Source organism: Plectropomus leopardus, chromosome 3 (genome assembly GCF_026936395.1).
Source record: "Plectropomus leopardus strain MGB_pleo_1.0 chromosome 3, ASM2693639v1, whole genome shotgun sequence".
NCBI lineage: Eukaryota > Metazoa > Chordata > Actinopteri > Perciformes > Serranidae > Plectropomus > Plectropomus leopardus.
In genome coordinates, this window is record NC_142178.1 from 33,692,159 (window position 1) to 33,979,223 (window position 287,065).

The window sequence follows — 287,065 nt, forward strand, 5'->3', positions numbered from 1 at the left end:
ACAGAGTTTACAAAGTGCTTTGACAAACAAGGCAAAGCAGAAGCGAGAGGGGTTTGTTGCAGAGTGTAGGAGCCATAAATGTATTTAGAGCTATTTTTGTAGGTGTAGGATGGTTTAAATTTAAATATTGGTGTTTGTTATTGTTTATGATATTATTTAGGGTTTTTTTGTGATCATGTTGATGAGGGAAGTAGGTCAAATGTATATGGGCGAGGATGTCACGTTAATATAGGCACCTGCTCACCTGTGTGGCCAGAGACAAAGAGAGAGGGTGAGCGGGGTCGCCATATTTTTTGTTGACCGCTATTTTCTTTGATCACTGTGATTACTTTGATTATGAGTTCGTGCATGGTATCATGAGCTGATTATTCTTTTTCGTTAATAAAAAGTTAAACTTATTTTTTCGCATCTCAGTGATCTTTTCCGTTAAGCGTGTCAGACAAAGTTAAAAGATAAAATAAAATACAAACTATAATAGATTAATTAAAACAGACAAATTAAAATAGGCATATTAAAATAAAAAAGATGACATCACATTAAAATAATTTTTGCACCTCTTACTGTTGCAAAAGCACGTCAGACATTTTAAGTAAAGCCTCAACGCTGTCTGAAACCCACTTTCACATTTTAAACCATTATTCCATTTGTGAAAACACAAAAACATTTAACTTTTTTTACACACGTTGACCACATTGGACCAGGTCTAGATCAAAATTCACAGTACTTAGGTCAAAGTTGGACTACATTAACGCAGAGAAGCTAAAAATTATTTAAAACACAGTGTCAGATTTGTCACATGTTAACTCTATTGTGAAAACATAAAAAAGTAGATTTCACTGTTTTTTTTAATCTGGACCACATTGGACCAGGCCTCTCTTGAAAGCCACCACACTTATATGGGTCAAACCTGGACTAGATTACCCCAGAGAATCCAAAGATTATTTAAAACACAATTTCAGACTTGTGATACCCAAATTCTACTTGTGAAAATGCCCAAAAAAAGAAAGGAAATATCACTGTATTTTTTTAATGAAAAACACAGTGAAATATAACCTTTTTTGCATTTTCACAAATTGAAGGTTTTACAAGTCTAAAACTATTTTTTTCATCAATCTGGGTTAATTTAGTCCAGGTTTGACCTGTACTGATTTTTGACCTGAACCTGGTCTAACGTGGTCTACCTTTGAAAAGCAGAGTGAAATCTTCTTCTTTTTATTCATTTTCACAAGTAGAATAAAGGTTTCGACTTCAACGTTGAGACTTTACTAAAAACGTCCTAGATGCTTCCAACACAGCAGGAGGTGCAGAAAACGTGAATCTGTCGTTAAGCATCGCAAATGATGTTTCCCAAAACTCTGAATTGGAAGCTACGAATCGGAAGCTAACTTCAGCGTCGTGCTCGCTGTCACATTGTTGCGGCTAAACGGGGGCGCTGTGGAGCTGCTGCTCCAACGTCTACTCGCGCGATATGTTACAAAATCACGCGAGAGTTGCCGCTTGTTTAGAATTCCTGAAAGATGGCGGCGGCGCCTCCGGATGAGGCCAGCCTGCAGTCTCGCATCAGTAAGTCAATATATTGTACACTATCCGATCAACTTTTTAACGCAAAGTCATAGTCGGGCCGCTCTTCAGGGATACTCAGATATGTAGTCAGTCTAAATTCGCCGCTGTCGGCCATATTACTCTCCCAAAATAAAGATTTTTTTGAGTCAAGAGAGCGAATGTCATAAAATCAAAAAGTGCAGTTCACGATGAGGAAACTCGGTCGGATAATGTGTCATTTTTGCTGTGATGATCTCGTATTTTGAACTATGTTGACAGTTTGTGGTTGATGCTGCTACGTAAACATGGTATTTAAATAAAAAAAATTAAAAAATCCACCACTATCCAGCTGAATGCTAACAAAATCATAGCTGGTTAGCTGCTGACCGTTTGACAAGCCAGCCTGAACGAAGACAAAACCAGGAACCATAACGACTCAGTGCTCCTGATGTGACCTGAAAAACAAAAAACACGAGCAACATCACCAGCTCCGAAACCACAGAAGTACAAGATTACATTAACCAAACAACCAGAGGCTGCAGGGATTACAGGCGTCAGTCAGATTTACTCTGAACTTTGCAGCTGAAAAACCTCAGTGTGAAAGTTTAACACACATTTATACAAAACAATCCAAAATTAAGAATGTCAGGAGGCTCATGTTTTATGTTTTTGCTGAATTTTATGCGAGCAGTAGTTTTGAAGTTTGAGCAGATGCAAAATGTAGTCTAATGTGTTTCCTTTTCATCAGACAAGGCCACCAATCCTTTGAATAAGGAGACTGACTGGGACAATATTAAGGGGTTTTGTGATCAGCTCAATGATGAACCAGAAGGGTGAGATGATGATGATGATGATGATGATGATGACATATGCTGCATATCTGTATGTTATGCTTAGTTGTGTGTTGGTGCTTCATGTGCATGGCTATTTTGTGATAAAATACTATATGTTGCTGTGTTATTGTTTTGTTCTGTTGTTCTGCTGTTTTCTTGTAGCTTCGTACGGTTTGTGTTCTGTCTTTTATGGTTTCCTGCTGCTGCTGTTATGTGATTTTTATCATTTTACAGGTTTCAAATCATCTCGTCAAAGGAGTTCAGTTGAAAATGAGCCAGATGGCTAACACTGGCACATTTACAGAAATGTTGATTATGTGTTTGGTCCATTATTAATAAACTAATGAAATGATGATAATGATATCACATCATTTTAGAGTAGCTGCTCTCCTAAACCTTCTCTTAACCTGGAGCGACATCACTTTTCTTGTGCTGCCTTCAGACACCTTTTGCAAATAATAAAACCCTGGGACCTGGAGCAAAGTTGTGGGGAAAAACGGGGGGGGGGGTATATAATTATCATAATTATATATTTAAAATCATGTTACAGAATTATTTTATTTTAAGCACCCTTTCTAAGTCTTGTTTGTTTTACTTTTTCTGTCTTTCTTGCAACTAATTTTCAGGTAATTTTCTTGTATTTTTTCACGAATTTCATGCTAATTTTTGTGTAATTTCCTCTTTCATTTCTCATTGCTTTCTCCCCATGTTTTTAAAAGAAATCGAGCCAATTTGCTCAGGTTTCAGAGGGTTAAATGTCCAGTGTGTAAGATTTAGGGTGATTAAGTGGCGTCTTAGCAGCGTGGACTGCAGATCGCAGTCACCTGAAACTTCTCCAGTGTAAAATTTATTTAGTGTTCATTGTTGAGGTTTTTAACGGGAGCCGAATAATCCGCAGAGATAAAAAAAAGAGGCCAGGTGATTAAAACACGTAAAGACGCAGAATAAAGTAGTTTCAAGTTTAAAATCAGTGTTTGTGGGATGTTTGGCATGTTAAAAATGGGCAACTGTCCCAGCACCTGCCAATGTGTGCTGACCTATTCTCTCTAATAACTTAATTGTGCTCACCTTATTTCTGATCCAGATGTTCAGGAGGTTATTTGCAGGGTTCTCCTCCTGTCCAAAACAAACAGACCCGGTGATTAAGAAGAGGTAAAAACACCATAAAACGCAGTTTCAGGTTAAAAACAGTTATATTTTTCTGCTTGTCGTGGGGGCGGGGGGCTGCCAACTACGTCGTCGGTGTGAAAACGTGAATGGCTCCATCTGGATCCAGTGTTTGCTTGTCTGTTCAGGGCTACTGGAGAATCGTGGCGGGGCAACATAACCTTCTCCATAGACAAGGACCAGCATCCTGTGTAGATACAACGTAACAAAAACACAACAATTCTCTTATTCAGTTAATGATACACCAAAGAAAACACAGTTATTATATTAGATTCAGTTTTTGCCAAAAGATCCCCCTAAATCCTGCACACTGTACCTTTAATCACAATATACAAAATAAATGCAGAGGGAAATCAGCCAGTTTCTCTTAACTCTGACTGTTTGCTTTAACGCAGTTTCAGAGCTTTTGCATCCCATCATCTCATTTGCTATGTCATATTTCATCACACATGAGACATCTGACTATTCTCATGGTTTCTTGTAACTTCAGCGGTGTCATGCTTCACGTTGCCAAATAATTGTGCATGTGCATTTTGTTGCATATTTCAAACTGTTGCCTTACATTACTCAGTTCAGTTTAAGTTTAATTTGTTTTTTTATTTATCAGTCCCCAGCTTGCAACCAGACTTCTGGCCCACAAGATCCAGTCTCCTCAGGAGTGGGAGGCTATGCAAGCACTTATGGTGAGCTAACGAGCGTAAACATCTGCAGAACGCCACATTAGAAGCCACTTGTCATTGTTTTTATAGCAAAGGCTTTTTTTTGTGACGGCTTGTCTGTACGAAGGTAAAACCTTAAACTGTTCCCAGGTTCTGGAGACGTGCATGAAGAACTGTGGGAAACGATTTCACAGTGAAGTGGGAAAGTTTCGCTTTCTAAATGAGCTCATCAAAGTGGTGTCACCCAAGGTAACGACCCCTGTCCATGATGATTATTTTGAGTAACCAGTGAGAGCTCCTTTTAACAACCAATAGAAAACCTTGAGGGGATTGTTAAGGACACTTCAGTGGAGCGGCTGTCACGGTCTATTTATCTAGTTGTTGTAATTTCTTTAACAATTGCATTAATTCCCTCTTTTCTGCAGTATTTGGGTGCGCGGGCTCCAGAGCCAGTCAAGAAGAAGGTGCTAGAAATAATGTACAGCTGGACGGTGAGGCTGCCTGACGAGACCAAGATAGCAGACGCCTATCAGATGCTGAAAAAACAGGGTGAGCGCTCCGAAAACATGACACACCATAAAGATAAAGGACAAGCTCGACAAGTTTCTTTAGCTTGAAGTTTCTCTTTCTCTTCATGCTTACATGCACGCCGTTTTAGTTCAAACATGTACCGTACATGTGTTTCTAAGTTCCCATATTTCACTGATAATGCGCTTTTTGGTTCCCAGTATTTAATTGTATTAGCAAATAGTGTTTTTTTTACAAGTCAGTATTAGTTCTGCTTTTTGTGGTGATGAGCCACAATCATGAGACTGCAGTCCTGAGTCATGCTTAGTTGAATTTAGAGTGATCTAAAATCAGCACTCCCCACCAAAGATGGAGCAGTATTATCAACACTCGTGTTGGTTGTGTGTGAACGATATCTGTAGGTTTCTTATCATTATGTGCTTGCGTTTATCTAAAAGAAGTGTCAAAAACAATGTTATAGCGCCGGCATCAAATACTGTGTGTCACAGATTTTGAGTCAGAGGTGGCCTAGATGACCTCACAGACATGTGAGGCTAATATGTGTCCTTGCTCTCTTCCAGGCATTGTCAAGCTGGATCCTGTGCTTCCCGATGACAAGCCCCTCCCACCCCCTCCACCCAGAGCCAAAAATATCATCTTTGAGGATGAGGAGAAATCTAAGGTACGGACGGTGATGAAGAGGCGCCAATCACTTTGAATAGATGTTCAAAAGGAAAAGTCTCTGTTTCTAAAAATATCCTGTACCCATCAAATCCTTTTAGAAGTGAAACTGGTGAGAAAATCATCAAGGGACCAGCAGTTTACAGAGTTCTCTTCCTCTTTTCTTTCCTCTCCCTCTCCTGTCCTATCCTGTTTTTGTAGATGCTGTCTCGCTTATTGAACAGCACGCACCCAGAAGATCTGAGAGCTGCAAACAAGCTCATTAAGGAAATGGTCCAGGAGGTGAGTCATCGGTTTTGTTTACTGAATGTGTGTGCTGCACAGTTTGTGGTCGTGGTTACATGCACACGTGTCTGTTTTTCCACAATTTGTACAAAAGCATGCCTGATTATGCAACGTGCTGACACTAACGCACCTGAAAAAGTAGTCCCAAGTATCACAATATTTTTACCAAATACCTCAATATTGATGTTGCTTCAATATTGTGGGGTTGATTATTGATGCTCAAAATATTTACACAATGAGATTTTTGATAGATAGTCATCAGTAACGTGGATATAATGATTAAGTGGGTAAAGGTAAATACTAGAACAGCCAGAACAGTCTGGGAAGTTAAGAAAATGACATCACTTAACCGTAACGCATCCTTTAAAACCTGGAAAAACAACACTTCACATTATTGTTGCATTATTGCAAGTCATGTACTCAGTTTCCTCCAGCAGTGACAACAGATATGAAAATCCAGTGAATCATCGAGGATTTCATTTAAGAAATGCCAGTCATTAGCCATCTCATGGTACCCCAGTAATAGTCTTGAATGGATTACTGAACTGGCCTACCAACCCAAATAGACATGAACTGACCAAAAAGAGGCGCAAAATGACAACAAATAGGTGCAAAGGAACTGCAACAAAACAAAATAGCTACAGAAAGGGGCAAAACAATCATAAAGCGACACAAAACGACGACAGACGGCCACAGAATGACCTCAGAGACACAAAACAGCCAAAAAGACACACTATTTCCTTAAAGAGTCACAACATGACTACAGACACAAACCAGCCTCAAAGAGACAAAAAACTAGACCCAAAATGACCTCAAAGAGACAAAAAAAGACATCAAAGAGACACAAAACTACTACAAATAGACACGAAATGACCTCAAAGACATGCAAAACAACTACAAAAATCAGCCTGAAAAGACACACAGTTGCCTCAAAGAGACATAAAATGACTAAAAAAAGGACAAAAATTACCTAAAATAGACACAAAACAACTTCAAACAGATGCAAAAACGACAAAATCACCACGTCGGTGTGTCCCGCTCCTATGAAGGAGCGGTGGTGGGGTCTTATTTTGGCCCAGGGGCCCATTCTCTCATAATCCGCCCATGTTAATAGTAAAGGAAAATAATAACTCATCAAATAGTTTTGTTGTCTTGTAAAGTTTTAAAATGTAAAACCCACTTAACCTTTTTCACACTCTGATAGTCAGTGTGATAATGAACAGTCTTAAACGGTCACACAGCCTTCACTACCGTTATGTCTCACAACCATCTGGATAAACAAATACAGTTAAGAAAAGCAAAACTGATGCACTTTTCAATATAGAGTTTTTCCTTTTTTATCCCCGGCACTGTGAGATCGTGTCTCTCTTTTCCAGGACCAGAAGCGCGTGGAGAAAGTATCAAAGCGATTAAACGCCATCCAGGAGGTGAAGGAGAGTGTCAGCCTGCTGAGCCAGCTGCTGGAGGGCTACAGCAGGGACAGCTGCTCCCAGAGCAACCAGGAGCTCATTAAGGTTCGCACAGCTCAGCACATTAAAAGCAGCTGCAGATACAGACTCGTAATTCTGCTCGCACGTACCGCCCACTGCAGGTGTGGTTTCAGTGTTTCTAACGTGTGTCTGTGCGCAGGATCTTTACCAGCGCTGTGAAAAGATGAGGCCAACACTGTTCCGATTAGCAAGTGATACAGAGGACAGTGACGAAGCCTTAGGTGAGGTCGCCGCTTTAACATTATGTCATATCATTTAAGTCCCTTTGTTTCCATGGAATCAGGTTTATTATATTATTATATAAGCCTTTTATTCAGTTTAGCACACTGTTCATTTTAAACATTTCTTATTTTATTATTATTTTAATTATCTTATACTGTCATTAGGTATTCTTGTCATTTTTGTTTTATTCTTATCCCCTGATTTTCTAAACTGATTTTATATGATTTTTTGGGCACTTATCTGCTTCAATGTTGGTATTTATGATATTGTTAAGGTTGTTGTTTCTTTGATTTTTTTCTTGAAGTTGCCTGATTTATTTGCGTAAATCCTGTATTGTTTTAAATCAGGCACCAACCTTGTTAAGCAGTTTGTAACTTTGTTTCAAAAAGTGCTTTATAAATACATTTTATTCAGGGTCCCTGCAAATTAAGGCAAGGCGGATTTAAGACTTTAAGACTTTTTTTAATGCCACTCGTAATTATGTTTAAAACCATCTTGACTTTTCTGTCCAGAGAAAAGTGAGATTATCTACATTAAATAAATATTAAAGTGGAACACATGGAAAACAATATATGTTTTGGTTTACCAACGAGAGTGGATAATATCTGGCATTTCTGGCAGGTTTTCTTGTTTTTTTTGTCCACTGTCTGGATTTTATCATGATGAGTTTAAGAAAAGGAATTTATTAAATTATTTAACAAAACAAAAACAGATGTTACCAATTATTTTCAGATTTTACAATGCAACAACAGAACTAAACACTTGAAAATTATGTCAATGTCATAACAATTAAGGCCTGTTTAAAAAATATATAACTTCAATGCCTTTTAAGACTTTTTAAGGATCTGTGGAAACCCTGTCATTTATTATATTATAATTACAAAGTGTACATACCACATTTGTGACGCTGATGAACCTTGTTCTGCGTACAGCGGATATCTTACAGGCCAATGACAGCCTGACACAAGTCATCAACCAGTACAGACAGCTGGTGAAGGGAGAGGATGTGTCAAAGGACGGTATAACTGCGCCCTCACAAACAGGTAGGTGCACGTGTGTGATCTGGCATGCACTTTTTACAAAGCATGAGTAATTTAACAAATTCTCCAAACATCTCTGCAGACGGTAAGATCACATATCTTTGTCCGAATCAGGCAGCAGTAGCTCAGCACTTGTAGACCTGATGGGACTTAACGCAACAGCCAACTCAGCACCGTCACACCCCGAGCCCTCCAGCCTGCAGACCCTGACTCAGAACATGGGCATCAGCCTCTTGGATGATGAGCTCATGTCACTGGGTAAGCACAAAACACTCATCTGGCTTGTAAACACAAAGGTAGATTACTAAGCTTAACTTTTTAACAAGCCAAAAAGAACGAGTCAGCGATGCCCGTCCAGCGGAGGTAAATCTGATTTCCATCGGCTGGTGTGTGGCCCTGCTGCTGTCTGAAACAGCATCTTCAGAAGCAAACCACATCTGGCCCGACCACAACAAAGCTACACACACTCACAGCTGTTTTTGATGAAGTCAAACATCTGTTACAAACTCTGACAGTAGCAGTGAGTCGTATTTCACTTTAAACTGTGTTCAGGGTTTGTTTGGAAGAGTTTCTCAGCAGCATTACAGTCACCAAAACAGGATGGCATCTGCACATGCAGCAACGCAGCCCACGCTTAGACAATGACCTTTGGAACAATCCCATTTCTTATTTGAGTTTAAGTTTAAATGTTCCCCTGTGAAACAGAACAACCATTAAGACCCTGATGTGTCATCTGTAGTCGTTGGCTGCGTTTATGTAAGCAGACCTGATTATGGCAATAATGTTATTATCACGATGACATTTCCATTTATGTGATGGAGATGGAAAAGCATGGATGCTCACGATTTTTTACAACTTAAGTTTCACGCTATCAATCTGTCGAATAAGTCATCATTTGAAAAATAACACTGCTTTATTACCAGGCAGCTAGTGGTGCTCTGTAGGCTAATGTTAGTAACCCCTGCTGCTACCCCGACAGTCTGCACTCATATTAGAGGAGATCTAGAAAGTGAATTTCAGGCTGTTTATGACATCAGACGGCAGACATGAAGCATGGAAAATGTGGGACTGTCAGGTACAAATCAGCAATAACAGTGTTATGATGACTAGTCAGCTTCAGAGACATCAGCATACTATGAATACTCTTCATTCCTTAATGTGTCTTAACCACAAAAACTGAATTAACCTTCCTTGTTTCTGACTTCTTAGGTCTGAATGTAACGGAAAACTTCGACTCTCAGAACACTTTCCAGGTATGAGCTGTAAGATAATACTGTACTGCTCACATTAAAGCCGTTATATGTTGAATTTAAAATCTGAACAAAACAAAAACTCTTCTACAAACAAAAACGGATCAGAATATACAAAAGCTGACAGAAGGATTTAAAATGTCCTATTCACAAAAACATTTATGCTGTATTTATTTTCAAACTATTTTACATCTTCTCCCCTCTCTGTTCTGTCAGTCCTCTGATAGCACAGACTTATCTGCTACGCCGATCCCTGCCGCAGTGTTACTACCAGCTGTGGTCCAAACACCACAGGCTCCGCCAGCAGGGGGCCCCACCGCTGCCCCTAAACCCATGGAGGAGCTGGACTTGTTGGGGAAGACTCTGTTACAGCAGTCTCTACCTCCAGAGAGCCAGCAGGTCAAATGGTAAGTTCAACAGACTGGTATACTAGAGCTCAATGATATGAAGAACATATGCAATATGCAGTAATGTTGTTAAATACTACAATACCAATATCACTTCATAATAAACCAAACAGATGTTAAAATGTACTCAGTTTGCCTTACTTGTGCTTTCAGTTCACTGCTAAAATACACCCAATTTCTTGTAAACAAGACATTATTTCCAACTTTAGTATATTTAACAAATTGAACATTGAACTGAACACAAAAGGAACCTATAAAACAAGAATGATGGTTTCATTTAAAGTGCAGTATCACAGTTTTTTGCAATATGTTTAACATGCAAGTTGGCGGGTGATATGGCCATGAAGTAATTTAACAATCTTTTGGTATGTTTTTGCAATAATGATATATTTGATAATATTACAAAATATTCAAAATATTTTATTATTAATTTCAAGGACATAAAATTGTAACAAAATAAGTGTTATAGTTCTATGTGTCAACACAAATGTCACAGTTCGCCTTCAAATATTCAGTAAAATCTAAACAAACAGTAACTCAAGCGAGATTCTAATTTGTATAAATCTTTTTTTACCTGGACCTGCATGTCATTTCTCCTCTACTCCTCTCGCTGTAACTTGAGTCATATTTGTTCTTTTGTGTAACTTGTGTTTTACCTTCTTCAACACGCAGGGATAAGCTCCAGCCTCAGTCCAGAGTCACCTTACGAGACCTGCAGACGATGTCCAGCACCAACTCTCGACCCACTCCTAACGCAACCACCACGTCCTCTGGTCCCGTCGCTGCTCCAGGGTCCACGTCCAGCCTGTCCATCCAATCAGAGCAGCCCGACACTGTCCCCCTCTCCAATCTCACCCTGGCAGCTGCTGAAAAAGGCTCTTCAGCTGCCACCGAACCTTACGACAACATCTCTCTAGCTGACGTTACCGTGCCTCTGGAGGCAATCAAACCTAGTAAGCATGAGCAATAACAAGATCAATCACAGGTGCAGTTTTCTCCATTTCTCTGGTCCCTAATGTTTCTGTGAATATATTTCAGGCAGCTTATTACCAGTGACTGTATTCGACAAACACAGTCTCCGGGTTTTGTTCACCTTTGCCCGAGACTGTCCTCCATCGCGGCCTGATGTGCTGGTGGTGATCATCTCCATGCTGTCCTCGGCCCCCATTCCTGTCACCAACATCCGCTTTCAGGCAGCTGTACCAAAGGTAGGATTTCCCTCCTCAGCTTAAGGCGATCTGTGTTGGAATCATGAGAAAAGTCTTCACATTCAGTCTGAAATAGTACTTGTGCGCATCACTTGTTTACGTGTTTTTTGTGTGCACGTGTCTACCTGGACCAGGTGATGAGAGTAAAGCTGCAGCCTCCGTCCAGCACTGAGCTCCCAGCCTTCAATCCCATCCTGCCTCCAGCTGCCATCACACAGATCCTGCTGTTGGCGAACCCACACAAGGTACTCTGAGACACAGAAAGAAAATTAGGGAGGTCAAGTTGCAGATTCGGTCTCAGTTCAGTGCCATCGTTTGATGCATCAGCTGGTATTTTGTCCTCACATTTCCCTAAATGTCACTCACAGAAATGTATGAAGGCTTTTACAGAAAATGTATAAATGCCAGGATTTTACTTTAATTATAAAATCTGAGGGTCAGATTACAATTTTTGGGTACATATTTGAAACTGCAGCTGTGATAAGTCCCATGTTGATTTTTTTTGCGCTAATGCGAACTCCCAGGCAAAATGAAATGGACACGTCAGCATTGGTATACTGGTCATGTTTGCAAATGGCTCTATAGTATACAATGTATTTTATGTGAAGAAATCTTACAAATTAAAGGTACTCTGTGGAACATTTATACACAAGTGAATCCCAGTTTAGCTTGCGTTTTGGACGTGGACGCACAAATGTGTGCATAAGCAAGTGGGCAACGTATTCCACATCCTTCAAAAAATCATGTTTGCAAATGTTTTTAAGTAAGGCGATGCATTCATCAACACGTTTGTTAGACCTCATGATACATACAGTGCATTCTGGTAACAAACACAGATCGTAAACCATGTTTGTTTTTTGTTTGTTTACAAGAAAACATTCACCTTCATGCAGCAATGAGATTTGTTACATAATTTCTGGTGATGTTAACACTGGACGGATATTCTTTCCTTTTGTGTTTCAGGAAAAGGTACGTTTGCGGTACAAGCTGACTTTCAACCTGGGGGACGAATCTCACGATGAATCTGGTGACGTGGACCAGTTCCCGCCTCCAAACACCTGGGGGAACCTTCAGTGAAAATGACCAACCTCCCGTCATCTGATCTGATCTGCTGCTTCCTTTAGATTTAGGTTGAAGTTGTCCCTCATCGCTGGCCTGTGGCGAGATGGCCTCTTTACGCTCGTAGTTTCAAACTCTGGTTTGGTAAAACAAACTGACATGAGACCAGCTGTGGGAACCAGCTTCGACCTTGTGCCTTCCTTCGCAGCCTTTCTGTCCTTATTCGATCATCTCCACCTTCCTGTGTTTCGTAGCTTCGTTTTCTTCCAACAATCTTTCCGATGCAAACTATAAAGCAAACTGTCAGAAACATTGATTCAATGCTGTGACTTTTGGGGGAAACAAGTTGAGCCTTTTAAAAACTGAATGTGTGCATTTGTCTGATTAATGGGACAGTTCACTGCAAAATCAAACATTTTTCCTCTTACCTGTAGTGCTATTTATCAGTCTAGTTGTTTTGGTGTGAGTTGCCGAGTGTTAGAGATATCAGCTGTAAAGATGTCTGCCTTCTCTTTAATATAATACAGCCACTAACAGAATCACTCTGCAAAAGGAAGCGTACATCTATCCGTGGAAGAGAGACTGGTGCTGATGAAATGCTCAAACTTTAAGGTAGCCCTACTTAACTGAGCTGTACACGCTTCCTTCTGCACAGTGATACAGTTGGCAGGTGTGGTTCAGTACAGAGAAAATAGTTCCTACATGCTTACAGTAAGGTCTGTGGATAATCTCGAGTAATAGGGTCATGATTTCGGGAAAGAGACACTGCTGTTGAGTTTTAAAAATAAATGTTGTTATGACACGTTGAGAACCACAAGCCAAGTGCCATTTTGTTTCTTTATACTGGAGAGAGGACAGACTTCTCAGCAACTCACATTGAAACAATCTAGATTGATAAATAGCATTACAGGCAAGAGGAAAAATGTGTTTTTGAATTTGGGGTAAAGTGTCCCTGTAACATGGCATTTAACAGTTCTCTCTGATGTCTCATGTCATGTGAATTACATGTAACAGCTTCTGTTTTTTACAAAAACGGCAATGCATTCCTGACTTTGGACAGCATGAGCAAAAGAGTATTGTCACAGTTTCTGTGTCAAGTTTTTATTCTGAGGATTCAGAGTAGGGTTGCAACAAATCATTACTTTGTTTTATTCCATTAATAATGTTTTTTTTTTAGTTCAACTTTAAGTCTGTTACACGCTTAAAGTGACGTTTACAGTATGACAAAAGGCCAAAACATCCAGTGTATTCAACCTATAATATGGAATAATTGGTATTTCTACCTGATATGTAATTATCATTATTGAATTTCCTATCAAACGATGACTCGATTTATCAGTTTCAGCACTACTACTGCTCAGTTTATTCGCAAACCACCTGAGTTGCAAACAAAACTAAATTTAACTGATAATTCTTTGAAATCATTGAAGTGGTGGAGTTGAGATTGTGTGGAGTTGATCTGAAATGCAGTAATAACTGGAAAAGTATCAGGAGAAACCTCAGGCGTTTCCCCTGGCTTACATTATAAACTGGTGCATCGTTTTTAAGTATCGTCTTGGTTTTAATGTGTCATGCATGGGTAGCGCATGTGTAAGCTGTGATAATAGGCCTTTTCCACAGCGGACATGTCATAGGAGGAAAAGCAGAGAAGTTACAAGATTAAACCATCATTGATTTCATTAGTTTATTAACTTTTACTGCGTCACGTCAAAAATGTCTTCTGTGACAAAGGACTATGAAGGAAGGGCACGAAATCTCTGCCTGTTAAAATACTGAAATTTAGCTTTTGATTTCTGCACTTTTCTTTGTCTTTTCTACACTTTTTTTACATCATGTTTCACTCAGGATTTTTAGTTATTTAACACATGAACTTTCTTGCACTTTTAATTTTGCACGTGCAGCCATTCCACATCACAACACATCGTCCTTTCTCATTTGCTGCCTTTCAACTGTCGATCGACCCAAAGACGGACATATTAGGTCCTGAGTTGACATTACTGACATCCAGTCTGATCCTACCACATGTGCCTGAGATGAAACGTATGATTTTCATTTGCTTTGTACATATATGTATACAGATGACTGGTTTGATCTTTGTTTTTGTTTTTCATATGGTCATGTCCTTGTCAGAAACGACGACTTTGTGAAACAAATGACACGTCAAATGATGTTACAGAATCATCCTAATATTCATGGCCATTGAGTTGATTGGAGCACTTGGGGTTATGAAGACTAAAATAAAATGTGACTGGAGGCAGACTGATTCTACCTGAGAGATAAGATTCTGTAATACATGTGAAACTCCAAATGTGTGTAGGGACAGAGGTGGAGCTTCAGTTTATAATGAGATGAAGGATACATTTAAAGGGGAACACTGGTATTTTTTTTTTAAACTATGACCCTACTTCCTCATGTTGTTCTGTTTAAGTGACCCATGGGAACAACTTTGCTTTTGGCTTTTAGCCTCTATTTGATAGGACAGCTTAAGTGTGAAAGGGCGAGAGAGACGACAATGTAGCAGAGGGCTGAAGCTGGACTCGAACCTGTGACCAGTATGACGAGGATGTAGCCTCTGTGCATGGGTTGCCCAAGAACAAATTTTGAAATTGGTCAAGTATTGACAGAGTGCTGCAGCCAGGAGCGGCAAAACAGGCTACAGTGTAACCACTTGGGGCAGTGGTTACATTGTCAATGTATGTCTACTTGGAGTGTTTTTGCCACTGACAGGCTCAGACTGTGATTCTAAGGACATTACAGAGAGGGAGAAAGAGAAATACAATGTTTTTTGTTACCTTTCGCTTAATCTAGTCTCTTTTGTGTCCGGATTTCGTAGACTTTTTCACATTGTCGAAATCAGCTAAATATCCATGATATTAAATATCTTCTAGATAACACTAAGCCACAGTTTCTGTATTAAGCACAACAAACTATTACCGATACTTCTCTCTCCAACACTGTGCATCAGCATTTTTTGGTTTTTTGTTATAGAAAGTCACCTCTTATGAGACCTCAGAACAAGACTTCTTCTGGATCACAATAAGAAAAACACAAGCAAAAGTGTTAGATTTCTCTGTTAAATCCTTTTCATAATGCTGTAAAACACTCGTAATAATCTGAGCCTATCTGTTGCAAAAACAAGCACTTTTAATGGCTGTAAAATGACAGGATGCACCTTCAGAGTGGTTACATTGTAGCCTGTTTCTCTGCTGCCAGCTGCAACCCTCTCTCTCTCTCAATACTGGACCAATTTTGTTGTTCCCACAAGTCATTTCGGCACAAAACCATGGAAAATAGGCTCCAGGTTGAAAAATACCAGCATTCCCATTTAAGAAGTACTCACTGAATAATATTTAGTATAACACTTACTGGAATCAAGTTTCTTAAGGGAGCCAGACTGACATTATCCCACAGTGCCATTAATCATTCTTGTTGTTTTAGAATACTATAAATTTCATTTCCATAGAGATTTTCCTTATTTACTGATACAGTAATATAACTTGCTTTTGTTGGACTGGAAGGAAGAAAGCAATAATGAGACAAAGAAGTAGCCTCTTTTACCACCTTTCGGTCCGTTTATGGCTTGAGCAGATTGTATAACAAAAATCGCCATTTCTGCTCCCTGCATGATATATTATGAACTATGCATTGAGGGGGCTGTAACAGGTTTGACATTGTCAAGATTCAGGTTTATCTTGTCTACAAATTTGAAAATGTGCTTTTTGTCATTGCCACAGGAACTACAAGTTTATTGCAGCCCGCATCTTCTCCACATTATCTTCCTCTTTAGGATGACACTGTGGCACAATCTTTGACTGGAGTAGCATTTATGTGCAGATGTTCAAATTAGTCTGGTCTGAGGGAATGATGATGACAGAGATTGTAGCTTTAAAGCATTAAACCTGAGGCAGGCAGAAATATAGAAAAGGCACAAAAACAGCAGAATTTGAAAATAACCCTTCCTCCCGTGAGTCTAACCTGTGTAACTGCAGCAACAGAAAGTTAGCTGATCCAGCGGGTAGGCGAGGCTGTCCAGTCCCTTGTCGCTGGGGTTTGATTGTAGTTGCTGCGCCTGCTGACTGGGGATCCATCTCAAGAGCTACTGCCCGCTATCCTCCCGGCGACGTGGTCTGTAGCAGCAACAACTGAAGCAAAGGACACACTGTTATTTAAGGATCCAGCTAACGTTACTCCTGAAGACACCGCTGTCTTCAAGACTAACGCAGCTGTGATGTCTGTCGCTCCAGTTAGCAGAAGATGTAACTATTAGTAACACTGTATCTCAGAAATGAGCTGTGATTAGCCAAAGTCTCCTATCAGCCAAGATTTCTGAAGCCTGAAAACTGAGCCAAGAGGAGCTGCAGTAGCCAAGTTTTCTCTCAGTCCACTTGAATCACAAAATGCTCAAAGTTTATTGTGGGAGTTTTGCCCAATGACACCAAAATGAAACTGCTTACCCCAGCTTTACCTGAGAGGGTCAGCTGTGGTGTTTGATCTTTGCATGGATGGAGTTCACGCACCAGCTATCACGCTGCTCCCAGAAAAACTGAGAAAAGGGGACTCGTGTTTTGGTGCATTTAGGGGCACACTCCAAATTAGCAAGTTAATGCCAAGCTCCCTTAATCACAAAACCTATTACAAATACAACTGCTATACTCCAGTCTGCAGTTCACTGCTAAAGTATTGAACATGATCAAGCACTATGCATGCAAAGCTGTCATTCCTGTCCTACTTTCAAATGAATCTGACCACCCACATTAAGTTGGACAAGCAAGAAGAAAAATGGCAAAAAAACATGTTACTTACCCAAAATGTGTCCATCAACTAAACTGGATCCAACACAACACAAACTACAGCAAATGTAAGTGTTGTTACAAGGCCTCTACTTATGTGTGTATTTATGAGGGAGGGAAACAGTGTTTTCCATTTGTGCTCCTGATGTAAATAAAAGCTTCATGCCATGATGTATATTTACCAATAAAAGCAACACACATGTACATACTTCTGAGTACAAATTGAGACTGTGCAAGAAATGTAAGGCAAATAAAGTCATTTGTATGGGCAATTCACCGGATGAATAAATAATTTCATAAATAATTTACAAAGTAGGAAAAAAATGCTTTGAATCATTTATTAAATAAAGAACACAATGAATAAAAGAGGAAACAAATTGCAGTTAAGTCAGCAGCCCACATGAAAATAAGTCTGCATTACCTGAAATGTTTATTAAAACAATACGTTAGTTAGACAGAAGTAAATAAAACATCAGTTTTTGCTTGCAACAAGATAGGAAAAACCAAATGTATCTAGACCTAATGTGACAGCCCATGGCACTAAAATACAGTGGTTGCATAGTTTCAAAACTATGATAGCATATTTAAAATATGAATGCCTTTTTTCAATGTTTAGGATAACAGGAACCAAAAATAAATTCAACACTTGAAATATTTTGCTAGTCAGAACCTCAAACAAAATAAGTCAAAGTTTTTGAGCTCAAAAAAAGCTGGAGTGAGACAAGACTTTGGAATGTGACATCATTTTCCCAAAAAATAAGCGCTTTCAACCATGTATCACTGAGGCCTCATTTCATTTTAATCAAATCCTAATGAAATCCAAATCCTGATGAACAAAACTGTTTAAAGGTATTTGTTACTTAAATGTAGTTGTTGACTGCTGTTCTTTTTCAGCATCACCAGCGAAAGTTAAAAAGTCAACCCCTGATTTGGTATATTTGCATTTTTTTGGTGCTGTGTCCACAAGCACTAATCCAATACCACTGCATGAAAAAAACCACAAGAAACAAAATAATTATCAAAAAAGCTTATTAACAAATTAAGTCAACTCAGATCAGTGTATGGATATTCGCTCTAGCTGATCCAGCATTTTAAGGAAGTATTGGAGGTATTTCTGATACAGGTATCGAAACAACTCTGCTTTATATAAAGTTCCGACCTCACCTGCACAACTTGCCCAGGAATATCCCAAAGCAAAATAAGAAGAAAATAAGAAGACACAGGTAGTCTCTTCAGATACAGCGCCATACACCTTCTGTTCCCCAACAGAATGACTGAGAGGGATTACTTTTGAATGAGTCTATACTATAGACTGTATATAAACTGTATATAAAGTATCTTTAAATAAAGTCTGTGGTCTATATATTGATTTTTTAGAGAATATCCTGCAGAGTATACCCTTTAACTAGAGAGGCACAACAAACTGGTGAAATCCACTGCTTCAGTGTGTGATTAAATGAAAGCACATGTTCCTCCATGCATGGTACATGGTTGAGAGCAGCTGCGTGAGGCTGTGGAGAGTGACAATCTAGGCTGAAAAAGTGAAGGGTAAAAGTTCTAAAGGTTTAGGTTTTATTTAAAAGTACAAAACAAATATAAAAATATAAGCCCTTACCTCCTTAGATATATGCTTTTTCAAACCTCCCCTCTTGACAATGACAAGAGATGGGGAGTGCAAACAAAGTTGCGCTGTGAAAACACTAAGTAGCGTAGACTCACTCTTGCTCATTATTCTACTTCCGGGGAGGTGGCGGGCCCGGAGGAGGTGGCGGTGGAGAAGTAAAAGGGAAAGGTGGCTGCCCCATGAAGCCCATGAGCGGCGGCTGTGGTGGAGCAAACTGTTGGGCCATCAGAGGCTGCAGCCCCCCTGACGCAGGAGGAGGAACAGGAGGAGGATGCTGCACTGGAGGATGCTGGACAAACTGAGCCGGCTGCTGGTTAGTCTGATCCTGACCTCCTACAGACTGAACTCCGCTGCGGGAGTTGTAGCCGCCACTGCCGCTGTAACTCTGGTACTGATCTGAGCCCGAGCTGTAGCTGTTCCTCTGATCCCGGCTTCTGTCCCTGTAGGAGGAGGAGGAGGAGGAAGAAGAGCGGTCTCCATCACGGTTGTTGCGGCTGTCACGGTTGAAGCTGCCGCGGCTGTCTCTGCTACTGCCGCCGTGCATGCGACGTTCACACTCTCCCTGGTACATGAGGTTTGGGTTACTGGAGCTGCTGCCACGGTAACGCATTCTGCCACCTGTAACAAATATCACATGTAATGTCAGTATTATTATATCACATCTTTTCTTTTTTACAAAATTCATTTAGCCTGTAGTTGTTAACTTTTCTAAAAATAAGAATAGCGGCTAAGACTAACTTAAAGCCACTGAGGGGCTGCCTAGACAGGCTGCTAACTGACACGCTCGCCTGTCTGCTGTCTGCTGTTCGTCTGGTCAAACCAAAGAGTCCCACTGCTTCTTCTTGTCTTTGATGCAGTTTATTTCTCATCATTGTGGTCTTCAATGAAACACACAAGAACTCACCAAACATACAAAGAAGACCTTTTTTTATGATTGCAATCAGCATGACATGATCCGGCGTTGGGGTCAATAAACTGTTGGTGCTCCGCCCTCTCACAACACACCTGCATGAATGATTCCTACCTATTTTGACACACCAATGACATGACAGTGACCCCTACAGGACAGGCTAGCACCCTATATGCAAGTTTTTTTTAATATTTGCTTAATCTGTTAGAACATTTTTATAGTGCATGAGACAGATAATCTGGAAAAAAAATCATAATCCTCCTCTTCCTCAAAATGTTACTGATGGTATTTGCAAGGATAGGACGTGGCTCAACAAAAACAGCCAATCACAGTCGTGGAGCCTAACACAAGCTGTCAATTACGTCGATCACAGCTTGTGAACTGCATTTAAAATGTCAAATTAGGCAGTGTTCATCAAATATGAATCAAGTTTCTGTTACTGCGTTGCCTATTTCTCACCTCAAATGTTTTCAGAAACATATTTTAGTGTTATATGTATGTAAAATAATGTGTAGCTATAAAATGATCAAGTTTGTGAAACAACCACCATGTTAACAATTGAACCAAAACAAAAACAAAAATCATTTGTCATTTCTGAAAAAATGTATTCATAAAATAATTATCTGTGTCATGTGTTACTGTGCGGATGAACTGACAGTAAAGCACAACAAAAATAAAAACACCTTTTTTTTGTTTTTTTTTAATAAAAGTTACCAACTAAAGCTTTAGGTTGAAGATCTGTGATGGTCTTTCTTACCGCCTCCTCCACCGCGCCCCGACTCCACCATCTGAAGCAGTTTAGGGTTGATGGCCTGCCGGGCCTCCGCCAAGACCCGGACAAGGTCACGGGCCTGCCGCAAGTTCCCTGGGGTGAAGAAGGTGTAGGCAGTGCCTTTGTTGGTGCTGCGAGCCGTACGTCCAATACGGTGCACGTAATCCTCAGAGCAGCTGGGATAGTCGTAGTTGATGACGAACTTGACATCCTCCACATCTTTTGGATAAAGAGCGAATGATTTTACAGCGTGGAGGAAAGCAAAGAGATAATAATCTCACAGGAGGGAAACACCTCTGGACAAAGAACCGATCATTGTAATTCCACTTTAAAAACTGATATTTAAAAAAACTGATATATATGACTAAGTACATTTTTTTGTCTACTAACAAAGATATATTGTTTATAAAGAATCTAAACAAATAGAGTAACTTACCTGCTCTTTCAGACACGTGCAAAAATCCATGCATCCAAAGATTCATTTCACACCATTACGACTGATTTATATTCATCACAGATAAAACTGAACTTCAGGTTTTTGACATCGGGCTGTACAGAAACTGCGTTTAGGCTTCATGATCTTCACACCAATGTGATTACTGGTCAAAATGCGTGAAGACAAAGAGTCTGTTTCTTATTACAGAAGATGAGGGGCTCTGACAGCACTGCTGATCAATACGTTGACTTTGTTCCCTCCATCATGACAGAGGGAAACCATTTCACCAACCGTGAGCTACTGAATGAAGATGTGCCGGGAGCTATAATCTGCACTAAAATATGAGCACGATGGAAATACCTGGATGTGTGGTGAGCTCATGGAGGAGTTAAGAGAAAGGGGTGGTGAGGTACTTACCCCCTTCAGGATGTTTTTACAAAGGTAGCCAGTCCCCCCTGATCAGTCCTGGTTTATAGTGAGGGGCTGAGGGGGAGGGAGACAGGATTCATCCCTCACCTTCTGCACACACCAGCAACGTCAGACGGGAGCAGAACCGTTAAACACACACACAACGTCTAGTTCTGTTGCTCTCTCGCTGAATTGCAGGGCCCTCCTCAGACCCCGGCCAGGACTGGATCCAGACGAGCCCGTCTAACTCTCTCTCCCCTGTCTGTCTGCTTTTTGGGACGGAGCGATGGGCAGACAAACAGGAACCTCAGGCTGCTCCCAAGGAAGGCTCGTTGGATTTAAGACTGACACTACTGGGCAGTGGAATCTTAGTTACCCAACAGGAATAAAAGGGCTTAAATCCGTCTAAAACTAGCCGAGCTTCTACTTTTACGTGACTGAGGGGGCAGTGACAGCAGCGCAGACTGTTACAGCTGCCGTGTGCTGCCAAACCCTGAGAGGAGAAGAGGGGGAAAAAAGAACAAGGATACGGTCATACGGATTTTGGCAAGTTAAAGACACTTCACTTATCCCCCCTTCTCACATTTATCCTGCCAACAAATTAGATTATAGCCTTTCTGTTGGTGGGCCGCAGATAATTCAGCTGCTACTTTCCTACTCAAATGCATCTGCAAAAAATTACATGTATCAGTTTGCAGAATTATATAAATGAAACACAAAATTCAATATCTAATGTACACCGATCAGGCACAACACTAAAACTACTGAAAGGCGATGCAGATAATATCAATCATCTTGTTACAGTGCAATGTTCTGCTGGGAAACCTTGGGTCCTGGCATTCATGTGGATGCCTCCTGACATGCACCACCTACCCTGCAGACTACACCCACTTCTCAGGGTAACAGCCCCCTCAGCAGGACTATGCACCATGTCACGCCAGAAAAACTGCTCAGTAATGTGACAGGCAGCTCAAGGCTTCGACCTGGACCAAAAATTCCCAGATCCCAACCTGCCTGAGTATCTGTGAGACGTGCTGGTGTCCCACAGGCCCAAGTCGGTGTCCTGTGGTGTCTGGCAACAGGGCGTTGGTGGTGGATGCTTTGAGTCGTGTGGATTGTGATTTGGGGCCTCCATGGATCAGACTCTCATCGACACATCCAAATGATGCTCTATCCGACTGGAAATATGGTCAAATTCGAGGCCAGGTTAACGCCTTGAGATCTTGGTCTTGTTACACGGGCCTTTCATGAGCAGTTTTTGTGGTGTGGCATGAGCATTTGATTTGATTTCACGTTATTGTCAGAAAAAGAAATCAGAAATTTTCCTGCTTTCTGTGATTGTGGCCTATAATGACAGTATGAGGCTGCTGTTGAAAGCCTCTCAGAGTTGTAGTGCAAGCTAAATGTTTGCCAAACTTGTACTGCCGTAATAAGAAATCTGATTTACAGGTATATGTGTAGGGTGGTAAAATCTGAAAACAGCGTTACTTTGGCTCCAGCCAATCCTAAACTGAGCTCAGTGAGGTTTAAATCTGGAATTAGGAATCACTCGCGTTCCTGTCTGTGTAAATGCCTGATCACTGTGGAATGTTTTTTTTTTTTTTATATTTTATTTTTTGCTTTGTCCCTTTTTCATTATTATCATTAATATTATTTTGTTTTATTGTCTACAGACCTCTCTATGAGCAGAGTCCTTAATGAAGTTGTACAACATTTAATCAAAGAACACTATACTATAAATGATGGAAAATCACATCAGACGTACAAAAAAATTGACGCAGTTCCACGTATTGAACATTTCTATTACACGTGTGGATGCTGTTCGCAGCTGTGCTGTGCACAGGGAGCTTGGGATGGACTTAGAGTGCAACAGTGTTCTTATGTGTGCTGTGTTTCAAAAGGTACCCACACAAATGCCAGGACAAAAAGTTCCCCAACAGAACCTTGCACTGTAACTAGATAATCAATGTTATGCACTGTACTTATTGAACAGTGGTTTGAATGTTGTGGCTGATCGGTGCATCTTATTTGTGTATAAACGGGTTATATGAGAAGCATCTTCATTTAATTATTCAACAAAGGAGAGATATGAAAAGGTGTGCAGGAGCATCTGCTCCACACAGCCCTCCTTTCAGGAGTGTGCGTGCCAAAGAGCCCCGGTTGAAGGAAGCTTTTTAACTGCAGTAACAAGAAACAGACTGTAAACCCAGCAGAGCAGAAGGCCTGCAGCCTCCATACTCGACTTAACAGTTTATTATACTACCAGGTTGTGATAGTTAGATATTTAATTTTACATCACCAAAAAAATGGACTATTTAAAAATAATACTACATACTTTATATATTATGCAAAATTCCTAGTGTGCTCCCTATTATTAAAAAAAAAAAGGATCAAACTGTCATAATATCAACCTGAAAAAAGTCAAGGGCAAAAAACTGAACACTTATTACAGTAGAAATGCAATATATTTTTACACTATTTCATTGCCAGACTTTGCGAGATACAACTGGATTCAACTTAAGTATACTTACCTATCGGTCAAAGTAAAAGTTGCAAATACAGCGCACACATCAATTAACTGTGATGAGTGATACTTATTTTACTCTACACTTAATATTTAACCTAATATTTACAGTTAAAATATAATTCACAGGAAAATGCTGATAGAATGATAGAAGAGACAATTACATGAGACATGATGCAGCATTAAATGTGTGTTTGTGTGAGCAGACATACCCAGACCACGAGAGGCCACATCGGTAGCGATCAGTATAGGAGCTTTACCACTCCGAAATTCTGTAAGATTTAACAAAATATTTGCAGGAATCAGACACCAGTTATCTCTAATCCCACTCAATTCAAGCAACAGAAAATGAGTAAATTTAAAACTACGTACACCTACTGATCAGCAATCTTTGAAAAGAACTGTTTTCACTATTCCCTATTGTCCACTCGCTCTACAGGCATACTTGTCAACCCTCTAACGATTTCTTACCGGGCTCAAAATTCTTCCATCTTCCTCCAGATTATTTGTCTTCTTTGTTATCACAACCTGCTGCTGATAATGTACAGCATGTATAACCCTATGACTGGAAAGGTTTAGTGTTTCCAACTGGACAACAAAACAGCTACACCAAATGTAGCTGTTGTGACATGCACCTGATGCAGAAGACAGCTGCTCACACCTGGTCCTCAATGAGTGAAAGATGGACAGAAATGGAGACCAAGCAAGGTGGAGGACACGCACATCCAAAGGACTTTTACAGGTGCTGGATCAAACAATGAATGATCTGAAAATGCCTGACGAATATCTCAACGCAAATTTTGGATGTCCATGAAAGAACAACTCCTGTTTCTTACCGAAGGTTTTTAGGGAAGAGGTCATACATTTTGTAAAATTTGTCCGTTTGATTTTTCCGTTGCACGATGTGATAAAATAAATAAATGAATACTGATGAATATTAATTAACGCCAGAGATTCACACAATTATTTTAAATTCTTTCCTGAGAATTAAAACTAAAACGTCAATCATTTATTTTGAGAATGCTGATGTACTTATCATTTTGTTACTTTAATTATTTTAAAGTCACCTGAATAAAGGAGACCAAGTCAATGAAAATCAAATTTTGGCTTTGCTTTTAAAAATCCTTCTTTTTTTGAGGTCTCAAGGTTGTCAAGTCTGCCTGGTATGATAGATGAACATCCATTTATGTGAGAAAATGATGTGCAACCAAGAGCTGGAGGGAAGTGGTATTGTGGTGATCTTACCTGCAAGTACCCAGTCTCTTTCTGGCTGGCTCTTGTCTCCATGGATACACATGGCTGGCCACCTAGAAAACAAAACCATAACAAAGTGGGAAGATTAGTGAAGTGATTAGTGAGGCTGAGTAGCTTCTGTCTGACAAATCTTTGAATAATGCATCCTAGAGCTGCTGTCATCATGTTGTGTTGTAACTGACAGCAATTTCTCACCCGTCCCGCCGCATCCTCTTGGTAAGATCATCACAGCGCTTCTTAGTCTCCACAAAGATGATGGTTTTGTTCTCTTTTTCAGCCATTATCTCTTCCATCAGCTGAAAGAGTCTGCAGACAGGGAGAGACGATCATGGCACATCAGTGGTGCTAAGCTAAGGATGAGCTCATGTTCTGTTAAAGCAGTTCATAAAATAATAATGGCATAAGTCAGACATTTTCTCACTTACTTCTGGTCCTTTTCCGTCTCCATGCAGACATCGACAATCTGCAGGATGTTGTGGTTGGCACTGAGCTCCAGAGCACCAACATTGATCTGAACATGGTCCCTCAGGAAGTCCTCTGCAAGCTGCCGAACCTCCTTTGGCCAGGTTGCACTCCACATCAGAGTCTGTCTGTCTGGCTGCGAGACAGAGAGAGAAAACATGCAACTGATTTAACTGAAAAATACTTCTACATTAATAAGTTGAGTTGATCATTTTAAAATCAGCAGTAAGTGAGCCTTATTCCTACCCTGATTTGTTCCACTATCTTGCGAATCTGTGGCTCAAAGCCCATGTCGAGCATGCGGTCAGCCTCATCCAGCACTAGGTAGGTGCAGCGTCGCAGGTTAGTTTTCCCACTCTCCAAGAAGTCAATGAGGCGACCAGGTGTGGCAATACAGATCTCAACACCTTGAGTTGTACAAAATCATCAGGTTAAAAAAAAGGGCAGAGATAGACACATCATCAAGCCAAGTTTAGACCAATGAAAGGAAAAGTTTGTTGACGAGAGAAAAACGTTTAAGAGCGTTGCAGGGAAAAGTTGAATGAGAATCAGGTATGTAGTTGAATTTTTATCCGTTTATAAGCATAAACAACATTATAATTAGCTAATATTTGCTTAGCTAGCTAGCCTTATGTTCCTGTTTTCTCAGCTAGCTACTCTGAACAAAATAACAAAATATAAAATAAATGAAACATCACAAATTGGCAACTTGGGTATCATTGAAATTTCCCAATTTCCCACTTGTAATTACTACTTGGGGACGTTTATGTGCTCGGAGCTTGTAAATACGGTAAATACAATATTTCCTAGGAACATGTGAAGGCAGCATAAGCTCAAGCCAAACCAGTTGATGGTGTCAGCTGCAACTCAGCTTGTCAAGTCACCAGTGATTGGATTTAAAATCATCACCTGTTTCAACAGCCAATCGGCTTGTAGCAAAGTCCACTGTCAAGCCAGTTACAAAAACTACAAAACTGTCAGCAGTTGAAGTGTTGGCTTGCTGTGGATTTCTGTAACAATAGGACTCTGTCCCCGCCGAACCCAAGAACATCTCATTTACATCCACACAGCTGTTGACATGTATGCTATGGAGACGATACACCATCTCGTCACGTTAGTGTAAACTGGTACATTTTCAAAACGTTACACACTGATGCATTACAAGTAGTTCCAAGTTTTAACTTGTCTCGTTGTGAATGTTTGGTCTGAACTGGGCTTTCGATGATCAGGCAGAACATTAAACAGAACGTTTCATGATTTGATTGTTGATATGTTCATGTACAATACTTTCTGTTACTGTCTGTACTGTCTCTATGGTCACAATTCCCAGGGAAAAACAGTGTGGGCTAAAATAGCAGCAGCTGCTGTGGACATTGCATGAAAAAGAGGTGTGTGTGTGTGTACATGCATGTGTGTATGTGTGTGGCATATTTGCATACCAGGATATAGTTGTGTTTTTCATATATCAAATATGTTGTTTAGTTTTATCAACAACACTGTGCTACCCTAACAATTTGGAGTTAATTTTTCAAAGTCAACTTCATTAAAGTACAAAATGCACTAGTAAGTAAAATAAAGTGACGTAAACACTGTATGTTTAGCAGGTTTTTCTTTTCTTTCTTTTTTTTTTTTAAAAATTTCAACCTATTTATAATTAGTCCATTGCATCTACAACCATACCCACCTCTCTCGAGGTCTCGAATCTGTGGTCCTTTGGGTGCTCCACCATAAACACAGGTGCTTTTGATCCGGGAAGACTTGCCATAGTCATATGCGACCTGTTGAACCTGCTGAGCCAGCTCTCTGGTTGGGGCGAGCACCAGACACTATGAATGGAGGACGAAGAGGAATTAGGATGTGTTTTACAGACTAACTGCATGCCCACACTTAAGTAGATAAAACACTCCGATGTGAAATAATGACACATATTAAATTTGGACTCACTATTGGGCCATCTCCCCTCTCCAGATAGGGCTGGTGGTTGATGTGTACAATAGCAGGAAGAAGATACTGCAGGAAACAAACAAAGAAACCCACAAAAGTCAATTAAATCCTACTAATGCATCATTATATAAACTCCAGATTCAAACACTGCCCTTTTGCAGTTGTACTGCTCTTCCTCATGTGCATTCATTCTTGTTTTAATGTTGTATTTAGTTTAGTGGTTGAAACATGTTGGCTTTTTTAATGATTTAGCCACTACAATAAAGGCTAATTTCTCTGGTTATTTCCACACCACATGAATGTAGCACAAGACTGCATAGGTAACTGGGATGTCTGTTGCTTTCCACTCAAAAAATGACAGATTATTGGTCAGTGATATTTCTGTAATGTCACAGTGAACTTACATAACTTGTCTACATACAAGCGGGATGCTAAATATATGCAGTAAAATGAATATTTATCTGTATTAATGTAAACTTGATGAATGATAATGCATTGTAGAGAAGTTCTGTGGGGAAGCCATTTCTAGTTGTTGGATGCGCATGTATTAAAACGATGTTCCACGGAGAAACTGACACCATAACTCAAAAGGTTCAATTCATTTACATCTACCAACACACAGGAAAGATGTGAAAAGAATCGGTCCACCCGTCACTACAATGAAGTGTCATGATCATGCAGGATGACCATGCAGACTTACAGCCAGTGTCTTTCCGGAGCCAGTCTGGGCAATCCCCACCAAGTCCCTGCCGCTCAGGGCCACAGGGAAGCCCTGAGACTGTATTGCTGTTGGCTCCTTGAAGTTCTGCTGCATCAGCACATCCATCACATACTCTGCCAGAAGGAAGGAGGGCGACACTTAACAAGAGACTTACACTGCTGGACTTTGGGTTTTTTTAATTTTCTTCTTGTAGACATACACTAATACTAATACTGCAACTGGTCTAAGTATTGTGCAAAGGGTTTCAAAGCTAAAATATTTAAAGTCCCTAAATGCTGGAGTGACTGCTGGATTATTTATTGTACATGCCAGTGATAGTTTGAGCAGGTATTACAGTTTGTGTAATGTATGATTTACTAACGAGGAAATTGCGCCTGGTGAAAAGCGGTCACCGCCTTTGGACAGCCGGAGCCTCTGACGGTGATTTCCTTCTTTCTGCGAAATTCCTCCATTTCATACTGGATATAACAGAGAAAAAAGAAGAAGAAAACATATAAAATGCAAACACAGTGTTAGGAAAATCAGGGAGGTTTCCTCCACTGAGATAAAGTGTACTAGAACAAGGAACGTCTGTCTCCTTTTCCCAGCAACAGCAAGTTTCCTCACACAGAAATGAAACTTCCAAGGACAGTAGCTGGTCAGATGATTAGCACAAGTTCATATGAGTTAACTTCAGGTCAAATCAAAAGTTTATATAAGGTGATTAATTTGAATATATAAGGTAAAGGACAATTTTGTCTCTACACTGACATAGTGTATAAACGGTTCATACAGTTTATGACAAATTTAATACTTTTTAATACCATTCAAAATAAAAGAACCAACCTTTTTTACAGAGTTAAGAAGAATTTTGACCAAACCTTTATTGTAACATAAAATATTGCATTTTTGGTCCAGTGAAAAAGTCAGATCTGGGTAGAATCGGGAAATATGTGGCATTTATACGTGATTTTTATCACTGATTTCCTGTACCTTGCTCTGTATGTGGGATTATTCCACTGCTTTAATTCATCATGAAGAGTTTAACAAGAGGAATTCTGTAATTTTTAAAATAAATAAATAAATGTTACCAATTATTTTGTAATTTTACAATGCAACACCAGACAAAAAAAACAAAACAATTTGTAACATCCTGCTTCCATTGTCTTTGCATTTTTAAGACTTGAAAGACTGATTTAACACACTCAACTACCAATTAAAGGCTTATTTTTAGATTTATGAATTCAGTGCCTTTTGAGACTTTTAAAGGATCCACGAGAACCCTGGTATAACTTACTGTAATACATTCCTCTGCTGAAATCACTATGAAGATCATGAGGCATGACTATACTTTATTACTCAGGGGTTTACATTTGGTATTGCTTATTATTTTGTGCATCAGTTTTGTCAGAAACTTTGACACAACAACACAAAAATGAGGGAAACCTACACTGCTCAACATTTTGTCATGCTCTCACATTTTCCAGTAAGCTTCATAATTCACATAATGTCTGCGGGTGTGTGAAAAAGAGAGACTTTTTAAATTTACCTGACTCATGTGTTGGACTTCAGGATGTTCGGTGTAGAAGTTCTTCTCAAATTTCGGCAGCTCATCCAGGTTCCACCTCTTCTTGCGGAGACGCTCACCTGGATTCCCAAACTTCATTGGTGAGGGTCCACTGCGACTGCTCATGGCTCCAAACCGTGGCCTGAGAGAGACAGTAAGAGTTATCAACAAGACAAGCCATAGCATCACCCGTAAAAATGTACTCTATATTTCTGACATCTTTTAAATTCATTGAAAAGGATCAGCATGAGCCAAAATTTGTACAGCTTTTAATTTTACCTGCATTTTTTTATATGCATCCCAGCTGTTTCTACCTTTTCCTAACAATTTAATTGGACAAGTTTGACACTAATAACTTAGTGTTAGGGAGAATTTTTGCCAAAATATTAAACATGACTTTTGGGTGACAGCGATGCTAGTCGTATTCTGTGATTTTTATTTTCTTTTAAAGTTACCTATTATTTGGAGATTTAACAATGCAATGTCAGAAAAATACTCATTAAATCGTACCTTTTGTGACTTTGCACTTTTAAGACTTATGAAAAATGTATTTAAGACATTCTAAGACCAATTAAGGCCTAGTTTTTAGATTGATTAATCCAATGCCTTATAAGACTCTTTAAGGGACAGCAGGGACCCTGGCTGAGTTGCTTTTATTAAAAAATGTACTGTCTTTGCTGTAAAACTTCACATGTGAAAAAGGTTCCTAAATATTTGAACTCCTCTACTGCTTCAACAGGGGGTTCATTCATAAAAACAAGTGGAAAATCATGACAGGCATTGTGCTGACTCACAATAACCAGCTCCTTAGTCTACTTTCGTTAATGAAAAGTGGACTGTCCTTACAACACTTAGTAAGCTCACCAATATGGGCTTACTAAGTGTTGTGAAGACAGTGCCCTTTTACCCAGTGACTGGCCATCAATAGTTGATGTGTCAACACTTCACTACAAAGAGATCATGTGTCTTTTGGGTATGTCTGTGACCAACATATTAAGGCTGAATCCGTACACCCAGTCTTCACTCTATTTGCAAAATGATCATTCTCATAAAGCCCAGATTGGCAATTTTGTATATCACTTAGTCCACAAGGGGGGCTCAGGCAAAGTTTCTGTATGTGGACTGCTTTACTCACACAGAGTAATTGTGCTATATTTATTTGAAGACATGTATTCAGTGGCACCCCAGAAATTTTTGTTAGGGGTGGCCTGTGGCCCTGTTTTAACAGCCCTGTAATACGAGATCTAGCCCACCACTTTTGAGTTGAACGGACGAGGTCACATTACGTCACCTACCAGCAAGAGTGTTTATTGGTCCCATGCATCCTGGTAGTTGTAGGTTTTGTACCTTTTGAGCAAAAGTTAATGCCATGATTGTGTTTTTTTTTTCCTCTGGTCATGTAACCCCAATTTCAAAAGTATTTGCATATTTCTACTGCATAGATTGCCTTGTTTTGTGTGAAACAATTTATCAGTAAAATATTTTTTAGATAGCAATGTCCGCCTCCAATTATTTTTTCAAAAGAGAGCCAGCAATTGTATCACGGTGGCCATGGCTCCACCTGGTTTCCCTTTTTTTTTTGTAACACCTTGGCCAAGGAACTACCCATGAAAAATAGCCTCCTGACTTATTCTGCCTTTATTTACCTCATGTTTTCATTTATTTGCACTGTACCTTCTTAAATGTACTAAACCTAATTTACAAGCTGAACACATACCCAGGGTTCCTGCAGCTACAGGCAAGTTAGATTTAAGACTTTTTAACACCTTTTTTAAAATTTCAATCAGAATGAAGTTGAGAACAATTTAATGATAACCAGAACTGAAGGGAAAAAAAACAACCATGAGCCAACATTAATTACTTCGGGCTAGGGACAATTTTACCGTTTTTTGTAACATAAAGCATGACCCTTTTGGTAAAATTAAAAAGTAAGTTTATCTACTTCAAGTGTTGTCCTGATCGGCATGACCTTAATGCTGAAGGAATTCGGTTAATTATTTTAAAAATGGATATTACAGATTACTTTGAGATTTTACAATGAAATGTCAGGGGAAAAAAGTTGTTTGAATATCCCACTTTCTATGTCGTTACATTTTAAGACTTTTGAAACGTTGATTTTGACATAATTTAAGACCTAATTTTCAATTTAATAATTGTAATACCCTGTTAAAACTTTTAAGGATCTGTGGGAACCCTGCATACCCTTTGACCTATTCAGGTAACATTACCATATCAAGTGAAAAACTATCATGTCTGGAGCCATAAAATTTAGTGCGAAATTTTCACTCTATACGAACTAAACTAATTTTAGTGTCCAGTAAACATTTGTGCTCCAGTTTACGGTCTTTGGCAACAATGTGACCTCGGCTCGGAGCAGTGTTTACAGTGCAGCTACACTGTTTTCAGAGGGAGGCCTTGAGGAAGTCCGAGCTTTCTGCCTTCGTGTTGCACTTACAAAGACCAATGAAACAGCCATGGCTTTGGGTTAAATCTCCTGCCGGTGATATTTAGACATTTATACAGGTAATATTGTGATAATGTGTGTTTATTGTTTCTGAATATGAACTACAAACTTACCTGTCTCGTCCACGGTCCCTGTCCCTGTCTCCATAGGAAGAACCGCCTCTCATGTTGTCGAGAAAAGTAAACTAGCTTAGCTTTAAACGTGTAACTCCGGTTTGTTTCCGCCGTTGACCACTATAAACTACAAATTATGCACAAGTTACGATTGCAAAAGTATGTGAAATTAGACGATAGGCACGCTTAAATAAAAAATTTGGTGAACAATTGTCGTGTGCGTCACGTAGCTCAACGGCTGTCTCCCTCCCTGCCCTCTTTAGCGACGTAACTTCAGCTAGTAATTCTACGTATCCTAATATGGATAGAAAGAACACTACGTACAAACGTTCGCTACGCAATAATGGTGAATATGACTCGCGCACGCATTTGTGATTTTTAACGGTTGGTGGCGGTGTGTCAGAAAGCGCGAGCCCCGTTTTCTCATTGAAACCGTAGAAGAAGACGACAGCTTTCCAGGAAGTTCAACCCGACGGACACATCTAATAATAACAATGCGATGGACTGTCGCTCTGAGCGCTTAAAATATGAGATATTATGGCATGAAAATATAAAGTTGTCGTCTTTAAAATAGTATGATAGCCAGGTAATATTAGCGTGAGCGTCGCGTAAAGAAATGCCGTTGCTGATTCAAAATAGAGGACTTGACCGCATAAGCTCGACAGCGGAACTGTTCGACAAATATCCACATTTACAGGTTTGTTTCCCGAAAGTGAGGCTAAATTTAGCTCGCTGAGAAACTGTGAGCAGTTAACATTACTTAACTGTACATAATCACTTTATGACAGACTGGTTGTTAACGTCAAAGTGAAACGGTAATCAGTAATTACCGTCGTGAACGGGATTTAGGTATAACGTGATGGCAGAACTAAGTCAAATCATAATTGTCAGGGACTGTTGTTTATTTATAAGAGGGGAGGTGGCGGTGCAAAACGGGGGAGGCAATTCAAATAATTGTTTAAGCATTGGGAGGGACTTATGGTTTTTATTTTGGCTTAGTGGAGTGGCATACAACTTTAAACGGCTGCATTTGAGGTCAATTTTACTGCTGAAAAATGTGGCTTATTTATTTATTTATTTATTTATTGAAGCACTGGGGAGGGAAATATTGATTTGGCTTAGGCAAGGGCCATTTAAATAGTCATAATTTTGTATTTATTTTACCCTTTAAAACCTGGAGTGACGCCACTTTTTTGTGCTTCTTTCAGACCCCCTTTCACAACTACTTCAAACTTTGAACCCCAATTAAATTGATGCAGTTTCTTTTAAAAACATGGGGGGGATGGCAATTAGCCACTTGGTAAAAAATGTTCCTTTTTCCTTACAAAAAAATAGTGCATTTAGAAGATTTTTTTTTAAAGCTAGGGGGAAATGTCTAGGGAAAAAAGAAACAGCTTTTATCGCTAATTATCATAATTATATACTTTAACTATTTAAGATTTATTATTATTATTATTATTATTTGTATTCTTTTTTTATTTCAGGTTACTTTCTTGTAATTTTCCACGAATCTCTTATTTTGTGGCTCCTTTCCTTCACCCCATGTTTTTTAAAGAAATAAATCCAATTTGCCCAGGTTTAACAGGTTAAATACCATTGAAATCCCCAAACCTGCAAATGGGTTTGAAAGACATTTCTTCTCGCTCTCTTTCTCTCTCTCTCTCACACACACACACACACACACACACACTCTCTCTCTCTCTCTCCCCCCTTATATCTACTAAAGAAGTGTGACATACTGTATTATTTGCTAAGTTTTTTTTGCCCTAAAATAACATTAAAAAGTAACACATTTGTGCTGTTGTGTCACAGGAAAATGCACGAACATTTCACTCCAAGCCACCTGTTGATGTCGACCCAAAGTGCCTCTTGTATGTCCAACAAAGAGAGTTTGCTGCAACGACACCAGCAGACAGTGAGTTAAGCCTGATGATGCTCTGAATATCAGCTTTTCTCTTTGCTCCACTTACTCACATATTATTGTGAAGTCTATACATATTCCATAGACCTAATCCTTGGAGAAACTAGACAAATATTGCCCTTTGGTTTGAGGAGTCCCTTAATATTCAGGTGAAGAGGCCTCAGCTATTTGTGCTGGTATTCAACAGTCACCAATAAAAAAGCTTTAGTGCTCTTAAATGTTGTTAGTTCACACATGTTTTCTGGATAAGGAGCACTGGGGGCTGTTAGGTATGAAGTACTGTAGTATTTGTTAGCGTCTTATTCCCAGTCAGTCAGAACAGTTCTGGATCATAATAATAATAGATGCTTTTTATCTTGCTTATCACAGACAGTGTTTCAGTAATTGGATCTGAAGATGCCACCACCTGCCATTTGGTTGTGCTGCGACACACCGGTAATGTTTCCTCATTAGATTCATACAGTGAGCCTTATCTTACCAGAAATGACTTTTTAAATGTCTGTTATTATTTCTCAGGAAGTGGAGCGGTTTGCCTCGCTCACTGCGATGGTTCGAGCACCTGGTCAGAAGTCCCGCTGCTTGTGAAAGCTGTGACATCACTGAGTACCGTCAGTAAGGAGGGCAGGTACGAAACACACGAGTAAACACTAATAATATGTGCATATCGTATCCGAATGTTCTTTTTTTTTAACTTTTATTTGCTTTCCATAATGCAGACTTGAGCTCCATCTCGCTGGAGGATTTAATGATGAGTCAAAAACATCCCACAAACTCAGCCTTAACATTCTGGGTATAGTCTTTCAAATCACTGTGTGTCTCACTGTAATATTATACTGGCAGCATTTGAGCTTTGTAACACTTGGTCTTTTTATTTTACAGCAGCGTTCCAGAAACAGAAAGAGGATATTCATCTGGAAACATGTTGCATCACAGGTAACTTTAATACCTGTTTGACTGTTGTTTAAATATTCTACCTGTCAGTAATTCATCCAGTTAGTCCGTTTTATTCTCTGTTTTTGTAGAAATGAATGACACTGTTGTTGATGGAACTCACAGGCCTGTAGTTTATGGAATAGGTAAGTTATAAATGTGCTACAGAGTGAGAGCAATGCTTTTACGCAGTGCGACCTCTTATATATTGTGTCTGTTTGTGCACAGGTGTAAATGTTAAAACGGGGGACGTGTTTCCTTCGTCGTTCACTCATAAAGGACCTGCAGAGGAGCTGCGATCAGCAAGGACCTTCACTGGGGGACAGGTAGGTACTGTAAGATATAAAATGTCTCTTATGTGTGAAAACTGGACTCTTTTTCTCTAAATAGCACATAACATAATTTTAAGTCTCTATTTCATGCCAAAAACTCAGACGTGGTTTGGTTTTTTTTTGTGAGATTATGATAATCAAATAAATAAAGAATGCTGTTTTCTCCTCACATTAATAATGGTGTTATTGTTTTATTTAGTGAAACTAAAAAGGCACATTCGTAATGCAGCGCTTAATAATAAAATGTTTTTTTTCCCTTGCAGATGGCTGACATATATGACTCGAGTCGAGGGCTTGTTAAAATCGGCCCTTGCAAATGGTCTCCAAATCTGGATATTGCCTTCTGGTTGTCACAAAATGATGACACAATTTTAAAGGTAAGGGAACGTGAAAGTAGTTAGTCCTATGAGATTGAGCGACCTCATCCTTTCTTCATCGACACATTGATGCGAGGCACTAATGTCAGCTTATGTTAGCTACATAAACGTGAACTAGCCTTTGCAGAAGGCCAAATTATCAGCGACATTTTCTCTCAATCTCTGAAACTCTAATATTGACACAGCTGTCATTTTGTTAATCATCAGACCGTCTTCTTGAGGAGTCTGTCTTCCTTTTTCAGGTTGCTTTGTAATGTAGCCGTTGTTGCCAGTGCTGGAATAACAACTTTCTCTGCAGGACTCTCTGCTGTTGACTTAAGCTTTCACTGGGACGTGCATTTGTAGAACAGACAATAGGAACGCCCTCTCTCTGAAATGACCTGAAAGCCCAAAACCAGAACCAAGAGGAGGTGCAGAAGTCTAGTTTTCTCTCAGACCACGTGAATTACTGTATGCTGAAACATAATTAAGGGATTTTTGCCCAATTAAGACAAAATGAAACTAGCGTCCCCAGCTCTAAGTGCTAAAATGCTGTGTAAATAACTTGTCCTGGGACGACCTCCAGCTCTCTGGGTAGAGCGTGCGCTCCATATGCCTCAGGCTTCGGCAGCGGCCCGAGTCCGAGTTCGGCTTATGGCCCTTTGCTGCTCATCATTCCCCCTTCTCTGTCCCACCTTTCCTGTCTCTCTCAAGCTGTCCTATAAATAAAGGGAAAATGCCCCAAAAATAATCTTAAACCAGGATTTAGCTTTAAATGTAAAGGGGAATTTTCTTAGAATTTCCTCATTAGTAACAACTCATTTTAAAAGGACGCTTTGTGAGTATGGCCTCTGTTTTTTGTCTCTTATGCCCAGTACCTGTCCACGTCTCCAATGGCTGAGCCGCCACACTTTGTCCAGCACATAAAGACCACCATCCAGTTCCTCTTAGAGCACCCCGACTCTGACAGCCTGTTCCCCGGGGGTCAGCCACAGCTCTACCACCGCACTGAGACGGGGGACTGGGAGAGGGTTGTCTAGTCATAGAGTCCTCCTCCTTTCTCTCACTGGACCTTCACGTGGAGCCTGACTGTTCTTTGCCTCTCAGCTCAATGGATACACTGTGACCCATCCACCCACTGTCTGCTTTTTGTTCATCGTGTCTTAACAAGGGAGCTTGGACCATACTTTATGTATGCTGAATGGCTGTCCTGACTCATCTGGCTGGTCCAGTAGTGAGAGCAGAGGAAGTACAAGTGATTCTGTTTATGCCTGAAACAGTTAGTTTGTCCACTCTTGTGAGGTGATGTAAAATCCGCACTTTACACCGCCTGCTGTGTCGCAGTTAAGGTTAATGTCCTACTATGCTTGGCTTTCTGATTATTGAGGGAAATGTTTAACATTATGTCCAGTCAAAAGACAATACTTAAAATGTGTATGTTTTCTAAGCCCAAAAACTGTTTTATGTTTTCCAAAGCATACATTTTTTTTGTATTTATTTCCATCTTGCATGCATCCAGTATTCAGTTTATACTGTCAGTGGACTTGTAAAATTTAAATTCATTTTAATTGCCTTTATATTTTTGTTAGTTCATGTATTATCTCAAGCAAGTTTTAAGACTAAAAACTTTTCTGGAAGGTATTTAATCAATCTAAAATTTAGCTTAGGTATGCTTTGGAAATGTATGGTTAAAAAAAAGTAAAACCACATGTACAATCTTTAAATGTAAAGCCTGACTTACTGTTTAGTAATAATTGCGGTGGAACTGTTGCAACCACAGTGAATATTTTTTTTTGGCACTTTGTTTAAAGCAGTGAAGAGAATTGCTACACTCTGTATTGTTGAAGAGATGAGCAAAGTTTATTTTTCTCTACAAATGCACCTTCCTGATGAGAATGGAATATGATATTTCATCATATACTTCATACAGCTGTAAACTTGGCGATGAATGTTTTAGGAAACTGCATGTGTAAATGTGTATAGTCATTTGCAAAGGATAATATGGATTCTTGTCAAACGCAACAAAATATGATTTAATTAGTTTTGTCTTCTTCTTTTTTAATTGTTAAAATGAAAACACCATCTTATTGTATAAGGCCTTTTCATCAGTTGCGTTATTCAGAAGTTTGCAAGGTGCTTAAAGCATTTAGTGCAACTTGTGAACATACTGTATCTGTTGCTTAATAAATGTAAATGGTCTAATCCAGTTTGAAATGGTCGTTTGTTTTGGGTTCAGAGTCAAAACACAAAAGTTTTTTTCATAATTTTTTGAATGTCCCCTTTTAGGAAATGTGTGGTCATAACACAAATATTTTTTACAACAAAAAGTGATTAAAAGTGATCAATGTACTGACCTACCCCGTACATAAACGAGGCAATGTCTTGTTAAGGGATTGTTTCATCCTGAAACTGGGTTGGCATGCTGGACTGACTATAAGACTCTTAACGTTGGTTTGATTTGTCACCTACCAGCACGAAGACCTGGTGCACGTTATTGCTTCAATCTGTAATTTCCTCACCTCTCCACTTTGTCCATGCAGTCAGTCCCCGATCCCTGCCTGTCACCTGTTGGGCAGCCGTTCCTGCTGAGTTACAGACACCGTAAATCATTTCCAAAAGCCAGGTACGTCTATTTATAAAGCACATTTTAGCAACAAGGCAATTCAGTGCTTTACATAAAACATCAAATGACATAGTGCTACAGAAAAACATCATAAAAGAGCATTTAAATGCAATTAAAAACTGAATTAAATGGCTGTCGAACAGAAAACAAAAACAAGCTAAAAGAATTATAAGACAGATAAAATAACAAAAAATAACAGGCAAAGAAAAACTTTTGAGCTTTGACTTAAAAGAGTTGAGACTTGCAGCACACCTGCAGTTTTCAGTTTGACTGTAAAGTTAACCCTTTAACACCTGGCTCTATATCAGTTTTCCTTTGCATTTAAACTTCTGAAACTCGAGAAAACTAGTTGGATTTCTCCCAAAAACATGGGAAAAAACATAATGTACAACTTGACAAGAAACGTCCCACATACTACAAAAGTAAAAGATGACAAGGAAATGATCTGAAAGTTGGTGAAGGGATTATAAGATATTATCAAACACAAGTGGAAAATGTCCAGAAAACTATAATCCTCTTAATTACATATTTAAAATTATGTAACAGAACAAAGAAAAAAATGTATTCAATTTTTAGCATTTTCTTTAGGTTCTTTTCCCGTTTTTGTTGCTTATTTTGAGGTAGTTTACTTTTTTTTTTTTTTTTACCATGTTTTTGAAAGAAAAAACAAGCCAATTTGCTCAGTTTTCAAGGGGTTAATTTTGTTAATATATATTGAAAACCAATTTACATGATCCTTATCAAGAAATATTTTATTTATTCTTAACTGTCAAATATCAATATTGGTAATACCACAAAAGTCCTGTTTTGGTGGCACATATCAATTTTGCAGACAGTGAGGGGATGTTGAACTAAAAAATAACCCTCCCTCTAAATTCAGACTTTGATAGCTTCCACTGAGGATATCATCAATCAAACCAGGATTTATTTCACTGAGGTTCCCTTGACCTCCACTGAGTCACATGTTGGTGAACAGCCCTTGCATGCAATCAGTCTGTGATTAGTGTAAATGGAGATTATAAAAGAGAGAAGCACCAACAGAGGAAAACAAAGATAATTTCATTTCAGAAATTAACAAAGTTCTATATAAATACACTGTTTACTGAGCATTTTACAATGCAGATTTAATAGTTTTTTGCTTTTGAGAGTGTATAAATTTATGGATATGTAATGTGGCCACAATAATAATAATAATAATAATAATAATAATAATAATAATAATAAACTTTATTACAGACTCAATGGTCCAGATAAGAGCAAGACAATACATACAAAAGATATAAAAGACACATAGAAGTACCATACACAACATATTCACAATGCAATAAGATCATTAAGAAAAAAAAAAAAAAGAAAAAAAAAATCCCCAATACAATATGTACATCACTTAAAAAACAATTAAAAAAGTCAATGACCACAGAGGAGACTACTATACCAATGCTTCCATATCCTGGACATATAATAATAATAATAATAATAAAAGGAGTGCTTCACAATACCAAACCATACAATAATAATAATAATAATAAGAGGAAGAATATAATAATAAGATTAATCCTGTATGAAGGGTATGTTAATTTCCAGGAGACCAAACAATGCATTCCTCCAAAGCAAGACAAAACTTTCATCAGTATTTTCAGAAATGAAATCCAAACAAACACTTTATTCTCATAATTTCAGGTACTCCCTGATGTCCCGGCTGTGTCGCTCCGCCCTGCAGCCCAGTGTGATTTTTTACGTAAAAAGGGGCGTAGTGATTTTACGCAGAAAGAGCAGACCCGGCCGGTGGCAGACTGGCAGTCCCGTGCCGGTGTCCGATGGTGCTCGAGACGCTAGTATCTGAGATAATATTACTTTTTGACGTTAATTGTGATAAAAAATAACACTAGTACGTAGATTGTTGTCGATAATCCTTCTGAGCGTTTTCCATCGAGAAACGGACGGAGGTGTTGAGTGTTTGAGATGCCGCGGAGACATTCAGACAGAGATGACGCCGGTGTTATTTGACACATTTTGCTAACTCACATTAAGCTAACGTGCAATATTATTTTTTTGTTAACATCATATTTCATTTAACTTGGCGACTGTGAGTGTAAAATAATGCGACAGGCGTTTATAAAACATGTCCGCCGGTTTCCGTGGGTCACCAACGTTACTCTGTACGGTTGTCTTTTCGCCGGAGGGGACTTCGTCCACCAGTGGTTCTCGCGCAGGGAGGAAATGGACTGGAGACACACGCGCAACGTCGCTGTGGTCGCTTTCAGTTTCCATGGTAACTTTAATTTCTTCTGGATGCGGTTTTTGGAGCGGAGGTTTCCCGGGAACTCCGCCCGGATGGTGGTGAGGAAGCTGCTGCTGGACCAGACCACGGCCGCACCGCTGGCGACCAGCGTCTTCTACACAGGTCAGTGGACAGCAGGGGGGACACAGGGGACAGAGGGGACAGGACAGGCACATGACACACGCTGAGCTGCCGGCAAGTTAATGGTTAACTTCGAAACAGCTCGCATATCAGTCAATTTGTAACCTAACCCAAATCCTGCAGGTGTCTTCTCATGTCGTGTAACGATCAGCGGTTGTTGATTGTCCTGTGAGACAAAGCTGGACGAGCAGAGGTCACATGAAAGTCACCACTGAACAGATGATCCAAGCAGATAATCTTATGTTTTCATATTTGTCTTAACTCTTTGATACCTGAGCAAACTTTCAAAAACATGGGAAGAAGGCAATGATGGACTGAAGAAATGGCAAAAAAAATCATAAAAAATTTTTAAAAAATTACCAGAAAATAACATTTTAAAAAAGAAAAGGAATAAAGAGAAGTAAGAAAAAACAACAAGAAAATGACCTAATAAAAAACGTTTTTCCCACCTGTCCCATTTTTTTTAAAATTTAAAAAAAATCATGAATATAGTTTTCTCGACATATTCCCACCCCTTTCAAAGCAAAATTTCAGGATATCCCCTATAACTAATTTCTTACAATTTGTGGGACATTTCTTACCAAGTTGCTCATTACCTGTATTCACATGTTTTCTATAGAAATCAAACTTATTTGTTTAGATGTCAAAGTTTTAAGTACTTGTGAAAGATATCTGAATGTGGCACAAGAAAGCTGATGTTGATCTAGGTTTCAAAAACAAGAGTGTAGTGAAGTTTGAGGATATGAAGCTTCCAACATCTTCAGCTTAAATTATTAGAATTACAGTTCGTTATTTATAACAACTTACAATATTACTTCTTTTTATTTATTTTACATTTTTAAGTTATGTTTTATTTATTCTATTTGCTTCTGTTGTTGTTGTTTTTGGTCTATTTCTTTGTATTATTTTATATTGACATTTTACATTCTTCATTTTAATTTGAACTTTTCCCTTGTTTCGTCTCGCTTGTGGTCAGTAGGAGGGTTTGGCTTTCCGTTATTGTATCACCATTTATGTATCCTATTTCTGCTTTGCTTTGTTTGTCAAAGCACTCTGTAAACTCTGAATTTAAAGATGCTTTATAAGTAAAGTTATTGTCATTATTATTAGTCAGTCAATCAGACTTTATTTTTATAGGACATTTCATACAAACAGACTGTAACACAAAGTGCTTTATACATAAAAAAACTGAATTTAACTAATACTGTTAAGTTAATACTAGTGAATGCTTTCTTTAAAATCTCAGTTCTATAACATAAGTACAACCCTGATTCCAAAAAAGTTGGGACCCTGTGTAAAACGTGAAGAAAAACATAATGCAATTATTTGTAAATCCTTTTGACCTATGTTCAATTAAATACAGCACATTTTTTATTTTTTTATTTTAAAGAAAGCTATTACTCTGATGTTGATGCCAGAAACACGTTGCAAAAAAGTTGAGGGCACTGACTGCTGAAGTTTTTAAAGTGAAATTTCTTCCTTAAGATTCATAAGATGCAAAATCTTACAGGTTAAAAGACTGTCTGTGTGGAAGAATGGGCCAAAAAAAATAGAGTGTTTAATACTTTGTCCTGTGCCATTGCTCTTTATTGCACGTCATTTTTTAAAATTATTTATTATTTATTATTTGCGATAAATTAAATTTGTGTCTCAGCATAGTTTTTACTCCCATTCATTTGACAAAGGCACTGTGGGAAAAAAATCCCCAAAAAACATCCAGGCACAATGTCCAAGTCAGGAAAACTCTGCTGTTTATTGCAGCATCATATTGGCTAAAATGTTGGGGATATTTTCATATAAACAAACACGCATATATCAAGAGCAACATCTTGCAATATATGGACATGACCTCAATCATCTTTGCTGGCTCTTGATAAGTTGGTATCAAAATTATGGTGACAAGCCTATGAATGACCAAGCAAACTAAGCATATGGTAACTAAAATCTTATAGATGCCAAAAAAAAGTAAACTATATTAAAGGAAATTATAATGCGATCTTCCCTAATGCTTAATCAAAACAACGTACAAGCTGTCATTAGACTGATATCGTTTTGCAAGAGAATGTGTTGCATTGTTTGTACCATTGTATCAGTAACAGTTTGAGGACACACGATGTGACGTATTGTTATCATAATTATTTTTCCTGCTACATACACTGTGTTTGTAGTCGGCTTACACTGTCTATCAGCCCTCCATCAGTCAGATCATTTTCCAGCTGACGGTCGCAGAATAAAATGATGTCTGTCTTAATTTTCACCCAGGTGTCAGCTTCTTGGAGGGCAAAGAGGACATCTTTGAAGACTGGCGAGAAAAATTCCTGAACACGTATCGGGTGAGTGGGAGCAGCCGGCTGTCACAGCGCGGCCGTCCTGCTGTCCCGTGTCTGAAATGTCGTGCGAGCTGTGTCATGTTGTGACAGTTAACTTTTGCCCTGAGTCAAAACAGATGAGAAAACGTTGCACTCTGTATCCAAGTATTCACAACTAAAGCTCAATGTTTTTCAAAGACTGCAAGCATTTTTTGTGTATTATTTGTGTATTAAAGAGCACTGCCAATGAAGGTTTTTTCTTCTTTTTCACAGTAGATTTCACCTTTGTCAGTTGTGTCTGTTTTTTTTATTTTTTTGAGTCTACAAATGATGTGTTTTCTGTTTGTTTCTCATTTTCAGACGGGGCTAATGTTCTGGCCATTTATGCAGGTAAATAATCACGTCTTTCATGCACAGCTGTTATTCCTGACCCTCGGGAACAATATCCAGTGAAGGAAATCTAAACCTGCTTATTATTCTGAGCTTTCAATCACATTTCAGTTACAGCCTCGTGATAAACCTGATGTCTGTCTCAGTTGTGGACCTGCAAGTTTAGATCTTCCACATTAAAATCTTTACTTTCTTCCACACTTCTGTTATTATTCAGTGCCTGTTATATGTGAAGATGTCAAAAATGTTGAAAGAAAAACCTGCTGAGCAACCTTTGAATTATTAGATGTATTCCAAGTATCATTTTAAAACAAATCAAACAAAGTAAGGGCTAAATACTCAGCTCAGTTGCTGCAAGTTGCCAGGACTCTGGACTTACAAATGCACTGAATGACTTTTATTTGCGGTTTAATGATGAATATGATTTCACAGATGTGCACAGTGGTCTGTTTGACTCATTGAGTGACTGTTCTGCCACCCTCCAGCCTACATTTGTGCCCTTTCTGTAAGATCTATGCTCTATAAATGCAGCATTAGGAAGAGCCCTGGGCCAGATAGGATCACTGGCAAATTTTTTAAAGTTTGTGCAGACCAATTATGTGGCATTTTTCTGATCTTTTTAACTCATCACTTACCCAGGAGTAAGTTCCAACACTGTGGAGGGAATCTATCATTGTACCAGCTGCCAAAAACAAATTTCCAAAGTAGCTTAATGACCTGAGGCCTGTGGCTTTGACTTCATTGGTAAAGAAAACTTTTGAGCGGCTGGTCAAACAAATTCTTACTGATAAGGTTCAGAGCCAGCTTGATCCAATGCAATTCGCATACCAGGCGAACAGCGGGGTAGATAATGCTTCCCTGCTTAATTATTTGAATAAGCATCTTGAGGGTACAAACACACATGCTAAGCTGAAATGGGTGTTGGATTTCTTAACTTGTAGGCCCCAGGTAGTCAGGGCCAATGGTGCTTTTTCCCAGAAGCGGCCGTCATCCACAGGCTCACCGCAGGGGTGTGTTTTTTCTCCCGTATTGTATATTCTTTATACAAATGCAGCTTCAATGACAGGCTTCTTCTGAAGTTTGCAGACGATACTGTCTTGATCTGCTCCAGGATGGAGAGGTCAATCATGTGCCAGTCCTGAGTGACTTTGTAGAGTGGTGCGGCGACCACTTATTGAAGTTGGCCAAATGGCCAGAAAACTAAAGACATGGCCATCAACTTCAGGAAAACCTCCCACTCAACCTCCCCAACTATTATTCAGGGCACACTTGTTGAGACAGCGGAGTGCTACAAGAACTTAGGAACAGTTATCAACAAAAATCTGACTCATGACTTCAACATGTCTGCAATCTGCAAAAAGGGCCTGCAAAGACTTTACGTTCTGGCAGACTGAATACTTTTCATGTGGACAAGACTCTGATGGTTTTATTTTATAAATCCTTTATTGAGTCCATTTTAACTTTCCTTATCATTTCTTGGTATGGGAACTCACTGAGCAGAACAAAAATGTCTGTCCAACATTGTCAAAGTAGCCAGTGAATTAATTGGCATACAGCAGCTTTCCTTGGCAGCTATTCGTGACAGACAAGTTTTGCACAAAGCGCCGTCAATCTTGATCAGCCTTGATCACCCACTCCTAGAAGAATTTACTCTTCTCCCTTCTGGGTGGAGATACAGGTTCCTCAGGGTTAAAGGCAACAACTTAAATTTCCCTTTGTTCCTTGTGCAATTAATGCACTCAATTTGAGTCTTGTTTTAAAGTGAACAGTGACTTCAACAGGAAAATCTTATTCTTTTTAGTCTTTTATCCTCATGGTTGTTGTGTCACTGCTGGGATTGTATGTTATTTCTATTTATAATTTGTTTTAACTTTACTGCTAATCAGAAGATCTTAACTGAACTAGAAGATGGTCTCGTCATACATTTCTGTTATCACACAAATATGTTCCATTTATGTGTTTCACATGTATCATGTCGATGTTTCTAAAGTGATGTAGTCTATGAGCTGACATCGGGTGACACATTAGGCTAGGTTTGTTGGACAGTGTGTCCTGTAGGCAAGATGCCTGCCAAGCTGCAGATCACAGTTTGAGACCAACAAACAGCACACACGGTTGTGTTTGAGAGCCACTGCTGTCTTTCCTGCAGCTTTTAATCACAAAAAGATGCTGTTTTTGTAGCAACCCTGTCACTGTTTTTCCAGCAGGAATAGTGCCATAAAAAGACGTTGAGACGTCACCGCGTTTCCTGCCGAGAGATGTGGACAAAAAGTTGTTTTTACAAAGGCATTGCTGCTTTTCCAGCTAGGATTGTTCCCCCCAAATTGGGTTTTTATGAGCCAAAACGTGATGTTTTCCTATCCATAACCAAGAGGTTTCTGTGCCTAAACCCTAACCACAAGTTTACCACAGCCTTGTTGAAACGCAAAGTTTAAGGATATCCGCTACATAATGACGAGCAAGTGTAATGCATCTGTGGTTTGCAGAATATCAGCATTTATTCTAGTGATTGGGTTTAAATCCTGCAGTTTAAATTTAAAGTTTTTGGTATGTCATCTCACAACAGCATTTGCATAGGAATTGTTTTTAGAAACTAATAAATCTGAGTTATTGATTGACATGCAAAGAATGTAATATGCCACTTGAATTATATAAGTGAACTGTCTGTCACCCTCAGTTTGTGAACTTTGCCTTGGTGCCTCTGTACGTGCGGACCACCTTCACCGGCTGCTGTGCCTTCGTCTGGGCCACCTTCCTTTGCTTCTCACGTCAGAGCGGTGACGGCACGGCCGGCGCCGCTCTGGCGTGGATGTTCCCTCCAAAAGAGGAAGAGGCAGAAGCCACAAAGGAGAAAGTAGACTCCAAGGACAAGACAGATGTTGCCAAAGAAGCAACAGTAGCATCTAAACCCAAGTGAAGTGTGTAGAGTCAGTGGTTGTTGTGGAGGGGAGAGAAAAAAGAGAAACATGCAGAAAAAGCAGCAGTCTGAACAGGTCACAGCTGGTTCAGTGGTTGATGTTGCACTATCACTGCCAGAGTTCAAAGTCTCACTGGGGTTGAACTGTAAATGTGCGGCGTCACGAAACTCTAAGGTGCTTTGAGAAACAGCAAATGGAATGTATATACAGTAACTTTATCAATATGCATATCACCTCAGTGAGAAAATGTGATTCAGGCGTACTTCTCCACCCCACAATGAACCATCACCGTGCTATATTTGTCATTAGGTTTTGTTTTTCAGAAATTCAGCCTTGTGTTGTCATGTTCCCCTTATTTAATGGACTGTGTGTAATGATACTGGGATAATTTATGAGGACTTTAGCGTTTGGGAAGGAAGCTGTGATGATGGTTGATGCTCCACATTCCTCTGCTTTACATCTATAACCTGGAATTATTTCCACAAAGTGGAGCGGCAGCTAACTTATAACCTTAGACTTTTAATTTGATAAAATTGGGCTAATTTTTAAAATGTAATGGCCCAGTGTGTTGGATTTAGTGGCATCTAGCTTTGAGGTTTCAGACTGTATCAACTGAAACTTCACCCATGTGCCAAGCGAGTAGAGCTACGGTGGCTGACACAAAAACGCAAATGTTCCTATCATGAGCCAGTGTTCAGTTTGTCCTTTCTGGGCTACTGTAGAAACAACATGGTAGGCTCCATGGAACAGGACCTGCTCCATATGTGGTTAAAACGTCTTAGGCTTAGGGTTTATTTATGCTTAATGTGGAACCTTCTGTTTGTCTCTGTTCATTTTGTCCGCACTTGTGCAAGTTTTCTGGAAACTTACAGATACGGACAAAGAGGAGCAGCATCACCTGAGATTATGGGGGGAGTGTAGCGTAGTTCAAGCTAGATAAGACCATAAAGGACAATGAAGAAAAAGATTTGGAATAGAATAAATCTCTAATATTTGAATGAATTCTCCGTCCACATGTCGCAATGTATTTAACGGCCTCACAGATCACCGCCGTCCACAACAATGCCTCTATTAAAGTCCACCTCCCTCGCCTCATTTATTTTTGTTTTAAACTCTTAACGATGCCCTCTAGTGTCACCTATTGGCTGTGTCTATGCCAGCATACAGGACACATGGCAGTATGAGGGCAAAGACGTTTACCATGTTTGAAATCTGTATTTGGACATAAAATTACTTTATATGAGCCCTTAGTAACAAAAACATGACTCTTAGTTTCATTTTATATTCCATTTCTGCCAGTAGATGCCCCTAAATCCTACACACTCAACCTTTAAATATCTCTGGTTTTTTAGCAGGTGTTTAGACTGTCATCTGTGACTGCAACAGAGTGCCTGATCTATCCGCTTTCCAGTTTACATTCTGGTACAAAAAGTGCTAAATGCATATGTTCAATGGTACCACTAATCTTTGTTTATCATATAATATATCAGTTTGTTATTAATTTATAGGTAGGTACTTTATGCACAAGTGGCCATAATGAACCAAGAAAACAGTCAAACAGCACAACAACACTAAAACATATCTAAAACACATTTTTGATTACCACATTTTCAACCATTGCTCCTTTGTGGCAATGAGATACTACTGATGATTAATTTGAGTCTATTAATGACTGAGGAAGGTTGTCTCAAATATACTTGAACGTGGAAATGCTGCCTGTTGTCGTACTTTATGTTAGTGTGATACTGTGCAGTGATTTCTGTTGTCTCTTTGCACCATTTCCTAGTTTATTTAATCATTTGCTATTCTAACGTTTTTAACTTTACCTCAGTGAAAATGTTACTTTAAAAGTTTCCTTGCCTGCAGTGATTCTTGACGTTAGAAGTTTTCTATAGAGGTAATTTTTATATATAGCTCAGTGCAAGAGCTGAGTGTTAATACTAGAATTTAAAACACGTTTAAGGTAAACTTCTTTCAGATAATTAACAATGAAAAACAGAATTAAATTCACTTTTGTTTCCAAGCATTACTGAAATTCTGGTGTCACAGAGAGATGTTTTTTTTTTGTTTTGCTAATGTGATTGGTCCTAAAGTTGAGTTTGACTGCATTTTGAAGAAGAATGTGCAAGAGACACTGCATGATTGCATTATGTGATCTGTCTCACAGAACTGGATTAAAACCAAATAATTTTAATAATATGACAGTGTTTGAATTGGGGGCAAGAAAAACAATGTAATCGCTACAGCTGTTTGATCCCTTTTATCAGACATCATTTAAATTGCATCCTAAAGTGTAATAACGTATCAGTTGTTAGAGTGTTTGTTTCTGTTTATTAAGTCATTAAAGGAATACTTCACCTGCAAAAAGACTGTTTGTTATTTCTGTTTTAATACTCACTCCATGCTGGCTTGAATTTATGAAAAACGTTTGTTGAACAGAGAATTCAAAAACTTCTTAATGAAATTTAACTTACAGTCGTAATTGTTCACATTTAACAACAGTTAAACTATAGCAAAACATCTGTTTACAAAGTCTTGTACAACTCAAGCAGTGCAAGTTTACGGCAGCTTTATTGTCAATTCTGCCATGGACAGGATTGAAATGCCCTCTTGCCCAGAACCCCCGGTGTAAAAATACAAGTGCACAAACAAAAGAACAGAAAAGGTATAAAAAATAGGTATGTACTAAATATAAGTAATACAACTTCAAGTATAAATGGGACATGAGTGATTATTTCTATAACGTAGTGAATGATTATTGTGCAAATGGGATGAATAGTGCAAACATAATAAAAAATTCAGACGTAATAATCCAAGTCTCATTTATCGAGTCGTACACTCAGTATTCCCAAGCACAAACATTTTTTTTGCTAAAACATTATGATTTAAAATACGTCTACAAACAATCACAGGGCGTTTATATTATATTGTTGACTGTGACTGTGTTTGGGAAGTATTAAGCATACGACTGGATAAATGAGACATGAATTATACTGCACAAGTTGTGTGAGAGTTTGTAGATGGATGTTTTGATATGGTTTTGCTAACTGTAGACCCCAGTTACTTCAGTTCATTTAGAACTTTTGCAGTTTTTGGATGCTCTGTTCACTGTGGAGGCTTGCAGAGAAAATTAAGTCTTCATCAAGAATTCAACATGAGTAACTAAATTATAAATGATTATTTGTTGGTGAAGTATTTCTTAAACTCATTCGAAGATTTGTACTCTACTTTAGCACAGTCTGATATTTCTGTCTGTTTTTGATTTGATCACAGTTTGCTCAGATGTTGCACTGACTGTGGTAGAGAAATTTTGTTGAATAAATTGAAAACATCACATTGATTCTCTGTGTGTTTACCGTTAGCGCCACAAAAAAAATCACTTGTAATTGATCGAGGGTTACACGCTTGAAATTCATATTGTAAAACTTTTCTTCTTGTGCTCACATTTGATCTGAAATATCAACATGTGCGTCTGACGTTATGCTCACAGAGGTGCTTGCTGGGTGTGTTTGTGTTCGGACAAAAAAAATCCTCTGTATTAGTCATAGTTTAGACGCAACTGCAGCTCTGTCTCCATCTCCTGTGGGAATATATTGAGCACAACTTGTACTTTGAAAAACCTGCCTGCTACGTGGCTCTTTTTCTGCAGCCTGCTCTTTTTTATCCCTCTTTGCTTCTAAGACTTCAAAAATGAAGCTTTAGGCACCTATTAATAAAGCAGTTTCTAAATTTGGAACAGGCTGCTCAAACAGATCTTATTTTGCCGTATGCAGCCAGACCCCCTTATGTGGAAACATCTGCCACTCATCATTTGGTAGTTATTTCAGCCTGCCAAGAAGTCCACTTCAGAGACAAAACGCTTAAGGAGCTATTACCTCCTGTAGCTTTCAAATCCTTTAATTATTAATAAATACACTGTAAAATCTGACAAGTTGATTTGACTTAAAATAATCTTGGAAACAGATTGCCTTGAAAAAGGAAAGTAAATGTAACTTTACATTTTACATCTAATTTTTGACTTTACTTAATATTTAGCTTCATTTACTTAATTTTGTGAAGTTGTTGCAACTTAAAAATGACACGTGAAATCACCATTGATCAATTTAATTAGACTAGTAATTTTTAAGTTGCAACAACTTCACAAAATTAAGTAAATGAAGCTAAATATTAAGTAAAGTCAACAATTAGATGTAAAATGTAAAGTTACACAAAATTAAGTAAATATAAAAACACGTTAAACAAACATAACGATTAGATATGAAGTAAAATTAAGAAGAATGTTTATATTCAGAGGTAGAATGTAACTAAGTACATTTACTCAAGTATTGTACTTAAGTACAAATTTGAGGCATTGTACTTTACTTGAGGTTTTTTTATGCAACTTTTTATACTTTTACTCCAGAGCAACATATTGTACTTTCACTTCACTACATTTCTGTGACAGCTTAAGTTATTCGCCAATTTACAAATTCTGATTTTTGCTTAAAAACATAGGAAGAGTTGATAAATTGATTCATTTTTTAATTTAATAATTAAATTACCCTATAAATAAGTATATCTGAAGTTATTAGTTGATTCAATCAATTCTTTAACTGACAGAAAATTAATTGCCAGCTATTTGTGAAATACATTTAAGCTTTCCTATATTTACTTACTTATTTATCTTACTTTTTATTACTTATTTATCATAAATTTGATTTGGGGAGTATTGTGTGTTTTTTTCTTATTCTTCTGCATTGGGTACTTCTACTTAAAGTTCATTTTTGGGATTATACTTACTTCTACCTAAGTGATATTTTTTTATGCAGGACTTTTAGGCAACAGAGTATCTTCACAGTGTGGTATTAGTATTTTTACTTCATTAAAGGCACTGCATACTACTTCCACCACTGTTAAAATATACTCACATTTTCAAAGGCAATCCGTTACCTAGGGTTTAAAAGAAAAAAGTAAAATCAACTAGACAGTTTTAACAGTGTACCTGGAATGCAAACAGAGATCTGGCATACTAAAAACAAATACCTGAGCAAGCCGAGGACAAATCCTTCAGTGTTACTGTATGTCTATTGTTTTATTTTTAACGTTATCTGGTTGCCAGTGGGTGTCTCCCAAGCCTTCACATCCCTGCCTTGCACTGCGCATGCGCCCTGCATCCTCTCCTCCATCCACACAGGGACTTGAAAGCTTGAATAAAGATGCTCAACGTCTCGGGTCGCTGGAGCCTTGTCACCGGGTGAGTTATTTGGCAGGACGCGCACACACACAAACAGGAGCCGGTAGATTTAGCTGAGAGACTCATCCTGGTTTTGGCGCGCGGGCACTCCAGCGACATGGAACTGAAGAAATCTATTTCGGACACCGAGCGCGCGCTGAGGAGCTACGGCGCCGTGTCGGAGACGGCATGGACAACGGACAAAGGTGAGCGTCATGTGTTAAATATGGTGCTATTTGACCGCCTGGTGCACGTAAATATTAAGTCCACCGCTCGGATTTTCAGCGTGTGTGTCACTCTGTGGAAACACAGTCAGCAGCAGCGCTGAAATGGTTAATATGTGACTCACAAAGGTTTGGGACGTAGCTATCAATAGCGCTGCCTCGGTGCGAAAGGGCCTATTAATTCCCCTGCATGCACACTGTGGGTATTGCGCTGTTTGTGAATGAATTTGTGCCAAAATGGGAACATCACAGACACAGTGAGCCCGGCGCATTTTGAAACTTGTGCACATCTGATTCAGTCTAATGCAGAAAGAAGCGACAGCAGTCAATACCCTGACCCTCTGCTCCGATCAATACAGCCTATCTGGATTTCACATTTAGAGGAATATTTGTGGCAAATTGAGAGAAAGAATTTCAAAATTCCATGAAATATATTCTTCACTTTTAGGGATTTTAACCCTTTGAAACCTGGATCACCATCAGTTTTCTTGTGCTGCGTTCAGACACCTTCACATGCATTTAAACCCCTAAAAACCAAAGAAAAATTTGGATTTATTTTGAAAACATGGGAGAAAAGGCAATAAACAAAGCAGCCAGAAGGATCCCACAAATTGCAAGAACTTAGGGAAAAGACAACAAGGAAATGACCACAGCTTTTGATTTTAATTACATTATTATTATTATTATTATTACTATTTTATTTAGTTTTACTTTTTTAAAATGTATTTATTTTTGCTAATTTGGGGTCATAACTTCTTTATTTGCTTGCATGTTTTTTAAAGAAATCAAACCAATTTGCTCAGTTTTCACAGGATTAAATTATACAGGGGCTGAGCACTAAAATAAGTTTCTGCACAATCATAATAATTTATGCTGATGCAATATTACATCACCACAGACTACAGCCTAAAAAAGACTATAAAGCAACACAGTTTATTTTGTCCTGCCTCCATTTTATTTTCTTTCATATTTTATTGTATTTTTCCATTCAGGGATGATATTAAATCATTATTTTCTGCGTTAACTGAGTCATCATATGGTCTTTAAAACATCGGAAATAGTATTTTCAAAAATACCAGTTACAATATGACAAAGCTTAATGTGATGTCTTTAAATTGGTAGCTAGTTTTTTCAACCCACAAACAAAAAGATATTCAGTTTACACTGATATAAACCTGAGAAAAGAAGCAAATTGCTATTTGAGAGAAGCTGGAATCAGATGTTTTGCATTTTGCTTGATGCATGACAATAGTTGCAAATTGATTTTCTGTCAATCGACCTGTTTAGTCCGCTATAAATAAACAGCCTAAAAAGTGACCATGAAGCTGAACATACACAGTTCTGACAAAAATAAACATTATCGGCTGCAGAGCTGTTTCTATTATTTTTTCATGTTATCAAATCCCCAGTGATGACGGGCGATGATGGATGACGCATGTGCTGACAGCATAAGCAAAGAAGTGATAACGTCCCTCCTGGTTGGTTCCACTGACGATAACAAATCACAGTAGAGAAGGGTGTGAAGAAACTTCCAGATGAAGTCAGAGAAGAAGAAAAAAAATGCAGTGGATATTTTTAGACACAGAACCAGCCACTGCTCTCTCTCGCTCTCTCTGTCTAAACACAAATACAGTCGGAAAACAAGACAGAGGTAAAGCAGAGCGCACCTCCTCCCCAGGCTTCTCTCCTCTTTTATGCGTTTTCTGTTTCGTGCTTCTGTGTTTCGAGGAGTGGGTCCAGAGGCAGCAGTGTGTACAGTGAGACTGCAGGATGTGTCAGTGACGTCTGCGTTTGATGTCACACTGATGCTGACTTCTCCCTGTGGTTGAACCCCATGTGGCCGCTGCACCGCCACGATCCAGGCTCTTTATTCCTCATTAAACCATAATCCTGATGTACGCTGATGATCCAGTTTGTTTTAATGAAACGGAGCTGATTAATGATGTGTGTGAGGTTCACATGAGGAGACGAGCTGCTCCTGTTGGCCGAAACTTTAGAGATAACCTCAGCTGTCCCTGGTGGACAAGCTGCTTTTAATTAGGAAGCTTTGAAGCTGCTTGTACCTTGTGATGTCTTTTATGCTGAGTATGTGTGAGCGGCTTGTTCAAATGAGATGGACCTGTTAAGACATTATTGAGCTGGCACTTTGCCACCACTCTGGACTTAATGCAGCTTGGTCGTATTGATGGTTTACACATGGCGGGAGCGTGCAAAGAAAAACAAGATGCAGAAAAAAGGGGGAGATAAAGAGAGAAACAACTTCATCTCGTGCTGGGTTTTGTATCCCGCTGCAGATTTATGATACAAAGTTTGATTTTAGCGTCAGAGTCTTTTGTCAGCAGACACGTCGGGTGATGATTCAACATCAGCGAGGCACAAACAAACCGGGCCCTCCTGTGCAGACTTCTGTCTGCTGTGGTGAGTCAGCTCCGTCCTCATGAAAAGTATCACAAACGCAGACTGCAGTTCATATTGCTGCAGGACGACGACGAGCTGATCCAAGCCTCTGATGTTGTTATGACACACCGTGGATGAATGTCATGCGTCACATTTGACAGCCCTGGATTAAAGATGCAAATAGTTTGTTTATTTGGGTTTGTATTTATTTAGCTTGTGAACTGGGGATTTATTCTTCTTACAGTGAAGTCGTGTTAGGAGGAGATCACTTTAGGAGGATTAATATCTACACAGACGTCCATGGACTCATGAATAATAATGATAATAACAAAAGATGCAAAAATGGCTAAAAAATAATCTCTGGTTCCAGCCTCTGAAATGTAAATATCTGCCTTTTTTGAGCCTTTGTTGATTATAAACTTAATATTTTTGGGTTTTGTACAGTTGGTGAAATGAAACAACATTTAAAGACAGGACCCTTGTACTCTGGGAAAAAATGTCATTTTTCCTTATTTTCTGACATATTATGGACCAAACATTTAGGCTAACTGAGTAAACAAGAACAGCAAAAGCATATAAATCAATAATGGGGGAAAAAGGATTTTACAGGACACTGACATCAAGTATCAGTGTCAACTGCATGTTCAGCATCCAGTCTCACTGCAGTGCATTTGCTATCTCTGTGAAATATTCCTGTTTTTCATCTTTCAAAGCGAAAGATAACTGTCAATAAATCAAGCCTGCAGAGATACCGGGTGAAGTTTGACACTTGAGTGGTGGTATATTTTTGTACTGTAGTATTGCATAATACTTTTCCAGTAGTCGTGGGTTACATCTCCATAATAGGAACCTTAAAAAAAAACAGGTCAAAATTTAAGCAGCAGAGGCTGAGATATCCTAATTCAGCCTCTGGTATGGGCTGCAAACCAAAATCTTAAATTTACTATTATTCAATTTATCTTTAATTAGACTCTCTCTCTCTCCCTGGCTGGTTAAATCAAACTTGTATACTTGTATTTACGACATGGAAAGTTGTGTACAAAAAGTTGTGAACTCTCAGAAATTTCCACTTGTGAATACCACAAGAGGGTGGCGTTATTTTGGACTCTTTTTGTAAATATGACCCCCATTTGAACACAGTCTTTCACACTTTCGCCCCCCCGATTCTAACATGGTTCTCTGCTTAAAGTTCGAAGTGTGTTAATCACGATGAAGTCACTATATGACATCGTCAGAGTTATTTTCTCAAACTTGACAAAGCTTATTTCAAAGCTACAGAGGACATACACTGTAACAAATTTTCCCGTAAAAATTACGGTAAAATACTGGCAGCTGTAGTCGCCACCATCGTACTGTTATTTTAAAGAGTCACTATCCTAAATAACTTCAACAGTATACAACTGGTGAATTTCTTAAGGTATTGTACAGTATAATGTGAGGTTAACAGTGTAATATTGGCTCAAAAAAGCATCAAGATTTATGGTGTTTTGCTGTTTTTTTGGAAGAATTGTTAAAAAAAAATTACTGTTAGAATTGGCTGCATTTTTACAGGAAATTTCACTGTAGTAAATGTTCATATAAATATTCTACTGTCATTTTACAGTGTCAATACTGTAAATTGCTTCAATATCACACTACCGTTAAATTTATTACAGTTACAACAGATTTATAGTTTAATAATGGCACCAAAAAACATAAAGATTTACAGTGGTTTACTGCATTTTTTTCAAAAACCTGTACATTACTGTAAGAATTTTGCCACATTTTCACAGCAGTTTGTTATAGTGTAGGATATGGTAACACATAAGCAAAATTAACACTGGCAAATATAAGCCTCTTGTTCACAGGACAAATAAAACATTCACTTCTGCTGCCGAAGCAAATTCTCATAAACAGGGAGACATTGATTATTGCAGTGTCTAACCAGCCAACAGTGTCATTGTCTGAGTGTAAGCAGCAGGCTTGGACCCAAATGCACACAACAAAAGAAGTGGCTGGATGAATTAAAAGATTCATTTCAAAAAGCTACAGATCCAAAATCAGGCAGGTGAAAGTCTGCGACACAACTCCAAATCATAACTAAATATGAAATGCCAAAGAACAAAGAAACTGGACAGGTATAAGAAGGGAGACAATGACTGGAAAGTGAGAACAGGTGAGTTGATTGTAGAGACTACTGAGGTACAGGTGAACCTAATCAGGGCGGGGCAAAAGTGGTGGGAAAACACAAGAACAGGAAGTGATCTGAAACAACAGATGCGAGTAACAAAATAAAACTTAACACTAAACACGACTGAAGAAAAATAAAAGATAACAGATAACAAATGTTTAATATCACACTGGAGGTCGTGCTGTGATTCGGTGGTAGATAATAACAGCCATGATGATATGCAGTCCTACAGCACGACCTCCAGTGTGATATTGTTTTTATACAACAATTCAACAAGCAGCATTTATCAATTAAAAATAACAGGCGATAACAGATTGTGATTTGTTTGTTAATCTAATTATTTCTTTTGGCTCCGCCGACGCAAATAGTTCCGTATCCGCTGGAAGTGACAGCTGTTACCGAGCAACACAAAACGTTTTCCTGCTAACTAGGGTGTTATTTTGTGTTAATTGGGGCTACATGTTATGGGCGGCTTCGTAGTATCCTGAACAATTATCTGTGTATTTCCGATTAAATAAGTTGCGTGTCTCCGTTGATTAACGAGGCGAGTAGGAGGAATACTTACCGGCTCAGAGCTGCAGTCTCCGCCGCCTCCAGGTCGACTTAAGAGTCCCTGCCGGGCGAGAGTCCGCCAAACATCCGTGTCGGGTTTAAAAGAGTCCTCGTCTCCGCACCACATTTTTGTAAACGTAGTTGCGCACAGTCTTACAGTCTTAAAGCACCGCGAAGCTAGCTAGCTAACTAGCTAGCTATACTGAGGCAGCTAAGCTAAAAACAACAGCGCGGCTAACGGCTCCACACAGAAAAACACCGCAGTAACCGTGTAACCGAGCGTCCTGCCGCCTAACTGGATAACTAATAAAACAATAAACGGGACGGAAGACGGTGTGACAGCTCCAACAGCAGCTACCTTTTACTTTCTTTAACCAAAACTCCCACACATGCAGGATGAGTCCTGCCTGAAAAGAGCGGAAGCATCCCGACCTCTAACGTAGGTCTAATTACGGAAGCGGATTAGGGCCATTTATGATGGAGACAATAATTTTGGGCAAATCTAGATTAAAATCGAAATGACGAGAATAAAGTTGAGATTTTGAGAAAAAAAGTCAAAATTTAGAGAAAAAAGTCGAAATGTCGAGAATAAAGTTGTAATATAATTTCGAAATTAAAGTCAAAATTTCGAGAAAAAAGTCGAAAGTCGGCTCCCTAGGATGGAAATTCATCCTAGGGAGCCGACTTTCGACTTTTTTCTCTAAACTACCACCAGCCACCACAGAGTGGTGGAAGGTGAGACACCCAGGGCGTGGTGGGATTGAGGCGGGGGTCCCGGAGGCCCGGCCCGGGGTGACCTGGCCCGGCTGGGGGGGTACACAGGGCGGGCAAGGGTCCCTCAATGCAGTCGCGGGTAAAGTGCGGGAGTAACTTTGACTCTCTTAAGGTAGCCACGGCTGGCTCTGGGGGTGAGATGAGACCCCTAGGGTGGCCTGGGATCGAGGCAGGAGTCCCTGAGGCCAGGCCGGGGTCAGGGTAAGCCTGACCCCGGCCTGGCCTGGTGGCAGGCCCTTCAGCCCTGGTGGTGGTGAGGAGGAGGGAAAAACGTTGGAAGTTCATCACCCGGCCACGAGCAGCCCTCGCCGGGTGAGTTCACAGAGGTCGGCGCGGCTCTCTGCTCTCCTTTCGACTTTATTCTCGAAATTTCGTCTTTAATCTCGAAATTATATTACGACTTTATTCTCGACATTTCGACTTTTTTTTGTCGAAATTTCGACTTTAATCTCCAAATTGTATTTCGCCTTTATTATCGAAATTTTGACTTTTTCTTGAAATTTCGACTTTTTTCTCGAAATTTCAACTATATTCTCGAAATTTCAACTTTATTCTTGTCATTACGACTTAAATCTCAATTTGCCCAAAATTATTTTCTCCATCATAAATGGCCCTAATCCGCTTCCGTACCCTAATTAACTGTTTAAAACAGCTGTAAAGCGAAGTGATACATGAGGAGTTAAAAGGCCCTTTAATGTTGTGCTGTTTATCAGCATAGACGAAGACACTGTCTGTGTTGGCCTGTTCATTTAACTAATCATAATGACAATAATTGAGACAAAAAATGAACAAAGTCTGCCAATCAAAATAAGACACTGCAACTTAGCAGTGAGTCTGCTTTCTTCTCTTGTAACAGTGAAGTGATATACTCCATGACAGAAAATCATAGATCATTATTTTATTGTATACAATAACATTTCATGTTTTAAAAAAAAAGGAAAACTTGCAGTAGGCTACTATTATAAATATGCAAATAAGCTGTCAATATTTTGTTTCATATCATGAAGATTTTTTGTTATTTAACTTGATATGCAAAACAGCAGATGCAACAGGCTAAAACAGTAACAAAAAAAGCAAAGAACAAACAATAACCAACTTGGCAAGAAATGTCCCACAAATTGCGAGAAATTAATAAAATGTGACCAAATCATATCATTTTAAAATAGAGGGGTTATTACTAGAAAATGACCCAAAAAAGGAACAATGTTCAGAAAAATATATTTATAATTATATTTAAAAAAAATTATGTTACAGAAAAAATAAATGAATATGTATGGGTAATTTTCTTGTTTGTTTTTGACTTTCTATTTTATTTATTGTCAGATCTTTCTTTTTTTTGAGCTAATTTTTGGGCCATGTCTTGTTAAGTTGTTTGTTCCCTCTTCCAATGTTTCCAAAAGCAATCAATCAGTCAATCATTTGCTCAGGTTTCAAAGGGTTAATTATTTGCAATAGAAACAGATGGGGATATTGGTTGGAGGGTGGCTTGATGACCCCGATGCTAAAGAGGAGGAAACCACGACAAATACACAACAAACACCCTCAGTTCTACTCTTTGTATCAATAAATCGAGATCGATACTGTTGCTCATGTATGTTTTAAGGTGCCGGTGAGGTTTGTTGCAGGAGCAGCAGCATTTGCAGCGGTCAATGCATTGATCAGTGCAATAAGTGTTTGGTCGGTCTTGTAAGTGTTGGAGAGTGTGAGGTCACTGGTCCAGTTCAGGGAGGAATAACCCAATCAGCGAGAGGCCACAGCTGCTCATTGATCCATGTCAGTATGAAGGTTTTTCATCTTCCTTAAAAACCATCTGCTTCTCAGAGAGTGATCTCGAAATGCCTGTATCACACACTTAAATCCTGCTTTTCCTCACGTCACACATATTTTCACATCGTCAGTGATTGACAGCAGTGATTTGTGCCCGAGATGCTGCTGTGACTTTAAGACGCAAATCACGGCTCTCGATCACACATGCTGCTTTCTCTCCAAATATCATGTTTTTGGCTGATGTGCGATGACACGTCACAGTGAGACGAGGTGAGAAATGTGTCTGCCAAGACGCTGACACTGTGAGAAAGTTTTTTAAGGACTGAAAAACAGAAATTAGGACGAACTCGTGGGTGCATTCGTCACATGAAAATGAAGGAAAACACAGTTATGATTAACATTTAATTTAACTGTAATTTGGGAGGGTTTTTTTTCCAGAAAATAAGCTTCAAACTCTGAAGCACTGTCCAAGGTGAAGAAAAGTGCGTAATAACAGATTTAGGCCATACTGGGATGTAAATTGAGATATCAAACTAGATTTTGTAATACCATGAGTGTTGTCTTCTGTGTTTTTAAAGGCTGCATTACAGTAAAGTGATGTAATTTTCTGAATTTAACACAGTTCTACTTGTTCTTTTATTTCCCTTTACCCACTGAGTCATTATAATAACATTACTGATGATTATTTAGGCTGCCAAAAACGTTAATATTTTTGCGAAAGCTCGTTCTCACTTCCAGGTAAGTCTGACTAAAGTCAGCTCAGGTGCAGGTGCTGATTAGTGTTTATGAATATGATCGATAACTACTCCTCCTGCCTCACCCAGGTCCCGTTAAACTTCAAATATTCACTGGTAAATATCGACAAAACTATGAAGCTCATATGCAGGACAGCCCTGAAAAGGAACAAGAAACTCCTCGTTGGGTGGAAGTGAGAGGAGGTGAATGGGTAAAACAAACATACATTTCAACGCAGGAGAGAAGCGTTTGTGTCTCGTATGGAACCAAAAAACTGGCTCCGTCTGTCAAATGTCACTCGTGTAAAGTTATGCCACTTCAAAACAAAACTTGGTGTTTTTCTGTAAATCTAGCGAAGTAATTTTGTTGCTTAAGCGTAACCATCACACATTTGATGACTCAAATCTAATGTGAGACAGCGGTGTCACATACAGACAGTGAAGGATGCGTCAGAGACATGAGTGTCGGAGGAATTGAAGATGTCGGACAAAAACGGGTTGAAATGCACCTATAATCAATTTAAAAAATGTTTTTTTCACTTTTCCTATGTTATTTTATTTAACTAACTTATTCTCTGAATTTAAAACTCTTTTCAATTTAAAATATTCTTTCACATAATAGAGACGGCTGTCTTTATTAGGAATCTAATAGAAATGGACTTCAACCATGATGCTTTCACTCTCCTTTTTTTCTTTTTTCTTCTTATTTTTTGTTTATTTTATTAATATACTTTTTAAAATGAATCTATCCTTGTGTACTTCCGCTTGTTTACCTGCTAACTAGTCCTCTGGCTATTACTTTTATTTATTACCTTTAAGTTCTTGATTTTATTGTGACCTATCACCAGAACAGACTTGAAGTAAAGTTTTTGTAACTGTATTTTTGTAACCAAATTTAAAAAAAAAAGAAAGAAATGCACCAATAGTCAACTCTACAATATTGTCGCAATATCTATTTCGAGGTATTTGGTCAAAAATATTGTAATATATGATTTTCTCCGCATTGCCCGTCCCTGTGTCTAAAGCAGAGCTGTCTTTATGGAGAAAAACAGCATCACTACCAGGATGATAAGACGTTTATTTCTCCTGTCCTCCCCTGCCTTTAAAGTCTCCTATGTTTTCATCCCCTCCGTCCCTCCCTCTGTCAGGTCATTCAGATGTGTCCATGGCGGAGAGCACCATGGCTCCAGAGGAGATCGAGGTGGAAATGGCTCGCATCCAGCGCCTGCGAGAAGTCCTGGTACGCCGAGAGTCCGAGCTGCGCTTCATGTGAGTTGCTGAACTGTCAATTTTCTTGTGCTTCTGTAACAGAGAATGTAACAGAGTCTGACAAAGACTGAATCAATACAAAGTAAAAGCAACTCCTACGGCTGTCCTTGAGTGGATGATGAGGTTTTCTGTGTCTGCCCTCTCAAGACACACTGCAAAAACACTCAAGTGTTCTCTCCTTGTGACACAAGTCTGTTTTAAGTCTGTTCGATTCTGAGGGAGGCAGCATTTGTCCATTGATTATGCAGAAAGACCGACATGCCGATAACAGCTGGATGAGTCACCATGATGAACTCAGTGGTTCTTCATCAACATCAGCTTTTAGTATGATGGATCAGTGTTTGGGATGACCTCCTGTATTTCCCCTCTGTCTAAACGCTCGCTGCATTTATCAGGGAGTGTTGTGTCTGCGCTCTCTGTGAGGCATCACAATATGGATGCTGATAAACTGATCAAATACTGAGAAAGTACTGAAGAGGTGCATTTTGAAAAGTAACAATCTGGTGTCTCAAGGTCCTGTCATTAACCCTTTGACCTTTAACCCTGGACTGACATCAGTTTTCTTGTGCTGCGTTCAAATGCCTGTCACAAGCTATCTGAACCCTGAGTTGGGCTCAAAAACATGGGTGAAAGGCAATGACCAACATGGCAAGAAATGTCATACAAATTTCAAGAAATTAGCAAATGGTGACAAAAACAAACATCCATTTATCCATAGTAAAAGTTTACATAAAAACAAACAAAAATTTGCCTAAAACTTTTTTTTTAAATGAGGGGATGATTTTATAAAATTATCAAAAAAAAAGGAAAAATGTCCAGAAAACAATATTTATAATTAAAATAATTTTTTTATATAATTATGTTACAGGAAAAAAAAGTATTTTTTCCGTTTTTATACCTTTTTTGGGTCATTTTTTTGTTTGATTTGACTTTTTATCTTACTTATTTCCACATAATCTTTTGTAACTTTTTAACCAAATTTTTACACAGAGATGGCATTAGAGGGCTGCTCTGAAGTCCCTTCTTTATGATTCCTTTGCAATCTTGCACACAACGACGTCATGATGTTACTCTAGTGTGTGATTTTAAATAGTATGACGGCATAACGGAAACAAGAGGCCATCAAAACATCACACCCGTGCCGCCCGTAGTCCCCACCTGCCGGCTGTCCCACACGGACCTTGATGACTGCATCAAGGTCCGTGTGGGGTCCCTGCTGTCACTACTGCCACTGCTGGTTTAAAGGCGAGACAACTCTGTCCCCCTTTTCTGCAATTTAACCTTTCATACAGAATGACGAGGCGGCTTAACAGCGCGATATTCCCGCCTTGCACTGACAGTCTTTGAGGGGCTGCTGTTTTGTCAGTGGAGTCTGGTGGCTTTAAGGAGAGCATGGATGGAAAACTGGAGCCGTTAATGGGTTGCCAGTCGGAGCCGGCTGTCTGACAGAAAAGTAAAGTGGTATATATACACTAAATATGGCATACACTTCAAATTGTATTGATTTTTTAGAGGCCAAAATATGTTTTCCTGCTGCCCCCCTCCACAACAGTATTGCTTTGTGCCTGTCAGACTCCAGCCTGCTTCTTCAGTCTGTGGGCTGTTTATTTGTTATATACCGACTTTGGATAAAAATCCCGTACAACCCCACTTCACAAAATCTGAACTCTCCCTTTTAAATGATGTGCATTGTAAAAAAGGCAGATAATATTCAGTTTAATCAGGCATGAAAAAAGTCACAGCAGCAAATTCCAACATAAGCAACTGAAACCATTAATATTAGGGATTTTTGCTTGAAAAAATGACAATTAATCATTTACAGCTTGTTTCTTTTATGTTGAGCAACTAATTCAACTAATTACTGCAGCTTTTATACAGAATCACAGTCCATGCAGGGTACGACCATGAGATCATATTAATGTATTAATAATGTATATTTCATATTTAATTTTGATTAAGTATCTTTAGTTGTATACAAGCATCATAGACAATCTTGTAAATCATTGATCAGGATGGTTTTTGCATCAATCAAATGAGATGACATTTTTTTCCCTGGTTATTTAATTTTCAGGATTAGACATCCCTGCACAGTTTCTCAATTTAATTTCTCTAACTTTCACTCTATTGCAACATATTGATACACACTGTGACTAAATATGATAAATCAAAAAATGCAATTTTGTTGTTGAGCTGAAAAGAGTTCTTGTTTTGCCACCATATCTTGTTTTTGATATAACATGAAGCAGAGATTTTTTTTTCTTTTTAAAAACCCGCTTCAAATGAACCAGGAAAAACTGCATGACATTATTATGACGTGTCTCTAATGTTGCACCTTTATAAAAGTGAATTAGTGCAATATGCGCCTCTGTTTATTTTTATGTGTTGCCACTGCATCTCGTTGTCTCTGCACTGTGACAGAGCAGTGTTTTTTGCGGGTCATTAGTCCTCTAACATGTGCGGCGCGATGGTTGAGGTGTCGATACACATCTCACAGAGCTCACTCAGTTGATAATGTTAATTCACACGCCCACTTGAAAGGCTTCATTAGGCCGCCACAGTGCTTATTGCTTACGTCTCTGTTGTCAGGCTTCGTGTGGCTCAAGACGCCTCATAAACACACACACATGCACACATGCACACGGTAGCAGATGGAGCATCAGAGTGCAGAAGCTGCTGGAATCCACAGACAGCAGAGAGAGAGTGAAACACGAGGCAGAAAGAGGGAGAAAAACAGAGCGAGAGGAGGAGACATGAGCTGAAGGGAGGGGTCAAAGGGGAGAGAGGAAGAGGAGGGAGGTGTGAAGCGGAGCAACAGGGAGCAGAAGGAGGAGGAGGGGGAGGCTGCGGATGAGTCATCGGCCTGATCTATCACAGACAGAATTAAACCTGTGGTAGCTGTCACAGCTCTGCAGACGGAGAGTGAGAGAGGCGGGGATTTAGGGAGGAAGAGGGGGAAATGTTGAGGCCCTGAGGGTGAGACTTCAGGGCTGCAGGGGGCTCCAGGATTGATTTATGTTACATGTTTTCCATCCGCACACACTCCACTGATGTGTGACATATCAGGGCCTGAGGCTGGGACGTCTTAATGACTGGATTTTACTGTACAGCAGCTGGGATTAAAGCTGACATGATTTGTTGACTAATCAATTATTCAGTCAACGAAATAGCTTAATAATCATTTCAGTGATTTATTAAGCAGATTTATTAAACATGCCATGTGTTATGGAGCTACAGCACTCCCAGCTAACAGGGGACGTTCCCACAACATTGGCTAATGTTACCTACAAGCTGCAATAATGTTTTGAAGAAAACATTTTAATCTAATGTTTAAAGAACATTTTAGGGATGTTTATCTTTTCAAATAATGTCCCCATAAGGTTTAATGCTGACTGAGATGTAATGTTATAACTGCACCATTCTGGGGATGTTTTGAAAATGTTCCCAAAATGTTACACGAAAAACAAAGAAAAAACATTTTCAAAGCAACATTCAGAACATGTTATTGAGGTCTGAGATTACAGACCATTTTTTAGGAAAATGTAATGTGATATGTTAACAAAAAAAAAGAAAAGAGAAGAGAACTCTAAGAAGAACGTTCTGGGAACTTAAAGAAAATGTGCCACTGAAAACGTTACTAAACGTTACCATTGCATTGGTTGCATTTTACTAGCTGGAGCTGGCAGTGTGTTTTGGCATCAAAAATCAAAAAAAAAATTGCACTGAAAAAGGAAACACTAGCACTTCAATAAGTTCCACAGAAAAATGAAAAAAGGCATTATTTGTACATATGTTTTGTATTCTTTGCATCCTTTTTTTCAATGTTTTTCTCTTCATGTCACTTTTGAAGGAGTCCAGAAGAGACGTTCTGTCCTTAAAGCTATATTTGGCAACTCTTATAAAAATAACTTTTTTCATATCTGCTGAAACTGTCACTATTCACACAGTACTAAATGACTGCTATAATCTCTAAAAAAATATCATATTCCTCTGCCGACTCTTTTGCCGTCTCTAACGCAGCTGTCACTGCATCGCCTATTTCTCCCTTCAAATGTTTTCAGAAACATATTTTAGTGCACCGTTTAGCTGTAAAATGAGAAAATTTGTGTTCAGATGGTGATGAACCAAGCCCCTCGCCCACTGACTGTTTCTCATTTTAAAGTTAAACAGTGCACTAAAATATGTTTCTGAAAACATTACAGGTGGGAAATACGAAATGCAGTAACAGAATGTTGGTTCACATTGGAGTCCCCCCACGTCGTTCATTTGTTTTTTGTTTTAATCGAGAAACTGTTTTTAATGTCACAATGCCAGACCAGAACCAGTCAACCCATTGGAGTGGGTGGATTCCAAGGTCTGGAGCCAAGCAAACCAACGACAGTTTTAAGGAAAATGGGACGCAAACAACCTCTAATATGCACGTTACTTTGATCACCATGGAAACATAAGAGGAGGGGTCACAACCAACTTGTGAAGTCTTGTTTTGTTCATAAGGAACAGAGCTACTGATGTGTGAGAGGTCGAACAGTCGGTTTGTGTGAAAGCCTGGAAATGACAGGGTTGATAGATAACAATAAAATAATATTTTTCCCGAGCCCTTATTGAGACATTCTAGTTAAAATATGTATTTCTCTGCTTCTGGAATTTGTCCAAATTTTTCTCTTGATCAAGACATGCCTCACATGTTTCACTCTGTAGATCCTTCGCACAGATTTTGCAGCTATGTCCGTTTTCCCTCCATGATTCACTTCACAACACGCCTCTGTCCAACATCATTCCTATCAGATAAAATCATCTAAAGTGGAAGTGGAAGCAACTAATAACATCTGTTGTCTTTATTCTGATGGAGGCCAGTGATTCACTGATTTCTGTCCTTTTTTTCTTTCAGGATGGATGACATTCAGCTCTGCAAAGACATCATGAGTTTAAAGCAGGAGCTGAGACAGATTGTTGCAGTACCAGGTACAGTTTAAACACACACACACACACACACACACACACACACACACACACACACACACACACACACACACACACACACACACACACACACACACACACACACACACCTTTCTCCTGAAGAAAACCATCTGTAAGCATTTCAGAAAAGAAACCTCTCAGAATTGATCCTCTGTGTGCAAAACTGTCCACGCTCCCTGTTTGGACTCGACCAAAAATAGAGCTTTGGGCAGAAAGTGCTTCTGTTTGCAGCTCGTAAGAGTCCCGTATCCTCAGCAGGCGTCACGGTGATTTATAGGAAGAGCCGTTACGCTAAACTACGCAGGATTGATCGTAAGTCTCGGGGACGTGGTGGATTTATGAGGGAGAGATAATCATACACACAAACACACATGCATCATCAGTGTGATGGCAAAATGAGCTCAGGGAGGTTTTCCAGGCAACACATCCAAAGTAATTTCAGTGAACGCTCATTTTTACTCCCTGGAGGTTTTGTGGTGTGTGTGTGGCATCTGTAGAGTAAAAGAATAAAATATTGTTTTAACCCCACAGTTGTGTCTGAATGCAGCCGATGTGACTGACTGACGTCATCACGCTTTGAAACATACATGAAGCTCTGCATGCAGGGAGCCTGGCAACAGCATGTGTGGGCAGGAGGGGCTGGTGTCGCGTTCAAGGACACAAAGTGTCAGAGCACATGTATGTCCATCAGCTGTTTAGGCAAATGAACCTGTGACGTGTCAGTCAGGGGGCTATTTTTAGCCACTAGATTCTGTACATTGCACGATTCAATGTACACAGAGAGGACAAAATAACAGAAACACCAGATAATGTAACAAAATTCAAAACCTTTCGAATTAGACAGGCATTACTTTACATCTGTGGTGATTTCTGATGTGTTGATTTGATTCAGCGCTACAACTAGGGTCATAAAAAATGCAGATTAGGGCTGCGCGATATGAGCTAAAAATTATGATGCAATATTTTTAGGCTATATCTTGATACACAATATATATCTTGACATTTTTAAATCTCCTCAAAAGCACTTCATTAATGTCAGAAATGAGAAACAGAGTTGAACATTACAATTTTATTTTTTTTTAGACAAATTCCCTCTTTGTCGTGACAATAGAGTGGTGACGGGATGATGTATTTTTGTAGGCGAACCAGGAAGTAAGCATCACACTGGTTCGCTTGTCAAAAACTGGGATTTTTGAATGGGATTTTCACTTACACATTTTGTTCAGCATGATGATCTTCACAGATGAACAACACTTTTGTGTGTTTTGAAGCGGACACAGACCTTATTTAAGGCATTTTACCGAAAACCCATTAAAAAACCCACAGACTTGTATAGAAAAGAAAAAAAACTAAACAGCATTATCTCCTTCCAGAAATCATGACCCAATTACTCAAAATAACAAGTTTTATATAGGAACTACTTTCTTTTTAACATACTACAGTCGAAGAGTACGCCATTAATGTTTACATACAGCGCTGTATGTAACAGAATTACAGTGTCCATTAACGACCATAATAATAACTCTACAACATTAATAAAGATTCACATTTACATTAAGATAGATATTCATCTTGAACATGTAGAACACAGAAAAAAGATAAAAATGGCAATAACAAAAATAGATTATAACCTATACTCAATAAATAGATTCAAATTAGCTACAAGAAACTGCATCTTTCATGTTCAAGAAGGAGCAGTAGGAAGTATAAACTATAAATATAAGTTTTGACCAACTCGCGTCTTGCACAGTTGTTTTTTTGTTTTATCATGCAAAGACTATTTTGATATCACTGTTTTCGTCTGTTTGCTGATTTAATGTGCACGTATCAATGTATATGTACTTTCCAAAGGAGTGAAAGTAAGAAGAGGGAGGGGAGCTCAGAGTCGGAGGCGTCGCCTGTAATCTGCACCTTTTTTTCTGAATGAAAAATAATCAAATCAAGTTTAAAAAAGTAAAAAAGATGCATGCTTCTTTCTGTGCGGTGACACAGCTGGCAGGTTTCGGTGGAGGAGAAGGAAATTTGCTGGTTCAATTAGATTTGTCAGTGTCAGAAGTGTCAGAAATTAAATTATGCTCACGAAATACGAAAACTTTTATTTATTTTTATTTTTTAAATGTATATTAAAAATGACTGGAATCTGCCAAGAAATTATCCATCATTTGTTCCCAAATTCGCAGAAACAGAATCTGGAGGTCGTGGCCTTATTACCCTCGATGGTGGCTGCAGCTTTCACTGGATTGCATCACACTGTGAAGCGTTCCTGTTATTTTGTCCACCCCTATGCATTTGGGATTACCGCCCACACAAACTGCACACAAAACTGCCCCTCACGGACATTCCCATGAGCCACTGGGGCCTCAATGTATGCAGTTGCTGGGGGTACTGGAAAACTATTACAATCACTCCGGCACAACGAGAGTCACATGACAAACAGACCGTGCGTCCTCTCCGGCTCCTCTGACACTCAGATTTATACATCGTAGCCCCTCCGATCGTTCTGCCCTCGGGGGGATACACACTGTAGCCGCACCGCTCCACTTTGTTTCCAGACAACAGAAAGAGCTGATGTGTGCAGTCGTTTCTTCCCATTTTCCCCACTTTGCCTAGATACCAGCAGATTCAGACAACCTGCCTCTGCATCTGTCTGCGCATGTGTGTGTGTGTGTGTGTGTGTGTGTGTGTGTGTGTGTGTGTGTGTGTGTGTGTGTGTACTTTGTTTATGTGTCTTTTTCTGTGCGTTGGAGTGTGAAGGTTAGGAAAGTGAGACAAAGCTAAAAGCGCTCATAGATCTCTCAATGCAAATTCCTTCACCTAATGAAACAAAAAAAACAAAAACAGAGCTCTTTAGCATTTACATAATTAAGTCGGAGCTTTATTTGCTATAAATTAAACATGAGCGGAGAATTTAAGGGTCTGTCTGCGATGTGCGTCAGTGTTCAGAGCCAGCTGACTTTGCTGTAAGGTCAGTTTAATCGGGTCTGTTGTATGCATGGGCGGATTATGAGACCAACTGCCCCAGCAACGCTCCTATGTGGGAGCAAGACAGTTTTTGGTGATTGTGTGTTTCTTTGTAGTCATTTTGTGTCTCCTTGTGTTTTTTTGGTGTCTCCTTGAGGTAATTTAGTGTCACTTTGAAGTAATCTTGTGTCTCTTTGTGTCTCTTCATGGTTATGTATCTCTTTGTAGTCATTTTGTGTGTTTTTTTTAAATAGCTCTGTCTATTTTTGATCATTTTGTCTCTTTGTAGTCATTTTGTGTCTCCTTGTGTTTTTTGGTGTCTCCTTGAGGTAATTTAGTGTCACTTTGAAGTAATCTTGTGTCATTTTGTGTCTCTTTGTGGTTGTTATGTATCTCTTTGTAGTCATTTTGTGTTTTTTTTAAATAGCTCTGTCTATTTTTGGTCATTTTGTGTCTCGTTTTGTGTCTCCTTGTAGTTATTATTTGTATTCATTTACATATTTATGTATATAGTTTTGTGTGTTTTTGGTCATTTTGTGTCTGAAATGTTTTGACCTGTTTTTGTAGTTGCTTTATGTGTCTCTGAGGTAATTTTGTGTCTTTTTTTGTCATATTGTGTGTCTTTGTGATCATTTTGTGTCTCTTTGAGGTAATTTAGTGTCTCTTTGTAGTCATTTTGTGTTTCTTCAAGATCGGTTTGTGTCATTTTGTGTCTCTTTTTGATTGTTTCGTGTCTCCCAGTTACTTTGGGTCTTCTCTAGGTTATTTTGTGTAGAGGTATTTTTGTGTCGTTTTTGACCGTATTGTGTCTCTTTGTGGTCACATAGCATCGTTTTGAGGTTAATTTGTACTTTTTTTGGTTGTTTTGCTGGCATTTGTAGTTATTTTGTGTCTCTTTGCGGTTCCTTTGCATTTCTTTCTGGTCTTTTTTTGTTTCTTCCTGGCCGTTTCGTCTTAATTTGAGTGACCTTTTATTGACGAAGGTCAGGGGGACCCCTGACACTTAGGGCCCCTGGGCCTGTACCCAGTATGCTCATTCAGTAATCCATCCAAGGTTGCAAGTAACTAAATGTACAAAACCTGCATTTATATTTAATACGAGGAATTAGCAGAGTATCATGTTTTCAATCCAGTCTGCTCCTCCCTCTACTCATCCGTTTAGTATTTATTCATCTGTGACTTTCATTTTTCATTTTCCCCCAGAGAAAGAAAAGAACAAGAAGCACAGGCAGCGGGAAGAAGAGCTGATCCTTAAGATCCATAAACTGGTGCAGAAGAGGGATTTCCTGGTCGACGATGCCGAGGTGGAGAGATTAAGGTACGGAGCGCTCCCACATACAGGTGCAGTTAATATCCGGGATCTGCAGGCGCTGACTTGTTTACTCAGACTGTGTTGGGTTGAACTGCATCCACAGTTTGTGGCTTCATTTGATAGACAGAGGACGCTTTGAGAAGCAGCGGGAAGGAGACTCATTAGAGTAATGTGAGCGTGACTGAAGGCGGAGGACGGGGTCACTTCATCATCGCACTACTGCCTGCTCTGTGTGTGTGTGTGTGTGTGTGTGTGTGTGTGTGTGTGTGTGTGTGTGTGTGTGTGTGTGTGTGTGTGTGTGTGTGTGTGTGTGTGTGTGTGTGTGTGTGTGTGTGTGTGTGTGTGTGTGTGTAGGAGGCTGACTGATGACCATGGCTCCGCATTATCATTTTCTACTCCCTCCTCCTGCTCTGCTCCCACAGATAACCCACAGAGTGTGACACAGAGACAACTTTCAGATAGGCGTGATAATGATGTAGAATCACAGACTGGTTTGAAAACACTGGATGAGCAAATGATGAAGTATTTCTGAGCAACTGCAAAAGTTCATTTTAAAAGTTAGACTGTTAGATATGCTTTTTTTATGGGTTATTCTAATCACTTCACACAGAGTTATTCTTTCACTGGAAGTTTGAACGAGGCTAAGCCAGCTCTTGGGCCGCTGTATGGTTTATTAGATAAATATGTAAAAAAAAAAACTGCTGTGTTTAAGTGGTTTAAACATACAACCTATCATAAGAAAGCTATAATAATTGCAATGTGATTCATGCAGACTATTTTAAGATACAATCACAATAGTCCAGTAAATCGAAATCCCGTAAAATATTAAGCCCAAACACATTATTACATTCAAAGATATCCACAGACTGCTGTTACAATATTTCAAATATTCCAATTTCTCCAGGTACTAGCCATAAAATCTCCAGTTTGCATGTTAATTTTACTGAAAGGAAGACATCAATTTGGCAGCTGAAAAGTCACATTTGATTGACTCCTCAGTCAATGCAACCTTGAATGTCTGTGAAAATTCAGTGAAAATTAAATGCAAAAATTACGATTCCCACTAAAAACTTGACTCAAACTGCAAACGCAATGTCTGTTGAAATAATAGCAATTGGATATTTGTTGCATATCGTGCAGCTCTAAACTAAAGTAGTAGAATTCAGCCACACTTCATTTTATTATTTACACGTTTACTTTTCCTTCTGTGACATGTTAAAATGTCTTTGGTGAAAAAGGCCTAATAAGAGGCATAAACTGCATAAACCCGGGTACATAAAGCTCTTCACGGACTTAAAACATGACTGCATTGTATTAAACAGCTGCCTGTGTGAATGTATCTTTAACTCAGGGAGCGAGAGGAGGACAAGGAGATGGCCGAGTTCCTCAGACTGAAGCTGATGCCTCTGGAGAAGAAGCTCAAAGCCACACAAAGTGAGTAACCACATCTGAAGAAGAAAAATAAGAGAGAGTATTGATCACTTCCACAGTGTCACGATTCTCTTTTTCTCTCTCGCTGCACGACAAGATCCTCCAAAGCCCAAGAGACAAATCCTGGAGCCGCCTCCCAACAAACCGTCCATCACCAAGTCAGGGGTGGCCATCATCAAGGATTGCTGCGGAGCCACCCAGTGTGCCGTCATGTAACTGACACAGACCTCTTTATGACCCCGTGTCCGAAACGACTCACTTACATCACATGACACGCCATACATCACTTCCTGTGACGCAGAGAACCACAGTTAGCCGTGTTTTCCCCTTAAAAATGGTCAGGAATCACATTTTAACATTAATTTTCAGCAAAAAGTTTTCAGCCGAGCGTTTGGGAGCCGATTTCTGATCAGTTATCTAGAGAAACTGTAAAATATGTATATGAAGTAAAGGGAACTGTAGAGTAAATTGGAAAAAAACTCTGAAAAATACGCCCATTATGTAACATTCCTTTAAGATGATAATCTATAATCATATGATTGAAAACAGTGGAGGCATTTACAGAACTACAAGCACAATGTTTAGAAAGTGAAGAGTAAATTTTTGGGTTCTCTGTCTGACAGGAATAAAACGTCAGTTATCGCCCCATCATCTTTGGCAGCGGGTATTCATTCTTCTACATCAGCCCTTTAACATCAACCAGTGAATCTCTTTTACGTTCAGGAGACCCACAACACTTTTTATCACTGGACACATGCGGCTCATTAAACCATAGGGTGACTGGTATAAAATGTTAGAGACGAGCGGCAGTCTGGGATGCTTTTGTACTGGAGCTGAGCAATATTTGTGACTTCATGCGCTGGCTTGAACAGCAGTGAAACTCTCTGATTCTGTGATATCTCCTGGATTTAAAGATCCAGTGTGAAGGATTTGGTGGCATCTGGTGGTGAGGCTGCAGATTGCAACCAGCTGAAACTTTTGCCCAAGCGTGTACGAAAAACAGTAGCCAACATGAAAACTCGTTCTGGCATACTGTAGAAACTAACATGGCAAACCAGGGTCCCTACAGCCTAAAGCGAGTTAGATTTAAGGCTTTTAAAGACTTTTTATTGCTACTCAAGATAAAACTGAAGACCAATTTCATGAGAACCTAAACCGAAGGGAAAAAAAACATAACTGACATCAATTACTTATTAGGGACAATTTTGTTCAAATGTTTACTTCAACATAAAACTTTTTTTAGTCAAGTTTAAAATTTAGATGGTCTACTTCTCCTAAAGCTTAAAAAAATGTAAAACTTTTTGGAGTACTAGGAAAAAATAAACATATTTAAGTATCTGTTTTTTTAAGTATCTTAAAAAAGTTAGTTAATTTTTATCTAACTGGATGTAGTAAATATGTGTATGAGCATTATTGGCTCCTCTATCCTGATCTGCCTGATGTTAAATTTGGAAAATTATTAAAAAAAAAATATATATATATATATATATATATATATATATTTATTTATATTGAGATTGCAGGATACCATGTAAAAAAAGTCAGAAATCCTTCTGATGTTTTGGCATGTTCAAGACTTTTGAAAGGTTTATTTAAGATATTTTAATACCAATTTAGGCCTTTATTAATGGGATTAATTAAATGAATGCCTTTCAAGAGTATTTAAGGATCCGTGGGAACCCTGGCAGACCCAAAAAAGGTTCAAAAGAGCCAAAAATGACGCCACGTCGCTGGGGTACAACACACGCACAGTGAAACCTGCTCTGCAGTTGCAGAGGTTCAGTAGGTGGCGCACTATCATAGAACAAAAAAAGGCCATAACAGAAGACAACAAACAAACTGTGCAAGCGCTCTACTGTATATCAGCCACCATCAATTTGAGTGCACCCAAAAATTTGGGTCTGATAACATTTTCAAACCACACAATTGAATTATTTTACTCCCACTCAAGTTACTGGAAGTCAACAGTTCCCTTTGTATGTAGATATAAACGGCTCAGCAGAAGGTAACAAAGACACAATTCTTATTTTCAGGTGATTATACGCTGATGAAAACATAATTATTTTCCATTTCTGCCAATATCTGCCCCCAAATCCTACATACTGGTACTTTACCAACCATTTGGTAACCAACCATCCACTATGCTTGCTCATTCCCCAGACTCACCTCCTCACTGGCCATACTAACATCATCAGCATCAGCCACCGGGAATTACTGACTGTGGTAGTATGACATCATTCATAGTTATTACAGATATTGCTGACAAACAACTTGCATCCTCTGAATTTAGTCTTGCGTTTTTATGATAAACACAACAGGAAAATGAATGCAACTCTCTTGTAAATGCCTACAAATAGACGGTGTATGTTTGAGTGTATTTAGGACATTAGTGACTCCTGTCAAGCAAAGTGTTGCTCTCTGTCACTTTACCCTCCCTCTGATAACTTAGCGTTCTGTAGTAGTAGTGAATTTATGAAGGTCCTTATGTTAAATATTGAACAAATATGCAGAAAAATAAGCTGAAACTACCTGTACATACATGTTTAAATAAAGAGCATCTTTCAGGAAGTCTCTGGGTGACTTTATTGAGTCCTGTGATTCCTCTCTCAAACAACTACAATTATGCCGCCTCTGGATTTCATGCCTCAGTGCGCTCCCCCCCCGGCAACACAGCAGATCTCTACAATCAGCACAGAGTCAAAGTGGACACCCGAGATAAGAACATTAAGATGTCACAGTGAAGTTTTTATTTGACATTTGTGTTATCATAGGTTGTGTATGATTCTAGAGTTATGACCAAAAACAGGTTTTGTGAGGTCAAAGCGACCTTTGACCACCAAATTCTTACCAGTTCATTGTTGAGTCGAAGTGGACATTTGTGCCAAATTTTAAGACATCCCCTAAAGGTGTTCTTTTTTTAAAAAACATAATTTATTTATTTATTTTTTTAATTTATTTTAAAAGGTTATTTTTGGGCTTTTGTCTTTATTTGATAGGGCAGATATTAGTGTGAAAGGGGGAGAGAAAGCAGATGACATGGAGCAAAGGCCCGAGGCTGGAATCGAACCCACGGCCGCTGCAGTGCGGACACAGCCTCTGCTCATGGGGCGCCCGCTCTTCCAATCAAAGTGTATTTACAAGTATGACATGGATGAAAGATCACAGTGACTTTGACTTTTGACGGCCAAACTCTATTCAGATTATCTTTGAGTCCGAGTGAACATTTGTGCCAAATATGACGACAAAAAACCTCCCGACCCCTCGCGCTGTTCTTGGAAAAAAACGTTCACAACAATGAGACAGACGAGGACACAGTGACCTTGACCTTAACTGCTCAGTTCAAGTGAAAGTTTCACGTACAGAAAACCCGAAAATGAATGCCTCCGGCCATGGCAATTGCTGGCGCGGAGGCAATAACAACATTGAGACGAGTCAGAATTGATGCTTGTGAAATTTATTAACTGAAATCTTTTTTTGGTCCTTTCAAACACTTCAGAGTGTCTGAGTGACTTCTGGTGCAGTGAGGCAGTAAAACACGGTGACAGAGGGAGGTGTATGTTAGAGAGGACACATTAGTGAGACAGTTGTTGACCCGGTAAACACAATCACAAGGCAGGAGATTTAAGGACACTGACGATTAAAGAAGATACTGTCTTGAAGTGTAGAACTGTTGCAACATGAAAACTAAATGAGCAAAACAATATCAGATACAGTCAAACAGAAACAGAGGCAAAGACACAAAAACATGCTTCCACCCCTCCCAGTCCACTGCCTCATTTCACATTTCATGAACCAAAACTATGCAAAAGTGCATATTTTGACAGGCACGATAGCTTCTCAATGATGTAACCAAAACAAAGAGAGAAAGCTTAATAGAGAAGTTACATTTACTCATTACAGTTAGCTGCCACTGCAGTACTCTGATATCCCTTTTCCACCAACCCGGATCCGGTTACGTTCTGGTTCCTGCACCTAATTATGAAGAGTTCAGAGTATTTTGACCATAATAATTGGTTCAGAACCGAAAGTTGGTTCGCAGTTGGAACCAAAAAATAGCAGGTTTTCCATGACCTGAAGAGCCAACTGTGACAATATCATCATATCAATATCGGCGCGTCATTTTCTACAAACTGGAAACGGATGATGGAGAAGTCAATGAGAAATGGTCAGACAAAAACAAGCGAACAGCGGTTTTGTTAATAGTTGGTTTATGCTTGTTTTTGGGGTGAAGGCAAATATCTATACTAACAGAATTATAGGTAATCAATGTAATCCACAATTTTGCTACAACTTCTGTTGTGCATTGTGCAACGCTCTCCAACGATGACACATCCTTGATTACAATGGTTCCACTCAAAACTGACTGAAATGCTTCACTAGATGACACTAAACTTCCAAGTTTCCTGAAGAGAACCGGCTCAAGAACCAGAGCTAATATGGTGGGAAAGGGATACGGAGGAGAGCTAGGGTTTGCTCAAAATCACAAAAATATATTCTTTCTGCCAAGTTTAATCTAGAAATTTATTGCAGGCATTTTCAGCCCCTTTCTACCATTACCAACTTTAAATAATTTACTTAGCTGCTCATTCTTTTATCAAAGAGGTTTCCAGACAGTCAGAACCACAAAAACCCTGATTAAAAACATTTTAATCGGCATTACAGACAATCAGGCGAGTTGGCAGGTGGAATCAAGCCTGACAAAAGAAAATTTCTGGCAAACGCTGGCTAAAGAGGCAAACACTGAAACTGGACAAAAACTGATGAAATGGGCTCTTACCCATTCTTTGAACGTTTTCTCTGAACACAAACAACCTTTAGATTTCAACGATGCGCTAAAATTCAAGGCAGCCGACAGTATTTGGTGGCAATTCAGCAGCCAGCAGTCTTGTAAACACTAGAGACAGGAAAACAACACACGTCGGCAAGTAAAAACTCCTCTGTAAGATGTGAGGGAAGGGGGGGAGATACGATGGCGATTCCATTGGCGCCGTGGCAAATACAAGCCATTGTAAAAGCCCGGCAGATTCCAGAGAGCCGCAGAGGGTCCTCTGTTCAGGAGGCTGCCCAGAGCCCACGAGGTGCTCCACCAAAAACCTCCCGACCCATCTCTCCCCCCTAAAGACTCACAGCCCATCATCTTAAAAATCAAAAACTCAGGAGTGCTCACTGCTCCCCTCGACTCCTCAACTCAGGCAGCGGACGTCACCGCGAACGCAGCGCTCACCAGCAACAAGGTTAACTCAAAAAACCTTGAGCGTATATGTAGCAGCTGCGAGGGTGACGCCGAATACAAGATCCCTAAAACGCGGTGCAAACAAAAGACTGATCTTAAAGAATGTCTTACCGTCATCTGTTCCTCCTCGGTTTACACCATGCATAAACTCATTTATGCACACCATGCATATTTCACACCACCTACTCCAGTGTAAACCACATGCAGACAAAACACAGCTAAAAGAACACAAACACAGCGGCTGCTGGCTAAAGCCGAACAATCAAAGTAGATCTCGGTTTCTCCTGCCTGAGCACACATCAGGCCAGAGTATTTCAGAGCCACCTTTCTCCTCTCAGGCCTTCAGTAGAGTCCCTGTGTGAGACAAGCCAAAATCCTTCCAATAAATCAAGTCAAAGTACGACAAGAATAAAAAATTCCTGTAAATAGTGCTCATCGTGATACCGAAACTTTGCAGACCGCGATTTAACTTCTCAAAAACGGTTAGCTTCTGTTAATAAAAGCGAGAGCACTCATTTTTTTACACTCGTTGTTGAATTGCCACCAAACATTCGGGCCAAATACTTGCACAGACTACTAAATACTCTGCATAATATAAGAAGGAACTGAAAACACTGTCCTGAGGCTACTTAACAGAGACTAAAGATGAGAAGCTGCCTCGTTAGAAATCCTTTAACCAAGAGAAGACTGAAAGAAGGCAGGTGCTCAGCGGCCAGTTGGTTGACATGTCTATCATTACCTACAAAGCAAAATCTCCTAAAATATGAAAGGAGTTTATATCGTAAATTAAATGCTCTGTCTTTGGGGATACAGCAAGGAGGTACACATGGAGGTTTCTCAATTTTAACAAAACAACTCTATAAACCTTCAGTTTGTTAATTCTATAATCTGAGAATGTGAGTACCTACATTTCTTGGACTAACAGAAAACATAGTTACTCAGCCCTAACGTTTCTCCCGTTATCTGATGATCCGTATACAGTGGCAACTAACTCAGTTTTCAATAACTGTACGCCAACGAGCGTCTTTGACACAACGTGGCTCTGAACTGAAGATGTGCATGCAAAGATAATCTAACTTCCCTCGAGGTGAAATCAAACGCACGTTGCAGAATTTAAAGAATTGCAGAAAATCTGCAAGAAGAAAATCACAGCTTGGTAAACATCATCGGAAGAACACACCGATTGTGAAATCAGTAAACGAAGGGAACGAAGTTGGCTGATGAGTGATAAGAGCGTGTTCAAGGTGTGGAGGGGACGACACTAGTGCTCCTCTAGGATCGTGTCTGTGTGATGTGTTCAATGTAGCCGGTCAACTCTGGTATTTAGAGTTACACTAAATGCGAGTTAGTATTGCTTTGTGTGTGTGTGTGTGTGTGTGTGTGTGTGTGTGTGTGTGTGAAAAGGATCAAAGGCCTGCAGTGAATGAGAAGTTGGCGGCTAACTTGATTCTGCTGCGTGAGGCTCTTCTGCTGGGGCTGTCCATTGACGTGGGCGTCTTCACATCGGGGTGCGGTGGAGGTTTGGAGGCCGCGGCGTCGTCTGTGCTGCCAGGTGGAACAGATGAGCCGTCAGCTGAAGCGGTCTCCTCTGGTTCATCGCTCACTGAAATCACACAAACAGAGACTGAGCTTACACCTGATGAACGGCAGGAAAGGTGCAAATAAAAGTGTGATGTTCTCATTAAAATATAATTTTGTTCTCCCTTGCTTCACTCACAGGGACATTTCCTCCAAAAATCAATTAGCTGTAGTGATATTTATCTATCCAGATTGTTTTGGTGCAAGTTGCCGAGAGTTGGGGGACATCAGCTGTAGAAAAGTGCTTTCTCACAAAGATAACTGCACTAGACGGCACTTAGCTCGTGGTGTTTAAAGCTAAAAAAATAAATCTCTAAAACTCAACAACAGCAACGTCTCCCTCCATTAATCATGACCTGGACACTAAACCACAGACCTTGTTGTGAGCAGTTTTATGTACAAATTATTTTCTTTTGACTGAACCACACCGACCAAACAAATCACTGCACAGAAAATAGTTCCTACATGAAACCGCTCACAACAAGGTCTGTGGATTACCTTACGTGACCGGGTCATGATTTCTGGTACGAGACATTGCTGTTTTTCAGATATATTTTTTGGCGCTTTGAGCACCACAAGCCGAGTGCCAGCTAGTTCCACTGTATTGGAGAGAAGGCAGAAATCTCTACGGCCGATATCTCTCATCTGACAGCTCACACTAAATGATCTAGACTGACAAAGATCACTACAGTTAAGAGGAAAAATATGTTCTTGATTTGGGGCTTAATTGTTCCCGTAAGACAGTTAAAAATGTTTTCTTTCTCTGACATCTTCGAAAATCAGAAAGAAATCACAGCACATATCTGTGCTGAGGCCACATAATTCCCCATTTTTTTTCCTTTGTTTGATAAAATTTTGAAGTCTGAAATGTGGAAATAAATAAGCATCTGGATCAGTGTTCAAATACACATGCTGGCTGGCTGAAGGCAGACATAATTTTGGCAGAACATTAGTTGGGGATTATGGGCCAAATAAGAAAACCGAACTCCATACTGTATTTGTATCAAGTCATTTTATGTTTGAAATGTTGAGAACCGGTTTTTTAAAGTAAAAATGACAAACCTGCCATCTTACAAACTGAACAGTAATTGAATGCTTTTAATTCCAATAGACTTTCAGTATTACCACAACAATGACTGATTAACTTAACGGGTTTAAATAAAATATATCAAACGTGGAACATTAAAAACGTACCTGTTGGTGGAGTTTTCTCAAAATGAATCAGGTCCTGGAGAACGGGGTCAGGATGGAGCTGAGGTGAAGGTAGGCAGGATGGTACAGGACCACATAGTAGGTCTACTGGTGATGTCAGACACAGCAGCTCTGACTCTGCCGCTGCATCGACACCTGGCAGGTAAAGGAGGATTTTATTTCAACTTAGATTTATTTTTACGAAAGACTGACTGAGCAGAGTTCTCTTAAAACCATGATGAAAAGTCAAACATTACTTTCTTTCAATTATTTCATAATCTCTGGTAATCAGTTTTTATATTTTTAATTAATTCACTATATTTGAAGAAAAAGTCACTAAATACAATAAATGAAAAATTTCTGACAAGTCTATACTTGGGTTGCAAACTCAGCACTGCTAGTACTAATTTTGGCAACTAAGAGTGCATTTAAGTGAAAAAGGCTGGTTTAGACAAGAGGTGAAGGTGTCGTAAAACATCCTGATGCCTTGAAGACAGTCACTGAGCTCTGCAGAGTCGCTGTGTTCAACTTCAGTCAGGCGGCTGAATCAGAAAAAAGTTTTCACGCTCATTTGAGGCGGTATATTAGGTGTTTCCAAAAAGCCGAATTCAACAAAACTGCAAAAAACACTTTTTCCACATGATGCTATGGCGTTGAATGTGTCGGTGGGAACTGGTTCCCTCAGGCATGATACAGCAGGCGCTACAAGAGGTGTTATTGCATCACATGACTCCTCAAAAGCTGAGTGAATCATCCGAAAACTCTGAATCCACAATTCCACTGCAAACTCAAATCCTATCACATCCTAGAATATATGTGGCCGCTCCCTTGTATAAGGGGCTTCCCTCTCCATTATCACAGACCATGCCTATGTCGCCTGCGATTGGAAATAATGACGGTTAACACGGTGGCTGCAATAAAATAAACCTGCTGATGTTTTAACATCCATCTTCATACTTCTTGGAAAGCTATCGTGAGAGAAGTTGCATAACATCACTCGATGGAAACGCAGTCATCTCGCAATAGTGTTTTATCGACATTCTGAAAATATCACCTAAGTTCTGTACAAATCTGTAATGAAACCCGCTTAGAGACAGATGACTGTGTGTGGTTTGAACAGAACAGAGGAGCACAACTGCCTTTTAGTCTACTCCGTCAGCCCTGCAGCTTTTTCAAAATTTACATTTTGTTATTGAAGAGAAAATAAATTACAGAGGACAGGTACTGCTGTGTAACAATACTGAATTCCAGGTACCAGTGTTGGTTCAAAAATGACCAGTTATACAACTCTAGTCTATACAAATACCATTTGTGTGACCGATGTTACCTGGACTCTGGGTTCCAGAGGTTGCGGTGCTGATCGGGCTATCTCTCGGGCTCTCTGTGTTCTCTCCTGGTTGCGGGCTGCTGGGGATTGAAGGACTTGCCCTTGCTAAACAAAACACACACACACACACACACACACACACACACACACACACACACACACACACGTTTTCAGCTTCCATATTCTGTTGAAGGCACCATCTCAGTAAATTACTAGTACTCAGAGGGAGCATCTACAGATCACCTCTGAAATTATTCACAATAGGCGTATATACCAATGATCACAACTGATGATAAGCCTGACTTCAAATGAGCTTATTACCATCACCTTTACCTTTCATATCGTTCTTCAAAACGATAATCCTCTTGTGACCATGCCCTTTGATCCAGACCACCTGATGAGGACACATCACAAAATGCAGACAATGCATTATTTCATTAAAAATATCTGTTACTCAGGGCAAAAACAAATGGCCTGAAATAATGATAAGTCCTGAAAAGTGAGATATTTAACTAAGACTAGCAAATCTGACGCTTCTAACTTATCTATAGACAAAATGATGTGTCGAGTTCTGGACGATTCACAGTGAAAGTATCTAATGAAATTTAACCCTACCTGCGGGATGGCGCTGAGCAGCTCGTCAGTGCTGGTGTATCCATAGGAACGTGGTTCGAGGCTGCAGCCTGTAAATTTGTTATAAGCCCCCTGAAACTCCGTCAGGAAGATCTGGTTGTAGTGGTAGGTGTGCAGCAGGGCGCGTATGTTACGGGCAAATTGGTAGAGCCTGGTCAGCCTCACCCACTCCTCACCACCACTGGCAGCTTTGCTGCTGTCATCACTTTCTTCATAGTACAACTGTGAAAGATTAAACATGGTCAGATCGTGTGGGAGCACAGGTAAACTACGTGACAGTAGGAGAAGAAAATGCTGAAAGCTTGAGGTTTTAATAAAGTTAAGTTTTTCACTCACCTCCACAAGGTAGGGCAGGCTCTTGAGTAACTCGCTGAGGGACAGGAACCCATACTCACATGGGTTGAGCAGCGCCCCATGGGCAGTCAAATAATGCTGGCTCAGCTCGTCCACCTTGAGGCCTCTGGTGACTTGCTCCTTCTCTTGGGACATGAGCAGAGCCAGGAGCTGGGAGGTCAGCGAGCGCAAAGACTTCCTGTTGATTAACTGCACTTCACGAGCCCCAGAGCCGTCCACCACCTTAAAAATGGAAAGACAGCGGCCACTTATTTATCTGCATTTTACTGGTAATTAATGCTGCATGCAATTACAAGCAGTGGAAAGGAGCAAACAAATTGAAATGATCTAAAAAATGTTTAATCCTTGAGGTTTTGTTTTCTACCTTGACCACATGGCAGAGTTTGGCCAGCAGAGCCGGCAGGGAGCTGGCGTCGTAGTCCTGCAGGCGTAGACCATAACCGAAGGTCTTGCTGTACTCAGTGAGCAGCTGGCTGACAGGAAGGCTGGAGTTTTTCTGAGACCGAAGCAGCTTTACCAGCTGAGCCGCCAGAGCCTTGATACGCTCCACTTCTGTCAGAGTCAGCACTTTCTCCTCGCCACACTCCAACACCTGAAAAAGGAGGCATACAGCTGATAAATTAGTGTTTGGGCAGAGACGGAGGAAGAGACATTTATGCTTGATTAAAGGTGGGTTCAACTGCTCAATTCAAACTGAGCACCTGACATGAGAAAGTGCCTGATCTGAACCACAAGATAATCTGACTAAATGACAGCAGGAGGAGCTGAATCTGTGAGAGTTGCCTGATAATGATGATCACATATTCACAGGTCAGTTGTAATAAGCAAGTTCAAAGAAGCAAGTGGAAATATATGGATCGTACTTTACAACTGTCCCTGCCTTGAAAAATATCCTGGTCATTGCCATCATTTTTCTTAAGACGCACAACATGGAGGGGCGATCAATACACAACAGAAATATACAGATTCCTCATAGCTAGAAATGTTCCACCTTTTATGTGGATGTACAATCAATGCTAAATGTGGTAAATCGAAGCAAATTCCTCAGTGCAACATCTGCTACACTCATATTTTAGGATGTTTTATTTAGGATGATGGAAATGAATATTTATTTGTTTTTGCTGTCCACTGATTAATTTGTTTTTCTGCACAGTGTGCTTTTTGTTGTGCTTTGTTTTTTCTGAATTATGCTAGCATTTTTTGTCTAAATTTTCTCCTTTTTTTATTGATTGTTTTTCTTTGTAAGACTGACTTCTTGATCTCTACTCTTCTTATTTTTCACTATCTGGAGTTTATGAAGTTTTATGTGTGTGCAAAGAAAAAAAAACATAGTTGAGGGTTGGAGGTGATCCTGACTCACCATCAGTATGTTGGGGATTGCCTCGAAGAGCTCCATGAGTTTGGTGAAGCCATAGTAGCTGAGCTTGCACTGCCGGCCGAAGTGATGGTGATAAGTGGGGATGAACTTACTGAAGGCCATCCGGCAGTGAGGCTGGTGACGGAGAAGGTCCACCACCTCCTTCCCAAACTGCTTAGTGCGCTCAATCTCCTCAACCGTACGCTCTGTAGGCAAATTAGACAGATACAGGGAAAGCTTATTAATGAAGAAATAAACATCTTTAACTGGTAAAATTACTACTACTGCAGGAATTGTCAGCCTTTTCTTAAACTTTGATGTATTATATATAAATTCAATAATTGCACGATTGTGTGAGGCGGACAATGCAAATAGTATTGTTAGTACTGGTTGATTTCTATCAAAATTATTGGGAAAAGGCAACGAGCAACATAACAAAACATGGACAAAAAGAGTTGTGAGAAAATTACGTGAAAAGAAGCAAAAAATTAGAAAAGGAAAAAACAAAAACGCACCAGAAAATTACCTAAAAGATGTTTGTTTTTTCTGTATAATACTTTTAAATATATAATTAAAATAATTATAAACATTGTTTTGTGAACATTTTTCCTTCGTCGTCTTTAAATAATGTTCAGGTGTTTTTCTTGTCATCTTTACCTATGCCTTGCAGTTTGTGGAACATTTCTTGCCCAATGCTTGTTGCCTTTTTCACCATTTAAAAAAAAAATATATATATATATATATATATATATATATATATATATATATATATATATATATATATATATCCCCAGTTTTTTTAGGGTAAAGAGGGTTAATAACTTTTAAACAGACCTCTCTTTGGAACAGAGATGACTGTGTCCGTGTCCTGATGTGTAATAGTAATAGTGGTATCGGGGATCTCTGTCAGCAGGTCCATCAGGTCACAAATCCCGTAGTCGATTACCCTCCAGTCTCTGGAGAAGCACCTGACACACAAGGTAGAAAAATACATTTAAAACAAACAACACTGATGATCCATACTCATATTTGACACTTTTCTCCAACTGCTGATGAGGGGAAAGGGGCAACGTAGGGGCATGTGCAGCTCTAATGTCAGTGTTGACTGACCAGTGGTACGCCTGCATGAAGTCCTTGATCACCACTTGTTTGCTTGCTTGAAATTTAAGCAGTTTGAGCAGATCCTGGGTGAAGCGCTTTACTTGAGCACGATGTGTCAGGGTCAGTAATCGCTTGGTGCCCATACCCAAGATCTGCAGGTAAGAACATAATTAAAATAGAGACTATACTATTTGTAGAATGCAGAGTTTAAGATCCTCAGAATCCTCAGTACCTGTAGGACATGTGGCACGGCCTCCAAAAGCTCCAGCAGCTTGGAGTAGCCGTAATCTGAGACGCGGCACTGCTTGGCGAAGTGATGATGGTACGAAGGTATGAACTTGCTCATGGGCATGATGCAAGATGGCTGACTCTTCAACAGGTCAATAATCTCTCGGCTGAACTGTATGAGCTGTGGGTTGCCGACTGGACTCTTGCAGCGCTGAATCCAGGGCTCTGCATGAAATTTATTTTAATTAAATGTCTGAAACACGTATATCTGGCTGGTAAAGATGCACATGTAGGCACGGTGCTGAAGGATGCTAAAACAACCTCCAACAAAATAGAAATTCTGAATATTCCTACCGGAGTTTGGAGCTGGTGGTTTGTTGTGGATCCACTTGATGACTTTGAAGCCGTTCTGAGCTGTGACTATTGTGATGCTGGGGACACAGGTAATGAGGTGCTCCAGGGGGACACCACCCTCCAGTGTCTCATTGCCTAGCTGCAGAGGGCTGAACTTTGCTGCATAGCAGTCTGGAAAACTAAAATGGAAAGTGCAGTACATTATGGATTTCATAATGCGGGAAAACATGCTTCATTCGATTTTTGAAAAAGTTTATACATGAAATAAAGAGCTGGTTGTCACCTAAGTAATGGAAGAGTTCCCTCGTGTGACTGCAGCAGACTGTGGACCTCAGAGGCTAAGGTGCTCAGAGACATCACAACAAAAGGGATTTTATAGGAGTCAGGGTCAAAGTCAACCTCACTAAAAAGAAAAAAAGATAAGACACAAAATCAGTAATGGACACAGTGGACAGTCAGCTTAAATTTTACTGCTCAGAGAACAGTGATTGTGAGAATTAAGGTTGGTGATTCAATCCTTCAGAGCAAGTCAGAGAGCGCTACATGACGGGTCAAGATGCTCTTGAAAAGAGAACAAATGGCCATAGTATTAAACTTAACCCTAACCCAGTGAACAAAACTCCTGCACAGCCAGTGTAATCATCAGGTGCTGGTTGGTGGCAGGATCATTTTAAGTGGAGAAAAAAAAAGAAAAAACAAACCACTGCACACTAAGGAACTTTGATGTGATGGTTGGTCTTTGTGCTGGCCTATTTGTTCTGACCCTCTTCCAACTGGGTAAAAACTGACAGTGAAAAGCGCATTTTACTTTAAAGTTGAACATTTTTCAACCCTTGGTGACAACAAAAACATGCCAATAGTGCAATTCTCACTGCAAAATAGACGCTCAGTGCCTCGTCACACCGCTGACATTTGTAGCATAGCGTAAATATGAACCCCTTCCTATGCTCAGCATTAAAAAATGTGTAAGCGTCAGGAAAAAAATGCTTCTTTGAAATGAGGTCAAGCTGTTGTTGCAGCTGCACTTGTCACCATCTTCCCCGTGTTGTTGCTGCTGTTCTTCCATACTGCTAGGTGTCCTTCCTTTGGCAGACTAGAAAACCTGCAGGCCTATGGAAGCACTGCATCCCCGCTATCTACAGTACATGCGGTACTAGAGAAAACCCTATACCACCATGTAAAAACTTGGCGGTATAGGGTCTGAATTTTAGCATCAACTTGGTAACGAAGTATCATTCACGTGCGTTTTATTATCTTATTTACCTTATTAACTTTACCTATCTTTTATTACTTTCGTGAAATAAGCATTTAATCAGAATGTAATATATACAATGTGCATGTATAATGACCTGAAATCCTGCTGTGCGTAGTGTTCTCTGCAGACAGGTTCGTGGTACTCCAGCTCCTCAAACACCACAGGGCTGCCGCTGGCAGAGGAGGAGCCCTCCTGGGACTGGGAAGATCCCAGTGGACTCTGACGGATTTGGCTGCTAGGAAGAAGGCACACAAGCCTCGAACCTCCCTGATCTCGCACTGCCACCACCTCTGGTAGCCTGTACAGATCCCCAACCACGAGCTTACGGGAATATCTGGAGAGACAAAGGAAGAGCATAAAGTTTGGCAGCGCAAACTACTGAAATACAAATCTTATTTTGAAATTGCTATAATCGAAAATATGTCATTAATGTTGTTAATAATATTGATAATAATAACTATTTACTTAACACCTTTAGTTAGCTGTCCATTAATGTCAATATAATATGATACAAAGAAATAGACCAAAAACAACAACAGAAGCAATAAAACCATAAATAAAATAAAAGAATAGAAATAAAACCTAAATTAAAAAGTTAAATATATTTATAAATAAATACATTAAAAGACAACGTCACATAATAGCAAGCCTTTGAAAATGGGTTTTCAGTAGTGATTTTAAAGAAGTCTCTGATTCTGCGAGCCTTATCTCCTCGGGAACGTTGTTCCAAAGCCGAGCGGGCCTGATGGCAAAGGCACAGTCATCTTAAGTTTAAGTCTAGACTTTGGCAAGGCCAAAAGGGTCCCACCCAAGGACCTAAGGCTGCAAAGTGGCTCATAAGGGGTCACCAATTCTGTCATGTAGCTAGGGCCAGACCAAGATGAGCTTTAAAAGTGATCAATGAAATCTTAAAATCAATTCTAAAATGAACAGGGAGCCAACTGAGAGAAGCCAGGATTAGGGTGATGTGATGTCTGTTACAACCAGTAAGAAGTTCATGTTTGAAAACAATGAGTTGAGGATAAAGCTACTTACTTTTTCTCATAGATCTCAGTGAACTTGAAGAGAGGGAGGCAATTGGCAGGTGCATCCTGGAGAATGGTGATGATCTCGGTGCTGTATAATAAAGAGGCTGATTTTTACCTTCACAATCTAAAACAGAATAGTTGAGGAAATATGCCCCACTCAACTCCCTTTGACTGTACCTGAGCATAGCGAGGGATTTGTTGCTGCCACCGGTGACCAGAGACACCTGAATGCGCTTGCCTCCGATCTTGTAACGGTGCAGGCCACTGACGGCACTAATGGCCTGCTGCAGGAACAACATCTGGACTGTGGCCTTCAGCTGATAGTCAGTGTGGGGGCTCAGCTCCACAGCTTTCACCTAGACAAAACAAGTTACACCACAAGGAGATGTTTTGAGACACGTGTGAATCTCATTTCAAGCAGAACGTCTGAAAGCGTCCCGTCTAAACATATTTTGTTATTTTGGACTCAGACGTTAAGAGGACTGCATTACACCTTACCCGTCCGTAACGGGAGAAGGTGTCATGCAGTGTTTGCTGTAGATCCTTGCGGGACATTCTGTAGTCCAGATTGGCCACCTGGACCTCTGCGCCATCTGAGAAAGGCTCAGGGGGACCTTCGAGACACGGGCTACGAGGGGCAGCCAGGAGCGGCGAGGACCGGCTGGACAGGCAGGGGGACCCACTCCTTTTGTTAGAGAAGAGGGCAGACAACCTTGAAATAATAACTAACATCACATTTAATGAGGGTTTAGAGAATTTGTATTATGCAGTATGGCACCTCAGTAAAAATCAATGCTCTGACTAGATCAAATTTGCTGGATTTATATCCAAAATGTCACCTGGATGACCAGGAGCCCTGGGACAGAAGGAGAGGACTGAAGCTCCTGTGCAGGTTCAACTTGCTGAAGGCTGATGGTGTACTAATCTGGAACTCCCCTGTGTTCCTGTCTCCTTGTTCTAGAGGGGATTCAGTCACACTGCGAGGATAGGAGCCCTCTCTCCTACACGGAAAGATGACAAAAGACACATGTACATGTGTAAGGGCAACGTGTAGTTCCTAGAGCCCCTCCTCTTTTTGCATTCTTCATATGGAATGAAAAAACAAGTAACACATCGATCAAATGTTTTTATGGTTTGTTGTCCTGCCAAGGGGCCACTGCCATCAGGGAGTACTGTTGACATGAGAGGGGGCGCTTGGTCTGCCTGGGTTTTTGGGTGGGTGGAGTGAGTCAGGTGGCATCCACATGAATGCCAGGACCAAAGGTTTCTCAGCATTGTAACGAGGTGGGCAATAATATTCACTTAATCTCTCAGTGGTTTTAATGTTTTGGCTGATGGGCATAAAGCTAAGCTTCTGTCTCTGCTCGTGTTTGTGTGTATGTGTGATGTGTGTCTGCTCGTGCAGTAGTGATATCAAACTGTTGTTAAAATAATACAGAAAAGAAAATAAATCAGATACCAAAACCCAGCTTCAGGTCACATTGCCTCCAGTCTGAAGTTGAACCCAGCCAGTTACTGAAATTTGGCAATGACTGGTTTAATCTGAATTGATATTCAGTAGTACTTTAGATGGTAACAGTACAGTTTCCCCAACATGTACCTCCTTCTGTACACAGATTCTCCAGTGAGGCCGGGCTTTGACAGCTGCTCCAGGGCTCCGGTCTCTCCATTACTGTGGGGGGAAGATGAAGCAGCTCGTCCTTTCTCCAGGTGCTGGAAGCCCATTCTGGGTTTGCCATCTAAACTGCCCAGCTCCTGGATCAGACAGAGGCAGCAGATGTCAGTACTGTTGATGCTGACTGGGTGGATACTGCTGAAGCGTTTGTGTGTGGAGTTCAATAGCATTAACGGAGGATCAGAAGTTTAACTAGGGGTGAGCATTTTTAATCACCTGCCTGACTAGAAAATAGAGCAGTAGTCAACACCAGGTACATATTAGTTTATTTTTTATATCTTAGTTTTTTTGAGACAGATTTATAAGTGGCATATTTATGACATTTAGTACTTTCGACCCATCAGACACAGCTAATGATATCGCTGAGAGTGAGCTTTACTTATAGATATTTTGTAAAATCATGAACCACACCTAAGATGAAATGTAACTACAGTATTGTGTTTACTGCGATATTAGTCATTTTGACACCAATCTTTGGGTTACTTAAATATTCTCAGCATTTCGTTTGTTTTTTTCCTTGAATTGTTGTCTGAATGAGACTAACATTGGACAAACTCCAAACTGGAATTTTTCTGTACTGCCCAAATACAGACAATACTTTAAATGCTCATCCCACTTTTCTCTAGCTTTTCACACTGGTCTGTTTGGTTAGAATCAAGAAGAAAAGGCCAAGCCAGTCATTCCAGCCACCAGAGGTCAGTTTTGTCAGATTGGAAAGCTGCATGGGCCAAAACCGAATTAATAGAGGCATGAAGCAGACTTTGGACAAAACACAGAAAGTGGCTACTCACATGAAGCAGTATATCAGCACTGATATACTAAACGAACGCGGTCAGAAAAAGGCACAAAAGCTATAGGCTAATTCATGCACTAGTATGATTACTGACAATGAACATGCAGGACAATAGCGAATACATGAAGCACTAACCACAACGCATACATGCTAGCACAGGCAGACACATGAAGCTTAGCGAGCAGCTGTAAGTGGTTAGTCAAAGCAGCAGTTAGAGGGACACTGGGGAGGGGATTTACATAGCGGCCCAGACAAAGATAGAGGGCAGTGGAGGTTAAGGGGAAGCAGGCACTGACGAGTCTGCTGACCTGATGGGGCTTGGCTGGAGCACCACCGGGAGGCCCACTGCACCCCCTCCTGGGGCTGTAGGGCCTTTCAGGCACTGGGCCAGAGGCGTAGCACGGGCGGGTTGCCCGCCGCGGCCTCCTGGGTGACCTGGGTTTCTCCAGGGGCAGAAAGGAAAAGGAGGATATGGATGGCGGAGGGCCAAACACTGAATCCTGGCTGTGATAGGCCTGGGGCAGAGTCTGAGGGAAGTGATGGGGCTGAGACTGAAGCTCAGGCTCAGGACTTGCATCGTCTCTGGGCCGTGGGGAGAAGGAAAGGCTGATTCGGTGGCCAAACACATCCTCATTTTCCATGCGCTTGCGAGCACGTGCAGCTGCTTCGGGGTTGCCAAATCGGAGGACTGCTGTGCCCTGGGACATGCCCAGCACCTTGCCGCCGCAGTTGTCTGACAGGCGGCGGAGCCTGAGCTTCACAGCGTTCCGCAGGCTCTTGTCACAGTTGACAGGAAGGTTGTGCACATAGAGGAGGTTGAAACTGGGCTGAGGGAGGGGAGGAAGAGACAGCGTGCCTGTCTGGTTTGTATAATTTACACTTTAAAAGATAAAATCAGTAGTCTTCCTTTTAGTTGAAAACAGTTTGAAGAATGGCTGAGAGTATGCAAATTAGGAAGAATTGTGTCAATAAATTATTGTGAAGATGATCAAATTCACAACCAACTGCCTCTCTGCCCTCTGGGTAATTCCAAACTAATATCAAATGTCTCCTTGGTCACTTTTGCCACCACCTACTTACCTCATGTAATAAAGACCGAATCAAAAAAGTCTTTTTTAGGTCCTAATGAAGCATTTGTGAGACCTACCTGTGCTTTGACAAGCATACGTGGAGGCAGATCAGCTGTGATCTCCTGGAAGGCCACGTGGCGGTTGGCGTGCTGCAGTAGGGCTGAGGATGCATGGCTGCCATGGACCAGGATAACCTGGAAACCATGACGATGACGGAGGTCACTCAGCTCACTTGCAAAATTCACATCCGCTATTAAAAATAAAAAGATAACATGTTTTATCACAAAATCCCTTGTACCATCAAGGCTGCACCTGATTTTAGTGAATCTAAGACGAACTCACAGGATACGAGTACAACAGTTGCAGGTGCAGTGTGAGTCTCAGCAAAGCGTCGCAGGCTTTGGCGAAGCTTGTCGTCTGCAGCGTTCTTGGCCGTGGCGTTGATATGTGCAACAGTAACCTGATGAAGCAAAATGTACAACATTTCAGATGTTTTCCAATGTTGTGGAATTTTCTTTGGCAATCTTTTTGGGGAGTTACTCAGCTTGTTCGTGTCATTTTATGGAGGTTAATGTATGACATGTATGACACAGGTGCAGAACGCACATGCTAACTGGCATTTGGCTGTCATCTTTGGGGTGTGTTTTTGTGCAAACAGACAAAGAAAGATGATTCAACTGTCGGTCTTCATTGCACTAGTTGTTTGATGTCAGGCCTGATGTCGGGCCTTAAGCCCAAAGATGATGGTAAATTTACTTTCATTTCAGGACCAACACTCATATCATCTGTAGGTCAGCAACATTAATTCAGGGTGTAAATGGCTAATGTGTAACAGCATAACCATGAAACTAGTAGAGATTTTTTGGTACCTGGCAGTTGTTGAGTTCTTGGATGACAGCTTTGTTCTCCTTGCTAATATCACAGACGCAAATGAATTCTGCCTCACGGTGACCCTGAAAGAAATGGCTGCGGATCCGCTGGACCACAGCTGCAGCAGAGCGTCCACTGGGCACACTGCAGTTCTCAATGTCCCAGAAGACGCCCACCGGGGGGATATTCTCAGGGCCTCCGTTCTCTGGAGAACCTATGGGACAATTGGCAAAACAATTATTCTACACGCACATTCACAGCTTTAAAGCAGCTTGAATTAAAAGTTACTTTATTGTTGTTGCAGTCGATTTGGATGGAAAAAAATTCCATAACTACATGACTCAAAAAAGCTTGCTATTTCAAAATGTCCAATCATTATCGTCAAGACCAATCTGACATGAAATTCCAATGAAACACTGTATAGGCAGGAATTAAAAGTTGTATCTTTGAGTCCACTAACCATATTTCTGGCCAGTCTTGCCGAGGCTGGCCGATGGCATGAGCATCATGCCATCAGACGAGGTGCCACAGCCATTACAAATGGGGATAGAGATGGGAGCAGTCGCGGATAGAGGAACATTGGGCCACACCTTGTCTGTCTCTGACGGCAGACCGTTCACAGGCTGAAAATAGGTGCAAATCATTACAACTGTCAGCAAAAAACAAAAGAGCATGAACAGAAAGCAGTACTTTACCAAATGATTTTGATGACTGAATTACAAAACCATATCACATGACTGAGATCATTTTAGGGTTCCCACACACCATCATGGACAAATTTCAAAACTTTCCCTGACTTCTTTTTAAGGACCTAAAACTTTTTCTTGCCCCACTTTTTCCAAACATATAAGATCCAAACTCTGTTCAAATATATTTTATATAAAATCTTAACATAGTAAGATTACTAAATTAAATTAAATATTCTTTTAAAAAAGAATTTTAAAAAAATTGCCATAACATGACTTTCAAACATTTTTTCTTAAAATCAAAAAGAAAACAAGCTCAAACTTTGACAGTTTTACAATTTTTTTTTACTATGAAAATACTATGAAATTTTTTTTAACAGAAAAACATGCCTTATAAACCCGTTTTCTTAAAAAATAGATAAATAAAAATTAAAGTAAGAGAGAAAAAGGTAAAAAAAAAAAAAAATCCACTCATTTCCTTCCTTCAAATTCTGTCCATGGCATGTTTTCTTATTTTTTTTCCCCATAACATTCAATGAAGTTTTTTGATAGTTTCATTACTTTTCCAGACCTGGAAAAAGTCGGTGTGAAATTCCATGACTTTTCCAGGTCTTCCATGAATGTGGGAACCCTGTCATTCATGCAAATAGAATAAAGTTACCTACAGTCATCTCCATGGCACACAAACACAAAAGAAAAGCCACAGTGATTGAAATAAACTCCACCAACCTTCAACAGGCACTCCTGGCAGTAGTGCACCCCCTTCACACAAACCGTGCGTTTTACATTTAGGTGCATAGGATTAGAGCAGAAGTGTGCGGAGGTGGTTGTAGTAGTGATGGTGGTGGTGGTTGGGTGATCACCGAGTGTGCTTCTCTGGGATCTTCTGGCTGACGGGCAGCAGTCCACACCACAGGTGTAGTAGCCAGAAGAGGCCAGGCAAGAGCCATGCAAAGGAGCGGGAAGAGAGGAAACACAGGGGAGCGAGGGAGCCAGAGGTGCAGAGGAGGGGAACAAGCTGGGTTGACTACATGACAGAGGTGCAGCTGGGAAGGTTTGGAGAAGCCCTGAGCAGCAGGAGAGGTAGGGGTGTGATGAAACAGGCTGAGAGGTAGCGACAGAGGAGGACAGCTGAGATTTGTAACCAAGAGTGGGCAAAGGATCGAAAACTTCACCCCCACTCCCACAGCTTGTGTGATGTTTATACTGATGAACAGATGAGGCTACAGAGCAAGGGCCGGACCTGCTAATACTGCTGCTGCTGATAGGTGCTCCCAGAGAGCCTGGGGCCATGTAGAGCGACACAACACCAGCGACGCTACTACTGCTGCCAACAACACTTCCACCACCCAATAACCCATAGCCATCTGTGCTGCAGTAGTCACAGTGTGTGTAAATGCTTACTTTGGGGCTAGCCCCCTCTTGCTGCTGCTGTAGCGGGGGCTGTTGTTGGAGGGAGTCTTGTGTGAGATGAGGAGGAGGAGGAGGAGGCAAGCAGGGAGGAGGCATAGGGAGAGGGGCCAGAGAGAAGGGCTGGGATGACTGGGAAGAGGAAGTACAGTGCAGGGGAGGAGGAGGGACATCTTTCAGCTCCAGCACGGCCTTTCTGCTGTCCATGTAATTGCTCTGGAACATAAAAAGACCCTGATAGTATGACTTTTTTATAATTATGCATCTTTTATAATTATTTTACACCACTGTATCTATCTTATGTAAGCTCGGACCTACTCATAGTAAAGTCGTTGTTCTGGCAAGTTATGTTTGACACATAGTAACAATTATAAAAGGACACGAAGGCCCCCAAAAGTCCCCCACGTCTTGTATCCTACAACAGGAAGGTGCTATACAGTGTCCAACAACATTTCCTACAAGCATGCCTGTGGTTTTACTTTGACGTATTGGCAATTGATATCTCCCACATGTGTAAACAGGGAGAAGCATGTATAGACCATTGCTTTAGGTTAGCGCTCTGTCACACATTTCAATCCATGCTGTTGTTCTGACCCAAGCGCTCATAATAAATGTTTCCTGATTGAGGCATTAACTGGTGTCTCAGTGCTGAATAGGAGTCAACGTAGAAAACTTACATTAAAACTGTATTTGGTAACTTGTATTTGTCATATTTGCTGAAGCTGTCACTGCATCCACACAGCAGTATATCAAACAGATAATCTCATCTGTGGAAAAAAAATCGATATTCCTCTGCCTACTCTACTGATTTGAAGCACTTCTAGTGGCCTTACTGCACCTGCATGAAATTGACCATTAGAGCCAAGGAGTCTTTAACACAGCTGTCAATAATGTCAATCACTGCTTGTAAACAGTTGTCAATCTGTCAAACTCAGCAGTGCAGTTTAAGTATGAATCAAGATTTTTGTTACTGTGTTGCCTATTTCTCTCTTCAAAAGTTTCCAGAAACTTATTTTGGTGTGCTGTTTAGCTTTAAAATAAGAAAGTTTGTGGCCCAGCAACCATGGTGGAAACAGTCAAGCCAAAAACTCAGCACTGCCCACCAGCTGCAGCAAAACTAACTGTACAGCTTATCAGTACACGAAGAGATGTTTCAGAAAACATTTGAGGCAAGGAATTAATATTAAATTATTATTACATACATTGAAAAGCATTGCATTGCATGTCTCCATCTGCTGGTGGGCCATCACGATAAGATCATGCATAATATGATGTTAATTCCACTACAGAGAAGACTTGATGATCATTAAAATTAGGCGGGAAGAAAAAAGTGGATACATTATCAGTAATCGGCCAAATTAGCTGTTTTATATTGGCATATCAAATATTGGAAAAAAATCCAATGTTGTGCATTCCTGGCAGTGACAGAATCTTGATTTATATTATTATTATATTATTATTATCATTATATTATCACTGCTGCCATGATTGACCATTAGACCGCAATTCACGAGCACTGACTGACATGAATGACAACTGCGTTAAGAGACTCCTTGACTTTGATTTGTTGTTTACTTTGAGTTGTGGTGGATCGGAGCAAATGCTGTTAGAAGCATAACAATCATCTGCCTCATGTGCTTCTACAAATATGACAATTTTGTTTGTTTAAAATTACAGACTCCAGCATTAAGTAACAATGTTTTGAATAAATATTCATGCAAAAGGAATACAACATTACATTTAAAAAGTCTACATGGATGTGTGATGGCGTTAACAGCACCCTCAAAGCTGGAGATAATTGCACTGACCAGTATGGCTTAACATAGCTAAATCTAAACAGGAAAGGGTACTGTAAATCTGTGCCAACCACAAAAAGCTGTCAATAAGTTGGTTTAGAGTTTACTATTACATTAACCACCCCAACTTGCCGCAGTTTGTTTATCAGCTGATAGAGATTTTATAGTCACATCTGGGGCCTCATATGCCACCTGCACGTCATTTAACCATGTCATCATGCATGTGATAAATGCAGAAAGCACCATCTTTATAAGACTTCCTATGTTCAGCTTACAATCATTTTATAGCTCCCAAATAAAATAAAGTCACACAGGCTCACAATTTTCCCTTTACATTGCATTTTGTAACTTATAGTCAGAAACAGGGTCATCTGATACAAATGGATGAATATTTTTTAATGCTTTATCACTGTTTAAGTTACAAATGTTGCAAGAAAGTTGCAACGTATGCTAACATAATTTATGAATATGTTCATTATGAGATACATTTGATAGGATTTTTGCCCAGAATCGGATCTCTGATAATATGTCTTTATCATTGTCCTTTTAATCAAGAGCTGACAATGCTAATTGATTAAAATTCCTTTGACTCTAAATATCTGTGTACCTGAGATACCTTGACTGTATCCTGATGAATACTTACTTCTTTATCTGTGTGATGAGGGGAAGCTGTCTCATTGGTGGGGAAGCAGTCTTTGAGTTTCCATAGCAGGGTTGAGGCCTCTGTTTTGGGGTGACTTAGCCATGGGAAGGGTTTAGAGCTGCATATGGATCTCTCCTTTCCCAGTCCTTCCATCATACAACCCAGAGAGGTCTTTCACCATACTTTCATCTCTCTTCTCTCTCATGCTTTCCTGTTAAAAGGAAACGAAAGTTAAAAGTATGCACGAAGTTAGTTGCTTGCGGTTACATCACCTGTTAATGACCCGGTGCGTTAAATTATCACATTAAAACGTCTGTGTCCTTATTGTTTCATGTGAGACACAACAGGTCTGGTCGTAAACGTGTGTTTGACTCAACACAGCTTCGTACCGACAGTTAAATCCACAAAGGGGACATGTCTGTGAATATAACCTGTACTCAGTTTGGACTGTTTTTGTGAAGCTAACTAGCGCCACAGCTACGTTTTACCAAAGCGACGTTAAATTAGCAACAAGCTAACGTTAGCTCAAGTCATTTCCCTGCGTTTTTTGACCGTTGTTAGACTTACATCAGCTACTTAAAACAAGTTAGCCGGCTAGCAACCCGAAACGGGCTAATTTAACCTTAAATGTTCCCTCGAGCTAACGTAAATCTGAAGCTAACAACAAGCACCGTCTGTTAGCTTATACACACACATAGAAACAGCTGCCATCATGTTACCGGGCATTGTCAGGTAATACATATATATTATTATAAGTTAATGGCGACAAATTTCCTAAATATTTCGTTAGTTACCTGAGATACGTCTCGTCTTTCACATCTTCCTCAAAGGACCGTTCCCCCCCGTCTCCCTGGAAACTCGCTGAACCCTTTTTGTAACCTATCTTTACCGGAAAGCCCGCACATATGTCGCAAAATGTTATTGTGACGTTTGTATCTATAAACATAAATTTAATTATATAATTTTTTTTATATAGATATAATTAAATAATTTAATTTATATTTATATTTATAGTGGTTAGGTTTGGTCGGAGCACAGGTGCACAAGGACTACGTGAGTAAAAAATACAAATCAAAAAATATATATACAAACAAACACACACACACACACACACACACACACACACGTGTATATATAAATATATATATATATATATATATATATATACTTTCTACTGCTACCACTACCACCACCACCACTACTAATACTAATACCACTACCACCACTACTTATACTAATACTAATACCTACTGTAAAGAAAGCTATTCTGCATACTTAAAAGTACTATTTTTATTGATTAATGACTACTTCCCTTACTAACTAGTCGCTTAAAATTAAAGGCTGTTATATCCACTATATATATATAATCTAAAATAGCCCATGTTGCCTGGCAGGTGCACTGTGCGGCTCAGTAGCGCCCTCTAGCGGCTAAAAGGCGACTTGTTTCCCCCTGTTGCCTGTTAGTCTGGCTCCCAGTAACGGGACAGGTTCACCCATCAGACCCAGTACTGAGTGGAGATGGATAAACAATAACGGATGAGTATTTTATTACATCATTCGTGTTTTTTTCACTGCGAGAAAAATTGAATTTAAATTAACAGACCTTATTTACACCTCAGTTCGCTTTTGTCCAATTGGAAATAGTCTTCCGTTAATTGGACAACACCGGCTTTTTGTTTTCTGTCCGCCATGGCGATAGCCCACGTAGCCACCGAGTACGTTTTTTCCGACTTTTTGTTGAAGGACCCCTCCACGGAGGCCAAGTACAAAGGGCTGCGTCTGGAGCTGGCCGTGGACAAGATAGTCACATTTCTAGCGGTGGGGCTGCCTTTGTTTCTCATCTCCCTCGCTTTTGCTCAGGAGGTTTCAGTCGGTAAGTAATCGATTATTTGTGACCATCCTGTCAGCAGCAACACTGATCCGAGGCTGTAATCCTGTCATTTGATCAGGTAGAATAATACACAATGTGAGTCCAGTCTATGTGGAGCCTGCTGCGCTTCTTTGTCTCAATCCATCTGCAACACTGTAGCTGCTGGAGCACATTTGTTTCAATTAACATCAGTTACAGGCAGTGATTGATGAAGCAGTGTGATATTTATTCATGTATAGGATTTTTATTCTGTAAATGCATAGAAAAAGAGGTGTGAATACTAGTGGAGAAGGTGTGGTTTTGGTCTCCACCCTTCTGTTTATACCACGCCCAGATACTGCTGTCACTGCTGCTGATTGTGATGATGATGGAAACTTATAATGTGGTGCAATATGAGTTACTGCAAAAAGCAAGATAATCTCAAGCTGATCACTGTAAAAACAAATATAAAGCCCCACCAGCAGTTTAAATCTATGTAATCTTCTTAGATCATAATGCTACAGTCTGCTGTTGTCATTATCTGTAAGCACCGCCCCAGACACTCAGAAAGGATCCATTACATTGCAAGCCCTTAGAGGAGTTTAGTTTTGCTGCTATGACTTGACACAATTATTATGGACAGCTCATGTAACACTGAATGCATATTGTGGCAGAAACCCCAAATGGATTTTACTTAATAAATCTATAGCAATCACAAAGCAGGAGCTGCAGAGAGATTGTAGACTTTGCAGCACGATTCAAACTAGAGATTTTAGCAGCACATTTGATTTGACATAATAGGAAAGGCACAGGTGTTAATAATAATATTAACGATGGCTCTGTTCTAGTGTCCCAGTAAGACGTGACAGTTTGAAAGTGACAGTTTTTTAGTCTATTTTGTATTTTTTTAATTACATTTACATCAAATGAAGTCAAATAATTATAACATAAGCCAAAAAAGTACTATTTATTAAATTGAATCAGCTAAAACTAAGATGAACAACTCTGAAAATGTATGCAACTATAGCTCATAAAATGTGTCTGATATGCTTTAATAAAGTTTATTTTATTACTTTTTTATAAATTTTACACTAAATCTAAGATGAACAACTATGAAACTATAGCTGATAAAATGTACCTAATATTACTAAAGTTTATTACTTTTTAATGAATTGTACTCAATTGGAATGAAGTTGATTTAGTTACTGGTAATAAATTCTATACATTTCAAAAAATATTTTAAATTCATAGAATTGATTTGCAGTAAATAAATCAAGTAAATTAGGTAAATTCTACGAGCTATAGTTACATAACTTGTCATTCATCTCAGTGTTATTTGATATAATCACATAAATGTTTTTATTTTGTTCATGTTACAATTATTTGACCCCATTAGATGGAAATTGTATGTGTCATAAATATGTAAACCTGATAAAAATAGACCAAAAAAATGTCTCTGAGTGTAGAATTCATGCTACTGTAATATTTTTTTCTGCCTAAAAATATTTCTCTTCTTCTGACAGGTGTTTTTGGTATAATATGCACCTCAATTTTACCAGTAAAAGTGAACTGAATATTAGAAACACCACTGAGTACAACAGAATCTACAACCAATGAACCTTTTTCCCAGCAGACTGTCATAGTAGGAAAAGCACAGGTGTTACTAATAACATTAACGATGTCTCTGTTCTGTCCCAGTGAGCAATGAAGTCACAGCAGCTGGAAAACTCTGCTCTGAGTGTTGTTGGCCAGTTGTTTTGTTGCCTTCTTAAAATGGAAACACTATAAATAAGCCCACATACTCTGAAGGGGCACGTACAGGCCTGTACTGCAATATACAGCTGGTTGTTTATGCAGTGTTGGAATGTAACTAAGTACATTTACTCAAGTACTATGCTTAAGTATAAATTTGAGGCACTTGTACTTTACTTGAGTATTTTAATTTTATACTTCTGCTCCAACACATCTCAGAGGGAATCGTTGTACCCTTTACTCCATGAAAAATATTTGATATCTTTTGTTACTTTACAAATTAAGTTTTTTTCACACAAAGCATATGAAAAAAACACAAATGCACACGGCTGAAACAATTATTGAAAGAAAATTAAATTTTAAATATTTGTCTAAGTTTTCATGCAAAAATATTTAATGGTTCCAACGTTTAATATTTCAGGTCAGTTTTCTTGATTGTCACTGTGGTAACATTTGCAATGCAGCACTTTAAATTGTAATAGAGTATTTTAACAGAGTTGTATCAGTACTTTTACATGAGAAAAGAATACTTCCTCCACCACTGCGTGTAAAGAAGGCTGAAAATCTATGTTGCATATGTAAAAACTTAAAAAGTTAATTAGAAGTTGACTAGCTTTATGTAACTGGTACAGCACTGACTGGTTCTAAAATTGATTTAAGTGGTACTCAGTGGAACATATGTCATTGATTTAAAATGATCATTCTGCAGTGAGAAATGCTCAGTTTGTTAAAAGCTTCATTCTGTAATATTAATATGACGCACCCGCGCTGCCAAAATGTCACTGTCTGGTGACTATCTGGGTCGTTTGTGAATAGTATGCCTGACTGAACTTCCCACTCACCAGAGAAAGCACAGTTATTGACACAAAGTATGCTGAGAACAATCAACAAATTAGGGCATGAGTGCAGAGGAGGGCGGGCGGACAATTGTGTCTCTGTGCCGAATCATCAAAATGCTCATCAGCTCTGACTAATTCTTCTCTCTCCTCTCCAGGTACCCAGATCAGCTGCTTTGCTCCTACAAATTTTTCCTGGAGGCAGGCTGCATATGTGGACTCGTTTTGTTGGGCAGCAGTACAGCAACAAGCGGACAGCTCACCACTATGGCTGCACAAGGTACAGACGTCCCCAAACATGCACTGCCAGTAAAAATCACCTGTGCTCACTGTGTGGTGTTAGGACAGGGCTCTGCCAGATAGTTAGAGGCTTCATTCATGACGTTACATTAAAATTCTGAATCACCATTTGATTGCTGCAGCTGCACAGTCGCGGATAAAGATTAGGCTACACTATTATTAGTATTTTACTGTTTGTAGACTATGGCGGCGGCTGTGCGGGATTGTTTCATATGATCCAAACATTTCCAATTAATCCAGAATGTTCTGAAGTCCAAAAGTCAAAATTTATTGAAACAATGACAGATGTAATCATTTCCACAGTTCACAACACGGCTTTATCCAAGGAAATATTCTATATTAATCCATAATTTTTTGGCTTATATAGCCTGTAAAAAAACATTTTCACCATGGTCTAAACATTGTTTGCATCTGTATTAACAGGGAAGCAATCTAACAGCACCTTAAATTTATGTGCATTAATTACAGAAAGTTCACTTTATTCAAATACTGGATTTTTTTCAAGGATTTTTTTTTCTTTTTTAGGGCGATGATATAAAAATCTGATGACAGACATTCAAAGCATATGGCTACAAATATTCTATATTAAGGCATCCAAAATCGTGTAAAATTTTAACAGTTTAAAAAAGATAACTGCAAGCTTTCTAGGGTTAGTTATACAAATTAAGTGCAGAAATCAGAGTTGGACTTTAGTCTTCTTTTTGTCTTAAATACATTTTCTCTCCCTCCTCTGTTATCTCGCTTTCCTTCAGTTCTTCCCATACATCCTGCTCTTACTGGCCGTCCTCATGTACATCCCGGCTCTGTTCTGGCGTTTCACCGCAGCTCCGCATCTCTCCTCCGACCTGAGCTTCATAATGGAGGAGCTCGACCGCTTTTACAATCGTGGCATCAAACTGGCCAAGAATCTAGCATCCATAGAGAGCAAAGACACAACCGAGGACGCGAACAAGTAAACACCTTATTAATACTCTCTACTGTGTGTGTGTTTCAGCAGGAGATTTGACAATAACTTGTTTGTTTTAAACATTATCTTTAATTTAAAGTTTCCTGAGAATGTGTTATTATGTTGAACGTGTTGGTTTACAGATCAGAGAGAACATATTGCAGATCACGTGTTTGAAAAGTGTTATAGGCCATCTTTTGACCATTATCTGCTGGGGAAAAAATGAAGAATATAGTTTAAATTAATTAACTAATTTTCTAGAAGCTAAACAAGCTATAAGCATAACATTGACACCTTATGAAGTTGTTTTAGCTATGGTCCTTTTTGTTTACCAGAAACAGCCCTAAAATCACCATCGCCAAACCCACCAGAATCCGTTTGAATAAACAGTAATGTTAGTTTGTATAGAGCCAGCATATTTCCAAATCTAATTGGGAGGATTAAGGGTTCATTTCAACAAAACCAGAGTTGGTGATTGTTGTAGCGGTGGACAGACGAACCAGGAGGTTGTAAGTGTGTTTAATTTTGTTTCTGCTGACTCTAAATGAAGTGTGTTTTCCAAGGATAAAATCATAGTTTATTTATATGGAGTCTGGTGGGTTTGGCGATGGCGATTTCAGGACAAAAAGGATCATACTCTTTGACAAAAAGGTCTATCTCTGTTGTCAGACACAACTGTCAGTGGCAAAAAAGCACTTTTAATGGATGCAAATTGATGATGTACAACTGCCCATTAGCGGTAAACAGCAGACTAGTTTGCCATTGCAGCCAATCAATACTTGACAGCTTTCAAACATTATTGTCTCCATTAGTCACTTACATTTAAAATTGTGGAAAAACAGTATATCACCTGCTATGAGCCATAAAATGGCAATATTGAGCTGAAATATGCTAATACGCTCTGTAGTAGTGAAGGCAATCCCAGAGTCAAGTCACACTTTTCACATTACATTTCATTTTACCCATTGTTTATACAAAAATATTGATAAGGGAGAAGCTTTATGGTAACTACGTATACATAAAAAACATAATTCAACACTTGTGCTACACCAGTTTTCACCAGGAACGCCCAGTTTTCCTACAAAAATTTCTGTTATATAAAATAATTTATATTATATAATTTACTGTTATATCAGTTAAGGCCAGTAAATTACAGTCATATTAAATTTCATGAAACATTCATCTGTCTTTGTCAACAAATAAGACTTAGTTTATGGTAAAACAGCTGTAAATAAGCATAGGGGGATGTTTTGGTCATTATTAAGTAAGAAAAACATATATTTCCTTCAGATAATCCTGTATTCGGTAAGTCACTGTATTTTGGATAATTTTCAAGTTTGTCATTTGGATTTTTAAACACAGATCTTTTCATGTTAAACATCTTTTTTTCTGCAGAAGTGCTTTGGATCTGACTGAAAGTTGCTTCAAATACCCTTTAGTGGAGCAATATCTGAAGACCAAGCGCTTTTCTCACCGTCTCGTGGTCAAGTACCTGACATGTCGGGGCCTGACTCTGCTGATCCTCCTGCTGGCCTGCGTCTACCTGGGCTACTACATCCGCCTGGCCTCTTTCACTGACGAGTTTCCCTGTGACCTGCAGACGGGGCTGCTGAGGAACGACAGCACGGTGCCGTCTGCTGTGCAGTGTAAGCTGGTGGCAGTGGGCGTCTTCAGGCTGCTCAGCTACATAAATTTGGTTGTTTATGTGCTTATCACTCCCCTGGTGGTGTACGCCGCTCTCGGACCTGCTCGCCAGAGCTCCAGCTTCCTCCGGCCTTATGAGCTGCTGCCGGGCTTTGGTGCTCTGGGTGTGGTCACGCCTTTCTACAACGACCTCAGTATCTACCTGTTGTTCCTGCAGGAGAATCTGAGCGAGCTCAAGTCATTTAAGTGTCTGCAGGTGAGTCCCAGCACAGAGTCTGCATGTCCAATACTGATGTTAAAATAAGCAGGGTTCCCACGATCATAAAAAACCGGGGAAAGTCATGGAATTTCACAATCATGTTTTCCAGGTCTGAAAAAGTCATGGAAAAAGTAACTATAATTTAAGGTTTTACAAAAGTCATTGAATTTTAAGCCCTTTGAAATCTGAGCAAACTGGACAGATAGAATTCTTTCAAAAATATGAGGACATCAAGAAGTAACTTATAAGAAAAAATGACCCAAAAATTTGCAGCAAATTAGTAAAAAAATACTACAAAATTACCTGAACATTAGCACAAAAAAGAGGACAGTTTACAAAAAACAATAACAAGCAAGTAAATTACTAGAAAAAAAAGTGCTTAAAAGGAAATAATTCTGTAACATCATTTTAAATACATAATTACATTCACTGATATAGTTTTCTTAAAATGTTGTAACTTTAGAGATTTTAAACGACTAAATTATTGCAGTTGTGGGAATTTCTTGCCAAGTTGCTCATTGCCTTTTTCCATGTTTTGGAAAGAAATCGAACTGGTATACTCAGCGCTCAAAACACCTGTGAATGTAGCACAAGAATCAATATCAATGCAGTTTTTAAAAGATTAAAAACCATTGAAAATTTGGGATAAGTCATTGCATTTTTAACCCTTTCAAACTTGAGCGAACTGGATTGATTTCTTTCAGATATTAGAAGAAGGCAATGAGTAGCTTATTATAAGAATTTACCCCCAAAATTGCTACAAATTAGTAAAAAGTACCAGGAAATAACATGAACATAAGCAAAAAAGAAAAGAAAAGTGGAAAAAAAGTTTCAATCTGATATGTTTGAAAAACACCAGGCAAATGGGGCAAGAAAAAAGTTACAGTGGGTCTAAAAAGCCATTAAAAAAGTTGTGAAATTTTATCCATGAAAATGTGTGGGAACCCTGAATATGTTAATATATGAATTAACTTGTCTATTTCCAGGTGCTGGAGTTGCTGCAAGAGGCGGGTGATGAGGGGTTTGACACCATGTGCCTGCTGCGAACTCTGGGTCAGGTGAAGACTGACGCGTTGGACAGTAAACAGACGTGTTCACGCAAGAACAAAGAAGAAACGGAAACTTCTGCCTTGTATCCTGAGTGATTGACCTGGAGAGGATAAGACGTGCTGTGATGGAAAAGAAGGACTGTGAAATAAATCTGTGCACTTCCTTTTATCTGGATTTCTGGTTGTGTGTTGACCTCCAACAGTATCAAAAACATTAAGTGATTTACAGTCTGCAGTTTGGCCAACAGACATTTCACCTTTCTGATGTCTTAATTGTGAGAACTTCAAATACTTTTTTTCTGAAATGAAATTCTTATGTTTCTATTTTTTTCTACGATACGTGCTACTTTTCTCAGGACCCTAAATGCCTTCCAATCATAATTTACAATATAAGCCATGTTTCTTGGATGGAGATCTGTACATTAATTTTTTAGCTGTAAAAGCCTGCTTCCTGCCTTTTATGTTAGAATGAGAAAAGTGACTGAATGAAGGTTTTAGATGTATTTATATTTGAGGCAGTATGATAATAAGAGTGTATTAGCGATTAATGAAAGCTTATCCATCCATATAAATATGAATTGTTAGGTGTTATAATGCTGCATTCAAGTGCTCCATGGATTGTCCAATGTCTCGAGGTGGGAAGTTTTTTTTCTAACTTAAGTGTATTTGTGCTTTTTTAACTATAGGTCACTCTGCATGGACAACAACTAACATTTACAAGCTAATACCATATTACAAATTATATATGAACAAAAAATAATAAGCAACATGTGAATTAACAAAAAGCTTCTGCCAAACATTCACTTTCATCCACCATTTTTCTGTGTAATATGACTTCAACTCAGCATGTTAAAACCAAAATTTCCCAAAACTCATTTTTGCAATTATTTCAACACCACATAAATGCTGGATAAGAACCACAGTAGCAACTTTGTCTGGACTGAAAAGCATGTTATTACTTTTGCGTTCATGTGCTGTTAACAGCAGGAGGTATACTGTATATGTTGAATGTAGAACAAGACCGTGTTTTTTTCAAACTGATGGCGGCTCTGCATTTGACATGGACAATGAATGAATATTCTTAAAGCGTCAATGTCAATTGTTGTCGGAGGTAAAGACTTTACACAATTAAATCATGTAGTTGTCAGTTATATCTTTATGTGCCCAGTGCAGACAAGTCAGTGTGATCAAATTCCATGTAACTCCTTATCAAATACACTGATTTCTGAAAAACTTGTGACCAGAAAATTAGAAACGTCTGTACAATGCAATTAAATGCAAAGAACTGCCCTTTTAATAAATATGATACATAAAAAGTCATTGTTTGTGTATTGATCCGAGTCTATGGTGCATTTAGGCTTTACTTTGTGGTAGTGTTGTATATGTAGCATTATTACGTGTTCATATTAAGATGAGATGAGATGAGATAAGATGATAGAACTTAAAGTCCTATCTGTGCAGTAATTGCAATACAAAGTTGAAAGTGTGCAGACACAAAGAGTGAAGAGTAAATCTAAACAATTAGAAAAAGTAGGCAACAGAAAGGTGCAAAATACAAAGCTAGCCGTAAGGTGCAAATACAGTGCATTCCCAATTAATACAATATAAACAATTAAGAAAATAAGACTTTAAAAGTCCCAATTTTACACACTAGAGTAATTCAAGAGTCAGAAATAGAGAAAAATGCAAAAAGAAAAAAAAGTGATTTGAGTGACAAAAGAAGATAGAAACTATTACAAAAATACCAATTAAATAATGTATAAAAAAACAATATAAAATCTATATACACTAAATACACCTTTTACTTATACAGATACTGTATGTTATGATTGATAGTTGCGCAACTGAAATACACAAATGGTGTGTCGTATATATATACTGTTAAAATCTAGAAATATAACCTGTAAAAATTCCACAGTAAGTGGAAAAAATACTACACGGTAGGAAATTGCATGGCATGTTACAGTATAAATATAACATAATACAAATACGTACATATATTATTCAAATGTTTATGATGAACGTGATAAAACAGGTATAGCCTAAGGTGGAAATGGTGCAAAAAAGAGCTGTCATGTTGTAATCATACTGCATATAAGTGATGAGTGATGGAGTAACGATGTTACTTGATGTTATGTTAACAAAAAAGGGTTAAATGTGCTCTTCATACGTAATTGAAAAAAAACCCCTAAAATTTGCAAAAACTAAAATCTAACACAAATTTGAGGACTACACCTCATGACTTTGTTGTTATTGTGGCATCAGGTCAACAGGAGGCGATGGGGCCGCCGTGACGTCAGAGCTCCGCCTCCCGCGGCTACAAACCGGTTCAATAATATGATTGGATGATACGTTCACTACGTCATCCATATTGTCCAATGGCGTCCGAGAACTGAAGCTTCGTTTATATTTGGTTGGTGAGCGTTAACGTAATGAGAGATTAGTCACAATACGTTTGTGTTGTTGCACAAGTCCGGAGGTTTAGTCTTATCTTTAAATACCTTCCCCTCAGCTTTAGCATGTTTTAATCGCTCTCTTATATGCGGGTGAGTCTGCTGTAGTTTCTGATTTTTACCGTGTTTGGATCTAACACACTCTGGCTAGCTTTAAGTCGCTTAGCTAACTCAGCTACATTAGCTTAGCTGAAAAGCTTAGCTACTTTTCAACACAGCTGTTGACTCTTAAAAGTAGCTAATGAGATCAGATCGCTTATTTACCTATCGTAATCGACAGGGATACTTGCAATGACGAGTATTTGTAGTTTTTAGTTTTCCCAGCCTTTCATAATACATAGCGCTGCACACTAACGGTGGCTAACCTTGCTAGCATTTGCTAATCGTTGCAGTTTTGTTGTTTGAATGGCTCCCATTACAGATAAAAACATTATTAGAGCCTGAAATATGACCGTGTTTTACTTCACAGTTAGATCTCACGTCCCCACCCTCCTGACACTGAGCAGCAGACATGGTAGAGCCAACAACACACAAGTTTACATCTCTCGAAGAGGAGCTAAGCTTCTGGAAGGAGCAGGCAGAGGCACATCAGCTAAGGTAACACCAACAGGCAGCAAACACCCAGAGAATCTGAAATAAACAATCAACTTTATACATATGAATGCATTTCTTAAGTGCAGTTATCTTCCATGTGCAAATGATGTAAATATTTTGCAGTGTGAAACATAAAATTGTCAAGAAAACCAACCAGAAATGCCAGATATTTCCCTCTAATGTTGGTTAATGAAATAGGTACCTTTTACAGTAATATGTGTTCATTGTCTTCAGTGTGATCCACTCTGGTTGTATAGATAAACTAACTTTTTCACTGGCCAAGAAAGGTCATGTTTTGTATTGCAATCAACATTTGGACAATATAAAACCTAAATAAACTTTATTCCGAGTGGCTTTTAAAAAAGTCTTCAATCTAACGTGCCCTAAGCTGCAGGAACATCGCCACACTGTGAACTTATATTTATCAGTAAACACTGCTTTGTCATCAGGGCTGATGTGGCTCAGGAGGAGCTGCAGGAGTTTCAGCAGATGAGCCGAGACTATGAAGCAGAACTGGAGACCGAGCTGAAGCAGTGCGAGGTTCGAAACAAAGACCTGCTTTTAGACAACAACCGACTCCGCATGGAACTGGAAAACATAAAGGTAGAGCACCTTGATCATAAATAGGCCTCGGTCCCTTCAGAGCTGCACAACCTCTGGTGCTCCAGTTAATGACGAGTGGCAAAGACAGAGAAACAGAGACACACCCACACCACAGACAGCCTCTGGCCAACCCAAATTCAGCATAACATAGCCACCGTCACTTAGTAAATTGCTGCCTAGCTATAAGGCAGCTGACTGCTATTTTTGTTCAGTGGTCCATGGGGAAGAGAACGTTTATGGAGGAAGTGAATGCAGGATTGTGCTAAAAACCCCTAATTGCAAGATGATTGTGAACAAGGAGGAGAAAGAACATAACATCTTAAAAAAAATACACAGATCCTTTCATTAAAATATGGTGACAGCTGCATTGATTAATCTGCCATGACGCTGCAAAGCCGGCATTGTCACTGTCACTTAATATGATGTCTGTTGCTGTTTGCAGGAGAAATTCGAGACTCAGCACTCTGATGCTTTTAGACACATCTCAGGCATGGAGGAAGAACTTGCACAAACCAAAGCAGTGAGAGATCACCTGCAGAAATACATCAGAGAGCTAGAGCAGTCCAATGATGACCTGGAGAGGACCAAAAGGTCAGTGTCTACAAGCTCCTTTGTCATTATCTCACAAATGGGAGTCATCATCAAATTAGTACACAAACACACAAAGTCAAACTGTAGCACACAGGGCCGACGTGCACAATAAATCCATGATAAACTTGTTTTGGCGCATGCTTTTTTTCTCGTGCCAGGGCTACCATCATGTCTCTGGAGGACTTTGAACAGCGGATGAACCATGTCATTGAGAGGAATGCCTTTCTGGAAAGTGAGCTGGATGAGAAAGAGAACCTGCTTGAGTCTGTGCAGAGGCTGAAGGATGAAGCCAGAGGTGCACACACACACTCACTAACAGTCACACACACACTCACTGTAGCTTCTCAAGTTTGCAAGAACTGCTGATTTTTCTACAAACATGCCTAACTCAGCAAATGTTGATACCAGGATACTTTCTCCCAATTCTTTGTTTAATTATTCCTGTCTATTCTCTCTCTTTTGCCTGTAATGTGTAGCTGAATACTAATATATATATATAAGTCCTTATTAGATGGATTTTGGGGGCTCTATCTGTGTGCTTTATTTATATATTTATTTATTTATTGGCTCATTCCGTCATGCACCTAATCTTTACTGCTTTTGGATGTGTGCGCTGCTAGAACTTTTTTCTGCAGCTCAGTTAATACTCATCAAATGACTGAGCATGTTGACTGATGGCAGAGGCAGTCAGGAGCGAGAGCCTACAGTCTGCTTTTACTTTTTTCTTCCACAATGAGAGCACGAGTTGAAAGGCTGGCGGTGCCAGGGTGAAGAAAAGAAAATGAAAGTGGCAATTTTGTATTCGACGAATTCTTAACTAAACTGCGTTTGGAGCATTTGAGGAGAATCAAATTGTGAAAATCTGTGATTTGCTTTTCCATCAAGTTTTTTTGGATTAGAATGAAAGACTTTGGAGTGGTGGTTTTGTGCAGATTGTGCATGTCAGCAGTCATTTGGAAGTTGGCTGTACACTTTGTGGTTTGCTTTGTGCTCGGTCTTTAGTTATTGTTTGGTTGAAATTAGGGCTGCAACTATTTATTGTTGATTAATCTGTCGCTTATTTTCTTGATTCATTAGTTGTTTGGTTTATAAAATGTCAGAAAATGGTAAACATTTTAAATCAGTGTTTCCCAAAGCTCCAGATAACCCAATTTTTTTTTTGTTTTTTTTCACTGCTGAGAGATTAGTCAAGAAACCAAAAAATATCCACATTTAAGAAGCTGGAGTCAGAGAATTTTGACCTTTTTTCTTTTTTCTAATAAATATAAAATTTCCTTAAATGATCAGTTGATTGTCAAATTAGTTGGCGATTAATGCGGTAGTTAACAACTAATGAAATTAATCATTTTTAGTTCAGAGCAATTGTTTTTTTAAAAGTGTGTACATGATAACCAGACAGCTGGCATGGTTTCATACATATATTATTAAGGTACTTTCAAATCTGTGTCATTTTATGTCATGGAAATGACTCGTGGCATGACTCCATTACTGGATTCTTTGTCATTTACAAAACGCCTACTCACAGTATAATTGTGTATTCTTTTGTTCTTTTTGTGTCAGACCTTCGTCAGGAGCTGGCTGTACGTCAGAAGGAAAGACGGCCGTCCAGCAGTCTGGGCAAAGACACAGATCGGGCAGATCTGACCTGCCCCTCAGCTGGTAACCCGTCCATCCCCGCCACACCCGCCAAACCTATCAGCTCGTACGCCACGCCCCCTGCTTCCAATATCCGACGAGGTAAATGGAAAAACTTTGACCGTTTTTATACCTACAGTGAATTACCAACTGCTTTTTAACATTATGCGTTTACCTGCTAATTTCTGTTTGGTTGTAGGCGATGGTCTAACGGGGACTCCCCTCACTACGTCTGCGAGAATATCTGCACTCAACATTGTCGGGGAGCTGCTGAGAAAAGTTGGGGTAAGAGATTTTAACATTATTCCACTGTCAGTGCATAGATGCTTTTCAGAATAACCACAAGGACTGACTGTTTTTTTAATACCCCCGCCAGAATCTGGAGTCAAAGTTGGCGTCTTGTCGAGACTTTGTGTACGACACGTCTATCAGCAGACCAGCACTTCCAGCTGCCTCTGGTAGTCCTTCTGGTTTAGAAGGAGGCTCGGAGGTCCAAGCAAGCAGCATGAGCCCCCCTCCTCAGTACGACAGGTGAGGGAAAACGACAACAAAAAAACATAGCTCGTCCGCTGTGTGAATAATGTTGTATATATTTTATTGTGCTCTATTTTATTCTGTTCTTTTTTAAATTTCATTTTTAGAGTACGTAACTTCCTTATAACCATACTTTATTAAACGTTATTATAAAAGTAGTGTATCCAGCTTTGTTAAATGACAGAAGCTACTTTATTTAACATGATTGTAACTGCAGTTCATTCAACAATTTTGTATTTTACTAGTTAACATTAGTTTAGAGGACATTTAAAAATATTGAGAAATATATGTTGTGTATTGTGATATAGCCTTTAAATATTGCAATATTGCCCAGCACTAATTTAAATTATTCGTTATATGTCTGCAGAGCCAACAAATATTGGAAGTAATACGTGTTTTGAAGTGTTATGAGGTTTTCTTATGACTTAACTTTGTGATCATGTTGTCTTGCAGTTTAGTGAAACGGTTAGAGTTCGGACCAGCTCCTCCGAGAGGTATCTCCCAGGGGCCCCAGTCTCCACAGGGAGGGGTCAAGATTCTGCTTTGAGAAAAAGGGCTGTAATCCACATTTCTCCTGACCTCCTACCCGTCCCCTCTCCATCCTTAATAAACTACAGCAATGGGACTTTGAACTGTCTTCCGTGTCGCCACGTGCCCTGCTGAACTATTTTGAACAAGAGAGCCACTCTCCTCACTCCATGCTCCACATAATCAGCGCATGGACTCCTGCTGCCTCAGGCTAGTATCACACCATATCTATGATAGCAAGCAGCACTACAGCTTGTGTAAAATCGAGATCATATCATCTACTGTATCTTTGACACTGTGGTGCGTAGCATCGGGAGAAATGATCCCTCTGTGTCTACTGATATGCTTTTCAGTGTGGATCAAGCTCAACAGGGCTGTTGAAATGTTACTGCTCCTAGAAAACTAATGTAGGCTGGTGGCTGAACTTGTTCATTCATGATAGAAGAGGGACCTGATTAAGAGTCAGTGGTTTAATAACAGCCACTGGATGTGACCGAAATTACTGAGGGACCAAAAACTTCGAGGGACATTTAGAAAAAGTTGTTTGTGACCAAATCCAAACCAAAGCTTTGATGATTGAAACACTGATCAAAGATAAAAGTAATGGATTAGGGTTTTTTTTCTCTTTGAATCTGATATTAAACCATGGTAAAGCTTAATGGTTAATTTCAATAACAAAGTCTGTTTTTGTTGTGTATTCTTTAAACGATAGACTTGGATGATGTAGCACTGAACAACACCGACATTAATTAATTTCAGTAGAGACAAGCTGGTCTCATTCCCGTGGTGTCAGATACAGCAGCCTGGTCAATGGTCCGTCACACGGCACCTCACAGCATCCGTATGAGACGCACAGGGCCTTCAACTAACCCCAGTGTAATCCAATCAGCTCATTCACATGGATTCAGGCAGATGGAAAACGCCCTCTGGACGGCACAGGAAAAAGACACAGTCATACAAAATGGTAGGACAGTAAAACGAAACATGCATGATAATACTTTGAGATAATGATGCCGTATTGTTTACAAAGAATGGAATAAAATATTTAAAATGAAATATTTTATGTAATAACAGGCTCTTCTGCAGAGGAGGACTGCGAAAAGTTAAAATGTTTTAACTTTGAAGGCAATGCAGTTTACCATTATTGTTGCCAGTACTCTCTGCCGGCATTACCTTATTTTACCGTCCTGACTGTCCACTAAAATGATATCTAGTTGGCCGCCTACCATCTCCCTGATTCCATGTGAATGAAGCGTAATAGAAAATCGCCCAGAAAATCAGGTTTTTTTCCCCATGTAAAACCAAAAATGGACTTGAGTTGTTTCTAGCTTGTAACAAAGTTACTGGCTTTTGTCAAATGACATACTGAGATTTGTAAATCCAAACCATGATAATTTTTGTAATGTTGTGTTCACACCGGACGCGATAAAAAATTTCACCTCGCGTTACTTGCATGTTGACAGTTGCTGGAGTATTTTTGGAGCAATTTTCAACTCGCAAAAATTCGCTGTCAGCAGCTGTGGTTGTGCTTGTGCTAACAGCTGTAGTGGTAATCTAACGGCTATAATGTTTAGCTAATGGCTGTAATGATTAGTAAACGGATAACTTTGTTTGCAGTGAAATACAACAGAAAGTTCGAAGTAAACACGGAGCTCTGTGCCCGGAAGCAGAGTTAACCAAGACGCTAACGCTCTTTATTATTTATCAGACTGTCACAGCAGCATATTACACGCCCTCCGGTGTTACAATAAAAGACAAAAATTATTACTCAGAGCATTTTGCTAAAAGAAACTCCACAGATATTTCGAACACAAGATAATGGTGTATTTTCAGACCTTACCGTGTAATTTTACAGCTTCGCTCGCTGACCTCTGAGTCCTTCAGGTCCTCATTTGTTCTGTCTCTGTACAGTACCGTGTAGCTCCCTGTGTTGACAGACAGCAACATTTTTTATCCGTCACTTCTGGGTCTCGGTAGAGTCAGGAGAGTCTCAGCTGATAGGCTATTGCAACGCTGCCTCACACCAAGTTCTCGCTCAAGTTGAAAAATTCAACTTGCATGAAGACACAAAATTCGTGTTTACGTTTTCTTTGCGTCATGTCCATAGTGCTACCTGGTGTGAATTTGCGTCTGTTTGGGTCTTTGCATTGATTTTTTATGTAAACTCGCCTTGTGAAATGTTCATGTGCCCGGTGTGAACACGGCATAAAATCTAAGTAGTTTGGCACATAAACCAGTGATTTTCTACTTTTTTTAATGTCAGGAACCCCTAAATTGACACAGGGACCCTCATTTGATGAGATGTTGCTTCAAGATTGTGGTTTTAATATGATTAATACCAGAGTTCTGGTTGTCAACCACAGTTGGTTACATAACCATGGTGGACGGGAAACATACAACCAGAATATTCACTCTTATGACTCCTATGTATTTTGTTAATTAAATAGTGAAAATAACCTCCTGGAAATCCTTCAAGGAGCCCTGGAGTTTCCAGAACCTCTGGTTGAGAACCACTGGCTTAAATCTAAAGTACTGTGGTGGCAAAACCAGATTTCCTGTCAGATGGAAATTATTTTGAAAGACATTGTCACATGTAATAAGTAGAAATTGAGTTCAATAAGTTAAAAACTGGTGCTGGAGGGAAACCCAGAGCGTCACAGTCTGAAGCAAAGGGCCACTGACCAAGCTGCCGTATTTGACGAGTTAGGAGTGAACGTGTTGGTTGTAGCGGAGCTTGATGTTGTCGGGTGAAAAGATATATGTTAAAATATTTTTTTCAAGCTGAGCTCCCAATGTTTATGTACTAGAGGAGACTCTATACGTCACTTCAGTTTAAGAATGAATGAGTCGCTGCCAGAAAACTGGTGTTAGCATTTTAGCCGTCGCTGCCTTCATCAGTGTTATTACCTCCTCAGTTTGTAGGCCTTGCTTTGCTGTGATCGCTCATATAAATGAAGTGGGTCATCTATTCCTCATGCTGCCAGGCGACGAAGGAATGAGATAATGTCACTTCCCCTCAGGCTGGTTTAGTCTCACGTGGTTTTCAGTTTGACCTAGGCTCTTTCTTTCACCTCGTTCCTGCCATCGCACAAAATTCTTTATGCGGACTCATTATTTTCTAGCGTGCGAGGCTTATGAATGTGAAGTATAGGATTAGGATTTCTGCCTTTGCGATTCCCCAGATTTACGATCTATTGTCATCAGTAACTTTTATACTGATTCAAGTTGACTGTTTGGGTTAGAGCGGCACATGTTAACTACTGAATGTACAGTAATAATTCCCTGAAAGGTGTGAGACCTCCTGTCTGCCACCGAGAGTTATATATGGTGGGCGAAGGAGGAAAGATACAAAGCAATAATAGATTTTAACAGGTCAAAGATAAGCACAGTTCATAGTATATTTGTGTAGCTATATATAGAGCTATATTGTTTTTTCCTGCCTTTTAGTGAGAGATATTGTGAATGGGGAAATAGGGTGGTTAACAGATTTAATGTGACATTTGTGCATTTTCCCTTAAATGTTTCTGGTTTATCTCTCATGACTGCCCTCCAGCAGCTCGTTAAAGCGACAGTTTGGATTTTTTTTGAGGTGGGGTTGTATGAGATTCTTAGATAAAAAATCCAAACTGTCCCTTTTAGCAAATATTACAGTTCATATCTAAATATCATGGCCATCACTGTATACGGCAGTGTGTAGAGTTAATTTGTGGTTAAAACAAATGAGAACTGGATTTCCTGCTCCTCTTTGCTGTTTGAACTCCCTTGAGCTAACTGCAATTGTAATCCACAACCACTGTGTACCGGCTGTTTGTATACAGCATCTCTGCAACTGCTTCTGTATTTGGACTTTAAACTGTAATGTGCCTGAGGTAATGTACCCAACTCTGATCCTGTTGGTTTGCAGCTGTTTTTCTATTGAACTGAACAAATGAGAATAATGTCCTCCTGATGACGTTACTGACCAAGACGGAAACATTAAAAGGAGAAAAAAAAATCTTCTTTTTTTTTAAAGATCTTTATTTCTTGTGCAGGTGGTTCAACAGTAATAAGATACGATTGGTGTCATGTAAACATCGATTGGTTACATATAACATGATGAAATGAGAATGCATTGGTTTAGGGTGATGTTTTTGAACATGTACAGTAAATCAGGAAGAATACAAAAAAATAGAAAATTATGATGCCCAATGCTGAAATCTCTGGCTCGTGACTTTATAGTTTACCCTAAACCTTATGACTTTATTAAGTAAAAGCAATCTAAACATAACTGGGCACAAGAAAGGTGCAAATGCTATAAAACGGTGACTTTAGAAAATGTCCAACAGCTAAATATTTGTTTGTTGGGGTACAAACGGCAGCACTGACTAGATTCAGACTAGCATAGAAAATATCCAATCTGTTGATCCACTTCAGTGCTGCTCTGAAACACTAACAGCAGTCACAGGCAACAGGACGACACTTACAGATCCACAGATTTACACGATGTCTCTGCTTTAAGGTGACTTATCGTGGAGCACCGAGGCTTTGCTGGCAGGTTAGCGTGGTAATTAGAGGCACCTATGATTGTGTGTGAAACCTTGCATAAGAAGGTATCAGTCTTCAGTGCAGTACAAAACAGTGTAAATTTAAAAAAAAATAAAAAAGAAACAGCAAATCACACATCATCAGAGTCACCAAAACAACTCCTCTTGTTGATATCAAGTCCTCCTGATTATTGCGTGTCAAGAAAAAGTGCTCTGAAACAAGAAGACAGATCGGTACACTATTGGAAGTTTGAGAAAATACATATTTCGGGGTGATATGGAAGAACTAGATAGCATATAAGGCTTTGAAGTTATTAAGTTAAATCTCGTTATTGGACGTCCTTTACTCCGCAGGCTTGGTTCCGTTGAAGTCGCCTTGGGAGTCGGCCTCCTCCTCCGAGGCGTCCTCCACCACCCTTCGGCCTCCGCCCATACGTCGGGGTGCGCTGAAGGAAGGCTCGTTTCCGCGCCTAAAACACCACAGAGACAGACACGAGACAGATACGAACACAAAAACATATCCACACAGTGAGAGGAGTGCTTATAGGACAGTTTTGAGCGGTCAAGATTGTTTGAAATCCACTCGGGTGTTGATGAAATACAGGTTGTGCTTTGATTACAGGTGAAGCACGCTGGTTATCTTTGTAACTCATTTGCGAAGGAAAATGAGTTCGGTTTATGGCAATTAAACCAAGCACTGAGAAAAGTATGGCCACCAGTAAGGAATTGGTGTAATGGAGATATTTTAGGTTTTCTAAGGTAGCTGATGAGCCATATTTCTCTCAGTAAGGCTCAATGAAAAGAATGACAGCATTAAGAGTGTGCACTGGGGAATGAAAAGTTATGGTAGTTAATAAGAAATGGTGATGGGGTAACTTTTAGGCGCAGAGGTACCTGCTGTGTTACTCCTTGGGTTCAGGGTTGCCTCTGGAATAGAGATGGACACCATTGTTTTGCTTGTGTTCAGTGAGGGTGCTTTACCAAATTCTACACAAGCTTTGAATTCAAGTTTACAACCCTCTGAAGATATATATAATAATATAATATATTATAATCACAATGTGGTTAAAGCAGCAGTTTGAAACTTCTAAAACTAACTTTTTGTCATATTTTCTTATACGAGAAACTGTGTATAAAGATGGAGAATGCGGCAGCCCAAATGTCCGGGATACAGGCACTGTACATCTTGCGCTGGTGAAGTCATTCGGAGTTGGAGTCTGCGCAGTAGCGATATCCGTGACGCGGAAGTTTCTGCCAAAACACCAATCCGACCAATTGCGAGCTGCGCCGCTGAACATGAGCCCACGGATTAGCTGGCACAGCTGTCAATCATGGCGAAAACCCCCCTATTTGTATAATTAAATAACTTATTAAAACCGAACTAACCATAACACAATCACTTGAACAAACATAAGGGTGAAAAAAAAATTATTTGGCGTGTACTTTGAGTTTTTTAGTTTGGCCTATGTCCCATTCACTAACATGGAGGGACAGGCTTTATGACCTATACTGCAGTCAGACACCAGGGGGCGAATGAGACTGAAAAGCTACACTTAGGAGGAATCGTCATGTTGTCCATCTTTATATACAGTCTTAAACCGTCACTATATTTACACAGTATTACACGAGACAGATAACCTAAAAAAAACCCAAAACATGTTCCTCTGCCTCCTGACTTTTAATTGCATTAATGCACAACAAAAACAACCGATCAAAGCTGGGGAGTCTCTAACACAGCTGTCAATCACTGCTCGTGAACTGCGGTCAAGTTAGCCAGCGCTGATCAAATATGAATCAAGATTATGTTACTGTCTTTTTCTCAAATATTATGTTAGTGTACTGTTTAGCTGTCAAATGAGACTGTTTGATAGAAAACAGAGCACCGCCACAGTGGCCCCAGCAAACGTCCTCTTTTAACAGCTCAACAGCACACATAGAAATAAAAAAAATAACAAGACAAAAGATGAAATGGATTAAAAACACTCTTCCTAGCCAAGAAGACAGACTGACTCTTTGTCCCACCTGAGTTTGCTCTTCAGAGAGTTGACCTCGCGGCTCATGGCGTCGTTGGCCTCGGTGGCTTCGTCCAGCTCCCGCTGCAGCTTCCTGCGGGCGGCTGTAGCACGCTGAGACTCCTCCTCCAACTCCTCTAGCTGCCTCTTCAGCTGCTTCATGCGGGTGTTCGATTTTTCTGCCTGGTGAGCAAACAAAGGAAATATGTCAAATTTAGTACTAGCCATCCCTGATTCCAGATTTCATCTACTCACAAATAGGTACGGACTTGTGTTTGAGCGTGGCTGCATTGAGTGAGTGTACCTGGTCTTTGTACTGTTCTCCCTGTTTCCTTTCGTCTTCGACCTGCAACAACAGGTCCTTCAGCTTCTTGTCCTTCTGGCGTATGCTCTTCGCAGATGCCTGCTTCTCCCTGAGAGAGGACACAAGAGGTCAGAGAGGAATACTAGTACAACTGATATAAATGTGTGTTTTCAAGTCCAAAAATACACCCGATGAAACACCAGATTACAGTATGAAACTTTTCATATGGCAGTGATCGCCTGGTGGGAGGTGCTTACAACAGAGAGGGGAGATCTGCAAGAAGAGGGTGTATAATAACATTCGGACATTTCTTCACCTGATGTCTACCTGCACCAGCTTTAACGTGAATCATGTCAAGGTTCATGTGTGTTTAGGACACAATCATGCCTACAGTCATTACTATCATATAATGTTTAGATGTGGTTAAATGTCATCAGTGTAATGATATAAAACCATGTAAAAAAAAAAAAAAAAAATCTTTGACCCTGACCTGTTCTCCTGCTCCAGCTGCTCCTCCAGCTGTGCCACTTTAGCCTCCAAGGCAGAAATGGAGGACTTGAACTTGGACTTGACCTGGTTCTCCATCTCCTGCAGCTTGGCCTTCAGCTCCTTGTTCTGGCGCTCCATCTGCTGCCGAGCGCTCTCGTTCTTCTGGGAGGTGGTGCGCTCCGTCTGCAGCTCGTTGTTGAGCTGGTCCACCTGTGGAGGGACAAAAGGGGATGAGTCCACTGCAGTGTTGAGCCCTTCTATAATTGAAGTAGCTGCCGCTGTCAGGTCACCTGCTGCGTGCTCTTCCTCAGCCTGTCGTTGAGGATCTCCATGTTGCTCTGCTCCTCTTCCAGCTCCTCCTCCAGCTGGCCGATCTTAGCTTCCAGACGACGTTTCTCATCTGCCAAGGCAGACCTGCACACAAAAAGAGCACGCAGAAAAAAACGTAGCAATCATTTGTCTGTGTCATTAAAGACAAAACACTGGAGAAATTAAATCTCCACCCACTTTCCAGAGGAGTTACTGGCCAGCTCATCAGACAGCTCGTCTCTTTCAGCCTCCGCCTGCTTCCGTGCCCTCTCAGCTGCAGCCAGATCCTACAAACATGTTAGACATACATCCTTTATTTTATTCCTCTGTTCTCTAACAGTTTGCTGCCCTGTTGGGAGTCAAATGTGTTACCTCCTGTAGCTGCATGAGCTCGGCCTCCAGGCTCTTGGCCTTCTTCTCACTCTCCTTTGCAGTAGTCAGCACCTCCTCTCTGGCAGCGTGGGCGTCTTCCAACTCCCGCTGGAAGTCCTTCATCTGTGCCTGGTGGGAGGAAGACAAACCGAGACACAGACAGCGATAAAGGAGAGCGTCAGAGTGCATGATGATGATGATCTACTGTGGATAATGCACTGATTATGGATGAGTACTCCATACAACCCCACTTCAAAAGATCTGAACTAATGTAAGAGCCTCCATCATGCATGTGAAGGTACAAAATAATCACACGCTTAATCCTTTGAAACCTGAGCTAATTAGTTTCTTTCAAAAAAATGAGGAAAAAGCATGAACCATCTTCTTAACACACGGCCCAAAAAATAGCAAAAAATTTGTAAAAAGTTACAAAACATTTACCAAAAAAAGACAAGTTTAAAAAAAACCCACAAAAATACAAACAACAAAATGACATAAAAGGTACAGAAAAAAATAGTATAATTTTTTCTGTGACATAATTGGAATGACTTTAAATATAGTTTTTTTGGACATTTTCCCCCAGTTTTTTGATATTTTCTAATAATTCTATACTCTTTTAAAAACACAATTTCAGATTATTTTCAGGACATTTTCTTTGTCACCTTTTACTTTTGTCATGCAATTTGTGGGACATTTGTTGCGAAGTTGGTCATTGCCTTTTTCTCAACACTTTTGAAAGAAATAAAACCAGTTTGCTCGGGTTTCAAAGGGTCAAAAAAGTAATTTATAAAAGCAAATGTGTGCATCACTTAAAATCAGATACAATAAAATCTAAAATAAAACTGCAGTTTTTACTGCTGCATTTCCATCCGTCACTTCAGTCTCACCTGGAGCTTGCGAAGCTGTTTGATGGCCTCATCCCGTCCCTTACTGGCCGTCTCGATCTGTCCCTCCAGATCTTTCATGTCCGTCTCTAACTTCTTCTTGGCTGCTGTCGCCATGGCTCTCTGCTTACGTTCGTCCTCCAACTCTGTCTCCAGCTCACGGACCTGCAGTCGGTATACATCATCGGTTATATTGATGTGACATTCTCTGATATTGGATGAGATCACACATTTGCATTTCGGGGACAACATATTTTATCTGTTTACCTGCTTGACAAGCTGTCTCTTCTTCTCTTCTCCCATCTCGTCTCGTCCCTGGAGGTCCCTCTCAAACTGGGCCTTCAGCGCCTGCATGTTGACCTCCAGGCGCAGCTTGGCGTCCTCAGCCGCCTGCAGCTCGTCCTCTAGCTCCTCCAGCTGGGTCTTCATCTCTTCCACCTGAGCCTCCAGGCCTCGCTTGGACTTCTCCAGCTCGTGGACCTGCCATCAATACAAAATTAACTACAACATTTACACAGCATGACATGCATTGTTAAAGGTAAACAGAAAGAGTTTGTATTTGAGACTCATTTATGTCCTTCTTGGCCAAAGAAACATGTATAACTGACTGAAAAAGAAATGTTATATGGATAACAAGAAAGTATTAAAAAAACAAAACTGTATTTAATTAGCATAAAGAAATTAGACCAGTCAAACCACAGACTTTCAGCCTAAAAATATACTGGTCAGTCCAGTCAGGATGGTCTAATGTGTGACAGTTGTTGTTTCAGCACTAACATTTTTTCCCACGTCGTCCTTGGAGCTGATCAGATCTTCCATCTCCATCCTCAGGGCCTTGTTGGCTCTCTCCAGCTCCTCTCTGGAGTCCTGCGCCTCCTCCAGAGCTCTCGCCAGGGACAGAGCCTTGGTCTCCTTCTCTCTGGCCTCAGCCTCAGCTCGGTCTCTCTCATCTGCGTATTTACTGGAGATGCTCTTCTCCTCAGCCAGCATCTGGACACCAGGGAGGACAGAAAACCAAGTTTTAGGGTGTAACTCGCAGTGCGACAGGTTGTGTTATCACTTTTCTGACTTAGCCGACCTGGTCGAACTTCTTCTGCTTCTTCTCCAGGTTGGACACATTTTGTCTCTGGTTGTCCAGGTCCATCAGCGTGTCCTCCAGCTCCTGCTGCAGACGGTTTTTGGTCTTCTCCAACTTATCATACGCAGAGGCCTTCTCCTCGAACTGGGTGTTCGCTGCCTCCAAATCTCTCTGCAGACGTTTCTTACCTTCTTCCAGCAGCTCGATGTTTCCCGTCATCTCGTCGAGCTTCTTCTTCGCATCTGATAACTGTGGATGGAAGACGACTTTGTTAAGGGCACTAATTATAAAGGTAATTAATCAGTTTTGTTTGTTTTGTTCATTTACCAATGTCCTTCTTGCTTCATTCCCAAACTTCCCCCCGTTATTGGGGTTACTATTTAGATTAATTGTACAATTTATCAGTTTTTCTGCGCTATTATTGTTACTCATTGAACATAATGTGAAATATCCATAAAATATATCACTTAGTCAGGGGTTTACACTATGTTTATTTAAAAAGTGGTCTTTTCAGGAAAAACATGCCCTGAGTGTTTATACTGCAGCCTGGCTTCTGGTCACTGGACCAGTTTTTACAAAATGTTGTTCCAATTTGTCAACTAGACACAAATACAGGATATATTAGGGTCCAGATTGAAAAACACCCTTTAACTCTGGATTTTAGGTTTATTTGCTGTGCAGAGAGTAATTCTTCAGCATGGTGGTGAATACTTTTTTAACCCCTCAGAGTGAAAGGATGTGATGTTTTGTGGGCATTCCCAAAAATACAGACTGTATCTACTGTAAGACGTAACTAAAATCTGTCTCTGATGTCTTACTTATTCTTTCCCACAATATTTTCTTGATGATTTCACCTCCAATCTATAGATAAACTTGTAAATTAGCGACCCCTAGTGTGAGCTCTGACCTGGATGTTGAGTGTGGAGACGTGTCGCTCCACGTTCCTCTTGGCCTCCATCTCCTCTTCGAGCTGCTCCTGCAGGCTGTTCTTGTCGTCCTCAGCTTGCCGCAGCTTTGTGGACAACTGCAGTTTCTGACGTGTCTCCTCAGCCAGCAGCTCCTGTAGGTCAGAGGTCAACGCTTTAATTCTGACCTATTGTCAGCTAACAGTAAAGGTAAAATGTAAACTGTGTTGGGATGATAACACACTGTTTCAGTTCTAAAGATTCAGGCACCTGTGAGTCTTGGAGCTGAGAGGTGAGGCTGCTGACATCTTTGCTCAGTTTGATGTTCTTGCCTTCTGCTTCATTCAGTAGGTTTGTAACACTCTCCAATTCCACCTGTATAACAACAAAGAAGTTTCGGGGATTTATTTTAGAGTTTCAGTTAGTAGCTTTTAAAAATGCACACAAAAAATCTACAGCACTGATGTAACTACTGAGAGCTTTTACCGTGATCTTGGAGCAGCGCTCTCCCAGCTCGGCCTTCTGCTTCTCGCTGTCGTTGAAGCGTGACTGCAGGTCTGTCACCTGACCTTCCAACTTCTTCCTCTTGTGCTCTCCGTCCTGTTTTGCCTGGGTGAGTGAGCGCACCTCCATGGTCAGCTCTGATGTCTCCTTCTCCAGAGCTTGTTTAGCCTTCTCCAGGTTAGACTTTACCTAAGCAGGAGAAAGAAAATACAAGATTTAGTATCAACTAAAATAAAGCTAAATAACACCAGTAGCTTAAATAATTTTGCCTGGATCAGAATGATCCGTATTTGGAAATCTCATGTTTTGCTATTCAGGATAAGCTAATCCATCTTATTTTTGTGCTGTTTTTTTAAGCAACATTAAATTTGTTAGTATGTATTTTTACAAACAAGTTATTATATTTTTATTATCCTCCATAAGTGGTGTAGAGCTCTGTGTTACCTCAAGTAAACACACCTATCTATGGTAAAGTCTGCAAGTTATGTTTGACCACAGATACCTGAGAGGACCAGTGCCAGCAAATTTAGCAACACAAATACATGCCTCATTCCTCAAAAGAACTCTAGTACCTGACATCTTAGTAACTGATACTAATCACCTGCGTCATAAGTGTAGAAATACCACTGTCTTTTCTCTGTTCTGTGTCAAACGGCTGCTTGCATGTTTCTTTCGTTTCTGTATCAACCCGAATACTAAAGTACTCGAGTATTAAATGTTCCTGATTGAAGCTTCAACTGATGTCTCCGTCCTTCAGAATTCATCACAGAAAATCATCCTGTCAAAACTGAATGACCCTGAATATCAAATCCAGATCCCAATGTAGCCTTCTAGCTATTTAAACTTATTTATGTACTTAGGTCTCTCTTACCAAATTAAGTTAAGGTTTATACATAGAAAAACGGGTCGGGTGCACAGTTGGGTAACCCAAAGTGTAACATTAAGTGTAATATTTGACCGGTTTAAGTTTCATTATATTTGTTCATCCATCCCTCTGCTAAGATCAGGAAAGATATCCCATTGCTACTAAAAACTTTTAATCGACATATACTGAAGTTCCAAATGAGATAAAAACCAAAACTGGATTACATGATGTAATCCAATTTCAGAATCCTTTTTTCTTTCAAACAGCTCATATATTTATTTTTATAAGTGTATGAAATGATGGAGGCGTACTCGTTTGGACTGCTCCAGCTGCTCTGTGAGCTCCTCCACAGCCTGGGTGTGCTTCTGTCTCATCTCCTGAACCTGGGCCTCGTGCGTGCGGTTCTCGTCGTCCATGGCTCTTTTCAGCAGGGTCACCTCCTGCTCACGTTTGGCCCTGCAGAACAGACGGATGGAGCATGCGGATGTTTGACATTTCACCTCTGTCTTTGCAGCCTCGATCATCTATTCAGTATCATTTTTCTCTAACATGAATTGTGTCCATATACGTTTTAATGTGTAACAGTTTTGTATTTGTAATTTTCAGTGTTTTATGTCCAACCTTAGTTCCTGCTGTGTGGCTGTGGTGTCCAGCGTGTCCTCCAGCTCAGACTTGAGGGCCTCCAGCTCCTCCCCGAGGTCTCGTTTGATCTTCTCTGCTTTGTTCCTGGCCGCTCGCTCCGAGTCGAGGTCCTCCTGCAGGTCGGAGATGTGTCCCTCCAGCTCTCTGATCTTCTTCAGCGCGTTGTTCTTCTGAGCTGTCTCGTCTTCTAACCTGAAGAGGAAGAGGAGGGAATCGAGGAGGACATTTGTTTATATCCAAGAAGTTAAAAATTGATAAGATAAGATAAGGTAAGATAATCCTTAATTAGGGGAAATTTTCACTTTTACAGCAGTGAAGTGATATCAAAGAAAGGTATGTATAAGACAAATAAAGCAAGAAGAACAATATAAATAATACAAACAAGTCGCAAAACTAAACATTTTTACACCCATGGCACATGGAAATGATAATATGGCCAACTAATTCCACCTTCTATTTATTTTTATTGCATATTATGGTTGTTTTTTCTTAAAACGGTTTTGGCTTTTGTTGTTTAATGTTTCTCTGTCTTTAATTTGTGTTTCACCTCTGGCCTTCTGTTAATGATTTTATTCTATTTATTTTATTACAGTGTTAGGTTTTAAATTTTAGCCCTCTCGCATGTAAAGCACTTCGGGCTGCATTTTACGTATGAAAGGTGCTATACAAATAAATATTATTATTATTAAATTGCACATTGTAACAATAAAATTGCACAGGTTTTAAGTCCATTTGATTTGATGCAACTCGGGCTCAGTCAGATTAAGTGCTAAAATGCTGTGTTTTGTAGATTTAATCTGTAAATGTCTGCTATTTTTTATCACTTCTCAGGACTTTACCTGGCCAAGGCGTTCTGTAGCTCCTCCTCCTTCTTTGCAAGCTGGGCTTTGAGGTCAGCAATCTGCGCCTGCAGGTCGGCTATCTGCTCCTGCATGTCGTTTGACTCGGCTTCCAACTTACGCTTAGCCTTATCGAGCTCCTGTCGACTCTTCTCTTCCTTTTTCAAACGCACTGTAAGTACAGCAGAGAGTTAACAATGAGCATAAATGTTTTATTTTGGCAAAATGGTTTTGCGGGTATTAATGCATGACAATTCATAGCAGATTATTACCCTCTAGCTCCGAGATCATGGACTCATGCTTGTTTTTGAGCTTGGTGAGGTTCTTTGATTTCTCCTCTTCCTCTGCCAGGTTGGAACTGAAGTCTGCGATTCTCTCCTCCATCAGCTTCCTCTCCTACAAAACACCAAGTAGGTAATCAATTAATCAATTAATCAAAATGTGCTGCAAAACCACAAGTATGTTGCGGTCGCAGTGCCTTAGTGCCGCCATTTGTGTAACTAGTCAAAACTGCACATCACAACCACAAGTAAGAAGAAGAGGGCGAAGGTCTGACGAAAAAGAAAGATGTGTCTTTGACACTGACAGCCGCCATCGTTAGTTTAGGCAGTGCGCTCATTGTTTGTCTGAGCGATAGGTCAGCTGCTCTCTTATTAAGTGACTGATTGATCTTATGGTCTCTGATAAATTCTGTTTTCAAACACTCACCTTCAGCAGCTTGTTGTTCTGGTCCTCCATCACCAGGATGTCGTCCTCCAGCTTTTTGACCTTCCCCTCACAGGTTACCTTCTCCAGCTGCAACTTTTGACGAGCGTCTTCTTCCTCCTCCAAATGTTCCTCCAATTCCTACAAGAAGAATTTTTCAGTTTCAGAGCAAACATAACTGAGTATGAAGCTCCAGTAACAAGAAACAGATGTGCAGACCGACCTGCATCTGCTGCTGCATCTTCTTCTTATCCACTAGCAGCGCTTGAGCTCTTTCCTCCTCTTCATCCAGTCTTGCCTCCATCTCATGGAGGATCTCCTCCAGCTCCTGTTTCTTAGCCGCCAGACGAACTCTCATCTCCTCAGCCTCAGCATACAGCTCTGTCTCAGCCTGAAGCTGCTCCTGCAACGCATTCCTCTCCTCCAAAACCTGAAGCAGACAGACCACATCGTATCAGGCTGAGCTTCACTGCCAGCAGATTCCTTAAACAGGATCTCATTCTTACTGACTTCTTTTCACTCATGTATTAAATGAAACACTGAAAAGTGACATTAAATACTTCAGCACAGTTTTTAAGGTTGTAGATTTCGTCCTTTACCGATGTGTGTTTCAATGAGATCTCCTTCAGCTCAGATTCAAACTTTGTAGCAACTTCTTTGGCTCTGTTCAGCTCTTCCTCCTTCAGACTCATCTCCTCCTCCTGTCGGGTCACTTGCAGCAGGGGCTTGACCTGCAGTCCAGGAGGATGGACATCATCACATTTTTAAAATAGGTTTAGGGCAATTAAAGGATATGCTTGTGATTTACAAGTATATAATAGAATCATTCTGCTACTTCACTGAAATATTAGAAAAAAGTCATATACAGAGTTGCGCTGTTATTTTGTTGCACTACTATGCAGCATGATTAGCGGACCTTTGTGAAGAGTCTCCACCACTGCCAGTTCCTTAGTTTGAGGTAGGCAGCACAGTTCCTCTGGATCACTTTCATGGCTGTGAGCTGCTGCTGCAACTTGGCAAATGCCCTTTAAGATAAGATAAGAGTTTATGTTTCCCTTCATATACAATGTTGGTGCAAAAAATGACTAAAATAAGACAACAGTGGGTGCAAAATATTAAACTCTATAACAGTAAGGAGCAAGTAAGGTGTGATCCAATGTATAAAATGGGTACCAATATGGATGATAAACACAGTTGGTTATAAAAATGTAAGATCAAAACTTTATCTTATTAGATAAAAATGGATGTTGACAAAGATTTCCTTTAATTTACCATTTAAAAAGATCTCAATATATGTTATCACAATACATAGCATATTGCAAAACATTTTAAATTGCAATTAGTATTGTGATAATATTGTATTGTGGGACCTCTGGTGATTCTACCCCGAGTAGTTAGAGTAGGAAAGATACAAAAATAAAATAAAAAGGATGAATAAAAAACACAACACTAAAACCAATGTATCTTGTATTATATAAAGCAAAAGTTTTCTGATTTAAAGTGATAAAAACAGTTTTTTAAAAGTGATAAAAGTCTTCCTCTGCTGTAAAATACGAACCAAAATACTTTCTGAAAGATTATATATTATTAGATATATTACATTTGGGAAGCATAGTTTATTAGAAAGTGAAGTATGTGAGGGGAGCCTTGAGTATTCATACTTTCTGGCCAGGAAGCCTCTAGCCCGGGCCTGGAAAGCGATGATGACCACAGTGATCTTCAGGTCTCTCTCCTCCTCCAGCTGGGCCAGCACTCCCGTACGGAAGAAGATCTTACTCTGTCCGATCCTGTACAGGTTGGGATCCAAGTCCAGGTGCTTGATCTACACAGACAGGAGACCAGAGAGAAAAAGGAGGGTTCACACAAACTTCTGAACTAATGTAAATTTCAGCGGAGGGGAATTTTGAACACATTTTTACCATGAGGCAGCAGGCTTGTTTGCCATCCATGAAGCCTTTGGGGATAGCGTTAGCAGCCAGGATCTCATAACTATCGGATGGAAAAGAGAGATGTTAAGGCGAGAAACATTTACAGAAAGATTTTAAACTCAAGAAAAACTTTAAAAATGGGTCTCTACAGATTCCCCCTCACCGCTGGCGGAACTCCTGGAAGACGATTCTGTTGGGAAATCCTTGTCGGCAGATCCTGATCCCCTCCAGCACACCGTTACACCTCAGCTGCTCCAAGACCAGGGCCGCATCCAGCTTCCCGGCCTGAGGAGAATGGGATTTCAGTCTGACTTCAGTTCAAAATCACTTATCATAACCCACCCGTTCAAAACTGCTTTTAATGTCTAATTAATGCCATATGAATTGTAATGTTAAGTTTATTTCACTATGTATTTTAATGTATTCTATTTTATGATCTTTTTTAACTTCTGTATGAGTTTCTTGAAAAGCGTTCTATAAATACAAGTTATTATTATTATTATTATTATTACTATTTTATCTTACTGGTTTACTTTATGGTTTATGGTCCATACTGAATGGTTACTGCATTATGTGGATATTTGTTTTTATGTGATACAATTAATGTTATGGCTTCAGTGATATATACCGAGAAAGAAATGCAAATATCAGTTTAACTGTGCCAGAAGGCAGCACAAGATAATATCGGATTTTCTTTCATTTCTTTAAGAACATGCATCCATATCCTAGCTGGTTATCCTTCAGGGTTACAGGGAGCCAGAGCGTCTACAGATCACCACCACAGAGGCCAAAACACTTAGACATGTGACAGCTTCCCTGCTCTTAAACAATCTGACTGTACAAACAAGTTATTATATCACAGATAGCAACAGTTTCCTCATTGTGAAAAACAGACGGCGTGTTTGCCATATGTTGCAGTGTTAATGACATTGTGCTTCTCTGTACCCTCTTCTCGTGGTTGGGGATGATACATCTGACGAAGTTGGGCTGGGTGTTGTGCAGCGTGGTCATAAGTTTGGCCAGAGACTCTTTGTAGAGTTGTCCCACCGTGCGGAACATTCCCTTCTTGGTCTTTGAGGCGCTCGGCATGGAGCTGTCCGTCATCTTGGCTATCGTGTCGAGACCCACCACTCTGTCCGCTGAATCAGACGACACATCGTTGTGTTAGTTTCACATAACAGTGTGTTCACTAAACTTAAAATGAGCTTGTTTCTACTGTAATATGAATCCTCATGAAAATGAGTGATGTGTTTGTCTGAACTGCTGATTTATTAAAGTCAAAGTCAGAATTGTGGAAATTTAAAATTTAAAATATGTCAAGTTATTGGTTGCATCTGAAAGTTTTACGTCCAATCATGATGTTCATGGATGTACAATGTTTGCAAATGAATCGGTCAGTGCGCAGGCAACTTAGTGATATGGCTGCTTTTATGGCCTACAAATCTCCAAAATAAAATCCTAAAGTTCTTTTTGTCTGCGACCGCGACAAGACAGAGTAAAAATGCAGTTAATTCTGAGGTGACGAGTAACAAGACTGATCTCGTGACCAAGACCGGTCTCAAGTACTACAACACTGAATCTATGTTTAGTTAAAACCAGCAAAGCCATACACCTCACCATCTTTCCAGAGATCTTGCACAAACTGGCTGGAGGAGTTGTTGAGCAGCGCTGTGACGTTATCATTTAGAGGGTCCATGTTCTTTGTGAGCCAGGCAGTGGCGTTATAGTCCACCTGCAAACAAAACGTTATTTAAGCTTCACTGAAACATTTAAAAATCACAAATCATCCTTAATCACATTTTATTCAATCTGGATTTTCCGCCCTCTGTAGGGGACATCATATCATGCTTTTATCATGTTATCCACTTAGACTCTTACTCACCTTTCCTGCATAATGAAGGATAGAAAACTCTGTCTTGTCTTTGAGCTGTTTAGTTTTGGCGAATTTCACATGGTTCCCTTGTGTGCTCAAGAGTTTCTCTACGAAGGAGACATCTGTGGCTTTGGGGAACCAGCACTCCTCATCCAGCAGGGCCAAGATGCCCGGAGGGTTGTTCTGCAGAGAATATACAGTGATTACTAAATCTAAACAAAATTCAGATTATCATACTGAATCAAAAAATATCTGCGTAAGCAGGAGAATATACTTTCCATGTGAAGTGGATTTAAATGCCCTTATTGTCAACTCACCGGCCTCTCGATGAGCTCAATGCAAGGCTGCAGGTCGAGTCCGAAGTCGATGAAGTTCCACTCGATGCCCTCCCTCTGGTACTCCTCCTGCTCCAGGATGAACATGGTGTGGTTGAAGAGCTGCTGCAGCTTCTCGTTGGTGTAGTTGATGCACAGCTGCTCGAAGGAGTTGTCCTGCAGAAACCGAAATACAAAACTAAGAATACAAATCACCCATAAACATGTTGTGCGTCTTGTAAGCTGCATGTCAGTTAAGTGGTTTCTGACTCATCTGTGGTCAACGTGCCTCAAAGATCTCAAAGCCAGCAATGTCGAGGATTCCCAGGAAGGAGGCTCCCTGGCGTTTGGTCTTGTCCAGGGCCTTGTTGACTCGGTTCAGGATCCAGCGGAAGAGGCGCTCAAACACAGCTTTAGCCAGGGCTTCAACAGCAAAGTCGGCCTAACAAATACACAAGACATAAAATATCTAGGTCTGGAAAACGTTCTTTAAAAACAGTCTTGGTTTTATTGTTCTTATGCAAGTGCACTCCCTGCAGTACCTGCTCTTTGGTCTGTGCCTTCTGCACCACCTCTCTGCCCACTTTGATTCGAGGGGTGAGGATGGCGCGGGTGAAGTCTGTCACATTGATGCCCTGCAGGTGACACACCTTCTGCGCCGCTACAGAGAAACAAGTTGGTGCACCAAACACAAGAATGCTTTGTATGGTTTACATGTACTGCTTTTAATAAAAAATAAGTTAGTGATCTTATATTGCTGAGCATATTGGTTTGACTTCTTTCAAAAAATATGAGTAGATCCAAAAAATCCTTAAAAAATTAGAAAAAAATCTGCAACATTATTTTAAATATATGGTTATAATAATTATACATGTAGTTTCTGGATTTTTTTCCTAGAATTTTAATTTTTTTCTCTTTAAAAAAAATCTTGTCACTTTTGACTTATTTCCTGAAATTTGTGGGACAGTTGCTCATATCCCTGTTCTTGTGTTTTTGAAAAAAATCAAACCAATTTGTTCGGGTTTCAGTGCTTAAATACCTTGTGAAGGGCATCTCAACACAGCACAAGAAAAGTGATGTCGCTTAAGGTTTAAGGGGTAAACTACATGGCAACAAGTTCCTAATAGTGAGAGATTGTGGTGTCTAACCGGTGTTGTCTGGCATGGTGGCCTGCTCCTGGTTCCTCTCTTTCTTGAACTCAATGTTTCCCAGCTGCATGACGGTGGAGCAAACCTTCAGGATATCTGAAACACAGTGACAAGACAGCTAGCACCAAAGACAAACAGCAGAGGCACCTCCAGGCAGTGTATCCTACTCTCGCAAAGCGGATCAGAGTGATCACTCATACCGACTCTCTCCTCGTCGGTGAAGCCCATGATCTTCATGGCCTCCATGGTCTCTTCATACATCTCGTCGTCCTGCTGGCCAGGGATCTGAACATGACCCGCACTCAGGAAGCGGTAATTACTGAAGGGCTCCAGGAGAAGCTCCTCTGAAAATATAACGCACACATGGTATTAAACAGCTTGTGAATGACTGCAGTAACTGTAAAGCAGGATGTAATATTACTGAAATGATGAAAAACAAGAAATCTCACCTCGCAGTTTGTCCTTGGCCCCGGCGATCATGTAGTAGAAGATGTGAAAAGCTCTTTCTGTCTTTGCCTGTCTGATACAGCGAGACTTCTCCAGCAGATCTGACAGTTTCAGCTGTTAAAGAATACATACGTGCACTGCCGAGGATGGATCATGCAAATAAACCTATTATCAGCCCCCATATAAGATCTGTCTACAGTGCAACTTTATATCTAATATGCTTCCCTTTCTTGACTTCTATTATATGAATAAGATTTTTTTAAACAAAAAATAAATAAATGGAGAATAATAACCTACAGGTGTCCAAACATATACACATTAGAGAGACACAAATGGAAACACAATCACATATGCACAGACACACCTTAGTATTTGCTCATTCTGTTTCTGTTATTCTTTTTCCTCTTTTCTTTTTTCTGTCTAAAAATAAAGCTCAAAAAAGCCCAACTGTCTCCACAAAGCAACTTCCCTACAGTTTATCTCAATACTTTGATTTCCAGTATGTAAATAAAATAAAATAATAATATTATAAAAATCCGCAGGTGTCACATGAATTTCAAGGGCACTTTTTCAAGTGACTTACATAACTTGGCTTTGAATTAATTACATAAAAACACATATGAGGGCCTTAGATATTTAAGTAGTTCACACAAGTTAGTTCCACCCAAGCAATTTGATTGGTCGAGTGCTGATCAGCTGATATACATCACTGAGACTTTTAACTCTTCATGTATCACTCCGCTTAACGGCTGTGCCAAACAGTTAGTTAGCCTACATTAACGGTACGCAAAGGCATGTGTGGACGTTTTGGTTTAAGAAAATAAAAGGGCGACAGTTGTTGTTGGAGCTGTTACACCGTCTTCCGTCCCGTTTATTGTTTTAATAGTTATCCAGTTAGGTGAACCCAGGACGCTCGGTGCGGCGGTGTGAGGTGAGAGCTTTTCTGTGGGCGTGTGGAGCCGTTAGCCGCGCTGCTGTTTTTAGCTTAGCTGCCTCGGTGTAGCTAGCTAGCTAACACCGTGCGGTGCTTCGAGACTGTGCGCGATTACGTTTACGAAGATGTGGCGCGGAGACGAGGAGCCTTTGAAACCCGGCGGGGACTCTGACCTTTCCTTTCACTGGTGACGGGAGCCAAAATTTTCCTCAGCGGGATGAGGCAGCTTGAGGTGGACGTCAGTGCGAGTGCGGGAGGCGGCGGAGACTACGGCTCTGAGTCGGTAAGGATTCTTCCTACTCGCCTCGGTAACTCGAGAGAGACACACAACTTATTTCGCTGTAAACACACAGATAATTGTACAGGTTACTAACACGTAGACCAAATTAACGCAATGTAGCCAGCTACTTTAGTGGACAAAGTTGTGTGTTGCTAGGTAACAGCTGTCACTTCCGGGAACTATTTGTGTCAGCAGAGTTAATAATGCTGTTGGACTTTATATCATCATGGCAGTGATTTGGTCGTAGGCACAGGGCCTCAGGTTGAGTGCAAAGAGATAATCACTTTTAAATAACAGTAAAGCAAACTTTTAACAACTAAAACTGAAATGAATGTTATGAGACAAAAAACAAACAAAAAATCACATCTTGGGTTAGAAGTGATATTGAACTGATAATAAATAAGATATATCCTTCCTCTTTAAAGGAATACTATACCCATAAAATGACCATTGGTATATCAAGTACATTACATCATTTGTATATTATTACTTATCCTGTAATTAAAAAAGAATTGTTTTTCTTGCATGCCTCCACCATGAACAGAGAATCCAAGAAAGGCAAAAATTCATGAATTGAAGTAAACAGGTTTCTGTGTTTAACTACAGCAAACTATATAAAAACTTGTAATCCAAGTCTTAATATCCAGTGGTGTGCTCAGTACTTCATAAACACAAATTTCCACTAAATCTGCAGGATTTGAAACACTTCAAAGTAATGTACAGTGTAGTAGTGTGTTTGGTACTCCACACCACACTGCGAAAATGCATATTTGGAAAGTATTTAGTACATGACTTGTCATTACAGAGGTTGCATAGCCTCTGGTTTCTATCCAGCTGTTTATGTGTTCCCTAACAAATGTGCCTTTTTGCCCATAAAAAAGTTGTTTTCCCTGAGTAAGAAAAACCCACACAGACAGGATACAAGTCTCAATGTTGGCTCCAACGATGTAGCCGGTCACATCAAAGTTGATGCGGATGAATTTACCCTGTGAGAGAGACAAGGAAAGAGGATGTTACAGGATGAGATGCTTTGATTAACAAAACATGCCCTTAAAATCACATCAGAATTAAACAGAAAACTCACAAATCGGGAGGAGTTGTCGTTTTTGATGGTCTTGGCATTTCCAAAGGCCTCCAGGATGGGATTAGCCTGCAGGAGCTGCTTCTCCAGCTCCCCCTGGTGACAACAGCAGCATACAGACACATCACTATTGAACACTGGTTGACTGCTGGAGGTGGGATTTCAGCAGGTGGTGATCGGTGGGGATGAAGTGGTTCAGGGTGGGGATGGGTTTGGGAAGGTTATCACAATATTATCACTGCTGTGCCAATGACAAGATGAAGGACTTAATTGGCTGAAAAATAACCAAATCAACCCCTAGTGATCAATGAATGTCCTAACAGGTAAATCTATAACTGGCAATGAGACAATATAATTCCTTTCTGGTCTTCTTTGACGTTGACGCATGACTTAAGACCATCAGTTTTGGTTGAGAGTATTAAATAAAATGAAGCTGCTGATGTGGAATCACAGAGAGGTTATATTGGGTCAGACGAAGCATCCGAAAAATGTAATGCCACGAAAACCTTTGATGAATCCTGCCAAAGTCTTTGCATTCGATGTGACGGCACATTAAAATGATTCACAAACAGTCCTCTGGAGATGCGATTTGCCTCCAGCGTGACTGCAGAGCAGAGCCTGCGGCCTGGTGGGCAGAGCTGGGGGATGGTCAGTAACTGAGGCAGACACCCCGTCACTCTGCATTGAGCTAATCCACCTGATCAAAGGGGTCTGTGGCGGTCTAGCGTCGAGGTCAGGTGCTGTAGATCTCTACCTTAAATACTCTTCGCTTAAAAACACTCCCGTCAGCTATGCTGTAAACGAGTTGAAGCCACGAAGAGTAGAAGGGCATGACTTGTGTCAATATTGTGATTAAAAAAATGCCAACGGTGAGATGATGAAGATTATGATGATGAAGATTAAAGGGAGACACTAAAGCTGAATCGCATACATTTTTACTTATAGATATCAGCAGAAAATGTCCCTCATTGATTACTTATGTTCAAGAAGTATTTTTGTATTACAAGTTTTCTGATTTTTATGTTTAAATACACAAATGAGGCATTATCTAATTAAATATGTGTTAATTTGCATACATTACCATGACAGAAATCTGAATATTAGATAAAACTAAGTTCAAAATTATTGTTTCAAATTGATGACATATTAATAGCCCAGGCCATCATATACCTGCGGTTTGTCAGGGCCCTTGTCATGTGGTATTGACAGTGAGATGCACTGGGCTTTCAACTCATGTACTATTTTGTACTTTTTTTGTATATTTTATGTAAACAAATAAACAAAACCAAATTAATGCACAAATCCAAACTCAAATAAACAAATAAATACATGTGTATTTATTTATTTAAATGTAAGACGGCATTTTATGGAAGCAAAAGAGCCCAAAATCTGTTGATCAGTACGAGGAAAAAACTATGTTTTCACCTGCTGTGTCTTCACTTTGTGGTGGACATTTTCAGACATTTGCAAACTTTACCAAACTTTATTTTGAGTTCTCACTCAGGATTGTACATTAAAAAACGTAACTAGACAAAAAAAGTTCACTTTATATGAAATTCAGTTTTTTTTTTTAAAGGAAAAACAGGACAGGTACAGACCAGCTGAAGAGGAGCAGTTCAGTGTTGGCAGAGCAGAGAGGAGGATCTTGTTCATTTAAGTCACTGGTGGGAAGAAAGGAGAGAAAAGAAGAGAAATAGAGCACAGCAAAACGGCAAGAAAGTGATCGTTCTTAAGATACTGTTGAAATAACACGCTTAAGCAGACAGCTAATGAGCAGCTGGCTGAGTCAAAATAATGCCTGAGAAAGAGAAAAAGTGAGAGCAGAGAAAAGAGATAAACTCAAAGATATTTCAGTTCAGGCAAAGACCCTGGGAGCCTAAAAGACTGACTGAGGACAGTCTACTGCAGAGGTGGGACTAAGACATTAGTTGTGTTTGAAACCATTCCCTATCACAGAAATACTGCACTGTATAGTGTGTTCGCCATTTATTCGTATTCCCAGTGGTTAATTTCATCCACTATATAGTGCACTATAAAATACCCACAATGCACAGTAAATTTGAGTGTACATACGATGTACCCTACATTTTAGTCCCGTATACCACAGTGCAATGCGGTCGTATATTTCTGGAAGAAGAAAATTCCAGCGTAGTGTCCGAAATCTTGTTTGGTTACCTATATAGTTCACTGTGTAATACACACTACATAGTGAGAGAGTGAGCGAGTTTCGAACGCAGCTGTTGTTTGTTTGACACAAGTATGAAGTCTAAGTCCAGGGTCATGTCCCAAATCCTAAACTTTGAGTTTTGAGTCCTAAACACATTACAAATCTCTGTTAAGATAACATTAATTTAGCATTGATTCGCTCCCTATGTTAACATTAGCCTTGTCTCACCGTTCTTTGTAGAATTTTAAATGTTGAAAGGAGATGGAAGTTGTGTCTTTGTCAGTAATTTTGTCAACCCATGTTTGTCACACTGAACTCTGATTTTTTGTTGACCAAACGAAATGATCCTCAGTATTATTTTTTCCTCCTGGTGCTCTGTAACGTTACTTTAGTTCTACATGGTTTTCTCTTGCAACTTCATTGGACGTTGTCGGACTGGTTCGCACAAAGTGGATTTAAAGAATTAAGTGACGAGTTTGAATGCCATTAATCTTTGCTGATTCGGGAAATGAAGAGAAATGAATTGATTCATGGCACACACCTTTTAAATAACATACTTTTCATTACATCAAGTATTTTCATGTCAAAAGGCTACGTAAAGGCATTTAACCCTTTGAAACCTGAAAAATTGTCTTGATATCTTTGAAGAAAAACATGGGAAGAATTTACAAGTAACGAGTTACGAGAAAATTACCTGAAAATTTGCAGTAAATAAATGAATAACAATAATACTAATAATAAGATTATAATTTGTGAAGCAAGTCCAAGTCACATGACTTAAGGCCACTTCTGGTATGCTGTACAGTGTTTCCTCTATGAGTGAAGACCTTGAGGGTGTGTGGGGTCAATAATGACATTACTTTGACCCACAGGTTAATCCGTCTGTTACCGACACCAGAGCGACACCACAAACCATCAATGTGTTGTTAGGAGCCTGTCATTACTCATCCTGACTGAAGTGCTGTTCAGAAAGACTTTCTTTTATCCAGGCTCAGAGAGGGTGACTGAGCTCATGGTAGCTTGGTCAGGGTGTCTCATGACGTGGGTGTCTGCGGGAGCTTCACATTGTGTACAGGTTCAGTAAAGGCTACAGGACAAGACACCCTGGCAGGTGGGAGGATGTGGAGGGGAGGGAAGGGAGGGGAGGAGGGGGGAAGTCGGTGTTCGGTTGATAAGAACAGGACACGGGCATGCTCACACTGTGCTCGTTGATCTGTGAGAGACCCTGTCACTGCCAGGGAGGCTCAAACCTCACCTCTGCTGGCAGTGAAAGGGTGTACTTAATAAGAGGATGGATGACACAACACGATAAACCAGTTCAGGAGTACGAAAACACTACACGTCCTTCACTGAACAGTCTGCGAGTCAGTACTACGATGAAGGTCATGCAGTCTAAATCAGCTCTTGTTGGGTAAGATACAGAAATGTTAGATTAAACATTGTCTAACTCAAGAACAAGAGGATTCGGGACCCTTGGTGTAAGAAAATGATTATTTTTTGGAGGTAACTCAGTGACACTTTCTTCATGCACTTTTCTAACACACACAAACACTACACACACAAAAACACACTCCAGGCATTCCCCTTTACTCACGTAGGCAAACTGTGATCCTGATTGTTGCTATTTGGAGGAAATGGCGATATTAAAGATTAAAGCGGGCAGTTTCCTGCATATGTTGAAGAGTGAGGGAACTGGCTGACAGATCCTGACTTTTAAATCAACATGATCTCTTCACACTGATACTTACAACACTGCTGTCCTTCTTGCCTTTGTGTGAGGACGCCACGACAGCCAGATACTGGATGACCTTCTTGGTGTTCTCCGTCTTCCCAGCTCCAGACTCTCCGCTACAGAAGGGGAAAAGCAAGAAGGGGATTAAAAGATGCAAAGCGGAGATAGTGAGAGAGTACAAGACGATAAGTAGCCCTGACAGCGACTCTGTTCACAGTTCAATAACCCCGTTTAATTGAATGGAAATCATGTGCAGCAGAGATAACCGCACCAACGTGTGACTCAAAGCATAATGTTATTGTTCAGTCTGCCCACTACACGCTGATCCCCAGAGCCTTTCACCAACCTTCCCTCTCATAATCCATTCCTGTTTAGAGGGATGTTTTTTTAATTTTAAAATTAAGCCTCTCTACTTATTTTAGAGCTTTAAAGGAAAATAATGAATTGAAGGTTAAAACAGCAAACCTGGATGTTGTTTTAAGAAGATTTTTCATTTCTGCCCTAATTTGATAGCAAACAGTGTGAGCAGAAATGCTACGAGGGAGAGGGAGGACATGCAACAAAGGTGGTGTGCACCTTAACCATTAGGCTAAAGCCTTTCCTGTCTTCATGCTGCTTTTCTCATACTTTAAGGTCTGCTGCTGAATCGTTTTAATGTAGCAGAGAATGTAGTCAGACAGGAAGAACAAGGAACTAAAAAAGATTTTTTTTTTAAATGCATAGCTTTCTAGGGACAGACAGGGATATTATGTGCAAACGTTAAGTGACAGACTTGTAAATCCAGGTGTCATCTCTTCCACCAATTGATTTAATACCTCTCCACTCTCAAAACTCTTAAAAAAACCCAATATATTGTTATTTCTTATGTTATTTTAATCTTGTGAAAACATAAGAAATGCATTAGAGCATGAAAATACAGGACAAATCATGTCCCCTTTGTGATCCAGTTAGGGACAGTGCATTTTATCTCTTATTATGGGATAATCCAGTATTAAAGTTAAACATTATGAATGCCGGCCATAGACTACAGTCTAAGGTGGTAATCTCTCAGTAGGTAAACTGTACTGTTGGTTACAGAGTGATTTGTTCTTGTTTTTGTCTTAATTCTTGTTTGATTAGATAAGGTTGTGTAGGGTGATTTTTTTAAAATATAAAACTGGAAAAAGGGGGTAGGATTTGATAAGTATTCACTTCCTCCTATTCCTTTGGAGACATGAAGCACTTGCGTTTGTTTACTCAGTATGTACAAAGGGCATTCTGGTATTGCTTACATTTCGCCTATTTTATTTGGCATGTTTGAAAATAAAGATTGAACTAAATATCATCTATCTAATGCAGCCTTTAAAATCAGGAGAAGACAACGCTTTTATGGCATCCAAAATTTAACATGATATCTAGTCTCATATTAGAATATCAATATAATATCTATAATGCCCAGACCAAACTAGATACTATGTATAAATGTGTTTTAAAACTAAACCTATTAGTGTGAATGAAGCCTGACTCTCCGCCAGAGCAAATAAGTGTTTCTCACAAAATGTTCATTTATTCCCTGAAATAAATGGCAGCACAGAACACATGGCCTGACACTTAACGGCAATAAAATCAGTATGTATACATAGCTAAAAAAAACCCTCTTGTAACATTTACAAAATTATTAGTAGTTTTATGATAAACACTCTCTAAAAGTCAGAATCTTACAAATAAAAAATGCACTACCTTTTAAACAACATTTTATAACTCAAACCTTTTCAAACAGAAGCAAGAACACATTCTTTCCAGAAAATGATCCTGCATACTTAGAAAGACAAAGTTGAATGATACCAGAGCCACCAGCCAGCAGACACATCCTCAGACTCGGGTCCATAAAAGGCACGGGATGCGCCCTGTGTTAGGGCTTGGCAACTCTGAGAGGAATCTAATTACTCTGTCCTGTTCACGTTTGGTAAGGACATATGACACCCAGGCTCCTACTGTCAGCAGCTCTTAGTGAGAGTAAACTCTGATGGGAGTTTTTCCTCCAAATTTTCTGTCAAACTGTCTCTTCCTGCTCACCCTGCGTACCATCAGTACAGGCTTCTCTAATGATTATAGGACTTTTTGAAAGGATTGAGTGGATTATATTTCACCAGAGGCCTAATATTGCTAATATTCAGATGTTTTGTTATAATTTGGGGAGATTGTAGATTTTCCTTGTGTAAAATATTGAACATAGCTATATACTTATGACTTCTCTGCTTAAAACAAATGTAAAAAAAACCTTCTGATTGAATCTGAGGAGGTAATACTTCATCCTTAGGGTTTACATTAAGTTGAAAACAACACATCACAAACACCAGAGAGGAAATCCTCATAGTCTAGAGAGCTTCATGGCAGTATTTTTCAACATGGCGCTTATTTCCCCATGGCTTGTGTCAAAGTGACTAATGGGAACAACAGTTTTTGAAACTGGTCCAGTATTGAGTGAGAGTCATGCAGCTGGCAGCCACAAAACATTGCAATGTAACAATTCGGGCATGTTTGCACGTCAATTTATGTCCATAAAAAGTGATTTTTTTTTTCACTGACAAGTTCAGATTGTTATTTTAAGTGTCTGACAATGTTATGAGGATTCCAACAGCGACAGACCATTTTGTCAAAGAGCAAGATCCTTTATGTTTAACCAGAAACAGCCCCCCATTTAAATTAAAAGTGATTTTATGATAGTCATCCATACTTTATTCAAAGTGGACAGAAACAAAAAAAAATCACTATCTTAAAAAAACTATCTTACAACAGTTAGACGTAAGAATACACTGACTCTACATGTGGTAAAATTACTTTATTTATATGGAGTCTGGTGGGTTTGGTGATGGCAATTTTGGGTCTGTTTCTGGCTCAACAAAAATGATTTTACTCTTTGTCAAAAAGGTCTGAGAATAAAAATCTGAGCCTGTCAGTGGCAAAAACAAACTCTTTTAATGGACGTAAAATGACAGTGTGAGTATGCCCCCAGTGGTTACATTACAGCCTGTTTCACAGTCTTGCGCAAAACTGGACCAGTTTCAAAAATTGTTGTACCCATTAGTCACTTAGACACAAAAACATGGGACAAGGTCACTGTTGAAAAATACACAACATACCCTTTAAGGAGATCTCTTCAATGGTACATGTGATGGATTTGAGGCCCTCAGCAGGATCAGAGAAGGCTATGAATCTGCACTCACCAGGAACATCCTGCCACTTTTTGGCCACTACGTCCATTCTATCAGTCCAGTCTTTCACACACACGCAATGACTATCTGACCAAGGAAACTGATGACCCTGCTGAGATGAAATGTCAACATCTCGAGAATGGATTTAGCAGGCTCCCAGCTATTTCCCATGGCAAATTCTTGCTACCAAGGAGGAATCTGAGGAATATAATGACTACTAGGACTACCAGAATACACAAATCCCTGTAAAAGCTCATGGAATCTGAAAAAATGTCAGATTGTGCATCTATACAAAAACATGTCATCCTCAAAAGACAAGTTATCAGGAAATCCTAAAAAATTCTAACACAAGTCTCCCATGACAACACATCAGCAAATACCTCCACACTTTACTAGTGAACTTCACGCTATAAAGATGAAAGACCTAAGTGATGGATTGCTGTTAAAACAATACTGTCAAAGAACATGCAGTACAATTAAATGCACATGTATACACACGTAGGAGGAGAATGTCATACATGACATTCCATGTATCAGGCCAGAAACGTTTCTCCCATATATGGCTCCAGAGGCTTGTGGAGGCTGAGACCAGCTGTAGCTCAGACTGAACTCTTAAAGGACTGTTTGGACCAGACTAATTTTCCACTGAGAAGGCAGAGTTTGTATGTCATCCTGTATCTCCTCCAGTTTATCACTTAAAACTTATTTCAACTATCGCTATAAGTTTCCCTCGGATAAAGGAAGCTTGATAGTTCAGGAAATGGTTTGATGACATCAAAGAATTTGCAGCATCCTGGCATCTGAAAATTTAGAGAAAGAGTCCTTGAGGGCGAAAGAGCCCTTCCTTTCATTTCCTTTACTGGGACCAGTTGATGCTGACCAGCAAATGTGCTTCTTTTTGCTCAGAAGTTGTTCTGAAGATTTTCTTGCACTAATGTCAGGTATTTTCTGAGTGTCTGTAACTTACGTTGTTGCAAATGATGCATACAGTCCTTCTGGATGGTTAGGCTTCCATTGCATTGCTAGGTTATGATTGTGATAATAGTTTTACGTTTCATGCAAGTTTGCCAGCTTCTGTGTTTTAGCTATAAGCTGGAGACCTGCTGTTGAATGCTGTTGCATTTCATGTGTAAGCAGTCATTTATGGCTACAATGTACTCTTTAATTTTCAAAACCAAAAGTGCAGTAAACTCATCAGCTATCTTAGGAATCATTATTAAATTAAAGGCTTGGGTGAACATAGACTGTGTGTTTTAGTAGGTGCACACTCTGATTATGACAGAGAGTGACCATCCTGTTGTCCAGCTGTAGAGATATCTGCTTCTATCCTATATAAAGGGTCTAGATGGCACTCGGCAAAAAAACAAAACAAACAAACAAAAAAAAAAATTTGAAAAACTAAATAGCAATGTCTCTTTCCAGAAATGTATAACCCATTGAACTTATTGTGAGCAGTTTCATGAAGTAACTATTTCCCAAATTACACCCGCCAACTGGATCACTGTGCGTCTCATAATTGAGAGGCTGACTCATGACAGCGCGAGACGTAAAATTTTGATGACGTCCTCCTTGGTTGGCTCAGTGATACGGTTGGCGGGTGTAGCTCAGTGAAAATAAAATATTTTCAAGATGAAACTGCTGACAACAAGGTCTGTGGATCATCTTAAGTAACTGGGTCATGTAGAAAGAGGCATTGCTGTTGTTTTCCGTTTTCTTTCTTTTTTTTTTTTTTGACCACTGCAAGCCGAGTGCCATCTAGTTCCATTATATTGAAGAGAAGGCGACATCTCTGCAGCCAATATCTCCAACACTCAACAACTAACATCAAAACAATCTAGATTGCTAAACAGCACTACAGGACAAAAAATGTGTATATTTTATTTTGGGATGGATTGCCCATAAACTGTATCAGCTCCTTAATACCAGTCAGTCAATTTAAATGGCTGGAATGGACTCAAAGAACACATCACACTGTAGGTCCATTTAGGGTGTACTGTCTAGACTTGTTTGATTAAGTGTTTGAGCCTTTTTACTCTATAGTTATACATCTGATGACGTTTACATGCAGTACATTTTTAGAGGACAGTAATAAACATAGAACAAGCCAGTAAGATTTACAGTATGTGAGAATGGAAAGTAGGGAGCAACCTTTAAATAGTTACTGAAAAAAAATGAAATACACAGAATGTGATTCATGAACCTGGACTCACTTCAGCTTCAACGTAAACGTATAATATTATACAAAATGCAAAGCCTATTAGGCCACTAAAATGTGGAAGGAAAAAACATATTAATGGTTGATTAACGTCTATAAAGTAACGTCAAGTTCAGGTTAGTCCAAAGGTTAAACCGTTAATGACAGACAAAAGAACGTTGTTTGTCCCTAGATGCCCGACGAATGTCAAAGTTCTCATTAATTAGTTTGGAAGAAAATAAACAAAGAAAATGGAGCGCAAACATTTGGAGAGCTAATCTGGTTCTCCCATCAGCACATAGGCCATGCTTCCTGAGAGACGAGCGAGACCGTGTCCCTCTGGGAGCACTGCGGACGCACTAACACTCAACCAGTTTGACTTAATTAAAATACAACACAGTTCACTGCAGCATTATCCAACAAAATAACATTTTCTGCAACTGGCCAGCAGCATCTTCCGAAAATATCAGAATTGTAATCAATTTCATGCAGGTTGAGGCTGGATGCTGAAAGAGCAGAGAGGTATCTTCTTTGTTTAACTCTGTGTTTACACAGTCATTATGTAACTGTTCCTCCAGACATACACACGCAGATACACACAGCCTTTCTTCTAGCACCGATGTGATATCTACAGAAAAAGTCAAAAGGGACGTATAATGCTCATTTTCAGGTTCATACATGTTTTACTATAACATGTTGACATGCTTTAATGTTTAAAAACACCTTTCCCCCTCATGGGAACACCTGTATTCACCCCCTTGTCTCAAATGCTCCGTTTTAGATCTTGTTCCTTATGACCCCCTCCTAAAAAAACCCCCAGTTAGCTCTGATTGGTCCGCGTTTTTGCGCCTTCAGTGTCCTTGTGTCTTCAGTGTTGCCAGTTTGGTGACAATATTGTTCAGGTTTAGCGACTTTTCAGTCCATCTTAGTGACTTTGTTTCTACAAAGTGACAAAATAAGTGACTTGTTGGATAGAAATAATATATTGTACTGTAATTCATCCCCATGCATGCTGCTCAGAGTAATCGCAGTTAAGGCGCAGGCTCGTCCGTCTGTTTTCTCTTGCGATATTGGCAAAAAACAGTCAGGAGGAGAGGAAAAAACGCAGTGGGAGTTGTAGTGAGTTTCTATGGACACTTCGATGCTCTTGCACTCTGGATTGATTGAATGTGGTGCACTTTAGTATAAGCGCCATAACTCACACTATTCAAATGTTTTGATGAGGATTTTTCCATTGAATCTGATTCAGCGAAGTTTAAGTGCTTCCATGATTGCATGATGATGTCATCAATACAGAAATCAAGGGTATGATGTCATCTGGTGACTTTTAGTGACTTTTGGAGCTCGTGCTTGATACTTTTCAGTGGAAAAACGTTGGCGACACTGGGTGTCTGCACCATCATTGAAGCTTACGAATGACTATTCAGTTTCTACAAAAAAATGAACAACACTGGCAACCAAGTTTTCATGTTTCTGTTACCTTAGCATGTGGCGTCACTAAGCAGTGCAGGCTACAGTATGTGATGTAAACACTTGAAATGATCATATAAAGAAACACGACACACTGACATCATACTGTGGTTAGATTGAAAAAAAAATGTTGGAAACAGAGTATTCACCTTGGTAAGACCTGGGATTTTTGAACACAGGGACTACTTTTACAGATGTTTACCTCATTACTTTAAACTTCAAGATGAACTTCAGTATGCCATGTTCAATATGATCGTCCTTCATTGTAACATTATATGACACCAAATATGGAAAAGCATACAGGGTATCGCTCAGAAACATGGATAATAATGAGGCAATGAGCAACTTGTCAATAAAGGTTCTACAACTTGCAAGAAATTAGTAGATTTAAAATTACAATTTTAATTTAAATTTTTAAAAACCTTAGGAAAAATGTCCAGGGGACAAAAATAATTAAAAATTGTATTTGCTGAGGTTCAGAAGGGTTACGGAAAGATGACAGGTGAGTGTGGAGGTGACAAATGTTTACTTACGTGCAGAGAATGGACTGGTCCTCACGATCTGTAGACACAAAGAAAGTTCACAGTGTTAGACAAATTTTAGGGCAAGTCATTCACAAACACACAGTTGGTGCCCAGATTACTTATTAAGGCATCATGTGGTCAACCAAAGGAATCTGCAAAAACCCAAAGTCCAAATATGTCATTTTTTGTTATGAATAACAAGCATGCAGACTTCATTTTCCTCCTGCCCTACGTTTGGCTGGAGGACATGTGTACAGTCATGCACAATAGCTCAGGACACTACTGTACATACCACATGTGAAACAACAAGCCTTTCTCCAGGAATAAAGATCAATCTAGAGTTTAACTTAAGACCCCAGCTGGGACTTGGTTCAAGACTTCGAGGAGGCTGCTCCCCTGTGCCTAAAGAAACATGTAACTCCCACAAATACTTTGACTTTTAAGCATTAAAAATCAACTCTGAATGTGCTGAGCAATGAGTCATTATACTGTCTCCAAAAATACTCCTGGGAGAATACAGTGAGTCCATGTAAGGCTATTTTGTAACAGTATCCTCAAATACAAACCACTCCTGGGGGAGGACAGGGAGTACTGCTGAGGGAAAAGATAAGTTTGCTGTCAGCTGTCCACATGAAACCTCTAACTTAACGACACCTGAGAGCTTAACTGCAAAAGTAAGCAAATGTAGGGGAAAAAGACACAACAATTCTTCATCTTCATACAGTGACAAGCTCCATTAACGTGTAGTGTCATCACTTTTAAACTGTGATTTATGACTTTGTGTTACAGTGTGCAGCCTGCCCTGCACTGTAAGCTTGCACAGATGCTATTTCTTCGTTTGGACTTTGGCTGCCACTCCATTCCTTACGTACACACACAAAATGCAGCCTGTTCCCTCTCTGCATTTCCTAATTAAGGCACATAGAGAGAGAAAGGGAGCGAGAGAGGTGGCCGGAGTCGTGAGCTTTTGTAAAGAGTCCAAAAACAACATTTAGTCTTGCGCCACACACTCTGAGAGAAGGGACATTTAAAAAAAAATATTAAGAATGTTTTAGTGACACTAATTTATTTAGAGAAATCTGATTACATGTGTCAGTAGCTTTGCACCTGTCTTGTAAATACACCAGAAGGCACAGAGGTACACATCTGTCATCTGCTGCAGTGAAACCTTTAAGGGGACAGCAAAGTCCCTGCGGGAATTTCACATTTTTATCTCCCGGACATCAAAGACTGAGGCACGATTTCAGAGGAATGGGAACTCAGCCAAGACTGCCGGAAGAATGTCTCCAAGCTTCAGCTAGTTATCTTGCTTTGCTGTAGTTATGCACCACTTCCACTCTAACATGTGAGCTGTTCATACTATAGCACTCAGTGCAGACATCCTGCATCATTACTTCATGGGAAATCCCACTAATACATCAACAATAACAACTCCCTGCCAGCCACAGTGTTATACAATACAGGCTCAGAAGGGTTAGCTTTGTAGATGTAAGACTTTGATATCTGAGGACTTTTGTGTGCAAAGGCTTATTGAAAGTATTTACACTAAAATCATCCTGAAGCCTGACAGCTTTTCCTAACTGGACGCGATGCGAACGAGCGAGTAAGTAAGCGTTATTGCTTTTGTTTCAGTGTTTCCCAATAAATATGTTGTGATCTTTTCCATGTATCAGTGAACAGGCTGAGTGATGGCTCTAGTTTTTCAAAGCTTGCGCACTTCCAACCTGTTTTCGGAGCAACAGCAAGCTGTTGTTTAGACTAGCTGAGGGCTCAATAGGCTACCTGAATGTTGCTGTCGCTCGTTTTACATCTAGACACCTTTTTTAAGTTCCCTCCGTCGAGTTCACTTGCTTGCTGTATGTTAGGACAGTTCTTGAATATACATAATTCTTCGTAAAGCGTCAAGACTCGAAGCAAGATTTTCTGTTAAAAACAGTTTGGGATTAAAATTTAGGGTTCCAAACATGAAAACCCAATGATCACAATATCCCACAAAATGCGGGTATTTTAAGCCAAAACATTATCTTTTCTAAGGCATAACCAAGCCGTTTTTGTAATCGCACACCGAACCACACATAATAAAATGCAAATGTAATGTATCCATGGTTCGCAGAAACATTCAATGCCAACACTGATTTTGGCGATTAAGATTGACTAACCACATCTAGGTTATGTCTGGATAAAAACCAAGAGGTTTTCAAGTCAGGTATTGAGACTTTGAAACAGCTTGTTTAAAAAGGTCACTGTGCCATATCTCTGGTATATTTTAAAGTTACATCTTTAGAGCCATATTTAAAGATTCACTTTTATGTGATGATTTGTGTTAAAGGTGCAGTATATAATTCTGGAAAAAGATAGTTGATTGTTGACAATCCCAGGTCTTCACATACCAGTACTTTGGGTTGGTGGTTTGATCCAACTATCAACCCAAGGTCATCGATATTTGACAACCTGGGAATGAGACAATAATCATCTCTCTTTCTCCAGAATTATATGCTGCACTTTCAAGTGTTAATTATCTCCCTTTAACAATTTGGCTTTATCTTCATTTTTGGATTCATTACTGACAATGCAGTCATCAATTTTGCCGCCTACTTTGTCTTACTTGTGGTAAATTGCAGCTTAAGGCCATATTTTAAATGTGATAACTGAATGGGTGGTCCAGGATCTTACACATAAATTGTTATTTCATATATCATGAGCTAAAGCAACCGTCTGATTTGTTTAGTCTGAAATAAATGCAGCAAATTAAGCACACTCATGTGCACAGTGTTCTGGGTGAAACAACAAGCCTGTGATTTTCCCATAATCTGAAAAGGGTCTCTGAGTTGCAGCTGTATGGGTGCTCCTGCATGGATAAGCTAAAGAAGTGTAATCCAAACACCCATACAAACACCAATCAATCCTGCCCCTTCTTGTTTACTTGTCACACTGTATTTACACACCACAGCTGAACTGGTAAATAAAAAAATTCCTGTGTACCGACCTGATGGAATTTAAATGTACACAAATCACTGACAGTTGTATTCTTTAAATAAGAGACAGCCTTAAGCACACTGTCACTTTTATGCCGATGATACTGTGATATAATCTTCTGTGTCTACACCAAACCAGGCTCTTTGTCAGCTTCAACCTGCTTTAAATACTGTAGAAATGTGTGATTTCATCTTGTTTTGAATGCTGACAGAACAAACTCATGATGTTTTCAAATGCAAAATCAAAGCCACTGAACCATTATCTATCACCACTTTTCGTAAGTCTGTATTTCATTACAAATATCCTCACATTCAGCAACTGGTGAAAAAACTTTAGTTAAAATTGAGTTTTTATTTTAGGAGCAAGTGTTGCTGTTTCTTTGAGGCCAAAAGGAATGTTGTTGCAACCACCTTTATGCCAGGTGCTGGACTGTGGCGATGAATGTTTCATGTAGACTCAGATATCATTTCAGCATTAATTAAGGTATCAATTACTTTAAAAGGACAGCTCACCCTGAAATTAAAATGACATATTTTTCCTCTCACCTGTAGTGCTATTTATCAATCTACATTGTTCTGGTGTGAGTTGCAAAGTGTTGGAGATATCAGCAGGGATGTCTGCCTTCTCTCCAGTATAATGGAACTAGATGGCAGTGAGCTTTTGGTGCTCAAAGCGCCAACAAAATACTTTTGGTAAAACTCAACAGCAATGTGCCTTTCCATAAATTGTGACCCATTACTCAGAATAGTTCCCAGGATAGTTGTAGTTTCCATGGAAAAAAAATTGTTCCTGCTGGAAACTGCTCACAAAAAGGTCTGTGAATTATTATTGATATTGATTTTTCCCCCTTTTTTAAAATTTATTTATTTATTCTCTTTTTGTCAGTTTTTAAAATTTTATTTTGTATTTTTATTTTGCACTGGTAATTCATACCAAAACAATTAAACAGATTAAAACAGCACTACAGGTAAGAGGAAAAATATGTATTTCTGATTTTGGAGTAAACTGGTACCCCAAAAACGTCAACCTAAGAAATAGAACTTGAAGCTTAAAAGTTTTTTTTTTCATACAATATCTGTAAGTACTTCCTTAGCTTGTGAGTGTCGCAGCTTAAATGCGTAATTTCAGTGCAACAATACATTCCAATGTATTAGATCAATAATCAGTGTTGAATTCATAATAATGTAATTTTCTCAAATTGGAAATGTACATTAATATGACGAGGAATTGGTAATGTATTGACATACTGAAAAAGTGAGTATATGCTTTTCTTGGGTCAATCCTCCATAACATCCTGAATCAGTCACCTAAATAGATGAGCAGTTATATCCGCCAGGGAGATAGAATAATATGGTTTGAGAAGATTTCGGATAATCCCACTTTCTTCAGAGCTCTCTAAACAATTACTTCCTAACTTTAGTCTAAGTCCTGTCCAAACATCCTGTTTCATTGCAAACCCATCAAACCAAAGCAGAGAGTAAGTGCAATCTCAAACCTATTTAATGGGACCTTTAAACTCTTCTTTCTCACCCTCCCCAAAAGAATCTGTGGTTTTCACATGGACCAAAAAAAGGGAAAAAAATACAGTTAAAATGTTTGAATGAGGAAGGGAAGGCTGCTGAAACAGGAAATGTTTTATTGCCCTCCACCCATCTCTCAATCCAGATGTCAACCCCTCTGAGAGAACATCCTCACGTCAAAATGAAGTCCAGTGGGCACGACCCCCTGGAAGCACCAGAAACCGATTCTCTGGGAAACCAGCTGCTCTAAAATCGCACCATAGCAGACTTATCCAAGAGCCATTTACTGTAAGCATGACTCTGCCAAGGCCACAATCGTCACCTCTACAAGACACTGACTCTCAAATAGGCCATAAAATACTCTTTTAGATCTGATTATTTTTTTCACACTGTGTAACCAACTCAATTTGTAATGAAATGACAGCAGACAGGTGGAGCTACAAGGTCGATTTCTGGACTTTCATGATAAACACAGTTCTGCATTTGACAGCGTTAGGCTGTTTGTGGTTTTTATCAACCATTTTGTCAACATGATGGAGCTAAAAGCTGCCAGCTGACATCACTCAGACAGAAGTAAGACTTTTGACAGCTGATACCACAACTCACCCGTACTACGCACTATAAAGCCTCCTGCACACACTTCAGTTTGACAGAAATCACTCTAAAACATAGCAGCTTGCCACTGCACAGGCTTACAGTTTTCTTAGTTATGTGTGTGAGCTGACAGGGAGTTATACCAACTCTTATGTTGCTCGGTCATGCTGCAGTTTGATCCATCATTTATTCATTTGAGAGAGTAATGCTCAATCTCAATACACCCTTTGCCCTGTAGCTCTTAGCCTATACCCGCTTGTTTTGCAAGTTTACATCTAGGGATAGGGTTAACTGGGCTACGTGGCCCTCCAAACAGAGGTTTTTCAGAGGCACACTCCAAACCGAGTGTATTTAAAATTAGGAGAACCATCATATTATCTTAGTTTAATGTCATTTCAATGTATTATGGTCCTATTTTTATAAAAAGCGTAACAAAAGATGGCTAATAGTATGCTGATGTCTAACTAAGCAGCTAGCCACTGTTACATTTTTACTGCTGATTTGTGCATGAGAGTCCTGCATTTGGACATATTTCCATGTCACATTCCCCCTTTAATGGCACATGATGCTCAAAATTTCACTGAAGTCCAGCAGAGAAGTTGCCACAGTTGTTACCGCTCTTGTAATATCAGTGCAGACTAGCAGGGTAAGACCATGAGTTGCTAATTTTAGCCAAAACAGCATTGCTACTGCCATGGTAATAAAGGAGAGTTATTTTTTATTTGATTATTTGATTGTTTGATTGACAGCATGAAAACTAAGTTGTTAATGAATTGCGAGAGTCAGAAATGTCACAAAATGCTGCCTGTAGCCTAAGCAAGAGAAATCACTGCAGAATAATTTGCAATGTTCAGCAATAGTCGTCTACATGTCTGTTTACGTAAACGGCATCATACTAATGACATATCGGGGTCTTGAAGGGTTGTTCCAGTTTTTAAAGGAAGCCTTCCACCACTGCCCTTTGAAACTCTGTTCCAATGGGCAAGGTGGCACTCGAAAATGAGGGGTAGGGATAAATATTTGGAATGGGATTAGCCTCGACTCTTGTGTTGCTTGATACTGCCTCAGCATCATTCATTAAAACCAGACAGGTTACCAGGCCATCACAGAGCTAATAAATACTAAACATACCATTCTAGGCAATCTTTTTGTGTTATCAGTTTATGTAATTTGCATGTTTATGCAATAAGGGGAAAACCTTAACACTAAGGTAATAAGAAAACTCCACAAAGAAAGGACCAAAAATTGCATTTTCTTCTAAAAACAGTGAGGTAGATATGACAAAGTGATAGTGGAAACATCCTACCTTGCATCATGTTCCTGTAGGCATTATCAGCGATGGAGTAGATATGAGGGGGCACTTCATGTCGTTTCTTCCCTTTGTACATGTCAATGATCTTCTCTGAGTAAATGGGCAGCATTTTATAGGGGTTCACCACCACGCAGAACAGGCCAGAGTATGTCTGAGAGAAAAGACCAGGAAGATAAGTACATGTTTGTGTTTTGTATTTGTATGATTGGGAAGGCTTAAACGAGTCAAGGAAAGACAGCGAGGATAAAAACTGAAACACTAAAAATCCACCAGTATGAGAGAATTTGGCTGCTCCTCAAGGTTTTTAGTAGGCTTATTTGGTGCCAGTATTTGCACAAGCATTTATCTTTGTGTTGGAATCAAGATTCGAAGATCAGGTTCAAACAAGGACTAGGGGTGAGAGAATCAATAAAGTCAAGAAATCTGTGTGTAGTTACACATTGTTAGGGTGTGAGTGAATGCCTGTGCAAGCATTTCCATATTTTTACTGCATACTTACGTAAATAAGGCCGGAGAAGTACCTCTCCCGGATATTGTGCAACACGGAGGCTTCGTTCAGGCAGGTGAGCTCGGCCATGTCCTCCACCTTGCTGAACTTGGGCGGGTTCATCTTCTGGATGTCATCCTTGTTGACCGTCACCTTCTTGCCGTTGTCGGCAAGCTCCACCAGCACCTCGTCACCGTGCTCCTCCTTGATACTGGCCGCCTCGAAGCCATGCTTCTCCGACGGGATCCACACCAGCTTCTTGGCTGCCCAGTCGGCCTGAGCCATTGGGCTGTTCAGGAAGTCTTTGTCAACGAAGAGGAACTTCTCGTCATCGCTTGGGGCCTTCTTAGACATCTTGGGTTGAGGTGGAGGGCCAACTGTTGGAGAAAAGGAGTAAACAATTAAGGAAGCGAAGACGGAAGGGAGGTGGAAAGTGAGTGTGGAAGGAAGGAAGGAAGGAAGGAAGGAACATCGGAAAAAACAGAGGCAAGAGGGAACAAAGAGAGGAAGCAGGAAATTAAAAAGGATAAGGGGGCAAGAAATGAAGCTTCAACTGCATTTTACAGGACGTTCTCATTTAGTGGTGGACAGCAACAAAGTACATTTACTAAAATCCTGTACTTAAAAAAGTATTTTGTTGGTGCTTTACAGTTTTTGCCTATCTGTATGTTATCTGAGTATTACTTTTTTTAGAAACTTTGCCTCCACTACATATAAAAGATAGATATTGTACTTTTGACTCAACTACATTTCTATGAAGGCTGTTGTTACGTGTTACGTTTGCTTTGAATCAGTGCATTTTCTTTTTTTTTTCTTTTCAAAAATTCAAACATCCATAAATCTACAACAAATTGTTTGCACTTGCAACAGAAGCTCACTCTTGGACTTAAAAATTGAGTGGATATTAGCCCAAAATTAAACATTGTCTGAGAGTTATTTGTGTTTGTGAATTCATACAATTATTTGTTGTATTTCGTGCCAAGCAGCTGGCGCCAAGCTGCTGGTGAACAGTTATAAGGTGTATAACTGGGTTGTTAAGGTATGTTGATTATTTATTTATTATGATATTTTAGATTATTTTTCAAAGAAGCTGCATCTACAGCAGTTCCAAAAGTCGCCAGACAAGGCATTGGCCGCAGGATGACCTTTGTTTTGAACTAGCAGTTATGTTGAAATGGACTGACAAACGATAACTGCTCTTAACAAGCTTTTAACTGTACAGGTGCCACAAGTGCATTCAGTGGGTTGTTTTACAGTCATTAGATTTTGTAAATGTATTGTGGCAATAGACATTTTTGTGTTGAGAGTAAAAAGAAAAAAATGACTTTGCATAATTAAGTATATAAAAGCAAGTACTCCATTACTTTAACTAAAGTAATATTTTGACACAGCAACTCTCACTTGTATTGTGATCATATTTGACAAGGAGTATCTATACTTTAACTCTAGTAATAGAGTTGTGTACTTTGCTCACCACTGCTCTTATTGCAGTGATGCATCAATAATTTTAAAGGAACTTTCGCAAGTCAAATTTCATAACAGACATCCTGGATGAATAAAAACCCTGCAACAGGTATTCTGTTTTTCTTTTTTGGCATAAAAAGACAACAGTTTGTGCACAGATTTAACTAAAACATTGCAGTAAACAATCAGCCTCTCAGTATAAGAAACTTGCCAGTGAAGTTACCTTCCTCCTGTGATTGTTACTCAAAGGGTTAACATGTTTCATTGACTGGGGAGTTCCAGAGAGCGCTCATTCTCACAGACCTCCACCCCCTCTCGACCCCACACTCTCACATAAGCCACAAGGGAGACGCACAAACAATCCCCCTCCCTAATTTAGATAGAACGATTGAGGCTGGGAAATTTTAATTAACTCAGTAACAGAGAAAAGGACATGTTGTCAGCAGCTTTATCTGATACACTCCCAAATCGTTAATGCACACTGACGTTAACTCAATTATTAAGTCAGTGCTTAATTGACAACATCCATGTTTTCTGTGTCTTTCCTCCTCCATCTCTCTCTCTCTCCCTGTCTCTCTGCTCAGAGGCTTCAGTCTCGTGCTGTGATGACCATATATGGGCCCCTTCTCTGGAGCAGGACTCTTTTTCTGCGGACCTAAACAGCAAGGCAAGTGAACTCCCAAACAAAGCCCATATAGGGAATAGTATGTCTCTTGCTGGCCTCGTCGTTTACTTCAAAATGATAACAGCGAGGCGGAGAGCCTGAGGGGGGCCCGGGGCTTTAACAATCATGCTTCTTACGGGCCACATTAGTTTTTAAATGCAGTGGCTACGTTATGAACAAGTGTTTGGGAGTCAGCTGTGTCTGGGAGTGCATGCAGTGGGAGGTACTGCAAAATGCACATGTGCAGGAATTGAACCACACTCTATTAAAATATAGGTAAAAAATACAGCTTGAGTTTACATTTAACCCTTTGAAACCTACAGCGACATCAGTTTTTATTCAGACACCTTTCATAAGTATTTAACCCTTTGAACCCTGAGCAAACTGGTGTAATTTCTTTCAAAAATATGGGAAAAACAGGCAATGAGCCACTCGTTAAGAAATGTCCCACAAATTGCAAAAAAAAAAAAAAAGAATAGATTTAGAAAATTATTTGAATAAAGCTGGGGAAAGATGTCTAGGGGTAAAAGGAAAAAAGCTAGGGAAAAACTATATTTATAATGATTATAATTGCGTATTTAAAATGATGTTACAATAGCATTATAATCTTTTAAGCACTTTTAAAGTTATTTACTTGTTTGTTAGTAAACTTTTTGTCTTTTTAGGTCATTATCTTGTACTTTTTATAGGGTTTTTTTTTTCTAATTTTGGGTCATTTTCTTTTGTTGCTTATTGACTTCTGATCATGTTTTTTAGAGAAATCAAGCCGATTTTTCAGCTTTCAAAGGGTTAAACAACAATATGATATGTTGAGTTGGATTAGCCTCTGAACTACTGAGTAGAAAACTTCGTGGTTCCTGGATTATAGACGATGAGTCACTCATGTTCACAGTCTGTTACTTCGCTCCCTCTTCATCCCTCTTGACACTGAGACTGGCACACACTTTAATTGAGTGGGAACTATGTAAAAAAAGCCACTGAACCTCCTGAGAAAGCCCATAAATGAACCCCAGGGACCAACCAAACCAAACCACCCAGAAACTGCTCAAAGATATTGCATAAATATGAACTGGAGACACTTCCTATTTGTGAAAAGCTGCAGAGCAGCCGGATAAGTCCAGTGAGCTGAGCAGAGCTCTGAGGAAACGAGGAAGGCAGCAGCTGATGCTTTGATGCTCAGATATTCCTGCGGATAAAAGTAAACAGACTTTTCCTGACGCTCACCCCGTGCTCATGCATGTGCAGCCAATCAACGCCCTCCTCCTCAACCCCTTTAACTTTTCTCACCGCTGTAATACCTTTGTGAAGCCCCCTCTTTTCTTTTTTTCTGTTGTGTCAACACAGCTTTGTACTCAGCCAGTGTATCTTGCAGACAGCAGTCTGAAGTGGGGTTGACAGGCTGATACAGTCTGACTGGAAATGTAAAGGATGACAAGAGCTCATTGCCAGCACAAAGCTCTGTTTGTCAGCACATGCATCATTAGCCATTAGACTAAACTACGCAGCTGCCAGAGGAAAATGTTTGGCATTGTACATTAAATCCATTAACATGTTATGTTTGCATGTTTCATAGCATCACATCAATGTCTCTAAACTGATATGAGCTGAACTTTTTCATGGTGAGGTGGAGTGGATGGTGAATGGTGCGAGCTCTTGGTGAGACACCTGCCAATCTGCAGACCACTACAGACAACAAATAACAAACTGGTTTTGATTTAACAAGTTATTGTTGTAGTTCCAGCGGCTTTCTAGGCACCAAAAGTAGTCGTTTTGCAGTTATGTGTTGCTATTTTCCAGTGGGGGTAGTACCATGAAAAGCATTGCAAATCACTGCTTTTCCTCCCGAGAAAGTGGCATTAAAGGGGTTGTTTTTACAGAAACATCGCTGCATTTCCTGCCAAGATGGTAGCACGAAAAGCACTGTTTTTTATTGAGACATCGCTGCATTTCCTGTTGGTTTAGTGGCATGAAAAGTGGTTGTTTTTTTTACCAAGAAATTGCTGCATTTTTAGTTAGGATAGTGGCATGAATAGTTGTTGTTTTTTATTACATAAAAAACATATTTCATTAGTGTTACAGAAAGCGGATAGTTTTTAACCAAAACGTCGCTGCTTCTCGAGCTGGGATTGTGCCCCCAGAACTTTGCATTTTAAGCCAAAACAAAATATTTTCCTCACCATAACAAAGCGTCTATTTGTGCCTAAACCTTGTCACACGTTAACCACATCACATTCTGGATGTATCCATTACATAATGACATTAAAATATAACGTGTCAGGGGTTTGCTGAAACGTACAAAGCTAACATTATTTATCGCAACGGGATTAATTGTCGATACTCCATTATAACTAGTGTGTTATACCAAACTCAAAGCACGTCAAGATGACTAAATCAATCACAATCAGAAGAAAGAATACTTTCAAATCAATGACGTGTCCCATAACAATGATTTTATTTCATAACCCTTATTTGAAATGATAACAAACAAATGGAAATGTCACCCAGGAGACTGACTGACCTATGTCTAGTTGCGGGTGAAATAGGTCAAACTGCAGGGCCTGTGAATGATTTTACTCATTTCCTCTCTGCTGTTTCCACAAACATTCTTCCTGTATCATCTTCTCTATAATGCTTTCGCATGATGATTATAGGATTACAGCATGAAAACAGAAAAAAGTCCTCAGGCATATGTCAGCGACTGCAGAGCTGTGTCATTTAAATACAAAAATGCCAACCAAATAAACCGTCAACAAGTTACTTCCTTCTCTGTTAAAATTGATGAGTCATAGTTTACAGCACAAACAGTCTTCGTCTTGGCATTTTGTCACACTGTGGCCAGAACCAGTTTATCATTTTCTGGTGATCAATGCTAGAAGTCCTTGTCAGTGTAAATGAGAGTAATGCTGCTGTTTAATGTCCATTTCATATGGTGACTGACAAAGGCTAGTGAATATGGATCTCACTGAACTTGTCATTCTTGTACATAATTATGAAGAAATTTAACAGTTAAAATAAACAAGAAGACAGTTTACCCCTTCAAAACCATCACTGATAGGTTTCATTGGAAACGTGTGAACAATATCAGTTCTCGCTATAGTTTCTTCATCTTCAGCCACAACAGTTTCAATAGTTTGACAGGCAGACAGCTTTATACAACCATATTTGGAAAACAGGAAACTCCATGGTTAGAATTGAGCCCATTTGTTAACTGAGATATTCAGACCTAACTTCCTCTTATTTCCTTACTATGTTCTGCGGCATAGTGCAGTAAATGCAGCATGATTTATATAGTGCTCACAGCCAATTCACTCTCTAGTATACTTGATTAAATACACAAATGTAGTTCTGTATAAATAAAGAGTACATATAAACTCAATAATGTAGCTACTTTATCACCTGACTGCACCCAAAAAGGAACTTTAAAAAGTGATACAAATTGCAAAGAAAGACAAACTGTCTAGAAATGTAAAGCTAAAACTGATATTTTCCTAAAAATAATGGCTTAAATAGGAATATTAAATTAATTTCTTGCATTATGTTCAATGTTGCATGCAAACACCACCACAATTTCCTCTTCTTCAAACGCAGTTAAAATTAACAAGTGTGAGAGGGATGCAAGCTGAAGACAAGTGCAGTGCAGCATCACTCTTAAAACGACTCCACAGAAAAGCTTATACTCACATAGTATGAAGAAATTCTGTTGCGGGGAGTTTTTTGGGTTTGGAGAGTTAGGGTCTGGAGCGGCCGGCGTTGACGAGGTACTCCACAAAGGAACAGTCCAAATGACCCCCGTCTAATTCGGAGGCTTACCATTTAAACTGCGCGTGGCTGCGCGAGGGTGGAGCCGCACGAGCCGGACCTCCTACTGCATCATCGTCCAGCTGCAGGCAGCATCCGCGAGGAGCGGGACAGGAGGCAGAGGACATGCGCACTGAGGACACCGGCAGTTTTAAAGGGACACGGGGTGATGTGAATGAGGAAATGGAGAAAACATTTATTTATTTATTTGTTTATTTATTTATTTATTTAGCACAGTAAAGACAAAACAGCAGAACAACAATAAAACAGAAGCAGATTGTGCAGGTGAGATACAGAAAACCCGCAAATAAGAGAGTCTCACCTCAGAATGGATTACAAAATCAATTAAATAATCCTAAGAACAAGTACACATAGGATCAATAAAGTAAATTTAGAATGCCTATGAAATAGTAGAAAACATAAAATGAATGAAAAAAAAATGTACTGAGGGTGTATGGACCGATGTGTGTTTGTGTACATGTCAGAGTGTCCTGCCAATTAAAATGTTGATAAAATTTTAAAAAATTAATACAATTATATTGAGCAATTTATATGCTCTATATTTGACACAGTTTTTGTGGATAACCTATTTGGATTTTTATCTTCCAGTTTATGCTACTTTATAGGCCAACTCTGCTCTACTACTTACATCTGTCAGCAGCTAGCTATAGTTAGTAATCTTCAGATTAAGATGACTCGCAATGCTGTCATAAATGACAGGTATTTATAGATGCAATGGCATGAAAAAAATGCAGCCTAGATGCAAATGCCTTAGTAGTTTATGATTACCAATTAATAGAACATGTATTCAAATGCACTTTATGTCTGCACTTTTCTGTGCTATGCAAGTTATGTCTGTTTCTACACTATGTATGGATTTTTATGTAGTAGAACTTTATGTCCAAGACAAATTTCCCCAGGGACAAATCAAGTAATCTTGATCTTAAATCTTACAACTGCATAGACAGCCCACGCAAAGTCCATCTTTCCCACAGTGAAATACCTCTTTTATGGATATTTCTTTGCACTTCAAGTACATTTTGCTGATAAGACTTTTGTAACACAGGTAATATTTTGAATATAGGACTGCTAATTTTAATAATATCACTTTCCTAATGGGAGAAATAGGCCTACATGTGTCATTAAAAAGAGTAGCAATAGCTCATATCTATTCAAGTGTCCCACAAAGTCATGACAGTGTAACAAAGAGCCAGCAAGTCATTGTTAATGTTATTTACACCTCTGCGTTTACTATTGTGACCTCTCAAAATAACTGTAAGAGCCACAATATGAGAATATGAATTAATTTATCAATCATAAAAATTCTTTTTCAGACACTATAGAACATATATAAAAATGTAAAAAGATAAAAATATAAAAATGCATGCATGTTGGATTTTGTCAGGACCCTCCCTTTAATCTTGACGTCATGTGCAGTATAGTTGATCACAGAGCTGCATGAAGCATGGGAACAACTTGTTTTTCTATGGTGTGACTGAATGTTATTTAAACTTTTTTTTCAGTAAAGGTTTGAAACTAGTTTGCTTCTTCTGTCGCTCGTGTCAGACTTAAGTTACTGTGCCTACAGCTCCACGGTGACTTTTTTGACACGCAGAAGGAATGCCACTACAATAATATCTGAGGAGAGGGTGTCCGGTGGCTCAGTGGCTAGAGCAGGCACCCCATGTACAGAGTTTGTGACGCAAGTTTGATTCCGGCCTTGACCCTTTGGTACATGTCGCCTTATCTCTCTCTCCCACTTTCATGCAAAGTCTTTCTTATACATTAAAGGCATAATATATATATATATTTATATATCTTACAAAACAATACAAAAAATACAAAAAATAACATCTGTGAAAAAGGCCTAATGAGCACTTTCTTTCCGCACAGATGAGGTTGTTAATTTTTATTGTTAAGTTTTGTAAACCTCATCAGACACTGTGTGACATATTTGTTTTCTGTTTCAGCGCATTTTGCTGTTCTCAGGATACTAAATCTCGTGAATATTGGGTAAATTTATTTTAAATACAGGAATCACTTTAATATGGTGAAGACACAACAACTAAAATCTAGTGTCTGTTCCACTCTCTATAGATTATGCAATCTGCTCCCACTCCTCATAAGGCAAGCTGTCCTCAGCACAGGAATCCCCTTTACTGTAACCGCTCCAGAGAGATTCCCCCCGAAACATAACTCAGAATAACAAGATGAATGTGTGTAAGTGTGTGTACATCCCACACGTCCCCTATCGTTACGCACGTCGCATTCCACTATCACAAACAGCCCTCCCCCTCTCCATCCCTCTCCTGCTGCATCCTCCTGTTTCCAGCTTCCTTCCAATGGAACTTCCTATATAAGGACACCAATCTATTTGCTTCAATAAATCAAGCTGCTGCTTGATAGCCAGGGCCTGTTTTGTGCCAGAGACTCACGGCAGTGTGTGTGTGAGAAACCTGGTGACAGACCAAAGAAGCAACATGGAGGACCTCTGGGCTCCCTCTGGCCAACATCAAGGAGGCGGGGTGGCGTTAACGGAGGAGAAACAAGGGCTGAAAAACTCACGGAGAGACAGGGTGAGAGACAAGGCAGAGGGAGGGATGAAGAACGAGACGAGGAGGAGGAGGAGGAGGAGGAGGAGGAGAGGGAGACAAAGCAGCAGATACACTGAGCAGAGAGGTTGCAGTGTGTGCCATATAAGGACAGTGGGGTCTGTATGGAATCTCGGCAGCTTTCTGTGTTACTTTCAAAGTCGAGCACAGGCAAGCACCCCGAGCCCCAGTGACTAAATATGGTCCAGCAGCAACAGCATTGTTCCAACAAACAAAGTTGTTTCTTTACAAGTTAGCAGTGACACACGCAAGTTTTACGGCCCTGTCAATATATAGGCTAGTGCACCGAGGAATTAAGGTGCTTTCAGTCTAAGAGGAAGACTCCACAGTGTAGATTTTATGTATGAAAGATGCAGTTTGAGATTTCTGTTTTTAATCTTATTAAATACAGATAAACTGTCAGATGATTTTTCCTATATGCAATAACTCTATGCCTCTACTTTGATCTCTAATCTCCACAGATATCTCACAGGGTCATTACTTAATGGCTGCTGCTGAGATAAGGTCATATCAATATTTCTCTTTAATATGATGTACCATGCAAAGAGAGATATAAGGGAGGACAGGAATCTAAAAAACCCAAAAGGTTCAAGTGAAACAACCAAATTGCCAGAAAAAAATGTAGGTATTGTATGGTTCTTCAAACGATGAATATGTTACATTTGTAGATTATAATGAAGCAGTTTATGTTTCAGCAACGATGTAGTTAATATATGGTTAGGTTTAGGCATAACAGTCAATCTGTTGTGGTTGGGAAAAGGACATGTTTTGGCTTGAAATACCCATTTTGGGGAGGCAGGATCCCCACTGGAAATGAATGCAATTTCTCTGTCAACAAAAACAACAACTTTTCATGCAAATATCCTGGCAGGAAACACAGCAATATCTTGTTCAAAAACAACAGCATTTTGTGCCACTATCCCAGCAGGAAACACAGTAATGTCTAAGTTTAAAAAAAAAGAAGAAAAAAAAAGTTTTTTCATTGCGCCGTCCTGGCAGAAAACGCAGTGATGTCATCATAAAAAAAAAAAAAGAAAAGCTTTTTCCAGTAAAAAACAACCATTTTTCATGTCATCAACCAAGCAGGGATGTCTAGGTAAAAACCAACAAGTGCTATTTGTGGCACTTTCCCTGCTGGCAAATCAGCAACGGGTTGCAAAAAAGTTTTGTTGTTTGGTGATACTGAACAGTGGTCTGCAGCATAGCAGGTGTCTCACCATATTTTCCACCATCCCCTCCACGTCCCAGGTCAGCTCATATATAACACCACATTAGAAACTCTGATAAAATACATATGAAATGTACAAATGTAAAGTAGTTTTGGTTTGTAGAAATGGCGACTGTGCTAAGTGGAAATATGCTGGCATTATCTGCTTAAACGAGTCTGCCCTAAACTTTGACATGGACATTGTCCTCTCCCGGCTGTCTGAGATGGAGAATAATCTCCAAGTGATTCCTCTGAGCAATGAGTAAACGTATGAAAAGTCGACAGAGACAAAAAGGAGGGGAGGCAATGGGAGTGTGCAAGGATAAAAAGTCAGAGTGAAGGATGGTTAAATATACAGTAGTCAGTAAATCAAGAATTACACTTAATATATCTAAATAAAATCTTATCTGTCATATTAAAAAATGCTTGCTAGTCAGTGTAGGCATGATTCACATCACACAGCAGTTGATGTCGTGTACATGTGGACTCTCCCTCAACACTATGTGGTAGAATAAATATACATTCAAAAAACATGAACTGCGATGGAAAGATCTCTTACATATTGTATGTTTAATGTTTTTCTCCAAATCCATGTCCATAGAAGGCCATCTATTGGAGAGAAAATATGTTTATGGATATGTTTGACCCTCTTGGAATGCAATTGCTTTCTAATTTGAGCCCAGGGGCAAACATCAGTTCACTCTGCTGCAGTCAAAGGACCACTGCATTCAATACTATTTATACAGCTGTCTCTCTCACACACAACTAATTTATACAGTGGAGGAGAAACGCTACCTTTTATCAGGCACCCTGCCAATCGAACAATCATGTGCCATTGTTCAACTTCCTCCGCTTATATAGCCATTTTCAGGAGAACGCTCATATCTGGTGCCAATAAACTAGGCGCCTCAGGGCCACAGCCTTTAAGGGCAAGTAGTGTTTTCTCTGAGAGAGTAAAATCAGACTCGAAAAGTCCCACATGATGCTGTATTTTCAGCAACACATTATAGCTTCTAATGGGATCAACAAGCGATGCTGTTTAAAGTTATGTGTACATTAAATCTTGTAGAATCATCTTGTAAACTGATGATATATCATTACATTTTCTTTCTACGGCTACCCGCTCCATCAGAGGCACTGGCACTCAGCAAAACACACTGTGTGCTGCACATTACAGCCTCATTCTTTCAATGAGCTAATTTGAGAGCTATGATCTCATCTATCAAAGACTCTACAATCAAGAATCAGAGATGCAGATATGGTAGAGGAGACAGGATAAGTAAACTTCTAAAGCCCCCCAAAAATGTAGACGTGTATTATGTTCAACTCTGCGCCCAGTATAAGTTATCACCCTGAGAAATAAATGGCCGGCAAAGTGGATAATCAGTTCCAGAAACTCGGGGCTTTAAGTCGTGTGAGATAAGAATGTCAAGTTCCCTTAAATGGTGAGAGAGGAAGTGAGATGCAAAAAGCATCAGCTTGTTGCAGCAGATGTTTGTCCGTCCAGCAAAGGGTACATGTGACAGTTTTTCTTTGTATGGCTTGTTTCTTTTTTGTAAATGCATTATTGTTGATGTATCTTATGAGTAAAACCATCATTCTTCCTTGCACAGTTAATATAATCCTAGTATTAGAAATAGCTAGTATGGTGGTTATAAGGACTCCTAAGCTGCAAACATCACAGCAAAAGAGTTAAACCAGCAGGAGAGCAGATACATAAAAATATCTGGAGGATGTCTCATGCAGCTCACGATAAACATGTGGATTACCAGCTATGAGAGAGCAAGATAAAACATCTGAATAAGCACGAGGTATTGGACTGTTTAAGACAACAACGCTCAAGTAGCGTTGGGGCGGGGGCCACATGAGTGGGTTTGGCTGCACAGGCCAACACAATGAGTATGTTAAGACAATCACAGGAAATGGAATATGAATTATTTAGAAACCTTTCAGGTTATTTAGCAAACTGTGATGAACTTGTTAAAGCTCAAAAGAACTCGTACTTGCAAAAACAATTCTGATCACTAGTAATACACTTAAGGGCAACTTTGGTAAAAAAGCTGGACCCTATTTTCCCATGTTTTTGTGTTTAAGTAACTAATTGGAAGAACAATTTTTGAAATTTGAAATTGAGAGACCAGAAACAGGCTACAGTGTTTCTGCAGGCAGCTGAGCACCAACAATTTATGTCCACTAAAAGTTCTTGTGTTTGTCACTTAAATCAGAACTCAAAGTGTCTGAAAACATCCCAGTAATATTACTGTTTTTGTTAAAGAGCAAGATGGGTCATCTGGGTCTGGCCTCTAGCTACATAACAGAAATGTTGATCCCTTACGAGCTTCTTTGAACTTATCTTTTTATTCTGTCCTGACCCTGCTTATATTATTATTAAGGATATTTTCTGTTTTCTGCCTTTATTTTGCTATTGTATTTTACTAACACATTTCTACCTTTAATCTCTTTATTTTAATGTTACCTTAATTCTCGTCTGGCCTTTGTTTGACATTATTGTTTGGCTTTTATTGTTATAATCTCTGGGATTTCTTGCCTCTGCTTTGCTCTTTTTGTCAAGCACTTTGTAAACACTGTTTTTAAATGTGTTATACAGTATAAATAGTTATTTTTATTTTTATCCTTTTTAACCAGAAAACATCCCTGAAATCGCTATCAGGAAACCCTCTAGACTCCATATAAATAAAATGTAATTTTATTGTCATAAAGTTGACAGAAACAAAATAAAATTCATTAAAGCTGTCTTGGTTCGTCTCTCCGCTGTTCCAACAATCACCAAATCTGGTTTGGTTAAAATTAACCCTTAATTTACCCAATTAGCTTTTAAAATATGCTGGCTCTATTCACACACAATTAAGTTGTATTTAAATGGGTTCTGGTACGTTTGCAAATAGTGATTTCTATGCTGTTTCTGCTGAAAAGATCTACCTTTGTGGGGGTTCTCTCTGTCTTCAGAAACAGAATAACAATCTGAGCCTGTCGAGGGAAAAACCAGCACTCTTACTGGACGTACACTGACGGTGCTTAATTGCCCACAGGGATTATGCAGCTGTTGATTCCACAGCTGCCAGCTGAAGCCCTGTTGCTCAACATTGGACCAATTTAAAAAATTGTGTTTCCCATTATTCATTTAGACACAATAACATAGGAAAATTGGGTCCAGGTGGGAAAATACCAAAGTTACCCTGTCAGTTTACGAAAGTAAAAAAAAAAAGTTAAGTCTCTATGCTTATATTCTTGATCTGACATAATTAAAGTAGTAAGATCATTTTAGATATGGCATTAGAGCACCCTGGTTTTATGCACAATGCTGCATGTTAAAACTGAACAGATAGTGTCTCTGAGGCAACAACAGGTTAAAACTAAGTATCACTGTTCAACCTCCTGTCAGTGGCAGTCCTCAGCCTTGTCTTTGGTGACGCCGCCACCATGTGGTCGCCAAAAAACTAGCACTTCAGCAAATATTTTTGAATCAATGAAGTGAATAAATATAAAATTTTTATTTTACAACAACTAATAGACAATATAAATGTATCAAACATTTGTTATTATAAATACATAAAACATCAAGGAACATTATCTCAACTTTGAATTATTGAGAGAACGGCAACACGGATTAATTCAGGCAAATCAAGAAAACTACTGGTAAATTTAAATGTTAACCAAAAAAGGCCATCTGGGATCATTGGCAACGATAAAGAAATATAATGGATTTGTGCATTTTTACCTGCAGAATTCAAATATTCTGTACCGTAATGGTTGTTATACTCCGGTAAAAACACAGTGAAAAACTATGGACAAGACGATTTTGTGACTTAATTCCTCCCATAAGAGTGTGTGCATGTGTGTCAACTTTTAGGCATCTGGTCCAGGGACTGTGTTGCTGGTAGCAGGCAGAGAGGAACCTCGCAGAAACACCTTTCCACTGTTATCACCACTGTTCACAAAGTGGCTCACCAAACCATAGAGGAGAGGTCTGTAAGGTAAAAAACATGAGGAAATGATTATTTTTTCATTTATGGCGAATGACAGAGTGAGATAAAATAATCTACATGAGTGCATACTCAGTTCAAATGACTCATCAGTAGTTATTCTAAGTGTGTGTTTTTCACTTTTCCCTGATGGCATATAATGATAAACGAGAAACCAAGACCAAGACCACACTCAAATCTGGCAACAATGCATCTGCTGAGTTACGTGTGTTAAAACAAATCCTCCCTCCAGGATTAGAATTTCACAACACAAATGAATCATTGTGATTTTCCGAAGCCGAGGTGAGGACATGCTGAAATTATTTAAAAATCTCTTCAAGACAGAACTATGAAGATGGTGATGATTCGCAGAGCTTATGAAATTATTATCCCGTAACTGACCATATCTCCAGGAAGTTCAGTAAATCTTTGAACACTTTGTTGCTGCGCTTACACAGACTTGGAGCTCATATCCTCTGTGACTTTCAGCTCACTTGCCAGGAACTGTCTGTCCAAGGGAACTTCAGGTTGGCCGGACTCTGAGAAAACAAACACAGCTGAGTTTAGGGTTGAACTTTGCTCTACAATGGTCACTGTTAAGTTTCAAAAACAGTGGCAGGAATAGAAATTTGTTTGTTGTATAAAACCATTCAGTTTTTTTTTTTTAAAAAACCTTGTTTTTGCTCAGTGACCATAAAGTAATCAGTCCAGTACACTTTGGAAGAGCACAATCCACAAAATGCATAATATTTTCGACACATACCAAGTGATGCCTTAGTAAAAGGTGCCACCACAAACATTTACGTGACACTACATAGACAGCTAATGGGGTGCATCACAATTTTGTGGTACTTTCCCCCCCTTGTCTGTGAAACAGGGCGTCTACGAAGTGCAGTCATATGAGGTACTCATCCACAGACAGTAGATGATGAAAATGATCCGAAAATTAGATTAAAAAGGGGGGAGGGGAGTTTATTAGAAAATTATCAAAAAAAGAGAGAACATTTCCAGAAAGCTATGTCATATCATTAATATTATAATTTATACTTATATATCTATATCTATCTATCTGTGTGTGTGTGTGTGTGTGTTTGTGTGTGTGTATATATATATATATATATTTATATATATATATATATATATATATATATGTACAGCACCAGTCAATAGTTTAGATGCACACTCTCATTTATTTAATGAGAGTGTGTTCAAACTTCTGTATTCTGGCTAATTTTTGGGCCATGTCTTATTAAGTTGTGCATGGCTTTCTTGTCATGTTTTTGAAACAAATCAAACCAATTAGCTCAGCTTTTTAAAGGGCTTAGGCCTAATATTTTTAAAATTGGATTTAAGACATATTAAGACTTTAGGGACCTTCAGACAACCCTGTGAAAACAAGAGGCCTGTTTCGGGATATTTTCTTATGTCATAGTAAGAAAAGCACAGGTGTATTTAACGTTTATAATAGCTACATTCCGTTTAGTGTCAGCCCTGATATTGTTGGTGCTGGTTCACTGGTATAGCTTACTGGGACAGTTAATGGAACTGAACCATCTTTAGTGTCATCAATCTGAGCTTTTCCTACTATGACAGGTACAGATGTTTACTGTGAAAACATCTATAGATGTGTTGTGAAACCTGTATCCTGTCTTTCTCACCTGCCGTCAGCACTGACGCGGTGTACCTGTACTTGTTGAACTCCAGGTACTCCCGGATGAGCTCGTTAATGAGCAGGTTTTCGTGGGAAAGCGGCGGCCGAGGTTCCCGCTGGTCATCCAGGGCGCTGAACACCTCCGCCCGGATACGAGCCTTCAGCTGGCCCAGCACACCACGGGACTCCAGCGTTTCCCTCACGGCTGAAATATTCAGGTTTTATTGGATTAAAAACAAGTCCAGAGCCAAATTTGTGGACCTAACCGTCGACTACGTGACTGGGAGCCTGCTTTGTGTTGAGGTATGTAAATATATTCCGCTAATTTACCGTCAACACTTACCCAAATGGGCGGTCTTTTCTAATATTTGCCAAACTCCATTCATAAATTTGCGAATTTAACGTTCCCTTACTTTTTGACGACGACAGGTCTGTTCAAATGTGACTTAATATCGTACAAGAAGCATTACGAACATGGCCTTATATCGGAATACACTTAATCATTTAAATGGTGTTGCTTTTATTAATTTACTTTACAACAAGCATGCATAGTAACGAAACATTAGCCAACGTAGCTAACCTAGCTAGCTAGCTTCTCCTCACTATTGTAAAGCTGGCGAGCAGTTTTAAATCCATTCAAACATACACTGGTGTGGTATCTAGGTTGTATTTATGAATGCCGAATTAAAATACAGATTTTAGCATTACAGACAGCCTTGAGTTACTTCGAGGCGCCATTTTTCTGATAACTGGTACCTCTTTGCTATGTAAATTGGTAAAATTTTGAATGAAGACACGTACACACGAGGTCATCAAGTTGTTATGGCTAAACTAACGTTAATTAAGCAAACAAGTGTGTCCATGAATGTGTATAATGTGCGCAGTAAAACGATCTGTCGTTTATCTATTCCAATTTGATTAAATATTAAAATAAGTGTGCAAAATCATGAATAAAAGTGACTACCTACCACACTTGAGTTCAGTGATGGTCGCCATTGCAACAAAGTGTAAACAAACGACTGTTGGCTGCTGTTCATACAATGGACTTCTGCTCTCTAGTGAAGGAGATGTATAACTACAACTAACTTCTAAAACAATACATCCAAACTGTACACACCTTACAGCATGCATGTTCCAAAATGTTTATCATGTAGGCCTAAACATTAATTAATACAAAAATAAATAAATAATTGCTTAAATAAACGCAGGAATAATTACATAAGTGAATATACAATATATAAGTCTAGTAATAAATACAGAAATAATGTAGTTGTACAACAATGTAGATATTTATGTATGTCCTGTTTAATTATAAAAGTTCATCCATTTACTTATACATTTATCTGTTTTTTTGTTTATTTCTGTGTATATATATAATTTATTCATTCTTGTATTGATTTTTTTAGTACATTCTTTGTCCTCTAAAGTTAATACTACACACTAGATACCAGGTCAGTGTAAAATGCATTACTTTTTTAAGATTTACATTTTGTTTCTGTATAGAAAAACAGATCCAAGCAGTCTTTTTTTTAACATTAAGCATCAAAGGTTAACTTAATTATGTTTCAACATGGAGCCTAATCAGTCACGAAATCACTATCTGCAAACCCACCAGACTCCACCAGACTCCATTTAAATATATAGTGCAGCACCTAAGTGACTTTGAATGTGTGTGTGAAAGTGTATTTTACAATGACAAAATTACTGTTTATTTAAATGTAGTATGGTAGGTATGGAGATAGCAAGTTTCTGGTCAAATAAAAAAGATCTCACTCTTTAAAAGAAAGCTCTATCTCTGTTGGGATCCTTTCATGTCATTTGACACTTATAATAACAACCTGAGCTTGTCAGTGGCAAAAACAAGCATTTTTAGAGAATATAATTTGCAGAATTGTCCATTAACTTTCCATTACAGCCTGTTCTGCGGCTGCCAGCTACAGCCCTCTCGCTCATTTCTGGACCAGTTTCACAAAAACATTGTTCCCATTAGTCACTTAGACACAAAAACATGGAATAATGGGGTCCAGGTTGAAAAATACTGAAGTTACCCTTCAAGTAAGAGGACTCAAGTTGTGATACAGCATGTTAGGATTTAGTGAGCTTGTTAGGTGTTATGGCAGATGTATAAATGATTGGCATATATACGGCAGCAAACCTAAGCACCACTCTCAGATACGTTGTTTATATACATTTTAAATTACAATGGACGTAGAACTGACCTCACACTATTGGCGTGGAGGGTGGACTTGCCTTGGTCTGTGTTCAACACATATTTCAGATAAAACTCTGTTTTTATTCAAATGTGTTTTTCAAAGAACTGACTGAAAGTATTTTTTTTTATCAAAGTTGCACTCATAGTCTTTTTTAAAGATTTTTTTATGGCTTTTTGCTTTTCTTTGATAGGACAGTTTACGTGTGGAAGTGGGAGATGGAGAGACATGCAGCAGGTTGGAATTGAACCTATGGCTGCTGTGACAAGGACACAGCCTCAGCACAAGTGGTGCCTCCTGTACCAGGTGAGCTACTGGGCACCCTGCCCTCATACGTATTTACAAAGTTATGGATTCAAGCATAACCACACTGTCATTTCAAATAGATTTTATTATTCAGCATGATGTATGGAACAAGACAGTACATTAACATGTGAAAAAGTGAACAAGCTTGTTATAAAAAGTATAAATATAATACAATCCTCAGAATCTTAAGGACACTTAATACATTTTGTCATATGACATAAATAAACTATAGGGTCTCTCTTACAATGTATTGTCTAAACCAGTAAGACAAAAACAGTAAATGCCTCTTCTCTTTGAAAAGTTCATAGGGTTCTTTCTTTGAATCGAGAGGAAAGGTTAACGTGGACTATTTACAGTCTGTCATGTCAGCACCATAACAACAATAATGATTTTTTTTTATTCTTCTCTGCATTTGGCCTGAGTTGTGTGGTGGAGGCAGAGACACAATCACACTGAGATTTATCATCATTGTTTTGAAGAGGCATTCTCTTCATTCATGGTGGTTTTCACTACCGGCGTCAGGTTAAATCTGACCAGCGAGGTCTCTATTGACTTTTTTATGTGTTTACTTTGACAGAAATAAACAACAGCCACAACATAGTTGGACGATTGCTAATGTGTTGGCTCACTACAATGTTTTCCTCTTTCTCCGTGACATATAAAAACTCCAAATTGGCTGCTCAGATTTTGGAGGCAGTGAAAACCTCACTTCCCCAGCATGCGCCAGGGTAAACCTTTTGAAGGTTAGTGTGTCAAGAGTATTTCCTGCCCCAGTTTCTGGGACAAGAAGACAAAATAGACTTATATCAGTTTACAGTTACAAAATTGCCTCTTTCTTGGTATACAAGGCTATAAAAAAGTGAGTAAACATCAACGTTAAGCCTGAGACAACATCAAAAATATGTCATGTGCTTTATAACACTTATAAAAACTACAAAAATAAGATAGCTCCCATTCAAAAAAGAGAATGAAAATCCGTAAGATTTGTGGTACTCTTAGCCTGTAGCTCCTGGCTTAATCCTTTCATGGAATAAACTGACTCAGCTACTCTATGTACAATATTTATAACGTTGAGACTCTATACAATCCGCTGTAGCTTTCTTTTGAATGTTCATCATCTGAGGTTTACAATGTCTTTAGGACAGCATGTCTGTGTGTTTCAAAAACCAACAAATAGAGGCAGCGTCAGCAGCTGCTCTTGAGATTCATGGACAACGCCCGCATAGAGAGGCATTCTGAGCTGCCACAAAGCTTGAAATGGTCCAATTTATTGTGTGCTGGAAAGCGACACAAATAAGATGCCGCATCTGTAGCTCTGAAGTTCGAAGCCCCAGTGAAGGTTTAGACCAGCCCAGCTTCCCGGCACATTCGGTAAAACTGTCCACGCTGTGCGATGAGGTTGGCTGGAGAGTCCATCTCAGAAATGAGACCTCTGTCCATGACGATCACTCTGTAAAGCAGCAAAAAATGAGAAAGAGGAGTTTTAAATCCACTGTTTTCATTACATCTGATACAACACATATTTATCTTCACTAGGATGCAGCACTGGTGTGTTTTAATGCCCAAGGTCTTTCTAGGCAGGTTACCCATGTACACGTGCTCTAAGTTTGTATCTGTGCAAAAAAACTACATTTTTAGGCCACTTTTATAAAGAATGACACTACTAAAAATGAAAAGAATGAAAAAAAATCTGCATTCATGTAACATTGTGAGAATGATCCTCGCGTACCTGGATCTGCAAAAACAACCTAAAACGCTGTAGTATGCATGCCACACCAGTAGTTGGTTGTGTAACTTTGTAATTACACAACATAGAAGAACGCCACGCATAAATTGCGGCCCTGACGTCACTGTTCTCACAGGATCTGCACTTGCTGGTGACAGAACGGGTTGCATTTTCAAAAGATTGCACTCCCAGTTTCAAAAATTTGTTTTTTTCAGGCCCCCAAAATGCCATTGTCGTGTGAACAGAAGGCACAGCAAGAACTGATTTAAGCAAAGGTGAACAAAAGTCCTTGCCACTAACTGTTCTTGCTACAGTTCATAACAGTTTTGGAGTATCTTCATGCCTTTTTGTCTGTATGCATGGTGTATAATCCATGTAAATTTAACTTTTCTTTTAATGAGTGGGGCAGTAGTTTTTACTCTTTAGCATAATATTGTTTTCTATTTTATTGTACGTACGAAAATGACATGCACAAAAAGAATTTGGCCTATGTTCATTTTTGTCTGATTAAACAAAAGTTTAAAAAAAAATGTTTACGAGTGCAATATAGCTGTCAGTTTTTGCATCGGTTAACTGTAGGTAGTTGTTTGATAAAAAAGCTGAAAATAACTTAAAATACTTGAATTTGTATGCATTGTTTTTTCTCTAAAATTTAAAAAAATAATAACAGCTATGCATTACAGATTCCCAGTGTTTTTGTTTTGGCTGATCATCATTAAAAAAAATAAAAAGGCTTTCAGCTTCACTCCACTAAAATGCCAAAATATCAATCACGCAGTGGATTGCAGTTTACCTTGTGTAGTCCATAATAGTGTTGAGGCGGTGAGCAACAGTCAGGACGGTGCAGTCTTCAAACTGTGTGCGGATTGTTGACTGGATGAGCGTGTCTGTCTCCAGGTCCACAGCAGCTGTTGCCTCGTCCAAAACAAGGATCTTGGTTTTCCTCAGCAGGGCCCGGGCCAGGCAAACTAACTGCCTCTGACCAAGACTGCACAGACAAAAGAGAGGGACAGAGTTGCACGTCACATTCAGACATCCCCATGATAACATATCGGTGACCAACTAAGCAAACAATAGACAGTGGTTTGTGTGTTGTATATCTGTTTACCTGAGGTTTTCTCCACCCTCTGAGCATTCATGGTTGAGTTTGTCGGGTAGGTTGGAGATAAAGGTTTTGAGGTGAGCGAGCTCCAGTGACCTCCACACCTCCTCATCGGTGTACGTGTCGAAGGGGTCGAGATTCATGCGGAGGGAGCCTGAGAACAGCACAGGGTCCTGGGAGAGAACAAAGCAGATGTTAGTCATCACTGGTATCAGGATTATTACAGTGAAGACTGGCTTATTTCACTTTAATTATCGATTGCAGCTATTATAAACAGTTTAAACAATGAAAGACAGGGCTCAGTTTATAATATTACTTTCGTCCCACCTGAGGGATGATAGTAATGCGTGATCTTAAATCATGGAGTCCGATGTCGGCGATGTCGACTCCGTCGATAAAGATCTTTCCTTTTGCTGCCTCTAAGATCCTGAAGATTCCCAAGGCAAGGGAGGACTTCCCTGCTCCTGTCCGACCCACAATTCCAACCTAGAAAAGATGTTTTTATTTAGAATTTATGTGTGACTCTATTTCAGTTCAATGTAAGTAATCCTTGTAAAGAGTATTTTTCATACAAGATGACTCACCCTCTCTCTTTCATGAATATTCAAGGTAATGCCCTTCAGAGCCAACTCAAGACCTTTACGGTACTGCAGCCCGTAGTCCTGGAACTCGATGGTACCTCTCTGGGGCCAAGCCTGGGGCAGAGAGCTTCCCTCTATACTCCAACTCGCCTGAATGAGACAATAAGAAAATGTGAGTACAAAACAAAGATGCCCTCTTGTTGTTTGGTGTTGGATTAGGTGTCCTGAGCAGTGATATGTTTGCACGAGCGGGATGGGAACACTGACCTCTTTAGCGGTTTCGGCATACTCATTGACTCGCTCCACAGAAACAATGTTGTTTTCCACATCAGTCCAGGATCTCACGATCCAACTCAGGATGCCAGTCACCTGCAATGTCCAACACAATGAGGATTATTTTAGTTTATTTGCACATACATGTATACATGTAAAAAAAGACTGCAATGATTTTAAAAAGGTTGAACATTGTGCAGGAGAGCTTAGAAGCCAAAGGTGGCTTATGAAGATACATCCCCTATTAATTAACAATAATTATACTTTATTTCATAATTAATCATTTCAAGACAAAGCAATAATACAAAATTAATAGAAATGTAAACAAAGTAAATTATAAATAAATTAAGGTAATAAATGAAACTTAGATCTCCAAGTAGGACTGTGATACAGGGTGCTAATCCTAATACTTTACTACCACTCTTTGCACAGTAGGTCACCACTTATATATTGTGTATATCACTAACTTGTATGTTGTTAATTTTATTTTTTATGAATTTACCAAGACTTCTTATTGTGCTTTGTATTTCTGCTTTTAAGTAGCCCATACAGTATGTTGTTGTATGTGTGTTTTTTATGGGATGTGCTATGGTGAAGGCTCATTTTTATGTGCATCTTTATGGCATGTGTTTTGGTGAAACCAAAGGCAAATTTTAACATTGTGGACAATAAAGTTTACATATTGGTATTCGTAAATACAAGTTGAGATGCATTACACACAAAGCCACAAAGTTTTATGAATCTTTAAATCGTTAGAGTACTTTTAAGATGTTTTTTGAATAGTGTAGATGTTGTAGAGGTTTAAATCACTTTCTATCCTGACTAAAAATGCATTTGCTGATGGAGCAGAGCAGTGTATTTATATTCCACTTTTTCCAGTTTAACCTCTAATTGCCACATGCAGCCTGCGACTGGAGGGAAGTCCCGCAGTGCTGCGTGGTGTGTGAAATTCTTTGATGTTAATAAGTCGGGTATTGGATCATCTCCAGAACAGCAAGGAAACACTCAATTTAGGCAGTTTTTCCCCTTTATTTAACTACATTGATCTTCTCTTAATGAGTGCACCTGACCAGTGTCTGGAGAAGTTGGACACTGTATGCTGTTGTGCTTTATGTTTTATTACTGGCTGTGAAAATCACGTACACTTTATACTCTATTCTGCAGCTACATGGCCATTTTTGTATGTCCACAGACTTAAGGATTGGTTGGTTTTCATATACGGGGTTCCCACACAAGTTCATGTACAAAATTTAAAAACTTTTCCATGACTTTGTAAAGACCTGTAATGACATTTTTTTCTTCCTTGACCTACTTGCCGGACGCTTTTCAAACATACCAGATTAAAACTCCATATAATCACAATTTCAGCTAGCTGGCATACATGAAGGGAGAGACGGGACGAGAGGGGAATATTACGCAATGGTAAACAAAAAGTCCCCCTTTAACGCATATTGGTGTACATTTATCTATAGTGACTGAAAATAAATTAGCTGCTATGTTGCAGGGTATTCATGGGAGATTACTGTAACAATTTCATTACACACAACAAAATTCAATGACTTTTGCAAAACTTACAGTGATTTTCAATAAATTTGATGACTTTTCCAGGCATAGAAAATGTGATGGTGAAATTCCATTAATAATTTGGGTTTCCATGACCATAATAACCCTGATTATGACAATTTTTTTTGTATTGCATTTTAACTGGATGTTGTATTTGCTCCTTTGTGGTGTGTGACAGTTGTGTTTGTGTTTATTGTTGTAAAAGTGTTTATGCTGACCTGCTGGCGAGGTCACTCAGAGCTACTGTGTGAGAATGTGTGTTTGTGGTCTCTTACCTGAAGGGAGTGTGACACAGCCAAACCAACTATGCCTGGGCTCAGGGTTCCTTTTCCCCACACAGAGAGAATGGCAGCAGCGAGAACCACACCATTACCAATAAACTCCAGATTGACTGCCAGCCACCTGCGGATAAAAAATGGATTTAGCTGTGGGAAGGCAAGAACCAAAATGTGTCCCCATTACGAAAGCCAGAAGTCATTTTGTGTAACCATGTAACATAAAGCAATCGCAGCAAATACTGGTGCTATGAATCACTGCCATCCTTCTTGAACTGCAACCGAGCAAAAAAATGTATAAATGAAATGAAAGCACATCATAATCATAGCACATCATCTCACCGGGTAGCCACAAATCGGGGGAAGTAGGATGTCTGATTGAAGTCGACCCTCTCATTAGCCTGCTGAATGAACCTGGATTGCTCGCCAAAGGCCCGTATGACGCTGGCGCCCTGCACCGTCTCGTTGAAGTGGGTGTAGATGGGCGAGCGGCTCACAGCTTCCAGCCTCCGCAGCTGACAGGATGTGGCAACGTAGAAGCTCTGTAGCCCACAGTGGAAAAGAAAAACGCCGGCTTTAATGAGTGAAACCAAGAGGGAGCGCTGAGGGCTTTCCCATAATTCATAGTGAATGTGTGTTACATCTATGTCAGCACGTGGGGGAACAAAACACAAGTGAATGGCAAAATCAGCAGGGTTGGTTTTGGAGCGCGGAGCTTTCCAATAACACTCTGAAATGGAACCCAGACATACAAATGCCAAAGAAAAATAAAGATCAAAGTCATTCGTGGTGAGCTGAAATGTTGGTGGGAAAATGTACCTGGACGAAGGCGTAAAGGAAAGCGAGAGGCAGGAGGATCACGGCTGCGAAGGGCGTCGCCATCAGCACAATGATGCAGACCTCCATGAGTTTGAAGACATAGCTCAACATCATCTTCAAGCCATCTGGAACCATGCAGTCAATGGCGTCAATTTCTTTGGCGAAGCGGTTGAGCAGGTTGCCGCTGGGCGTGCACTCGAAGAAAGACATGGGAGAGCGCAGCACGTTGATGAGCAGGTCCATGTGCAAGTGGCGGGAGGCAATGATGCCGCAGATGGAGATGGCGACAGTTGTACCGAAGATGGCGATACCTGAGGAGGAGTGAAAGATGTTTGATGAAATCCGGTGAACTTTAAAGGTTGTTTTAACCATTTTTTATCACCTGGTTTATTTTTTTTTTGAGAGGAATAGATCTCTGCGAATAATGTGGCTCCCAGTAAAAAGCTCCTGACCAATGAACACTGAAGGAAGTCTAAATGGGAGAAGTTTCAGCTGGTTTCACTTTACAGTCCTCACCACTAGATGCCATGAAATCCCCCACTAAATCTTACACACTCCTCTTTAACAAAAACACTGTCAACTGTTTATTTGTAGAGTTTGAGCCATGAGCTTAATAAACTGACCTTGTACAAAGCCCAGTGCCCCGAACACAGTCAGTTTGAGGTCTGCATCGATCTGGGTGCCGTTAACAACGGGGTCGTCAGCCCACATGCTGAGCCAATAGTTGTAGGCCAGTGAGGCGCCTTGCTGAAAAGCGTACAGGAATACGATGGGAATGATGATGGCCAAGCCGATGGTCTTGAAGTACTTCTTGTACATCGACAACCTCACCTGTTGTAGAACAACAAAAAAAAATGTACCAGTCATTCTCCGCTGGTTTGCCTTTATATCAACAATTTTATGTTTTATGTTCTTGCAAAGCTGCAAAAACTGATTTTGGGCTACTGATGCCCAATTTGGCAAGCTCAAAAGCCATGTTTCAGACTTACCCTTCCTGTACGAGCCTTGTCAGCCTCAGTTAGCTTGCCCAAGTCCTCAGGTACCTGTTCCTGGTCGGTTTCAGATACAGGCTCCATGTTCTGCAGGTTGGTATTCGTGGTGTCACCCCTGGAGGAGGTCAGAGGTCAGTTTCGTAAAGATGCTTGGGATGCCAAACATCTTTATGACAATTTAAAGGTTTGTTTACATACCCAATGAGCTGCTCCTGTGACAAGTCTCTGGAGAATGGCATGAAATCAACCATGCTGAGACGAGCATTGGACCTCCTTGAACCAGCTACGAGAAAAAGACAGTTTTTAATTGTGATGAGTGCTTGCTTGAAGTCAAGCTGTCCTCATGCACTGTGTAATGTAATGTAATGTAATCAGGAAAGCTGTAGTCACATGACCAATGTGGTAATGGGAGTTAAACAATACAGGACTTTCCCCCAGAAGACTGGTGTTTGTGTCCCGTGTGAAAACAAGTGAATTTAAGTTATTTTAACATTTGTCTTCACCATGTTTCCTTTCCTAACTCAAACTGCAAAGCTTAACTTGCCTAACTTACCCAACCTACGTAACTTAACATGAAATACATAACGTGACAACCCCATCGTAGCAGATTATGAGACAATGGCCTCCTGGGCACAGATATGCAAAAGGCCCAAACTCCTCTTCTACACAAGAGCAAGACACACAGACTTTGAGGTAATTTTAGATCAGTTTTGGTTATTTGTGTCATTTCGTGTCTCTCTTTGCCTGCTTTTCCAGTTTTTGTTGTTATCTTGTCTCTTTGCGGTTCCTTGGCATCTCTAAGTAGCCTTTTGTGTCTTTTTGTGGTGCTTTTGAGTCTTTTTTTGCTTGAGTGACATTTTGAAAGTGAAAGGCAAGGGGCTTCCCTACATTTTGGGCCTGTGTCCAGTAGGCCTGTTCAGTAACACATCCATTAATGCCATTCGTAGGATGTTAGATATCATACAAACCCTTGTATGAGGATATGTTGCAGTGTTTCTCACCTCTTTGAATGGCGCTCTCTTTTCGCTCTGTGCTGGCGAAAGTGTGAATGAACTCGGCGAAGGCGCCATGGCGGCTAAGGAGCTCCTGGTAAGAGCCGCTCTCTGTGATTTCTCCGTCTCCCAGGACGAGGATGAGGTCAGCTTGTGGCAGGAAGCTCATCCCATGGGTCACTAGGATGCGGGTCTGTAAAGCAAGCCACAAAAGTCAGAAAAATAGCATGTAAGCACAATCCAACACTGAATTGAGGCTTTCGTGAAAACTAAAGTGTCAGCAAAGTGGTGGTTTCCACATTATGACAACAATGGCGCTGGCCACGTGCTCGGTGTAGGTATTGTAAAACCATGTTTTGACATTTTGCTACTGAATTGGTTTTGTTAAATACATTACCTTGTCTCTGAGGACTCCTTTTGGTCCAATGACTTTGTCAAAGATGTGTTGTCCTACGTGTGCATCAACAGCAGACAGAGGATCATCCATGAGATAAACATCAGCCTTTCTGTAGACAGCCCTGGCCAGGCTCACCCTCTGCTTCTGCCCACCTGAGAGGTTCAATCCCTGCATGGACACAATTACTCAAAAGTTTAGATAAAACTTACAGAATTTGATTACAGATTCTCACAGATTAACCCTTTGAAACCTGGAGTGACATCACTTTTCTTGTGCTGCTTTCAGATGCCTTTTACAAGTCTCTAAACCTTTGAATCTGGAGCATATTTGTTCGATTCTTTCAAAAACATGGGAAAAAGGCAACGAGCACTTGATAAGAATGTTGCACAAATTGCAAGAAAGTAGTAGATTTTTAAAAATATAAAAAAATAATTAAAAAGCTAGGGAAAAAACAAAAAATCTAGGGAAACTACAACTGTATTGTAATTATCATAATAACATTTTAAATGATGTTATAGAAAATGTATAGAATTTTAATCACTTTTTTCAGGTCATTCTGGGGTTTTTTGTTTTTACTTTTTTTCCATTTTTTTTGCAGATTTTTGGGTAATTTTCCTTAAATTTTTTTCCTTGTCCCTTTAAAAAAAATTCTTGTCATTTTTTGTGTCAATTATTCTTAAGTTGGTTTTTGCCGTCCTTCCATGTTTGTGAAAACAATTTGACCAACTTATTGAGGTTTCAAAGGATTAATTTAATTCCCATTTCTCCGTTGCTACATGTACCTTCTCTCCGATTTCTGTAGCATCTCCCGCAGGTAGGATGTCCAGATCGGGCAGCAGCGCACAGGCGTCCAGCACTCGGTGGTACCATGTTTTGAGCTTCTCACGGCCAAATATGATGTTGTCTTGAACTGTGGCGTTCTGGATCCAGGCCTGCTGAGGCACATACGCCACAGAGCCCTGTGGAGACAGATGTTAAAAGAAAGACTGTCAATATTTATTAAATTAAAACCCACAACTAGGAATAGAGCTTGCACGTGGAGCATGATCTCAGTACCTTAACAGTGACTCGGCCGCTTCTTTTCTCTGTTTCACCGAGCATAGCGGACAACAAAGAGGACTTTCCACTACCCACATGTCCGACCACAGCAACCAGGGAACCTCGTGGCACACGGATACTGATCCTGTCAACAAAGAAAGTCATTCTACTGTAAGTCTCTCTTTGTTTTTACTGTAGATTTAGTCATTTGTTTTATTCTCTTTTTTTTAAACAACTCATACCTTTTGAGACATGGCGGGCCCTCTGCAGACCAGCTGAAAGTGCCGTTTTCTATCACCACATCTTCTCCATCTAAACAAGAAAAAAGGCATAAAACACTGAATACAGGACATGTTCTTCCAACCTGAGCCACAAACAAACTTTCAAAACAAAATTCCCCCTTGAAGTTACTCGTCAGAGTGCAGCCTGGGCGTAATTACAAGTGAATTTGCTTAATCATACAAATTACAGAGCTGTTGCTTTTTCACAAGCTCTCTTAGGAAGTGTTGACAGAGTACAGACAGAGGAGGACTGCAGTATTTTTTAAAAATTTCTCCATGATTCATATGTCTGAATTCATGCTGTGATTTATGTTCAACCACTAAATGGGAACATCCTATAATTACGCTGTCTACCAGTCAGCCTGGGACCCAGGAAGTGACAGTGCACATGATCCATACAAGACTGTGGTGCTCCACAGATATAAACAACAAAATCTTGTGGGCTGCTCATATTGATTATGGCAGCCTGTGATTTCAGGCAATATGGGGAACAAATTGTGAAAATTGGTTAAATTAAACAGGCGCAGGATGGTAGCTTGTTCATTTCATGTCAAAGTTTGAACATGGGTGGGGTTCTTACCAGAACTCAATGGAGCCTTTGAGACATTGTCCACTTTGAGCTCCTCTGAGCACAGGTACTTTCCCAGACGTCTCAGTGAAACCATGGCCTGCAACAGAGTCAGCGGTTAGACCTACATCCACCATATGGCAGAGTTATTATAGTTCTGTATTTTCTCGTTATTTTTCGTTTTTAATTTTTCATTCAGTTTCGTTTCAGTTACTTTCCAGAGTTGGTTTCCCAGTTTCACTTGAGTTTTTACTGAATAAAGTCTTTAAGTTTTAGTTTAGTTTTTATTAGTTTCAGTATTTCAGGGTCCCTGTTTTTCCTTATAATGTCTTAAAAAGCAATTAATTCATTAATGAAAAAAGGCCTTAATTGGTATTAAAATGTCATAAATTAAGCTTTCAACAATCTTAAAAATGCCAAGAAGAGGAAAGTAGTATTTTATTGGTACAAGGCAATGCATACAAGGCTAGGTGTATTTTATGCAAAATATTTTTCATTTAATTTCTCTGCACATGGCATCTAGTGGTGAGGTTGTAGACTGCAACCAACGGAGACTTTTGCCGTTTGCCAAATGTGTAGGAGAACCGTGGTGGCTGATGTGAAAATGGGAGTGGACCTATCTAGAACTAGTGTTTGGTTTGTCTGTTCTGTTTGTCTGTAGAAACATGACGGACTTGATTGACAAGCACATACTTCATATATAGGTGTGAATGGCTAGTCTAAGGTGACAAAAACACAACAATTCTTATTTTCTGGCGTTTTTAAACTAATGAACCTGGACCTTTAAATATATCACCTAATGTGGGACCATGGAAGTACCCCATCAGGCACCACAGATAGACAAAACATCTCCAAACATCACAAGTTTATATTAAAATGTCACCTACCTGCATAGTAGTGCTTATAGCGAATGGAAGTTGGCTGAGTGGGGTCTTCAGGATGTTGATCAGCGCCATTGAGACAAAAACTTTCTGTGCATCCAGGACGTTCCTGTCGTCGAGTGTCACGTAGACACCAAACATGGCAAAGGCAATCTTGGGAGAAAAAAAGATGCTTAATGTTACCTGTACAGGCAAAAACTTGTGAGATGGATAATCTTCAGAATCACAGTTCAAAGGATAAGGCTGGTATTATTTTAAATTTCTATAATTGTCAATATATCCCAAGAAAGAGTAAAATCAACAGCAATGCATCAGTCTGTCTCGCAGAAGTCTTTGACTTCCCCGCCCTGTCTGAGGCACTCAGCAGAAAGCGCTCCTGAACATATGAAACTTTAACAGGTCGCAAATATATCATTTTCTTGCTTTGTTTCATTGTTTTTGCCACGCTAGCAGCACAGCTCTTTAATTATTTTTTTTTCTATTATGATGTTAATTGACCTTGTACAAAGCTAAGCCCATGAAACACAGTGAGTTTGAGGTCTGTAAGTAGCCTTCTTATTAGCAGCTGTTTCAGTTTGGGGCTCTTACCAAGAAAGATGATGAGTTGAAGGATGCGATGGAGATGGAATAAAGGATTTGAGACTTCTTCAAGGCTTTGAGCTCCTTTTCTCTGTGGCCCAAAACCTGCTCCAGGAAGGCCTTTTCCCAGGCGTAAAACTTTAAGATCTTTATTCCATTCAGGATCTCATTCATCAGTCTGATGCGTCCGTCCATGAACTTCATTTGAATCTCCTGTTGACCGACAATGTAGTTTTACTTTAAAAAAAAAAACCAAAAACTGTGGCACAGTGGAAAGACAATTACCAGACCAAAGCAAATACATGCATTTGTGAACATGGGTTTGTCTGCCCTCATTACAGCTGTAGTTTTCCTGAACATCATAGAGCTTGTTTAATTCGGCAAGAATTTATTGCTTGTTACATTTTGGTGATTTTTACAACACGGAAACAACAAAGGGGCCAGGAATGCGGTCACTGCGTTCAAGACTAAGTTCGATTAAATTGGCATCCAAATTTACAGAACCGTCTGTTGTTTTTCCAAAGAAATGAAAAATGATGTCCTCCTACTGCCCACCCTTTCCTTTCATTGTTTTTCAAACACGTTATATGGGGCAGACATCAAAAGGACAAGAGAGAATGTACCATCCAGGCCAAACACCCACGCGGCTCTTCAGCCACTATCTAAACCAGCTGTGGCATCCCTGACCTAACATGCCAGATGTCAGGGCTACTGGAGCGAAAAGTGTGAAGGATTCCAGTAACTGCTCTTTACCTGCAGCTTGCTTCTTTTCTTCGCTATGAATCCGTTGAGTGGAAAAATGAGAATGACAGTGGCGATTCCCGCCAGAGCCGATGGGCCGAGGTGCTGCATGAAAACAAAGAATGAAATTGTGTCAACGGCATTTCAGTTAAAATGCACAAATGAGCGCCATTGTGAAAACTCTTCGACATACCTGCCAGAGGAAGAAGAGACACAGAGCAATTTCGATAGGAGCCAGCCAGACAGCGTTGAAGTACACCACAAAGTCCATGAGCTTCTGAGTGTCTGCCGAAACCAGATTCACAATCTCGCCCACAGTGCAAGTCCTCCTGGCAGCACTGTTTATCACCAAAGACTGGACAACAAAAGAGACAAACACATTTTAGTCCTCAGTTGTCCGATATAAATTTAATCCCTCGTAAAGATTTCAGATGATCATTCATCTTAGGTAAAAGCTCTTCATCATATGCTGTTTTTCCTGTCTGAAAAGAGAGACCGCTTTTGTTTTCGCTATTTAAAACTTAAATTATGTAGAGGTCAGTGGCTACATGTCCGTGTATTTACCTACCTTCCTGTAAACCAAGCCCATAACAGCGGTCTTGACCCTCATTCCCACTGTGAAGCAAGTGTACATGTACTGATGGTTGAAGAGGGACTGGAGACAGGACAGCAGGAACATTAAAGTGGCGTAGAAGTAGCCTTTCCACAGCGGAGCATCTTCGTCTCTCATGAAATCCAGAAGAAGACTGCGCAGGAAGAGAGTTAGAAGATTAATCTGCATGTTCAGCAGTTGACACACAATTTTTAGTGCACTTATGTAAAGGCATGGCATCTCGTGGTGAGGATTGCAAATTGCAAGTAGCTGAAACTTCTCCGGGTTAGAATTCCTTCTGTGTTCAGGGGGTGACATGCAACAAAGGGATGCGGGTCAAAAAGTTAGAGGAAGTTAGAGGCCGTCCCACCATTTTGATACTTTTGCGAGGCAATATCGAATCGATACATAGACGCCAAGTATTAATTTTTTATCACATAAATTATTAATATTACAAAACACTATAAAACTCTTGGTAGCCTACTAGAATTAGAAAATAATTGATACAATTTTCTGCAAAAAAATGATTTAAGTGGATGAACAGACTGATTGCAATACACTGTCGCAATACTCACTATATCGCAGCACATTTAATATTGCAGTACCATTGTATTGTGACTTAAATATTGTGATAATATCATATTGTGGAACCTCTGGTGATTCCCACCCCTACTATCTGGAACCACTGTGTTTGGTTTGTCTGTTCGTGGCTACTGCAGAAACATGGCGGTGCAACATCACTGTGGGTGAGACTGACGTATAGATATAAACGACGCATTCTGAGGTAATGAAGACACAATGATTCTTATTTTCTTCTTCTTCTTACACAGACGATAATACACTTGAGAAAACGTACTTATTGTATTTTGTTCCATTTCTGCCAATATATCCCCATAATTCCTACACACTGGACCTACAGGTCATGACCATACTGTATGAAAACCCTATTTCTATGTATGAATTTCCCTGGAAAGCAATGAATGAACAGCTTTTTACCCTGTCAACATGCTTTTTTTTTACTGTGTTTTTCATTCAGTGTGGTATTATGGGACTTTCATTGTGCTCCCTAAACCAGTGGCCATGAGCGCTGCTGCGGCGGCTGGCTGGCTGGTCCGCACAAAGTAGTTCGGGTTGCACAACAGTGCTCAGCTTGTGGCCGGGCTGCCCTCACACTTGGCCAGCGGCTCCCTTATTGTGGCCCGACAGCATTTCTGCCATTTAGAGCCTCCTCTCGCTCTCCGCCTGTCCTCCTTACTGGAGCACAGAGGTTCTGTGGTCTCGTCTACTTTTCCTGCTCACAGCTCCATGACCGTAATTAACACTTCCACTGATTCTGAGCTGTGCATCAACAACAACATTCCAGTCTGGCTAGTGGGACTGTGTGGCGGGTGGCGGGTCGGCCATGACCTGTTTTCACTGTTGCCAGCTTCTGTTGTTGTTTAGTTGTCTGAGTCACAAATCATTGAAACAAGACAATGAAGGTGATATTTGAGGTAATAACCGAGGAGTTGTTGACACAGTAACATATATCTTAAGTGTTTTTATTTTGCCTTTATTTGCTAAACCCATGTTTCTCTAAATGATCATACCAGGAAAATCTAATCTCTTTCACTTAAATCTCTTAGCGGAATTGGAGAGTTCATCCCCCCAAAACCACAATAAAACCTATTTTTACTTTGGCCTGGACTGCAGTTCATCCAGGTAATTTCAGTCTAAGCTGAGGTTTGGAAATATTGGCTGCAGCTTTTCTTAATACAGTGCATTCAATGCCATTTGGTTTGTGGGACTCCGAGCACTGAAAAAGTTATATTTGAAAAACTCAACAACAACATCTCTTTCCAAATAAAGTCACTTGTGATTGCAACTTTCTTATGAGCGGTTTTATTGAGAACTTTTTTTTTATCAAAGCACAACTGCAAGATTTCTATCTTGATGCAAAACAAACTATACACAAGATTTTTTGTGGATTATTTTGTTATTTTGGCCGCTGTCTGCACCGCAAACCAAACACCGCTGCGCTTCATGGTGCTGGGTCGAGGTACAGTTAATATCTCCAAACACTGACAAATTACACCACAGCTATTTATTGCCAGATTGCGCTCATGGTGAGAGCAGATTTAGGTTTTTGGTGCACTCTTCCTGTAAGTCTTACCTGAGCACCTGTGGGATGGCGAACATGAAGGCATCGTGGAATATTATACACAGGGTACCGGTCAGAAAGTATGGGCCGAACTTGCGTGCCAGCGTCCTGAGCAGGAAGAAGCCGGAGCTCTGCTCCTTCTGCAGCTTCCTGAGGAGTTGAGCTTGGTCTGGCAATCTGCTCCCCAGCGCCACGCCCGACGCTAAGGCCTTCTCCTGCCTGCCAGAGGGAGAGAGTGCACGCAGTTACAGACAACACATCTGTGTCAGAGATGCCCCAACATGATGCTGGCGCCTTTTAAGTCTTTAATGTAAAACAGATTGTGAAAAAATAATCCCTGTTGATCTTCAGACTGTCACTGATGGACTCAAGAATTCGCCAGCAGTAAAAAGTATTATTCACTGACATAATTATTGGACTTAACGAGGGATCTTCAAAGCGCTGGATCATGTTAACAAGCTATGGCACAGGGCTCTTTTCTTCACATTATGGTACTGTCCTCAAGGGACTCTTTTGGAGCTATTTTTGGCCCCAAATGCCTCTGGTGATGAGATGTCCCGAATTTCGATTTACCGCAATCATGGCTAAGTCATGCTCTGCTCGGGTCATTAATTCAACCGACGTTTGACCACACTGCAGTAAAATGGGGCTGATTCTTTGGCTGTCAAGCTGTGACAATAGCAGGACACTATATGGTGAATCACACGCCAGAGTCAAAGTAGCAAGCCCTATGAGCCGGAGGAAAACGAAAACGTGCATATCCTGCACGTGTCTTTTCTCTGTGAGGTTTAGTCCTGTGCTGCGTGTTTGTTCATGGTACAACTAAAAGCTGATAAAGAGAAGATAAGGCCGTCAATCACAGGGCTCAGTTAAAACAGCAGATTTGATCTAAATAAGTCAATTTGCTTTCCACGAAGAGCACTACATATTGAAAACATGATGTGTCCTTCTTTTAGTGTCTTCTGTGACTCTAGATGGAGAGATTTAAATAACTCAGGATATGTGACTAAGATTATATTTTCATCAGGATTATCTTGGCTATTGGTTACATTATGAGAAATGTAGTGATTTTTGGAAATCAGGTTTGTGATGAAATAGCTGCAAAACTATCAACAATCCCATCAGCCTGAGCTGTACATCGTGTTTTGTGCTTATTAGCAAATTTTATGATAATAGGCTAAACTAAACATGTTAGCACTGTGAGACTCTTAGTCTTGTTTAAAAAAACAGTTCACCCCAGAATCAAAAATACATATTTTCCCTCTTACCTTACCTTTCCACTATTTATCAGTCTAGATTATTTTACTGTGAGTTGCAGAGTGAATGCTGGTCATAGACATGTCTGCCTTCTTTCTAATATAATGAAACTAGATGGCACTCGGCTTGTGGTGCTCAAAGCGCCCTTAAATACATTTTAGAAAATCTTCATGATCCTGTTATGATAATCCGCAGACCTCGTTGTTAACAGCTTCATGTAGGAACTATTTTCTTTCTATGGAAGTACTCCTGCCAACCGTATCACAACACAGGGGGAACCGTGACTCAACTCATTGACAAGAGGCTTGTGACAGCTCGAGATGTAAACATTAATGGTGTCTTTCTCAGCTGAGCTGTAACATTAGCTAGCTCAGTGGTGGAAGTAAGCAGTACATGCACATTTCTGTCTACACTGTGATATGGTTGGTGGGTGTAGTTTGGTAGAAAGAATATAGTTCCTACATGTAACTGATCATATCAAGATCTGTGGATTATCTTGAGTAACTGGATCATGATTTCTGGAGAGAGACATTGCTGTTGATTTCTTTCAGATCTGTTTTCCTGGCGCTTTGAGAGCCACAAGCCGAGTGCCATCTAGTTCCATTATATTGGAGAGAAGACAGACATCTCTACGGCCGATATCTCCAACACTCAGCAACTCGTACCAAAACAATTTAGACTTTTAAATAGCACTACACGTGAGAGTCTCCCAACAAGTTCACTAAACCCCTGGGGTTCCCCTATAAACTGCAAAACATCAATTATCAGGCGTTCTCACTTTTGAAGTTTGGCACATTCGTCCACCCAGTCCTCCTCCAGCTCAGAGATGATCTTCCGTGACCTGTCTTCCTCCCTCAGTGTCCACAGGTCCTCTGCTGCCAGCGGTGTGCGATATCCTTTCACAACAAGCCTGAGGAGGGAGCGAGGAGATGATTCATTGACGTAATCGTCAACAAAACACACATATTATTGTAAACAAGTACAAACTGTTGCTGGAGTGAGTCAGCCGAAGCTAAAAAATTAAGGGGTTTTGAAGAACCATCTTACCCAGTGAACCACCAGAAGAGGATCTTTGACAGGAAAGAGGCATCTTTCACTGGGCAGGGATTCTGCAACAGATTAGAGACCAGACTCACTGTTGTTTTCGCAGTAAATCTCTCACCACTTAAAGGATTTCGGGGACACACGCAGCTCGACAGTCGGTTGAATGGCGCACTTAAAGGAGTGTGTTTAATGATGCTAATGTGTGTACAGTCAGGTGGTCCATTGTGGGGAGCAGAGGCCGTGAACTCCCACAGGACAGAATAAATAGAGTTCAGTGTTAGCTCATGGTGACGTTTTGAGGTCAGACAGAGCGGAAATGTGTCATCACAAGCTGCCCGACAAGTGCAGCACACACGCAGACGCACAGAGAGGTTTGTCCTCTCACGCACGCTTTATGGCATCTCTCCACCCTGACACCCCCTCACCAGGGTGTTTGCTCTCTTCATTACCGGCGCTCTAACTCTTAGTCCCCTCACTTCCTCTTTTCCTGTGAGTAACTCTAGCCAGAGCGGGAGAGGAGGAGGTGGAGGAAGACAAGGAGGACACACCAAGGAACGACCAATGGGTGTGTCCACCACGCCAGACTGCGGCTTCTGCACCCTCAGCCTCCTCACTGCCGGCCAAGAGTTTCTTAGGGACTTTTCCAGCTATTTTGATTGTTTATCGCTGGGTAAATATGACGTCACACGTCTGTTTGATTGATTGGAAGCTCATTTTCATTCACCTGTCAGCTCTTCTGAGTCAGTTTGAGCTCGACAAAGTTTCGTCATGTTTGAGTAAGATCTGTATTAAGTAATGCCTGCGCTGCTGTGCGGCCACGGACTCTTAAGCAGCGGTTGTGATGTTATCCAACACTGATGAGTCGCACTGACGGTATGCAGGAGAACAACGACAAACACACATTCACACTCCCCTCATAGGAAGCGATGGAGTGAGAGTGGAAGGAGCGAGGGAGGTGAATCACATCATTTCCTCCAAAAGGGGAGAAATGTCTTGACAGCAAAAGTTGAAAACCACAAGATAGCTGCTCAGGCGTTTTCTTTCCTGGGTGTTTTTTTTTTGACGGAAGTGGGATACATTCTCCTCTGCCTACCTTTTCCAAGACGGTTTTTCCCTCTGGAGGCTGGTCCGCAAAACAGCACAGGATGAGCTGGGCCAGTTGGATTGTGAAGTAGGAGAAGAAGGCGATGTATCGCACGATATCGGAGGCAATGCCCTGTGGAAAAAGAGAGCACAGAACTCTGAAGCCTGGAGTGACATCACTTTTCTTGTGCTGTATTCAGACGCCTTTCAGAGGTATTTTAATCTTTGAACTCTGAGCAAAGTGATTATTGATTTCTTTTAAAAACATGGGGAAAAAGACAATAAGCAACTTGGCAAGAGATGTCCTGCAAATTACCAGAAATATATATAAAAAAAAAATTTTAATTTCTTTTTCTGTGCTGATTTACAGATAATTTTTTGACTTTTTACTGATTTATTGCTAATTTCAGGATCAGTTGCTTATTGTCTTCTTCCAATGTTTTTGAAAGAAATCAAAAATTTGCTCAGGTCTCAAAGGGTTAAGGCTGCTGAAAAGCACCAGTCTCTTAGCCAGAGTTTATTTGTTTAAGCTATTCCAGACACGTTTCGCAAGTCGGGCTTTTATTTTAAACCAGCCACGCAATTAATTGGCTTTGTGGCCGAGTGAATCCCACAGAAAAATAACATTGTTTTTAAATAAGGACACAAGGTTTTCAACATGATCAAACTGTGTTTTGGTTGTTTCATCTCTTTCAACAACATTTTTACAAATCACATAACATCCTGTGATATACAGCGTCATTTATCTCCGCTGTGGCTTTGTGTGCAGTTTTACAACAACATGGAAATTCATTAGTTTTCCCATGCCTACACATTGTATAGCAGCGGATATGGTTTATATACCAACATCACAGACACCATAAAGAGTATTTTAAGACCTGTAGGCTAAATCGGAGTGAAAACCAGAAGTCTTTAATGGTGTTCTTTATATAAATGAAGCGATAGTTAAAACTGCCTCTCAGTCACGCTAACAGCCCGTATCTGTAAATAGGGAGATTGTGGTTTTACAAACCAGCACTCTTGCATTCAGTCAAGGCAGCAGCTGTGATATTAACCACTGGACGACTTTTGTGAAATGTAGGACTTACGTGTTATTCTTAACATACAGAAATTGTGGGTTTGGAAGAGCCATTGTTTACTACTGGGTCAAGGCCCCTGCCACAGCCAGTGTATTGTGTAACAGAACGGGTATGCATGAAAGTCAGAGCCACGGTAAACAGTAAAACGACTTTCTCTGAAAAGTGTGGTGCTGTGCCCAGAAAGTAGATACGAAAGGGCCAAATGGATCCAACCACACAGTGAAAAACAGGGTCAGGATGGTCGGAGAGTGGGTGGTGAAAATGTAGGTCAAGCGACTAAGAATGGCTAAGGGTCCGCAAACATGAACTCAATCAACTCGAGCCATCAACACTGCAATGTGAATTATACACTTTCTATATAAATATTTAGAAAATGTGTCAGTGCAATATGTAAATGTGAGGCGACACAGCAGACCAAGAAAAACTGCTGAGCTGTGCTGCTACACTGTTGTTCTTAGATAAAAATAGACTGCTTTTCTCAGACAAAAAAGGTATTGTCCTGCAATATTACAAGTTTCAGTAACTAGGTTGTAGTAAAATATTCAAAGTGTAACATTAACACGTGGAAAAACACCTGTCAAATGTGCTAGAGCCAGCAGCTGGTTGGCTTAGCTTAGCACAGAGACTGGAAACGGGGAAACATCTAGCCTGGATCTGTCCAAAGGTAACAATCTTCCTACCAGCAGCTCTGGGTCACTAATTAACCAACACATTATATCTTGTTTGTTTATTTCATACAAGAAAACATAGCTTATTGACGTATTTATGCCTCTGGCCAAAAAATAAAAGTATAAACCCATGTAAAAAACCACAGGTTTTATTTACACCCTTTATTTTTGTATATTCTTTGGTCGGATTAAACGAACAAGATATATAATATTATTTAGTGAGTTTTAGAGGTGCTATGAAGGCTACCTGTTTCCCTGTTTCTGGCCTTTGTGCTAAATCAAACTAATTAGATTAGCTGGTTTTGAAAATGCTAATGTGTGCATGAAGCCATATATGCTCTTCTTCCACGGTTTAAAATTACAGTCATCGTTGCTTCTGCATCATTAGGCCTTTAGAGCAGGCACAATAGTGACTCTGTTGGCTGAGCCGTCTACCTCCAGTTTAGTGCTCTGCTAACTTGAATGGGGATAAAATGGTTTAATCTTGCGGCTCATAGAGATTTTCCAAATGTTATCAGATGTTTCCTAACAGTCTTATAAGGGAAGCGAATCATTTTATGGTGGTTGTAATACTCAAAAAAATGTATCCACTGATTAACAGACGACTCTCTCCCCATGTAAGTCAATGGAAAAGGGTCTTTTTGGGCCCAACTGCATCACGTGATGGACCTAGGAGATGCAGTTCCACTGTTTGGCCACTACAGAAATTGGCTTCAACTCTTGGCGCACTTCTTCATACATGGAATAGTAATCGTGGAGCATTTGGGGTCAGTGCTGCCACTTTGAAAGAGTCAGTATACGTAGCTAGCTGTCAGTCTCTGGGAGTGAAGTGAAAAGCCTTTGCTCCATCTTATGAACTTTGTTGTTTTAGTAGTTGTTTTTACAGAGGGGTGCAGGAATTACTTCCAAAACCCAGAAATGAATTAGCATTTTTGCACTTATGGTTCCCCTGTCTCAACGTTAATGGGTTTTTGTATGGAACAGATTCCTGATATAGGCTAAGATTTTTATGATTTGTTCTACAGCATACAATACGTCAGTAAAAACCCCACTAGGGAATTTTGAAGCTTTTCTGTTTTGTAAAAAAGGCGTTTGCTAAAAAATGGCTAAATGGGACTACAGAGCATCATCAGGTCAAACACAGCCTTATAGACTCGCTGTGGTTTGTTGATAGCCTAATGTTAGTTTTTTTCCCCTTGTAATTGGATTTATGCTTAAAAACATAAAAGTGGGGAAATTTAGGCTATCTTGTTAATGAAAACATCAAGAATCATAAACTTTTGTTTGCATCAGAGATTATTTTCTGCAACAATCCAAAATCCAAGTAAAAAAGCAATTTTTGGGCAATGCTTACTTCTTGGTTGGCTGACAAAAAAATGTTGTCCCTGCGGCACTTTGTTATCTTCAGTGCAACTTTTGAGTGTATCTTCTGCAAATCTGGCACAGCACACAATTTAATTTCAATTTAATTTAGTAGTGTTCTCTCACATGACCAAAAGACAATGGAAGATCTTAAGAAAATTGATTAAGAAAACTAATATGGATGCAAATTTAGTTAATCAAGATGTAGATATACAATCTGGTGGAGAAATATATGGGTGGTCATGTGTGTATCCTGTGTGCACGCGTGTGGTTAAATGAAATGAAAACATCTGCGTCTAAATTCTAAAAGGCCTCGCATTATGTGCGGATGCATAGATTTCCATCTGGCTGTGTTTACGGCAGTGTAGGCCCATAAACACAGCGCTGACGTTCCTCTGGTCTGACCCTGGGCTGCCATGTCTCACCAGCATTTATCCCAGGGCCATCATTACTCTCCCCCAAGCAGTGTGGGAATGTCACACTGAGGACGATAAAACAGAAATATGGATGTGTGTGTGTTTGTGTGTTTTTTATAGAAATGCAAATGCGACTGCCCCACGGCTTCGCGCGCTTAAATAGAAACTTACCCCATACAACAATGATTGCAGTGTCTGACACGAGACGCAGGAAGAAAAGGGAAAACTTAAACACACATGGGCTTGACCAGAATTGGCAGTGTCATCCTCCAGCACTTGGTTAACTTTGGGTTACCTTGGTTGAAATATGGGGATGAAACAGAAACTCTTTGCTGACACGGGGCATATCTCAAGCTGTGCTGCTGGAGTCTTGTGTCTAGACTTTTTGTAGGAGGAGACCTGATTAGATGTCCCTTCATACAGTTTTGACACTGTGAGTTCATCAGGTTCAAACCTGACAAACACATTCACTTTGCCTCTAAATTATTCCTTATTTCTAATATAATAATTATATATTATATTATATAATTATAAATTCTAATATAAATAGTTTTTGGGTGCTTGAAATATACATATAGTAAAGCTAATACATACAGTAAGACACCGTGATGATATTTTACTAAATGGTATAATATAGTGTTGATATTCTATATTAATTATTGGACTAAAGTAGAGATTCTCAGCTTGCTTTGCACAAGGCCACTTTTGCAAAGTGACAGGAAACCAAGGGCCATTTAAAGGTCTTGTGTATAAGATTTAGGAGAATATAATGGCAGAAATGGACTCTAATGTAAGTATTTTTCTTTCGTGTATAATCACCTGAGAATAAGAACTGTCATGTTTTCGTTACCTTAGAATGAGATAAATGTCTACATAGAGAGCGGAGATCAACATGTTTCACTGCCATGTTTCTACAGAAGCCCAGAAAGGACAAACCAAGCAGTGGCTCTAGTTAATAGCCCTTCAGAAAAAAACAGCATAAGAAAAACACTAATTTTTTTTTACGTGAAGCAGTTTTATCCTGTGTTTTGACTAGTTTAAATCAATAGATCCATTTGCTTCGGAGAGAAAGAGACTTCTGCAAATAATATGGCTCCTGGTAAAAACCTCCTCAATGTCTAAATCTTAAGTACAGCCGAACACCTCCGGAGAACATGCATTTGTAACATGAGACTGCTTTATTCTGTGTTTTTACTGGTTTAAATGACCAGGCTTGTTTGTTTTGGAGGAGAAACGACCTCTTGGCTCCCAGTAAAAAACAATAATTACTGAGGGAATTTTAACCGGGAGTTCACACTTGGCACATTGGAGAAGTTTTACCTGGTTGCAATCTGCAATCCTTTCCACTAGATGGCACTAAATCCTACACACTGCTCCTTTAATAAATTAATTGTAGCCCTGTGCAGTTCAGGTGTGCGTAGGAGTATTTTTTAGGATTTTAAGAACATTCAGGGCTTAGTCAGGTCCTCTGCTGAGCTAGAGTTTGTTTTTGGATAAACAAGCTTGATTTTAATGCTTTTTTTATGCACTCTGGTACCTTATTTACACTCCAAATACAAACGTATTCCCAGCATGATTCAGTTTATTTTTATTGTGAATTATAAAATGGTCATCAGGACCCTGAACTGAGTGCGACTGGAGAAAAGACATACCTCATCCATGGCCAGCTGGATCTTCGCTCTGAGAGGCACCAGGGAACAGACGACAGCCAAGACCCAGAACAGGAAGAGGAACACAGAGGAACGACAGCCTCTTATTCTTTCCAACTGGATGATGCATAAGGCCAAGATCTAAGGAGAGACAAAAAAAAAAACACTCTGGCTAATTCAAGAATTCACGTGTGTGTCTCTTACAGCACAGGAGAGGAAACTACTTCATCCCCCGAGCCAGAAAGCACTCAAATCCGTGATGCAGCGTTTAAGAAGAGCCTGGAGCGACTCAACAAAGACACAGCAAGGGCAAGAAAATGTACTTTTCAAGTATGAATTGACTTTTTGAAACTCAAATCTTATTTACATACCAATGAGCTTTTCTGTTATAATTACTATTACGTCTAAATTCAAACTCTTTTCTTTTTCATGGTGAAATTTTCTTCTTTTCTTTTTAAAGTAAAGCCATATCTCTCCTGTATTAAATGTCACTGCCAACGTTTAACAGAGCATAGTGGGTATAATCAGATTTAGTCTGATCTAATGCAGCCGGCAGCGGTTTTGAGAAAGAACTCGGGTTCCTGGGGTTTCCCTGGCCGCAGGCGCAGATGTGATGTGGCTGACTTTCGACTATAAAAAAATGACACATCTATGGTATGCCACACGCCCTGCACACAGTGTTTAATGTTATTCTATACGTTCTTTTAAAAGAACACAATATACTGTGATGTTTTTTTTTGTTTTGTTTTTAAAAAAAAGCCTGATTCGATGTCTGGACACAACTGTCTGTCTGTCCTCAGAGGAGTCAAACCACTATAATTGGTCCCTCTCTGAGTGGTTGGCCAAGTGAGACGTCACTTTGTCATGCCAGCTCATCACCAAGTGGGAAGAAAGCGGGTTCAGGTTTCATAATGACAACCACATTGGTTACTTTGGGATGAGCCGCAGTACTGTCCTGTTATAAACCATAGTGACCTGGTAATTATATAAGATTTTCACATCAACAATCTTATACATTTTATGGGGAGACGTGTAGAGATTTCTGTGTGGTGGTCAAGAGGGTGAACATCTTTACGTGCTCTGGTGGGTATGAGCAATGTACAGGGTTTTCATTTACTTTCTGTGGTAACACACTGATTATTTATTCTTTGGTTCATTCATTTTCCCTAAACACTCGATACTTGCTAGCTTACTGAAGGATGAAAACAGACAGTCTCGTACAGTCATACCTATGGGGAATTTAGAGTCTCCAGCCCACCTGACTGGATGCTGGTGCCAAAAGGGCACCTATAGACGGGATGCAAACAACATCCCAACTCAAAGCACGTGAATATCCAAGTATTTGATGTGCTTCAGGGATGAAAACATCCTGAATACGCTACTTAGTTGTAACTTTAGTAGAGTTTTGCTTCCATAGTTGACTAATTTTCAACATAAGCTGTATTAATTGATTTTTGGCCATTTGATGCAACAAGCTGTAGACAAAATATTGACTTACTTTGACTTAGTTTTCATTGCAAACATGGTAACAAGTTGCTTATTTGCTCATCCAACCATTATGAAGTGACATTAGCATTCATTCAGAGTCGTGTCTGTGTCCACCATACGAATATAAGTCCAATGTTCACTCTCTTTTCAGCTCTAATTTGGTCTCCACTTACTCTTGAAGGACATATATGTCTCTTAAGCTACTCAATGCTCCGTTGTTTCACCACCTTGTTGCTAACCTTGTCTGTGTGCTGTCTGGTGAGGGTCATGTAGCGTTCAGTACATACCTATATATATATATATATATATATATATATATACACACATTTTTTCTTACGTTTCTTTTCGTGTCTGGGAATGAGCTTAAGGGATGCCATAAAACCTACATAATGAACTAAAAGATGCTAAAAAAGTCCTGTAGAGTAGAGGGGAGCTGCAGAGCCGGTGGATAATTCTCTGTGGGTTCGTCACAATGAGCCTGTTACATTACGCATAGTCATTTAGTCCACGCTTGATTTAACACTGGGACAGCCAGTGGCGTCTGTATAGCTAAAACAGCTAATTGGTATTATTTACTCGTTATAAGAACTAGTCAGTTTCAATGTACAAGAAGTTGTAGAATGATAAATAAATGTATGTTAAAAGTTCATTTATTTATCATTCTGCAGCATGGAGTTGTATATAGAAATGCCAAAGCTGTATCTCCTTTATGTTACTCAAAAAATGACAACATGGTAAAAAAATAAATAAAATAAAGGAAGAAACGTACTTTGATTGAGAAGGTTAGCATTTGTCTTATGCTGCAGCTCTTTTACCTGCTGGCGCCTATGGGCATAAGTAGCCCTTTTCCTAAATTTGGCCTTATCGTGACAATTTTTAACAATATGTGTTGCTACATAGCACACTTTTATGAAAAGTCATTGACTCGAGAACTTAAATATTTTATTGAAACTGAGGTGCACATAATCAAAAACAGCCACGAGTAAATTTTACCCATTGGGGATTCTCATGTTAAAGATATATTATGGAAATTTTTCTTTAAACAACAATGTATGGAATCATACAGAAGTAAACCTTCTCAATCATCACTTATGGCCCAGTAGAGATCTTTAATAGGGTATTTTGGCCTGTGCTTGTTTCTTCTTATTGTCTGTGTTTGGGAGATTTATGTACCCCCGCTCGTTTGAGGTTGTGGCTGTATAACAAAAAGGTAGTGATCAGGTGTCAGACTGTACACAGCAGGCATCCAAAGAGACCTCATGCTGAAAAACGCTATACCGAGTTGAAATGGGGAAATCAGAGTGAATCTCATGTTAGCTTTTACATTTACTTTTGCTGACAGTCCTGCAAAGAAAACCTTTAAAAATATTGATTACTGCAGTTTTAAGTATTATTCTATTCAGTTAACAAGACTTTTGCTAAAATACAGTTTTTACAATCTAAATATAGATGTCCTAATGCTGCACGTTTTTTCTCCCTCTAGTTCTGAAGTCAAGTCTTCGATGTGACTGCACATCTGCGACATCAGTCAGCCCCACAGTGTCTCCGTCAGCAGCAGGAAGCTCACGGTAAGAACTTTATGTCCTCGACTGCTGGTACTTTACGTCCTAAGTTTTTGAGGTTGCGGCTGCAGCATCCCCCTCCAAACTCCACCGTAAGTGAGGAAATCATATAGCTGACCTTGGGTCAGCATCTGAGGGTAACGACCCTCCTATTTCAAGCCTTCCGGTCTGACTTGCCATAATGCTGCAAACCATCAACCATCAGAAGAAGTCAGTGGGTGGAACTAAGACCATCACTGAGCCCCAAATCAAAACCCTACCTTGTAATTACTTGGGAAATGCAGTGCTGGGGAAGGAATACAACTTTTACGTCATGGTATTCCTGATTATAGTCAGTGTCATGTGTGTACTTTTCATCAATAGCGACCACGATTCGTTCATGGGCTGAATACTGTTCCCATACATTAACTTAAAGTTGAAGGGCAACAAAATATGTTGGTCGCGGCAACAGGAGCGCAGTGTTCCAGGCCTGCACACAAACGGGTGGTAGTGGGCAGCTACAATCAACCTCAAGGAAATTATATCTTTTAATATAGGTCTGGCAAGTACATTTAAAGATCGCTAACAGGCTTTTAATGTGATGTAAGCTCTTATATGATGTATGAATCTAGATGTTTGCTGTCTTTCCCACTGGTCCGACAAATGATATCCTCAAAATAAACAACCTTTTTTAAAAAAATACATCCCTCAACACAAGAGCCGTCTCAGTGTATTTTTACTCAAACACGTGCTGCTATTTACTCAAGAGTCTGCAGAGACCACAGGTGGGGAAGGCTGTCTGACTCGGAGAGACTGTGCAGGACCTGTATACGGCTGCAGAGAGAGGAAGCTTTGTGTGTAAAAGTATACGGTTCTGTGCGTCAGCTTTAGAGGCTTTCTGGGCTACAGCAGCTCTTCCTGTGCGGACTCAGCATCCTGGCACTGCATTGTAATTCTTACATCACTCCTGCTCAGCATAAACAGCATTTTTAAATTTCCCGTGCCACCCATGTTGGCAGCCACTGCGCCCCTCTTCTGTTTGCTCCTACTCGTCGGTTAAGTATCATTTGAAATCTGCAGAAAATGAGTGGGATTGATGTTCTGAGAAACATTCGGGGTTGTTTCCATCAACACAGGCCACCGAAAACATTTCTATGATTGCATACCAGCCCTTATCTTCTGTAAATAATGTGCAGTAGCCCACCCTACATGCCATCCTGATCCAGGTAGGGGGGAGGAGGCATTATAGTTTGATTCAGGATGTTTGGAGCGAGACAAACAACATTTGTAAAAGATTAAAGATCTCCTCTAGACTGCAATAATCTACACAGGTCTCACACTGATTTGGATCTAAACATTTGAGTTGTTTCTCCTCAAACATGAGGAACTCAGTGAACCTGGATTTGAGGCTGAAAATGTGTCTTTTTTACACTGCCTACACCACCAAGTAATGACTGCAAGCCTATTTTACAAACAAAGTTGCTTTGGCTTGTCTTTATTCAAAGGTAAAAATTTTTTATTCTTTATCTTTTCTTCCTTTCTGCATTGCAATTGAACACGTCGCACCTTAAATACAGTCTTACTCAGAACAATGGAGCTCAAAGAGGGAGCTGGTGTTTCAGTCCAACATCGCACCTGTGGCCTATATAAAGACCAGACCTTTCTATGTAATTAGGTCAAACATAGACTACAATTGTATATCATCAGCTTTGTATTTGGTGGTTTTGTGTTTTAAAAAAAAAACAACAAAATGCTGGAAGAGATTCTCATGACGTTGACTTAAAGCACATGACTATTGAACGAACTGCCACCACCAAACATCCTAGTTGCATGCACGAACATTCAGTAAATTTGAATGGACAAGTACTGACCGTCCACGAAGAGTTCATGAGTCAATCCTAACAGGTTGTGACTAATCGGCCTGACTAATGGCAGTTATGTCCCGAAAACAACATACTCTGCGTTCCAAATCGCATACCTTTTCTTTTTACTATCAGTGCGTCCTGCTGTGACCTTACAAAGTACGCAGTGTTACATGAAATATGCACACAATTGGGACATACTGCTTTGTCATAACACTGGCCTTGAACCTTAAACCTTTTGGTCATTTATTTGTCGCAGTCTGTATTGCAAAATTTTAAATTCCTCTGGGAAATTACAGATGCATTTCTCTGTCATTGTTATTTTCATAGTTATGTCCTTTTATTGTTGGTTATCTTTAGGATTAGTTTGGTTGCGTAAACAATTCATTTTTCTATCATTGCTATCTATTTGACTGGTCACATGAATGCACCATCGTACGTCATTTAAGCTTCTGTCATCTGTCCGTGAGCTGTCATCTGACTGCATCTCAGTCAATGTGACGAATCTTCCACTGCACAGAGGATTGTATGAGGAATAGCCCAAAAAGCATGCTGACTTGCATAATGCAAATGTGACCTGACACAGTAGGACATCCTGTTTTTTTTGGCATACTGCATTTGACATACCATAGGGACCTACTAAATCTCTTTCTGACGTACTAAATACTATGACACTATGGGCACTGAAACCCACAAATAGTATACTTTGGAAAAGAATAAACCTCTAAAAACATCTGAGATATTTTAGATTTATAAACATTCTTTTCTTCACAACACATGGTCTCTGTTGCGCAGCACCTACCACTCACGTTTTTCAATATATTGCACGTACGAACATTCACCGATCCCACATCAAATAGTAGCTGATGTCACTACACATGTACTCTGCACCCTGATGAGTGGTGGTCAAATACTGGCGGCGTTTACAGGGTACTGTAATGTTTGCATTGCCTGCAACACTATAAATCTAACCCTGGTTATGCATCTTTGCACCTCAGTGTCTGGCCAACACGCTGTACATAGACTATATATTCTTTCATTTGCCTGCACGTCGACTTGTGAGCCAGCAGGACATAGGCTGAAATATTCCCAAAACTTCTCTGTTACCCAGAGCAACATGGGAGGGATGTCAAATGTGCGATTTGTGCTGCAAATCAGTTGCCTAACCTAGTAGTTCAAACATTTTCCATTCACACACCAGGGACGCACTGGGACTGTGCAAAGTTAATGCAAAATTATACAACTCTTTTGGCATTTGTTGTGTATTGCTCTTGCACCTTCTCATTTCATTACCTCTTAAAACTTGATCAGGGATAAACAACAGGGCACATTCCATAAGTAGAGTCTTGTTGAATTGCTTTAAAACAGCTATTTGAATTATTTAAGGACCTGTAATCAGTTTCACACCATCTATAGGTTTAACAATTCACACACAATTAGATTTCAGTGGCATGTATAAAATGCACTTTTGTCTTTTCTGTTATGCCCCACACAGTACATGCACTATACTCACACATTCTACAGTGTTTTAGGCAGAGGTGGGAACATGTCATTGTTTTGCAAGTAACAAATGTGTCTTTGCACTCAAGTCCAAAGTCCTAAACTTTGAGTTTAAAGTCCAAAACAATTCATAATGCACTCTTTACCAAATGTAATGCTAACAACAGAGTGATCATGTTAAATTTACAAAAATCATGAATGCGTCTTTATTTTTATTATTTGTTAAAACAAGCTTGTTTGAACCGCTGTTGGAGGATATGTCGACTGGATGCTGTTGGATTTGTTCAAACAAAGTGGATCTGGAGAATTAAAGGTCGACTTGCTGGGGAATTACATTAATGTTAGTTAGACTCGTGAAATGAAGGGAACTGAATTTATTCAAGCCACACTTAAAAAGAACAAAACATCTTTGGACTTGGTGGAAGGTGTCAAGTATTTTCAAGTTAAAAGACTGCAGTCCAAGTTATGTTAAGTTTTTGCTGTTAAAGTTGAGTTATAAGTCTTTTTATTCTGTCAAGTGGAATCTAAAGTCATCAAAATTGTGATTCGATTCATGTGACTCAATGACTGCTCATTTCACTTCTCCAAAATGACTTAAAACAATAGCCTTTCTTGGTTAAACTGACGTAGATGTATCACTTTGGATGTTGCTTATACACCCTTGATGCAGGGTTGCAAGTAAATTAGATGTCGGCCTTTGGATTTTACAGCTCCAAAAAGTCATACAATTGAGATTACTTAAGACGCATAGTTCCCTTTTTGGACAAACATAAACATGTTGGTAAACACTAGAATATAATTGGAAAAGAGCCACAGTATTTACCACAGTCATGCTGCGAATGATGGGGCTGAGTAGGAAGACCATGTGCTGCTGGATCTCCTGACTCCTCTCCAGCAGGATGTAAAAAAACTCAACGAAGCCAAAGGAGGCCAGCAGGAAACCCAACACCTGAGCAGGGCAGGAGAAAAACGTTACAGTCACATTTGCAAGAATATTTCTATTGAAATGCTGCTTTTGTAAACGATGTCAGTCAACTGACGACTGGATCAAAGTCTGTGTGAGGTCTCACCATCTTGGCGGTGCAGAGGCAGGACATTTGAATGCGTCCGCGGTCATGGCAGTAGAGGTAAAGGCAGTAGAAAGGGGCCAGCAACCACAGATAGATACAGGGAACCCACACCAGTACTGTGTTCTGGAAACACTGGGTCAGGTCCGGGTTGGCTGTATACCACGTTCGGTTCCAGTCCTAGAACAGAGAGAAAGTCAGACGTTTAGATCAAGAGAATATGCCCAAGAGTCAAACTGTGAGATTATATCCATCATCTGACAGACAGAGCAAGTGAGAGCCAGATCCAGAGAATTCAGACTTGGTGCTGGTCCGGCGTTTCATCCATGGAGACAGTGGAGGGTGAAACCACAGCAGGTCAACAGAAAATGAGTCTGTGCCCAATCCTGACTAAGTGCGAGTTGGAAGAGGCCTTCTTTTACTGAAAAAACTGAGTCAGTTTTGGGATGTTTTTTTTTTTTGACCACATCTTTGGATTGTTTCCTGAATTTGAGCGGGACAATGTAAGCTGTCGACACATTAAAATATGAGGTCAAGGATTATACTAATAATGAAGCCTATAAACAATAAAAGTCCACGCAGACGAGGTGTGTTTGGCAAACGCTGCCAAAAGTTTGGGATTATGTAACAGCAGCAGAAGCAGCAGAGGTTGTCTGTTGTTTAAAGAAAAAAAGAACGCCAGGGGCTAAGTGGCTTGTTGTTTTCTTGCTTCTCTTGTTTATCACTTCACTGGCCTAATGAGGGGCAGGGTGTCTGGCTGTGTTAACGAGGCTGCCCTGTGGAGTCACCACAGGAAGTGGTTTAAAGCTGCTGGTATGGTGAAGTAGTCTGGCCCTGCCGGAGTGAAGCAGAGAGGCCAAAACTGGCGGCAGCTGCAGGGTCATTATGTAACGCTGTCCTGCTGGTGAACCACGTCAGGTGAGTAGTTGTGCTTTGCAGAGGGGGCGGAGTTTCTCAGCGGGAGTAGTGATTAATGCAAGTTTACCATCAGTTGCTTCTGTTTCCCACCTCTGTAGCCACAGTCATGAATCATCTGACTGTAGGCTGCCTATTCAAAACAGATATGGCACACAACTTTGCCTGTACAGAAAAAAAATCCCACATGCATTTCTATAACATAGGTCGTTTTTTTTGGGTCCCAATTTATGGTTGAAGTGTCTTTAGTTTTGCTAAAATAAAAGTTCTCTGGTTATTGAATATTGAAGGTATGTGTGTATCGCAGCGCTTACTGTTGGACTACTGAACGGGCCTACTGGGCACAGTGTCAGGGCCACCATGGCCTTCACCTGCAAAATGTCATGAGCCTTGAAACACACACACACACAAAAATATGAAAGAGACACATCACAGCTACAAAGAGACACAAAATGACAAAACCCCAAAAAAGTTACCTAAAAAAACCCCTCAAAAAACATAAAATGATCCCATAGACATAAAATTACTACAAAAAGACAAACAAAATGACAAAAGAAATGATCTCAAATAGACTAAAAAAAAGACTACAGAGACACAAAGCTACCAAAAAAAGAGATAATGACCCCAAGAAGTGCAAAATGACAAAGAAACACAAATTAACTACAAAGAGACACAAAATGACAAAAAAAATCCCAACAAAATTACCTCAACAAGACAAAAAAGACTACAACAAGACACAGCGCTACCAAAAGTACATATAAAAATCTCAAAAGGCAACAAATTCAGTATGTCATGCTCTAATGTAGGAGAGGTGGTGGGGCCTTTTGCATATCTGTGCCCAGGGCCCCGTTGTCTCATAATCCACCCATGGTTTTAGGTTACATAATGAACACATCATTTTGCACATTCGGTATGCTGCTGTTCTCTGTGAGTACTGATGTACCAAAATCCGTTTAAGTGATAAATCCCATGGGAGGGAGTGAGTGGGAGGCTACTTTCGCAGACCCTTCTGACTCCTGCGGTCAGGGGCAGGCGGATCAACAGAGCACTTTTATGTAAGAAATCCAACATGTCAAACCCTCTCCAAGCACTTTCTTGTGCATTTTGCTCAGCACTTATCCTGTTTCTCACCCCTGGCTGAAGTGGTTGCAGTAAACTAGGAGATGCCAACAGCTCGGGCACCGCAAGGTGTCTATTTTTACCTGACAGACACAGTGATGTGAAAGTAGAGCAGGCTTCTACTGTGCTGCAAATCTGCTGAATGCCCTATTTTACATCCTCTAGATTTGATAGAGAAATGAAAAGAGTAATAATGACTATAATAACGGCATTGGCTTGTAAGCAAAACAGTATTATGCACCTAATGTGAGTTTGTGCCGTGTATAAACTACTGTAATTTTAGCAGGCACGTATCACTTTCCTGACAGTTTCACTGAGATTTGGCCTGGTTTTACAGTTGCACAATGGCTTGATTTCACTCTAAAACCTTGTATAGGTATTTCTGGATCCAACTTCTTCTGCTCAGCTGCATTGTTGCATGCTCAGTTCAGTATTAAAGCCATATAAATCTCCATCATTAGCACAAGGCTGTGACCAAATAGTGAGCAATGACACTGTTCAAAAAGTATGCAAAAGGTCGATTACTACATTTAATAACCGAAAGTACTTTACAGCCAACATCAGACAAAAACATCTGTTCAAACATCCTCCCTGCTTTGTGATGGATGCCACGTGATCAAGAACATCTGTACTTTGAACTTTTGTTGCAAAGGGAGCTGCACAAGACGGCCAGTTCACTTTCGCTTTCTCAGCAAAGTTTGATGGCCATTGTTTCGAGCTTTTGAGAAGAAAACAGAGACGGAGCCAAAACTAGAAGAGTGCACTTCGTAGAGCGCAGATCTCTCTCAGGGGAGCTGATCCCGTCCACTATTGTAGCCTAATTTTTTGCAGATATGCAGCAGCACGTTTCAGAAGCTAATAAAAACACGTCATCTATTTGAAATGGATCCATGGCACGTTGCACAGAACAGATTAAGTTGTCCTGCGAACAGGCACTGTTTATGAAATATAGATTGGTGTATATATGAAGATTGAGTGAATTTTTTATGACTGAAATAAAGCCAGAAATCTTTAGTTCATCTCACTCATAACTGGACTTTGAACGATATTAATTTTGCCAACAAATAACAACAATAAACACAACTAAAACAGACAAAAAAAAAGAAACAATTCAACTGCCTACTTACATACCTAATTAGGCAAGAGGCATAAATGTCAAGAAAAAAAACACCAAATCAGAAATCCCCAAATCGGGCAGGCAAAACACTCCACTTCCGAAATGCTGTGGTATGTTGCTGTGCAGCTGACGGGAAAAAAACTGGGAATAGTCCCTGCTGGCTCGCTTACAGTAAAGATGGCGAAGAAGCTCATCTTGTATCTTGCTTCCTTAAGTGGATTATAGCATATCTGCATAAATCTGCAGATCTGAGGCTGATTGGTCTAGTAGTTCGCAAGATCAACTGCAGACAGATGGAAACACACATTTACGCTCACACACTCACCAGTTCAATTTGAGAACAAACTTTTCTATAGATTTACATTTTTTAGCCACGACAAAGGCCTAAATGTTTCCTGCAACAGATGATTAGGCCTCTTGTTTTTATCTGAGCTGATTTCCATAAAACGTGAGACAACAGGCCAGTTAAGAGGAATGATTAGTCAGCAGTCAATGATGACACAGAACACTCGATTAAATCGGTTTTTCAACAGTTCTGAATCACCACTACCACGAAAGATCCTCAAGAATACAGTCATACATGTGACCATAAAATATGAGGCTGATCGGCCCAGTAGTTGGTGAGATTAGTTGCTGACAGACAGAAACACTCGCTCACTCACTCACTCGCTCACTCACTCGCTCACTCACTCACTCACTCACTCACTCACTAACATGACCAAACGCAGCCTTTCGCCTATCATAGATAATGAGAAACAGAAACTCAGAGTGAGAAAGAGGAGAAGGGGATAAAGAGGCAAGCTGGGAGCGAGTGCATTGAATAAATTCTAGCCGTTCCAGCTGGATTGCAGCCACTTCGAGCCGGGACTCAGAATGTGGAGGTTTGCTTACATACAAGAATAAAAAGCCAACAACAGCAGCGCACTCTGTGTGACGCCATCTCCACCTCACAGCATCTCATTGTGCTGAATCACAGAGCGGAGTGACGGTAAACCGACTCTGGCAAGCATCAAAGGTAAATTCACCGTTTACAGACTTGCTTTGGATTAGATTTCGAAATGTACATGTAGGCTGCAAACTGAGAAGGTCAGTGTGAGCTATGGGGATTTTCCTGTGGTACTGCTGCCAGCTAACTTTTTAGGTAAAACCACCCCCCGTTTTCTTCTTCTACAACACAGGCTGTTATTTTTTTATTGTGTCATTTATTAATGGACAGTAAAAACCTGTCTAATGACAATGAGCAGCATAGTTAATAGTTGGCCAAAGACACAAGAACAGCATGCTAATGTTGCTAATTGCATTAATCATCAATACTGAGAAATACATAGATTATGAGTAAGAAAGCAAATATCATTGTGTCATGCATTTAAATTAAAACAACAGTTTATGATCATAATACAGGCTCAGGCAAACAAACACAAACTTTCACATGTATTAATTTATATCGGCTTATACCAAATGAGCATGGAATTTGTGACTGTAAAAATTCAGCCAAAATATCAAACTCTTTATAACCTAATTGGATGTGGTTTCACGTTATCTGTTCTTGGCAAACACACAAACACACACACACACACACACAATCAATAGTTCAGGGTCGGTGAATCTATCACAAACTCACCCACAGAGGGTCCAGGCCGCTGAGTCTGCAAAAGGCATCCATCCACTTGCTTGCTCCTTCCTCCCGGATGCTCCACTTGTTGGGGTCGATCGGCCCTGCTTCTCACGCTGTGGCGGCACACACTCAGCACCAGTGTGTGTGTGAGTGTTTGTGACGTGGGGAGAAAGATTTCAGTAAGTGTGTCCTTATTAGAGTTTTCCTCTCTAGCTAATGGGTGTAAATCTTGGGTTTTAGCTTGTTCCTGCCTGACTGTCTGGGTGGCACGCTCTGTGTTTATTGCTGTGTGTGTGTTTGAGTGTCTGACTTTTCCTCCCCTTTAATAAAACATCTTCTCTCAATGAAACTCTGTCTCGCTGGCTGTTTGCACTGCCTAAGATCCTGTGTCTTTCTGACTCTCACTCCCGTCTGCCTGCTGTTTATGAGTGTGTCTCCTTGTTGGGTGGGTGGAAATCTCTCTCTCTCTCTCTCTCTCTCTCTCTCTCTCCCTCTTTCTCCCTCTTTCTCTCTCTCTCTCTCTCTCTCATACACACCCCTCTCTCCTCTCCCACATCTGCTGGATTTCAATCAAAACACCACAGCTACTCCCCTCAATGGGATGACAGTCCCACACCCAGACGCACTCCTCCCACTTTCACTCGCTGCCCCTTACCTCCTTTTCTCCCTCCCCTCTTTCCCCACATCCCAAACCAGCCGTCTCACCACACAGTGTCTGTTTGTGCACATACATACCTTTTAAAAACTGAGACCAGCAACACTCAGACAAATGTCAAGACTTTAAAACCTTCACAAATCCAGGATATCAGCTGCTTTAGTCACTGCAGAGTGACAACTATTAGTATGTATCACCAGCCTAGTGCAAAGCTTAACATATTAGCATGTATATGTGGAAACCCCTTTGCAAGTAGACACTAGTTTATGACTCTGTGAGTCACTAAATTATGTTTTTCAGTCCAGACATTCAATGGAAAATGCAGGGCCTCTTCAGTGGCACAAAGCATCACATGCACTACCAAGTATTGCGAAAAAAACTTGCTGATATGGGAAGAAAAGAGAATTTATTTGGTTAATAAGTCATCGCATTGGACTGAAACTTGCACAGTCAGTGGAAAATCTGAAATCATCAAGCAACTTTGTCGCAAAGTGTCATGTTGAATCAAAGAAGGTTTTAGTGTGAGGGTAGCTGATTACCAGTGGTGTTAAGGGCATGATTGCAAGTCTTACATATTGAAATGCGGGGATTTACAGTGACATATTTGCATAATAAAAAACAAAAACAACAAAATCCACATGTTTGTGCTCCTTTTTAGCACAAAAACAAGTGTGAGTGTGTCCCTAAAGCTGAAAAGCATCATCGAATGGCGTGATGATGGTCATTCTGGTCAAGACACGGGGGAAAACTTCAGCACGGCAGCTGCTCAGGGAAACTATGACACTGTCTCTACTGGGACTAACACCACCGCGGACATCATCCGCCGCAGAGAAGAAACATGGAAAGTTCGGCAGAGAGGCAGACCACCACCAGGTCCTGTGTCTCGCCATGTGCAAATATGAGAGATTATTATTCTTTTAAAAATGAGTCATCACTTTATGTTTCTCCTCCAGGCTGGCGAGTGTTTTTTATTCAGCACTTCAGCAAACTCCTGGTGCAAAATGAAGAGAATTATGTAACATGTGGATTCATTTGTGAAATTATGTATTGAGAAGTTGGATTTAAATGTGTTCTTTTTTGACATTAGGACAGAAAACGCTTACTGTAATTGTGGTTAAAAACATGGTCAGAAATAAATATTTTCGACTAATGCCAGGTGTGCTTTGTTATGAGGTGTGGTCAGGAGGTCAGAAAGTTCGAAATTACAGTTTGCTGTCCTCAAAGTTTACCCTGTTGGCTTTAACATTAACAAATAGAGGATTAAGAGAATGTGATTTAGCATAACAAAGGAATGTAGCTGTCAAACAGATGGAGCTAAAAAATACATCCATGGTTTTATGGACTGTTGTGTTATGTCTCAGTCCCTCAGCATGAGTTGAGTGTTGCTACCACCAAGAAATGGTCCGAAACACCTCAGGCAGTGTACCACAACCAGTGGGGTGGACTGTGTATATGTGTGTGACTGTAGCACAGGCTACAGTGTTTACAGCACACCTTTTTGTCCCAAATAACAACCAAGGTCCAAACACAGAGAGAAAGAGACCTAGCATGTCCTCCCTCTCTGTTTTAAAGGTTAAATGTATCAGATTTAGGGAAGATTAGTGGCGTCCAGTGGTAAGGGATTGCTGATTTTAACCAGTGGCAGGTTCTTGGTTAGAATTCCCTCAGCGTTGATTGTCCAGGAGGTTTTTACTGGGAGCTGGATTATCCACAGTCTCTTCCTCTCCAAATAAATGCAAACAAACGCTATTTGGCATGTGGGAAACAGACCGCTCAGCCACAACCGGCTAACATTTGCTCACCTGTTTTTCCCCTTGTCATTATTGCCAATCAAAGGCGACATAAGTGTGTTATACGAGTGATAATGGAAAGGCAAGCCCCTCATATGTGGTAGTGGCCATGTATTAAGGATTTCTGGGAGGTGATAGTCCACGATTTCAAATATATAATATCAAATATATATAATATATATATATATATATTCTTTCCTAAATTGACATCCATTAGGTGTATTTTATATTTGCAATTTCAATTTGTGCAATTTGAGGATTGATGGACACTCGCCTTATGATAGCCAACATCTAGAGCCAGTGTTTGGTTTGTCCGTTCTGGGCTACTGTAGAAATATAGCAGTGAACATGGCGATATCCAGAAACAAGGACCAGCTTTGTAGATATAGAAGGCTCATTCTAAGGTAACGAAACCAAAACAATTGTTATTTTCAGATTATTGTACACTAAAGGAGACATACTTATTATATTCCACCTCCCCCTATATATACACCTCTAAATCCTACACACTGGACCTTTAACTCATGCAGCTGACATGCTTGAAACTTTGTGGCTGAGTGTGTTTGTGTTTTCTAATCAACAGTAGACAGATGACAACATCTGGTGTTTGGCTGCAGGAGGACATTTTTAGGTGTGTGAGAACTTTCCTCGAAAAGGGGCCCTGTGCACTCTGGTCTCCCCCGTTGTTTCATTATATATATGGAGGAGAGATAGTTAATATCCCCCCTGTTGCTTCCAGAATAAACTTCTTTTGCAGAAACTGAGCCAAGACTGCTCAGCTGATCGGTCCCAGACTGCAGCCCGAGGTTCAGGGGTGTTGCAATTCATGGAGAGAAAGTAGCACAAAAACAACCCATTTGCAGAAAGTTTTGCATATTCAGTGAAGAGCAAGAGCCGTGCAAACTGCTGGTTCAGGCCCAAGACGGGTTAACATACACAAACAACACATTTGGCCTGCAAATACGACCAAAATGAGCTCTGTGACAGCCGATGGCCAGACGGCAGACTGTTTATACCAATGGGGAGAGAGAAAGCTCCCAGCATGGACCCGATGATAGGCTGGCAGTGGAGCAGGGCCACTTGTGGTCATGGCGTGTAGTAGTAGTAATGTGGACCTGGCAGCCTTTGGATGCAGAGGGTGGCTGCGGGGGTGGCTGTGACCCAGCCAACTGGTGGTGAAGCGGTGGTTTACCAGTCTAGGTCACCTACACTTCCTCTGGCCTCTCTCCCTGGGAGGAAAAACAGTCTAGTCAAAATAATGGTGTCATTTTGGCTTCTTACGTTTGAGCAAGGGGGAGACAAATTTAGCAACAGCAAAGCAAAGGGAGGGGCTTAAAAACAGATTAAGAAACAAGCGAACAAAAAATCTGCTGTATTTTTTTTCTCTCCTCGCCCTTAAATAAGCAGCCGTAGATGAGTGGCACAGCTCCAGCGCAGCCTGTAAATTCAGATGTGTCAGCCTACGCATGCAATTATAACTGGGCCCCGACTTCCGCTTCTCTCCCTCCCGCTTTTACCCAAAGTGCCATCTCAATCGTTCCTCGCTGCTTCGCTCTGCAGTCGAAACTGACCTTTGACTCTGGCATGCTTCCTGTCGGGCAGTGGGATTGCTGTGCCGTGTGCTTGATATGATGACGAAGATACTGTGTGTGCACTGTATGTGTATTATCGTGTGTGTCAGACCCGTTTCCTCCGTGTGTAGACTCCAGATCCGTCTCACATGCCTCTGTGAGTGATATGAGCCTACAAGTATTTATCACCTTACTGCCTTGGCACCTGCTGAGGAGTCATTCATAAGAAGTCCAGATACTCACAGTTTGATTACTGACATACTGGATCCACCTTATTCCTAGCCCCTGTGATAGCTTGTGTGAAATAGTTTGACTTCCGGTGATGAATCGGAACTGGTGTTTTCCGGTGGTAATGGTGGTGAACTGTATGTTAATGCTGCCTTCACATGCTCCTATTTAAGAGCTACAAGCAGATGAATGGCCCTCCAAAGTTGTAATCATGAGTGGGAAATTTTGATGATAACCGAGCTGCAGACTTCTGATGTTCGCATGATGTTTCAGGGCAGCAGAAATGGCAACAGAAATTTTGTTATTTTATTCCTAGTAGATATCATTTACTTTTAGTAGTTGCACATTTTAGTAAATGCATCTATTAGCTGTAGCAAGCAAGAAGAATTTTAACTATAAACCATGCCAGGTCAGTATACTTACATTTATAACAACATTTTTTTAAAACACATGTTGCCGACTTGACGTCATAAATGCATAAACATGCGACCTAAAGTCAATGTTTGGTCAGTGGTAAGAAACGAAAATGAAATTTTGTCAAATGTGGAGTGTAATATGTTATTAATGTTGACTAATTCCTAAGTTGAGTGACCTAGATTAAATATAAAAATATATAAAAGATAAAATAATATATAAAAATAAACAGGAAACAGCCATCAACCTCTTTATTTAAATGCTATTAGCATTAAAATGCAACCCATGCTTCCATGCTGTTCCCACGTTATGACCACAAAGCACATGAACACAACTGAAGTCGGAAGAACGACTTCCTAACTGATCTTCTCATCTAACTCTTGGCAATAGAGCAAATGGCACATTTCCCAAAATGCTGAACTCCTATTTAAATGCCACAGGACCAAACTCATCAAAAAGCTCAGAATCAGGCCTTCACGAACATAGTCCCTGCAGAAATTATAATAACTCGCCTTACACAACATTAGAATTAGTATCGTAGTTGCTGGGCCCTAGTTGCTGTTTTTTTGTTTTCTTTGGTGACTCTAATCTCTACCCGACATCTCCAAACCTCAGACACAGTAAAGATGCTCTTTTTCTCTCCAGACAGCAGATGGCTTGCCATCATTTTCTCAACTGCCCAAGAACCAGAAGGTGTCTGAATGAGACGGTGCTGTGATTACCCTTCGGAGGAAAACCACGCGGGGTGACAGCGAGCCAGAGGAGAGGCAGAAGTGGCACAGGTTTGGTTTGGAGCTCTCAGACAAACAGTGTAAATAAACATGTCAGTGTCAGTTATTTTCTGCATTTATTGTGCTTGCTTGTATATACTTGTATGTTTAAACATGACACACCAATTGGAAAGTGCATGTGCTTCCTCTCAATAAACAAACAACTTTTAAATAATGAAAAGGATGAACTGCGTTAGCTGCTTGGTTACATGAGCAGTGACCTATGACATTATCACTGCAAAGAAACGGAAACGCAAAGAAACAGTCATCGCTGAAACTGTGTGTGCTTCCCCAAAATAGTTTGTGTTTTCCACTTCCTCTTGAGTTTCACCACAGATTCTGTGACTGACAGACCCATCTTAGGATGGTTAAACTGGTTGACCAGCTTGTTTGGCCAGCTTAGAGTATGTTTTTTGCATCATTTTTGATGGTTTAGCTGGTCATACCAGCTTGTGATGGTGACTCTCGCTGGTTTATCCATCCAAGTTCCTGTTAAATTGAAACCAAATCAATGTCCTTGAGTATGGAGAAATAACAGTGTCATGAGGGGGAGGAATGAAAAGCAAAGGGCATCGATCAGTTAAGTCTACTGTCATGGGATAGGTATAAAGATAGTTGTGCGCAGCTTGACAGACACAACAACATATATATCCACCCAGCTAAACCATCAAAGACCAGCAAAAACTGATTCAGGACCATCTAGGACCATGTTAGACCGGCTTAAACCAGCTACCAGCAATAGCTGATTTTTAGCTGTATTTGGGATCTATTTTGCAAAACATCAGCCATTTTAAGTACATCATAATGTGTCATGCATTTTTCTAAGTTCAACTATAAAAAATCAGTGTTGAGTTCATTCAATTTTTGCAGCTCTAAAGATTGTATCTATTTCCTCTTACAGCATCCAGCTACATGTGTGCATCAATTATTCCTAACATGAAATACACTTAGAATAATTCTGATGGCTTTTTTTTAGGACTTAGTCATAGACTGTATAAATGGACATAGCTACCATGATGTCACCCATTAGTTTGTGGATTACCATTTTCATGCTTTGAAATGGCATTTTGAGAGTTGCCATTTTGTTTTTTTGGTGAACTGTGGTGACGCTATGCAGACAGCCTGTCAGTGAAGAAGCCTCATCCTGAAATTAGTGTAATTTTAAGCCTTGATAAAATTTAATTGGATGGATTATATAAATAAATTCACTCTCATGCAGTTATAAATGATGAAATTAGCTTTAGAGGCAAAAACTGGTTTTGCACCAGCCTGTAACATGTTTATTTCTGCTGTAAAGTTGAGCATTTTAACATGAGGGTCTGTGGGGTTTGACTCCCTTTTGGAGCCAGCCTCAAGTGGCCATTAGGGGAATTACAGTTTATGGCACTTGCATGCTGTCTTCATTCTTTAGCCCCCAGATGTTACTGCTTGGACTAAATTCAAGCCACAGGCACAACGCTGGGTAGCCGTGCTTTATGTGTCAGCCAGTGGTGAGTTTTGGTTGGGTCTGACTGTGTCTCACAGCTGACCCAGCCACAGTCACACAACCCGGTTTAGACAGCTTCTAAACAAAGTAGGAGACACTGGATGTGAGCCAGGAAGCCACAGTATGGCTGGACTTTTGCAGCTGTAGGCAAGATTGGCTCTCATACTGAGTCCAAACTTTTCTATGGTTGTCAGTTTTTCAGCCACGATTAAGGCAAAAAGGCAAAAAATGGAAAGGAATTTGGTCTTTAACTGAGCTGATTTTCAGAAAATGTGCTACTTTTAGATTAAGAAGAGTGAGGAGTCAACAGTCAGGGACGGTGTAAAAACTGCAATCATGAAAGGTCCTTAATCATATAGTCATGCATGTGCACACAAATTATCAGGCTGATTGGTCCAGTAAACAGTGGACACTCACACGTTAATACACACATTCAAATGCCTCGAGAAGATTTAAAAAAAAAAAAAAGTCTTAACAGGGCCTTTGTAATGAACCTATATTTGTTAAATTGATGTGGACTGATGAGACTGAGCAGAGTCCTTGGGCCACATAAACAAAAGCCCTCAGAGGAGAGGATGTCCGCGTACCTTAGACGACCCTACCAAAAAATCTGGCTCGACAAGAAACAGATACTGGTTCAAGCATTTTTCATTATTCCTCAAAACAAAAAGTGGTGCAGAAATGTTGAATTTTGTCTTGTATTGCACTGCAAATTAGTCACATACAACCCCAGGCGATGAATGCACAACTCCAGAGTAATGATATTCTACATGTGTCCCTAAAGGAGCACATGGTAATTATGCCTTTATTTATGTATTATGTTGTTAATATGCCTTTCTTGGACTTTGGTGGTGCATTTTTGGTTGTTTCTTTTTATTTCACCACATTTCTGTTGTGCTAATTGGACTGCTTAATGAAAAACACTAGACTGAGAGTGAGTGGAAAAATGTGTTTTTCAAACTTTTTTGTCTTTCATTTTTGTTGTAGTTCTCGGTGTCTGAGGAAACAAAGACGAGAGAAAATGAATCTTGAGAAAAACATCAGTATGAAGCATGGCCATTAATTCTTTGGACCGGTGTATCTGCAGTAAGTGTCACCAATTCAGTTTCTGACCTGACGTCTCATGAGTTATGACACTGAGTAATGGCCAGAAAAATATATATTCAGAGCATCATGATGTGACACTGAAGCTGACCTGTGACCTTTTGTATAGAAAATCCTCATACGCACATAAAATTCTTGATTATAGCATAAAACATGTTTTGTGAGGTCACAGTGACCTTGATCTTTGACATTCGACAACCAAATTGTTATCAGTACATTCTTGAGTCCAAGTTTTTTTTGTTTTGCTAAATTTGAGGATATTATCTCAAGGGGTTCTTGAGAATGTGATGAATGCAAGGTCACATTGACCTTGACCTCTGATCACCAAAATCTATCAAAAATTAGTTCATTGTTGAGTCCAAGTGGATGTTTGTGCAAAATATAAAGAAATTCCCTCAAGGTGTTCTTGAGATATTGTATTCACAGGAACGAGACGGACAGATTGATGTATGTCACTTAAATTACCGACCAGAAAGAGACTCAAAATTACCACAAAAAGACCACAGAGAGATGCAAAGAAACACAAAGCTACAAAAATTAGGCAAAACAACTACAGAAAGACACAAAATAACCCAAAAAGACACAAAATTACCATAGAGACAAAATTATTCATAATGACTAAAGAAAGATGGAAAAGCAACAAAAAAAGAGCCGAAACTAACAAACTTTGTGTGTGTGACTCCTGTGTAGGAGAGGTGATGGGGCTGTTTTTCATATCTGTTCTCAGGGGCCCGTTGTCTCATAATCCGCCTCATTGGTTACAAACCAACAGTAGCTGATAGAGGCTGACCATCCCAGTGTCAGACAGATAGAAGTCCAGGTGTGAATTGCAGATGAGGCCTTATGTCACAAAGTCAACTTCAGGGTTAAATATGACGTAAAAAAAAAAAAAAAAGAGCTGAATTTTAACCAGCCCTCTCAGTAAACACTGCCCAATTACTTTAACAATGCTTAATAGGATATTGTGGCTTCTCCCTAAACTGAAAACAGACCTGCTACCCTGAAATAGCAGTGAGTGGAAATCCATGGGACGGTCCCCCGGCACTAGTTGCCCAATAACCTGGGTGACTGGCTCCCCCTTAATAGAGCTTGGAGCCTGACTCCCACTCACTCTGGCCTCTTGTGACGTACGGAGGCACCAGCTCATCACGAGTCACCACACTGAAGTGGTAAGACGAGCATCAACAAAAACAATTCCTCGCCTCTTCACTTGTGGATTGTGGACCCTCTAAAAATATCACGGAGAAGAACTGAGGGGGCGGCAAAGATCGTGGTTGTGGCATTTATTGGGGAATCGTCCACTCCCTGCACGCTATGAAAACATTATGTTTTTCACGGTGGAAAACAAATGGGATGAGCACAATGTGGTGAAACGATGACCAGTAGGCTTTTGCACCGCTGGCTGCTGTTGTGATAATATCGTATATCTGTGTTCTGACAGAATTCAGCCACAGCCTTAATCCTGGTCTGTTTCGCTTCTTATTTTATGTCTTTGGATTGCTGCCATCTGTTTAGTACTCATTTGAGTCACGGCTGTTTCACAATAACAGCAACAAAGTAAATTAACATGTGCTCGCTAGTCAGCGTCCCAACAGCACCTAAGTGGCAAAATGACCCTGAAATATCATAGGGGAGAGTGGGGTTGGTTGGGACAAGGGGACAGTTGGAATAAAGCCTTTTAAGCCAGTGAGAAATCAACTATTTAATGTCACAACGTCTCTTATTTTTTGTTTTTAAACTAAACAATGCTCTGTTCTGAAGTGATTCTCCATAACATGGAATCAAAATTTGGTAAAGCATTTTAGAAAATTGTGCCCTTTGCATTTGGGTTAGTCTCTAATAAAACTTGATACATTATTAGCAGATACCTGTGTCTGTTCAGGGATCAAATCATTTTTTATTACTGTTCAAGTGGGCTATGAGTAATGGAAGTTTGTTTGTGTCGATACAGTAATGTCCTAACCGACCCCGCTCTCCCCTCATTGTTTAAATCTTTATGCTTGAACTTGCTCAAGCATAAACTCTACGTGTATTTTTTTAACTCCGAGCCAAAAAACCAACTCAACTTTTTAACATGGTACGGAAAATCCTGTCATTTCTTTCCATGCATTAATTTTATTCGCTCACATTTCCTCCATTTAGATTCAGTCATAAAAATGGTGGGAAAATGAGAACCATACAGTGCAGCACCATACACAGCCCACACGGCGTACCCATAATTCAACAGTAGTACTCGTCACTCAACTTCCTGTTACAAGGCCATTTGTACAGTATGTACTCATGCACTGGAAACCTGCAGTTTGCACTCTTTAAATCAGGGAGTACAAACATGACTTCCGGAAAGCCATATAGGACAGCAAAGAGAGCCACATCCTGCGGCTAACAGGAAATACTGGTTAAATGATAGGTTTGCATAAATGAAGGGCTGCTTGGATTACCATCACACCCTTAAAAGGGATTGTTTGCCTAAATTTGTCTGCCGCTGTGTTTGAAATTCTTTGTAAATGTGAAAATGGTGATGCCTCTATCCTTCGATACTATTTATGACATATGAGTTATTCCCTTTATGCTGCAACATTTCCTGTCCCAATAAATAACTTCCTCATATTTTCTGTACAAATATATTTATAACAAATAAAATTTTCTTAATTTAAAATTAAGATTAAGGCCTTATTTATCACATAAACACAGATTAATGCACATTATGAAAACTGTGTAAAAAAAAGAAAAAGACTACAATTCCATTGTAACAATTTTCAGGAAGTGACTTTTCTTTTCAGCAGGAACTCAAGGCAGCAAACTGGGGTGAGCATAAACTTTCACTCATGCTGTTTTTGTTTTTTTCCCCCAATGTTTTGTGATGTTTGTCTGTTACATTCCTAAAGTTTCACTCTGTTCAGCAAAATTCTGACAAAAGTTTGGCAGATTTAACAAAAACAAAAACAAACAAACATTTATTGTATTTACACGTTTTGTTCAGCAAGATATTCATCACAAATGAGTGCAACTTTTATGATTTTAAAGCCTAAATGCAATCTTCAGAAGTAAAAAGCTAACGTTAGGCCATAAATGAACTACACTAGGGTCACATTACTTAAAAGTTGCCACCACTATAAGGCTGTAAATGATGTTCTGTAATCTCATTTAGCAACCATCTATTTTAACACTTTGATAGATGAACATATTGGCTTAAATTTTTACAAAAACATGGGCAGAAGGTGACCAGCAACGTAACAAGAAATGGCCTGAAAAAAAACAGCAAGAAGCAAAAACTAAGAAATAAAAGTATTTTTTTATGTAACATAACTTTAAATATATAATTAAGACAATATAGTTTTCAGGCCATTTCCCCCCATTTTTTTGACTGTTTGTAGTTTGCAGGACATTCCTTGCCAAATTGTCCCTTTTTTCCATTTAAAAACAAATAAAATGAGATTCCTCAGGTTTCAAAGGTTTAAATGTTAGTGAAAGGTATCTGGAAGCAGCACAAGAAAACTGATGTCGATCCAGGTGCTGAAAGGCATAAAGGCCTCAAAATGCACGAGTGGAGTATTTACTGATGCATTTAATGTCGTGGAACAAAACATGAAAATCTCTTATGTTAGTGTTAACCAGACCTTATTTCAGTCATTTGACCAAAAAAAAAAACTTTTAAAAAAAACAGTGACATGCAGATGGGAGAACAGGGAGTGTGAAAATGGCAGGACTCAGTCCTGCAGCTCTCTATAGACCAAAATTAGACAATCCACACAGGATTTTTATGTGAGTGCTTTAGATTGACTGATAGGTTTTTCTGACATTTAAACATGTCACTATTCCTATAAAGTGCAAAAAACAAAAAGAAAAATTCATTTTTTCCAGATGTTTTGAATCCCAAATGTTGCTGCGTAAACAGGAATGATCCAGATATCAACAACAACTCTTATTATAAAATGAAATGTCTCCACATAACATTTCTTGGTAAATTCTCATACTGAACACACCTTCTTTGTGTAAACTAGCTGATATGTCTGAGCTTGCCGTTGAGGTAAATCCAATTTCTTTTGACGAGGCTGTACTTTTGACTCATTTTCCCAAGCTTGTTTACATGCTTCCTCGTGTCGGTGGGCCATCAGTGTGTTTTCTCTGGTGGCTTCCTATCTGAAATAGCAGTTATTATCCGACTCATTCATTCAGAAATCTCTAAGTGTCTCGATGAGGACTGCCTGAACACGCACGAGTTTTCAATTCCTCCACAATAAGAAACAGATTTAAACATTATCTCCCATCCCTTTTGTGTAAAAAAAAAACACAGAAGTATAACTGAAGGAAAAGTGCCAGACAGACAAGGGCCATTTAACTTGTACCAGACGAAGCTAAATACACTCTCCAGTGTCCATGAAAACAGGCGGTTCAGAGTGTGATTTAACTAGGGCTGCATGGTGCACAAGATAGATTTTAGAGTGTAAACAATTCAATAATGGAAGAGAAATCACTCTTCTCTGGTTTTAATCGTGTATAGCCATCTATAAAAAAGGTTACGTGGTGGTTTTTAGGAGACTTGGTGAATTTAAATCAGAAAATGAATCTCTTTTTTGGTACTATTTTATGAGACATCTCGCCTTTTCCAGAGGGATACCAACAAACCATAAAATAGTTGGCTTTTTTAAACAATGTTGCATAACTTTAATGTCTTTCTCAACCTAGTTTTGTAACAATTTTGGGTGGAATAACTGTTGTTTTCAAAGGAAATACCGTGCAGTTAAAGAATTTATATTGTCAGGGGCAGCCTAACCAATATTGGTGAGCATCAACAACGCTCCGCCAAGATCGTAAATAAAACTGTACAGACCATCTAAGGGCACTTTCCTGTTGCCGATCTTGCATTTTGACCTTCCAACAAAGAGGGTCAAAACCATAGACTATATAAAACCACCTCTAAAAGACTACCGTTTTAAGCCCTGAGTTTTATTTTCAGCTGTTGTCGTACTGCTTGGGCTGCCACATGTCCGAATAAGATTTTTCATTAAAAAATAACTTTTTAAACTGTTAGGCTTCACTAAAAGATGTGACCCCTCTGCTCATCTCTTTAGAAAAGGTCACTTTCTATCAATTTTTTTCTTCCATATTGTCAGACTTTCCTAAATCAATATTCTCTTAATCTGTTAAGAACAACCTATTTCCATTGCTACAATCAACTTCTGAATGATTGTTATTTAAAAAATCTCTGAAAAGGACTCTCATTTACGAAGACTCATAGCACTTCATTTATTCATTGTAATGCATTTCACTTTGTAAACACAAAGTTTTTGTCTTTTGTACAATTTTTGTCATTTTTTATTTACTGCTTAGTCTTGTAATTTTGATCAATCATGCATTTTTCATTTGTATCTTTTTCTTTTTATGAATGTTGATAGTTATTTAATAGGAAAAGTATCATAGGCCATTTGTGGTTTCCAACCTCTCCTGCTCAGTGTTTAAACTGCTTAATTTTCTTATTCTGTCTTTTCTGTACATATGTATGTGCAAATTAAACTGAAACTAAATGAGTGAGGGGTAGATCTGACTCATAAGTTGCAGCGACTCCTCGCAGACAGCCCGTCACACAAGCGACCCCGCCCTTAAATATGCATATTTTTAAGCCTTAATATGGATGAGTTACATAAAAATTCACCCCTGCACAGTTACCATGCATTTTGAAATCATCTATATAGACTTTTTTTTGCATTTCAAGAAGTTATATGACATAAAATAAGATCAGTATAGAAAAGGAAAAACTGGAAGTTCAAAAAATACAGTAAACAACAGTAGTAGTGTTTAATACAATAAACACTACTACTGTTACTACTACTAGTATTACCACCATTAATAATAATAATAATGTTAACTGGTATAGATGTAAGTTCATATGAAAAATTAATTGGTTACATAACTTTCAATTCATAAGATATAATTACAGATGCCTAATAAATTCAGGCCAGAGGATACATTTAGTCAGCAGATGAAGCGACAACAAGAACCATAAACACATGCATACTCACATGTACCTGTATAAAGAACTATGCCAATTTTTGTGCCAGACTGGCACAAGACAGGCTGTTTATATCTGCTGTAAATTTGGCCATTTCGACATGGATCACGGTCTCTATGGCGAATGACTGGAGTGGAGCCAGCCCGTTTGAGGAACTGCAGTTTTTGCCACTTTTGCGTTGGCTTCATTTTTCAGCCCTGGACTTTGCAGCTTGGTCAAAACCAAAAGCAGTTTAACAAGAAAACAAGGTGGACTATATCTTTTTGGATGACTTTGCATCAGAATATGTCATTCTTTAACACATGAAGAACATGCAAACCCACGCAGAGTAATAAACCTCAGATGATGCCGCTACTGAACCACGAATGTTCTGCTGTTCTTCCCATGTTCTCATACATCTCTCCTGAGTGCTGCATTTCTCTGTTCATCTGAAAACATGTTAGGTTTGGCAAACTGAAGCCTTTTCCTTTGGTGTGACGGTGAGTATGGTTGTCCTGGGACAGGGGCCAACCCCGAACTGTGACTCTGAATTAATATAGGAGTCTATAGAATATGTACGAATTGAGCATTTAACTGTACTCATGGACAGGGCTGGCTCATGGCACAAATTAACTTTTGATGTTTTCTTCAGGGATACGGGATAGTTGGATGTATATTGTCTTCTTTCTGTCTTTCCCTCTCTCTCTCTCTTTTTTAAATTCCAGCTTGAGTTAAAAAACTACAAAAAAAAAAACACAAAGCCTGTGTTACAAACTTGGTGTGTGTTTGTAAGAAGAATGAGGCATTTATCAGACAGGAGGGTGAAGTTGCATCACAGGGAATGTATAATCCAGCAGTTTTGGAGCTTGAACCACTAATGACATAAACTCAGAATATCTTAGCCCGTGCTCCTTCAGATGTAACGCTCTTATAATAATCAGCCTCTTGCTGACGTCAATGCTAAATCATTAGAAGGATACGCATTAGTTTTACCCTTTAGTGTATAGCTGTGCGAGACTAATATGCACACAGAGCCAATTCCACAAAGAAAGTTTCCAGTTAGAGGTGATGGAGATGATGATCCCGAAGGAAAATATCATCCAAGGCTCAAAAAAAAAAAAAATGCTAAAACTGGCTCTGCCCTCAAAGCTTTTAACCGAATTCATTCTTTTCTTTAATTTTATTTGAGAAGCGTGTTGTCAAGAACAATATTACGTGCGTAAGCGCAGACACTGACGCATGCTGCTGTCATATATTCTACATCTGGGTAAATACCAAATTTGAGTTAAAATCAAGCATGACACACACACACACACACACATACATACACACAAGCTTTGGGTGTCCCACCACACCATTCAGGGACCAAACGAGACAAGACCTATCATGTCTCCTCTCAGTGAGAGCAGACGTTGTTGACTCACTGTAGTCTAGAGGCGCTCAGCCTGCGTCCCACCACAGCTATGCACCGTCTGACCAGAGCCTTGGAGCAAGGGTGTGCAGACTCACACACGTTTATGGATACAAGCAAACATTACACAAACACTGTCAGACACACACACACACACACACACACACACACACACATACATACAGGTACAAAGACACATACATGTGTCAGTCTCAGTCTTTCTCCAGCTCTGCGGTTTGCTCTTTAATACACTCAGTCACAACACTCGAGAGCAGAAAATCCCTTTCTTTGGTCCTTCAGTTGCGCAACCAGAGTTAATTACTTCATGTATCCGTTATTCAGTAATCTGAGAGCGAATGTTTGCTCTTTTGGGGATAGACGTTGCACCTGTCAGACACCTCTGCAAAGCCTCTCAGAAAACCACTTGTGATGAAAGGCTCAGTTTTCTCTCCACAAATCCTGCAGCCATGTGCCTCGAGTGTGCCAGACGCACTCCGGTCTGTCGAGCCCCGAGTCTCAAGTCCCACTAAAAGGCCCATTAGACCTGACATTATAGTGAATCAAGTGATGTTCAGGTACTCATCCCCTGACTCCTCACTCCCACGCTTGGATTAACCTGTTATGTGTCCCTGGGCAAAACTTTTCCTGTTAGGCCCCATTTGGCCCCCCACCTCCCCTCCTCTAAGCACTGTGTTTGCTCTCTTTTGCCTCTGCTAATTACAGTGCACATAGCAGACTATAAATGGCAGCTTCATGAGGAAAGAGACCCAAAAACTATTCCGCTGCAGGAATAACAGTACCCCAGGTTTTCTGTATGGATAACAAGCCTTTCACGTGCATTTAAACCTCTGAAACCTGAGCAAATGTGATGGATTTTTTTTTTGAAAACATAGTTAAAAAGGTAATGTGCAACAAAATTGCAAGAAATTAGGGAAAAGAAAATGACCACAACATTTGTTTAGAGAGAAAGAGCGAGGAGAGAAATGATTAGATAATACTAAAAAATTGGAAAAATGTTCAGAAAAGTATATTTATAATTATTATTATAATAACTATTGATTGCTTTATTTATTTATTTCTAATATGTGGTTTTTTGTTGTTTTTTAACCTTTTTATTATTATTTTTTTGCTAAATTTCGGGTATTTTTTTGTGACTGACCTTTTTTTCTTCCAATTCTTCATGTTTTTGAAAGACATCAAGCCAATTTGCTCAGGTTTCAAAGGGTTAAGGAATGTGCACCATGCAAGTAAAAGAATAAAGGTCTTAAAGGTTTCTGATGTGACTTTTAGAAAATCTTTGTGATTAGTGGCACCTCTCTCTGAGTCTGATACTGCAGTCCACAGTCCGTCGCTCGTAACGCTCTCAGTTTGTGTCTGGAGAATTTACCGTAAAACTTTTGCTAAGCGATGTATATTACGTTTTAACTAATGAACCTGTGCTTGTATGTGGGTTGGTCACGTAAGCCCAAAAGATGTTACAGAAATATGATTTGACTGCATCCATTTGTCCTTCTTCCTGGGCGAGCAGAATATATCCCAGCTTGAGAAAGCGGTTCATTCGCTCTCGTTCAATGAATGCAGCTGCCGGTCTGTCTGGACTCCAGTCCGATTCATAACTCAACATTTGTTTGTTTACGTTTGCCCTCCTCGAGCTGCACGCTAAGTCAATCATGGCTCTTTCTATTATGCATTTTTGATCCATGGTGGATTTATTTTTGTAATATTTTCCTCAAGCTGTGAAAAGTGATTTAAAATCTTTGACGTCATCACACTGTAAGTCCAGCAGGAACACACAGGCGGAGAAAACACTACTGCGCATATTCAGTTATATGTTATAGGCAAACCAGAAAGCAGGGGAAGTTCTCCGTTTTTTAAATTTATGTTACAATTTGTCACACAAAAGAAACAAAAGGTTATAATAAATAGTAAAACGTTACATACAGAACCTTTAAAGGTCTTCTACAGCAGTTACGTGCTGCACTTAAGGTTAGAGGCTCATAAAAGACCCCTTAATAGAATTGAATAGAAATACAATATTAACCCCGTGAGGGAAATTGTTTTGTTACAGCAGCAAATAAGAGAGCAGCAACTGAATAAAATGTTCATTAAAAAAGGTAAAATAATGCAAATATATATACAAAGGAAGGCAGTTAATATAGAATAAATTCAGATAAAATAATAATAAAGATATGTACAGTATGTACAGAGAACAAACAAACAAAAAAAAGCTTAAAAAGAGCAATAAAAAATGTGCAAAAAGTGAAGATGGATGTGCAAACACAGTAATGTGCAGAATTGAAAGCAGATGTGCAACAGAGACAATGATCAGTGAATAATGTTTAGTTAGTTAAAATTCTGTTTTAAATGACAACGTTAAAGGGTTTGCTTAAAGTGCTAAACTAGAGAATTATCACCCGCATCTGCAACTCCTCTGAATGTTTTTTCAGTGGCAGCGGGCAGCTATTTCCAGAAATAATCATAATGATTAAAAAAAACTATTAAAACCCACTGTATAGTCTACCACCTACTTAACATCAACTGGGAGACAGACACCCAGGTCTATCAGGGCCCCCGGGGTTTGGGTCCCTGAGAAAGTCGTCCTCCTTTCTCTGTTGTTAATCCAGTCCCACTCACACCTTCGACGTACACACACACTAACGCAGAGAGGACAAAGGCATCCCACACGTCCCGATGTGAAGCCACACATGCGTAGCCACCCACAGTCAGACAGACAGATAGGGAAACACTTAACCGGTGTCTCACCACAAACAAACACACAGACAAAACCGTCACACCCCGCCATTCACCGGCCTGGCCTTGTTTACTCATGACCATCACAGCTCTGCAGCAACCAACCTCATCATTCCTCAGATTCCTGCGTCCCGGCACCATTTTATGTGCTCTGTAGAGACTTCTCTGCTTATCAGAGACAGGAGTCACACAGGCAAGCCTAAATAATGCTGACTAATGTAATGAAAGTGACAGATGTTGCAGTCTCACATCAAATATTTTCATTTAAGGACAGCGTTTTTGCATTTTCTTTTTTTCTTTTAAAATAATGAAATCTAATTGTTCTGCATGCTATCTTGTTTGCACTGCAGTGAAACTGAAACGATTAGGAAAACTGGAGTTTAAAAGGTAAAACTGGCTTTGAGGGAGTTTATCTGTGCAACGCTGCCATCTGTAGACCATCGACAATCACCTGCTCGCTCCACACTCCCCCTCTTTCTCTTTGCTTAATTGCCTTATTGTCAGGTTCGGCCTTACATAACAAGAATAAACAAAAGAGTCACTTATGATTTGTTTGACACAGACAAGAAGAGTGTCTGGCCAAAAGGTAATTTTCTGTATTTACTTTATTCTTTAAATGCTCGGTTTCCTCCCACAGGCTGAAGATAGGCCAGGTGAACCATGTGAACTCTTGGACTTGTTTGTGTCGTGTTTTAGTCCAGTGACAGACCAGTGACCTGTCCAGGATGTTGACCCTGTGACCCTGCACAGAAATAAACAACTGCAGAGGCCAGATGGATGATTGTACAGTCATCCCACTGAGTCCTTCTGATTCATACCTCCATAATAACCCTTTAACTGGCATTGTAACCTCACGCTTTAATTTTTTTATGATCAAATTGCTTTTCTAAAAGCCTGGCAAAATACAATTTCATATCATACAGACGTTTATATATGTTAATGGTGACATTTTTTTTTTTTACCATATAATCTATACATTTTTTGCAATATTCATTTTTATTTGTATCTATAACAATGACAATTTGTTTTTTTACCATATATTTCATACAGATTTTTTTCTCTAGATTAATTTTTATTTGTCTCTATTTATTTTTGTTTGTTAATTTTTGTATGTTTAACATATGAAGTTGCTTTTATTTTCAGATCTCTTCTTTTTTCATATAATATTACGCATTTTGTTAACTTATTCTATGGTCTATAATGTACAGTTTTTTGCCAAGGTATTTCTTAGAGTGACTGTTAAAGGGTTAAAAGAAAACATAAAAAAAAAATATGGGTTTCAAAAATAAAAACACTAAAAAGTCAAATTGACCCTTATTTTACTTCACATACGGACCCCAGAACTTTTGAGATGTATCTTAGTTAATTAGTGTCTCGGTTTAACTTTGACTGACACATTTAAGAGCGGACACTATAGGTTAAAACTTTAACTAACAGATATCACCATGAAACTAAAGAAAAAAATAAATTATGATTCATGTTGCAAATTTTCTGAAATTTTATTTTTTTAAATATCTAAATGGGGCATTATCTGATTAAATTTAAACTTATTATAGACTTGCTTTTATCTGATTTTGTCTATTTTAATAAATTTATTTTGGGTCCTTTTTTAATTTATCTTTTACTTTATTCTGTCTTGATTCATTTATTTCTGTTATTAGCAATATAATTTCCCTGTTCACTGCTTATATTCTTTGATTTGTATTTATGCTTATTGGTATAGGTTATTACTGTTATTTTTGTTTTGTATTTGTTCTCTAATGTTTAATTCTGTAATATTTTAAGAGTCAAGAGGGGATTTTGGGAATCTTTTTTTTCATAAATCAGAAAATAATGTCAACGGCCATTTAAAAAAGAAATAAATTAAGAAACCCTTTTGATCATGTTTTTATGAATTAAGTGTTATATTAATCTAGCTATGAATGATATACGAACACCCTTAAAAAACCCTCAGAATAGAGATCTGAATAACAAGTGTTACTGAAGAGGAGAATTTTGGGTCAGAGTTTGATTAAGAAATAGACACGACAGGTCAAAAAGGTAATAGATATCACTATGAAATTTCCCCAGTTCATTTTCTAGATGGACATGTTTTTTTTAATTACAAGTTTTCTAAATTGTTATGTTTAAATATGCAAATGCTGCATTATTTTGTTTATTTTATGTTCTTTTTGCATAACAGTAGTCTGAACTAAAATACCTAAATATGTATTTTGGATGTTTTCTTTACACTCATCTGAAGGAAAGAGACATGTTATGAAAGCCAAATCTCAAAACTGACTAGTGCATGGAAAAAAAATCTGTTTGTTTCTTGTACCAACACAGAACTGCGTAGGCCTTGAAACAACTTTCAAGATTAACATGAGAGGAAAATAACGCCATCTAGTGGCAAATGTGAAGCTGCTCAGGCTGACAAATTGTGAAAAAAAGCATCAGCGGCCACAGTAGGACAAGTTCCCCTGGATGCAGAGAGCAGCAGACATGGTGATTTTACCAGACTATAGGAGCATTTATCTGTTCACAGCAGTAAGACCTCCATTCACAGTAGGACCAAATAGCTAAAAATCAAACAAAGGAGAAAAAAAAACAGTTAAAAAGAGTTGAGTTTAATAGTATGAAAACAATGTCAGAAATCAAATTAGGTTTAATATCACCGAAGGTGTGCCTTACTGAAGCACATACCTGTAGGACTGTTTATTATTGTAAATAGTTTATTTTAGGCTAAGGTAAAATAAAATGTGTATATGTTAGAGACATTTTTATCTCGACCCAAGGGACCCTAATAAAACATTTTTTTAATGACCTTGATAAACAACAATGAAGGCATTATAACTTTTTATGTGTATACATATTCCCACTTTTTTTTTTTTATTTTTCAGCTCATATACAGAGATATGCACAGATAGACAGCCTAAAACAAGAAAATAAGAACAAAAAAAAAAAAAAAGAAAGAAAAAGAAATACAATGCCAGAGTGTGTTTTATATGCATCATACTATAATTGTTAAATAACTTATAGGTTTTATTAGCTGTTTTTTTTGTTTTAAATAATCAATAGGATGGTGGTATATTACTGAAATTTATTACTAAAGCACACAAAAGCCGGTGTGGTTTTCTGACGATAACATCTTTAAAGTTGGAATTAAAATAATTAAATAATAGTTTTTTTTCTGTCATTCCATTTCTGGCCCATCTCACATGGGATTACAAGACACCGACCTATTATAATAATAATGATAATAATAATAATAATAATAATAATAATAATAATAATAATAATAATAATAAAAATAATAATAATAATAATAATGAGATCGAGTTTAATTTGCCTTTAATATAGCATTACATAAAACGTATTTACCTCAACATTTATTTTTAAGTTTCTGTTAAATTGTTAGCACGAGCAAGTCTGCACGAGGGGGGAGGGACAGCGGTGTTGCGTAAGTCGTAACCATAGACACATCGTAACGTGGTTACGTCATAAGTGTGCGTCCACCATCTGACTCTTCAATGACAGTTTCCAAACATTTTTTTTCTTCGTTTCTTTGATAACACGGGTAGTTGAGCCATAAACTGGCTAGCATGCACAGAGCCGCACACACAGCTTTATACGGCTGCGCTAATGTCGTTGGCCCAGCGATGACTCGACAGTGTTTAAAGCAAAGAGGTAAGCAAAGAGTTAGACACAGCAGAGAGCTAACATGCTACATGCTAAAAACACATGACAGGGAACTAAACATTCAGGTCGACGCTGTGCTCTGTACTTTTTAAAATAATTTTTCATTACTACTCTTCTTTATGTTAGTATTCAGCACGTTTTAAGTGGTGAGTGTCCGGATAACGAGCTTTACCTCACATCATGTTTCATAACAGACCTGTTAGCTAACGAGCTAGCTCCGTCAGTGCGGACACTGTGTACTTTTAGCTGTTGAAGTCTTCAAAAAAAGCGAAAAACTTTCCTTTTTTGGCGTCAACGTCGCTACGTGTTTGTTGTTGAGATTCACTGTAACGGTAGACTGTATATGTAATAGTGCCCTCGCAGCTGAGCTCACGCGCGTACAGCGTGGTCCCGACCCCTCGCGACAGTGAGGAGAAGGAGATGTTGGACCGAATCCTGCGCGTGGACCACGCGGGTGAATACGGGGCCAACCGCATCTACGCCGGCCAGATGGCAGTGTTGGGTCGGTCCAGTACTGGACCTCTCATACAGGTAAGTGTGACACATGGCTCTGAAGGAGGACAGAAGTCTGTCCTCTGGAAAGGACACTGCACGAGACAACAGTTCATACAAATGGCCTCAAATGTCAAAATATATAAGAAATCTTTTTCCACTATCAGTCAATCAATCAGATTTTTATTTATATCGCACCTTTCAGACAAAACGCATGCAGTTCAAAGTGCAAAGAAACCACATCAAAAAGAACAACACCGGAAATATGTAAAAAAAAAAAAAAGATCTTTAATAATGTATCTCAATAAATGAAACAAGTATAAACCCTCAAAGTATGATAGTAAAACACTGCATAAAAGCTGAAAATTATAAGCTTTTAGTTTACGTTTATAAAGTATCAATATTTCCAGCTGGTCTCAGATGCTGTTCCAGCACAGTGACTAAAAGCAGAATCACCAGATGTTTTAGTTTGGCTCTGTGAAACAGCTATTAAAAAACTTACCATAAAATAAATAAAAGGGTCAGAGGTCTAATCAGAAAACAATTTCTGTATGTTTTCGTAAACATGCACAGCTTGATTGGATTTCATACACTCCAGAGTATTAAAAAGCTCTCTTGACTATTATTAATCAGTTCAAGAAGAAAAGAAAAGCTGGCTGGCACTGACAAATCTACAACTGTGGATAAATTATTTGTCCAAGTGAACTGCATATTGGGCGCTTGAAAGTCCTTTTCCATCTAACTTTGAAATTATTCCTAAAAAAAAATCTCACATAATTATATAAGAAAAAAATACATATATATATCCCAAGTTTTAATCTCAGAATCACAAAACCTTTTTTTTACTGTTTATACTTTATTATCAGCTTTATATTGTAATGGCCAGAAATGATAATTTAATAAAAGTTTAATTAATAATGATGATGATAATTTTTGACTCTCATTCATGATCATGTTTGTTTTTCTTTAGGAAATGTGGGACCAAGAAAAGAAACATCTTGAGAAATTCAATGAAATTCTTGCTGAGAACAGAGTTCGGCCCACAGCGCTGTTACCACTGTGGAACATCGCTGGATTTGTGTTAGGTTCGTTCAGCCTATAAGCATGCAGCAGAGTTTATAAAGTCCTGAGATAACTCAATATTAATAACAATAATCCGTTTTATTTGTAGAGAGCTTTTCAAGAAACTGAAAGACACTTTACAGAAGTAAAAAAAGATCATAAAAAAGAAAAGACAGTATTAAAATTCATATGAGGTAAATTAGACGTTGAAGGCCTTTTTAAAGAGATGGTTTTGATGAGTGATTTGACCTTGGAGAGGTCGGTGTTGAATGTATTTGGGGACAGAGTTTGATGTTTGGTCCTGAGTGGTGGAGAAAGTAGGTTGGAGGATGCAAGGGAACTTACTTACAAAATAAATGCGTGAAAAATGCATAACAGGATTTTTGTATTGGGATTCTGTGTAAAGTAGCTCAGTTTGGTTTAGGTTATTATCATGCATTAAGTTAAGGATGCTTAAATGCCTTTTGTGTTAATATTGCATGTGTGTTGCTTTATCAAACCTAAACTATCTATTAATTTTGTCCTAAATTTACTCCAGGAGCTTCCAGTGCGCTGCTGGGTAAAGAGGGGGCCATGGCCTGCACTGTGGCGGTGGAGGAGAGTATTTCTGAGCACTACAACAGCCAGATAAGAGCTCTGATGGAGAAGGACCCCGAAAGATACACCGAACTGTTACAAGTGAGTCAGCCAACTTTTTTTTATCTCTAACACGGTTACTTACATTGGCAAAGACGAAATAGGCGATTTATTATTTGTAAGTGGGAAGAACACAGAAGGCCATTTATTTAATTTATTTATTTAAAAGGGACACAGCATATTAATGAACATCAGTATAACATACAAATGTAAATATGCCGGATTTAGCACATCCGTAGTCCCTTGGCAGGTAACAGACAATCGAAATAAAGAACAAAATAAAAAGGAAATAAAGACATTTCTGGGTCAAACCAGAGACACACTCAGCACACACGTGTTTTTTTAAAGAGGGATTTCATCTGTTATTTTGCCTGATCATGTTATGTAAAATATTGATGCTGCATTGTTGGTTCATGCAATTAATAGGAGTGTAAATGGTGAAAACGGCTTCAGTGTAAACAGCAACATTCACATGTGAACCAAAATAAGACGATTTAAAAACATGGTGCTCTAAGAAGCACAAAATAAAAGTTGATTGGCCTTTTATTTTAGTCCTGTCAGAGGAACTTTGGTCAAAGTACTGATGCTGTGAAATGTGAATAAGTTTAATTACTTAATGATTGGTCCTGGGGTTTTAGGTTATAAAGGAATTTAGAGATGACGAGCTGGAGCATCATGATACGGGATTGGAGCATGATGCTGAAACAGTAAGTGTGTTTCACTTCTCTTTTTCTGCACAAATACTTTGATTGCACAAAAACTCCCTGTGGTGTCAAAGCACAATAAAACAGACACATAGATATCACTCGTCAGTTATCTTTTATTTTACTCTAAGAATGTTTTGTTTCCTGTTTCAGGTACCTGGATACTGGCTACTAAAAAATGCTATACAACTTGGCTGCAAGGCTGCAATATACGTTTCTCAGCGGGTCTAACATTGTATTTAGAATAGTGAGGAATTGTCTCCGATGTTTGTCCGATATGTCGACTGGGTTTGTATAAATGAGTTGAACTTGAATTGCAGTTTGAATTCTGCTTCACTGTAAATGAACATTTACTTCATCTTGAAGATTTAAATGTTCTGTATGCAACATTCAGGGTGTTAATATTGCAAGTAAAATCAGTTTTATTTGTAAAGCCCATTATCATTAATCATAATTTGGGCTTAAAAGCATACGACATCCCTCTGTCCTTGGACCCTTCCCCAAAAAATCCCTTTAACGGGGGAAAAAACCCAGTAGAAACCTCAGCAAAAGCAGCTGAGGAGGGATTCCTCCTTCAAGACAGACAGACGTGCAATAGATGCCGTAAAGAACAATAAAATAACAGTACAATATTACAAAACTTTACATAGGAAAGAGAGAAAAAGAGGGAGGGAGAGATGCACAGCAACAATGATAATAACAATTACATAAAACATAATATTAGCAATTGACATAAGAGTATCAATAAATGTAGTTTATGGTATTATGCATCAAACCACTATTTCCTGTATACATATTTAGGGGAGTATTGGTGTCCTGAGCGGAGAAGGAAGTCATGCTCTCTGTTTTTTGTTGTAATCTAAGCTTCTCTGTTACTTGTTGTGCGTGCATGTTAGTGCATGTGTGTATTCTACTGACGGGCTCATTGTGTCCGCTTTGCTCTGAGCTCATACGGCGGTTACCGCTGATATTGGGACAGCAGTGTCCTGGTGTTTCCCCGGTTAAACACTGTTTGCTCTGTTGCTGTTAAGCTCTTTTTATGGAGTTAGCACCGTTAGCTGCTAGCAGCTGGCTCAGCCACCTCCGTGTTGAGGGCTGTGTGCAGACAACTCAAATGCTCATAGAGCCCCTTTAAAAGTCTTGTATACAAACATTCACAGTAACTTACATAAAGAGAAAGAGGGGACATGCAGCGGAGGGCTGCAGGTTCGACTCCCACCTGCTGCTGCTGCTGCTGCTGCTGCTGCTGCTGCAAGGACAAAACCTTTTTTAAATGGGGTGCCTGCTCCACCAGCTGAGCTAATGGGCGCCACATTAACCAAAATTTCAAAGCTTTGTACTGTGTATAACACATGGATCCGATCTCAAAGATCACTACCTGGGCTGATCAAGGCATTTTTTCACTGATTGAGATCAGCTATATGGATCTATATTTAACCCAATCCGATTCTTTATTTTATGCTGCTGTTACAGTGTTTTGGTTTTTTTTTTTTGCCAAGCTTTCATGCACAGCAACACGAAGAGCATCAACTTTCCACTCTCTGTCCATCTTTCCGCTCCGTGTGTGTGTGTGTGTGTGTGTGTGTAGGAGCAGGGGCTGAGACCCTCACAGCTCCCTGGTGTGCAGATCTCTATCTTTTCACATTTTGGTTTACCTTGGATCCAGCACCCACTACGGGATTTGCATGTGTTATTTTTGTACCCCTCCCACTGCAAAACACCACATGCCAAAAATGACAGCAAAACACAGAACAAGACTGTTTATTTGTGTTATTTTCTTACATCATGAGCACCCGTTACATTTCAGCTCAGTGTGAGTCTTTTGTGTTTTGTTTGTCATTTATGTTTCCCTGCGATCACTCACAACGCCTCCGCAAGTGCCACAAAAGCATCATGAGCAGACATCAAATAAGAGCAATTCATTATTGTAATTAATAAAAGATGTACAGGTGACAAAATTAAACACTTAACAGGACAGATTTAATTTCATACAGCCGTTGGTTCATTCTCAGGAAAAAAGCTGCACCAAAGCAACAAACTGGAGAAGTTTCTTAAAGGGACGGAGACATTCCCTCGAGACATTGTTAAGGCCAGAAAGATTACAGAGAAGGTTTGTAATTGTATACTTTATTTTGTAGGAAAAAAATCAATTTAATTGTTAAGTAAACACATTGGATTGATATAAATAACTTTGAAGTGTGCGCTGTGCAGCTGTATTAAATCGGAAAATTTAAATATTGGATCGGTTCTCAGCAGATACTCAACATTTGAGATATTTGAGATAGGGAATTAAGGGTTAAAAAACTTGATTGGGACGTCCCAGAAATGATCTGTGCAGTTGGTGGAGGTAAACCTTTCTGAATTAAATAGCAGGTTTCTATACTGTTGTTTCTGTGAAAATCCTGTCTTATGTTTTTTTTGCAGTGCTCCCTTTGACAGGCAGCTCGTCTGATAAGTGATGCTGGTGGAAAAAAACACTTTTGCATTAACTAATGGAAGTTAACATCTTACTAATACTTGTTTTCTCTTATACGGTATAAGTACTCTTTTGCACCTGCCAGCGCAGCGATGGACAGAAGACACATTCACCGAAACGAATACCTAAAATACATGTAATGAGGACATATTGTAACGAGCATACACAGCCATCATACCCTTCAACAAACGCTCCTGTTTCACATGTAATAGTTCATATATCAAGCTGAGCAATGAGTTGTCATCCTGGCCTAACTGCTAAGCGCCCTCACACAGCTGTTCTGGGACATTAGGTCAGTGAGAAAGAGGGATTGACACGGGGCTTGTCCAGGGGCCCCTAATCTATTAGACCTTTCAGCAGGTTGAGCAAAGTGTTCATTCCCCTCCTAGTCAATATCAGTTTGTCCTCACTGTACATTGAGTACTGACCCAAGGCCTCTTTAGCCGTGGTTTAGCCTTTTCATGCACCGGGGACACGATGATGCAGTGATTTATGGGCAGTGGTTGGGACTTAAATGAAGTCCTTTGATGGTAATTTGTCTCTCGGCTCTAGCAGGCAGGTTAGATTGAAAACCTCATAGTATATATGAGCACATTTAGGTGACAAATGAAAGGAAAAACCAACACAATGTATCAAAGGTTAGGCCACCATGAGCTGCCGTAACAGCCTCAATCTACTGTCTGGAAATGGGGATAAAAATTCTAAAAAATTATTCTAAAAAAATAATCCCCAATGTAGTGTTTTGAACATAGAGGAGAGCTCTGTCTTACATGCTGGTTTTTGTCTCCCATACATCTTCAATAAGGTTGAGATGTGGTGATTGTGAAGACCATAGCATATGCAGGATTCCTGTGGATCCTTTAAAGTCTTTAAAGGCACTGAATATATGAATCTAAAAATAAAGCCTCGTTTGGTATAAAAAAATGTCTTACATTTTTAAAAGTCATTAAAACAATTAGAATTGGGATTTTTTTTCTGATGCTACATTTTAAAATCTAAAAAAATGATTAGTAACACCTTTAAAAAAAAATTTTTTTTACAGAATGCCTCTCACACTAATGTTACGCAGATCAAGAACGCGAAACCAGTAATATACATATTTTTTTTAAAACTTCAGTTTTTCGATATTGTAAAATTGTTTTAAGTTGTTTTCTTAGTGGCATTGATAAAGTCCTTAAAAGTCTTAAATCTAATGTACCTTAAGCTGCAGAAACCTTTTATAGTCATCAATCTAACACCAAAAAAATTAGTAGAGTAATCAACCGATCGACAGAAAATCAGTCTGAAATATATCCACAATCACTTCATGGATTCACATGGAAATTTGTTCATGGTCCTCCGAAAATGAATCCTGACTACTTTCTCTCTAGCGCCTCCGTGAGGTTCAATTCAACAGATTGTCAGTAAATCATGAATTTTCAAATGAACTGATCGCTGGATCTCTGTGTAAAAAAGGCCGATCTTTGTCCTCTGCAACCCAACACTTCAGGAGGGTCTGGGGAAGACAAACTCTAAGAAACTCAACAGCTAAACGGACCATTTTAGAGCATTTTTAAAACAAAAGCATTATCAGTATGTCTGGGGGATGTTTTGAGGATACTTGTCTATTTAATGTATATAATTAATGCCCTGGACATTAGCAGGTACCTCAAAGGATTGCTGTGCCTTAGTACAGTCTCTAAGAGCTGCAAGCATTGATGTAAACTTGCTTGTTCAAGCAAAAATATCTAAAATACTAGCTCAAGCATCTTAATGGTAAGAATTTGCTGCTTCTCTGAACACTATGTGCTTGGGTTGCATCCATGAATCACAGCAGACTCAGAGTAGACGTATAAAATAATTCAAAAAACAAAAAACAATTATCGGCTCTCCATCAGTTGCCTTTTGCAGGGGAACTTTCTCACTAAACACAGAAATTATTTAATTATTTAGACTAGCATCTTAATTGTGAGAATTTGCTGTTTTTCTTAATAGTTTGTGATTGCAAATTTTTTCATTTTTGCCATTTTCTAGATCAGTTAATTGATTAAGAAACTATAATTGAAATATTAAGATTTCTCCTTTAATTCATCACCTGCCACTTTACCATTGCCTGAAAGTGTCTCACGGGGGTGAGCTGTTACAGGTTCACAGGCTCTGATCTATTTTGCCAAGCATGAGGTCAGAGGAGTTATTTTAGCTGGGGTTGGGTTTGCATATCAGACCTGACCTCAAGGGTTAATGTGCCGTATGGCCTCCATTCCTTAAAAATAGGTTCTTCTTTATGGCCCATCAGCCCGAGTAAAAGCTGAAGTCAAACGACCGGGTCTTCATCACGTTTGTAATGATGGTAAACATTACCCGTTGGCTGTTTGGTGCAGCCTGTAAACGGTAAATAACCTGCCAATAATCTCTCTGTTTATCATCACTATATTAAATGGTTAGTTTTGCTGCTCACGATTGGTCCCTATTACGATCTCCTCTATATTTTCTATGTTATAATAGCTTTTTTACTCTTACCTCCACCAAACCAACGAGACAAATATTTTGTTGTTTTGTTGACGCGAACAAAAAAAGGCACAAATGTTACTTCAAAAGTTAAAAGAGGTCACCCACTGTGCGTAAGCAATATGAGCCAGTGGGCAGCTTTGCAAATCAAAGGTAGCGGATCATACCTCTCCCTGCCTCAGATTAATAGCGCTGACAGGTATATAGCGAGGTGCAACTGTTTAAATAAAGCAACACAAGTACAGCTCCATCTGTGGCACCATTTTGGGTGACGAAATTACCGGTAAATAAAAACAGGAGTGATGACTCAGTCAGGATGCAGGTGTTAATAACCACACACCATCAACTTAACATCTAAATCAGCCGCCATTGTTACACTATAGATGCAGTACTTTTTTTTATTTTCTATCATATTTTTAATTTCACTAAATCAGAGTTTCTTTCTGCGTCTGGAGTTCATGTGAATTGTTTAGGTTCTTTTCTCAGAATCACTCAAAGGAATCTGCTGAAACACTGACGGAGGAATTGGCAACAAGAATTTGAAAAGGGCAATAAAACTGGACTAAACTGGGACTGTCTTGCTACCCGTGAATAATTGTGGTTGTAAATTTTGAGCAGCACGAATAATACAAATCCTTATAAGTCGTAAAAGCTTTCGGATACAGATTGTATTGCTTCTTGGCTTGGATAAATGCAGACTGTCAGTCAGCAGGCCTTTCTGGGGTTTATGGTAACTAATAGATAGCATGAGGTCCATCTGTATCCCTGAGTAGCCTCGGAGGATTTAGTAGATATTGAATCACTGTAAAACAGTACAGTGATTGTCTTATAGCGAGAATATTCTTTCTGATTTTGTAAATGCACTAATACACATTTCATTAATCCCTTTAGTCTCTTTAAAATGACAGATTATACAGAAAAATCATGTAAAAAACATGTTCTGTGATGAGATATAGCACACGGGGAAACAGTGACACAAGAAACATATCGTTCCTTTCTCCTTGAGGACGTGATGTGCATATCTATGTGCATTTAAAGGTGACTGCTTATATTTCAAGGCTATTTAAACTTAGTCCAGTCAAGTGCTTTATATGTATTGTCCCTTTGAGGAGTGTCCTTCCAAAAGTCACACAATAACACAAAAAACTAAGCGCTCAGAGGCAGCGGTAGCTTGTATCTCTCGTGTCTGCAAAATAAAATGTTTTTGGTCAAAGGAGCGTGGTGGCTGTGGAAAGAAGCAACAATAAAATGTATTTTAGCCTCCTAAAAAAAGGAGCACCTAGAAAAAATTAGTCAGTTTAAGGATACATTATGTTAAGATTATTTTTCTGCTTTATCTTTCCTCCAAAGCAACCAGATTCCATTGACAGAAGCAGTAATTTTACCTCACAAAACATGGGAGCTGCTGGTCAACCATTGACTTGATCATTTGTTTGTTACAGCGTGATTTTTGGAACAAAGTAACATGCTGTCCAGCTGCACCCAGGTTTATATTCTAGCAACGACATAGAGCAGAAATCTACATCAGTCACATGGGAAAAAGTTTTTAAAGGGGAATAGGAAAATAACGTTTTTGAGGCTAAAACAAACATACATAGACCAAAATGTGGATTTCCCATTTTTAATAGGCCGACAGGAACACGTCTAGAAAGCTACAGAATCATATTAAAACCTCAAAAATAAATTAAAATAAAATAACATAAAATAAAATAAAATAAAGGAAAAGAAAAAAAACCAGAAAAGAATAAGTAAAAGTATTTGGCTGTTGCCCACTGTGGTAAAATTTTAAAGAAAAGTTGCTGGAATCACTGTGACACTAAGGCTGTCAGACAACCTGAGAAGTTTTTGTGCCTCCCCAAGAAATGATTAACCCCCATAAAACAACTGCATGTTTTAATGCTGCAATGCCGGCAGTTGCTGAGACCGTAGGGAATATTTTCTCAGGTTGTCTGATTGTACGTATGTACATCCTTATGTCCATTCAACCGGCCATCACATTCTTGTGAGCGTAATATCTCAACAAAGTCTACTTCAAATTTAGCAGAAACATTGACTTGGACTCAAAGATGAACTGATAAGAGCTTGGTGGTCATAAGTCAAAAGTCAAGGTCACTGTGGCCTTGTCTGTCCCATTCAAAGTAATATCTACAATAACACTTGAGGGAATTTCTTGAAATTTGACACAAATATTCACTTGGAATCAGCGATGAGCTGATTAGAATTAGGTGTTTAAAGGTCAAGGTAACTGTGACCTTGCACCCGTCTAATTTTTGTGAACGCATTACCTGAAGATAACAAGCTAGTTGAGGGAGTTTCCTCCAATTTTTTACAAGATGCATGTGAAACATCTATGTTTTCACAGACATGGATGTAAACTGTAAGAGCAACTTGACTGGTGCGAGTTAGCATACAACCTTGTGGCAGTATTTCTAGTTAGTATATATACATATATATATATATATATATATATATATATATTATAAGATTTTCACCAGTTTCTGGTCTTTAAGCTAAGCTAATAGGATCAAAGGTAACACAGGTGCAGTATTAATCTTCTCATTTAACTCTCAGCAAGAAAGCAATTAAGAGTATGCCTATTGCGTGTATCCCTGCCATCGACCCCTCCTCCATCTATCACACTGATACATTGGCAGTCTGCAGAAGGTTACCACACAAGGCCTCTTAACACCTGGTTTTAGGGATAGTTTTGCTCCCACAGTGGCCCTGCACTTTGCACCGATCCCACTAAGACCTATCATCCGCACTGATTCTATTCTATTGCTTTACAGCACTGATAATATATATGCTTTTATTTTCCAATCCCTAGTTTCTCTAATACAGAGATCTTTATTAAGAGATTATCAGAGATTATCTTTATTAATTAATTAAGTGTTCACATTCCCTTTCTCTTCTTGTTCTGCCAGGGATTTTATTACTTTAAACCCTTCATGCTGCAAAGTCTGTCAACCTCAGGAAAGACTAACTTTGCATCCTGACATGATACAGCTGAGATTGGGCATAATGATATAATGTTTAAATTAATGAGCTCAGCTCAGTTGACGGGCGATAAAGATAACACAGATGCTATGTATGTACAAATCACGTGCATACTTATTAGAGTATGCTTTACCTTGACCCTTTAACAAGAGGTTCCCAGAAGAGAGGGGCCATTACCTCGAACTGACTCAGTGGAGCTTTTCATACACTTTTGGTTATCCAGGTCAACTATTCACATACAGCGACATGGGCTGAAAAACAGCCACACTTAGACGGGCAGCTCTATAAATAGTAAACATTTTTACTGTTCTCCGGTATGTCTATACATAGAGATTTCTGTGGACTGATGTCACCGTATGCTTTAGATTACTGTGAAATTTGTTCGTGGTTTTACTTTTTTTTTCTTTGTTTCTTGCTCGGGACATTAAAGTAGAAATACGTTAAATTGTTCTACTAAAAGATGTGTGTGTGCATGTCCACGTGCATCTGACGGCTTAAACCCATGATAAATCTTTTGGGTGACTGAGGGGTGTGTGGCTTGAAAGAGCTGTGACCACATGTCTTCACAACACATGATGCAAAGGACTGACATCACTTCTGCAGGAATTTTTGATTTATGGTCTGACACACAGTGCCATCTACCAATCGCTCGGAGAAAGGAAAAAAAAAAAAACAAAACACACCAAGGTCACTCCTCCAGGAAGTTTAATAAGAACAAATCTAGAGATTAAAAAAAGACGTGTTGCACCATTTTCTTCATATCACACCAACAATCAAGCGTGCAGAAAATAACCACCAATGTAATGCAGATATATTCATGTAAGTTCATGAAAAAAACATTGCTACAATTTTTTGTAGTATGCACAGTGCATAAAAACTTTTTAGGATGTGGCTTTTACTTTCATTGTAATATGGAGTATTTGCATCTGGCAACCTCCGGGGCTGAAAAATGTAGCCAATGTAGAAATTCCCCAAACTGCAGTTCCTCAAATGGCCACTTGAGTCTGGCTCCAGAAACCAGTTAATAGGATATGTAGATTTATGCATGTTTACAAGCATGAACTCTGCCTGTACACACTTAGCTGTCTGCTGTTAGCAGCGTGTGTTTAAGTTAGCACAAGTTGATGTGTGAGGCGGTCACGCTACAGCGAGCACAAATTATGCTTTCCCGAAAACCAGCAAAAGCAGCAGAGAAAGAGTTGTGCATTAGATAAGGAAGGTGTATCAGTGTTGCTCCACTGTAGTAGGGGATGTGAATGGCGATGCTACATGATTTCTGCTTTCCTTATGCAGAATGTGCAAACGTTTGTAGGGTGTGGACTCTGAGATATATCCAATGCATCTATGATATTAAATAGACAACACAACAGACATGAAGGTGACATTTGTTTGTATCTCCTCTTATCAGATGGATTTCGTGCAGCTGTTTCCACTCAGTGTTGTGTGATATTCCGTATTGGTGATCAGGTGTGAAGACTTATGTGAAGGACCTATTGTCGAGTGCCGGAGTTGAGCATGGCGTGACCCCGCCGCTGGTATCCATCACTGCACTGACAGGCCTGGTGGTTCATCCAGCATGACTCCAAGGCCACGTTGCTGCTCCATCGTGTCATGAGCCCCAAAGATGAGCTGCTCACTCAAGCACAGTATGCACCCACCCCCTTCAGAAGTCGTGGCCCACTTCATCAAGAGAACAGCATTAAACTAAACCCTGATGGAGAAGGTAATAATTTCACGGCCACATTATTTGGGTTAAAGCAGCAAATGTGCAAGTTGCATGACCTCCATAAATTAACTTTTATGATGCTTTTAGTTCTCTAATCTCACAATTTGTCCTTTACACTTCTCTGACTGTTTAGGATTGTGGCTGTGGCATTCATACACGAGGCGGAACATATTTTGCCTGGATGAAGGAACGTCTGGCACGCCACTAAGGTGGCCAGAACACATAGTTTGGTTGTGAGGGGTTCAGCGGAGTGGGCTGCAGCTTCTCCCAACACAAAACGCATGCACTTGTCAGCTATGCTTTTCTGTTACATCACCTCTGCAACTCTCCCGAATCCAACACCTTGTATCCCTGCCATCGACCCCTCCTCCATCTATCACACTGATGCATTGGCAGTCTGCAGAAGGTTACCACGCAAGGCCTCTTAACACCTGGTTTTAGGGATAGTTTTGCCCACCCCACCTGCTAGCCTCCTGCAGTGGCCCGGCACTTTACACCGATCCCGCTAAGACCCCGCCTGTCGTCCTCACTGATTGAACGGAGAGCTCTGGCAGTGTTACTCCAACCAGGTCTCATATCTCTGCGCCTGAGGCTCGTTTTCATGCGGCTTGTAAAGATGCCTCTCTTATCTCCTATTAATCATGGGCCTCTTTCCCCAGCTATGCTCTCCACTGCTGGTGACAACATAGATTTGGAGTGATGCTGTTGCAGATTGTCAAATTACACGCAACATGGCAGTGAAGTAAAGTATGATTATGGTGGGGATCACAAGGTTTTGTTGTTTGATTTTTGATACATAAAAAGGTGTTTTGATTTGTCTTAGAATTAGCTTTTTGACTGAACCAGCTCTGTGGTTTGAATTTGTTATTCATACTGTTTGATTCTGGAGTAGCTACCTGTGAACTGCAACCTTACTGCGGGCACAAGAATCCAGCACATGACTGCTGTCTCTGGCTCGATGTTCTTTGAAGCTATCAGTCGGCAAATATTCTAGCTCGCGGCCGGGCCCTCAGCTCTTGAGGCTGGTGATGACACACATGCTCAGCAGACAAAGTGCCCGGACCACCCGGGCTTTAGGTGTCCTGACCTTGGAGGTTGGCTGTGAAAAATAACAACACAAGGGAGAAAGAATGCCTCCTATGCTGCACAAGGGGTCAAGCTGTTGCCCCCGTCAGGGTGAAGTTCAACATGTCTCATGAGCCCCTTCAGGGTAATGTAAAATGTTTGTTTTTCAAAGGTAAAGAGGAAAATGTAATGGACTTAAGTGTGTCAGATCTCTGTTTTTTGTGTCTGCAGATGCTAAAAAAGAGCATGTTTGACCCATCACAAGTTGTGTGAGTTGAATCACTGGAGATGTAGCGCACAAATTCACTTAAATCCACTGATCTGAAGCCTGCTGTGAAAAACGTATCATTCTGTCCAATCCCATATCAAAGAAAAACAAAATAGCAGCAATGCCATCTCTCTGTTCGTGACATTCTAGTGAAATGCTGATAGATTTATAGCAACTTCTTTCGCTTTTCAGCTATTTGAGGTATCTGTTAAACAGATTGTTGCATTGATTTCTGGGAAGACAGATGGTGGTGTGCATGCTTCGAGACAACCGAAGGAATGAAGAATTGTTCAGCTCGGTAGATCAAATTCAGTATAGTTATGTCCTTAGGGTACATTTTTATTGCGCGTAGGTGCATACGATCTCACAGACATATTTTTGAGTAGCTTTGTTTTCTTTCTGGCCATAGTTGAAAGTAGCTAAAATAGCATGAAATGCTTGAAAATGAGACAAAAATACCACTTTTCCCCCTGCCAAAGCAATGAGACAAACCTTGATAAATCTGTCTGCCTTGTATGTCAGTCTTTAAATGGTTAGGTGATTACAGACTTTATGATTTTAATTTTCTTTGGCCAAAAGAGAAAGATAATCCTCAACAAATCCAGAATAAAGACAGATACTTGGCTACACATTTTACAGTACACCCTTGATCCAATCATGTTTTTATGTGTGCCTTTAAATTTGAAATCACTGCATGGCCCTTCATCTGTGTCATATTTCAAGTTTGATTGTGGAGTGTGTGTGCTGTCAGTGTGTCTAGTCTCCTAAGGAGGACGTGAAATCAATGTTTATTGTTTTTATTGTAATAGATTTTTTCTTTTATTCTGTGCTTAACTCGTTCTCCTGTCACTCTACAGTCCTTTCAGCCCCTGCAGCCTCTGGCTTTCCAAGTGATTATTATTTGATGTGATTGATACTTGGGATGATTTGCATTTCATTGTTAGGAATTTACTAATTATTTTACTATCATAATTGTATTTTTCTCAAATTGCTTCCATTTTTTTCTGTGTCAAGTATTTAGCAGTCTCAAAATCTTGGGCAGGGTAGTATTATTTCATCACAGGAGTACTGTTAGTAAAGGTGTAACCTTTTTCAACATTGAAAGGGCACACATATGAAAAAGGGGGTTTGAAAATTTTGAGCATCAGAAATTTCATTTCCTGCTTTCCGGTAAATTTTTTCGGTAAAAATTGGCACATTTTCAGCATCAATGTATGACGGAAAGTTCTTCATTTTGTCAAAAAAATAAAAAATAAAAATGAAAAAAACTGTACTAAACAAGTTATTTGAACAGCTTGGGGGTATTGTGGGTAGATTTGCAGTACTGCACTTTGCAATTCCAGTTTAGGATCAGGTTTTGAAATGCTAACCTGTGTTATAGCGGTAAGACTGCAGCAAACAATTGTTTTCAATATGTCTTCCTCTAAAATAACTGAAAATAGTGGAAAATGGCCCATCATTGTACGCTTAAGTCCAACTTAACAAACAATTGCTTGAGTTTTGAGTTGAGTTTTAGTATCATAGAAAAGTAGGTAAACCAGCAAATATTCATATTTAAGGAGCTAGTACTGCTGAATTTTTGGCCGATAGCTTAAAAAAATGTCTTAAAAGATTCATTATCAAAATTGTTGCTGATTAATTTTTCTGTCAAGCGACTAATCAATTAATTAACAAACCATTTTTGCTAAAGTGGTTGGTTTGTGCCTGGGGAAATAATATTAACTGTCCTAAACAATATAGTGGAGGTCAATAGGGGCCCGAAATCAAATTTTTGCCCTGAGGCCCCTAAAGAGGGTTTTGCAGCCATGCAGGGGGACAGTCAAAGATCAATTTCAAATTCTCTGTCTCTTCACTAAAGGCAAAGTAACTCAATCTGCTGTAATGGAGTCTGCAGAGACTGACCTGAACGGGGGCAAAACCGTAGGTAAAGACATTTTATCACAAACTGCACAAAACCTTTCATTCTGTAGGATAATTGTTTTAACATAACTGGTATCTAATCTATCTGTACTGTTGAGTTAACATCCTATTGCAGCCCACAATTTGTATCCTCAGTGATGAACCGAGGACTGGAATAGTAAGTGAGATCTAAGAGCCTTAGAGTGAAGGTAGCAGCAAATCTATCACATCCCCAAAATCAAAAACTGACTCAACAAGCCTCCTGTTGTAATCTTTATATCTGGATCTGAGCAAACATTTTATTTTATTTTGTTTTTGCATTGTGTAGCGGTTTAAGTTCAACAAAAGTTGTATGCTGAGCATTACAAGTGGGCTGTAATTTCTCAATGGTTTATTTTAACGGAGTGGGTCACAGTATAGTATCATCTGCATAGAAATGTATTTCACAATAAACCCTTCGCTAAGTCCCAAATGCAGACTAACTAATTATAGCATAGCTCTGACCAACTCAGATGCAGGGTCCATCAACTTTATAGCTGTTTTCTGTGAACTCTCATCCACTTTTTTAAGATTTTTTTTTAAATGTCAAGTTCAAATCTTGTGGATTTTGAGCTAGTCATGGTTAAAGGTTTTGATTGGGGATACCTGTTACCCAGAGAGGTTAAAAAGAGATATATGCTACACTATAAATGTTTTTTCTTAGGTAACCCTTATTAGCTACCCCATCTACTGATGTTATACTGAATTTAAAGACGTTCTACTTTTGCTGTGTGTGAATGAAGACCTACCTGCATGGTAGCTCTGTATTTCCTTCATTTCTTCTGTCCCGACTGCCAGATGATTTGGTGGTTCACGTTTACAGTGATCTACAGGCTTTTGGCTTCTATCTTTATCTTTTTAACCTGTTTTTGCTGCTGAGTCAGTTTGACATACTGGGTACATCTTTCAAATGCATATTCAAATACATATTTCAAATGCATATTACCCCTCTGTTGGGTTGTCTCTGAAATTGCTTTTTAATCTTTCCAAAAATTTTTAATATTTCTTCAGTGAGTGCAGAGTGTGACACTGGGCCCCATGCTAACTCCAACAGGATGATGGACCATCAAAGGGTCATTTACGCACAGATATTTCACCTCATTTTGGCCTCTTCTCCTGTTGTGGAATAATGAAATGTTTTGATATGAGATTAGGAATACAAATGTATATATGCTTTATTTCAATCATCTAGGATGAAAAAATGTAACTTGAAATAATTTTTCTTTTTTTATGTGGCTTAAAAAGAAGAAACTATATCAAATTTGGTTTTGTTATGTAATGACGCTTTTCCAGTAGATTAACACAAAGATGCTGTGGTTGTGGAACTGCTATTTGGCAAATTGTTTTTTTATTTTTACCTATGATATGAAGACTTTTAAATGAAACTTTGGTCTTGATGCCACTGCAAACTAGTGTGTCCACCACCTGTGCCTTGAGAGTGTCCACTAAGTTGTTGACCAGGCGGGAACCTTACGGTACTACTCATTCCAGTGTCGGAAAGTGTTTGAGGTGTGTGCTCCAATGACCCCTGGGTCACATACCACGCTAAGGGGCTACGCAGTTATGCTGACCGTGTAGATGTTTAAATCAAAACACTGGCAATCAGAGGTGGACGCTGGGAGGGAGAAGAAGAGACACAAGGAGAGCTCATTCTTGAGCCGTGGTCAGATGGGAGAGAGAGCTAAGTGGTGTGTGTGTGTGTAAAAGACCTGAAATCTGTTGAAGAGACGTGTGTGTTATCTTTTCTCCTCACCACTGGCCGTCCGGTACCTCCCCTCGTGGTGTGTCGTCAGCAGTCTGTCTCAGGGCCTGGCTGGAGCTGCGAGGGAAAATGGGAGGAAATCTGATCCATATGGTGGCACTATAAAGCTCACCGCTGATTTTCAGGCTTCATCAAAACCTGGTCTAGGCTTCATCACTACTCACGACTTGCATCCTGCTCTCACACCTGGTCACGGCGCTCTGAAACTTCTCGCTCTCTCCTCAGCAGCAGTGGTTGTCTGCCTGACCCCTTGGGTGCTTCGCAAAAATTCTCATAGATTCTTCTCAGAGAAGTAAGTAAATTTGGACACTGAATAGGGATTTAACTGAGTTTTGGACAATTAGATTAAAAGACAAGGTCCAGTAATTTTTCATGTTTTGCATATGCATGTTTAGTTCAGATTATGAGTGGGTAATGATGCATTGCATGTATCTGTTTTTTCTTATGTTGCCTCAGACATGAAGATACTGGGTAAAGTCGCTTTCTTGCTTTTGCTCGGGGGAATCTGGTGTCAGAACAACCGTAATGCTAAAGCTGGTGGCAAGTCCACCAAGAAATCTGCTGGGAACCAAGCAGGTGATGTTGCCCAGTCTCCCCCAGTGGTTGATCTGACTCCTGGAAGCACAAGAGGCACTGGAAGCACTGGAAGCTCCAGAGAGACTGGAGGCACCGGAAGCTCGAGAGAGACTGGGAACACTGGAAGCTCGGGAGAGACTGGAAGCACTGGAAGCTCTAGAGGAACCGGAGGATCTGGAGGCTCTGGTGGAACAGCCGAAACAGGACGGGAGGGTGCAACGGGAGCTCGAGCAGCTGGACAACAGACAGATGATATGAGGCTGCACTTCCTCAAGAACACCCAAGTTACATGCAATGATGGCACAGCAGCTGGGTGAGACTCACTTGTTTTCCTGAAACTCTTAAATTTTGAGATTTGCTGTCTGTTTGTCGATTAATGTGGTGATTTTAGAAGCTTTAGAGCATCAATGTGTCCATACATGGCTGACTCATTCCTGTTTATTTGTGGTTCTACAGGTTTTACCTAAAGGAGTTCAGAGGAAGCCGCCGATGGCTGTTATTTCTGGAAGGTGAGTATTTAAAAACCCAACTGGTTAATTTGGTCCCGAAAGGTCAACTTGTTTTGGCGTGACGCCCTCATTGGAATTTTGATGGGGATGTCATCTTGTCCCGTCATCTTCTGTTTTTCTCCTTTTTTGGTTGTCACTTTGATAGACTTAGGATGGGGGAAAATTTACATGGTTCGTCTTCCAGCTTGATTTATGGGTGTATTCTGAGAGTGCAGTGGGTAGAGCAACATTTTACCTGGACTTTCTTCAACAGGATTTGAGATTTATGAGTGTGTTATTCTGGAGCCTAATCAATTGGTTTTGTAAAAATCAGATTCTGTCACCCTATATACTGTATGGCACACCCCTTCGCTCAAGCTGAAGTCAATAAACAAAATCAGAAGCTGACAGTTTGCAAATTAAAGGAATCATTAGTTGTTTTTCTTTTTTTTTGTGTCCAACCCTGAGTGATTAAACAGTCTTGTTAGCAGAGCGGGCTGCAGGTGCATTCCTTTCCCTCTCCATTCCTCACGGGCCTGAATGATGGGCTAACAAGGGTCTCCCTTTGCTGTGCCTGATGTGACTGTCTAATATTAGTCTCTATTATTTTTAGGTGGCTGGTGCTGCCACAGCAAAGAGACCTGTGATTCCAGGTACCAAAATATACCCCGACTAATGAGCTCATCGGGGTGGCCCCAAACAAAAAGAGGTAGGTCAGCTGGCCGTGTTTTAAAATGCATGTCGTGTGTTTTACATAATCTTTAGTGAGACAGAGAGCTTGATCTGTGATTGCTGCATTTACAGGAACTGGAATATTGTCTTCTCAAGCGGAGGAAAACCCACATTGGCATAATGCAAACATTGTGTAAGTATTCTGTTATATTGTGGCCTCTGGAGGTGTCACATGCAGACAGTCCTCATTTGTAAATGTGTTTGACACATTCAGACAAGATGAAGTGAAATACACAGTTCTGAAGACATTAAATTATATTATAATGATCCTATTAAACTGGAAAAAAAAATCAGCTTTGTGTGTGGTTTTTGGCCACTTTTCGCTGGACACAGTCTAAAATGGGTTTGCAAAGGGTTTTGTTTTGGCTGAAAATGATCGCTTATGGGCTGTTTGACAGAAAGGTAAAGCGGTGAAACTACTCTCAATATAGCATCCTCTTAAACTGATATAGACTTTTTTAGGTGAAACTTTTTTAGGCTGCTAAAACACATTTTGCTGCTGCCCTCTCCACAGCAGTACATTGCTTTGCTTTTGAGTCGGCGCTCCTGCCGCTTCTCCAAACTGGAGGTTTGCCGACAGACATCTACTGTGTTTAATACACTGACCACCTCATACAACCCCACTTAAAAAAATCAAAACTATCCCTTCAAATATGCTTAAACACGCCACAGAATTAGTGGGAACTGCAGAGTCTTTGTGTGTTCATGGTTCAAGGATTAGTGCAAAAGAAGACAAAGATATTGTAAATATTCCTAATAAAAAAACGCAAGCAGTAAAATACACCCTGCTCAGTACACTATACTCAGAGCTTTTGCTGCTTCCGCTTTACTTAGTCTGGTGTGCTCATTTTGGCAGGTGTGCCAATTTTTTATGACAAGTGAGTTAACTTTCATGGAGGAGAGCTTGAGTTGCTCTGATGTCCTCAAGCTTTAGTCTAACAAATGTGATTGTCTCCTTTTCTGCAGATTCATCCCGTACTGTTCCAGTGATGTATGGAGTGGCACCGGGCCCGCCCCGACCCCTCCCCCAAGGCCACGGCAAGGCAGAGAAAAAGAGAGGGATAGGAATACAAATACAAGTAAGTTTTTTTCAGATCTTTATAGATGTTTTAACTGAAGTTCCTCATAACAGTGACAGATGTGTGCCTCCTTTGATTATAGGAAAACATGATTTTTTTCTCATTTTCTTGTGCGGAGTTCTAAATCATTTGATGTGTGTATGTGTTGTCAGCTGAGTACACCTTCATGGGATCCCTGATCATCCGCGAGGTCATCAAAGACCTCATCCCCAAAGGAATCAAGCAGGCCAAGGTTGTCATGCTGTCTGGCACAAGGTGAGTTTGTTTTATTGCTCCCCGTCTGATGCTGAACACAGCTTTTGGACGAGAGCCTGCATCCCCCGTACCATCTGGACCATCTCCGCGCTCATCATTAAACAAGACAAGCCCTATTTTGGGTGCATCCTCTTGTCAACAATAAAGATGTTTACAGTCAACTGTGAACAATGACATAATGTCTATTAAAGGGCCTTGCCCTGTAGTGGTGAACATTCCTCCCAGGTTAGCAACATGGTTGGTGGGTCTTCCCCGAGCCCTAAAACAGGATCCACTGTCTGAATGCAAAGCTACTAAATTTTGACTTCCCTGCTGTTAGCTGGCAGGCGCTGTTATTTTGATACCCCGCGCGAAAATGGCGCTCTCAAAGCCAAACTATTCATTGATTTTCTTGGCTGCCCCTGCAGTGCCGGTGGGACAGGTGTTCTGCTAAACATTGAGAGGGTGGCCAGTCAGCTGGAGCAGCTCGGTGCAGAGGCTCAGGTCCGAGGCCTCGTGGACTCTGGGTGGTTCCTGGAGAGTAAACAGCAGAGGTCACCTAACTGCCCCGAGACTATTTCCTGCTCACCTGAAGATGCTATCAAGATAGGACTCAGGTAAAGTAAAGCATCACATTTTGTGTAAAGAAAACTCTCATGGGCCCGATTTTAAATGATCTTTTGCTAAACAGTGCTGTTACATTTGGTATTATTGTGTAATGTGTTACGGTGCAGTAGATTTGTGCGTATTGACAGCGTGTGTCGTTTTCTCAGGTTGTGGAACGGGGTTGTGCCTGATAGATGTCGGCAGCTCTATAAGAGAGGAGAGGAGTGGCAGTGCTTCTTTGGCCACAAACTGTACTCAACCTTGACCTGTGAGTGCTGGCTGGTGCCTCCTAAATGCGTCATGATGTTGGATTTGCATGATACATATTTGATTTTCGCTGTTCAAAGGTAATGTGCACTGAAATATAAAAAAAAATGTGAATTTAATTTACTCAAAAGCTAAAAAGCAAACAGACTTAGCAGATATGCCAATGTTGGTGATTATCATGCTTTTACTTCAGGTGATGAAGCATGTGTACTTTAACAATACTTCTCATCATATCCTAACAGTAGTACATTAGACAGATAATCCTTGAAAAAATCCAGCTCCTCTGGCTCCTAATGGTAACCAGAATCCACGCTGTTGTTGGCCACGCAGCGTGTGCATGAGCTGGGATTGACAGCTGGGTCAGAGACTTCTCCTGGCTCTGATTGTTTCTTTTTTGTTCAGGTGTGCATTATTTTTGCAAATGTCTTTAGGTCCACTAGGAGGAGTTAGAGGTACTACTGTCAGGATGTATTGACAGTTTAAGAAAAAATGACAAAAAAGTTATTTTTTAGAAAGTTACCTTGTTTGTTGTTTGGTTTTTTGCAGGTTGTGTACAATTTGTTTTGAATTTTTAAGTGAGATAAATCCAATTCTCACTCCCGGCCATCAAGTACCAGCACTTTGTCACACCCCTCAGTGTCTCAGAGCAATGCACAGGGCAGCCTCTATCAGTTTAGGCGACATAACTTAGAAAAACATGATGTTTTGGGTCAAAACAAGTATGCACGAAAGTGACGTCAAAGAGTGACGACCACATGTAAATTACGTAAGGTTCCGATAATACAGTGCTCACTTTTTGTTTCTTAAAGGACTAAAACTGCAGTCTTCTGGTTGAAAGTCTTGTTTTACTTGACCCATCCGCTGCTCCGCTCTCCCAGCCCACACAGACTGTCTTGCTCTTTATACAACATCAGAGACTCTCGGTTTCGAGTGTTGTTGCAGACTGGTTTACACTGGAGTTAGTTGAAAACCTAGTGTGCTCATAAAGCCGTTAGTATTGGGAATGAGAATGGGCTGGCTAAAAAGAGCTGATTGCTGCATCTGGAAACAATACTGATGAGAAACATGAGATTTAACCAAAACAGTAAATTTGCACGTAGTAAAACCAAAAAAATATAGAGAGTAAAAACAAGCTGTAAAGCTCCATAGACCTGAGGCCCTATGAGCATCCCATATCACAGTGCACATCATCACCTGACCCATTGTTAATATAAATATATTGATCAGAGCAGTTTTAATCAATAGTGGTCTCTTTGTTTTCCCTGTAGCCCCTCTGTTTATCGTTCAGTGGCTGTTTGATGAGGAGCAGCTGAGAGTGGAGAACATCTACATGGGAGGACAAAGTATGTCTGAGGAGCAGTGGCAGTACATACAGAACCTGGGCAGGGAGATCAAAAACTCCCTAAGCGATGTCACGTAAGTTTCCAAAAAAAAAAAAAGAGTAAAGTAAAAGAAATGAGGTGATAACAGTGGATTTAATGGGTCCTGAGAAGGCTGTATTTTTCTCTGTGTGTTTTTCAGGGCTGTGTTTGCTCCGTCCTGCCTCTCCCACACAACGATTACCAAAAGGTAAGAACAGATACTTGACTCCTGCGGTGGTGATGCACTTTCACGCCCTCCACTTTTCTCTCGCCACCACCAGTAGTCATCTCTACCTAGTGAGCTCATGCTGCTGTTTTTGCTCGCTCGTTCATCACGCCACATTCTTCGTGTCACCAAATGCCATTTCACACTTTCCCTAACCCCCCGGCACCCCTTGGACGCACTCATAATTTTGCTGCAGGGATGGACGCTGATGCAGTCGTAGCTTGTTTACAGAGTCTGGCTAAGTTAGGTGTTGAGGTATATGAGCAGCTGAAGGTTCAAGGTCATCGTAGGTAAATTTCTGGTTGTTTCATGATGCAACAAACTTGCTGCACCAAGATTTAAGAGTTGAAAGTGGCCAAAGCTGATTGCAAACATTCCCTTTACTTGTTTATGAGATTTTGACCCGAGACACATGACTTGGACTTGAGTCAAAAATATGATAATGTTAGATTTGACTCAACAAACTCAATATGGACTTTAACAACAGTGACTCACAACCTCAACTTGGTTTAAGCCTTTGAGTTGAAAATACTTGATACCTTTCTTCAAGCCTAAAGACTGTTTCTAAAAAATTGTGCCATGACGAAAATTCTTTTCCTGAATCGGTGAACATTTACATGATTCATTCCAAGTTAACACTTAGTTCCCCAGATCAACTCTGTTTGAACCAATCAGACAGCATCAAGTCAAGTTTCAGGAGAGAACAACGAAGAACGAACGCTGCGTTATTTAACTATGGTTACTTTTGTTTGTGTAGAAAAACTAAGTTATGGTCATCAAAAAATAAAATGCAGAATGCAAAACATGCAGGTCAAAACTTACAGAGACGCAACAACTTCCACTTTAGTTTGACCTTTGAAGTTGTACAAAATAACTGTAATTTTGAGACGATTATTAACATACTTAGCAAGTTAATGCAACTGCAATCATCTGCAGACGGTTTGTTGGAAAAACCCAGCAACAGCCGAAAGAAATTTGGGGATGTAGCCTTTGTCTTTTACGCCATAAAGTTGTGCAATATGATACCTGCCTATAGATATCAGATATACCAGCTCACTAAGTATTTTTAACATAAAGCTAAAAATGCATCTGTTCACTCTAGCCTTTAACTAGTTCTGACTTTCTAAAACTCTTTTTATACTTAAGATTGCTGCAATTCTTTTGAGATGTTTTGTCTTAAATTATTTTATGATTTATGGTTTAATGTACTGATTTTATTATTTTAAGGGCTTGTTTTTTGTTTTAATTTTAATTTTTTTTTTTTTATGCTGCAATACCTTGCTTGCATGTTTTCTTCTAACTGCAAAGTACTTTATACTGCATTTCTTGTATGAAATGTGCTATATAAAAAGGTTTATTATTATTATTATTATATTAATGTGATCTCAGCAGCTAAGCAAATTTTCAAGAACCTCGTTGTAATATTAGACTGTATGTAAAGAAAGTCAAAATGCTAAATGAATAAAGTAAAAAATAAATAAAAATAAAAGCAATACAAGAAAGAATCCAAGAAGGTGCCATCACATCATTGGAGATAAAACAAGGATTAGAAGATAAAAATTGATGAATAAGAGATAGATGAACAAATAAAATTAGTACTGTAGTACTGCATTATTACTGTAGTTATGTTAATGTACAACTCCACTTGCAATATTATTATTATTTATTGTTATTATACTTTTTTTTTACATTTAAATAATATTTACTATTTACTTTTTAACATTATAATTACGAGACACTTTGTATTTTATTTCAGACACTTTGTGTTTTGTTTTATTTTGTTTTCACTTATTTGATGCTCTGTTGTTGTATTCTTTTTTGCTACTTATTTCTGAAGGACTCTGGCACAAGAATTTCCTTTGTGATTAATAAAGTTCAATCTTATCTTATCTTATCTTATCTTATCTTATCTTATCTAAAAATAAGTAATAAATGAGTTAGTTACACCTCTATACTTTTATCTGTCTCTATCTTTCCTTCTTTTTATTCCTAACTCCTAACTTGTCTTGTTGTTCTTCTAGTAACTGGATGAGTTTCCAGGTCAAAGGCACGTCTCTGCCCCGGGCCCTGCAGTGCTGGGACAGGAGTCTGGAGGCAGTCCGCAACAACAGAACCCCCGCTAAAGGCTGTCCTTTCCACCTGGTGGACACCTGCCAGTGGCCCCAGTGCAACCCCACCTGCCCAGCCTTAGTGGACCAGGCCACCCAGCAGGAGCTCACCCTGCTCCAGATGCTGGTCGCCATGGGCCTTGACCTCCAGAAGCTGGGCCTGGATCCAGAGGGAGACGCAGATTCTCTGGCCAGCATGGTCAGCAATGGTGGTTAAGTGTAAGAGTGGGTAGCAGCCGATAAGAGAAAGCCTCAACAAAGGCTCAACAGAGGAAAGAATGTGTTGAATTTTTATTGTAACCATAGAGTTAGTACAGAAATCTGGTTACTACGTTTCGTGCTGCTCAGCATTCCATTATGCTTCATGTTCGTCTGTTAAATTGGTGACTTGACTGGTGGGTATGTCACTGCATCTGAGTGGTTTGGCTACTGGACACTAGACGAAAGAGCTTTGGGTCTGATTCAATCGTGTTTCAGTTGTGCCGGCTCAATATCTTTGAGTTTTAGCAGATGGCTGGACGACACACTTTCATCCTGATCACTCTACATGAAAATCAAACTCCAGAGCACAGCAGTGGAGTTGAATACTTTTAACAGATTCTCTCAATAGAAATTATTCATGATTTGCCACATTTTGAGTATTCGGATTCTTGCAAAACTTACAATCAATCTATATTTTTTTGCACACACAGTTCCAAAGACACTGATTGTGATTTTTGTGACTTAGTTTTAGTCTCTAGCTTCTGATGCTATCCTAACTTATATATAGTATTACATAATATATAAACATATTTTATGTGCATGTAAGACAAAAGTGTGATTAGTTATTGATAATTTTCTACGTAAAGGCCAGAAGGAGTTTATCTATTTTATCTATTTGAGGTCTGCAGTAAATGGACAAAAACTCCCTTAACAATCAATGCTGTGGTTATTCACCGCTTAGTTGTCAGAATATCTAGTGACAAACATGGACATAGTAAAGACTCTGCATTGCAATCTTTCATTGCTGTCAACATTTGAACTTTTTTTCACAATGTCATGCTAATTTTGCAAGGAATTTACAGAAGTTACTGTATGTTTTATTTCCATCTAGGTACTGTAATCACTGTGTCAACCAATAAGGATTTGATAAGAATTGTACCTGCTGGTAACAAGTGTCAGACTTAGTTGCTGCTGATGTTAAAACAATGAATACAGATATTAATTTACTCTGACAACATGGACTCTTCTTTTGTGGTTCATCCAATTCTGTTTGTTTAATTTTGTTTCTAACAGGGCATTAATATCTTCCATCTGAAAAGCCAAAGACCCACAAATTAACCATTCTGAAAAACATCAACATCTCAGGAGTTTCTCTCTATGTATGTTAAGTCATTAAACATGGATTAAAGACTTAAAAAACAAGCCTTAGATTTGATTATGTGTTTTAAAAAGCAGGCTGTAGCAGGCTATGCATTGCTCTGAATAAGAAAACTGGAAAATTACTGTTAAATACATTAAGAATATATTTGGCAAAGACATATTTTTTTTTTGGTTTCTTACAAATCAACCAAAATATAATGGCCATCCCAACTGCTTAGATAAATATGCATGCATGCAATTATTCATCACCATCACTGGATGGCGCTGCTTTAAATTTAACACGTATTTACTATTTAAAAACGGACATGGCTGCAAATTTCTGATTTCTAGAATTTGCCCTAGTGTAGCCACTCAGAGAGCTCCTTTGGTTATAACTGCATTAAACTACAGGCAATACAACTTCAAGACCAAATCAATTTAATTTTTTAATTGACAGAATGTAGGCACAAAACATCAAGTAAATATATAATAACACATGCATAAAACAAATATAAATGACACAGGTGTATGTGAAGAGTAGCCTATAAAATGACAGTATTTAAAGACTATGACATAAAAATAAACAAATAAATACCCAACCTTAACTGTTAGGGTTAGTTTTAAATCTTTTAAATCACTTTTTTATAGACTTGCCTTTATGTGACGTCGTCTTTTAGTTCTTCTTTTAAGTTGTTTTTTTCCAGTGTGTCTTTTAACGTATCTTTTAATTTTATTTATTTTAATTATATTTGTTATAATTATCAGTGTTCTGTGTCTCCTGCCTGTTTGTTACCATACTAATCTAATCTGTCTCTGCTCCGATTTCCCTACTTTATTCTGCCTTCACTCTTGTCTGCCCTTTGTCGGCATTATTGACTGTTATTAACTTTTATTAACACTTGTTTGTCAAAGCACTCTGTAAACGGTGTTTTTTAAAGGTGCTACATTATAAAGGTATAATAACAACAACAACAACAACAATATTATTATTATTAATATTTACAATAATAAATAATAACAACAATAACAATAATATTAATATTTACAACAACAACAACAATAACAATAACAACAACAACAATAATAATAATAATAATAATAATAATAATAATAATAATAATAATAATAATAATAATAATAATAACATATAAAATTATTCGGTTTATTGGTGTGTTTTATTTTGTTGGTGTGGCTCATCTTAATCTGAAAAACGTCTCGGATTCTCTCCCATAATGCATTGCCGGTTTTTACCACTTCCTCTTTCCGCCATATTGCAGAACCGGTAAGATGCCTTTTTTTTACTGTCACCTTCAATCTTTTACGTATCTAAAGCATCTGAATGTTATATTCTCCATGAATGTGATCACCGTGTAGCTGAAGTACATATTAATGACCCTGGATAACTATCTTCTCGTTTTCTGGGACTATCTTTCTATAATTGGGCTACACATTTGCCCCGGCCGTCCCTCTGCTCGGCCCTGGGAGTCGGTGCGTTCAAGGCGCCTTTATAACTGTTAGCTCCGCGAGCACAGAAGTGTCTTTTAACTCCAGAAAATAAGACCTGTAAGCTGTCCGTTGATTCGTGTGTGTAAAATAACTTGTACATGATAAAAAGGACACGAACTGATACACCTGCGAGAGTTTGGAGACGCTTCCCTTCACCGAAGTAGCCAGCTATGCTAGGTGGCTAATCTGTGAGCTAATGAAGACCATGCTTCGCTTGAACTGATTCAGCATCACTTTAGTAAACGCTACGTTACCTGTCGCGGGTGACATTAAGCTGCTATCATTATCGTACGTCTTCTTAAATCCGCGTAGTTTGCTTGTGTTAGCTAAGTTGCTAACACCTGTCTGTTGAAGAGGTACGGGTTGTGACATAAATGTTAGCCTGGCGCTGCTAACTTAACGATATGAGTTTCATTTCTCGTAGCCTCATTTCCAGTTTGTATTAAACGTGTCTAAATGTATCACAGTGAGAATAACATTGACGCAACGTTAAAATAACTCTGACAGTGGTTGAGGGGTATCTATTGGTCTCATCTCTGTGTCAGACTTTGACTGTAATAATATGATTTAGGGGCACTGGGGGGAAAAACAGTCCATCAGGAGGATATATGATTTGGGGCATCTTGTTTTCCTGTGGTTCAAGATCATATATGCCACTGTAAATGCTCATCATGTTTTTCATGTGTCTGCAGGCATCATGGTGCGCATGAACGTTCTCGCAGATGCTCTGAAAAGCATCAACAATGCTGAGCAGCGTGGGAAACGCCAGGTCCTCATCAGGCCCTGCTCCAAGGTTATTGTGCGCTTCCTAACCGTCATGATGAAGCACGGTAAGCGGCTGCTCTCTGGTTTGAGTGAGTGCTGTTTGACAGGGACATCACTTTGGTCTAAGTCTAGGGATACTCAACTTGCTTTACCCGGGCGCCACTTTTTGTGACAGGAAAACCAGGGGCAACATTAGGAGGGAACAGATCATTGGCGTGGCTGATTATGGGGCTGATATTTGGCATTTTGCCTTTTGTCTGTAATGATGTTTAAATTTAATGATTGTCTACAAAACTAGAAAGTGCAAAAAAATGTCAGCATGGGAGGAAATTCTATCTTTTAAAGTACCAGGAAGCTATTTCTAGTTGTTTATAATGAAAATATTCTCTTGTCTTAATATAAAAGTTTATGGGAATTTGCTGTATATGATGCAGAAAGTCTCAGTTTTGAGTTAACATTTGGTAAAGGCATTTAAATAGAATTTTTTTATGCTGGAGTATGTTATTCATTGTTATTAATTTTAACAAAGATTTTCATTTTTATTGTAAATGCATATTTGTTCCAAATATTGTTAATCTGTCTCATTAATTACTAGTAAATGGTATTGGTATTAGCCCTTAAAAAACCAATATCAGTCGACCCCTAACCAACATAAATAATATTTTGCCCTTGCATACACCTTACACAGGTCAGATGTTGCAGGGTGTTTTCTAGGATTTTAGGAAAGTCATTGCTTAGCTCAAACTTCTGTCAGGAAGAACGGCGGATCCTCCTTTAGCACTTTATTTGATGAACAATCTCTATTTTGATGCTTTTTATGCACCGTGGTACATTAATTATATTCAAAATGCAACAAATTACGCCGTGTAAATCATTGTGTCATTTTAAGTTAGAAAATGGTCCATGGGCCACGCAGCGTCCTAAAGCGGGCCAAATTTGGCCCGTGGACCCCAAGTTGAGTATCACTAGTCTAGTAAAAGTCTGTCACTGTTATCGCACAGCAGGAATGAGATGCACGTTACAAAAACTGTTTCAGTTTGTGCCACGTCAGGATTACATCTGAGATGACAAGCTTATTTTGTCATGAAGGTAACAGTTTGAAGAGTTAAACTAAACGTTTGTCTTTGGCGTTTGTACTTACAGGTTACATTGGTGAGTTTGAGATCATTGACGACCACAGAGCCGGAAAAATTGTCGTCAATCTCACAGGCAGGCTGAACAAGGTAAAGTCTCTCACCCAGTTCTTCAGTCATCATTATATCACTGCTTTTATAACAGCTCCAGACGAATGCTGATGTCTGAGTAAGCTGTGTAGAAATGAGGGTAAATGTGAATTACTGCAGACATTTTTTATTTAAAGCTCTATTCCAGCTCTTTGTTCCTGCGTGTGTATTTGAAACGTTAACCCGTGTTTTGTTTTTAATCTTTCAGTGTGGTGTGATCAGCCCCCGCTTTGATCTCCAGCTCAAGGACCTGGAAAAGTGGCAGAACAACCTGCTGCCCTCAAGACAGTTTGGGTGAGCATCACATGCACACATTTTTTTAAACTGATCAGTGGAAGTTATGTGTTGTTGAACTAACTGAAGACAAGTTTAGACTTTTTAGACCCGGTTGTCTCCAGTTTTGTCTCTGCAGTGGTTTGGTTTCATGCTCATCTTGCCTGCTGTGTTGCTTGGTCGCCCTGTGTGTTTGCTTTGGAAAAATTATTTGCTTTTTCATGCACTTGATTTGGAGGGATTGTTATTTTTGTCCTTAGAGCGCCATTATATCGTTTATTTTAAACAATTTGCAATGTAATATAACACAAGTGCTCAGACGACTGAATAGGGGATGATGTGCTCGTCTCCAGATTCAGTACTATCACAATACTCGCTGCTTCAATATGTATTGTGATTCTATTATTGTGATTGACATTATGATTTATTGTGATTATCAATTTATTTTTACACTAGACAAACAGGGAAGAAGTTAAGTCATACACTTGTAGAGACTATCATGAGGCATATTTCAAAAAACAATACACATCTCATGTTCGTCAGTCTGTCTGACTTTTATTTCAGGAGCATCAAATACTGCATAGAGAAGTGGTAAAAAAACATTTTTTATGGTTTGATTTCCAGTGAAACACTTTGTGAGGTTGCTCTATGAAAGCTGCTATATTAAATAATCTTTACTTACTAATAGTAAGTTCAGTTTAAAATAGACGAATAAAAGTAGATACTTTCTGAAGGAAACTTAAACTGCTACATTTAGCTTTTAGCTTTAGCATTTTGCTCTTCAAGCTTGCAATGTTTCCCATATGTTGATTTATCTGTGGTGGCAGCAACAGTATCAGTACTGACTGGTACTTATTAATGTTCTTTTTTTGTTGTATATAAATGTGTAAAATCATTAACCTCAGAGTTTTTATCGTACCACAGATTTGATGAGAATTAGCTCGGTAGCAAGTTGTTGGTTTAGTAGTGATCATAGCAACTTGAATTCAGCCGGTGTAAACCTCAGTGCCAGGGTGCACAGCGGGCTGGGTCTACTCTGTGTACTGATCCAGAGGGGGGTTTGCGCTGGGCTGGCTGACTCTGAGTTGCTATTCGGGCAGGACCGTGTTCTTGGACCATCCACCGTTTTCTATCTCTGGTTTTGTTTTATGTGTAAATCTGATATGACCATAATTCTGCGATCTATCAATAGGTTGGTTTTCATTACACATTTGCACAAAACTTGAGTAATATTTTGGAAATGTTGATAAAACACAGTTGCGAGGTGACTGTGTTTCCGTTGAGAAGCATGTGGATGGATATTTAACACAGTAGCAGGTTTATTTCTGTTGCAGCCACCGCGCTTTACCGTCATTATTTCCAATCTAAGGCGACGTAGGCGTGTTATGCGAGCGATAATGGAAAGGAAAGCACTGTATACATGGGAGCGGCCACCTATGAGGGATTTCTGGGAGGTGATAATCCACGATTTCACGGATGAGTTGTGTATTCAAAATTTCTGATCTGTTCAACTTTTGATGAGTTATGTGATGCAATAACACCTCTTGTAGCGCCTGCTGCATCATGAGGGAGCCGTTTCCTCATGTGACCTATTAAAGCGAAAAAATGTCTCCATTGTACTTTTGTGAAATACGGCTTTTTTTTAATAATCGGAAATACCACCTCATGCGAGTGTAAAAACTGTTTTGAGATAAATGGGAAGTGTTTTTTCGAAATTGTCTTGTTTCCAATAGGTGTACTTTATATTTGCAATTTCACTTTGAGGGTTAATGGAAGTCCACCCACTGAAGTGTATGAACTGCACTGCAGACTGACGTCTCTACTGAAAGTGACATTGACGGCTGAAAGGTATAATTGGGGTTTGAATGCCCATCAGCAGGTTATTGTACATGTGTCTGGTGTGTGAAATGTCCCCGCCATCACTGTTGCATTTTAATGAACACGTTACCTGCATCCAGGCGCCATCTCACCGTCACGTCATAGACTACCAACACCAAGTCGAATAGTGATGCGCCGTCGTGTATCATGTTGCCCTGTTTAAACCCATGTGTTAATTTTGACGATAGGCAACCATTACTCTGAGCACACTGAATTGCTATTTTTCTGAGTGTTTGATAATGAGTCGGGCCATGATAAGTTTATAAATGTGAGTTATTTACAGAGAAAATGTGGCGTTCCTGAGCTGCAGAAGCTTTTATCTTTGCGGAGCTACAAGAGCTGCTGACAGTAAATGATGGGGCCGGGCAACGTGGAGAAAATCACTTTTTTTGGCCAAATACCTCCAACAGTATTGCAACAGTATTGTAGGGTTGTATATGGGCGCTTCTGCAAAATATCTACACGATGAGATTTTTGATCAATAATCATCAGTTTTGTTGCTACAACAAAGTGGGTAAAGGCAAATAGAATAGAAAATAAAATCACTTTACGGTGATGCAGCCTTAAAAACCAGGAAAAGACAACACTTATAATGATATCCAAAAATCTTGGATGACATCTAGTTTCATGACAAGATATTGATGTAATATTGATATGTTGTCCAGCCCTGATATAGTTCTTGTTGAAAATTGATTTTTAAGACCTCATTTTTTTACAGAAACCAAGTTCTCTGCACTTATTGACACGGCCAAGATGATTTTGTTTCTTATAAGCATCCCCTGCAGTCATAGGGGTATTAAATAATCCTGGTATAAGTGTTTACTTTACATTTTACATGCATTTGACATGTTGATGATGACAGGGTGTCTATCAAGCTTCATGGCATCAGACTCACATTAAAAATTATTTTCACGGGTCACTGTGTAGAGCAGGCCCCCCCATGTACAGAGACTTTGTTGCCGCTGCAGCAGCTGTAAGTTGATTTTCAACTTGCAGCCCTTTGCTGCATCTCATCTCTTCTTTCATCCTGTAACTGTCTTATCCAAGCAGGTTTGTAACCAAAGACTGTGTAGCCTGTAGATTATCATCAATACAGTGGGTTTTTTTTGGTGGTATCACAGTATTATGATAAACAAGGGTATTAAAAAATCCCGAAGATATTTTTTTCAGTACAGGCACTCCGCTTTCTTTTAAACTACTTGTATATGGTGTAAAGCACACGCCGCACACTTACACCATCACATATCAAATATCACGGTGAAATCTCAGGACGGTATGAAATATTATCTACTGCCCAAGCCTGATAACTTTATAAAATTATATATATTTATAATAATTTCATTTGTCTGATCTCACCACACTCAAAAAACCTTTGCATCTGATGTGTACACCGTTTAACCAACAAGGCTTGTTTTGAGAGAAGCGTTGTAAACCTGTGGTGTGTGTGTGTGTGTGTGTGTGTGTGTGTGTGTGTGTGTGTGTGTGTGTGTGTGTGTGTGTGTGTGTGTGTGTGTGTGTGTGTGTGTGTGTGTGTGTAACAGCAGCTGTCTGATGCGTGTAACACAGTGATACATTAAGAGTATACTGCCTATCGTAACGTGCAGACAGAAAATTGCCTCATTTTCTCTCAAGTTGAAATTGTTTCCATAGATTTTCAAAAATGAATGTGAGGTAGGTCATAAAACAGGTTTTCGTAGCAGTAATTACTTTGGCAAACTTAATAAAAGGCCCATTCTTCATAAATGAAGTACAGTTTAATCAGATGGTCAAATATGAATGTATTTCGTGGCTCTTTGGAGGGTAATGTAGATGTGGTTTTGGAGGCTCCTCCACAAAAACTAGACGGAGTCGAAACTATGCAAAATGTCTTGCTGAATTGTTGTATTGCTGCTTCTGGCTTTTTTTTGTTATTTTTGAATTTAAGTGTGCTCATTGTGAAAGATGTTCAATCATGTGTCGCACACCTGCTGCCTTAGTTTTGAAACTTACGTGCTGGTTTCTTTTGAGTTGTTGGGTAACGTGCTGACTTGTTTCCACAGATATCTTGTGCTGACCACCTCAGCTGGCATCATGGACCACGAAGAAGCCAGACGGAAACACACAGGAGGCAAAATCCTTGGATTCTTTTTCTAAAATGTAAAGAACTGCAAATAAAAAACCCAGGTGAAAGCTGGAAGTCTGCTGTGCCTCATTTTATACACACACAATGCGGAGAGACGGCTTTTCAAAAGACTGCAGCTTTTGTGTGGCTCAGTAGCAGTCCTTTTGACAAGACTGAAATCCTTGTAGAATACACTCGGGCGCTTTTATGTTTTTGGTTGTCTGATTAAAAAAACAAAATAGGAGGGAGATTGCCGCGGAGCTGAAAGTTTCCGGTAAATGACCATCACTAATAAGCCAGGCCACTTGCTCTTGGCTATATTGTTGGTCATTTCCAGTTAATATCAGAGTAATTCGTGTTTTCTGTGTTAGGAAGTAACATTACAAATGGGAAAATAGCAACGTTTCTTTGAATTTTTCTTTCGCTGTTCAACATTTCAGTCAGTCGCATCTTTACAGCACTAACAAACATCTGTATTTAGAGAAATACATTTTAAAACAGTCATCTATCTTTGGAAGATGATGATGTGCAACAGATTAGCTTTTAACCAAAGTTAACCATAAGAGTCTTTACAAAACGCTGCAGTGATCACTTGTCGCAGGTGTCAACGATTTGATTGCAAAACAATACAAATCATTATCAGAATAGATGTTCCAGTTATTATAGCCTTGTGTTTTTTCAATATTTTCTTTAGTTTTCTCTTTTTTTGGCAAATCAGTTAAATTTCACTTAGTTTTTTGCTTGTTAGGGTTTTGCTCATTTCATTTTAATGTTTATTGTTGGCAATCATTTTTTTGCACTGTTGTTTTTATTTTATTTTATTTTATTAGGGTGTATATGTCAAGGGCAGTATTTGAGAAGTAAAGAATAGGTATTAAAATACATGTGAAGGCAATTTACTGTGACATCTCAGTACACGCACCAATGCCTCATGCTTGTGATGTCAAATTTGGTAGGACTGACTAAGACATTTCCTGCATATTTGAATTTTACTTTATTTTTGTAAGCACACAATGTTCTTTCCATTTATCATTAACAGCAGTCTCGTTTTTAATTTAAAAATCTGAGTTATTAACATGTTCTTTCATTCCTAGTTTCAGATTTTAGTTTCGTTTTGGTCAGCCATTAGAAACTTGAGTCAGAACCCATCTGAAACAGTAAAATTGATTAAAATAATTGTGTTAACTATTGGTGGTTTAATGCCATTAATTCCTGGTATATATCAGATGTTAAAAAAAACTAGTTCTGAGACAAGAGATCTTAACAAAAAAAAAAGTTTGTAAATGCAGAAAGAACCAGAATTTGCTGGACTCGAGAAGGCAACATTTTTATTTCTGGATGACTTTTGACTGTGCAAGTTAAACAGCAAACTTTGGATACCAGTGATTCAATGTAACCAGAGTTGGAAGAAATCTGTCTGTGGTCATCACTCTGCTGATTTGAGGAGACCAAACAAAAAGAAAAAACTTTTGTTTTGCCTTTGGGAACGCTCTGAGGCCACATGGATAACTGACTGAGTGATGATACGTTTCTCAGTAAACTCACTGACAGCCGCTGTGGAGGGAAAAGCTACCGTTGATGAGAAGCCTGTTGAGACCGCAAAACCATTACAGAAACTGCTGCAAGCGGTTTTGTGACATGACCTGGGGCACACGCCTCAGAGGGCTACATCCATAAACACTATACACCTGACCGTGTACAGAGCTTGTGCTCCAACTCCAGACAAACCTCTAATAAGGACTTCCATGTCGTGGCTGTGGCCCCAGCAGCTATTAGGAGCTGCCACATCTTTGCTACACGACTGCCAGCTTGTAAAAAGCTCTGGCTTTCTGCCCCTGCAATCCTCTCACCAGTGTGACCTTTTCCGGGGTCCTCGGTGTATTTTGTCTCGTCCCCATCCTCTTTGGAGTCTGGCTGCTGACCTCACATTAGACTCTGAAGAGGAGAGGTAACAGCTTGCTAATGCAACAGCTCTGTCCAAGTGCTCCTTGTGGGCTAAGAGCACACAGACTGCCGGCCTCCCTCGTGGGTTCACAGCACTCAGCACTGCCTTGTAAAAGAAAAAAAAAAAGCCAAGCTGCTGCTCCTGTTTTAAAGATCACGGATGCCAGCCAGGATACCAAGCTCGGAGAGTACGGCTTTCATGCTCTGTTAGCAGTGAGCATCTTGACATTTCCTCAAATGTTCAGACACAATTCCTCAACATTTTCTTAAATGTTGACACACAATTTTAAAAACAGCCAATGCTACAAACATTTAACTTGGGAGTCTAGTTCAAACTTTGTCTTCAGACTACAAATTGACTTAAAATGACTCAATCATGTGGCTCTTTTAGACTGTTGAAATGTTATGTTAATGAGCAAAAAGACACAAATTATCCTCAGGAGACACAAAATGATCCCTAATTCTAACTACAAAAAGGTGCATAAGGATTACAAAGCGATGCAAAAACCGGCACATAGTCTGCATGTCTTGCTCCTATGTAGAAGAAGAGGTGGGGGTTTTTGCATATCTTTGCCCACTGTCTTATAATCTGCAGATGGTTGTGACGGTTAAAAAAAAGCCATGTATTGACTGGTTTATAGATGTCTCTGCAGCGTGGTGTGAATGCTGACTGTATGAATTACAAAAGCCAGTTATTAGTGAGTGTTGGTGGGTCTTTGTCCAGGGGGAAAGAGGCTTCATCATCCTCACATGTATGAGAACAAGATGAACTATGTGGCACAAAGTCTGAGAGTTTGTTTTTATGGTCTTCCTCTGTTTTCTTGCAGATTTGGCATTGTGAGGATCCATACTGTTCTAAAGCACATAGATATGCCTGAAGGCCTTTTTATTGAACTGTGCAGTTTTGATTGATGTGTTAATGTTGAGGCTCAGTTTCTGCACCTGCAGAAAGGTGTGATATTTGAGTTTAGGCTGTGATGACCTGAGTTAATTATATTGAGAGCAAGTGTTTGAAATGTGTGGAACTGGTGAATAGTGTTCATACTTACTTACTCCTCCTCATCCCCTATGGGACACAAGGCTTCAATGAGCTCTTTCCATTACATTCGGTCCTTGGCAGCATGTTGCACCTCGCCCCATGACAGGTTCATCGTTTCCAGCTCCTATGTCACAGTTCTACGCCAGGTGGTTTTGAGCGTGCCACGTTTCCTTTTGCCTGTTGGTATCCATCTTAAGGTAACTCTCATGATCCGGTCCTGTTTCATTCTCAGCACATGACCGTCTGTAGGTAATTTCCTTGGTGATGCTTCAGCTACCTGTTTTCTTGTACAGTTGATGATTGGAAGTTTTGTTTTATCTGAGGCACCTGTTACCAAAGACTTTGAGTCTTCTCATGTCTGTTTTGAACAGCATCTTTGTTTGAAGTCTGTATTGTTTGGATCTCCAGATGGAACGGAGTTAGGAGAAGACAACCTGAGCCTTTCCCATCCTTGCTTTGATGTCTGCTGTCCTTACTGATGAGGCTGCCCAGGTAGGTAAAGTCCTCCACAGACTCAAGTGGTTCCTTAGTCACAAGAATGGGTGCTGTGGGACTGGTATTTACACACATCACTTATGGCTTGGAGTACAACCTGTCTTGCAAAGCTGTTGAGCCCGTCAGTTTTAGCCTGTACGTGGGGGTGGTTGGTTGAAAGGAGAGCCAGATCATCTGCAAAGTCAAGATCTTCCAACTGGGAGAACAGGATCCACTGAATACCGTGGTCCATGGTGATAAGGAAGGGGATAGGAGAGATGATACACCCCTGTCTCACTCCAGACAGTTTTCATGATTGTGATCTTTGGTGGATTTCACTAGGAGTGCAGTATCTTCCAGAGAGTGTTTCGGTGGACACAGTCAAAGGCCTTCCTGAATCTGCAAATTTGACGTAGAGGGGTGTTTTCCATTTTGACTGTTGTCCAGATGGTCTTTCAGATCGTCTTCAATGATCTCCCTTACAAACTATGGACAGATTTCTTTCTTGTTTTTAACGAATTTCGCTGTCCTCACGGACCTGTTTGCCACATTGTACCCAAGGTTTTAGCTGTCTGTGCCAATCAACCGGCAAATTAGTTAATTACCTTTTAACCTCGCTAGTTAGCTTTGTGGTTCACGGGCTAGTTTACTTTATCTCTATAGCTTACCTTTATCCTGATTTCATTGTTTTTTATTTTCAAGGTTTTGTTTCTTTCTTTTGTTTCATTTTTCCCCCTCTCAAATAACTGATTTCTTTTTGCACGCTCATGCTGTTTTTATTGTGAAATTGTTGCCTCCTCAGCTGTTAAATGGCCATATTTTAACTCTGTCTTTCAGTTCTTTTTAGTATGTCCCTGTCACTGAGCTGTGGCCCCCCCTGAGTGCAGCAAGCCCTCCTGAGGTGGTTCCTCCTTAGGGGTCCTTCAGTTGAGTTTAATTTTGGTTTGTGTCTTACTTTTGCTTTTCTTTGTGTTCGATTTAGATTTTGGACCCCCAAGCCCCCAGTAGGCTGCTGCTGCTGTGGAGGGCCCCTGCCCTAACAGGGCCTTGGCCTTTGGAGGTAGTGCATGTTGAGTGGATCTAACTGACCATGCCTAGTATAATTTTTATTATTTGTGCTCATTGTATGTTATGATTATTTTTGGTTGGCAATTACGTATCTTTTTTGTACACTTGGGAAACCACATCTCGCTGTGTTTACAGAATCTGTGTGTCCTTTAGTCATAGCAGAGTTTGAGTAAACTATTTCCCGGGGGGGAAATTCCTCCAGGTGGCGTTGTCGCAACAACTACTGTCATACTACACATAGGCTGCAGCCTTCATAGCTTCACTTGCTGGGTTTTCAGCAAAAACTCTCGTCTGTCCTGGCACTCCTCTTCACCTCTCTGTCCTCGTTTTTATAAGATGTCCTGGCTTTTTGGGAGGAGACTTGGTGCTCAGCGTCTTTGTCTTCAGCTGTTTCCTCTCTTCAGTTTTCTGCCAGGTGTTGGCTGACATTCATTCCTTGCCCCCTTTCTGTTTTAAAGCGTAGAAGGTTTTGTGCTGATTCAGAGTATATTGTTTTAGATGGTATTCTGTTTACTGTCAATGTTGGGTTTTTCTTCTGTTTCAGAGGCAGCATCTAGTGTGTTGAAGTGGTTTCTGAGTTCCAACAAAAACTCCTTGTTTTCCTTTGGGCACCGAAGTTTAGCAATGTCAGTTATCTTCTGTTGCTGGCCTTGTGCGACCAGCTTCTTTAGTTTGAGCTTGATGGTGGCAGCGATTAGGAAGTGGTTGCTATAGGCATCTGCACCCCGGTGTGCTCTAACATCTTGTGGTGACCTACGCCACTTACTATTTATGATAATGTGATCTGTTTGTGTGATAGTCCTACCATGAGATGACCTCCATGTGAGCTTGTGGATTTTCTTGTGTACAAAGATGGTTCCACCAATTACCACGTTGTCATTCATGCAGAATCCAACAAGGCGTTTCTTTCTCCACATCTGTGGGTGCCCATTGCCCTCTTATTGTTGGAATTTTCGGTTCCCATTTCGGCATTCATGTCGCCAGTTATCAGAAGCATGTTGTGTTGGGGTACCTTAGAAACCGCCGTTTGTAGCTGTTCATACCAGTCCTCTTTGTCCTCTTCTTCAGCCTCATTGGTTGGTGCATAGTACTGCAAAATGGTAAGTTTGCAGAACTTTGAGTTGAGGCGCACTCTGATCATCCTCTCACTTAATGGTTCCCATTTCAGCAATGTATTGGCTTTTTCCTCATTCTTGTGCCCTGAATGGAGGATGACAGATCCATCATGTAGCACTTGGAGTCCGGAGCCCGTCCAGTGACTTTCACTTATCCCCAGGATGTCCAGGTGGTATCTCTTCATCTCACTGAGGAATTGTGCTGTCTTGGTGGTCTCGTACATGGTTCGAACATTCCCATTCAAGGTGGATCTTGGATCTTGGATTTTGGCCCTAGTAGATCCTCTTTTGCGCTCATGATGTCCTATCAGCTTTCATCAGTAGTGGTCATACTGCCACTGTTTTGGTGGCTGGGGTCTACTAAGTGCCTGATGTCAGTAGTTTTGCTCATTGTAATTTCTGTAACAATGTGTTTTTACAGCGTGACGCACAACCCCCAGGCTTGGAGGGCCAGTGTCCTGACTTGTCTGACTCTGTGCCTGGGACCAATCTGGTAAGGTTGAACCTACCAGGGGCCGCTGACCCCCCCAGCATAGGTCTCAGGGTCTTAGAAGCACACAAGCCTCTCCATCACGACAAGGTCACAGCACAGGGAGAAGGAACGGTGTTCATAGTTTGGAGAAATGGGTCTGTTGTTTGGTAGATGGCATCATGGTTCGGGTTATTTAGTTAACAATTTTATAGTTACAGTATGTAACCAAAAAAAAAAAAGAAGAAAGAGAAATGTAATCCATCAGAGGTCAGCTGTCTCCACAGCAAGAAATAAACCACTTGATCAGATAGCTTGTAAACAGTTTGACAGTTTCTTAACTTGTGTGGATGCTGTAAAGTATCAAAAAGCTACTTTAGCGTACACTGACTGAAAGAGGCAGGAGCAATTTCACCCAAAGAGCAACTTGCTGACTGATTTGTTCAAAGGCTCTGACCATAATGTCAGCTTAAAATCTGTCTGGAAGCTTGAAAGCCTCGAACACCCTCTCTCCCCATCAATTTTTCCTTACTTTGAACTTTCCAATAAAGAGTCTCTGAAGAAGCACTTCACCAGAAATTCAGCCAGACTCCAGGGGAAAGATGCTCCCCTGGGGAGAAATTTGTTAAAATCTGCTCTTAAAAAATTATTTCTGGTGAGTTTTGGCATTTAGGCTAGATGGCCTCTCAGGGGAATGGAAAGGAATATGTTTTAATTTCTCACAGCTCATCAAGTTTGCAATATTAACAAGCAGCATCCTCTGAGGCTGAGAAATGAAGCCAACATGGAAGTACCAAAAACTGCAGCTCCTTAAACGGCCACTTGAGGCTGGCTCCAAAAGCGAGTAATTCTCCATAGACACCCAATTTAACACTTTGCAACAGAAATAGACATGTTTACAGCCTGGTACCAAAAACAGTTTTGGTGTCTATAGTCAATTTCAACTGTGATGATAACTGTATGGGGCCGAATTATTACACAATTCACCTCATTTACATATTATTAAGGCTTAAATTTATGTGTGACTAAGGGTTGCTTTGAGTTGCAGATGGTCCGTGAGGTGTCGCTGCAGTCTGTAGGCGTTTTTGGACGGGAAGAACTTTTGCTTTAAAGAACTTTTAGTTGTGTCTGTAGCGCAAGAACTAGGAACAATTGTAGTTCTTAAAGTGCTGTTTTGAGGGACTTTTCAGCTTCTATTTCAGAGTGGGTTCTTTCCAAGGACAAAAGAAACCAAGAGCGATATAAGTGTAAGGTATTTGATCGTATTTATAAAAACTTGCATGTCTTTAATGGTAAAAATACTTGATTTTAATGCTGAGTTAAAGTGATCATGTTACACCAACCGCTGGCAGGCTTACAGTACATCCTGGTTCCTCAAAGGGAGTCCCCAGATCTGTTTGGCCCTAAAACGCCTTATTAGACAAATCTGCCCATTGCTCCACCCTCTTGTCCTGATATGGTCACTTCTGGCTCCAAAAAAAGAACAAATTCAGGCTTCAAAAGTGCAGTCCACAAAGAATAGATGATGCTATGGTAGCCACTTTCATTATTTTATACAGTCTATGTATGTTACTCAGTCTTAAATTATATTTATGAAATCACAGAAATTAAGCATTTTGAAACATCACATAAATTTTCATGAAATAACCAGAGAAGCTGCAGAAAGTTAAAAAATAGATCTTACATGAGACAAAAAGGTCTGCGTTATTGGGTTTGGTTTGTTCAAATATTTATGAAATTCCCCTTTATCTAGAAATTGAACTGAATGAATGGAGAGCCAAACAAAACACAAAATATAGAGAATCTCATGTGTCTGTAGCAAGTTTAGACAGCCAGGGCTGTAGTCGGGATTTTCGAAAAACTGAGGTCATGAGTCTAAGTAACCCAAGAGGGCACTTAAAAGTAGTCAAAATTAAATTGGAGATGAAATACTGAACAATATGACTGGCTCGTGTAATTTACCCGAGGCAACATGTGACACTGCAACCAAACCTGACCTTCACCCAGATTTGCTGGAAAACTCTTTTCTGCAAGCGGTTACTGTATATGGTTGTTAATTCCATTATTTATCAGTCTATATTAAGTGTACATAAGGCAGTATTAACACACTTCAAACCCGTTTTAGCTCCCCACAATAACCAGCATTGCTCTAAGGAGCACCTCTTCAGCAGCGAGTGGCGACAAAACTCCCAAAGCTCTTTCAAACTCAAAATGGCTCGAGGAGGAAAATACGTGAAGAAACGCATTCTCCAAAGCCTCGCTCACTCCTGCAAAGCTCTCAGTGTTCCTGCCACATGTGACAGAGTCTGTTTGAAGACAATATGCCACCGTACATCTGGGGATCAGGGTCCACAGCCTGGCAGCCCCCAACATGCTTCTCCAGTCTGCACCATATGTCAGCTGGATCCCTGAGAAGTCCCCGAAGGGTTTAAAGCACCGCTGTGGAGGAGAAGAGGAGACGTGCCGCTCTCAAAACAAATAGAATACATTAATACGGAAACAAAAAGTCTGCCGTTTGGCCCGCTTTGATAGAAAGAGCCAGAGGCGGAGAGAGCGAGAGAGCAATGTGGTTGTGTCGTTGTCGTATTATGAAAACATGATGCCATACTTATGTTGAATATTTTTACTTAGCATAGATTCTGTGTAACAAACTGAAGTAAAGACAGTTGAACCATTTAACCTGCTGGTAGAATGAGGCAAAAAAGGAGGGAAAATTAAAGGGTCAGTTCACCCAAATCACAAAAAACAAAACCAAGCACATTTTCCAATTTAACCCTTGTGGTATGTAACGTATAGCACATCATTTTGAGTTTACTCAACACTAACCAAATTTACCAATTAGTATTTATTAATGGCCGTTTTTTTGCAGGTCAAAAGAAGCTGTTGAAAATGATATTACAACTTTTAAATACCTGTATTTCCAATGTAAAGCATGTTTTAAGCAGACATTGAGTTGTTGTAGTTTTTGGCCGGTAGATCAGCTGTTGCATGTAACCAGTATGTCAATACTGCCCCAGGTGACGTTTTTCCAGAGGCAGACATGGAGGCTAGTTTCGCCCTGGTTCCCTTGTCAAAAAGCCTATAGAATGTTTTTTGGGATTTTAGATTATGGCAGAAAATAAGCTCTGTGGCGTTTATGGTACCTTCAGGTTCTGTTTAGCTAAGTACTCTTCACAAATGAATACTACTTTCAGGATTTTTGAAGCCTAATTGCAATTGCCAGAAGTAAAAAGCTAACATTAGGTTCTGCACAAACTGAACCGTGGTTGCGTCACCAATGCTAAGAGGCTGCAAAGCCGTGTTCGGCACGGTTTGACGTTATGATGTTCTGTAGTCTCATTTAGCCACTTGTGAGCAACCGCTGAAAACAAAAACTTAAGACTTCACGAGTTGTGTATTTACTGAAATATTTTATGTTGTAGAACAAAACCACAGACCTTATTTAAGGCTTCTAACCAAAAACCCATTCCAAAAACAAGGGCTGTCACTGTTAACGTGTTAATCGTGATGTGACTAAAGTCTGTAATTAACGCCTTCATTTTTAAAAACTTTTTCTTGCCGGGCTGAGTTTTAAAGTTAGACCGCTGATACTGGTATCATATTAAACTAGAACACCCAAGGAGTCCAGTGGATCATCATGCAAGCTTCTTAATAAGGAAGTGGATTAATGCTCCAAAGTAAGGGTAAATTTTGTCGATTGAAAAGAGCATCGTTGTTTAACAGGGGTCCCCTGACCTAAAATGTCAAGATATCTGAATGAAAATGGGTTCTATGGGTGCCCATGAGTCCTTCCTTTACAGACATGTCCACTTTATGCTTATCCCATGCAGTTTCTTTGCTGTCCTTCGAATCAAGACAACCTGGTGAGTATTGCTTTTCCGTGTCTATATGGACAATGCAAAAAATTGGAATTGAAAATTTGATTAAAAATGCGATAGATCCTGATTAACAATAGAAATTAAAAAGAAAAAACTGACTATGAACTTAGGGAACAGGAGGTACTGAAATGTTAACTAATGTCTGTGTTTTAAGACTCATTCCTGGTGTTCTCTACTACTGTAGCAAGACGATGTAAATCACAAAAATTACCAAAGATTTCTGCATATTTATCTACTAGTCATCTGAAGTTTGGTGGAAATGTAAGTAGGCCCAGTTCTACATGTTGTCCTCATTAGCTGCTAGTGCCATTTCTGCGGGTATTTAGACATCAACATTATTAGTGATTCCATCTTGTCTTCCTTTTGCTTCCAGGATGCCTGCTATTTGATCGCCCAAGGCTTGGTGGCTGTCACAACACCGTGGACTCTACAGCAGAGCAAAATGTGAGTGCGCTCACGTGGTATGCCGCTGCTTAATGCCCCTGCCACAGGGTTTAAAACCCCTCTGCTGGGGGACTGGAGGCGGCGTGAGACACACACCAGGGTAGGATGACTTACTTTCTCCTCTCAGGACATCATTACTCCACAATATCTTTACCAAAACATTCTCACTCAGAACTTGTCACATGCAGCTGCTCTGTCAGGACCTTCTGATGTTTTAGGTATCCTTCTGCATCAGCTGTTTACACTCTGGGATGCTGTTACAGTGATGTCAACAAATGCACATGGTGGGATGACATAGTCCGTGGTGGGATTTAAGAGCATGGTCTCTATGTTCACACAGATTAGGCAACAAATTCACGGATTGTTAGGTTTAGGCAAAAGAGGCACATGGAAAGGTGTAGACAAAAAACACATCCACATGGGAAGTTAAATCCGAACTTCCGCAGGAAAGTCAGTCGTTTGTGGGACCCATTCATCTCCCCACCTGCCTGCCCTATTAGTGCACTTGCACTCCTTATGTTACGTAATTACTGGTAGTGTTATCTGATGCTTTCCTTCAGTGTTTCAGGTGCACGCGACTGGTATTGTCAAGTGACCCTGTCCTGTCTGTGCTTGCTGCATGTAGACCTGCCCACTGCCATCCGTCTGTCCACCAGTGTAAAATAACGCCACTGATTTTGTCTAAATGCGTTATCATGTCAAGCATTGTGTTACGCGTGTAAGCAGAAGGTAGCTTTTGGTGTAAACTTGTACGCTGAAAACACTGACAGAGTGACGCTATTTGACGAGTTCGTAATGAGAACATAGAGTCATCATTTGTTGCTATATGAACGTTTTGAGTGTCACATTCAGAACCTTCAAGTTTTTCTTTTTAATTATTGTAGAAAAAAGAAAAAGTTTGTCAGTTTCAAGAATTCCAGTGTACAGTTTGTCAGTGTCACAGTGTGCAGTAAATTGGAGATATTTTGTTCCCCTCCAGTGCTGAAATAGTGCTGCTCTACCCGCATTGATTTTTGTCCCTCTCACTAACCTCTGCCTTTCCTGTAGACAAAATCTCCATCGCCTCGAGTAATTTCTCTTTGCCACTCGGGTTGAGAAATGAGAGCACAGTGAGATGATTTGGTCTCTCGGTGTTCTTTCCACAGCGTGATGTTGATGGAGCTCGAGCAAAGCAATTCAATGCTGCAAATTCCTGGCAGGAAGAAAGCATTTTACAGTTGACACCGAGGTCCTTGTGCAAACATCACATCCATTACTGCGGAAAACTGAGAGGCAGACCATTGGAGTCTGGAAACTTATTAGCTGCTTGCTATAATGTCATCAGTTTTCACAAAACCCCCTTGTCCAGCTGTACTGTGGATAATAGATGGTGTCAGGAAGGTCTAATACCAGCAGCTCAATTTGTACTTTCGTTGAAGTTCCCAGATTGAACACTTGAGGGCAGTAGAAATACATCTCATCTCCAGTATTTGTCCTGCGGTCCTGGTCCTCATACTGCATTCAGGCCAGGCTGGCTGGCAAGCAGCAAGACTAATTATGATTGATTCAGAGATAACAGAATTAATATTAGAATAGCAGTATGAAAGTATGAAATGTGGATTCAGTCAAAGGAGAGAAATTTCTTTATACTCAGCTCTATATTGTTTTCTGTCGCCATAAATCACTTAGCGGGTCATAGTGAAATGAGGGAGAAAAACAAAGACGATTAGAAAAGTGAAAGTGGATATGCAAATGTGAACTTTCTTACAAATTTGTACATTCAATGTATTTTTAATATCAAGATTCAAAACAAAGGGTGGGAAACAAAGTCTGCTGGATATTAAATCTGACTCTTTGACAGAAATTTACAAGAGCTGTTTCAGGAAACAGTGTGGCTAAGTCCATTTTTCTTTTCTGACTAAAAATGTGATAAAAGTCAAGGGATTATTTTAACTTTGATCAACGCTATAAATCTGCATTTATTGGGAAAGTAGAAACCACGATTGAAAGCAGGTTTTTTGCATCAGTGTAAACAACAACTTAAAAGGAATTTAAGTTTCTGAGGTTACACAGCCTCAGGTTACCAAAGCAAACATCTTGTTTAGGGACTGTTCTTTATTTATTGGAGGAGGGGTGGTGGCTGGTGTGCAGCTTTGCTTTTTATTGAAACCTCCCCAAAGCTGCAAATGTTTTCTTTGAGCCTCCCTGAGTGACTTTGAGATAATTAGTTATTTAGTATTTTTAAAGCGTACCCTTTGATGTTTCAAAGTGAAAAGTTTAAGAGGAAATCCCGGAGTCAAAAAAAACATCTTTTCATACATGTGGGTTAGTTTGTGCAAACGGTTTATTTTTAGCAAAATTTCAAATAAGACATAAAGTTTTAAGCTAAGATTTGGTTATATACATTTTTTTCTGACTGAAGCGTTTGTTCCATAGAATCCATTTAAGGACTGTGGGAAATTTGAAAATCCAACGATAACTTTTGTTTGTCCAGATATAGCTTAGAAATTTTGTGTAATTTTGGTGTTTTTAAAAGAAAACATGCATGCTTTCTTTAAAAATTGGTGGTTAAATAAATGCAAAATAAAGCCATTTAAAGTTTTACGCCCCCTCCCTAAGCCAAAGTTAAAAAAAAGTCGCTCCCCAGTGCTTAAAAACATATATGCCATGCCTCCTCCTTTTTACACCACTCCCTCCCCTCTCATAAATAACCAACTGTCCTTTATGTTACCACATCGGTGTTGCATGCGATCATATTTTGCATTGCACGTCTATTTCCAGCCATGTGATTTATTCCAGCAGCCCAACACAGCTCCGACAGACGCCATATCTACAAAGACCCGAGGAAATTCTGGAATAAATGGTGACCAGCTGAGAAGAAGATATGAAAATGTATCTTTTGTAGAGAGAGGAAGACTGTTGTCTCCCCCCAGTATGAATGAATTCACATATTCCAAGGTGAAATAGAGGGCTGTGCATTGTCATATGGTCATTTCACTGATACACTTATCTCATGTTTTTCACTCTCTGCCCTATCTCTGTCTGTATGCCTTATTTACTAGGACGAACCAGGGAGGTAGGAGAGGTGGGCGGGAAGTGTGTGTGTGAGTGTGTGTGTTGGTGTATTCATGGTGCGGAGGAGTCTGGTGTGCATATGATGAATGAGATAGTTAGGAAGCAGAGAATTTATGGCTGTGAATGCAGCCATCCATTCTGCCCTGCAGTCCCTGGCTGTCCTCAAGGGCATCGTGCTCCTCTGGGTCCCATCTTAGGTGGATCACTTGGGGATCCCGCCACCACAGCAGCCGCCGCCGCCGCCTCTGCTGCTGCTGCTACTCCTGCTCCTCTTCCAGAGAAGACGTCATCTCAGGTAAATGACACAGCAGCCATCTTGCCCCTCTCTCCACATGTCAGGCAATGGTTAATTAGGAGGCAATGAACACAAGCTGCTAATGTACATATAATAACATGAAGGCCAAAAGGTGCCAGCGAGAGGCTGCCGTTATTAATTAGGCCTCTCATTCGTCCGCTATAGATCACCTTGAGCATTATGGCGCAGTTAGTCCTCGTATTTGTGTATGATGTACAGCATGGCCCGCAGTAAATCACAGTGTTGAGAAGTGATTACTGTTTAGGCCTAAATAATACATGAGTGAGTATGTTGTGTTACTTAAGGCGCAAGCATCATATCACATCTAATAGCATTTAACTTAACCCAGGAGGCACTCCAAATTTAACAAAATAGGTTGGTTGTCACAGCTGTTAAAACAACCCAGGTAAAAAGTCATTTTTTGTAAAAACCTCCGTTACAAACATGACTGATATCACTGGTTTCTGAAAATGTGATCTTATTGTACGTACTTTTCATATTTAGCTACTTTGGCAGAAGTCCTGGGTATTCTTAAAATGACAAAGAGGCCAGTCTTGTGTCTTGACGCAGGCAAAGGGGAGGCAGTTAGGTTTAGGTAACAGAACTACTTGTTATGGTTAGGAAAAGATTGCGGATGTAGCTAAATAAACAGCCAGCTTTGAGTGTTACAAGCACAGCCTGACAGGCAGCAGAGTGTTGCTAAAAGGCCCCAGCTTTAAGTGCCAAAAACTCCTCAACAGATATTGTTGTTTGTTAGTCCCGAACACTGCTCTCTTGGGTCAAAGTCTGGTGTTTGGTGTCCCCTGTCTCACTTTAGTGCCACCATGAACACTGCCCCGGCGATGTACTTAGACGCCGTGGGAGTGAGAGTGGCTATTTTTTTACTTGACATTGGTCGGGTAGGGTTACGGAAAGATTGTTGTTTGGCTTCAGGACTGAAAGTCTGAGGTCGTGTTAGCTGTTAGACATGCTAACATGTACAACCTTAAAATGCTGATATAATGTTTGCCGTGTTTGCAATCTTAGTTTAGTGTGTTGGCATGCAAACATTTGCTATTTTGTATTGTAACTCTCTCAACACTCTTTAGTTTATTTTGGAGGGTTGCATCACCAGTTCTTGATTCCATCTAGATCTTCTGTTTGAGTTTGAATGCATTTCACTTCGGACAAAAGCACTTGAAATAAAAGAAAAGAATGTAATACTTAATTAGTACTTAACACAAAGTAGGCCTACAATTGGAGCTAATTTAATCTTTAAGTATTTGGTCATTACTAAAAGTACTGGGTATTTTCTTTATCGCTCTTAACATGGCAGGAAATCAATGATCATTCATAGCTGACAAAATGCATCAGAGGTATGAGTGTGCAGCTGTCTTTTTCTTTTTTTTTAACCATTCTTGATGTCACCCATTGGTTTGTGGACTCCTGCTTTAAGGCCTCAAATTTGGCATTTTGTTTATCTCCGTGTGTGATTTTTGGAGCCAGTAGTGACCATATTTAGACAAGAGGGTGGAGCTGTTGGGAAGAGGTTGATTTGAGACTGGTGATGCCTCGCAGACAGCCTGTCACTCAAAGTGGCCACGCTTTAAATTATGCAAAGCTTTAAGCCTCAAAATGTAAACGTGAGTAATAAAAAAATTCAGCCCTGTATAGTTGACATAATGGTAACATTAGCCAGGTTATAAACATGTTTATTTCTACTGTAAAGTTAGAAATTTTAACATGGGGGTCTATTGGGGTTGACTCATCTTTGGAGCCAGACTAACTGGCCATTTGAGGAACTGCAGTTTTTGGCTCTTAATTTTTCAGTCTAGCTCTTTGCCTCTTGGTCCTGACCGATGTACCGTACCAACTGATCTCTACTATAGCATGTCTTCAGGGTTGGTTGTGGACAGGATGTAAAATATTGGTCTCCTGTGTCAATGTCATACACTGTGCTGCATTCACCCACCCTGACCTCCTCCCTAAAAGCTTCTTATTAGAACTGCATCAGTTTTCTTCAACCTTAGACAATAACTCACACAGCCACAAGAGGTATGAAAGGAAAATTTTAACACAGGTTGTGTCATGCATTTGAGCAAACCATCAATCAGATCGTACCCATAGTACCATTTCGTACTGCATTGCATCACATCTAGACTTTGCATTTAATTACATCATCATGAATTTGAATCTGCACTCATCAGACTATACCACAAGATTATTGTAAAATCTGAGCGAGGTGTCAGAAAGCTGCATCTCCTGCAAGTCCTCAGCTTCCTCTTGCATCATATACTTGATGGACATTTTCTGTGCAGTCACCGCTGCAGGCTCCCATCTGCCAGTACCCGAGTCAGTTTATTATTCGCAGGTGGTGAATCATCCTCTTTAAGGTTGTCTGTTCTCGCAAAACTAAAACTTTTTTTTCTCTATTATGCCCTCCGAACACAAGCATTTTGTTTACAAAGATTATGAAAATACCTATCAAAATAAAACACAGCCTTTTGAATGCCAAGGATTTTTCTAAATATGTTAATAGTTTCAACATCCCTCTAAGCAGTCTGGGGATTTGGGGCCATTACAGACTAAAATACTTATAATCTTATCTTGAAAGGCAATGATAGGCAAACTCCCCTTTTGTTAGCTTAGCATCCCTACTTTACTATGTCTTCTGTGCTTAGGAGCAATCTGCTGTGGGTTGTTTTGGCATATGCTTTATTTAGTCACAGTTATTGTGAAATTTGTTGCTTTTATTCAGAATAACCCGCAGTGAGCATGAGTTTGGTGTTTTGTTTGAGGACTTGCAGTTGATGGATACACAGGAACTGAACCTCATGTTAACTGACTCTTTCTCAAACCACTTAGCCTGACAGAGTGCTGCTGCTGAGTCTATTTGTGGTAAGATTTTTCAGTTAGGATGCTTGTGTAATTTGGCCTTTGCGTTGCTGTCAATGCCCTCTCAACACTCCAATGACATCACTTCCCAATGACTTCATCCTGCCTTTGCGGGCAAAGGAAACACATAAATGTCGCCGGCCAGCAAAGCCGCCGAATGCTTTGACTTTGTGTTTGATGAGAGTGAAGAACACTAATGGTCAGAGGGCCCCGTGTGACAAGACGTGTGCACGCACACGCACGTCAGCAGGCACAACTGGAGGCACATTAGCACTCCGGGGCACATGTGAATGTTTGTGCTTTTATGTTATTTCATGGAAGTGCGTGTGAGTGTTTATGTATTTGTATGTGTTTGACAGAGAGAGAGAGGTAGCAGCTGTAGGAGCCAGGGGCCCCCAGGCTCTAGAAGACGTCAGCCCCAGCTGGACGCCTCCAGGGGAGGTCAGGATGTGTTGACAGCTTCCTGAGGCAGATGAGAGACCAGAAGTGGCTCTGCCTCTCATCTCCAGCTTATGTGGATGTCTCTGAAGATGGCACAACGCATCACATCAGGTTTCATTTGTAATTAACACTTTTCAAGGGTTTGTTGAAGGGTAGGTGTGTCTGATGGGGGTTGGAAGGTGTGCGTGTATGTGTTGGCACGTGTCATCAGTCAGCTCGGTCTCAAAAAAATACGTGTAAGTCTTAACAAAGCATTTCATGATGGTTATCATGCAATGTTTTAGGAACATGAAAATGATGCCAATTCAAAGTTAATGAGGAAGTTTTTTCGCGGTTGATACACGAGTTAAAGCTGAAGTAGGCAGAAATCTGGAAAAAGTTTTTTACAAAAATGGCAGAATTGGAAAAACGCACTCCTCCTGCAGCCCGCTCTGTCCTAAGCCTCTCCCATCACATAACAACAGGAGTATACTCAGGCTTCATACAGCAACCCAGTGTTTCTCATACACTGATTTATTTAAATCTTATTACATTGTAGAGTTCATATGCTCAGCCCCGTCTTGCCCCACACTCTCTCTCTTTGTTTTTTAGTCCATAAATAAGAGAACAATTAGCAGCTAGCCGCCATGTGCCTTCCACCTCACTCCCTGTGAGGAGGCAGTCCACATCAAGAACTACAAGTATAAAAACATAGTTTTGAAAATAGTTCCAACTCAAGTGGATGGGGAAGTCCACAGTGCAACTATGATGACAAGGTAAGTGGTGAGTGATATTGTTTGGAGCACTCCTAGAGCGATTTCATGAACGATAGAAATACTAACAGCCAATTAGAATCTGTCTTATTTAGACATCACAGCCAACAAAGATCCTAACATCTACTTTGAACCACAATATGTGTGTTTTCGTGTTGACTAAGATGTAAGGAGTGTGTAGTGTGTGCTCTGTTTACAGAATATTATCTGTCATCAGTGTGGACGCTCACACTGTTACAGTTATGGTTGTAGGACTTCCCTTTAGTCGGTGGCTGGAGCACCTTAAATTAGGCCAGCACTAAACAATTAGAAACCTTTTCTCTCCGTCTCTGAAACACTTTGCTGATATTGACACTTATTTTATTTTGTTTACTTTCAGATTCCTGTTTCGACTGCCTTTGTTATATATTTATTTTCCTTTTTTTGGGTTGCTTTACAGTGTAGACAGTTGCTGCTGAAGCTGGAAAAGAACCTTTTTCTGCAGGATTCTCTGCCACTGAGTCAGGCTGTTACTGAAGGTACGAGCACACACATCTGCATTCACAGCCAACAGGAACGCTCTCTCTCTGAAATGATTGGCCAAAGTCTCCTGTCATTGGTTAGATCCTCTCAAGCCTGAAAACAGAGCGAAGAGGAGGTGCAGAAGTCTAGTTTTCTCTCAGACAACTTGAATTAAAATAAGCTTAATATTGATGATAATGCTAAAGTAAAACTGCTTAACCCAGCTTTAATAATTAAGAGCAAGAAAGTCTGCATAGAGCAGTTGGGAGAGCTGGCAGATGGGTCTAATAAACAAGGACTTTCAACCAGTAGGCCGCTGTTTGTGTCCCGTGTGAAATCAAAAGTCGAGGGAGTTATGAGACTTAACAGACTTACTTTTCCTAAACATAACCAAGTATTTTTTTGGTCACAAACCTAATCGAGGGTTTTTCTCTTCCTAAACCTAACCAAACTGCGACCGTTTTACTATGAAACTGCATAGACTTTGCATTGCAACACATAATTTCAACACATTTTGTGCTCACCACCACATTATGAGTTGTAAAAGGTCATGTCAATCTCTTGTATCTTTGTGAGACTGTGTTGCATCATTTCATGTAAAAATGACTGGAGTTAATGTGTTAAAGTGTGTGCACACAGAGCAGATATGCATCCTTACGCCCTCCTCTTTGATGTCTCATTCATGATAATAAATGCCCTCGATATTTATGCTCGCATGTAAAGGTTACAAGGTGGACACTTTGTGCTATCGAAAAATCACTCCCCCTCTCATGCAAATGGCCATTTTAAAAGACAACACTTCATTTCAAACATCAGCTCCAAGGATTTATCCCCCCCTTCAATTATCTTAATGTCGAAGCAGCTGAGTAATGCCAGATATCATTACCTCGCCATCACTCCATCCTTCTCTCACAGAGAGATCGTCAGTGCCACTGGCCCTCATCATTTACTGGCTTGAAAAACCACCTCCAGGTGCAAAGGTCACAGGCAGCCGTGATCCAGGGAGCCATCCCACGATCTAGGTGCCTTCTCTTCGCTTGGCAGCCTCCATATTGATTTGATTAGTTGCTAATTAAAACTTGGCAGGCTGGGCCCGGCACAAAGGAGATCGCTCAATTAGCGGGGTGTCAGAGAATCTAATTCTCTCTCTTTCACCCTCTCTCTCTTTCACCCTTTCCCTCCACCCTCCCTACTCTATCACACATCTCCATTCTGCTTAATGACTATAAAGGATGAGTAAAAAGGGAGGGAGGATAACTCTCCGAGGAAAGAGATCGAGCGCTCTCAAGGAGCTAAAAGCATCCAGCCCTGTAATCCTTGAGCTAATCTTTGCTTAAAGATGCAGTTTGTAAGTTGTAAAGAAAGCGCCGGCTGCCAGTGGACGTTTGTTTGGGCATGTTGCCTCCAGCACGCCTTGATGCCTGCTACCTCTCTTCTGCTGGCAAGACAACGAAAGTCACATGCAAGCTGTTGCAGTTTTAGTGGCGTGCCTCTGGGAAAAGGAGTTATGAGCTTTAAGGTCTTCTCTTTGTGTTTGTCAAGACACAGATTTTCTATACCTCTGTAGACAGGAACAGTGCTCCATTATGTAGGCTGTTTTCACAGAGGAGTTTCATGTGTTGATCCTGCTCATCTCATCGTGACATTTGATGCATTTTTCTGAGCCTACATCTCGGAAAGCCTCAACTTTGAGGAAACATCTCTATTTAAATAGCAAGCTGCAGTTTCGGGTCCTTTTGGGGTTGAATGTGCTCCTCTGTGAATTCATGCATTTATCCAAAAACGACTGACTGACTGCTATCTTAGATCCTTGTCTGTCTCTGTCTGCAGCCTACAGAGAGGAGATGACAAGAGGAGGAGGTAAACTCTGTAATAACATTTTTATTGAATAGATTCCTTCTAGGCAGTGAATCGGGTCAATTTGAGGCTACAGGTGAATACATTTCATCCCATGAGCAGACTCTTCTCATTGTTTTGAAATATACTGAGCAAAAGTTTAAACACACCACTTTTGTTTTTGCTCCTATATTTCTCAAGTTTAAGTTAAAAATCTAGGACTTTTTATGTACTCAATAGATATACCCCTCTCAAATTTTGGTCACAAATTTGTTAAAATCTGTTAATATGCATTTCTCATTTTCCAAGAAAATGTATCCACTTGACCGGTGTGGCAAAACAAGATGCTGATTAAACAGCATCATTATTACACAGCTGTGCAATTAGATGTCTCCAATGTCGTTTATGTTTCTTTGGCAGTATATCCAACCGGCCTCACAACTGTAGACCGCATGTAACCACACCGGCTCAGGACCTCTACATCCAGTGTTTTCACCTGCAAGATCATTTGAGAACAGTCACCAGGACAGCTGATGCAACAATTGGTTCAGACAACTGCAGAACTTCTGCACAAACCGTCAGAAATTGTCTTTGGGAAACTTATCTAAATGCTCATCATCCTCACCAGGGGCTTGACCTGACAGCAGTTTATCATTGTAACCGACTTGTGTGGTTGTGAGGCTGGTTGGATGTACTGTCAAATTTAGGGGCACAACATTGGAGGGGTTTTATAGCTGTGAAATGAAAATTCAGTACACAGGCGATAGCTCTGGTGGACGCTCCTGCAGTCAGCATGCCAACGGCACGCTCCCTCAAATCTTACAACATCTGTGGCATTTTGTTGTGTGATCGAGGACTACAATAAAATACCTCCAATTTTGTTTCCCTGAGTTTGGCAGTATATCCAACAGGTCTCACAACTCAGTTACGATGACCAACTGCTGTCATCAAGACTCTGGTAAAGGCAGTGGGCATGCAGATTAATTTTCCTGAGACAGTTTCTGAGGGTTTGTGCATAAATTCTTTGCTGATGCAACCAGTTGTTGCATCAGCTGTTTGGGTGGTTGCTCTCAAATGATCTTGTAGATAAAAACATTAGATGTGGAGCTACTTAGCTGGTGTGACTACATGTGGTCTGTGGTTGTGAGGCTGGTTGGATGAACTGCCAAATTCACCTTAACAACGTTGTGGATAAGATAAGATACTGATGCCAAAAGCTCCCTTCCACAACAGAATGATGCGCCACCGGACAGCGTCAGTTAGTAATGCAACTGTGTGAAACCTATTGATACGCTGCCAGCCAGACTGTATCCAGCGTGGCTGTATAGGTTAAAATGCTTCTGGCATTCATGTAATATAAGAAACCTGAGGGTGCCTATGGGCAGGTGGCAGAGACAGTGCATGGGTCCAACAAACCCTGGACTTTCACCCTGGAGGTTGGTGTTTGCCTCCTGTCTGAATGTAGAGCCAAATCATGATGTTTTTTCCGAAACTTAACTAGCCGCATCTGTTGCCTAATCCTAACAAAGTTTTGTTGACGCAGTGTTGATAGCTAGTAGCCGGAATGTCAACAGCAGATGCAAAAATATCTGGAGCATGATATGTGGACACGAAAAATTCACTGACAAAGCGTCAAAATTCGACAACTTGGGATGAGAATGTGTTGGTCTTTTAAGTTTTTGATCTTTAACTTAAATCTGTGAAAAATGGGAGCAAAACAAAAGTGTTGCTTTTAAATTTTTGTTCAGTACACGTTCTTTAATTCATTTATTTTGTAAACCACATACAGTGGAGTATATGATGCAGAAAGGAAGGAGAGAGGGATGTACAACTGGGACTATTTGCTTATGTTGTTATCAGTTAGCAGCAGGAGTCTTGGCTTTTCTGATTCCTCTTTGCTTCAAGCGACTCTGCGTCTCCAGAGTCGGCTCCCACGTGGACCCCATGGCTTTTCGAGCAGCTCCTTACCAGCTTAAACTGGGAGAGTCATCATCGTCAAAGCGGATTTAGATACTGTATATGACTCAAATGTATGTCGACAGGGATACACATTCATGGTAGACGCTTTCTATAGGAATTAGGGCTGTTAGAGATTTTAAGATGGATAAGAGGAAACTTTTGGCTGCTGTGAACAGAAAGTAAGAGTCAGAGAGCAAAGGGCAGATGCATTTTATAAATCATCCATCATATCTGGTTTATGTAACATATGAATTTAGTTGTGCTCACTTTATAAGCCCATAAGGCTGCAAACACACCTCCCAAGCACACCCACACACACACACAAATACATAACCGCTCTCCTAAATGTCCGTATTGTTAAGCCTCGCTGTCATCATCCTCCTGTTCCTGCCAAGCTGGACAGGGCCTGCATTCATTAGTCAACCTCACACTCTTATATAATATTTACAAGCAGCAGTATATGTGACTGCAGAGACCAGCTGCTTCCAGTGAAGACTGGTCGGAGCGCTGACTGCAGGAGAGCTGGCTCACCTCAGATCTGATTGACTGTGGCTTTTATACAGTTCCTCCATTTTGCTGTAGAGCAGCTCAGCCTAAAATGTCAGCAGTCGCCAGTTGGGGGTGCGGGTGCCAATGGCAATTGCTCATAGGCTGGCACTGATTAGCTTTGTATAAGCCTGAATGGCATTCTGGTCTGTGGTGTACATAGTAGGCTATTGTCTGGTGCCGGGGTGCACACGAGGAGGATATCCCCTTGACATGCATGGATAATGTGGACAGATTAGTCCTATCATTCATACAAAGGGACTCCTACAGATTATGTTACAGCACTGTACCTGTGAAGTCTAAGGCAGTATGCTGATATATTATCCATACTGTGGCGTGAGACTGTATATCATTTGGGATTCTGGTTATGAAAATATTGTGATTTAGCTGAATTGTCATGTTTTCATCCTAAAGGTCTGGTATACCTATTTTCTCATTCAGCTTCTTACTGTAATATCCCATTCCCACCAAAATTAGCAAGAGCACACTGGTTTTTCAAACACGGGTATACCCGCTAAATATAGGCGATTGACTGCATTCCCATTTCCTGTGAACACAGCGCTGCAACACACCAGTCTGCCTTTCTGTCAGCTTGGTTGTGTGTGTATATTTTTTGGTGTGTCTGTGCAACGTCACAGACAGGCAGAACAGGTAAACAGCAGATGGCAGTAGGAACAGAGGTTAAGAAACCTTTCAGTGGTTTCTTCTCATTATATATCTCTTACTTATTTAGTTTACCTTTCAAACTTCCGTCCATGCCAATTATACATTAAATATTTCTCTATTTCTGTTTTTTCCACCCTTCTCACTCGTTTAAGCTGGGTTGCATTGAATCAAAAACATACCTACAATAAAAATAATTGAGCAAATAGTTT

The 287,065-nt window shown here is 39.7% G+C and overlaps 14 protein-coding genes and 2 long non-coding RNA genes across 22 annotated transcripts; 11 read left to right on the forward strand and 5 right to left on the reverse strand.

Moving 5' to 3' along the window:
* Positions 1 to 1,433: 1,433 nt before the first annotated feature.
* On the forward strand, positions 1,434 to 14,609 carry LOC121942676 (ADP-ribosylation factor-binding protein GGA1-like). Its single transcript, XM_042485950.2, has 17 exons — positions 1,434 to 1,563; positions 2,291 to 2,375; positions 4,150 to 4,225; positions 4,352 to 4,450; positions 4,627 to 4,750; positions 5,290 to 5,390; positions 5,591 to 5,671; positions 7,051 to 7,188; positions 7,304 to 7,385; positions 8,319 to 8,429; positions 8,541 to 8,684; positions 9,636 to 9,679; positions 9,893 to 10,083; positions 10,756 to 11,036; positions 11,122 to 11,291; positions 11,426 to 11,536; positions 12,255 to 14,609. The coding sequence occupies exons 1-17, from the start codon at positions 1,518 to 1,520 to the stop codon at positions 12,366 to 12,368; spliced, it is 1,998 nt and encodes a 665-aa protein (XP_042341884.1). The 5' UTR covers positions 1,434 to 1,517; the 3' UTR covers positions 12,369 to 14,609.
* Positions 14,610 to 17,464: 2,855 nt separating this feature from the next.
* On the reverse strand, positions 17,465 to 32,591 carry LOC121942677 (putative ATP-dependent RNA helicase DDX17). Its single transcript, XM_042485951.2, has 13 exons — positions 32,319 to 32,591; positions 29,724 to 29,883; positions 28,557 to 28,653; positions 28,175 to 28,308; positions 27,475 to 27,540; positions 27,215 to 27,356; positions 25,777 to 25,937; positions 25,494 to 25,666; positions 25,264 to 25,374; positions 25,060 to 25,121; positions 24,027 to 24,086; positions 20,432 to 20,665; positions 17,465 to 19,382 (listed from the first exon to the last, which is right to left on the reverse strand). The coding sequence occupies exons 1-13, from the start codon at positions 32,369 to 32,371 to the stop codon at positions 18,874 to 18,876; spliced, it is 1,962 nt and encodes a 653-aa protein (XP_042341885.1). The 5' UTR covers positions 32,372 to 32,591; the 3' UTR covers positions 17,465 to 18,873.
* Positions 32,592 to 32,739: 148 nt separating this feature from the next.
* Positions 32,740 to 38,059, forward strand: ntan1 (N-terminal asparagine amidase). The gene is made up of 10 exons (XM_042485203.2): positions 32,740 to 33,015; positions 34,131 to 34,233; positions 34,609 to 34,674; positions 34,756 to 34,864; positions 34,956 to 35,029; positions 35,119 to 35,172; positions 35,262 to 35,315; positions 35,398 to 35,495; positions 35,765 to 35,878; positions 36,733 to 38,059. Exons 1-10 carry the CDS (start codon positions 32,935 to 32,937, stop codon positions 36,895 to 36,897), a joined length of 918 nt encoding a protein of 305 aa, XP_042341137.2. The 5' UTR covers positions 32,740 to 32,934; the 3' UTR covers positions 36,898 to 38,059.
* Positions 38,060 to 40,054: 1,995 nt separating this feature from the next.
* On the forward strand, positions 40,055 to 49,853 carry LOC121941597 (mpv17-like protein). Its single transcript, XM_088073972.1, has 4 exons — positions 40,055 to 40,884; positions 43,165 to 43,235; positions 43,572 to 43,601; positions 46,279 to 49,853. Exons 1-4 carry the CDS (start codon positions 40,581 to 40,583, stop codon positions 46,516 to 46,518), a joined length of 645 nt encoding a protein of 214 aa, XP_087930098.1. The 5' UTR covers positions 40,055 to 40,580; the 3' UTR covers positions 46,519 to 49,853.
* Positions 49,854 to 51,660: 1,807 nt separating this feature from the next.
* On the forward strand, positions 51,661 to 74,894 carry bmerb1 (bMERB domain containing 1). The gene is made up of 6 exons (XM_042485949.2): positions 51,661 to 51,937; positions 61,498 to 61,618; positions 66,504 to 66,577; positions 70,760 to 70,874; positions 72,220 to 72,302; positions 72,397 to 74,894. The coding sequence occupies exons 1-6, from the start codon at positions 51,850 to 51,852 to the stop codon at positions 72,513 to 72,515; spliced, it is 600 nt and encodes a 199-aa protein (XP_042341883.1). The 5' UTR covers positions 51,661 to 51,849; the 3' UTR covers positions 72,516 to 74,894.
* Positions 74,895 to 75,737: 843 nt separating this feature from the next.
* Positions 75,738 to 97,796, reverse strand: marf1 (meiosis regulator and mRNA stability factor 1). 3 transcript variants are annotated; one of them, XM_042485947.2, is made up of 27 exons: positions 97,676 to 97,796; positions 96,882 to 97,092; positions 94,437 to 94,658; positions 92,807 to 92,969; positions 92,346 to 92,560; positions 91,819 to 91,936; positions 91,554 to 91,726; positions 90,715 to 91,233; positions 89,539 to 89,693; positions 88,778 to 88,939; positions 88,437 to 88,623; positions 88,116 to 88,294; positions 87,946 to 88,026; positions 87,005 to 87,244; positions 85,939 to 86,058; positions 85,656 to 85,834; positions 85,306 to 85,526; positions 85,083 to 85,225; positions 84,807 to 84,940; positions 83,976 to 84,178; positions 82,980 to 83,207; positions 82,598 to 82,837; positions 82,244 to 82,483; positions 81,962 to 82,022; positions 81,629 to 81,733; positions 80,305 to 80,457; positions 75,738 to 79,135 (listed from the first exon to the last, which is right to left on the reverse strand). In XM_042485947.2, exons 2-27 carry the CDS (start codon positions 97,035 to 97,037, stop codon positions 78,939 to 78,941), a joined length of 4,794 nt encoding a protein of 1,597 aa, XP_042341881.2. In that variant the 5' UTR covers positions 97,038 to 97,092; positions 97,676 to 97,796; the 3' UTR covers positions 75,738 to 78,938. The 3 variants fall into 3 exon arrangements, with proteins under 3 accessions (XP_042341881.2, XP_042341879.2, XP_042341880.2); XM_042485945.2 differs by having other exon boundaries at positions 93,762 to 94,658; XM_042485946.2 differs by lacking the exon at positions 90,715 to 91,233 and having other exon boundaries at positions 93,762 to 94,658.
* Positions 97,797 to 98,367: 571 nt separating this feature from the next.
* On the forward strand, positions 98,368 to 106,836 carry LOC121942397 (pannexin-1-like). 2 transcript variants are annotated; one of them, XM_042485591.2, is made up of 5 exons: positions 98,368 to 98,754; positions 101,477 to 101,598; positions 102,371 to 102,570; positions 103,960 to 104,464; positions 105,454 to 106,836. In XM_042485591.2, exons 1-5 carry the CDS (start codon positions 98,571 to 98,573, stop codon positions 105,610 to 105,612), a joined length of 1,170 nt encoding a protein of 389 aa, XP_042341525.1. In that variant the 5' UTR covers positions 98,368 to 98,570; the 3' UTR covers positions 105,613 to 106,836. The 2 variants fall into 2 exon arrangements, with proteins under 2 accessions (XP_042341525.1, XP_087930137.1); XM_088074011.1 differs by lacking the exon at positions 98,368 to 98,754 and adding an exon at positions 100,642 to 100,903.
* A 1,072-nt stretch (positions 106,837 to 107,908) lies between these two features.
* On the forward strand, positions 107,909 to 116,342 carry LOC121942670 (nuclear distribution protein nudE homolog 1-like). The gene is made up of 9 exons (XM_042485941.2): positions 107,909 to 108,062; positions 108,439 to 108,566; positions 109,013 to 109,166; positions 109,609 to 109,757; positions 109,916 to 110,052; positions 111,318 to 111,494; positions 111,592 to 111,677; positions 111,769 to 111,923; positions 112,380 to 116,342. The coding sequence occupies exons 2-9, from the start codon at positions 108,481 to 108,483 to the stop codon at positions 112,471 to 112,473; spliced, it is 1,038 nt and encodes a 345-aa protein (XP_042341875.1). The 5' UTR covers positions 107,909 to 108,062; positions 108,439 to 108,480; the 3' UTR covers positions 112,474 to 116,342.
* A 108-nt stretch (positions 116,343 to 116,450) lies between these two features.
* Positions 116,451 to 159,020, reverse strand: myh11a (myosin, heavy chain 11a, smooth muscle). 3 transcript variants are annotated; one of them, XM_088074026.1, is made up of 43 exons: positions 158,870 to 159,020; positions 153,073 to 153,437; positions 152,568 to 152,724; positions 146,181 to 146,208; positions 138,806 to 138,905; positions 138,652 to 138,678; positions 134,894 to 134,986; positions 134,732 to 134,795; positions 132,598 to 132,696; positions 132,349 to 132,492; positions 132,149 to 132,244; positions 131,543 to 131,661; positions 131,290 to 131,442; positions 131,004 to 131,177; positions 130,696 to 130,869; positions 130,431 to 130,545; positions 129,759 to 129,952; positions 128,977 to 129,098; positions 128,805 to 128,874; positions 128,547 to 128,707; positions 127,802 to 127,910; positions 127,485 to 127,616; positions 127,109 to 127,315; positions 126,889 to 127,026; positions 126,453 to 126,576; positions 126,181 to 126,352; positions 125,321 to 125,533; positions 125,011 to 125,155; positions 123,817 to 124,023; positions 123,601 to 123,705; positions 123,333 to 123,485; positions 122,426 to 122,674; positions 122,125 to 122,337; positions 121,615 to 121,827; positions 121,351 to 121,512; positions 120,464 to 120,592; positions 120,290 to 120,378; positions 120,073 to 120,196; positions 119,784 to 119,992; positions 119,294 to 119,402; positions 119,000 to 119,172; positions 117,872 to 117,904; positions 117,213 to 117,447 (listed from the first exon to the last, which is right to left on the reverse strand). In XM_088074026.1, the coding sequence occupies exons 2-42, from the start codon at positions 153,412 to 153,414 to the stop codon at positions 117,880 to 117,882; spliced, it is 5,832 nt and encodes a 1,943-aa protein (XP_087930152.1). In that variant the 5' UTR covers positions 153,415 to 153,437; positions 158,870 to 159,020; the 3' UTR covers positions 117,213 to 117,447; positions 117,872 to 117,879. The 3 variants fall into 3 exon arrangements, with proteins under 3 accessions (XP_087930144.1, XP_042341874.1, XP_087930152.1); XM_088074018.1 differs by lacking the exon at positions 117,872 to 117,904 and having other exon boundaries at positions 116,451 to 117,447; XM_042485940.2 differs by lacking the exons at positions 117,872 to 117,904; positions 138,652 to 138,678 and having other exon boundaries at positions 116,451 to 117,447.
* A 7,278-nt stretch (positions 159,021 to 166,298) lies between these two features.
* Positions 166,299 to 169,540, reverse strand: cep20 (centrosomal protein 20). The gene is made up of 4 exons (XM_042485737.2): positions 169,408 to 169,540; positions 168,447 to 168,644; positions 167,243 to 167,327; positions 166,299 to 166,793 (listed from the first exon to the last, which is right to left on the reverse strand). Exons 1-4 carry the CDS (start codon positions 169,433 to 169,435, stop codon positions 166,673 to 166,675), a joined length of 432 nt encoding a protein of 143 aa, XP_042341671.1. The 5' UTR covers positions 169,436 to 169,540; the 3' UTR covers positions 166,299 to 166,672.
* A 1,482-nt stretch (positions 169,541 to 171,022) lies between these two features.
* On the reverse strand, positions 171,023 to 207,422 carry LOC121941621 (ATP binding cassette subfamily C member 6a). Its single transcript, XM_042484448.2, has 31 exons — positions 207,284 to 207,422; positions 202,515 to 202,691; positions 202,268 to 202,393; positions 195,057 to 195,194; positions 189,890 to 190,012; positions 188,800 to 188,861; positions 188,531 to 188,662; positions 186,508 to 186,714; positions 184,332 to 184,509; positions 183,957 to 184,118; positions 183,776 to 183,868; positions 183,032 to 183,235; positions 182,450 to 182,596; positions 181,575 to 181,662; positions 180,956 to 181,025; positions 180,732 to 180,858; positions 180,458 to 180,634; positions 179,676 to 179,843; positions 179,288 to 179,471; positions 178,485 to 178,569; positions 178,284 to 178,401; positions 177,918 to 178,125; positions 177,295 to 177,605; positions 176,818 to 177,017; positions 176,476 to 176,602; positions 174,632 to 174,733; positions 174,368 to 174,514; positions 174,111 to 174,269; positions 173,790 to 173,956; positions 173,475 to 173,669; positions 171,023 to 172,405 (listed from the first exon to the last, which is right to left on the reverse strand). Exons 1-31 carry the CDS (start codon positions 207,323 to 207,325, stop codon positions 172,297 to 172,299), a joined length of 4,533 nt encoding a protein of 1,510 aa, XP_042340382.1. The 5' UTR covers positions 207,326 to 207,422; the 3' UTR covers positions 171,023 to 172,296.
* Positions 174,401 to 196,749, forward strand: LOC121941622 (uncharacterized). Its single transcript, XR_015775796.1, has 3 exons — positions 174,401 to 174,536; positions 180,779 to 180,884; positions 195,260 to 196,749. It is a non-coding gene; the product is annotated as an uncharacterized LOC121941622 (long non-coding RNA).
* On the forward strand, positions 206,400 to 217,955 carry LOC148190041 (uncharacterized). 2 transcript variants are annotated; one of them, XR_015775794.1, is made up of 4 exons: positions 206,400 to 206,677; positions 207,290 to 207,456; positions 212,581 to 212,717; positions 215,179 to 217,955. It is a non-coding gene; the product is annotated as an uncharacterized LOC148190041 (long non-coding RNA). The 2 variants fall into 2 exon arrangements; XR_015775793.1 differs by lacking the exon at positions 215,179 to 217,955 and having other exon boundaries at positions 206,402 to 206,677; positions 212,581 to 212,886.
* A 10,949-nt stretch (positions 217,956 to 228,904) lies between these two features.
* coq7 (coenzyme Q7 homolog, ubiquinone (yeast)) lies at positions 228,905 to 232,332 on the forward strand. The gene is made up of 6 exons (XM_042485902.2): positions 228,905 to 229,112; positions 229,477 to 229,655; positions 230,587 to 230,701; positions 231,217 to 231,356; positions 231,953 to 232,021; positions 232,172 to 232,332. The coding sequence occupies exons 1-6, from the start codon at positions 229,028 to 229,030 to the stop codon at positions 232,247 to 232,249; spliced, it is 666 nt and encodes a 221-aa protein (XP_042341836.1). The 5' UTR covers positions 228,905 to 229,027; the 3' UTR covers positions 232,250 to 232,332.
* Positions 232,333 to 244,347: 12,015 nt separating this feature from the next.
* On the forward strand, positions 244,348 to 255,631 carry notum2 (notum pectinacetylesterase 2). Its single transcript, XM_088074074.1, has 12 exons — positions 244,348 to 247,029; positions 247,194 to 247,626; positions 247,770 to 247,822; positions 248,415 to 248,510; positions 248,606 to 248,666; positions 249,500 to 249,612; positions 249,765 to 249,867; positions 250,275 to 250,463; positions 250,620 to 250,720; positions 251,988 to 252,135; positions 252,241 to 252,288; positions 254,328 to 255,631. Exons 2-12 carry the CDS (start codon positions 247,196 to 247,198, stop codon positions 254,629 to 254,631), a joined length of 1,647 nt encoding a protein of 548 aa, XP_087930200.1. The 5' UTR covers positions 244,348 to 247,029; positions 247,194 to 247,195; the 3' UTR covers positions 254,632 to 255,631.
* A 1,301-nt stretch (positions 255,632 to 256,932) lies between these two features.
* Positions 256,933 to 263,576, forward strand: rps15a (ribosomal protein S15a). The gene is made up of 5 exons (XM_042485788.2): positions 256,933 to 257,037; positions 257,954 to 258,091; positions 259,170 to 259,249; positions 259,458 to 259,543; positions 263,440 to 263,576. Exons 2-5 carry the CDS (start codon positions 257,959 to 257,961, stop codon positions 263,531 to 263,533), a joined length of 393 nt encoding a protein of 130 aa, XP_042341722.1. The 5' UTR covers positions 256,933 to 257,037; positions 257,954 to 257,958; the 3' UTR covers positions 263,534 to 263,576.
* The last annotated feature ends 23,489 nt before the right edge of the window (positions 263,577 to 287,065 follow it).

Coding starts and splice junctions, on each gene's coding strand:
- LOC121941621 (XM_042484448.2), bottom strand. CDS start 207,325: ATGGATGCCTTTTGCAGACTCAGCGGCCTGGACCCTCTGTGG. Junction 174,515..174,631: donor ATGCCGAAACCGCTAAAGAG/GTCAGTGTTCCC, acceptor TGTCTCATTCAG/GCGAGTTGGAGTATAGAGGG. Junction 174,270..174,367: donor ATATTCATGAAAGAGAGAGG/GTGAGTCATCTT, acceptor CATCTTTTCTAG/GTTGGAATTGTGGGTCGGAC.
- rps15a (XM_042485788.2), top strand. CDS start 257,959: ATGGTGCGCATGAACGTTCTCGCAGATGCTCTGAAAAGCATCAACAAT. Junction 258,092..259,169: donor AACCGTCATGATGAAGCACG/GTAAGCGGCTGC, acceptor TTGTACTTACAG/GTTACATTGGTGAGTTTGAG. Junction 259,544..263,439: donor CTGCCCTCAAGACAGTTTGG/GTGAGCATCACA, acceptor TTGTTTCCACAG/ATATCTTGTGCTGACCACCT.
- LOC121941597 (XM_088073972.1), top strand. CDS start 40,581: ATGCGACAGGCGTTTATAAAACATGTCCGCCGGTTTCCGTGGGTCACC. Junction 40,885..43,164: donor GACCAGCGTCTTCTACACAG/GTCAGTGGACAG, acceptor ATTTTCACCCAG/GTGTCAGCTTCTTGGAGGGC. Junction 43,236..43,571: donor AATTCCTGAACACGTATCGG/GTGAGTGGGAGC, acceptor TCTCATTTTCAG/ACGGGGCTAATGTTCTGGCC.
- marf1 (XM_042485945.2), bottom strand. CDS start 97,037: ATGATGGAAGGACTGGGAAAGGAGAGATCCATATGCAGCTCTAAACCC. Junction 92,970..93,761: donor GCCAGGAGTGCCTGTTGAAG/GTTGGTGGAGTT, acceptor ACCTATTTTCAG/CCTGTGAACGGTCTGCCGTC. Junction 82,838..82,979: donor AACTCTGCCATGTGGTCAAG/GTAGAAAACAAA, acceptor TCCATTTTTAAG/GTGGTGGACGGCTCTGGGGC.
- cep20 (XM_042485737.2), bottom strand. CDS start 169,435: ATGGCGACCATCACTGAACTCAAGTGTG. Junction 168,645..169,407: donor CATCACTGAACTCAAGTGTG/GTAGGTAGTCAC, acceptor TGAATATTTCAG/CCGTGAGGGAAACGCTGGAG. Junction 167,328..168,446: donor CGCGTCAGTGCTGACGGCAG/GTGAGAAAGACA, acceptor TTGTTTTCTCAG/AGTCCGGCCAACCTGAAGTT.
- coq7 (XM_042485902.2), top strand. CDS start 229,028: ATGCACAGAGCCGCACACACAGCTTTATACGGCTGCGCTAATGTCGTT. Junction 230,702..231,216: donor CATCGCTGGATTTGTGTTAG/GTTCGTTCAGCC, acceptor AATTTACTCCAG/GAGCTTCCAGTGCGCTGCTG. Junction 232,022..232,171: donor TGGAGCATGATGCTGAAACA/GTAAGTGTGTTT, acceptor TTCCTGTTTCAG/GTACCTGGATACTGGCTACT.
- LOC121942670 (XM_042485941.2), top strand. CDS start 108,481: ATGGTAGAGCCAACAACACACAAGTTTACATCTCTCGAAGAGGAGCTA. Junction 110,053..111,317: donor GCTGAAGGATGAAGCCAGAG/GTGCACACACAC, acceptor TTTTTGTGTCAG/ACCTTCGTCAGGAGCTGGCT. Junction 111,924..112,379: donor CCCCCTCCTCAGTACGACAG/GTGAGGGAAAAC, acceptor GTTGTCTTGCAG/TTTAGTGAAACGGTTAGAGT.
- myh11a (XM_088074018.1), bottom strand. CDS start 153,414: ATGTCTAAGAAGGCCCCAAGCGATGACGAGAAGTTCCTCTTCGTTGAC. Junction 131,662..132,148: donor CACCATGCCAGACAACACCG/GTTAGACACCAC, acceptor GTTTCTCTGTAG/CGGCGCAGAAGGTGTGTCAC. Junction 123,706..123,816: donor AGCGCTGCTCCAAGATCACG/GTAAAAGCTCTC, acceptor GTTGTTATACAG/GTGGAATTGGAGAGTGTTAC.
- LOC121942677 (XM_042485951.2), bottom strand. CDS start 32,371: ATGAGAGGCGGTTCTTCCTATGGAGACAGGGACAGGGACCGTGGACGA. Junction 25,122..25,263: donor AAGAGGATGCGGCGGGACGG/GTGAGAAATTGC, acceptor TTTGTTTTCTAG/GTGGCCAGCCATGTGTATCC. Junction 19,383..20,431: donor GGGGCGCGGTGGAGGAGGCG/GTAAGAAAGACC, acceptor TATTTGTTACAG/GTGGCAGAATGCGTTACCGT.
- bmerb1 (XM_042485949.2), top strand. CDS start 51,850: ATGGAACTGAAGAAATCTATTTCGGACACCGAGCGCGCGCTGAGGAGC. Junction 66,578..70,759: donor ACAGATTGTTGCAGTACCAG/GTACAGTTTAAA, acceptor ATTTTCCCCCAG/AGAAAGAAAAGAACAAGAAG. Junction 70,875..72,219: donor GCCGAGGTGGAGAGATTAAG/GTACGGAGCGCT, acceptor TCTTTAACTCAG/GGAGCGAGAGGAGGACAAGG.
- LOC121942676 (XM_042485950.2), top strand. CDS start 1,518: ATGGCGGCGGCGCCTCCGGATGAGGCCAGCCTGCAGTCTCGCATCA. Junction 4,451..4,626: donor TCAAAGTGGTGTCACCCAAG/GTAACGACCCCT, acceptor TCTTTTCTGCAG/TATTTGGGTGCGCGGGCTCC. Junction 11,037..11,121: donor TCTGGAGGCAATCAAACCTA/GTAAGCATGAGC, acceptor AATATATTTCAG/GCAGCTTATTACCAGTGACT.
- notum2 (XM_088074074.1), top strand. CDS start 247,196: ATGAAGATACTGGGTAAAGTCGCTTTCTTGCTTTTGCTCGGGGGAATC. Junction 248,511..248,605: donor GTGGCCCCAAACAAAAAGAG/GTAGGTCAGCTG, acceptor CTGCATTTACAG/GAACTGGAATATTGTCTTCT. Junction 249,613..249,764: donor GGATAGGAATACAAATACAA/GTAAGTTTTTTT, acceptor ATGTGTTGTCAG/CTGAGTACACCTTCATGGGA.
- ntan1 (XM_042485203.2), top strand. CDS start 32,935: ATGCCGTTGCTGATTCAAAATAGAGGACTTGACCGCATAAGCTCGACA. Junction 33,016..34,130: donor ACAAATATCCACATTTACAG/GTTTGTTTCCCG, acceptor GTTGTGTCACAG/GAAAATGCACGAACATTTCA. Junction 35,496..35,764: donor GGACCTTCACTGGGGGACAG/GTAGGTACTGTA, acceptor TTTCCCTTGCAG/ATGGCTGACATATATGACTC.
- LOC121942397 (XM_042485591.2), top strand. CDS start 98,571: ATGGCGATAGCCCACGTAGCCACCGAGTACGTTTTTTCCGACTTTTTG. Junction 101,599..102,370: donor CACCACTATGGCTGCACAAG/GTACAGACGTCC, acceptor GCTTTCCTTCAG/TTCTTCCCATACATCCTGCT. Junction 102,571..103,959: donor ACAACCGAGGACGCGAACAA/GTAAACACCTTA, acceptor TTTTTTCTGCAG/AAGTGCTTTGGATCTGACTG.